The sequence below is a fragment of the Lissotriton vulgaris genome, chromosome 11 (assembly GCF_964263255.1).
Source record: "Lissotriton vulgaris chromosome 11, aLisVul1.2, whole genome shotgun sequence".
Classification (NCBI taxonomy): domain Eukaryota; kingdom Metazoa; phylum Chordata; class Amphibia; order Caudata; family Salamandridae; genus Lissotriton; species Lissotriton vulgaris.
In genome coordinates, this window is record NC_141699.1 from 1,002,973,076 (window position 1) to 1,003,261,433 (window position 288,358).

The window sequence follows — 288,358 nt, forward strand, 5'->3', positions numbered from 1 at the left end:
ACCCCACCACGCCCTGCTTGTTGCAGTACCATAAGTTGGTGGTTTTGTCCGTTAACACCTGCATTAGCCTTCTCTTGATGGAGGGTAGAAAAGCTTTTAATGCCAGCCGGATCGCCCGGAGCTCCAGCAGGTTGATGTGGATTAGGATTTCTCCGGACACAGAGGCTTGTGATCTCCATCTTTCCCAGATGGCCGCACCATCCCAGGAGTGAAGCACCTGCCACATTGGTCAGATCTGGTTGGGGAAGGGAAAGGGGTCTGCCGCAGAGCCAATCACGGTTCATTAAAAACTACTGCAGATCTTCTACATGTCCATCTGAGATCTGGACCATGTCCAAGATGGTGTGCCCAAAGGGATTTCAGGTCCCATTGCAGAGCCCACATATGCCAGTGGCCATGCGTCACCAGCAGGATGCAGGAGGGCATGAGGCCAAGCAGCCTTAGTCAGTATCACCGAAATCCAGGATAGAAGCAGAAACATTGGTATTATAGACTGAATATCTTGGACTTGCCTTCAGGAGGATAGGCCCAAAACTTCACCTTGTCCAGAAAAGCTCAGATGTAAGGGAGCATCTGAGAGGGAGTCTGGTGTAACTTCCGCATGTTGATAGTGAACCCTAGCAAATGCAGGAGGTCCACCATAGTTTGGAGGTGGCAGACGACAGCCAGCCTTCAACAGCTTGTTGTTGAGATTGGGAACGACTGGCACCCCTGCTCTCCGCAGACGAGCTGCAACCATCACATCACCTTGGTAAACAACCGAGTGGGAATTGTAAGGCCAAAAGGGAGTACAGCTTACTATAAGTGCTAGTGGCTCACCATGAAATGCATGTATCACCAGTGGGCAGGCAGGACGGAAATGTAGAGGAATGTGTCTTGTAAGTCCAATGCTACCATCCAGTCTCCCAGGTTCAGGGCAGACAAGACTTAAGTGAGCATCAGAATTTCGAACTTCGCCTTCTTGAGGGAAAAACGGAGAGGGCGCTGGTCAAGGATAGGACGAAAGTAGCCGGTATAGCACCACAACCTACTTCTGGAGACTGGACCTTATCTATGGCTCACTATGCAGAGCAGAGAAAGATAGTCCTCAGTTAGCCTGTAAAAGGAGGTAGCATGGGTGACGAGGTAGTCTCGAGGGGAGGGAGTAGCCCCTCCAGACATTATGCAGAACCCATTAGTCTGATGTTATAAACCGCCACTGGGGCAGGTGAATGCGGATCCTGTCACCCACAGAGTTCCTATTAGGGTAAACAGGTATCATATAAGGAATGCTGCATCTGCCGGGGGTGGGCTGGCCTGTCCAACTAAATCTGTGGATATTGTGTCCTCAGCCATGCAGAGGTAGGAAAGCTTGTGGGCTGTGGTGGCTGGGCGGGTATAGAGGCAGCTGGAAGCCCCTTTCGTGGCCACAAAAAGAGCAAAAGGCAGATTTGAGGTGGAAAGTTCCAAGGACCTGGCCGTAGTCTAGCTGTCCTAAGCATTCCGACACAATTGATGGACGGAATGCAGAACAAATCAAAACATTGACCCCCAGTCAAGAGATCTGGGTTAAATCCATCATTCCTTTGCTCACCATGCCACGCCAGTTTAGGCCAGGCACAATGTAAATCAGTCTTGACCCTGTGTCTCATGGGAACAGTCCAGCCCGAACTACCAAACCAGGTCCTCCCTGGACTATAAACAAGCATCCTAGGACCGGTTTCTGGTTTCACCCCTCATCAGCCAAGATAGCTTGAATCCAGTGGCACAGTGAGCCCAGGACCCACGTCTGGGCATACCTGGCACACTTAGGGCGAGGAAGCAAAAGACACACAATTGATGACGGCAGAACAAATCAAAACATTCACCCCCAGTCAAGACATCTTGGTTTAATCCATCATTCATTTGCTCACTATGCCACCCCAGTTTAGACCTGGCCCTATGCCTATCAGTCTGGACCCTGTGCCTCAGGGAAACAGTCAGACCCGAACTGCCAAGCCAGGTCCTCCCTGGACAGGAAACAAGAATACTAAAGCATTCCAGCAATGAATCTGCCTGGTCTTTGAAGAGACGGGAGCTATCAAAGAGCATGTCCATAAACGATGCTTGGACATTCCCAGAAAAGCCAGATGTCCTCAGCCAGGCGTGGTGCCGTAAGGCTATTGTCAATTAAACCATCTTGCCCACAAAGCAAGTGATATTCAGTCCACATCGAATTGTGAACTTGGCTGCTTCTCTCCCCTTGGCAACAGCCTAGGAGAGGATGGTCCTGGCCTCCTATGGGTCGGTCAGTCAGCAGCACATCCGCAGCCAGATCCCACAGAGTATAAAAGTAACAAAACAAAAGGCATGTAGCATTCATGAATCCCACTGCTAGGCTGGTGGAAGAAAATATCTTTCCTGAGGTGTCCAGCCTACTGTATTCCCTATCCAGGGGTGCAATAGGGAATACACCATGGGAGATGGAGGTTTGGACCACCAAGCTCTCTGAAGTAACGTGATGTGTGAGGAAGCTGGGGTTCCCCCTGAAGCGGGGCAGTGACGGAGGCGAATCGTCCTGTTTACAGGAGCCCCTGTGCTGGACTTGGACCTGGTCCCAAGCAGTACGTCTGTAAAGGCTTCATTAAAAGGGAGAAGTGAGTCTAAGGAGAGACACTCTTGGCTGAAGAACCTCTGTCAAGACGTTTGCCGTGACTGCCACTGAGGGCAGGCTTAGGTCCAGGACCTCGGCCTCCCTTCTCACCAGCTGCAAATAACGCTACCTCATTAGCCACTTTAGTGGGGAGAAAGCTTCCCAGTCTCTGAAGAGGTTTCCAGTCGGCTGGCTTCCACAAAAACCTTACGCCAGTCCACGTTTGGGTCAAAGGCACAGTATTCTTCAGGGTCCAGAAACCCCTCCCAATACTCCCCGAGTCCAACCCATACAAATAGGGCTCAGAGTCCAGCCTGGAAGGCATGGCTTTAGTCAGCGCCGGATTTGCTATTGGGTGACGCCCCTCTGGCCCCGTTTCGAAGTCAGGGATTAGAATGGGTGTGGCACCACTGGTGGCACCAGCATCGGGACTGGCATCAAGGAAAGGTCGGGGTGCTACCACCAACACGGGTTCAGATCCACCTGTGGATCCAAGGGGCCCAACTGAGGCCGGGCCAGACCAGTCTATGTTGATCCATTATGGGCCTTTTCCAAACCTGCAGAGTACGAAGTCAGCGGGCTGCTCAAATATGAGGCCCAGGGCCTCATAAAACTCATGAAGTTGAGCCAGGGGGACACTCTGGCTATCAGAAACTAAGGAAGGCGCTGAGTTGACCCAGGCGCTGGCTCAACCACAGAGCCAGGCCTCGATTGTCGTTAACGCTTCCTCTTCTAGTCAGCCGACAGACGGAGGGAAGTCATAGACCTCTTCAACTTCTTGCTCCTCTTTTTGCTGTGGAACTTACCCCAGTGACCCGACGACTTAAGAGTTGTGAGAAGATATCGGGCTCCGAGACCGATCACGAGACATTCCTCCCAACCGGGATCGAGGCTATCACAGTGTCGTATGTCAAGCCACCAGGAGTTTGAGGAACGGCTCCCCTCAAGGCCTTCAGGTTCATGGCACGACAGCCAATGGAGGTCTTTATGTTGTGGTCACGCTTGAAGCACCAAATGCAAACAAGATTTGGATCTGTCACAGACATCTGTAAATGACAGGCACCCCAGGGCTTTAAGCCGCCCTCCTAGAGGACATTCCTGCCACACCAGGAGAAACTCTTAAGAAAAGTTTAAAAAAGCTCTGTCAAAAAATTGACTGAAGGGATAGCTCTGCCCAGATCAGCGCTCGCTGGTGCAGAAGGAACCGACGTCAGCACACTTGGGTAGTGCCTATATCTGCTCATGCACACGTCACATCCAGCACTGATGCCACGGAGAGCCAATCATGGCCACCTACCTGTGTGCAGGGATACTGCTCATGAAAAAAAATCCAGATCCAGTCTGACGCCAGGGGAAGATTCTAAGTTAAGAAACTGCGGCTAGAAGTCTCTATCAGATATGACACACCACCTTCAGAAACACAGTCTACCACTTATCACCATATTAATGATCACAAACATAACATATACACAGGGCAGGCGTGAGAAAACCCTGCATGCTTGGGGTCCACAATCTAATGCCTCCCTGACAAATACATCACCGGCCACATATCCAAACCCCACAAAAACATTACTCAATCAGAGTGGTTCATTCTGCATAATTTTAACAAACGCAAACACTGGACACACAAGACCCCTGGGCACCAATCACACTGCCAACATGCAAGAGACATAGAACACCTTTTAGATATACGTTTAATCCTGCACAATTTTAATAATGAAGAATATCAAAGAGAACACACAGTCAACATCAGCCCATGCTTTGACACTCCTCAGACACATCCCCCATTCCATAGAATATCTACCTACCTCAGATTCATACTGTTGGACTTAGCACAATGTTAGTGCCAGTGAACCATGAACAGAAACCTTACAACCTAAGATCGGCGTGTGTAAAGTCCGTGTCCATTTGATCATCAACTAACTGCAACACATACAACACTTTTTTTTTAGGGTATTTAGTGTTTCACCTTAAATGATGTAGGATTGTGAACATGTTAATGCTCGCAAACATTACTTTTTAAAAGAAGCTTACAATAAGAATTACACCACTTTGATAACACATTTTTCGAGAATTCCTTAGTGGAGCTGGTTTACTATGCTCACTTGAAGATCAAGTGAACATATTCCTTGTGTAGGTCGAAATATGAGCTAATATTTTGAATCCGTGAAATATGCTAATGTAAAAATTACTAAAAACATAATTAAAGGTATGGTAAAGACGTGTGGGTCGTCACCTTTTTTTAAAACTAAACCTCCTTCAAGTGTATATTTAAAGTTTCTTGAGAAGAGCCAGATTCAAAAGCTTTAAGTGCAGTGAACAAGTTACTTACCTTCGGTAACAATATATCTGTAAGAAACAGTAGTTAGTATTAGATTCCTTACCTTAGAATATCCCCAGGCGTCAGACTGGATCCGGAATTTTTTGCGTAGCAGTACCCTTGCGCGTCGGTAGGCGTCGTCTACAGCTCCGCGTCAGTCGTCGGCGTCGTGGGTGCCGTGATGACGTCGTCGGAGTACTTAGACGCCGCCTCGGCGTGCTGACGTCAGTTCTTAGACACAGCTTTTCCGCGCCAGAAACGCAGAGCTATGTTAAAAACCAACACTTGGTGCCATTGAAACTAGGGCCCTGAAAGGGGATGACCTTAACCCGAGATATCGGTTCGCAGAACAGGGAGGATGGGTGGGGCGGTAAGGAATCTAATACTAACTACTGTTTCTTACAGATATATCGTTACCGAACGTAAGTAACTTGTTCATCTGAAAGAAACAGGTTAGTATTAGATTCCTTACCTTAGAATAGATACCTCAGCAATACCAACCCCGGTGGTGGGTCTGCAAACCAATAATCACACCATAAAGTCCTGGAGGACGGAACGGCCAAAGAAGCCATCCCTTCGGACTTGGTAGTCCAGGCAGTAGTGTCTTGCAAACGTGTACAACGATGCCCACGTAGCTGCCCGACAGATGTCCTGCAAGGGGACACCCCGGCCCAGGTCAGTGGTAGCCGCCGTGGCCCGAGTGGAATGGGCCCTCAACCCAACAGGAGACTCCTTCCTTGCCATGGAGTAACAAGCCTTGATACACAAGACGACCCACCGAGAGATGGTCCGCTTGTGTCCCGCCCGTCCCTTCTTAGCGCCCACGTAACCAACAAAGAGTTGGTCATCCACTCGGAACTGGCGTGTGTGATCCAGATAGAATGAGAGAGCACGTTTTGGGTCCAGACGGTGGAGCCGCTCTTCCTCCTTTGAGGGATGCGGAGGCGGAAAGAAGATGGGCAAAGTGATAGACTGCCCGATGTGGAAGGCCGTGACAACCTTGGGCAGGAAAGAGGGCCTAGTCAGCAACACAACCTTGTCCGGATGGACAGAAAGGAAAAGAGGTTTAGAGGAAAGAGCCTGGAGCTCACTCACTCTCCAGGCAGAGGTGATGGCAACCAGGAAAGCAGTCTTCAGAGTAAGAAGGTGGATAGGACAGTTGTGAAGTGGCTCAAAGGGAGCGCTCATCAGATAAGTAAGAACCAGGTTTGAGTCCCACTGAGGCATCACGAAGGGAATAGGTGGAAACGTGTGTGTGATGCCTTCAGAAAACGAGTTACAATAGGGGACTTGAACAAAGATGGTTGATCAGGTAGCCTTAGAAAGGCTGAAAGGGCAGAAAAGTAGCCCTTGATAGTGCCCAGAGCAGAGCCCTGCTGGGCAAGAGAAAGAAGGAAGAGAAGTACCTCAGAAAGAGGGGCAGAGAGAGGATCCACAGCCTTTGCTGTGCACCATGCCAAAATTCTGTTCCACCTGCAGGCGTATACCGACTTTGTGGAGGGACACCTGGCTGCCAGAATGATATTACAGACTTCAGGAGGCAAGTCAAATGGCCTCAACTGTTTGCCGCTCAATCTCCAAGCATGGATGTGGAGACTGGACAGGTTCGGGTGGAGGACTGTCCCCTGTTGCTGCGACAAAATGTCCTCCTGAAGAGGCAGACAAACCGGGGTATCGACTGACATACTGAGTAGCTCGGGATACCAGTACCTTCTTGCCCAGTCTGGAGCCACAAGGATGACTTGGGCCCGGTCGCATTTGATCTTCTTCAGCACTCTGGTCAGAAGTGGTATAGGCGGAAAGGCGTACAACAGACCGCAACTCCACTCACGACGAAAAGCGTCTCCGAGCGAGTGCCGCCTTGAAAATTCCCACGCGCAGAACTGATGACATTGCGCGTTCTCTTCTGTGGCGAATAGATCTAACCAAGGTTCTCCCCCACTGCAGAAAGAGACCTTGCGCCACATCCGAGTTCAGACACCATTCGTGATCCATCATGCACCGGCGGCTGAGTTCGTCCGCCCTGGCGTTCAGAGAACCTGTCAGGTGTTGAACCACCAGGGTCACGCCCTGATGTTCCAGCCATTTCCAAAGGCGCAGAGCCTCCTGGCAGAGGGTCCCCACCCCGCCCTGTTTGTTGCAGTACCACATGGCGGTGGTGTTGTCTGTGAACACCTTCACTACACTCCCCCGGACAGAGGGGAGGAATGCCTTCAGTGCAAGACGAATCGCCCGCAGCTCCAAAGGTTGATATGGAGCCGGGACTCCGCCGGAGACCAGAGGCCTCTGATCTCCGCCTCTCCCATGTGGCATCCCCAGCCCTGGAGGGACGCGTCCGTCACAACTATGTGCTCCGGTTGGGGAAGGGAGAGGGATCTGCCGTTCACCCAATCGTGGTCTGCGAGCCACCACTGCAGCTGTCTTGCAGTGCCCTCCGAGATCAGGACACGGTCGGACAGGTTGCCCTGATCCTGGGCACACCGAAACTTCAGGTCCCACTGCAGAGCCCGCATCCGCCAACGGGCGTGATGCACCAGAAGGATGCAGGAAGCCATCAGCCCCAGAAGCCACAGCGTCAACCTGACCGAGACTCGGGATAAAGGCTGAAAGATCGGAATCAGAGCCTGAATATCCCGAACCCGCTGCTCGGGGGGATAAACCCGAAACTGCGCCGAGTCGAGAACCGCTCCGATGAAGAGGAGCTTTTAAGAGGGACACAGGTGTGACTTCGGCACATTGATGGAGAACCCCAGCAGGAGCAGGAGATCCGCCATCGTCTGGAGGTGGCTGACGACTGTCTGGGGCGAGCCCGCCTTCAACAACCAGTAGACGCGGTAGGGGAAGACTGAAACCCCTAACCTGCGCAGATGAGCTGCGACCACCGCCATCACTTTCGTGAACACCCGTGGAGCGCTGGTAAGGCCGAAGGGGAGCACAGTAAACTGAAAGTGCTCGTGGCCTACCGTGAACCGCAGGTAGCGCCGGTGGGCCGGCAGGACGGGGATGTGGAAATAAGCGTCCTGCAAGTCCAACGCTACCATCCAGTCTCCTGGGTCCAGGGCAGCTAAGACGTGAGCCAGTGTCAGCATTTTGAACTTCTCCTTCCGGAGGAAGCCGTTGATGTTCCGTAGATTCAAGATAGGGCGTAGGCCCCCTTTGCCCTTCTTGGGTACCAGAAGTAGTGGGAGGAGCAACCACACCCTACTTCTAGCCCAGGAACGCGCTCGATGGCCTCCTTGGCCAAGAGGGCCGTAACTTCCTCCTGCAGAAGCCGCAAATGATCCCCCGATACGCAGTGGTATTGCGGTGGCATGGCTGGAGGGGTCGTATCGAAGGGGAGGGAGTAGCCCCTTCGGACGATTTGCAGCACCCACCTGTCCGATGTGACAGTGCGCCAGTGGGAGTGGTGATGGCGAACCCTGCCTCCCACTGGCGTCCCATGGGCACGAAAGCACGGATTAGGAAGGTTTTGAGGCGGATGCTGCGGGGGAAGGTGTGGACTGGCCTCGCCGTTGTGCCCGACCGCCTCCACGGCGGTTTCCACGGCCGCCACTGCGTTGGATGTTAGTTTGCGCGAAAGGCACCCGTTTGCTGGCGCGGGCCGAGAGGCCCAAGACTTGGCCGTAGCCCTGGAGTCCTTAAAGCGCTCATGCGCATGGTCTGCCTTGTCGCCAAAGAGGCGACGGCCATCAAACGGCATGTCCATGAGGGTATTCTGGACATCCCCTGAAAAGTTGGCTGACCTCAACCAGGCGTGACGACGAACCGCCACCGTCGTTGCCATCACTCTGCCCAGTGAGTCGGTGGTATCCAGCCCACACCGGATGGAAAAACGTGCCGCATCTCGACCCTCCGCAAGGGCTTGGGCGAGTTTAGCCTTGACCTCCGCCGGGCATTGTGGCAGCACGTCCGCAACCGTGTCCCACAGGGAGTGGGTGTAGCGGCCCAAGAGGCAAGCAGTGTTGGAAGACCGCAGTCCCAGACTAAGGGAGAATATTTTCCTTCCGTAATTCTCATACCTCTTGGATTCCCGATCAGGCGGCGCTGACGGCAATGCGGTCTGGGAGTTCGAGGCCTGGATGACCGGGCTCTCGGGGGTAGGGTGGGTGGACAGGAAATAAGGGTCGCCCGGGGCTGGGCGGTGGCGTCTGGCCACGTTCCTATCTACAGGCTGGCCTGTAGCGGGCCTGGACCAGGTGCCCAAAAGAACGTCAGTCATGGGCTCATTAAACGGCAGCAGAGGCTCAGCCGAGCTTGACTGCGGTTTAACACCATGCGTGCGGCGCATTTTCCCCGCTGTGTGCTGACTTTTTTAAAAACCTGCAGTTCATGACGAGCTCAGTTCGTCATGAGCGTACGAGAGGTGTAACTCAGCGTCGAAGGGGTTAAGGACCTCAGTGAGGAGGTTAGTCCTCACGGCCGCGACGGGGAGCTCAAGGCCCAAGGCCTTGGCTGCCCGTGTCAACACCACACTGAAGGTTGCCCCTTCCTCCGAAGCCACGGTAGGAGGTGAGACAAAACCAGTGTCTGGCGAAGTGTCCTGACCACTGGCATCCCCAAGTCCACCTGTCCAGTCCTCCTGGGACTGACACTCACGTGTCAGAGGGTCTTCAGACCCCATCACGGCACCCACGATGCAGACAACGGACGAGGAGCCGCAGACGACGCCCACCGACGCGCAAGGGTACTGCTACGCAAAAATTTCCGGATTCAGTCTGACGCCTGGGGATATTCTAAGGTAAGGAATCTAATACTAACCGGTTTCTTTCAGATTTATTTGAATGTGGCCAGTTCTTCATTTTAGATGCAAAGGGGGCCAGGATAGACATAACTAAGATAGGCACGCCGAGTACACTATAGCAGAAAGCCTGCAAAACTGCATAGCATATTTTCTATTGCAGCTCTCGAGATTCTGAGAAACTTCTAAACCAAAATAATGTATTCAATATTATAGACTTTTTGCCAGTCCTAAAGAGATAATCAGATTAAGAAGGTGGCATGGGGACAAGAACGTTCAGGCTGACCAGAAGATTGCCTGTGAACAATCAATTTGAGTTCCAACCTCGTTAAGTTGTATAGTAGAGCCAAAGCTTAGATCGCTTTCCAAATCTGAATTCTTGAATGGCTGCATCTGTGTAGTGAACACTCTTAGGGCAAAATAGCTGCCCTCGAGTGGCTATAGAAACAAGTCCTTTGAAACTATCAGGATGTAACAGCACATGTCTAAATATGTTATTCTTGTTAGCTTGGAAAGCAACTTCAGTAACTGATGGAATAGAACGTAATATGCTGAGCAGACCACACCTAAGAGTAAGTTATATCTTGTTTGCCTAGTTCCTGTGCATTGGTGTCCTATGGAGGTCAGAATAGAATACTGGCTGGACAAGCTAGTTACCAGTGACATATGTATGCCTTAAACTGCAGTAAGCATGAGTACAGAATAGATGTAAAGCGGGATAGTGCAGCTTTTGATTTTTTTCTTAATGTCTGGGAGGTAGGAGGTTAATGTAACCATGATGGGAATGTTTCCATAGTTCTTTTAAGTCTATACGTACACATTTTATGGAAAACTCTAATTTCGAATGTGCCAAGCAGTTAAATTAAAACTATTCTGAAATTGACTAATGTATAATATTTTTGCAACACTTCTGAGTGACCATTTTAGGGAAGTCTCCAACATGTGTACTAGTTTCAGACCTTTTACCATCAATTAATGTCCATTAACAAGCAAATTTCAACAATCTCACTTCATCAGAAGAGCTGTTTGATACATAATGATTCAATGTATATAGAAGTTCATTTAAGGCATCCCCATAGAAATCATGTGTAAAATGGAGTTGTTCATCCCCAAAATAATACAGAAGAACACATACAGTAATACTTTTAGCTTGGCATTTACTTGTGCAAAAACCCTGTACCCAAAGTTAATCTGGTTCGGATACATCCAAGTTAAGATTATATCCAAATAATTTCTCAAATCAGTAATAAATCTGCCACGAGTTATTAAAAATGTTATAAAAATGTATTAAAATTACCCCATACCTTTTTTTCTATAGAAAGACCGATCACTTGATAAGGGGAAGTGGTCAGTTTTCCTCACAATGATAAGGAACTGATTAGAAATAAGTGTTGCCAAACCTCCTTTTGCTGAAGGAGTAGCAGAAGTTATTATTGAATAAAAACCATCTGTAGGAAAGGCCTCCTTGCTATAGGTCTCCTGTAAACATGTTATCTGAGCAGATGTTACAAGCTTTAGCCAACCTGCGTTTTGTAATCTCGTTCTTACTCTTGCCACATTCCAACAATTAATTAAGTGTTTATTTGTGGAATCTAAAGGTGCAATGCCTCCTTGATGGCTCTTTATTAATCTGTAGGGTTCCAAAAACCTTAGACTTTCAATATCCTTCTCGGACAGAATGATCTGATTCTGTCAATCCTGATTGTCTAACTGCAGTGATGGAGTGTGTCTGTTTGACATGGTAATTGGTGCATCTGGCTTACATAGAGATACCAGCGAGCCTCTCTGCTGATTTTCCCATGTTCTAATACTGCTCCCAGCAAAAGAAACTAGAGCCAAGATTTTCGTTCTACTATAGCTTAGAGGTCTATAAAAAGTATCCTAAGGGGAGACCTTCGATCTTACTTCGCCCAGAAGGTCTTTGTGCGAAGCAGTCAAACAACTTTGCAACAATGTGTGGTCTTGTAAAATGGATAATTTTGCAATCATCTGTGGTTTTTTTTGGGTGGGCTCCAAGCCATGGTGTTCTCTTCACATGTATCAACTACCGTGCCAAATCCCCCACCCAACCCGTATTTGACGTTAACCAGTACCGTTTTATTTTGCAAGGTAAGGTAATCTTCACTACCCTCTTTTAAAAGTGATGGCACATCCTTTAAGACAATGATGTATGGAGTACACTCAAAGGGGAGGTGGAAATAGCCTTTAACATAATTATGGTCCCTCCCATCTGCTTTTCCAAGTTGTTCTTTGTTGTCTTTAAGTGTATTGTTGGTACATACTGGTGCTAAGTGTAAAGGATGTGTAACCATTGAGTGAAGGGTATCTGATGTGTTTATGTGTGTGTTCTGGGTCCCTAGGTTTTTCTGTTCCTCTATCCTTTTATGGTTTATCTCTACAGGAAGGGTAATGGGGGTGAATCTCTCAATCGCACCTTTACATGTCGTTTGCCCTTCTTCTAATAGATCAGGAGTTAGATGGAAACACTTTGGGCTTACAAACCTTTCATGGAAATTGGGCACATGTCCATCATTGATCATGTTTTGGTGTCCGTTAGGATTTACATTTGACTAATTATTTTAAAGTAATCAGCACTGTGCTAAGTGACCATGCTGTATTACCTTTCCTGTTGAACATTATCCTTCACAAAAAACAGTGAGCAAATGGAAGTTGTGCCTTTAATGAATATATCAGGGAAAAATTGGTACTGCTTAAGATGGGCAAGAGCTAACCCGCCCAAAATACTTAAGGCTATATCACAGAGCAATGGAACTCTTATTACCTGCACAGAAAGGGGGTGGGGGGGGGGGGGGGGGGGGGGGGTACCACGATAGGCTGGTTGATGAATTTTGCCACATAACACTAACAATCGCATGACATTTACACAGATCAGTTAAAAGTGGGGGAAATAGAAGATTTGCACAAGAGTGGTTCGATTCTTACAGTACCCAAGCTAATCAGGCCTTTCAAAGGGCTATACAAGAATCAACTAGAGATATAGTATAAATAAAGAAATTAAGTAAGGATTAAAGATCCGAGTTAGACAGAAGAAAAAAAGGAACTAAAGCAACAGGCCTGGCCAGAATTCGAACAGGCGGCTGAAACTGGAAATAATACTCTTCGAGAAAACTATAAATTACCCTTCTTAAAGAGAGCACTACTCCTACTATGGACTCGTCAGTTTCGCCTGATGCCTGGACTGTGTGTTTTGGAAGTTATTTTAATCCAGACAATTTAGCCGGTGAGCTGCCCAAACATAATTAAGTCTGGGTCTTTGGAAGGAGTAACTTTGGAGGAGATTAGTGAAGCCTTGCAAGTGAGTCCCCATGGAAAAGCAACAGGCTCGATGAGGTCTCTGTGAATATTTGTAAGACATTTCCTTCCTTATGGGTCCCAATATTGCCCCACATTTTTAATGCAGAAGCTCATGATTATTGCCCGAAATCATAAAGTGAAAGCGTGACTATCCCTATATTCTAAAAGGGGGATAGAGGCGACACTAGGTGTTACTGTCCTATATGCCTTCTGGATTCCACTGTGAAAACCATGGGTAGAGTGATCTTTGCTAGGCTGGAAGTCTGGCCTCAGAAAAAGAATATAATAATGGACACCCAATACGGGGAAGAACTATTATTTTTTTGGTGACAGGGGGGGGGGGGGGGGGGGGGGGGGGGGGGGCAGAAATTAGTCAAGGGTGCGTACTCGCACCATTATTTTCATTGTGTATGAATGGTGTGGGCACCGTTCTGCAAAACAAACTCAGACACTCTTATGGTGGACCCTTGGATGACCCCAATTCTACTTTACGCAGATGACGGAGTATTTAAGTCCAGGACAGCAACTGTCCTTCAGCGCCTAATAACAAACGCTAGTATCTTCATGGAGAGTAGAGATCTAAAACTGAATTTAGCTAAGACCTTTACCATGGTACGCGAGATAAGCCACTAAAAAGGGATTCAGTCACTACGCAAAGGGTCAAAACCTCGTATCTGAAGGTATTATCTATCATGAGGTGGGACATAGTTTTTTTTGTTGTTTAAACTCTCAAATATATATTATTGTGTCCTTCTTGGTTATATCAAAAAGGCCTTTCGTAGACGACATTCCTTAACCTACTTGTGTGATTTGCGTTCTGACGAAACGCATGATGATCTTTGAGAACTTTTCACATGGTTCTATGCAGCCAAAAGATACAGGTTGAAATCAAATGGGATCCTTGTACATCTTTGTAGAAATTTTATAAAGGGAGATGGACATGCGAGTTGGTTCACTCGGAATTGTCAATTTAACCTATATCCTCGGATTCGTTCTTGAATGTGTAAATAAGTATGTTTTTAGACAAATAAAGTACATGTTATATTTTTACAGAAAGTTTAAATTATTTTTCTTTTATGGATTTGTTTATGAATCCTAATAAAGAATTGAATGGAAACTTAATGGAAATGAATAGGAAGTACATTCACAACAACACCACAACAAAAATACAAAGCTGCACATAACTGTTCTTTATTTGGGCTTAGGTCCACAAGCTATACAGGGTATTTACAGGGCATGAAAATGGAAAGCAGCACAAAAATACAATTGAGGTATAAGCTTGAGAGGATGGCATGTCCTGCTGCAATAAATATATTTCACAATCTGTAAACCAAGTGTTGAAATAGTTGCTATGCGTTTCATTAAAAACATTAAAATATCTGTTAATTTCACATGAGGTAGGAGACAGTTTTGTCATGTTATGGAACCACAGCTAAAACTGTACATCATTGGCAAATATTTTAATTGTTAAATGGATTACCTTTAAATTCCCAAGTCTTCACCACAGTTGTAAAATTATTAGTTTCAGTAAATGATCTTCATTGAAAAATGACTTTAATTTATATTTAGGAGTTTTTTGTTTTACAAACTCAAGAGGAACAGAAGCCATATTTCTAATGCCTGAATTGTCTCTGTTCCATTTAATCTTTCAGTTGATCATTATCAAGGGCTCAAGAAAGAAATGCCAAATGCAAAGCTCTGAACACTTAGTTGAGAACCGTCAAGTCATGTTTAATCAGAACTTCTATAAGGTTCACCAACATGATGTAGGTCGCACTTTTGCAGACTCTAAATTCACCAGTAACAAGAACGTTAGGCCCCTTTTGCAAAGATTTTTTGCATGGACAAATTTGATTTTATCGTTGAAACTCAAAAGTAGGTCATCCGGAGGTCGTATTTACTTCAAAATATTTGTGAACTAAGCTCTGTGTCAAAAGCATGACAATATGCAAAAGTGAATCACCTACATAATACTGAGAAGTTTCTAGCAATGGATGAAAGCATGGTGAACGTGTTTTCAAAACCTTTCATTTTCTTCTTTAAAGCTGAGCAAATGCAGTGTAATTCCAGGCATTTCAATTACATTTTGGCAGGATTTAAAAAAACCTTTATACCTCTACCCCTCACGTAAAATAATTAATCAGTTTGAAACATGTGGACTCATATTTGTTATGTTCTCTAAAGAAGTTCAACAATTTGAAATAAGAATACATATGTGTATGGCAAGTTAGAAAACAAACGGACAATGGCATATATTTGAATTTTACTGCCAACAGATGCACCCTCTAATGTTGACCTCCATAATCATATACAGAATAAGATTTGCAATCGATCGGAAAATTCAAAGGAACTAACAGTCACAAATTAGTGATTTAAGAATCTCAATAGTCATTTGCCAGTAGATACTTCTCTTGTGCATGTAAAGGTTAGAAAATGACTTTGGATTTAACAAATTGTTAAAAAATCCACACTACACCGAAGAATGACAAAATAGCTACCGTAAAGCCTCGCTCCAAAGCAAGTGGATATCTTGTGTGGAGCCAAAAACCGCATAACATCAAAAATATATCCTTACTTTTGAGGCTGGTCGATGGCTGGAAACGGACTTTTGGTGAATGCAAAAATAATAGTTGCCACTATATAGTTGTGCACATTGAAACGGATACCGAAATGGTAAACAATATTTAAGCACCAGGAGTAAATAAGGTCAAAGAATTAATTGACAGAACATGGTTTTCAGAGCAGCCAGTCAAAAGTACACCATCTTTTTGACTCTAGATGGCAGACATATTTAAAGAATTGAGATTCTGCGAAACTCTTGACCGTTACAAACAAAATAATAATTCCCTTCCTTCTTGTCTATGTGAAAATAACCTGAGATATAGAGCGCTTCTTAAATATCCTACACACCACATTCGACAGTGTCTGGCGAAGATTACAGTTTGTTCACACTCAACAAAAAGCAAACTCATCCGTTGTAACAAATCCTTAGGTTTTCTTTGGGAGGATGCTTTGGAGCCAAAAGTACAGTAATGACAACTGGACATAAGTAGGAAAATGAATTGAAAGCAACGTGCCTAGCAGGAATCAGCAGATTAACTATTATACATAAACAATGAAAGTGATTTCCCTTTTGAACACTAACTCTGATATACGATGTGTGCCCATAACGCAGTGTAAAACGTTAGCATAAAATTTATGAGACTGTCGCTGAAGTCATTGCTAGTCCACCTCGCAAAAAGTATTGAAAATAATACTTTGTTATTGTTGCCAACAAGGGTTTCATTTTTGGGTAACATTGCAGCAGTCAACATCGTACAGCGAGGTATATCACTGGACCAGCAGCACCGACAATTAAAATTAAAAGAGTACATTGAGTCACACTTTGCTGCCCCTTAATAAGGTTTATAATACCAGGTTTGTTTTGTACAACTCTATTCTAAGAACTTTCCCACCAGATGGCACTGGAGACAAATTCCTGGAATTATGCACTTTGCTATTTCATTGTACACGAAGTCATTTTGACAGATTTGTGACTACAGACTATCAAATGGGGTGATATACCTCTGAGTGGGTAATATCCTTAGAACATAAAGAGTACCACAGGACCGGTACAACCAAAAAATACGCCTTTATTTAAGGAGTCTTCCATGAGCCTCATGACAAGGAAGTTAAAAGAAGCATGCAATAGGAGTTGGAAAATAAACATGGCTAAAATGGCTTCTCTTAAAATTTAGACAAGAAATATTCAAAGTATTGCCGCAAATAGAGCATCTCTCGATGCTTTTCTATAAGAACTATTATTGATCTCTTTTTGCAGCTGTTACAACACAAACTCTAAAATATATCACTTCATAATTTTCTAGCAGCTCTCCTTGAGTTAGTGGTCGCTTTTTCTATGTAAGGGTCATCTTTCTGAACTGTGTGGTTCAGATAGGAGCCATTTGTTTCCGACATGTTTTGTTATCTGGTTGTAGCTAATTTGAATCAGGAATCGGTTAACAAATTCCTCACTGCATTTGGCCTACGTTTGTGTTGTCAGAAATACTGGAAAAAAAATAATGTATTAAACAGAACACTATCTTGCAATCTTGTCCTTGGACAAAGATGAGCTGCCTGAAAATATTAGTGAGTCAAATAATTTGGGCTTAGAGTGAAGGGTTCTTGCTATGGTAGCCCCTAGTGCCCCAAAACCCTCAAAGCAATGTGCAGTTTAATACACAGTGGCTGTATCTTACACAAGCTTGTGGGAATGGTAAGCTTCATAAATTAATCTGATAGTCAAACATGGGATGTGGATGCCACTTTAAGGGACTGGTATGCAGTGAGGCTACATCCAGAATGAGAAACGGACCTGATGAAAAAATATTTTGAACTAATAAAGACTCACAGGAGAGAACTAGAAAAAGGAGATTAAAAGAATTGATATGAGAGCATAAAATACTGCCATCACCAAGACTACAAAGGATAATGAACACGGAATAGAGACCCTTTCTAGTTCTCACTGAATTGGTGCCAATTCAAATAAAAAAATAGGTTTATAACTAAATATAAAGCTGAGCTGCTGCTAAAATGAGAAAAATCTTAAAGAATCATTGCAAAATCCTGAAGTATTTAGAGCAATGCAGAAACATTGCCAGATATTGCATTAATCAATTTTGGCAGTTTGAAGAATGTCATTTGTTGTAGTCCTAGTTTAAAACCAGTTCCATGATGGAACATGGTTTATAGAGAAACAGAAGGGCTAATACGTGTAATGTTACTTTGATGTGTTGCTTGGTGCAAACAAAACAGTTTTTTCAGCTACTGAATACCAGGTTCCCGAGAACATAAAATGTAGCCCTGCATGCGGTGTATCTACCTTACGCTAAGTAAGTTTCCAACTAAATCTGGGAGGAAATATTTGGTGCCTTTTGCAAGTGGTAAATAAATATGGGACAAAGTCTAACTGGGAACACGTTACTCCCAGCTGACATATACTTAAAATAAAACAGGTGCACAATTTTAACAGGATGTAATTCTCAGGCACTCCATCAATAAAGGCACATTTACTTGGAGGGAATATACATTTGTGGCAGCAGGATGCTGGCTGTATAACGCATCGGGATTCAACAAATCAGGGATCGCACACCAAGGAAGTTTATCATTGCTCATGTAAGATTGTTGCAATTTTGATCATACTAGATGGGTGCACCACAGATTAAAACTGCACTTATAAGCAATTATGTCATGAGGTTAATAGGGCATTATTTGGTACAACTGAGGTACTGCTGCCTTCCAGTGTTGGAAGACAATATTAAATGGCAGAAGAATTAACAATATTAAAAGTATTTTTTCAAAAAGAGATAATTAGCAACACACCAGTTTGCCTTTCATATTGCTTTCGTCAGAAAGAGAAAACCAGACTTCATCTGATTAACCGAGTACTCCCTCAACGTTTCCTAACATTCACTTTAATAGGATAAAAAATGCCATATTATTTAATAGATGGTAAACATCTACTATTGCTGAATACACTGATTAAACAAACTAAATAGTTTTAATCATTAATACATGGATTAGATCATAACTAATGTCTTTCATGCCAATTAATAGTATGTGATGATGCATTAATAATTTGCTTATTGTGGTATAGCAGGCGTTTGACTCTTAATAAAAAGAATATTTTGCAAGAAATACAATTAATTTGAACAGTTAGAAAAAATGCACTTAACTGCAAATTTTTTCGCAATTGAAGATTAATGGTGTAGAAAATACAATTTTTTTCAATAAATTCTAAGTATGCAAATCTTTTGATGATGCCCTTGCTCCAAAGGAGGATGGAAATGATTAAATGCTGATAAAAGTCTCAATGACCATTTTCTATTCCCTATTCTGCTTTTAAGAGTGAAAATAAAGTACTTTCTGCCCCACAAATGTCACCAGCTATTTCATATGACCAACGCCTTGACATCTCTGTACTTGAACTGGCATTTTAACAAAAGAGCTAAAAGGGCAGAAATAAATCAGTGTTATGCAAACCAACAATGATAAAAAAAAGGCAACCAAGTATATGCTCTTAGAAAAGTGAGTGCATGTATTTAGACAAGTTAATGTCATTAAGCCATCGGGGCATGGAAAATCAAAATGTTGAAAGACCTTTAAGAAGACTCACTATGAAACTAATGGCAATCCTTTGAGAAAAAATACACAAGAAAAAAATATTTCCTTATAAATAAATGGTTTTTAAATGTGAGAATTTGAATGCAACAAAAACATTTCACTGAATAATACTGAACTACTATACTTGCCAAAAGTGCACTGAAGAATATAGCATGACAAAGGAAAAGAAAGAGGCAACCATAACTGTAAATCTGCAATGCTGCACAGAAATTATTTGATTTACAACTGATAGCTTATATACAAGACCATTAAATTACAATAACTATAAGCACAAATTGAAATGCATTTTAGTCATGTCTACTAAATCAAAAAGTAGGAGTCATCTTCCCTTCTTGTGGACTAAGTGCAGAAAATACAAAACAATTACATTTCACTGAATATTCAAAATATAAGACCAGTTAAGATGGAAAATAAAGGTATTGCTTAATGAAGGAGCCCGGTTTTCTTTTCCGCGCATTTTTTTTCACTGGCTTAGTTCAAAGTAGAAAGTAAAATTAGGTTGGACCATTCCAAGCTTCCAAATCAATAGACAAAAAGTTTTTTTTGTTTTTTAAAGTAAAGTTAGGAACAGGTGATAATCCGTTGTTTGTTTCAAAATATAATTCATCTCATATGCATGTTTCAATCTGTCTATGTTGGAATATTTCCTTTTTTACAACTCTACATATAAACTGCTATTTTAAGTTAGCAATAAAAAAATTGTTTTGGAATTGTTAACAATCATGCCCATGGCTAATGAATTCATATGCTTGGCGACCTGCTTGAACAGACAAAAAAAAACATTTTCCTACATCAGATTTTTTAAACAAATCTTTTTCAGTTATTATATGGTAGCATACAATCTGAGACAGGCGGTGCTTTAAGAGCAGATAATTACTGCATATGATAGACTGGGACACGTCTTGTGTTGCGAGTTTGAAATGTATCCCACAGAGTAGGTTTAAAAATACAGTTTGCTTTATGCTATAAAGCACTATCCTTACTAAGCAACCCTGTATGCTCTTTTCAAATGGAAAATATTGTAATAATGTCTATAAAATATCAACATTAACAAAGTTTAGGAAAAATATGCTTGTATAGAACTGCAGACAAAATTCTAAGGCAAAACAAAATGTTTCACGTTTACTAACATACAAAATAAGCATGCTAAGTAAGCTAAAACACAACGCTCATACTGACAGGATACAATATATATATATATATATATATATAATTTCTTTTTTGTGTTTTTTTACAAGAGGTTGTAAATGTTTATGCAAATACTGAATATCTATTCAAGCTATTTAAATAGGGTTAGACTGTTAAATGAGTCCAAACTAGAACAATGGCACAGCCCAACATAATATTTTCATTTCAAAATTTACAGTATTTACAGTTACTAAAAAACTATTACACAACAATGACAAATATAACTATGGTATCTTAAATGTATATTTTAGAACTCTGATTTATAAAAGTAAGACTAAACAGTAGGCAAGGAGCATCTGATCTTATAAACAACCTGAAATAAATAAATATATATATATTCAATGCAAAGATAACGTGATTATAATATAATTTAAAACAAGTGAAGTTTTACAGGTGTGATGTATTTACAAAAATTACATTTAAAGTAGTCAGATCCAAAATGGACCTTTGATAAGTCAGTAATAAATTAACATTTTTTAAGCTTGAGGAATCTTAAAGGGCTAACCCATTTGAGGGACTGACGCAGTCCAGCAGCATAAAGAGCATGTGATTTTAGAACAAAGTATTCTATTTCAATAACTTTACTTAGAAAATAGGTTTATAACCATTTGAAAAAGGGACAATTCCAAGTTAAACAAAGATTTGTTTTGTTATGATGCTGTGATTTTGTTTCCAACTTGTTTGCAGTAATATTAATAGCAAAATTAATGCATGCACATTTTTGAAGTACTGTGCACTTAAAAAGGGGAAACCTAGCAGTCGGGCATAATAATTTAGTAGCTATTCTGAAAGGTTTACACACAAAAAAATATATATGTAATTCAACACACAATTTCCCATTCAAGTGCGCTAAATCCAGATTCTCAAAGGGGAAGACAGGTAAGATTTAGAAGATGGCAGCTTACTGACTTTTTTTTTGTTGATAAGTGTATATTTTGATAAGCTTTGTCCTAGAAATTTTTGGACTGCATAGCCGTTATTTTTATAATTAAGTAAGGTTGGAAGTAAAATAGGATTGTTCTTTCTATTTACATAATAGGGATGTATAAGTATTTTAATGAGCTTTGGCAATTTCTGTGGCATCTTAATCAAATGTAGAAATGATCAGGCATCGTGCACAGGTCCTGAGGATATGAAAGACACTATGTTATCCCATATGTTGTACTGAAAGCAGTTTTTTGGAAGCAAGTTTTAAATACTCCGTGTGTTGTTCACTTCAAGAGTCCATTTTGTAGATGTACAAAGATAGGTCAACTGAAACAAAAGTGACTACACTTTGCACCAATACCTTTGTGTAATGAAACAGACTTTTAAAGATATGGGCATACTTAGCACTGCTCTCCAGGAAGCTTAAAGCAGTTTGATTTTAGTCACAACATTTGAGTGATAACTAGGTCGAACATGTGAGCAAAATCATTTATGGAAATGTGAGAATGCAGCCACTATACACCTGTAAATTAGGCACAGTTAAACACTTCAACTGCTGTGTACTGGACGCACAAGTCTCTTCAGATTTACTAACACAAAGTGATAACATGTTAATGTAAGAGAAGTGTGCGATGTAAAACATTCAAAAGAGAGGTCTTAAGTGCAGATCAACAAGCTCTGCTCATACTCTGAGACACTTGTCTGAAAAAAACACTCAAATGTGCTCAAAAAGATATCAGCAGGAAATTGAAATCACCCATGAAACTGCCAATTACAATACATTTTGCTAAATATCAGAACTAAAATTTAACCTGAGTCTAAATGCAAACGTTCTCACCAATAGAGGAGAAATGTTTTATCAAATTTTCCCAAAGGGGCTTTGCCCATTGATGAATAGCAGCTTAGAAAGGAAAAAGGGATTTAGGCACCCATGGTACAAAAACAAGTAGCAACTGCAACTATGCTAAACAGTGAAGTAGATCAAATACTTCTGGTATATGTACATTTTTCCTAATGGCATTTAGTCAAATATCTGGCATTAAACAATTATTGAAATGTACAGCATTTAAATAAACTTTTTAGTCCTTTCCTATACGGATATCAATTAGAAAATAATCTACTGCTGAAATTTGATGTAGCTTTCAAATTAAATTCACTTGAAAGTATAGTCTATTAACAGTTTTTAGGAAAACCGTGCATGTTATCATGTAAAAAGAAAAACTCTTCAATCAACATATGAGGTAAGTAAACTCACTAGTTTAGCTTAGTTTTGCAGAACCCAAAGAAACTCAGTCAGTGTCTAGTTAGCTTGTGTCACGGATGAGGTTGAAGAAACAATGAAATGAAGTATGTGAAAGAGAACATACATACATACATACATATATATATATATATATATATACATATATATTTATATATATAAATATATTTGTGTGTGTGTGTGTGTGTGTGTATATATATATATATACATATATGTATGTGTGAGTGTATATATATGTGTGCGTGTGTATATATATATATATATATATATATATATATATATATATACACACACACACACACACACACACACACACATTTTCCCTACAATAATGCTAAAAAAACAAAGTTTAAAAATGTTTTGGTGCGGTAATGATTATTATCACTTCTTTTTAAAATAGTCTTACAGGTGAAAATTAGTTTCAGAAACATCTATTTGCTCATCGGTGAGCTATTTTGTTTTTTTAAGAGGGTGGAAGACAGTTCAAATTTGAAAAGGCATAAAGCCTTTTAGAATCTATCAGCTACCAAGCTTCCCACAATTCTTCAGTAATGAGGGAGAGTGACTGATGACATTCATGAAAATAATTAGAACAAAGCTTTCTAGAAGTAAACAACACAAAATGGATTAGAGAAAATACATATTTTTAGTAGCTGCAACATTAAGACCGGAGAAGATTTAAACAGATTTCTGAACAAGTATGGTCTGAATAGTTTAAGTTATTATAATTATCTGTTTTTTTAGTTGTTTTTTTTTAGAAATCAGGAATAGAAAAAAGGCTAGACAAAATAAATCATTTTAGTAACTGCAACTGTAAGACAACAGTAAGAGTTTTAAACAAATTGCTAAACAAATAATGAGCTAAACGTACTATAGTAGTCTCATAGAAACAAAAACTGCATAAATAATTTACATCTTGCAGGCATAAATGAAAAAATGTACATTAACATTTGTTTTTAGATTTGCATTAGGGCTTAGGGAATAGAAAACCACCAATTTGGCTGTCTTTTCTTTTTCTTGCCACCAATTATCAACAGTTTGGCAACAGAAACCCCTTTTAAGTATGAAGTTCACCATTGATTGCTTCTAATTAACATTATTTGATGAATTCAAAATCTGTTGCTGTAGTTCCTTTATCATCATCTCCAATTTTTGTCTTCCTTCACGTTCTTGTCTAAGTTCATCCTGCAATTCTTGCCTATCTTTTTCTGCTTTATCCAATCTTTGCCGGAGCTCGATCAACTGTAAAGAGACATATCATCATTTAGAATAGAAGAGCGACAATATCAGTTATTTTTATTTGAATAGTGTGGTATAGCAACAGTTTTAGTGATCTAGAAAATGGAGCTTCAAGCAATTTTAAAGTTATTAAATTTACCTGTAATACCAATTCAACAAATTAAACTGATATCTACAATGTTAATTCTTTAAACCACAGTGAAAATTCAAAAAGATTGTATGGGGATTACTAACATGACAAAAATACAACAGAACCATAAGCAGAAAAAATGATCTTGATCTAATGAGCACAATTTTCCGGTTATTCTGGATAGCTAAACATCAATGGAACATATAGTTCTTAGATTCTAATCAAACATTACACTCATGAGTAAGATCAGTAATAGAAGTTGCACCCGTGAACACATTTTAAAGCAATAATGTGCATATTAATATTTACTAATATGATGCCTTGTTAGTTCAATAGGGTGACTGGGCAAACAAATGAAAGTGAATAGAGTTTGGAATATACACAGTGACCATGATCCATGGGTATTCATTTTTTATTGGGATCTGAAAGAGGCACATGTAGACAAGAACAGATGATGACAGAGTTTCTACAAAAAATCAATTCAGTTAGATATCACTGAGGACTGGAAAGATATACTTGATACAGAGCCCAGTCCTCTTTGTTCACATACATTAAAACATGGAAATAAGAGTAAGGGTAATAAACATTTATAAAGTAACACTGAGAAGAACATAAGGAAAGAAAAATGATATGCAGAATACCACATTTTCACACTCATTGAAGTTTTTTTATTTGTCCGACCAAAAACAAGGATTTCAGTTTAAAAGCAGAAATTGTGTTTTTTACTCTGGAAATAGTCTGTTCTGTTGACTGCACATAGTTCCCACTTAAATGTAGTACTGGTAGAGGGCATTTATAAATCTGTGATTGTGCGAACGTAGCCAACCTAGCAAAGAATGCACAGTATTGAAGGCACTTTCATATTAAAATTAAACCATTAAATAAATGGTTGGATTCAAGGTTTAAAGCTCACTTGGAAATTGCTACATCAAAAATGGTTACTAGCATTTCACAGAGACTGGAAAATTCACCCAGTCCAGAGATCAGTTTCGCATCAAAAGTTAAAGTGAAAATGACAAATGATACGGAATGAGTGGTGTCATTTCATCTTTAGTAACCCTAACCAATGCCACCATTTCCATATTTGAAATATCTGTCTGTTATTCAGTTTGCAAGAAAAGAACAATAAACAATGACAACATTCCAGCATTACAGTTATGAATCTATCTCATTGATATTACATAAAATGTTAGTGATAATCCTAGACTATTCCCAATGTTTCTGCTCTCCTGTTCCTCTGCAGTTCACATCAATTGTCGTAGTACATTAAACATATAAAGAGTACATGACCACTATCTTTCAAAGAGAGGATTAGTTGTTCTGGATTCTGGACAGTTTCATCTAATGCATTTTTCCCACTACTAGCCGGTGTAATAATCTACTATTTTTAAACAAATTATTACCTTCAATTGTTATTATTCTAAAAAATTACTAAAATGTTACACATGAAGTTGCATATAGTTACAAAAGTTAATATGTCCTTATTCAACTGTGTATTGCTGAGCTCATGCATTCAAAAGGCGAGAATTTGAATTGGATAGTGTTAGTACTGCCAACTGATGGACTTTGGAAAGGGTTTTCGTCTGGAAAGGATAACAGAAGTTATATATTTATAAAAAGGTCAAAGAGGGTGGAAAGAACAATCCCTCCTTTGTCATGAAAACACACTAACTAACAAATTGATGTTTACTTCACAATGTTCTCAAAGCAGCACTTATTTATATGGAGTTCAACCAAACCAAGAAATAATTCCTATTATTTGCCAAGAACAATAAAAGAAAGCTCTAAGACCTGAACCTTGATTGCTTCGAACACTAATCCAGGCCAAATGTTTGGGAGAGGAGGGAGGTGAGGACAGAGGGAGATGGGAATCAGGTGCATAATGAAGAACAATTGTTACTTACCTGTAAACAGGTGGTTCTCCCGTATTGGTGTCTTTCATAGATTCACATGCTTGAATATTCCCCGTCGTCGAAGTGGGAGTCCCACGGTACATAAAATAGCAATGAATGCTAAAATATACATAAATGTGAGAACATAACATAAGAAAAACTAGAAGTAAATACACAACAACCTCTAAAACAATTCCTCCATAGGAATGCATGGTAGAGAAAGAAAACACTAGTAACATATCACTGTCATTATGTTAGTCCAAACCACAGCCAATCAGGCACAAGCACCCTCTAGAACCTTCTCCTCGGCAGCTCAAGCCCTCAGATTTTCGTAGCACCAAAGAGACCCAGGGTGCATGAGGAGAAGAGGGCCTCTGAGGGGAGGAGGGTGGGTCGCATGTGAATCTATAAAAGACACCAATACTGGAGAACCACCTGTTTACAGGAAAGTAACAATTGTTCTTCTCCAGTATTAGGGGTGTCTTTCATAGATTCACATGCTTGAATAGAATAAAGAGCAGTAACTATATATATATATATATATATATATATATATATATATATATATATATATATATATATATATGCGTAGATGCAGCTCTCTCCTCAAAGCCTCGCAGCAGCCGCCGCCAAACAGCCAAGAAAGAAAGCCACGCCACTCCAACGTCCGTATGTGGGCTAAAACGATTTTATTGCGTTCAAGGCCACCAGATCTTACGCGTTTCGGGCGTCCGCCCTTGTTCACAGATCAAATGTCAGTAAGTTCATAATGGCTTAAATACATAAAGTTTTTCCCGGGCATTTTTTTACACCATCACGTGATAAAGTGACATAGAAGACACACTACCAAACTCAGGCTGAAGCAGTCTTTCCTCTAGTTGGTGCCACGTTAAAACAATACACAAATATAATAACAGCATGAATGCGCTATTTACAACTCAATCTATATACAATGTACAATTCATTTTTTTAGATTTTAAAAAAATAAATAAATATATGTAATATAACAATATATATATACATTATAAAAATACATGTGATTTGGGACAATGTGCAAACAACGCAATGTTATCAGTTGTTAATCATTCAATAACTAATGATTGAATGGCAAAGTGTAAATAAGCAAGATTGTAATAATGCAACAAGAAATCCTTATATCAAATCGATACAAAGTAGTCCCAAAGTTTGCAGACAATAAGTCTGTCCAATTTAATGTCGGCATAAATGCCTATTGTATAGATTGAGGTGAATTGTGTGTATCGTGGTCACCGAAAAAAACCTCGTACAATACGAAGTAGTTTAAGGGATGCTTCCAATCACGCCCCATCAGTCTGTGTCCGAAATTGAACGTGCTTCAAGTGTTTTAGTAAATGTGTATCCCTCCTGCAGAGATAAAAAAGGTAAAAAAAGGGGAAAATGATTTTTGTTTTTTTTCTTTCTATTCTTTTCTTCGTGACAATGAGTTTCATAAGCACCATAGTAGGAGTCAAAGCTCCCAACTACTACACCATGGAAGCCATGATGAGATAAAAATAAATCAGTGAAATACAGTAATACAGAAACTAAAAAGACAGAGAAGTCAGATCTTGGCATAATGGCTGACATACAGGATAAATTAACCAACAGGAAAAAGCTATTATAGGAACACATGTAGATCTTCCGTGGTGTTAAGACCATTGGGAAAGCGACTGTCCAGTTCCAAAATGAACTGGGACTCTAGTCGCCTAAGCATGAGATCCCTGTCACCCCCTCTACTTGGTTTTGGTACTGAGGCAATGACAAAATAAGTTAAGCAGTCGAGATTATTCTGATGGATGGCTTTAAAATGGCGTGCCACGGGATAGCTGCTATCGTTGTTAACGATTGCGCGTAGATGTTGTAGGATTCTGACATGCACCTGCTTGCCTGTGCTCCCCACATATCTGAGGCCACAGGTGCATGTCAGAACATACACTGCAAAGTCTGTTTTGCAGTTGTGCTTCCCTTTGATCTCCACAGGGTCAGATCTAAAAGGTGTAGAGTATTGGGTGGTGTTAATCCCAAATTTGCATGCTCTACAACTGGAACACCTAGTGAAACCCGGCTTAGCCATCCAATTGTTCTGTTTGGTTAATTCAGGAAAATCACGACTCAATTGGGTTCTCATGCTGGGACCCTTTCTATAAGTGATGGTAGGTCTATCTGTTATTTTTGGGGCCAGTACTAGATCAGTTTTTAAGGCTGGCCATCTTTGATTGATAATAGATCTGATTTTGCGTTCCTGTTTGTTAAAGGTTAGAATCAGTCTGGGTGGACCATTACTCGATTCTATGTTGGCTTCCTGATTAGACTCTGAAGTGGAAAAAAGCGAATCCCTGGGTCTACAGTTAGCTTTCGCTAAGGATTGCCTAAGTATTGATTCTTTATATCCCCTTTCCCTGAATCTATCAAGGGCTTCAGTAGCACAGAGTTGAAAATCCTCGTCACTACTGCAAATTCGTTTAAGCCTAAGTAGTTCTCCGAAAGGGATATTATCGATGACATGACGGGGGTGGGAGCTGCTGGCGTGAAGTGTGCTGTTGCCAGCAGTGCTTTTACGGTGCAGTTTGGTACATAGTTTAGAATTTTTCACAAATACTTTAACATCAAGGAATTCCACCTCTGAGTTGTCAATATGTGATGTAAAATGTAAATTTTCATTGTTGTTGTTAATCAATTCAATAAACCTTTCCGCATCTGCTCTCTCCCCCCTCCAAATTATAAAAACATCATCGATAAAACGCAACCAATGTAATACATTGTTGGACATGATCTCACTGAAGTTGACCTTAAGTACCTGCTCCTCCCACCAGCCAACGTGCAAGCACGCATAGCTGGGGGAAAAGCAGGCACCCATAGCCACTCCTCTTAGTTGTAAATATAGTTCCTTGCCAAACATAAAATAGTTATGATGCAAACACCAATTGGTCAGTTCTATTAACATTTTGTTATGAGTATAACAATTGATAGGTCTGGTTCCCAAAAAGTGTTCAAGTGCTCTAAGTCCAGCTCTGTGATTGATGCTGGTATAGAGTGACTCTATGTCTAGGGTGATTAATAGTAAGTCATCACTCCATGGAACGTTGTTAATTCTATTGAGAAAGTGACCAGTATCCCTGATGTAAGATGGTAATGTTTGCACTAGGTTTTGGAGGAAATAGTCAATGTATTCGCCAATGTGTTCGGCTAGACTGGAAATTGCGGAAATTATTGGCCTCCCTGGGACTGGGCTCACCATCTTGTGCACTTTGGGCAACAAGTACAGTTTAGGAAGTACGGGATTGTCAACATCCAGAAAGTTAAACTCATCTTTGGAGAGCATGTTTTCCCTCTTCCATTTAAACAACAACTTTTTGAGACTTTCCTTAGCCTCTATATACGATTTCATGTTTGACTTGCTGTAACAAGATCCATCCTCTAATTGTCGCAGCGCTTCAGCAACATAATCTTTCTGTGGCCAAATGACCACGTTGCCGCCCTTGTCTGCCATGGTCACTATAATACTCTGATCTTTGCTAAGTTTATTCATTAGTGTGGTATAAGCTAGTTCTTGATTGCTCCTGTATCTTTTCTTATGTTTCACTTTATGATACAGTCCTTTAAGATCTTCAATGACCATGTCATGAAAAGTATCTATAGAGTCACGAGGCATAACTGGCATAAAAGTAGACTTTGGTTTGAACGGACTTAGGTTCATTCCTACCTGAGATATTTCGGCAGTTCGAAGCTCTTCTTGAGTCGATGTCGCTTCGTCTCCAGGTGTGTCATCCATAGCCAGTTGGTGCAGTGTCAATAAAGTTCTTGTTTCTCCTGCCGGAGTGCTAAGAGTGTTTGTTGTTGCAATTCCGGATTGTTTGGGAGGGTTAGTTTTGTTGCCTTCCTTAATTTCAAAAAATTTCATGAGCTTAAGTTTGCGAATGTAAAGAAAAATATCCACACGTGTTCTTGTGTAACTGAAGTCTGACACCGGACAATAGCTAAGCCCCAAACTTAAGAGTTGATTTTCAGCCTCAGTTAATGTAACGGTGGATAAATTAATAATAGTGTTCTTTACTGTTTGTTCTTTCGCCAGTACTGCTTCTTTGGTTTTTTTGGAGATTTTTTGTTTTTGTTTTTGTTTTTTTTGTTTTTTGCGGCGTTCTCTCCGTCGTTTGTTACGTCTTGTTTTGTTACTTTGCTCTGGGATTGCTGTTTCCGATTTCTGGGCCTCAGCGTTTGAATCCTGTCCGAGCGTAAAAAATCCACCTCCTCTCCCAAGTCTAGGACAGCCATTTCTGTTGAATCCGATTGCTCACTTCTGTTCTCCCAAGATGAGCCGCTGCTGAGGGATTCATTATCGCTACTTTCCAAGGTTACGCCCAACCCGGCTGAAGTAGAAGCAGCCGCAGGTGTTTCTATGGAGGATGCCGGTTTCTTGGCTGTCTTTTGTGCCAGTTTTGTTTTTTTGGCATTTTCATATTTTTTTGCGAATGTGAATATTCGCCCCTGGGCATAGTCCTCCTTATCACGGGCGAATTTGTAGATTTTGCGATTTTTGATTTTATCCTCTTGCTGCTTGAGGCGCTCATCAATTTCTTTCCGTAGTTTGTCAATCAAATCATTGGGCTCAAAGGTAGCGAGCAATTCATTGATGGATTCGATTTCTTTCATTATGGCCTTCCTGTCAATTACAGCATATTTGACCAGTAGCTGTATTAATCTGCTGGAGGAGTCTAGGTTGATTTGTCCCCACTCCTTTAGCATCTCCGGGTTGGGGTTTTCGTAACTTGGAGCCAGCAGAATGCGAAGCCCACGAGGGACCCGTCCTTCCTCCAGATATTTGGAGAGTGATTTATGTTCCCACCACTTGGTGAGTTCTTGCCGCATACATTTCTCCAATCGTTTCATGGCCGCCCTGATTTTATCCTCATCAGTATTGTCGTTGTTGGTCACTGTGAGATTGTTAGCTCCCTTCTGTTTATTAATTGTAGTCGGGAGATTCGAGTACAGCATATCTGCCGCCGCTTCTCTGTCTTTTAAAGTTTCCGCTGACATGTTGGCGGTGTCTTGAAATAACGCAAAGATACCCGCAGTCAAGTGTCGAACGTTATCGGTTTCCGATCACTGACCACGCAAACCCAAGGACTCCTCCCCTCCGTTTGTGTGCTCACAGTCACTCACCGCAAAGCGCATAAATCGTGCGTTGAACGACAACCATGGAGGTCCGTTACCGCAGACGCTGGCGAAGTGAGTTTTCAGAGCACAAACGGGGGCTGCTGCTTGAAACTTCCTTAAAAGAAACAGCACGTGTTGGTTGAACAGCTGCAGCCTATCTTGCGGGGAGTGAAGCGGCCTCGGAAGCAACCACCTTCCGATGTAAAATGCGTAGATGCAGCTCTCTCCTCAAAGCCTCGCAGCAGCCGCCGCCAAACAGCCAAGAAAGAAAGCCACGCCACTCCAACGTCCGTATGTGGGCTAAAACGATTTTATTGCGTTCAAGGCCACCAGATCTTACGCGTTTCGGGCGTCCGCCCTTGTTCACAGATCAAATGTCAGTAAGTTCATAATGGCTTAAATACATAAAGTTTTTCCCGGGCATTTTTTTACACCATCACGTGATAAAGTGACATAGAAGACACACTACCAAACTCAGGCTGAAGCAGTCTTTCCTCTAGTTGGTGCCACGTTAAAACAATACATATATATATATATATATATATATATATATATAGGAGGAGGGAACAGAGGCTCACCTTATTTGAAAAGATGACAAAGTACTGCCTGTCCCACTGCGGTATCCGCCTCCTTGATAGCGTCCAAGCAGTAATGCTTGGTGAAGGTGTGCCTTCTGGACCATGTCGCTGCACAGCAGATCTGATGGAGTGGCACACCAGCAAACACGGCGGTGGATGAAGACATAGCCCTCGTAGAATGAGCCCTCACCGAAGACTGCAAGGGCTTGCCAGCCTGTTGATGGCAGAAAGCAATGGCCGAAGAGATCCAATGGGTAATCGTTGGTTTGGTGACTGGGTGCCCCTGACGCAGTCGTCCATAAGCAATGAATAGTTGGTCGGACCTGCGGAAGGAGGCAGTTCTGCTAATTTAAAATGTAAGGCATCGTTTGATGTCCAAAGAATGTAATCGCTGCTCAGCCGGAGACTTCGGCTCAGCGAAGAAAGTTTTCAAGAATACAGGTTTGTTTAAATGAAAGTCCGTAGGCACCTTGGGTAGGAAGGATGGGTTGGTGCGAAGCACCACGCCGTCAGGTTTGAATTGAAGATAAGGCGGTTTGATAGCAAAGGCGTGGAGGCCACTCACACGCCGAGAGGAAGTCAGAGCAAGAAGAAGAGCAACCTTCCAGGTAAGGAACTTAATGTCCGCCCTATGGATGGGCTCAAATGGTGAGTTCATTAGTTGCGACAGAACAACATTGAGATGCCACGATGGAGGAGGGAGTCGAATAGGCGGGAACTTCCGGAAAAGCCCTTTGAAAAACTGGCGGATAATCCTGGACGAGCAGAGGGAGGAGGAGCCATCCTGCCGGAAGCGAGAGATTGCAGCTAGGAAAACCCTCAAGGTAGCATGCGAGAGTCCCGATTGAGCGAGACTCAAAAAGAACGGAAGAAGCTGCTCCGGAGTAGAGTGGATTGGATGGATATTTGCTGTCAGGCACCAATGATAAAACCTTTTCCACTTGAGTAAGTTTTGATGGTAGACTGAGCCCTAGCATGAGCAAGGATCTCTCTGCAGTCTTGCGAGATATTTAAGTTGGCTCAAGGTGCTCAGGTTCCATGCCGACAATTGTAGAGTGGAAGGATCCGGATGGCAAACCTGGCCATTGTCCATCGTCAGGAGGTCTGGACGAGGACGAAGAGGGATGGGCTCGCACTGGGACAGAAGGAGCAACTCCGAGAACCACGCCTGTCTGGGCCATCGAGGGGCGATCAATAGAATGTGGCAGGGCTGCCTCCGCATCTTCCAGAGCACCCGTGGTACCAACGGGATCGGCGGAAAGGCGTAAGCGAATAGATCGCACCAGTCGATTAAAAGGGCATTCCAGCACGATCCGGGGTGGGGATGCCAAATGGCGTAAGACGAGCATTTACGAGTCTCTGGTGTCGCAAAGAGGTCTAGCGATGAAACACAAGATCCAGAGTCGGCTGGTGCAGCTCCCATTCGTGTGTTGACGATGCAGACCTGCTGAGGGAGACTGCCAGGATGTTTGAAACGCCCGGCAGGTGCACTGCCGTCAAAGTGCTGATGACGTAGAGCCCAATCCTAAATCGACTGAGCCAGCCGAGACCAGCGTTGAGACTTGGTCCCTCCCTGCTTGTTCACGTAGTGCATGCTGGTTGTATTGTCCGTTTGAATAAGCACGGACTCCCCTTGAATTACAGGAAGGAACGACTTGAGTCCCAGAAAGATCGCCATCAGCTCTAGCCTGTTGATATGCCAAGAGCGTTGGGGTGGAGACCATTTGCCCTTGATGGAAAGACCGTGAAGATGAGCACCCCAGCCATCCAGAGAGGCGTCCGTTGTGAGCGGGAGATCTGGCGCGTAGACGAGAAAGGATGTTCCAGTCGTCAGGTTGGTCGACTGTGCCCACCAGTACAGTCCCTTTCTCATGTGAGCTGTAACAGCCACCTGGTCGTTGAAAGATCCGGAGACCTGACGCCACTGTACGTCCAGTTCCTCTTGAATGGGACGGGTCCGCAGTCTGCAATGTGGGATCAGTGCAATACGAGATAATGCCTGTGAGAAGTTGGCCTGATATATAGTGCTCACTATTCTAGTGATCACTTTGTATCATTCCAAACAACCCTTATTGATGATTGGTTGTAAGTCAACCTTATAGACCAGCTATCCTAGTAGCATGGACAAGAGCAGTCTTTAGGCTAAACTCTAGAGGGCGCGTTAAGCGGGCTGTTTTACCATCACATATACCCCTGGAACACCAAGTGAAAGGACACCACACAAGTTGTTATAAAGTGTATTTATTAATAACAAGACTACCCTTTATGAGTCAGGGAGCTAAGCACATTACAAAACTCTTAAGAAAATACTGTAAGTTGCACAAATCACACAAATGCCCGAGGGGCACGAAAAACCATATACTCAAAAAGTGGAATGCGAAATACTAGCAGGTAAGTGACACGATCCAGGGGCTTCAGGACCGCTAGGACTACCTTACTGAACCCTTAGGTTAGGAGCAGGGGGCCTAGGGAACCCGGGTGCAGAGTGTGAACTCTTACGCGGGATGCGGGACAAAGTCTATGGATGCTAGTAATTCTAAAGTTACTATTTCCGGACGAATCCGACTAGGTAGACTAAAAACGAAAAAGGATCTGGACACTAGGATAGTGAACCTGTGCTGGAGCACCGAAATGCTCGGGTTACCTAGCCCAGGGGCTGCGGCTGCATAGGGTTCAAATGACGTCGGGAATCCTCGTTGTAGTCTATGGAGCCTGAAAGAAGATGTTGCTGGCAGGCGACCAGTGAAGATGTTCGGTGTGATCCAAGGCTGGATCCGTGAAGAAGACGACCTGAAAGCAGAGGGGACTCAGTTCTCAATCACTAGCCAGTGATTGTGTGGGCACCAGGATGGCACCAGATGAAGTCACCGCGATCAGGTGAGTGGGTGACGCTGGACTCTGCAGCTACACGGACCAGGGGGCGTTGTCGGCGACCAGGCTGGAGGTGCGAGCTGTCCAACGATGGTGTCTGCTGTCGGCGATGCTGGATCCAGGATTGGAGCAACAAGCCTTGGCAAAGGCAAGCCCACGCGGTCGAATCAAAATGGCGTCTGGAGTGGACCAGGAGGGTCCAGGGCACTTCTTGTTGAACAAGGAGCAAGGGCCAGTCTAGAGGACCTAGACCAGCGGTGAAAACGTCGTGGTACGTCATCAGGAGGGCCACTAGCCGACTGGCAAGTGACCGGACAACGTGGCAAACAGCAAGGCAGCAGAAGGGCCCCACGCAGATCTCGTGGACGCTGGGGGGCTGGACTTCAGTGCTGGAGCTGCTCAGGGTTGGGGCTTCTCAAACCCCAGTGCACCCACTCGAGGATCCCTCGGCGGTCGTGCTGGTTAAGTGTCGTGAAAGTCTTGAAGATAGCCGGTCCCACGGGTCTCGTCGCACTCACGAATCTCAGCTGGGCTGATGATGCAGGAGAGGTCAGAGATGGCAGGGAATCCGGGTCTCGTCGAGCTGGTCAGTCTTGATCCGGAGGATGGACGTACAGCAAACCGCAAGCGCTTAGATGGTGCCTGCTGGTGCAGGGTGGCTACTCCTTAGCCACAAGGGAGAGTCTTCAGAGAATGACAAGAGTTCCTTTCGTAGAAAGTAGTTCAAGTTTCAAGATTATCCAATTTGGGAAGGGTGCCCGCTCCTACCTTTATTCTAAGAAAAGGGGCTGGCACGCGACTAGGTCCGGCCCATGGGTGGGACCAGGAGGGGGCTGGTGTGCCCCTGGAACTGGTTCGAGCCGGCATATGCACAGTGAGCACCGGGGTGCCACTTGAAGTCACCTTCCTCTCAGCCCTGCCTATCTGGAATACACAAAATCCTGTCAGGGATGGTGCTGGCACCGCCCCTGACAGGAAACCCTTTGTCCAGGCCTCCCTCGCTGGAAGGACTCCCAGCAGCAGGAGTTCTGACTCATGTCTCAGTGGCAGCATCCATTTTGTGGAGCTGAGGCTGTGTTTAACTTTAACCGGGGTTACAGCTACCAACATGTCTTCTCTTTCTAGATGGGTGGAATGCTACCCCCGTTGCCAGAACTGGCGAGGGGGTAGTATTCCAAAGCGTATGACACCTTACACGACATGTTTAGATAATGTCAGACCAAAGTTACCATAACCGCGAGGATTATAAGGCACTTAAAAGTATATAGTCTGACGCTATCATGGAAACGGCTAAGGGATAGATCCCGAAGGCCGTAGACAGGCTCAGCTCATGCCAGAGCACCATGTCACACGATTCCAAGCACTCTGCCTTCAGGATTGTTAAGGCCTGCCATAGGAGTGACTGATAGGAGATCTGTGTGGCTATTTTAGGTTTAGATAAAGGTATACTATATCTAAAGCAAGGGTGACTACACCAACTTGCCCCAGCTGTCAAGCAGCCAGTTGTGTCTGTTTAGTTAGTCAGCCCAGGGGTGGCACAATACATGCTGCAGCCCCTGGGAGACCTCTGGGTACACCTCTGCCCTGGGTACAGGGACTCATGAGAGGGCCCAGTGCCAATTCAGTACCCGAGTACAATTTGAAATAGAGAGAACAGCTAGGCTGTGGGTCTGATTAGCAGGCCCACAGCCAGGGAAAGTCGTAAACCAGTGAAGCAAAAAGCAAAAATCTGGGGTGACCATAGGATTGCAGAACCTACTCTCTTACAAAGCCATCCCCAGAAATGACTAACGTCCGGACAGAAACGGACTGCTTTGATTGAATGAAAGACACTAGGCGGAGGATTTTCTGTTGTCGTTCGTGGGAAACGAACGCCTTTGAAAGCATAGTGTCCAAGATCGCTCCCAAAAAAATCCTGGTTTGCGTTGGTGCAAACTGTGACTTGTCGACATTGATGGTCAAGCCGAGGGATTGAAACACTTCCTGACAAAGACGAGTGTCTTGGCTTAGTTGATGGCGTGATTGAGACTTGAGGAGGCAATCGTCCAAGTATGGAAAAATTTGGACGCCTCGGAGGCATAGGTGAGCCACCACAGGAGCCAACACCTTCGTGAACACGGGCGGAGCGGAGTCCGAAAGGCAACACCTTGAACTGATAATGTGTCTGCCCCACCTTGAAGCGCAGGTACCTGCGATGCTGTTGGAGAATTGGGACATGAAAATATGCGTCTTGAAGATCTATTGTGGTCATAAAATCCCCGCTGGCCAGAAGACGCAGAATCTCCAGTCGTGTCAGCATGCGGAAAGATTGACTCTTTAGGTATCCGTTTAGAGCTCTCAAATCCAGAATTGGACGCCAATCTCCCGTCTTCTTGAGTATGAGGAAGAATCAAGAGTAAAACCCCTCCTTTCATCACAATGTCCAGAACCCAGCGGTCTGTGGTGATGGAGGACCACTGAGAATAAAACAGAGAGATTCGACCTCCAAACCTTTGGGGATGGCAAAAGTCATTGGCGTTTGGGGGTTGATCCTCGATAGGATAACTTTCCCCTATAAGGCTTTGAGGACTGCTGTCGATTGGATTGCTGTTGATTGGAAGAGTAACGTTGGTTGCTCTGATTGTAGGAGCGATATTGAGATTGTCCTCCTCGAAAAGTTGAAGTGCTGTGTCCGCGTGCACCTCGAAAGGACTGTTTTCGAAATTGTAAAGTGCCCAGTGATTTAGCCGTATCAGTGTCCTTTTTAATGGACTCCAAAGCGTTGTCAATGTGGGAACCAAAGAGCGATTAACCATCATAAGGCATGTCCAGGATCTTGGACTGGACTTCCTGCCGGAAAGAGGTGGACTTCAACCAACCCTGGCGTCGTAAGGCAGCCGCACTAGCAAGCTGGCGGAAACCAGTGCCCGCAATATCGGATGCGCAGTCAATAATCTCTTCAGATGCTCTCTGTCCGTCCTGGATGAGTTGCAGAGCGTCAGCCTTGGAAGCTTCCGGAATGAGTTTGACCAGGGCAGATATGTCCGACCACATCTGCCGGTCGTAGCGGCCCAAGATGGCTAAGGCATTCGCCGCCCGTACTGTAGTGGAAGCCATGGTTGAGAATTTCCGTCCAATGGCGTCTAGGCGCCGACCCTCCCTATCTGGAGGCACAGTGATTGGAGACGCTGGATTACGGGCCCGGCGCTGTGCCGCTTGAGTCACAATCGAATCCGGCTTAGGATGAGAGACCAGGCATGCTGGTGAACCACTTGGGGCCTTATATTTCTTTTCAAGGCGTGGTACATGGGCAGGTAACAAGTTCGGAACCTGCATGAGCTTAACTCCCTCCTTCCATATGAAATCGATTATTGGAATGGCGTGGACTTGTTTGAAAGGCTGATTTTTGAAGTCGTAGAGGAAACAGTCCTCCTCTCTCTGTGGCCTCTGCAATTTTAAGCGCTGAGCCGCTCGATCCATCAAAAGATGAAAACTGGCAATATCGACTTGAGGGGAATCTCCAGATTCTTCTGGTTGAGGAGAGGGCGTCTGCATTTGGTAGTTGTCCCACTCTGCCATGCCGGTTGAAACATCATCATTATCTGTGTCATCGTGGACCTCTCTGTCCTCCCGCTGTGGAACTGTCTCATCACCGCATCCTGAGGATACACAGTAGTGTGAATCTTGACCGACCTTTGAACCTGAGGAGAAGGCGTCGGAGGCAAAGGTGGCGGAGCTGTCGCAGTAGGTAACGGTCTAGGAGTACCTTGAGGCGTTGGTGGAAAACGCTGGTTGTAGTCGTCCAGCATTTGCTGGAGAATCGAAATCAAAGACAAAGGCAAAGTAGTCATTGGAACTTGAACAAACTGGTCTTCAGCGTGAGACTCCTGGTCGCCGCCTTCGTTATCACTGCCGGAATCTTGACATTTGATGATGAGATCAGACGGACTGTGAGCCGCCCCGAAAGTGTCATCCACATCATTACCAGAGTCAGGCTCAGAGGTAGTGGCAAACATAGGTGATTGAGGCTGCAGATCTGGAGCAGACAACTGGTGGCACGACAGTGGACGGCGATGGTGTGACAAATCAGTGCCAACGGATGCAGAAACTGAAGTAGATAGAGGCACAAGGGGCAACGAGGCAAAAGAAGATGGGACCACTGTCGACGTTATCGTTGACGGTGCTGAAATGGAAGTCGTCGAAGATGACTTTGATGAATCCAGCATCAACGGTAGGCTCGTAGACGAAGCCGTCGTCGACGGAAATTTTTTAGTTGACATAACCGCCAACGAAGTCGTAGACGGAGTTCTCGTCAACGATGGTTTAGTTGACGGAGTCTTCATCGACAACGAAGACTTTTTGATGGATTTCGTCGACGAGGTGATAGGAATAGTCGACGAGACAGTCTGAAAAGCCAAAGAAACTCTCGTCAATGTAGAGGCCGTCGACGAGCTCGTCTTAGACTAGCTAAAAGCGGACGTCGTCAGTGTCGTCGTCGTCGACGATGTATAGACTGCAGATCTCGTCGTCGGAACGCTCATAGACGCTCCCGTCGACGACAAAGCATGTTTAGGTGTGGAAACACGCTGTGAGGCAGCAGAAGACGCCTGAGAGCCAGGTCTCGTGGGCACAGCCGTAGTAGGTGCTGGTGTGGACACCACAGAGACCAAAGGTAGGGCCAGATTCTTCTTTTTAAGAAAAGGAGAAGGCATATCCTGCACACTACCACCCTTAGAGGCTGAAGATGAGGGTCTAGATTGAAAACTCTCAGCATCAGACAGAACAGAATCCTTGTCTTTAAGACGTTGGAGCCAAAGGAGGAGACGACCCTCTCTGTCCTTCAGAGTCTTGTTAGAAAATGTTCTACAAAACTTACAGCTGCCAACTTCATGCTCAGGATAGAGACAATAAATACATTTCTTTTGGGGGTCTTCTTTAAAAAGACGCAATTTCCCAAAAGAAGAGCAAGGTCGGAATAAAGACTTCTTACTTGACATGAAAGTTCTGGAAACAAGAAGCAGTAGAGGAAAAAACTGAGCAGAGCTCAGGGAGACTCCCTTCACACGACGTGCGGTAGAAAATCTGAGGGCTTGAGTTTCTGAGGAGAAGGTTCTAGAGGGTGCTGGCGCCTGATTGGCTGTAGTTTGGACTAACACAATGACAGTGATATGTTACTAGTGTTTTCTTTCTCTACCATGCATTCCTATGGAGGAATTGTTTTAGAGGTTCAGTTGTGTATTTACTTCTAGTTTTTCTTATGTTCTCTTATATTTTAGCATTTATATCTAGTTCATGTACTGTGCGACTTCCACTGCGATGACAGGGAATATTCAAGCATGTGAATCTATGAAAGACACCCCTAATACTGGAGAACATTTATTTCATTAGAGTCCCACATCTTGGTATATTTCGTCCAATGTTGCAATCTTGGACATTCACAGGTTCGATATACATCTATAAAAGGCACTTCCAGTAGGCATTGCTATAAAACACATTATATCAGGGCTCACCTAATAAGACCCTATATACCTCCATATCTCCCTGCTACACCCAAGCTTCTCTGTTACTGCGTACCCTTAGTGTAGTCAGGCTGCCACCTGGATGCAGAGTCCTCCCTCGATCTTAGATACGACAGAAGTGGCTCCCATGTCTCCCTGGGCCAGGTCACTTGTGGCATCAGTTACCAATAGGCTGCCAATTGTTTATGGCAATAGGCTGCATCCTGTAGCAAGTGTTCAAGTCATGGTGTTGCTCTCCCTCCCCAGTGTTTAGGTACCCGTCGCTTGGCCAGTGACAGAAGCATGGTGAGCAAACAGCTGTATTCGGGTGGCTCCTCTTTAACGTATACCCGGAGGCTAACTGCTGGTGTCTGTGTTGAAGGGTGGCCAGTAGTTTGTTGAAGGGTGTGATGCACTGCTCTTCAATACTCTACAACTTTGGGGTATTCCCAAGCAAGGTGTAGAAAGGAGGCCTGAGGTGTTGAAAAAGCGCACACAATTTGCCCTGTCTCTCAAACCGATGCGGTGCAACTGTATAGGTATGCAGTATATTCGGTGTAGAAATTTAAAATGTATGAGGTGTAGCCTATAGTTGGGCGAGAGAGCTAAGGTTTGTCCGCAACAGTACGCCCATTGTTCCGTCATTATGGGCGGGACGGTGTCTACTATCCACTGGGTGCGAGCCCCTGGGGTGCACACCTGTGCCTTTTCCTGCATGATGTTGTACAATCATGTAATCAGCTTATGGTGGGTTGCATACATTTGTATATGTTCTAGGGCATCTAGAGTGGGAGGGGATTCAGGAAATGTATTGTGTAATGCTTTGCAGGTGGCTCGCAGCTGTTGGTATAGAAGAACATCCAAAGCCATCCGCTTCCGCTGAGGGGTGTCAGGAGGGAGCAAGAAGTGGCCCTCTGAGTACAGGTCTGTAAATGTATGCAGGTTTCGCTTGGGTGCTTAGCACTGGAGTCTAGCAGGGCTGTTATCCGTGGATTGTTAGTTATAAGGATGGATGGGGCATACAAACATGGAAGCTTAGCTCGGCGTCTCATTCCGTCTCAAGCCCATTTCATACAGTCCACTGTTGTAGCGGTCAAGGGCGTCTGCCTATACGGGTGGTATGCCATTGACAGGGGTGTGGGGTGGGTCTGATCAGCCTCTACAGCCATGTGTGGTTGACATTTGATGGGGTATCAGAAGTGAACATATTGGGCCTGGGCACACAATGCTTATAGTGCCAGATCAGGGACATTGAGTCCTCCCCGGCACAGAGGTAGGGTAAGGATCTCCCACACTATCCTGGGCTGCTTCCCAACCCAAGTGAGCGAGATTAGTAGTGATCTTAGTCGGTGAAAGAAATGGGAAGGCAGTTGCAAATTGACAAAAAGGTATAGAAAATTGGGTAAAACGACCATTTTCGCTATTGCCAACCTTCCCGATAGAGATAAAGGAAAGTGGTTCCATATTGGAATTCTGTCCTGCAGTCAGGTAACTGTTCTGCCATAGTTTGCACTCCACAGTTCTTCCTCCATCTCGGCAGACCCATATTCTCAGATGTCTCGCCGGTTCCATCGTCCATGTCAGTGAAAATTTTGAGCTGAACTGTTGGGTTGTATATGTAAGGGGGAAGATAATGGATTTAGCCTAGATAATTGTTATCCCCGACAGTCCCCCGAAGTGTATGACCGTAGCTAGGTTGGAATGGGGCTCCTGAACGTAGAGTGCCACGTCGTCTGCATACATCGAAATGAATACTCTACAAGATCTAAAATGAAGCCCTCTGTGTGCGTGATGTTGTCGCAACCGGTCTGCCAGGGGATCCATAACCATTGCAAATAATATAGGGGATAAGAAACATTCCTGACAGGTGCTTCGCGTAATCAAAAATTGGGCTGATGTCAATCCATTTAGGCGTAGTCTTGCGGTCTGAGGGGTATATAACAGACTCATGAGGCAAATTAAGTGGGAATTGAAGCCAAGCCGCCAGAGGAGGTTGAAGAGAAAAGACTACTCCAGTGAATCAAACACTTCAGTGGTGTCCAGGAGGGTGGCAATCTGCACCAAGTCAGGTTCCACACTTTGCATAGTCACAAAAAGCGTTCAGTGATTATGTGCCGTAGATCGATCTGGAACAAAGCCCAATTGATCCAGGCCAATTATGTCTGCTAAGAGGGGCCAGATTCGGATAGCGATAAGTATAGCCAATATTTTTGTTGTCCACATCAATCACTGACAGACGTCGGTATGAGTCACACAGGTGCGGCGGTTTACTGGGCTTTAATATAGATATAATTACTGCTTCCCTAGGTGAGAGGGCAATTCATGGACCTCTAAAGGCGTCTGTTAGGGCACGTGGCCAAGATGCTGGATGGGTGTCTGAGTCTCTCCGCTCCCCACAACAGGCCTATCCGCTCAGAATAGCACTATCCATGGGTGAATTACATCGGAGCAACCCGCTTCTCTGTACAGGGGGTGTACCAGGACCCTGGCAGCGGTCAGTGGATGCTGCCCCGGTCCCGCGATGCAGAGAGCACTGAGCCCTATACATAGATGGCTGCCGTGTGCATCTGCTGGCCTGAAGCTAGCGGCAGGAATCTGGCGAATCCTGCACGCCCTCTCCTCCCGGTGAGGTCAGGCTGAGATGTTGAAGGGCGGCATCTGGAGTACGTCGCTGCCAGTCGGCCCCTGAGGAGCAGAATCGGCGGCCCGTGAGGACCCCTAAACACGCAGGCCTGACGGCAGCCAGCGGAACAATCTGGTCACAGTGCACCCTGGTGGAAAGCGGAAGGAGCACCCGGGGGAAGAACTGGTACCCTCTGGAGCGGGGAAGAAGTCAGCAGTCCAATCAGGGCCATCCACATGCCTCCGGATCCCTGCAGGATGATCCTGCCTGGCGGACAGGAGGAGAGTGCGGGCGCCCCCCAGGGGAGCTGGCCCAGAGATACCAGCGGGGCACTCAAGACTGCGGGCCACTGACTGAGTGATGGTTAGAACGTTCCCGGTGTGGGGGCCTGACACCACCCCAGGCACGGTGGGAAGCACCCAGATACCACGGAAGAGGCTCCTCGAACAGAGATAGAGGGGTCAGGAGATAGATGGGTCAGGAGATAGATGGGACAGAGCGCCAGCACATACTTCACCAAGCAAAGGGAGGTTGTACCGCTCACTCCCGGCAAGCCTCGGGGATACTCGCTTGCTGACCCAGCAGTGCTTCAGTATTCCCCAGAGATCCAGAGCCTCCTGTTAACTGGGATACCACAGCCCGGGTGCCCCACACAAAGATCTACCCTTGCCCGGACCATGCCGTCCACCGCCATGTTGGGATTGGAGATTCCCTAAAAGACTGAATGCAATTCGGGCCCCCCCCCTATCAATTTGTAACCTGCAGTCAGCTGGACACCCAGCCCCCCAGGAACAGTGCCTCCTAAAATAGCTTACAGAGGGAGGGAGCACGGCCCCCTGCCTTCTGACGACCGCGGGGCCGAGCAGCGGACATTGCACAAGGTTGCTCTGAACCATCGGAGGAATGCCCAGTTTGGCTATCAACCCACTTCACCACTGTACACACGGCATCCCCATACTTCTCAACCTATCAATCCCAAACCGGGACGGAACAAACGGAGATACACAACCTCTGGAGAAAAAGGTTCCTATGCGGGCTCCGCGCGCGATCCTGTAGCTCAGACTGCTGCAGACCCAACAACTAACGAGCCAGAGCGGGCTCACAAGAGGGCCTGTCCTGGGCAATCATGGAGGTCGAGGAGCCGAATCCGGTTGAGAGTCCTCACTCGACCCCTGGGGACGACAGTATCACTCCTAAAGGGTCCTCTGGATTCCGGACAATCCTGTTCTGGGCCGCCCCCTGGAGTACAGCTCGCCTCCCAGCATGGTGTCTACGAAAGGAAAGATGGATTGCACTCTCAAAGACATGCTTCTCAAAACTACAGGGACCCAGTCAAATGACGCCACACCGATAGCATCTGCGGAGGGGCCCGCCAGTACGGTTGCGCCACATGAACCAGTCACCTGCCCCAATCTGGAGTCCCTGTTTGCAGCAGTGCGCGAAGATCTTCAGTCCTTCACAAAGGAGCTCACACAGGAGCTCAAGGACACCCAGCGGGACCTGGACAGACTGAGGGAAAGGTCCTACACACTGGAAGACCATGAGACAAGCAGGGAGGAGGTGATAGAACAATTGCAACAAGACATTCTCTGCCTCAGAGATCAGCATTTGGACCTCCCAAGCACACACAGAAGACTTCGAGAATAGATCATGCCGAAACAACATTTGCATAAGAGGCATACCATCTGGAGCAGAGGGATCAGACATCTTTATATTAGTAAAGGAACTCTTTAGATCTATCCTGGAGGCCCCCTCAATGGAGGATATTAAGCTGGACAGAACACATAGATTAGGCCCTAAGCGTTCGCCTAACGCTCCACCACCTGTTATCCTTACCTGTATGCATGACTTCCCCTGAAGGAACGTATCCTCCAACGCGCGAGAGAGAAGCACCAACTGCAGTTCCAGGGCTGCTACCCAGTCCTATATCAAGACCTAGCATGACTCATCAAAAGCGCAAAACCTTCCACCCAATCACTACACATCCCCGAGCAGTGGGAGTACGATAAAACTGGGGGCACTCCTTCCGCCTAATCTTTTTGTCATAAAGGGAAACTGCACCAAATCAGACCATTGGAAGAGGCTCGCCGAATTTTGGACTTGGTAGACACACCTCTTGAACCCACGCAGGGGGATGCACAAAACCCCGACACAAGGGGCTATACAGGACAGAGAAACACAAGAGCTTTCATTCCCTGTTGAGCACAGACCGGACCCTGAAACCGTAGCTAGAGAGAAATAAGCAGTTATTGACTCTTTGTCCCAGAACTCCTCAAGACCAGCTTCTCCCCAACGTCCATGTTCAGCATTAAAGTTCAAAGCCAGCAATTTCCCCGATATGTGACACTCCTCTTCTATAGCCACCCACATCTTACTACAATGCTTTTGGCTCTAGGCGGGGCGGAGGGAGGCTTCCATGACCTCAGTTCGAGAACACTCCATGGACCCACAGGGAATGGACTTTCATTTAATCAATGCATTATTGTTTCAAGCCATTAATTTGGGTAATTCTTTGTTTTTCGTTGGTTGGACAGGTGTAATACCTATACAAAATCCTGATGTTGCCACCCCTAACGCCAGACTCGACTATTCACCTGCCCATACACTCACATGGACGCTTAAAAATTACTCCGGTAGCGATTGCTCTCTCACTATTCTATGTCAGATCGTTTAACAATCCTTACCTTGAAAGTTAAAGGCTTCAACCACTCCTTGAAAAGGGAGCCATTTTATCGTATCTGGAACAACCCGGGGCCCACATTTGCCTATTACAAGAAACACCCCTCCTATCTAGGGATGAATACAGACTCCGTTACAAACACTTCCCTTAACAGTACTTTTCATCCCCTTGAACAAAACCGCAAAAGTAGCTCTCATGATCTCTTGGCATTTCATGGGCAAGGTGCTCTCCAAAGAGGTCGAAATAAAGGGGAGGATGTTGCCCTACTCACTACAAATCAACCCCAGCGTTGTCACTGTTGTCACCTTGTACAGGCCCAATGAGGAACAGGAACATTTCCTTCGGAGGGCTCTGTCGAAGGTTCTGGGGTCTCAGACTCGATCACCCACAGTGGGGGGGGAGACCTCAACCTCGTCTTTGACAATGATCTTAATAGATCGTCTCAAAGACTTGGCAAGACAGGTGCCCTTTCCAAAGCTCGGGGGGGGGGGGGGGGGGTAAAGAGTACAATGGTTTTAAAGAACAGGCTTTACAGACATCTGAAGGCACCCTCATGCTCAGACCCGAGAATACGCATAGGACTCATTCACACACAAAACCTACAGCAGGCTGGACTAACTCCTGGTCTCACCATACCTCACTACTAGGGTGCAGGGAGTTACTATCGAACCCAGATCCCGGTCAGACCACGCAGCAGTAATAGTCACAATAGGATCCCTCGATATAGCCTCTACTCCAGAACCTGGCACCCGCGGGATAGCCCCCTACAACGCCATGAAAATATAAAACAGATCTCCAAAGCCATCGACAATTACATAGCCATAAACAATACCCCAGGAATGGCCATCTCTACATTGTGGAACGCCCTAAAGGTGACGATTAGGGGGGAACTAATTGCTATGTAAACGGACGAAAATAAAACTTACCGGGATTAAAGGCAGCGTCATTCCCTCCAGGTCGTAGAACTTGAACACGTCCATAAATGAACTGAAGCCCCCAGTTTGGAGACAGTTAGCAGCTGCCAGAGCTCAACTGGCCAGTCTGGACACTGAGAGCGGAATATGCGGCACTCCACCTTAAAAACCAATACTATGTAGGTGGAGACAGATGCAGGCGCCTCATGGTCAACCAATTGAGGGTCTAATGACAGGAGCACTGAGTCCAAGAGGTCATGGACTCTAAGGGCCAGGTACAGAAAGAGGAACCTCAAAAAGCAGAGACATTTGAGAATACTACAAGGAACTCTTTAAGGCTCAGACCTTACCGTTGGAAAATATCCCAGCCTACCTCAAGGACGTGCACACACAGCCCTAACCCCAGAACAGAGGGACGACTTAGACAGCCCTATTCAAATTGAAGTTGTCATCTCCTGCATCGGCCATCAACAAGTATCTAAATTGCCCGGAGGGCTTCCCAGCCATCTTTTACAAGACCTTTTGCCAAACACTATTACCCCTTCTTAGCTGTCGTTTTAACACATTTGGGAGCTCAGCAGACCTTCCTCATTCCATGAAGATGGCATCCATAATGGTGATCTCCAAGCCCCAAAACACAATGCCCATCAGACAGGCTGACCGTAGCTCTAGGGTCAAATCAGGACCTTTTTCATCAGATGCCATAGATAACGACAAGGGAGTGCCCCAGGGCTCAATATTAAGCCCAACCTTATTCAACGTCTACGTATCACCATTGGCCAAAATAATTAGGGACTTCGGTTTCGACACTCTGTCGTATGCCGATGATACCCAAATAATTATAACCCTTGGCTCTGACCTAGCAGCGACCAAAGTGAGATTCAGGAATTGTATGCTAGAAATAAAAAGCTGGATGACCAACAACTTTCTAATGCTAAACGCAGGCAAATCCGAAATAATGCTTTTCGGAGCAGCCAAATCCATCTGGTCCCAAGAATGGTGGCCACCGGAACTTGGACCCTGCCCATCTCCAAAAGACACTGTTCGGAACCTGGGCTTCATCCTCGATGACAAGCTGTCCATGGCCCCCCATACGAACAAATTAGTACATACTTGTATAGGCCTCATGAGGAGCCTGAGGAAAATATTCAAATGGCTGCCCTTGTCCTATCGTAAACCACTGATTCAAGGCATAATTACCAGCCGCCTTGACTATGGTAACGCTCTCCTTGCGGACGCAAACGAGGGCACACTAAGTAAATTGCAGACACTTCAAAACGCAGCAGCCAGACTGACCCTTGACCTACCCCCACGCACCCCCTCTGCCCCTTGCCTCAAAAAACTGCACTGGCTTCCAGTCCGAAAGCGCATAAGATTCAAGATCTGCTGCCTAGTGCACAAATCTTTGAATGGACAAGGCCCGAAATATTTAAAAAATAAACTTCAGGAATATTGCCCGGAAAGAACATTACGATCTTCAAATAAATATCTCCTAAAGACACCAAGAGTCCGCACTGTCAGAAATGGAGACAGGAGTTTCTCGAAGGTGGGCCCCACGGCATGGAACTCCCTGCCCATGGCCTTAAGATCCAATCAAAATCACAAAATCTTCCGAAAAGATCTCAAAACTCTACTATTCAAGGCACCAGCATAACAACTCCTCTCTCTCGCATGACTCATATCCTCTGCCAGCGCTGTGAGACCTATCGGTAATATGTGCGCTTTATAAAAATAAATACATACATACATACATCTCCATGTTAAATGTAGACCTTAAATCTTTTACAGATATTTTGGCGTACCGTCTTAACCCACTCCTCCCAGGCCTTTTGACATGGACCAAGCGGGATTCGTCATTGTGGAGACCACACATGTAGGGTTTTCCACCTCATAGACAAGGCGCAGAATCATGGCCAGGAACGAATGCTCCTGACGGTTGGTGCTGAGAAGGCATTTGATAGAGTGCATTGGCCGTACCTTGAGGCCACACTGGAACACTTCGGCCTTGGAGACAGGTTTAGAGGCCGGATCTTCACTGCTTATGACCGCCCTCCAGCACCAATCCGGGCCAATGGCCATCCGTCTACCTCTTTCCCAAGAACTAGAGCCACCAGGCAGGTATGGCCCCCGTCGCAGTTACTTTTTGCCTTATACATGGAACCCATGGCCTACAGAGTTCAATCCAACCCAGCGATAATGGAGATCAAATTCGGTAGTGATCACCACTCAGTCTGTACGCAGATGACATTCTGGCGACCCTAGAGACCCAATCCATCTCCCTACCGGCCTTCCTTTAAGAACTAGAGACGTTCGGCCAGGCAGCCGGTTTAAAAATGAACATCCATAAATCTAAGGCTTTAAGCCTGAGCTTGCAACACCATATGATGGGCACCCTCAAGCAAAAATGTCCTCTCCAATGGGCTCCGTCACATCTTTCCTATCTAGGACTCCAAATCGCACCCACGATCCAGAGGACGGTGGCTCTTAATTACTGCACCCTGATTTGCCAAGTGCGCTCTGACCTTAACCACTCCTTTTCCTGGCTATGGAGTTTCACAGCAATAAAAATGATGATCCTTTTGTACTTATTCCAAGCCCTCCCAGCAGAACCCCTACCGGACTCATTTCGTAACTTTCAAGACAAGGTAAACCTGGGCAGACTAGCATCCTCGCTTCTGCAGAGATTTAGCTTACCGCACCCCACTCAAAGGTGGCTTAGGGGTTCCAGATCTAACACAATACTACCAGGCTACCCAATTAAGAATCTTTGTAGAACAGTCCTGTGCGGAGTCGGAAAACACAGGCCGTTTATGTAAAGGGCCCTGGCGGGACAACCTATATGGAGGATCCCCTTCCTCCCTAAAAATGCTCGACTCCCCCCAATCTGTACCTGTCCTTAATCACCAAACTAGCAATAACTATCTGGGACAAACTAGAGTACCAGAGAGACCTTCCCTCCTTACATTCCCTCCGACTCCCATAGTAGGAAATCCTGATTTCACACCAGCCCTGAATAGCCCAGAGTTCCATCGATGGAACCAACCAGGATGTAGATCAGTTGGACACCTGTTTGACACTGACAGCCCCATTCCATTCGAGTCCCTCCATGCAGAACAAGGACTCCCTGAAAGCGAGCGTTGGCATTATATGCAGATACCTCACACCCTTTGAACCTTGGCAGCTCTCAAACTCTATGAACTACTGCCTCTTCACACACCTATATAGACTCATGAGCCCACCGAACGCACATATCATAATCCTCAGGTCAAATACACCGGGAGTCAGAGATTGGGTGGGAGCTGACCGCAAAGGGATGGGAGGACAGCCTGTAATATACCAGGGATCGAAACAGTGACAATGATCATATCATACTGGTACCTTACTATCAGAATTCACAAGTACGCACCATCCAGATCGCCGGACTGTTGGCGCCAATGTGGCTTCCCGGGCACATTATCACACATATTACAGGACTGCCTGAAACTAGCGCCATATTGTACAAGGGTTCTTAATGATATTGATACATACCTTGAAACAGAACTTCTGAGATTCCCTGCCTATATCCTTCTGGGTCTCCCTAATACTCTCACCTTCCCATTAAAATCCTGGAGAGGCAGGCAGATCGGGCTTGCGCTCATGGAATCTCTGCAGAATATACTGTCACACTTGCGCACAGGGCATATCCCGACAAACCAAAGTTGGCTGCATAGACTGTGGTACATCATGGGAATGGAGCGAGTCACCCTCACACTGCTGAACCAAAGCTCAGCTTTTCCCAAGCTTTGGAAATCTTTTCTGAACCTCTTGACATCAGAATTTGGCAAACTTACCTGCCTGAAGTAGCTACGCCTACTGCGTAGGTACTTCAGGCACCTATAATTACCACTCCAAGGCCCTGAATCTGGACTTGGCTGGGTGGGTGAGTGTGACACACTTACCAGTTAGAACTGTTGAATGGGTCATGGTTGGGGAGGGAGGGAGGGGGGAGTTATGGGAAGCTAGATAAACATACGTAATGCAACCTGTGACCTACAGGCTATTTGGCCAATGTTCTTTGCTATGATGGAATTCACAATAAAGAAATGTAAACCATAAAGACATCTGATACATGGGTAGCAAATGAGAAATCAACAGAGTGGCATATTCTTTATTGAATAAGGCTGTCAGGTGGTCCAGGCAGGACACCTTGTCATTTGAGAGGCTACGGATAACCTGCAGGACTTCCTCCTCATTAAAGGGCGAGCCCAGGTATTGATGGTACGCATCGTCAAGCCACAATAGCTGGATTGTCTTGAAAGATTCAGTTAGGTCCTCCTCTTGCATCATTCGGCTAGTATGGTAAAGAGAGTAGTAAAAAGAGGGCATTGTGGCGCGTATGGAGTTCCGCAATGTAATCTTGGGCGCTTGGCGTGCAGAGCATGTCTGCCAGGGTCTTCCTGGCACTATTCCCCTCCCCGTATCGCTGTGCCCGGAACACGCAGGTTAGGTAATGGTGCTCACGGTGCACCTCCACTTCACACCCCGTGAGTTTTTCACGTGTACACGCTAAGGTAGCAGGAGAGCGCATGTTATAGTATCACGTTTCGAGCTCGCGCAGGTCTCTCTCTAGCTAAACAAGTCTTGATCAAATCGCCCTCAGCACTCCTGCCTGCTTTGCAATGCAAGCCCATCTCACCACAACCCTGAAGACCTACCAAAGTGTCTGCGGAGAGCTAACCAAGCCCTCGTTGGTTGCAAAGTATTGTGTAATGGCTGCGTCTATTTTGATGTGGAATACCTGGTAACAGTGCACCTGGAGGTTGGAACCACGTTAAAGCACACACAGTTACCAATAGGAAAGCAATTTCCAGGAGTACGGGGTGTCATCTGACAGTGTTTGCGAGTGATGAATTAAAGTGATCGTCAAGGTATGTACATCTCGGGTAGTCAGCCTGTAATCTATGCGTGACCAGGCCATGTTCGGGTGTCCCACAGGTACCCACTCTGCCGTTCCTGCTTTTATGTTGCCATACATCAACTAAGTGGAAGTTCTGTATCAGGGTATGGTGCTGCGCTGCTGCCCTGGGGTGGGGGTGACGGGCAGCGCCCAATCTGTCCAACCTGAGATCAAGCACCATGTTAAAGTCCCCACCCCAGAGAATGGCTCCATGGTCTAGTTTTGCTATCTGGTGCCATATCTCGTTGTAGAAGACAAGGTTATCCGTGTTAGGGCCATACACGCAGGCCAGAATAATAGGCTGTTGATGAAGCTGCCCCACCACCAAGACACCTCCACTCCGTGTCACTCTTTGTCTGGGTAAGGGTCCACGGAATTCCCTTTTGTATAGCGGTGCCCCAGGCATAATTGGAATATAAGGAGGAGTGCACTTCTGCACACCAACACGCTTTGAGGAGGGAGGAAGTAGAGGGAGTTAGGTGAAGCTCCTGAAGGAAGCAAATATTTATCTGGTGCCTGGTGAGATACGTATGAAGTAGACGGGCCTTCCTTTGGTCATTGAGCCCTCAAGTGTACCATGTCAGGAACCTAAGACATGCTGTCATCTTAATTTTTTGCTGTGAATATGTCTTAAGGATTGAACTACTGTAGTGTGGAGTATCCAGCTGAAGGTGGGGCCAATAGTGATCCCAGTCGAGTAACGCCGATACAGTGAGACAGCAAGTGGGGATCCAATGTGTAAATGTGTGTTCAAACATTTTGCATGTGTGTATATGACAGGAACTTACTCTAACATTAAAAAACAAATCACACCAGGAATCATAAAGGAGTAAGAAAACACCCACCACCTCCCCCATCCCCTGAACATGATCAAGTATCCAGACCCCACCCAAAATCCCCCCCCCCAGCCTAGAGTCAATAGGTTTGGGATTCATCCCGGAGGGCGAGATAGAGCCTTGCGAACACCCAGCCTCTTCTTGGCTGGGTTGCTGAAATGGTGGATTACAACCCTCAAGAGGTCCCACCGGCGGTAGTGAGAGGATACTCAGATGTTCAGCACTGCTACGCCCCATTCAGAGATTACTGCTCGTTAAGGAGCTGGGCTTTTAAATTAGGGTTTAGTCATGGTCATCTAGGTGAGCATTTTCCTGTCTCCGCTGGGAGTTCCAGGCGATTTAGCAGACAGTCCTTTAGCAAATTTGAGTGCAGCTTTAGCATCAGTAAAATGGTGAACTCTGCCCTCATACATGATTCTCAGTTTTACAGTTTTGAGAAAGACATATTTTATCTCAGCTTTTTGAAGTAGTCTCTTAGCTGGCAAGAATTCCCTATTTGCAGTCTGGACAATTCTGTTGAAGTCCAGGTAAAAATATATCACATTCCCTTGAAATTGCAGGTTTCCGTGCTCTTGGGAAACTCACAGCACTATGTCTCTGCCTTTAAAGTTAAGAACGCGCCTCATGAGAGGGCGAACCGGCATGCCCGGTGACAGCCTAGATGCCAAAGAGCGGTAACTGCTCGACTATAAATAAAGGGGACAAAGGCCTCTCAGAACAGGTCCCGGATCCTTTTCATTACGAAGTCCTCCATATTGTCTATGACAGTGGACTCCGGGACCCCAATGATTCCAGAGTTCTTGCAGCTCGAACGCGCCCCTAAATTTTCGTTCTTAGCCCTGATTACATCAAGGACTTTCTCCATCTTGAGTAGCTACTCGTTGCCTTTTGCCTGGTCGTCTTCTATTTCAGAGATCCTGGTCTCAACCTGATGCAGACTATCATCATGTTTATCCACCCTTTCCTTCATTCTGTCGAGACGGCTGGCCATAAGGTCCAGTTTGGCATCTATATTGAGCATGCTAGATTTGACCTCCACCAAGATCTCTTTGATGTCTGCATCTTGAGAGTATTCATCCGGGGGCGCAGCGGACTATCTGTTGTTGCGATTCAGGCTGACCGGGCTTTTTTTTTTTTACTTTCAAAGAGGAGCTGGGCCTGCCTGGTGCCGGATTTCCCCATGATCTAAGTTCACCAACTGTAGTGCACCTGGCTCTGGTGAGTCAGAATCGGCCAGTCCATAGGGGAGCTGTTGGTCCCATTTAGCGGCTTTGCTGAATGAATGAATGAATGAAGTGGAATTTATTCATGCGCAACTTAGCCCAATGGGCGTCAAGGCGCCTAACTCAAAAACTAGCTGAAGGCAACAGATAACAGGAGCTTACTGATAGGCCTTAATGAAACACCAGGTTTTAAGAGCTTTCCTAAAGAGATCCAATGAGGGCTGTGATTTGATCTCCAGGGGAAGTGTGTTCCATAATTGGGGTGCCAAGATAGAAAAAGCCTTACTCCCCCATCTAACCTTCCTAGAGCGCGGGACTACCAGTTGGTTTAGCTCAAGAGAGCGTAAACATCTACTCGGAACATACCGAGTAAGCAGGGATCCACGAGCATCGGCAGGGCCAGCCATGAGGGCACTGTAAGTGAGGCAGAGGAGTTTAAAAGATACTCTGGAGGTGATAGGGAGCCAATGAAGACTCTTCCTCGCCATGGTCGCAGAGGACAACCAAGGCAGGGTCAGAACAAATCGCGCCGCCGCATTCTGCACCACCTGTAGGCGCTGCAAAAGGCCCTTGTTGGCCCCGGCATAAAGTGAGTTACAATAATCGAGCCTTGAACCAACAAGGGCAATCACAACCTGCTTACGTGCCTGTGGGGAAAGATAGTGAAGGATTCTTTTAAGAGTCCTGATGACACCCCAACATGTGGCCACAGTCCTGTTAACCTGAAGTTCCATGGAGAGCCGGATATCGAAGATGACGCCTAGATTCCTGGCAGATTGTGGGGGAGGTGCCTAAGGATGGAGGCCACCACTCACCTGACCACATGCCCTGGTCTTTGCCAAAGACCAGGACCTCTGTTTTGTCACCGTTCAACTTTAGGGAACGGTGCTGGGAAAAAGGAGGGGGGAGGCTGGAGGAGAGGCCCAGCAGCTATCCACCTTTCAACATCTCAGAGTCCTTCCCTGCGCCTCCGCACCTCTCAGTCCCACACTTGTCCCAGTGGCTTTGTCGCAACAAACAGCTGTAGCCCAGGCACTGCCTTGAGCGTCACCATAGGCCTCCCCAGTGAGCCGAGCCATCCCCACATCGGTGTCTTTTCTAGCTATAAATCGGGGGAGGCGGGGTGTGCAGGCCTCTCGCCACTCCTACCGCAAGCCCCACCTCCCCCGCCAAGAGCAGCGCAGATATCAGAAATGACAGTGCAGGCCCAAAGGTCAGTGCCCCGGAGAGGGAAGCCAGAGAATCTCATCCACTTTGATCTCCCGCTCGGGCCTTTCAAGAGCAGCAATGCAGGGGTCAGCCTCTTCTCCCAGGCTGGAGAGAGCCAGCTTCCCTGGCTGCGGCTTCAACAGCCCCTCATCAGCCCCGCAACAAGGCCTTGCCGTTGGGCAGGACAGGCGACACAGCTCCTCGAATCCGGTCTCCTCGCCGTTCACTGCTCTCCTGCGTCTGGCGGGGACTTGTCTATCCTCTGCTCAGCAGGGGCTCAATCCAGCCTCAGTAGCCGGCCTTCGCCGCCCGACCGGTTCCATCTCGGGTCCAGCCACCTCCGGCAGGCAGATTCCGGCAGAGTCCGATGACCCAAGCAGCCTCAGTTCGGGCCTGGCCCCCTCATAGTTCACCCGGGCCTTGGCTTACGCCTCTGTCGTTCTGCTGCGAACGGGCCCCAGGTTCAATCTCCAGCCGAACGTTGGGAGTCCGCAGCAGTCATTGGGGGATTTCGTGTGCGACGATGAGCACAAATGTTGCCGCTTTTGAATTTCAGCGGGCAGAGCACCTCACCAAGCGTCCATCTTGCTCCGCTGCTAGGCTCTGCCCTCCAAATTTTGAAATACTCAAGGACTCTAAAGTATTTCCAGTCCTCCCCTCTTTAAAGAACACTACATAACAATGTATTAACCGTCGACAACTCAGCTTCCTCTCCTGTTACTCGCTGACTTTGAGCTTGCCTTTCATTTTATACAGCACTCCTCGATCTTTTGGCTAGGTTTGCACTATAGAAATAACCCATACATACATTTCAAAAGAGTCCTTGGACTTCAGAAGAATCACAAACAGTATCTCTTTCTATGGCATCATGTTTCGAATCCTAAAGTATCTTGTAGCGAACACTTACATTTTACTGACACAATTTACAATACTGTTTGCAGGGCTGTTTCTTGTACAAAGTAGGTGCTTCCAGAAGTCTAAAAATAGGATCACAGAAAAAACCAGAAATTGAAGAAGATGTTTTAAAACATAACTGGGATTCTCAGAACTAAAGTTAATTCCACATGCAACTCTAATAACAAGAAGTACATGTGTGTAGTCTTGACTGTAGATGGCTACATTGCATAGGTTTTACAAGAACAATGTATATCTGGGACTTAAAAAGAAAAAAAGAAAACTTGGTGAAACTGTACATGCATGCAAAGAATCATTTATTGCAGTTGAAAATGTAAAAATGATCTGTTGAATGAGTACATTTGATTTTCGTAAGAAGCACAGGTATTTTGTAAAGCGGTGCGACCTCTTCTATATGAACATGCGCTAAACTTCAAAACAGCAGATGATAATGCAACAAAACCTGCACTTAAAACAAAATGCTTGATTTGTCATACTATACAGCATGCTTGCTGCCAACATAATACCAATAGATTGATCATAGGTCTTCTAATGCTTCATTCTAGCCTATCGTTTTCCAGAAGTGTGGCAGAAGTTCATCTCTTTACTTCTATCGGTGGTCATGGGAGGATTCTACATCTCTCGGTCTCATTACTGGCATTCCTAGGAAGGTTGGCTGAGCTGCAGAGATGCACTAAGCGTCTGTCTCTCAAGGGTTGCACAGACTGTGAAACGTCAACGCCAATGTTTGAGATGGACTCTTCATATTTGCCATTTAAAGCTGCTAGAGGGCACACACACTCCTCTAATCTAATTTTTTTGTGGCCAGCCTTCAATGGCACAACTATGGCAAAAGTTAGACTGCGGCTGGAACGTCAAGAAAATGTAGACTTCCGCTCAATTAAAATGCTAAGTGAGGGACTGGGACTTATTTTTCATCAAAGGACTTTGACCTAAAATAAGGGAAAGAAAAGCAGTACACAGAGAAAGAAAGATAGGAAAAAGCAAGGATGAAAAGGAATATGCTACTTACCAAAATGCATCTGTTCTTGACATAGAGGGCTGCAGAGTGGTACATTATGAATAGATCGCCATATTGTGTTGGGCTCGGATGATTGCACTTGTTTTTCTCTTGGAGAAGTCTTTTGTAGTCACAAGGCTGGTGACTTCTCCCTTGGGTGATAGTGCGCATGGGCATCGGCTTCATCCTTAGATTGTTTTGCCATAGTAGGGTTAGATGGAGTAGTATGATAGAATACAGAAAGAGATGCCCATGTAAGTGTATCTAAAGAAGATAATGCTGGAACAGACACAGGTTTCCGGGGAGGCAGGGAGGGCATGTACCACTCTGCAGCCCTCTATGCCAAGAACAGATGCATACTGGTAAGTAGCATATTCTGTTCGAGGCATATGGGCTGCAGATGGTACATTATGAATAGATTACACAGCAGTTACCTCCCTAGCGGTGGTCACCAGTGTCTGTTGCAACAGTCTGAAATAAAGCTTTTAATACAGCCTGGCCCACATTTGCTTGTTGTCTTGCCTGCACGTCAACACAGTAGTGTTTCGTGAAGGTATGCGGTGTAGACCAAGTTGCTGCTTTGCATATGTCATCTAGGGGAATGTTCCCCAAGAATGCCATAGATGCCCCTAGTTTGCGTGAAAAATGAGCTCTAGGGGGAACAGTTAAGTGTTCTTTTTGCCTTTATGTAACATATCTGTATACATTTAACAATCAACCTGGCAATACCTGCTTTAGATATAGGGTTGCCTTTATGTATTGGGGAAAACGCTACAAATAGTTGTTTAGTTTTTCTGAAAGTTTGTGTTCTTTCTATGTAATATAATATTGCCCTTTTGACATCTAGTGTATGTAGGACCCTCTCAGCTACCGTCTGTGGCTTTAGAAAAAAGACCGGTAGTTCCACTGGCTGATTGATGTGGAATGCTGAAATTACTTTAGGCAAGAACTTTGGGTTTGTTCTAAGAACCACCTTATTCTGATGTAACTGTAGAATTGGTTCTTGTATTGTTAATGCCTGTAACTCACTCATTCTCCTGAGGGAGGTAATGGCTATAAGGAAGGCCACCTTCCATGTAAGAAATTATATTTCACACCTACGCATAGGTTCAAAAGGTGGCCCCATTAGTCTGGTGAGTACTATGTTGATTTTCAAGACTGGAGAAGGTGGTAGTCTTGGTGGAATAACTCTTTTGAGGCCTTCCATGAAAGCCTTAATTGCGGGTACCCTAAACAGGGATAGATGTTGCCTGTTTTGCAGGTATGTTGCTATAGCTGCAATATGTACTCTAAAGGAGGTGTAAGCAAGGTTACATTGCTATAAGTGTAGTAAATAGCAAATAATATTTTGTGTAGATGCGTCCAGAGGATTGATGTTGTTACTGTTACAGTATACAGCAAACCTTTTCCACTTTGCTGCATAGCAGGCTCTGGTGGTGGGACGTCTTGCTTGCTTAATTTCCATACAGTTTGGAGGTAAATTTAAGTATCCAAATTCTAAGACTTCAGGAGGCAGATCGCTAGGTTCAGTTGTTTGGGATCTGGGTGCATTATTTCTCCATGGTTCTGTGTAAGGTGCATGGGTGAGATTCTTAATTTTTGGTGTGGCACCTGTGAGAGTTGTAGGAGCGTGGTGAATCCCAGCTGCCATGCCCACGTGAGTGCTACCAGTATCATGGTCATTGAATGTTGTTGCAGTTTTCGAACCACTAATGGAATTAGTGGGAGAGGGGGAAAAGCGTATGCATATTTGTTGGACCAATTTATCCATAATGCATTGCCCTGCGACAGGTGGTGTGGGTACCTGGATGCGAAGCTTTGGCATTTTGCGTTTTGATGAGTGGCAAAGAGATCTATCTCCGGTTGTCCCCATCTCTGGAAGAATGGCTGCAGTATTTGGTTGTGCAGTTCCCATTCGTATATTTGTTCTGACTCTTTGCTTAAGATGTCTGCTATCTGATTTTGAACTCCTGGAAGGTGTTCGGCTAACAGATAGATGTTTTGAGGACGGCCCATCTCCAAATTTCCTGCGCTAGTCTGGATAGTTGGAGAGAGTGTCCCCCCCCCGGTTTTTGAATATAATACATTGCTGTCATGTTGTCTGTTCTGACCAGGACTGCTTTGTTGAGAATATGCATTTGAAAAGCTTTTAATGCTAGAAACACTGATAGTAGTTCTAGATGATTTATGTGCAGTCGTTTGTGCTGTACACTCCATCTCTCTTGTACTGTGTATCTCTCCATATGAGCTCCCCATCCGGTGAGCGATGCATCCGCTGTTAGTACCACTTGTGGAATTGGTTCTAGGAACGACGCCCTTTGGAAATGTTTGTTGTATTCCACCACTTCAGAGAGCGATGCGTGCGGTCGTCTACCAACACCAGATCTGTAATCTGACCTTGAGCCTGATTCCACTGTGTTGCTAGACATTCTTGAAGCGGACGCATTTGTAGACTGGCATATGGGATTAACAGTATGCAAGAGGACATCATCCCTAAAAACTGCATGAACACTCGAGCTGCTAATGAGTGTTGCGGTTGAAATCTTTGAATTAGGGTGAGCATTGTCTGAATCCTGACTGGATTGGGGTATACTATGGCTTTTTCTGTATTTATAGTAGCCCCTAGATATTGTTGAACCTTGTTTGGTTGCAGGTGGGATTTTGTGTAGTTCACCGTAAACCCCAGCTGGTGCAGCAGTTGAATTGTCTTTTGTGTGTTTTGAAGCCATTCCTCTTGTGACGTGGCCTTTATTAGCCAGTCATCCAAGTAAGGGAAGACATGTATTTGCTGTCTTTTTAGGTGTGCTGCAACCACTGCTAGGCATTTTGTGAACACCCTTGGTGCTGTTGTGACTCCAAACGGAAGGACCTTGTATTGATAATGTCGTCCTTCTATTACAAATCTGAGGTATTTTCTGTGAGCTTTGTGAATTGGGATATGAAAGTAGGCGTCTTTTAGATCCAGTGTAGAAAGAAAGTCCCCTTTCTTCAGTAAAGGAAGTACCTGTTGGAGCGTGATCATGTGGAAATGTTCCGAATTTATGTATGCATTGAGAGGTCTGAGGTCTAGTAAAGGCCTTAGAGATCCGTCTTTTTTGGGAATTAGAAAGTATAGAGAGTATACTCCTGTTCCTTTTTGATGTTGTGGAACCTCCTCTATCACATGCTTTTGTAGCAGCAATAGTACCTCCTGTTTTAATAATGTCAGATGATCTTGACTCATTGGACGCTGTCTGGGGAGGGGGGGTGTTTGGTGGGGTAGCAGTGAGTTCTAGGCAATAACCATGTTGGATAATTTGTCTCACCCACCTGTCTGATGTGATATTTTCCCAGACAAGTAGGAACTGTGATAGGCGCCGCCCGACCAGTGTTGCATGGTCTGGGGAGAGCTGTATGAAGTCACTGTTTAGGGGTAGGAGAGTTGCGGTTGTTGTTTTTTCCGCGACCTCTACCCTTGTTGTTGTTACCTCTGGAAGCCCCTGGGCGTACGCGCGCTTTATAAATTTTTAATAACATAACATAGAATTACCTTTAGGTGATGTTGGTGTGAAAGAGGTTGATTGCTGGGTTGTGCCTGTATTTTTTGATCCGCCTCTATACGTGGACCTACGAAAGGAACCTCTCTGAGATGGCTGTTGCAATGCTCCCATTGACTTAGCCATTTCTGTGTCCTTTTTCATTTTCTCTAACGCCTCATCTGTGCTTGAGCCGAAGAGTGCTTTCCCATCAAAAGGCTGGTTCAATAAAGAAGTTTGTACCTCCTGTTTGAACCCTGAGACCCTGAGCCATGCATGTCTTCCTAACATGATACTGGTGTTTATAGATCTTGCTGCAGTGTCTGCTGCGTCTAAGGCGCACTTAATGGAAGTATTGGTTATTATCTTCCCTTCTTGTATCAGCTGCTCTGCCCTTTTTTGATGTTCCTTAGGGAGATGTGTAATGAGTTTCTCTAACTCATCATAATGAGCTCTATCATAGCGTGCAAGTAGCGCTTGAGTATTTGCTATGCGCTAGCTGTTTGCTGCTTGAGATGCTACTCTCTGGCGAGAGACATCTATTAACTTAGACTCCTTGTCGGGAGGAGGAGCTTCTCCTGTTAGTGAGTTCGCCCTCTTACGAGCATTTGAGACTACTATCGAGTCCAGAGGTATTTGGCCCTTAATAAATACTGGGTCTTTTGGGGCTGCCTTATACTGTTTGTCAATTCTTGGGTTTAACACCCTAGCCCTCACAGGATCTTTAAATATATCTGATGTGAGACCCTTAAGCATTGGTAGGGTCCCTGAAGATTTTTGTGCAGCCGGTAGTGTTTCTAAAAGGAAATCTTCTATCTGAGGTTCCGTATGTAAATCTACCTTGTGGTGTTTTGCTGCCCTATTAATCAATTGTGCAAAACCAGAATTATCATCAGGGGGAGATTGTTTTGAGGGAAACAGGTCAGGGTCATTATCATTATCTGTCACTGCATCATACGACATCACCCCATCGCAAGACCTCTGCAACTCCCTCGCTTCATACTTCCACAACAAGATCGCGGACATACACAGCAGCTTCAACAACCAACCAACGCACACCATGACCGAACAACCGCCCCCCACCACCACCCTCCACGCCTGGACCCCGATCAGCACCGAAGACACCATCCGCACGATGAACTCCATCCACTCCGGATCACCGACCGACCCCTGCCCTCACCACGTCTTCAACAAGGCCGAAGCTGTCATCGCACCCCACCTGCGAGACATCATCAACACATCCTTCGACACCGCCACCTTCCCTGAGAGCTGGAAGCACGCCGAACTCAGCGCTCTACTCAAGAAACCCACAGCGGACCCCACCGAACTCAAGAACTACCGCCCCATCTCGCTCCTCCCGTTTCCAGCCAAAGTCATCGAGAAGACCGTCAACAAGCAGATGGCCGCCTTCCTCGAGACGAACAGATCCCTCGACCCCTCACAGTCCGGCTTCCGAGCCAACCACAGCACCGAGACCGCCCTCAACGCCGCCACCGATGACATCCGAGCCCTGATGGACAAGGGAGAAACAGCGGCCCTCATCCTCCTAGACCTCTCCGCGGCATTCGACACGGTCTGCCACCGCACCCTAGTACGGCGCCTCAGCAACATCGGCATCCAGGACAAGGCGCTGGAATGGATCATCTCCTTCCTCGACGGAAGAACACAGAGAGTCCGCCTTCCACCGTACAAGTCAGAGGCCTCCGAAGTCATCTGCGGCGTCCCCCAAGGATCATCGCTGAGCCCCACCCTCTTCAACGTCTACATGAGCCCCCTCGCGGCCATCGTACGCAAACACAACCTCAGCATAATCTCCTACGCCGACGACACCCAGCTGATCCTCTCCCTGACCAACGACCCCGCCGCCGCCAGAGCCAACCTGCACGAAGGGATGAAAGAGGTAGCCGAGTGGATGACAACCAGCCGCCTGAAACTGAACTCGGACAAGACGGAGGTCCTCATCCTGGGCTCCTCACCCTCCGCCTGGGACGACTCCTGGTGGCCTCCCGCCCTGGGCACCGCACCCAAACCGACAGACCATGCACGAAACCTGGGCTTCATCCTGGACTCCTCCCTCTCCATGACCAGGAAAGTCAACAACATCTCCTCGGCGTGCTTCAACATCCTACGCATGCTACGGAAGATCTTCTGGTGGATCCCCACCGAGACCAGGAAGACCGTCACCCAGGCCCTCGTCACCAGCCGACTGGACTACGGCAACGCCCTCTACGCCGGTACCACCGCCAAGCTCCAGAAGAGACTCCAGCGGATCCAGAACGCCTCAGCCAGACTCATCCTCGACATCCCACGAACCAGCCACATCTCCGGACATCTGAGAGACCTTCACTGGCTCCCCGTCAACAAAAGAATCACCTTCCGCCTCCTCACCCACGCACACAAGGCCCTACACGACCAAGGCCCGAGCTACCTCAACAGCCGAGTCAACTTCTACGCTCCCAAACGCCACCTCCGATCAGCCAACCACGCCCTCGCCGCCGTCCCCCGCATCCGAAGAGCGACTACAGGAGGAAGGTCCTTCTCCTACCTGGCCGCCAAGACCTGGAACTCCCTCCCGACCGACCTGCGCCTGACCCAGGACCACCTCTCCTTCAGGAAGAAGCTGAAGACCTGGCTGTTCGAGCAGTAGCGGCACCTCCCCCCCCCCCCCCAGCGCCTTGAGACCCTACGGGTATGTAGCGCGCTTTACAAGTGTCACTGACGGATTGATTGATAATCTTCCCATGGGTCTGTGTTTTCTGGAATAGTATTGTTATCATCCCCAGGAAGGTCCCCATCCCCTGGGTCACTTTCTACATCTGTTTGAGGTGTAGATGGGCGTGGTGTAAAAGGTCGAGGGATAGCTGGCAGAGTATGAGGAAGAGGAGAAGAGGCTGTGTCCATAGGGATGAAAGAGGTAGCCGAGTGGATGACAACCAGCCGCCTGAAACTGAACTCGGACAAGACGGAGGTCCTCATCCTGGGCTCCTCACCCTCCGCCTGGGACGACTCCTGGTGGCCTCCCGCCCTGGGCACCGCACCCAAACCGACAGACCATGCACGAAACCTGGGCTTCATCCTGGACTCCTCCCTCTCCATGACCAGGCAAGTCAACAACATCTCCTCGGCGTGCTTCAACATCCTACGCATGCTACGGAAGATCTTCTGGTGGATCCCCACCGAGACCAGGAAGACCGTCACCCAGGCCCTCGTCACCAGCCGACTGGACTACGGCAACGCCCTCTACGCCGGTACCACCGCCAAGCTCCAGAAGAGACTCCAGCGGATCCAGAACGCCTCAGCCAGACTCATCCTCGACATCCCACGAACCAGCCACATCTCCGGACATCTGAGAGACCTTCACTGGCTCCCCGTCAACAAAAGAATCACCTTCCGCCTCCTCACCCACGCACACAAGGCCCTACACGACCAAGGCCCGAGCTACCTCAACAGCCGAGTCAACTTCTACGCTCCCAAACGCCACCTCCGATCAGCCAACCACGCCCTCGCCGCCGTCCCCCGCATCCGAAGAGCGACTACAGGAGGAAGGTCCTTCTCCTACCTGGCCGCCAAGACCTGGAACTCCCTCCCGACCGACCTGCGCCTGACCCAGGACCACCTCTCCTTCAGGAAGAAGCTGAAGACCTGGCTGTTCGAGCAGTAGCGGCACCCCCCCCCCCCCCCAGCGCCTTGAGACCCTACGGGTATGTAGCGCGCTTTACAAGTGTCACTGATTGATTGATTGATAATCTTCCCATGGGTCTGTGTTTTCTGGAATAGTATTGTTATCATCCCCAGGAAGGTCCCCATCCCCTGGGTCACTTTCTACATCTGTTTGAGGTGTAGATGGGCGTGGTGTAAAAGGTCGAGGGATAGCTGGCAGAGTATGAGGAAGAGGAGAAGAGGCTGTGTCCATAGGCTGTGGAGAAAGGGGAGGAGTTGTATTTGTCCCCATTGTTCTCTTCTTAGAAGGAGGAGCTTTCCCCTCCAACGGTTGAGTCTTCCTCTTTTTCGGTGGTTTTGTCACCACCATGCCAGTTTGTGGATCAATGAACAAAGTCTTTTGTTTTGGATCTGTCTCTTGCTCCTGTGGCGGTACCGAAGCCTTTGGGTCTGATAGGTGCTTTTGCTTCTGTGTCTCGGTGTTATGCGTTTTCAGCACCGAGAGTTAGCTCGAGTCCGATTTTTTCGGTGTCGAGGGGGTCTTCGATGTCGAAGCATGTTTCGGTTTCGGCATGGAATGTTTCGACTTCGAGGTCTCTTTGGTATGGAGCTTCGGTGTCTATGTCGCCCGTTTCTCGGATCCGACATAGTGGGAGACAGAGTGTTTCGGTTTCGCTGCCGAGCCAGAAGGTGGGGAGTCGGAAACTTTTTTCGGTTGTTTGACCGGGCTCGAAGGCGGGGTCGACACCAATTGGGGTTGGTTTTTTAACAAAGGGACGTCGTCACTCACGGTTTGATGAACATCGACTTCTTCGATATCAGATTCGTCCGCTTCTGACCCCGGCCCGTCCTCATCTTCTTCCTCCTCGGAGTGTTCGACTCGAACAGTTCTGGGATTGCATTCAACTCCATCCTCGACATCTCGTGTCTTCGGGCTCGACGGTTTCGAATAGTCGACTTGGAGGAGAAAGCCGCACAGGCTTCACAATCCCTGGATTCGTGGTCAGGTGACAAACAGAGGTTGCACACCTCGTGTAGGTCCTTGTGTGGGAATTTAGCACCACACGTTGGACATTTCTTGAATGGAGTCCTTTCCATGGACTTCGGGCTGGACTACGTCGAAATAGGCCTCCCGGTCCCGTCGACATAGAGTTAGAAATCTTCGGTGTTGACGTTGAAGCGCGTCGAAATGGGAATGAACTTGCGCTCGATAAACAATACAGTCGAATTGGAAAGGGAATACGTGCCGAAATATAACTTTTTCTCGAAGTCGATCCGGAGCGCTTCTATCCTCATCCGAACCCGATGGCGAAAAAAAAACAATCTAAGGATGGAGCCGATGCCCATGCGCACTATCACCCAAGGGAGGAGTCACCAGCCTCGTGACTACAAAAGACTTCTCCAAAGAAAAACAAGTGCAATCATCCGAGCCCAACACCAGATGGCGATCTATTCATAATGTACCATCTGCAGCCCATATGCCTCGAACAGAACCTTTTCAAGTGAGCTAACAAGATAACAAGTGTATCATGGTGGAAGTAGAACGCAGGAGGTGGAAACCAAACTAGGCAGCTTTGGTATTCAGCAAACCCAGAAATTGTGGCGGCCCCCTAACAAAATCGGGTTTCTGCACTTCTTTGATTCAAACAGTTAGTACTGGTCATGGATTTAGGATTGTTCATCCAAATGGCAAGCCTGTGGACTTTATCAAAAATTACTACAATGGCCTGGAAAATTGCCTTTAACGGCCTATCCTCCATGGACGTTTGTTCTGGCAGAATTCCCACACCTGGCCCAATTGTAGTAGCAGAAAAGCTGAGTGACAACTGTACTGGCATGTAGCCAGAAGCTACATATCCTGAGTAGCTTGGAAGGGAAGTAATTATTTCAATCACATCTTTTGTTTCATGGGCCAATTTTGTGAAAGCATCAAATTTTGCATTTACACCTAACAGACACCTAGGAAAAACAAGGCATAATGAAGAAACAATAAGCCTAATTAAAATGAAGACATTCAAGAGAAAGAATGATGGCAATGTGATCTTAATGACAATCCTAGCCAGCAACCATACTCCCATTGAAGCAGTATTCCATTAACAGCAAGACTAATCACAGCCAAAAAGAGATTCAATCACATTACGTTAATTCTACTTCAACTCCTGTAGCTTCTACTAGAGGACAGAATACAATTCAAAAACGGCTCCATAACTCACAAAGGAAACCACCAGACAAAACGACAATTGCCTGGCCAAGGTCTTGAACTTCTGTGGTGCTTCCAGAGATTTTAGAAGCAAAACCGCATTACTAACGCCATCTCCGATCATTCACAAGGGCAGCAATAAGACAGTGGAACTCTCTACCATCCTGAGACAACCACCAGACTTACTCCCCTTTAGAGCTTTAAAAACTTTCCTATTCAAAAGACTCTTCGATTAAGATATATCTAGAACTGTACATATGTAACTACTGTTGAATCAACCTGCCCGCTTGTTCTCTTGCTTCCTTAACTGACTATCCATCCCGCACACTACTGGTACGGTAGAACCAATGACACCCAGGTATAGCAGTACAAAGAAAGAAAAGGAGAGTTAGCATTTGTACAATTCAACGACATTCAAGTAGTACATTTAAATTACTGAAATCACCATACAAACACTAAGCTGGTCACACTCTTAAGCAAATTGGCCCAACCACTTTCCCCAAACCCTCCCATGATTGTGGGGGTAACCTCTGGGTTCATAGACTGTTCGTTCTTGTTGCACACACCAGTCCACACCTCGCCGCCATCCCGACAGGGTGGGGGGAGTAGGCGACATCCATCTAGCAGCAATGTCACGTTTGGCAACCAGGAGGGCCGTACCCAAGAACGACTGATCAACTCTTGTGCATTCAGATCCCTAAAAGACACCAAGCAGTATCAACGAATGGGAGGGGAAAATCCCAACCCAGGACATCTGATAGATTGTGGATCACTGTGGACCAGTAATTCGTAATAACTGAGAAGGACCATACCATGTGGTAAAATCTGCTTTAACTATTCTGCATTGAGGCAGGAAGGATCAGGACGGAGGTCCGCCAGGTGCATGAGGTTCAGGGAGAAATAGGTGTAGTAAAGATGATATGTCAAGAACAGCTGCAATTGAGTGGAGAAAGTGAGCTCCCTAAGGGCCATAAGTGCGTCCCTCCAGTCTTCAATGGGACACAGCTAGCATTCCCACTGGGTTTGGAGATGATGCAGTGTACCAGCTGTGTTGATTATCAAGGTACGATAAATCTCGAAGAGGCCGCCATGGCCTAGGTCGCTCATACCAAGTTTGGCTTCAAGGGGACTAAATTCCAGAAGGTATCGGTTCCAGGAAATAAGTGTGGGGAGCATGTAGGAGTTCAATATGTTTATAAAATTGGGTGTGTGAAAGCGTCTTGATGGCTTGGAGAACTTTTAAAGAATGTATGCACGTCCCAGACAAAACATCGACCAACTGGGTAATACCAATAAAGTCCCAGTTCTTAAAACCCTAAAGCGTGGCCACCTCCTGCAGTCTAGAACCATGCCAGAGACATGTTTGTTGTGTGAGCTTGGCATCCCATTGTACATGTTTTAAGTACTGCTCTCCAAGGCAGGAAAACCATTCTTGTCACCTAAGGCATGGAGGTAGGAACTGGGGAGCCATAGCGCATGGCTTGTAAGCGAGGGAAGCCCAACAAAGACCGCTCCAATCAAAAAGAAAGATCGGACCATCCCACATTAAACTAATCATGAATGACAAGGAGGTGAGAAGTCAAATAATAAAAGGAAAGGTTGGTCATTTCCAGGCCACCATTGTAGACCCCTCGTTGGCAATGTAAAATGCAAGAAGAGGTGGAGACCCATCCCATAGAAACGCTGTGATTGTACCCTCTAGGGGTCGGACCACGTTCACGGCAAGTGAAGTGGTAAATTCTGATAAAAAGTACAGATATAGTGGTAGAATCATCATCTTGTATAAAGCTATACATCCTATGACATTTAAAGGGAGGGATTGCCACCCAATAATGTAAGATTTGGCCTTTCCAACCTGAATATCTGAAACTGAGCTGACGAGGAGGAATATTCGACTGCTAATCAAAGCAGTCTCTAGATGAGGCTTGGGGAACCAGTATGGATTTGGAGTGATTAATTTTGAGACCTGAGGTGGACTCAAAGCATCTCAGGAGATGATGGTGACGAGAACAACTTGTGGCAAGGTCTGCAAGGTGTAGAAGGGCGTCTGCAAACAGAGCTATGCGATCTTCCAGTCCAACACCCAACTTCCATCCCTCCAACTGGGCATCTGTACAGATGAGCTGAGCTAAAGGCTCAATTGCGAGCATAAAGAGGAGAGGGGGCAACCCTGTCTTGTCCCTCACCCTATGGGGAAAGTTGTAGAGAGGACTCCCTTAATCTGGACTCGAGCAGTGGAGCTGGAGTAAAGAGCTTGAACCATACCACAAAATCGAGGTCCGATGCCAACTTGAATCAACACTAGTTAAAGGCAACCCCAGTCCACCGTATTGAAGGCCTTTTCAAAACCAATAAAAAGTAAAGCTAGATAATGTGCCAGTTGATGACTGTGAGCCAGGACCACGTGGAGCAGTTGGAGGCAATGCCTTGTGCCTTGGGTCCACAAGAAAGGACTTGCCTGAGACAGGCAGCCTGCATGGTGGCAAATTTTCAATCTCTCCATTGAGGAGGGATATTGGACGATAGTGCAATGATGTAGAGGGTGGTTGTGTTTTAGGGATCTCTACTATAGTGGTTGAGTCCAGTTCCGGAGGAAAGGCGCCAGACACCTCCTTATAAAGGGACAGAAGGTGGGGAATTAGAGTCTTGCATATTGTAGTATAATATCCCGTGGGGAAGCCTTCTGATCCGGGAGTTCTCCACTGAGCCATTTCAGGCAGCACTTAAGTAACCTTCTCAGCTGTAAAGGGTCCGTCTAGCATGCAGGTTTCAGTGAGGGATATGCGAGTATACAAGTTTTCGTAATAGCAAGCGAATGAACGAACGAGGGCTTGTGCAATCTCAGAGAGCGTGTGACATGGGGGATTACATAGTTCAATTTCAGGTATGATTCTGTTCAGCAGTTGATGAAAGGCTAATCAATGCAACAGTTTACGATTTTTGTCCCCATCCATAAATCCTGACTTTTGTGGCCCACCAAAGGTGTTTGGAGGCTTCGACTGAATGATGACATATTTCTTCATGAAGGAGACTCAGTTGTCGGGAGATACTCTCCTGGGGATCTGACGTGAGGTGCTGTTCCAAGCGAAGAGTGAGTACTTCCAGTTGAGTAATATTTGAGAAGTGAGCACGCTCTTCTACTCTAATAAGTCCCTTAGCAAAGCACTGAATGGCCACTTTGCTAGCAGCGCAGAAGGTGCCTACCTTAGCGATCGCACCCTCCTTGCTGCGGAAGTAAGACTGGAATTCAGCACTAGGAGTTTGAACGAAAGCCCTATCCTGGAGATAGCAGGCATTAGGACGCCACATAGGGCGATGGCCGGACTTGGGGGTTCCGAGAGAGAGGAATTATCTGAAATCCCACGAGGAAGAATTTGTATTTGTGAAATAACTCTGCAATCTGAAGCGGGTAAAAAGACAAGGTCTATCCGCAAGTGTTTATGACAGGCCTCTGAGGTGGGAGTTAATTGACAATGTCTCAGGTGCCATGCCCTTCAGGCACCACAGGGGCCAAGAAAGGTAATCCAGTCTGCAAGGAAACGCACCATGGCACGCCTAGGGTTGGTAGGGGGCACAGTGGTATCAAGCTCTGTGTTGGGCACTGCATTAAAGTCGCCTTTAATCAATGTGAGACCCGGTGGAAGGCTCAAGTGGAGCTTGGAGAGATCTCTGAAGCAAACGCCAAGGGATGCAGGCGGTGCATAGTCACTCACTAAGCTAATAGCCTGGCCCTCCAGTGTCCCTGTCAGGGCGAGGAAGCATCCCTGAGGGTTGCATGTTTCGTGGGAAACAGAAAAGAGGAAGGAACATCACAGTAGGATAACAACTGCACGAAACTCAAGGATATACCCTGTGTGGAAAACCCTATCACAGCCCTTACGTGTCAGGAAGGGGCAACGATCTCCCATAGCGTGGGTTTCTTGAAGTAAGAGTAGCCGAGGGAAATGTCGGTGCGCAAAAGTGAGAACCGTGGTATGTTTCACACAGTCTAGAAGACCGTTAAAATTCAAAGAACTTACTCGGAAGGTCATTGCTATTGGGGATGGGTGTGATAGTGTGAAATGGGAATTATATGAAAAGGGTCTATTGTGGCACAGCTGCAGAGTAGGAAGTATGGTGACAAAGCATTACAAGAAGTCATGACTGAAAAGGCGCTGTTGTATCTATTGCGTAGGTGTGTGTCAAAGCCTAAGAAAGAAAACAAAGAATAAACACACATACAATACATATTGAAGAACTGAAACAGTCAACGAGTGACCGTTCCCCATACTATTAATACCAACTGCCATCAGTCATTATCTTGAGTCTGATGTAAAGTACGGTATCATGCAAAATAAGATGCCATGAAAGAAGGTAACTGTGAAAGTACTTAAATCAGGATGAAGACCTCCGGTTAATCTACCAAAATAAATCATACAATCCAGATTGTCAGGAAAATAATAGATATACAGTTAAACCAACAGAATATGTGACCTTCCCAACTATACAATAGCATATGGGCAAGTCTCCTTTTTGGCAGATAAGACGAATGCATACATACACTGCATGAATCTGGATTCGGCCATATGGTCTCCGGTTTAAATCCAGCAGGATTCTCAGCCTTTCATTCTTCTGGGTTCAATAGTAAGAGTGCTACTGTGTTTGGTAACAAACACTATCAGAGTGATGTAGTAAAAAGCCAAAATGTCCCCTGGGGTGAATAGGAATTTTACAAAGACACCCGCTATGTTACACTAGTGAAGATTTAATGAGATGGTATGGTTTGAGAAGAAATTGCTCTCTGATGCGGTCTGTACAACATATTTTATCATTTATGGAAGTGCTTTCTAAATTTTGGCAAAGGTCCATAACTCTGAGACCCTATTCACACAATTTATAAAAAGAACTCATGATACACGTCTTTGGTAGAACAGAGTATTATTCTTATGAATTAGGACTGAATACGTGACCAGGGAAACAGCATTTTACCCATTGAAAATGACACCAAAATAAAAGACATGATGTCGAGATCTCTGAGAAAGGCAACCCAGATGCCCCAAGATTAAATTAAATATTCAGCTGAATGCACATATGCTTTGCTGCAGATCCCTTTAAAAACACTACAGAATACTTCGGAGTTGAATCAAGACATGAAACCTATGCATGCTGCTGTGTGCATGGGGAAAGAGTGCCAGGGGTGTGAATTTCACCGAAATTTTTTATATATATATATATATATATATATATATATATATATATATATATATATATATATATATATATATATATACATATACATATACATATACATATACATATACACACACATATATATGGTTAAAGTATTTATATAGCAGACTTCACATCAAACTTAAGAAAAAGTGACATTTCTCACCTGTGCAGCATACTGTGCAGCTAAGTCTTTTTCAAGGCTTGAATCGCAGTTACAGTTTTGCTGTCTCACTCGATCCAGCTTTTGCTCTAACTCCTTCTGCTCCTCTTGCAATTCTTCCATTTTGTGTGCATGCTCTGCCTGCAACGTGTCAAGCTCATGCTCTAAATTCTGTTGCTCTGTTGTCAGTTCTTTAGTAATTTTGCGACTGCTCAGCATGTCAACTTCCTGTTAAGAAAATGTTCAATTACTACAGCCCTGAACAATCTATGATAATATACTAAGTAATAATAGATTAAGAAATGTACAATTTTACAAATAAAAATTAATAAAACAAAACTATCACGGACAGTTGAAAAAGTATTTTAATATGTGTGGTCTATATTCTCACGTTAATTCTTCTCACTGGTGCTCCTGCCTCCAGGGTCTCTGAGTTACCAATCCAGCCATGAGGTCCCAAGAAAACTGGAAGTTGGGAGACAAGGAGCTATACTAAAATAAATTACTTATCCTAAACCCTATTACCTCCAGTACATATCTCTTGCATACTGCCAAATAGTGGAGACAACCAAAAACCATCTGAAGAGGTTTCTGCAATCTAAGACAGTAGATTAAGCAGACAACATGCAGTTTCCCACAACTCTGAACAAGGTTGACCTATTTATATCATTAAGTAAGAGCATTACTGAGAATGCCTCCCATGAACATAAACTTCTGGGCATGCATATTGTAAACATCATGAATTGACAACTTTAATAACCTACAAAATGAGCATTTCTAAAAACCAATAGTTCTCGCCGTTCAATGGCGTTATCTAAACTTCTAGCTATGCAAATACCTTTTTGACAATGATGTTCCACATCGAAATAAACATTTTTTTAAAAAACTTGTTAGCGTATTTAGAACAGCATCAACAAAAAAAACAGTACAACAATATATATGCCAAAGCTTTTTTTTTTTTTTTTTTTTTTAATCAAGCAGACAGCAAATTGTAGCCGCCTGGTGCTCCAAAAAAAGAAGGAAAAAAAAATGGTAGTGGCATGTTTTAACAAAATTTCAGTGTGGTAGCATTACATATTGTAGAGAGCACTAAAATACATACACTCCCAAGACGTGCTGAAAGAAAAAGGAAAAAAAAAGTGGTTCGCTCAATGGTAGCTGTGGAAAGACAACTCATCCAATCAACAGTATGGTAAAGAAGCTGTGTCCTAGGGTAGGGGCAAACACAGCAAGAAAGAAGGAAAGCCACCGAATAGGAAGTAAGCCAATCAGATTACAAAGGAAGCAACCAAGGAAAAGCAATGGGTTGATTCAAACCCCATTGTAACTGTTAGTATTGTCTTGAACAGCTCTTGGACTACATATAGCTTAAAGTTCTATGCAGGCGAAGATTACAATTTTGTGACACAAAATCATAAATACTTATCATCCGATTTTACACCTTTACTGGACAGTAGACCAAAAATAAACCAACAACAGCACCGACCCTAGTGTTTAGACAAACCAGTCCATATTTTAAATCCACAATTTTAAGTTTCGTGTGCCAGTTCCAAAAGTGCCCTCTTTCCAAGGGCACCACCCTTACAGCAGGGTAAATTAAGATTGTTCCCAAATTTGGCACAGCACCACTTGTACAGCAGGTCCAATCAAAAAATATCAATTAAACCAACCAGTTACAGCGTTGGCGGGTTTTTCGAATAGCCGGAGGTTTGGCGTTTGGGCAGATACGACCCACACATGAGGTGAATGATCACTGGGGAGAAATAATTGGATTTGGACTAGCACATCCTTCACTTTACGGAAATCAATATGGAAGACCGACTCTTGAGGATGTCATAAAATACTCAAGTTTGCTTAAACCTAGTGGATAAAACCGATACCTAGCTACTTTGATCTAGGATTTTCATCATATGAACCGCACCTAACAATTGAAAAGAATAATTAGTCTAATGACAAGGGGATACCGACACCTAGTAGGATATAAGAACACCCTGAAGAAGTTCTGTTGTACAGAACGAAACGCGTCGGCTGGCTGTGGTACATAAACTTAAAAGAAAATTAAATAGCATTTAAATATACACCAAGATTCAGCGTCTCAATAAGGACTTTAATTAATATTTTTTTGATTGGGCTTGCTGTATAAGTGGTGCTGTGCCAAATTTGGGAACATACTTATCATCCGACCCTGGAGCAAGGGTCACAATAATGAGATCTATGACGCATCAAATTAACGCTTTTTGGAACATGTATGATATTAGCTAGGTGACAACAGTGAAGGAGACCATGAAAGTGGAGCACAACGCTATATCATTTTTGTTAAACCAGTCTCTCTACCTATGAAGGAAAAGGTAATGCCTACAAAGAAATCACTGTACGAAGTGGATAACCAATTGAAAACTAGCCAACTGTGGTGCGATATCAATAGGCAATATTTTCTATCCAGCTGGAAGGCACCCTGGCCAAATTCCATCTAAGCTTATTTTGAAATGTGTGTTAAAAATCCAAATTACCTAGGCTCCTAAGAAAACATACAATTCAACAGTGTCGAGAAAGAAATGAAATATGCGGATCATAGTGTGATGTAACAGGAAGAGTCTTCTTAGTTGAAAAAACAGCTAACAACGCAGTCAAAGTCAACAATGGATTGAGAACCAGCTGCCACTGGTGATGAAGAAGCATTGCCAACTGGAACAAGCATTTACAATGCAATAGGTCTCACAATAACAAGATTTTGAGGGGGGGCGTGGCTTGGACGCCGATCGGGATGGCGGCGTGAGCTCGCAGCTCCGCGCGGAATCCCGCTAATTCTCCTGTTATCTGCACCCTGGGCGACACGAAGTCGACGCTCCTGCCCTCTGAAGTGTAAGGGGACAGCCGGGCACGATCGGAGAGTCGTTGGGGGACTGCTGGCCCCGGGGAGATCGAGTTGAGGCGACGGCCGAGATGTTGCCGAGAGTGAGAAGAAAATGGCGGCGGGGAGGTCGGGCGGCCCCGGACTTCAGCTTTGGGCAGAGTTGTCGCCGACTGGCAGGAGGTCCTGCAGCCGATAGATCGGGGCACTAGGACCAACGGTGCCGGATCCAGGGATCAGGGGACAGTGACTTGCCCCCCCCAGGCCTTGGGGACCCTCGCTGGCCGCCATGTATATATCTATCCTTCCCCCCTCAGGCATCCGAGGGAGCCGGCCGGACAGTGCTCGCCAAGCTGGTTATTGATCCTGAGGGCATCGACGGCGGCATTTGACCCTGCTCGGTGCCGGGGAGTTGGCACTGAACTACGAGTGCTGAAGCCGGACGGGCTCTTGGGCCTGTGACGCAGTACCCTGAAATGGCGGCGGCCGGAGGGCTGGTGGCCGAGGAGCGCGCTGAGGGGGACCCGGCGACATCGACTCGGATGGGCGAGATTCCCTCGCCGGAGTTGGACCAGGAGCAGCGGCTGAACCGACGTTTGGACGCCATACTCGATGCGATCACCTCGACTAAGGAGGCGCTGCACCAAGACATTGCCCAAGTGGCCACGGGACTGGGGCTATTGCGAGCGGACCACGCGAAGCTGGCGGATAGGGTCAAGGACCATGATCAGCTGTTATTGGACCTGAAGCCGTCGGTGGTGACCGCCGAACACAAGATCACGGACATATTGGCCCGGTTGGACTCGCTGGAACGACGGGCGGAGGATGCCGAAGGCCGCAATAGGCGAAACAACGTGCAGGTCGTAGGCCTGCCGGAACGGATTGAGGGGGAGGATGCGGTGGCCTACATGGAGACCTGGTTCCGCACAGTGGTGGCGCCGGAGGGGCTTACTCCTTTCTTTACTCTGGAGCGAGCCCACCGGGTGCCTGCTCGCCCGCCAGGGCTTGGCCGCCCCCCCCCGACCGATGGTGGTGCGGCTCCTCCACTATAAGGACCGGGATCTCCTCATCCAGCGGGCTAGGATGTCGGGCCCGTATGAGGTGGAAAACAGTAAGGTCACGATTTTCCCGGACTACACCCAGATGGTCCAGAAGAACAGGGCATCGTTCTTAGCGGTGAAGAAAGAGCTCCGGGAGGAAGGTATCCAATATTCCTTGCTCTACCCGGCCAAGCTGCGGATCATACTGGATGGCACTACGCACTTTTTTCAAACTCCGGACGAAGTTTGGCAGTGGCTGGAGTCGTATAGAGCGGGGACGGACAGGTCGCATAAAAGCAGGCGAGATCAGCCAAAGCCACCCCGGATCCGACAATCGCAGCGCATCAGGTCCCGCAACAGGCGCCAGCGGGAGAAACGGGAGGCTCAAATGGCGGCGGAGAAGAGGGATGCGCTCGCAGCGACGGCGGCCATCACGGGGTCGCAGCAGAACAGTGAACTGGCAGAAACGGACTCGGGCGGGGAAGGCAGCAGAACAGGAGAAGACCTCTCAGAAGCGGAAAGCTCGAAGGGGCCGGTGGTGACCCCCCAGACGTCTGATGGAATATTTTGCGGCTGAGACTGTATTGGGACTTGATCGAGACTTAATGGTAGGGTGGTATCCTGTTGGTGATGAGCGGGTTGCCGGGAAAGGGGGCTACGCGCTTAGTAGGGGATGAAGGCGCGGGGCGCGGGCTCCGCTAGCTGGGGTCGGCGGTAACTCACCCCCCTCGGGCCCTTAAGGCCTACTGTGGTGGAGACCACAGGATAGGAGAGTGGGAAGTTGGTTCAAGGTTTGGATGGGGGCTGACATTGGGTTCGTGTGCTCTGTCCTGGGGAGTGGGGTTTGGGGAGTTTTTTTGTTCAGGGTGTGTTCGGGGGGGGGGGCAACTGCTTTGGAGGGGTTGTGAACCTTTGTTATTTGAATCGGACTGTTCGATGTTGGTATGGGGACATTACCTAATTTGAAATGCCTGACGTGGAATGTCCGGGGGCTGCGCACTATGGTTAAACGCCACAAAGTACACGCATACCTGGTGCGTAGGGGGGTTCAGATCGCTATGCTACAGGAAACTCATCTGACCAAAAAAGAGTGCGCTGCATTGCAAAAAAGATGGCGGGCCAGGTGTTCGGCACCACTTACTCAGCGTATGCCAGGGGGGTGTTGATCTGGGTGAGGGCGGGGATACCATTCCAGGTGCTGAATCAAGTGGTGGACCCTGATGGTCGGTTCGTGGAGGTGGAGGGGAGGCTGTATGGAAGGGACGTGGTTCTCTGCTGTGTGTATGCGCCGAACACTGATCAGGCTCGATACTTTGATGGCCTCTCTGGGTCCTTGGCCTCTTTCCTGGCGAGCCCGATAGTGTTAGGGGGGACTCTGGATAGGTCCCATCCCCCTCTGGTAGACTCCCCGGTGCGCAGGTTGGCCATGCACAGGAAGGATTGGCAGGACAGGTGGGGGTTGCTGGATGTTTGGCGGGAGCAGCACAGAGACACCAGGGATTATTCCTTTTACTCGGCCCTCCACGATCTGCATGTCAGGATAGATTCGGTGCTCTGCGGTGGGTCCCTAGCCCCATTGATTTCCCATACGGAGTACCTGGCTAGGACCATCTCGGATCATAACCCCCTATTGGTACACATTCAGTGGCAGCGGGAGCGCTCCGCGATACCAACATGGCGGCTCCGGCCGGAGACGCTGGAGGATTCAGTATTCAGTGATGCGGTCCAGCAAGGCATTGACAGCTATTTTGGCGAGAATGAGGGCACGACCACGAGTAGATCCACTGAATGGGATGCAATGAAAGTGGTGGTGAGAGGGGTGTGTTTGGGTAGGTTTTCGAATGCTCGTACGACTGTGTTGCATGCACTCATGAAAGCGGAAGAGACTTTGAGGGACTTGGAGCGCCGCAGGCCGGCCAGGCCGGACTTACAGACCCAGTTATTGGAAGCGAAGGAAGTGGTCGCCACCGAGACAGAACGTTTGAGGTGTTACGACTACAGGCAGTACGTCGTCAGAGCGCATGCAGAAAGGGACAAGGTGGGCACCCTCTTGGCCAGACTTGCTAACCCGGAACTTAGGGGCAGCCTGGTCCTTAGCATTAGTGATGCCCGTGGGGAGATGGTGTACTCCCAGGCAGCGGTGTTGGAGTGTTTCCGGTGTACTATCAGGAATTATACCAGAGTCAGCTGGGAGTGGAGGTCCAGGAAATAGCAGAGTACTTAGGGGAGAGGCAGCTTCCGGTCCTAGGCGAAGAGGACGCGAAGGAGCTGGGCGGCCCGATCACGCTCACTGAAATACGGGTGGCCATTAAACATATGGCTCGTAATAAAACGCCCGGGGTGGACGGATTGCCGATTGAATTTTATCAACAGTATGTCGATAGCCTGGCTCCCAGGCTTCTGGTGGTGTACACGGAAGCTTATGAGGCAGGGGGACTGCCTGGGTCCATGCGAGAGGCCTTGATTGTACCGCTCCTAAAGCCTGGCAGGGACGCAACGGATGTAAGGTCCTATCGCCCGCTGTCCATGCTGACGGTCGATTACAAGATCCTGAGCCGAATCCTGGCTACCAGACTGGCCCCACACATGACGGGCCTGGTGCACAGGGATCAGGCTGGGTTTATACCCACGAGGAGCACGGCGCTGAATATTCGCCGCCTGGTGGGAATAATGGACGCCATTTTGGATGGGGAAGGGGCTCCAGCGGTTCTGTCCGTGGACATCGAGAAGGCCTTTGATAGTTTAGAATGGTCTTTCCTGGATGGAGTGTTAGAGAGGTTTGGCATGGGAGAGGGGTTCCGCCGGTGGACGAGGGTCTTGTATGCCTCGGCGACAGCGAGGGTGCGCTTGGGCGGTCTGGTGTCTGCGGCATACCCGGTGGGTAGGGGCACGCGACAGGGGTGCTCCCTATCCCCCCTATTGTTTGCTCTGGCGATGGAGCCTTTGGCGGTCCATGTGAGGTCGGGTGACAGGTACGCGGGGATAGTCAGTGGCGGGCAGCAGCATTATATATCGTTGTATGCGGATGACCTGCTACTGTACCTCAACGACACGGCGCGGGCCCTGGAAGGAGCGATGGACCTGCTATCGGAGTTTGGCCGGCTGTCGGGCCTTAGGGTCAACTGGGCGAAGACCTGTGTGTTTCCACTGAGAGCGGAGTCGCCCAACCCTGGTCGCGATTTGGGGGTGGTCTGGGAGCCATCTTGCTTCACCTATCTGGGAGTCCGCATCTATCACGCGACTGCGGACCTATTGGAGGGCAACATTGGTCGATGTGTCCGAGCACTGAGGGGCAGCATGTCCTTCTGGTCGACCCTCCCGCTGACGGTTCTGGGTAGGATCGCTCTTTTAAAAATGGTGGCGCTCCCCCGCTTCCTGTACTACTTCCGGACGTTGCCTATCTGGATTCCTCAAGGGATCTTCAGAGACCTGAGGACAATGATTATTGGGTTCCTATGGGGGCATGGCCGCCGTAGAGTGGCGCTGAGCACGCTACTTCGCCCCAAGATAGAAGGGGGTATGGCTGTGCCCGATTTCGAGCTATATTATTTGGCGGCGCAGTTACAGGTCCTCACGCAGAACGTGGCTAGGGTGTTCAGGGGTCCGGAGGAAGACCGAGACCGGGGGATACAACGACATGTGCTGTCCTATATTGTCATGCAGCAGAGACTTGAGTTACGGGGCCTCACTATGGAGGAACGGACGCTCCGGCTGTGCTGGCAGAGGAGCCTTAGGAGAGCGAAGGCGACCCGGCCCTATGCACCAGAGATCCCGATCGGTATGCTGACGGCACTGCCGCACGGGGGAGATTGGTCACCATTGCTGGATTGGGAGGAGGCGGGCCTACAGGTGGTGGGTGACCTGTACATCGATGGGGCTCTGGCACCGTTCGAAGCGCTTCGGGACCAGTTCGGGCTGCCCGACGGGGGGTTCCTCCTGCACGCGGCGGTGGTGGCTGCTATACAGAAGCACTGGAAAGGGGGGCTCATGGAACCGACCACGACTATGGCGTGCCAGTATGTGGTAATGGCGGCGGGTACGTTCAAGGCTGTGACATGCCTCCATAACAGGATGCTGAATGAGGGACTGGAACCGCTCCAGGGGCTCAAGGCTAAATGGGAGGAGAGTGTGGGCCGGCCTATCCCGGACGCGGCGTGGGGCCACATCTTGCGGCGCACGTGGAAAGGCACGAGAAATGCGCGCTTCCAGCAAGTGCATTTCTACGTGCTCCATAGGGCCTACTTAACTCCCGAGAAAATACAGCGGTACTTCCAGGTGCCGGATGCCCGATGCCCGCGGTGTTCATCTCCGGGGGCGGACATGGATCATTTGTTCTGGGGGTGCTCGCACTTGGAGGCCTACTGGGCGGAGGTGGGGGACCTCCTCAACGATGTGACTGACAGGGAGGTGGAATTTGATATGGCGGCATGCTTGTTGCTCTGGTTCCCGCACACCAAACACACCAAGGTGACGAGCAAATTTATTGATCTGGGCCTGATACTGGCGCAAAGAGAAATAACGTGGCATTGGAAGTCCAGGGGTGGGCCGTCACTGCGTAGATGGAAGAATGAATTGCTGCGGTGGTCCGAATGCGAGAGTGTGCTCCGGATGAAGCAGGCTGTTAAGCTTGGGAATGAGAAGGCTTTGGATGTAGCGCGTGCGTGGGAGTTGGTGGTGCAGGCTTTGCGTGATTCTTTGGTGGAGGATGAGGACGGAGGAGATTAAGCCTGCGGACACTGCGGGGCGAACGCAAACAGAATTGTAAGTTACACTGTAGTGGATCCATCCAACACGTCGGGATGAGGCATGCACCTTTAGCAGTTGCCGGGGGGGGGGGGGGGGGGGGGGGGGCTTCGGGGGGGTAGGTTAGTGGGAGTTTGGGGTGGGTCGGATGCCAAATAGCTGGTCGTCTGCTGGGGCGCCTTGAGTTCAGTAGGCCGGTAGGGTGCTGTGCGGAGCGAGGAATGGCTGGGGGAGCGGCCAGGCATGATGGACCTATAGCGCTTGGGGTAGGTCCCGACATGGACAGTACCACTGATTATACAACTGGGATGGCTGACGGAAGCAATGTTGAGGGTGGGGGGGTAAAAGCAGATACGTAAAGCGACATATCAACCATGGTCCCAATGGGACGCGCACTGTGATGTTTTCCTACTGAGTGGAGTATTATGCCGCCCGGCCTCCGGGATGCGGGCTGAATGGCTGTGTACGATATACGTTTTACTATTGACCGGGGGGGGATGTCACGAGTGGACTGGTTGACTAATTGTATTCTGTGGTTTCTAATTCTGCAATAAAAACACATTTAAAAAAAAAAAAATAACAAGATTTTGAGCTATTGGCATTGTAAACAGCAATGCCTTTATAATATTAAAAGGCATTGTCATTTACAATACCAATAGGTCAAACTTTGGCAAAAGCGAGACCTATTGTATTGCAGGGCGCAGTGTCTTGTGAAGCGGGCGCCGCGCTCACCACTAAAGTAACAAAACATAAATGAAACCGAGCGCGGTGCCTGTGAATCAGGCAATGCGCTCAGCCTTAAAGTACAAAAAAAAAATGAAACATCGCAGTGTCCCTGAAGCGGGCACCGCGCAGTGTCCCTGAAGCGGGTGCCACACTCCGTATTCAAGTTTATAAAAAAAAACAGAAAGCATGGTGTCACTAAAGCTGGTTCACCTTAACAACATGGTTGCTGCACCTATTCCTCTGCTGTGCTGGACAGCAATAAAAACGGGTGTGGTCATGACGAGCTCAACTCGTCATGAGCACAGGAGCACTGTGCTGCATGACGAGCTGAGCTGTCATGAGCATCGAAGGGGCTAAAAGTAATAACAATTTTTTTTTAGAAAAGTCGCCATTGTACTGTGAGTGCTGTGGGGGTAGGGGGCAGCTACTTCTTAAGTTAGAGCGGCTTAGTGCTCCATACGAGAAGTGGCTGCCATTGTCCTGTGTGGGAATGCTGAAAATACAAGAAGCAGGCGCCACTGTCCCCATTAGTCAATAAACAAAATAGTGTTCATCCACTTATATGGCAGACCGAGTAACAACAGAAGGAAAAGGGTCAGTCCTCAAGGAAGGGTACAATTGAAGACAGGGTGGTACTAAGGAGGGAATAACAAGCCTATTTACGAATCGTAAGGCAGCATTTATGAAGGACAATGACACGAGCCAATGACCAAAATGGGCGGAGAGTGGGTGGGGCTGCAAGTGCATACTCTAATACAGCATGACTCGCAGAGCAGCGCATATGCGCTCCCTCAAGGCTTGACCTAAAAACTTCAGTAACTGAATCATAAAGAGTAGAAAAATCGGGGCATGGCCAAGATAGCAGTGAGGTAGGACGCATCTCGCTACCTCTCCACCGCCCGCCGCACATTAGCTCCAGGTTTTCAGCTTTCTACTGCGTGGAATTTGGGAGTGGCAGCCTCAAAGCACCGCATTTCTACCCAGCCCCCCCCCCCCCCCCCCCCCTCGAGGAGTGAATTCTAGCCCTCCCACACCTCGTCTGCGGCTCCCGCCCCGGTGCTGGTTGCAGACGGCGGGACTCTGTGGCCAGGGCGACACACTCTCCCCAGCCGCCGTGCCGCGCTGACCCGTTGAGTTGCCCTACCTCGAGCGAGAGCCTTCATAGCTGCCTTGGGCCCGTCAGCACCCTTTTGAGATCGGAGGCTGTCGGTGGTTCGGCTCTGGTTTGCCGGGTCTGCCATTTTGATCGGCGGCGTCTGGCTTGTGGCTACTGGTGTCCAGGTACGTGAAGACTGCAGCGACGATCACAGCAGTGCCGCGGGTACCTTCCGGAGGTGAGGCAAGCACGTTTTGAGACCCAGCCCTCTACCCAGATCAGCCGCAGCTGGTGGGGAAGCATAGAGGACACCTTACAGCACCCGGAGCGGTCTCTCCACGAGGTCCCGGCTTTCCAGGCCTCACCAACAACTTTTGCGGTCTAGTCCCGGGGGAAGCGGCAGGCTCAGCCGATTGGAGTCGCACGCATTCACCCCCACCTGCCCTACGCTTTGCCACGAGCTGCAGCCCGCCGGCATAGACGCAACAATTCAACTCCTACTCCCGGCCTGTGCTAAGTGAAGCCTGACTGTGTACCGACACCATTGGTGTGAGCTTCGAGAGGTTTGACACGCTCTGCGTCGCCATCTGTCCACCCAGCGGATACCGCCCGGAGTAGGTCACTCATTGGCCCCAGGTGAGTTTGAAGGGGAATATGTACTGCGAGGGGCCCCCTACTGTTTGATGTGCATGATCTGCTGAGAATGGGACACAACCACCCCCGGGGAGTTTGCCTCATCGCACTTTGAGATTGATTTTGCTGTGGCCCTGGTGCCAGGGTGCGCTGCTCCAGACTTTCCTCCTCTGGGCCCTGTACTCACAGACTGCTGCGCACCAGCTCGGCGCTGGACGGGTGTGGCGTGGACCCCACCAAGCATTGAAGGTCTTTCTCCGGGGCTCCCAGCCGCCATCACGGGCCCATCCTGGTCGGGGGGACCGGGACTTAGCTGGTCTGCGCTTTGTGGGACCTTGTGGGCCCGTCCTACATCTGCAGGAGGGTACCTTCGCTGACTACTCAGTGGGCTTTCAGCGAGGCAGGTTCGCACCAGAGTCACCCTATACACTCGGTGGGCCCTTTGTAACCTGACCTCACACCGGGATTGGAGCGTGGCCACCGTTAGAGGTGGTCGCTGAGGGAGGGATCGGGCCTCCTGCGGAAGCGGCCCGGCTAGGTTTGAGTGCGGCTTGTGGGAGCGCCGTGTGTTCCCCGCTCTTTCCCTGGTTGGTTTTCCCTGCAGGAGACTCTAGCTTCAGTGGTGTTTGGGTCACAGCACCACCAGGAGTTGGGACCGGAGGCTTCAATTGACCACTTGGCTACACATCTAGCTTGCCAGACGCGGCTACAGGTTTGGAGCTTTGTTGTAGTGGGCCTGCTCCGTTTGGCCCTCCACATCACCAGTCTTGGCTATGACCTGCACCCGGGCCAAGAAGGACAAATATTTAAGGGACTTTAAACCGGACATAACATTGAAAAGCCTCATCTCTCCCGCCCCCGGGACCACGCAGGGGTCCTCCGCGATGGCCCTCTCATCTCAAGGTGCCGCTACCACATCACCGCCGGGGGCTGAGCAGGAGGAGCCGGTGATGCGCGCCTTCCTTGAGTCCCTCTTCACGAAGTTTCGGGAGGATCTGCAGACAGTGAAGCGTGATCTAACTGCCGAAATTAAAGATTTCCATAGGGACATTTATAGTATCGGGGAACAGGAGGCCGCCCTTTAAGATAAAGGAGATAACAGGGACTCAGAACTTTCTATTCCGCAACAAGAAGACATCCGCATCCACGAGCAGCAGGTAGATCTCCAGACGCATCTTGAGGACCTTGAGAACCGTTCTCGGAGACATAACATTAGAATTCAGGGAGATGGTACGAACGCTGAAGCGGGAGACATCTTTACGTATGTGAGGGGTCTCTTTAATGATGTTCTAGGGAACCCACCAGAATACAACATCAAGATTGACAGATCACCGGGTGGGGCCTCCCAGGTCTGACAAGGTGGCTGTGGCTGACATCCTAGTTTGCATCCAGGTTTTCCGTACAAAGGAGGAGATCCTTTGTAAGGCCAGAACCATGCCCACTTACCTACCAGGACCAAACTCCTATTTTGGACCAGGACCTTGCTGCGATCACCTCACAGAAGTGCCGACTTTTCCGACCTATCACAGCCTATCTTTGCTGGCACAAAATTTTATATTCTTGAGGCCACCCGTTCCGACAAATTTTTCCGTCGCAATGGGAAACAATACCAGCTTTGCTCCCTATCGGAAGCTAGCCTGCTTCTTGGAGTCACCTTCCCGGAGGAGGAAGAAGAGACCCGCAGTTCGGTTTCAGCCACAGGAGCATCGCCATTGGGATGGCAACAGCAGCGGCGCAGTCGACGCCCCAAACGGGCGGACCCTACTGACATTACTTTGGGACAGAGGACTGTTCGGGAATCCCTCCGGAGACTCTGGCAAAGACTCATTCATAGTGAACACATGGGGGCCGGTCTGTTCTCCATTTCATTTCTGCGGGAGGCGGGGAATGTACAAACTTGGTCACTCACCTGACCCCATGAAGACCCTTTACTGTTCATCCCTGGATGAAGGACTACACTGTTCTCTTTTTTGGCTGTTTGTTACTCTTTTCTCCCTTTTTGTGGGTTTTTTTTTTAATCATTTCGGGGTTCTTTCCTTTCTTTTTTATTTCTTTTGGGGGCCCTCGTCCACTGTTTTTAACTGTCGGTTCTGTTGGGTCACCTTTGTTTCCCGCTACTATTCTGGCCCTGGTGCTCAGCTAGGTGCACAGTCCCTCAACCCGTAGTTGGTTGCCACCGAGCTTCGTATTCTTACCCTGAATGTGCGAGGACTCAATAATCCAGTTAAGCGCAGAGCGGTCCTCTCATACCTGGAGCACAGTAAAGGTGACATATGTCTCCTTCAGGAGACGCACCTCCTGGCCCAGGATTGTTACCACCTAAAATCCTGCTTGTTCCCCATACAACCTTTTTCTTCCAGCACCACTAAAACAGCAGGGGTGGCCACATCCTACATTCCTGTGCTTTCCAGGGTAGGGTCCTTCAGAAAGAGGCCGAGATCAGAGGGAGACTTCTCACTTACCAATTCTCCATTGGGGGCAGAAGTTTGTCATAGGGTCCATCTATGGCCCCTATGAGGGGCAAGAAAAGTTCCTACATGAGGCCCTGATTGAAGCGACAGCGGAGCGTAGAATCCTGTTGGGGGGTGACTTAAACTTGGTATTAGACAACTCCATGGACAGGTCAGCCAAGCGCTCAGACCAGTTGGGCGGGCTTCCCTCGCTAGGCCCGAACAGACTGAGGGATTTAGGTATGGTTGACCTCAGGTGCTGCTTCCACCCGCACAGTCACGAATACACGTTTTATTCAATCGTACATAAAACTTATGCTCTACTTGACTATCTACTTGGCTCGGAGGCTACTCTTGCCCTGGTTACGGGAGCGGAGATATTGGTTGCCTCCCTCTCAGATCATGCACCAGTCGTAGTTACACTCTCATTCCCCCCATTGCAGCGTCCCTCTTACCAATTGCGCTTACGCAACACTCTCCTCCACTGCGCCGACGTGGTCAAACAAGTGCAGTGCGCTCTGGGCGACTACCGGACGCATAACGACAATCAGGTCGCCCTACTCTCAGTGCAATGGGCAGCGCTCAAGGCTGTGTTTAGGGAGGAATTTATAGCGATCTCAACGGCTGACAATGCCGTGCGCAAGCGTAAACGCGAGGACCTCACGCAACGGACCAAAGAGTTTGAGCAGATGCACCAACGTACTGGGGCACCCAGGATCTGGCGACAATTATGTGCACTGCGGAGTCAGCTGGCAGCCAATGATCATGATAGACGAATATGCAGCCTTGTTCCTCAGTCAGGATTTTTTTGTGGGAGGAGACAGGTGTGGCCACCTCCTGGCGCACAAACTGCGTGAATCCAGAAAGCAGGAGGGGGTGTAGGAGCTGCGGGACAGCACAGGCCAGACGGTAACGGAGGACACCGACATTGCTGAGGCCTTTTGGGATTTCTCCGTCCAGCTTTACATGGAGCAGGCGCTGGACAGTTAATTTGGTGAAGACTACATAACGGGAGCACAGCTTCCTTCTCTCACAAAGGCGCAGGCTGAATATCTGGAGAGAGCGATTCGAGTAGAGGCGGTCATTGCGGCGACCTCTCACCTTTAACTGGCCAAATCATCCAGCCCAACGGCTAAACGCCCGCCTTTTATAAAACCTTCTGTTCAACTATAATGCCTCTATTAACCCTACTTTTTAATTCCTCCGCTCTTACTGGGGCGATTTCGGAGGACATGCTTGAAGAGGCTATAGTTGTTATCTCGAACCCTGGGAAGAATAAGGCTAGCAGCGGGGTATATCACTGTATATCACTCCTCAACATTGACCTCAAACTCTACACCGGGATTCTTACCTACCGTTTGGCGCCCTATATGCCCACACTCATAGACCCTGACCAGGCGGGTTTATTCCCCGGCGCCAGATAAGCGACAATACCAAACGAGTACACCACCTGATAGAGAAGCCCTCTCGGACTGCGTGGGAATACATGCGGAAAAGGCCTTCGACAGGGTTCATTGGCCATATTTAGATCAGGTATTGACAGACGTTGGGATGGGATATATGCTTAGGACCCTTATTCTCAACTGCTACCGATGTCCCACAGCCTCTGTCCGTGTTAACGGACACACCTCGACTCGCTTTCTTATAATTAGAGGCACATGGTAGAGGTGTCCTTTTTCACCCCTGCTCTCTGCGTTATACATGGAGCCCTTTGCTTAACGACGTAACTCCCTTATTTCCGGGATCAAAATTGGAGGCGACCCCCATACCATCAGCCTCTATGCTGACGATATCCTGGTTTCACTATCTGACCCTGTACCAGCCCCAGGAGCCTTCCTGACAGAGCTAGATCGCTTTGCGCGGGCGTCGGGATTCAAAGTCAATGTTGAGAAATCGGTCGCACTTAATCTCTCGCTATAGCCCTCAACTCTAGCGCATCTTCAGTCCAGCCACCCTCTCCAGTGGGCAGACGAGACTGTCCCCTACCTGAGTATCCAGTTGGCACCTACGCTGTCAGCGGTAGTCTCTGCTAACTATACTAAATTGCAGATGCAGATTCGGACGAATTGCAGCGGTGGAAACACTTCCCGATTTCCTGGCTGGGTAGAATGGCAGCCACCAAAATGACGATTCTCCCCCAAATATTATACATCTTCCAGACTACCGTTGCGACCGCCGGCGGGGTGGATTAAGCAGGTCCAATCTGAGCTATCGCAGTTCATATGGCGAGCCGCAGACCCCGACTGAAGGGAACTATCACCATGTTGCCCACTGAGGAGGGCGGTTTAGGGGTCCCTGACCATCAGCTTTACTTTCAGGCGACGCAGCTTTGTCACTTGGTCAAATGGAGTTGCGCCGAATCTGAGAGACACGTACTGTTCCAGGACCAGGCGGTGGCAGCCACACCACTACATAAGATCCCCTTCCTACGGAAGGTACATAGGCCTCCTAACCTTTATGCTTCTCATATCACTAGGATGATCCTGAAAGCCTGGGATCAGACTTGCCTGAAACACAACCTAACCACCTTCCCCTCTCCCCGCTTGTCAATCCCGACTTCCATCCAGGGTTGGGTGTGACTGCTTCTGTGCGCTGGCGTCCAACGGACTGCCGCTCACTGGGGAACTTGTTTGATTTGGACGGGATTATCCCCTTCCCCCAGATTCACTCAGACTATGGGATTCCAGAGTCCGAACGACTTCACTACCTGCAGCTGTGACACTGTTCTCTCCACCCACTAGTTCGTTCGCAAACAGCGTTACCTTACACCCTACGAAAAATGGCTACTAACGCGTACCTCAGACAAAAAGCTCATCTCAGATGCTACTTGCCAGTAATACTCATACATACATACAATGCCGGCCGTGTGCGCTGGGAACAGGATCTAGGTCGGGCCCTTCGTCATAAGGGATGGAAGGGGGTGTACTATAGAGCCCGTCACACAGCACGCAATATGGAGTTAACAGAGAGTCTGACGAAGGTGACCACATATTGGTATTATACACCTGACTGCATCCATAAGATGGATCCTCAACAAAGTGCGGATTGTTTGGCTGGGCTGTGGGAAGCGCGGCACACTAGTACATTTGTTGTGAGACTGTGAGCAGCTACACACTTACTGGACACAGGTCTTAGACTCCTGCGGTTTCCGGAGTATGTCCTCTTGGGCCTTCTGAACCCTCGAACATATCCGCTTAAGTCTAGATGATCTGACAGATCGCAATATATCTGGGTTCAGCCACACAAACATCCTAATCTACTGGCGGACCACTTGCATCCTCACATTTATAGGTTGGTTGCAGCGCTTGTGGCAGGTTCTAGGGATGGAGAAGACAACCATCACACTAGCTGGGAAGGGATCCACTTTCATAGACCTTTGGCAGCCATTCCTCGCTCTGCTGGACTCAGAGTTCAGAGAGCTTTCATATCCGAGATACCTCCCCCTGCTCCACCTCTCAGCACCTCCACTGTTTGAGGGGGAAAAAAATCAGTCATAGGGTGTGGCATTGACCTATCTTTCATTAACACTTTGGTCGGTGGACGAGGGCTAAGGTGGGAAGGGAGGGTAACATAAGTTTACTTTCTTTTGTATTCGGAATTGTAGCACTGTTCCTTTTCTCTGCTATTAGCACGTTGTTATTCAGAAGCCTGATTCGTTCTAGAGAACACACATGTATCGCAATGTTGGCTTTTTCTGTGTTTATAAAATGCAATAAAAATATTTAAACCTAAAGAGTAGAAAATCGGTTGTCGATGTTGAAGAAGAAATGGTAATTTCAATAAAAGACGGCGTTGGCGAAGGTGGTGGTGCAGCTTGGATGGTATCTGCAAAAACGTAGACAGAGCTAGAGACTTAAATGGAGATACTGTTGACTAGTATTGCTGGAGGTTCTCAATGGAACACACAATGGAACAGATGCAAAATCAACAGTTTAATATGCTAATTTTGCTACATCAGGCAAGGTGAAAGGCTCATATTCATTGTGGTTATTAGCAACAAGACGCATAGCAGATGGCTGGTGACAAGCAAAGCTCTGTCATCATTCAAAGAAACAGGAAGTATGATTTGTTACATCAGGCAAGGTGAAAGATTCATATTCATTGTGATGAATAGCAACCAGACATGCATCAGACGAGACATCTAGTGGTCATCATTCAAAGAAACAGAATTATGATTTGAAACGCTTAGTTCCTGCATCTAGAAGTGGTTTTAAAGATGGCTTAGGATATAGTTTGAGTTGACAGCCACATGTGGTCGGTCACGAGGCACTCATCTTCACAGAAAGATCATCAGTAGAAAAAACTATAGGACCTATCAGAAGAAAAGTAGTGATTTCACAGAACTGGATACTTATGTCGCAAATATGAACACTGGACCTGTAAGTGTGATACTTACCTGTATAACCGCATTATTGTTTTCCCCCATAGGATAACAATGAACTGCTTTGAAATTGTTTTAAGTGTTGATTTCTAAAAGTGAAAAGTATTTCTAATTAAAATGTACTTACCTTATTGCGAAGAACTTGGTTATAAAAAACAAACAAAGCTTATTTTTCTAAAATTGGTATGGAACTCTGTTTTGAGTCGAGTGTCCATTATTGGAAAAATGTTGTGCAATAAATGTCTTACACTACCCTGTGAAAGGCCTAAGGCTGCTCGCACACACTACCACTAATAAGGCACTTTGGATTTTACACTGAGCCCTGTATACTTTGAGAACCTATGAACTCTGTGCATGGTATAACCACATAGTAGCATACCATATACAGAGCCAGCTTCCTACACATCCTAAGATTATAGTTTGGAACACCTTGTACGTCTGTAGACAAACACTGGAAAGAATATTACACCATGCATGAGTCAGACCCATTGTGTTCTTTTACTCAGAATATAAGAATCAAAATCTAATTGCTGCACAGATAAAGGGTCAACTTAGCGCTGCCTGCCATAGTACACCGACTGGCTTAATTTAAGAATGTGTAGTGCAAATAAAGCCGATTTATTCATTAAATTCTAAGGACTGCAATCCACTTCAACAGATTGCAACACCACAATTTATTCTGTGCTTGAACTCCTCTGAATGCATGTCTTTCTTTACAACCATTAACACTAAGGAAATGACCTCAGAAACAGTGTATACATTTGTTACCGAGTATCTACCTACATGCTGTTAACAGAAAGTCCTTGATTTAGAATTTGTCTTTCAATTTCTATAAAACGCTCCTCTGCTCGTTTCATTAAGTATGCTGCTGTAACACTCAGGAGAATAAAACATGCAGTAGATCTCATTGACAAAGTGGGTCCTAAAAGAAATGTGATTATTGATTACTTTGAGCTGTTGCATGTGTCTTACTATATGCAATGAATGCCACCGTGCCTGTATTTAATACATTTCCCCTACATAAAATGCAGTGATATAATATGGTGTGTACTTTGGATCTGATGCATTTGCTAACAGCCAGGAACCTCCCCTGGATGTCTGCTGTGGTGTTCCCAAAAACGTGAAAAAACACATCATACTGTGTTGGGAGCACTTGGCAGGCAGACTAATCTTTAATAACTAATCTTTAATATGGCTAAAGTTTTTACTGTTAGTCTACACTTCACGTGTACTACACTATTCAACTGGGCTTGGGACGCAAAATCACAACTACACTCCCCCTCAGAAAGGTTCCAGCTTTTAATCAGAGCCCAGCCCTAGCTAATGCTGGTCACCTGGGTAGCGGACATAATAATGAAATATGCCACCTTAAGTGGGTATGGGCCCTGCATCATTTTACTCAAACGTGTTTTTTTAGAGAAAGACTTGGTACATTAGACAGGGTCCCTCTATGACAATGTCTCCAGCTGTGCATCTTTTGTTTGTCTACTCTGCACAGGGAAGACAGGTTTCATAAGAAGTACGCTCTCTCACTTCCCTTTGTAGTAGTAATTATACAAGAACTTTGGAAAGAGACTCCCGAAATAAGAAAGCTTACTAAATGAGGATTATTTGGAGACAATGATGGCTGGCAAGGAAATATCGTAAAGCTAGACAATTTAGCAGGACAGAGAAAGCTTCTAGCTGAAGTAGTGGCTGGTGAGTTTTGAAAGTGGTGAGTAGTAAATGTTGCTCATGGCTTGGAAACAGAGTGCGAGCTGGACTAACCCAAGGAGGGTTTTTTTAAGGGGGGAGAGGGGGTGGGTGTCTCCGCCAACAACATTTTGAAAAATAAAATTAACTGGTCATTTTACAGCACATTTTAGTAAATAAAAGTTGAATAAAAAGTTTTAGGTTTAAATAAAGATTGCTATACAAAAAGATTGTTACTTACCCTGTAAGCAGCTGTTCTTGGCATGTAGTGCTGTAGATTCACATGCTGTGCATACTCCTGCCATCTAGTGTTGGTCAGGATGTGTGCAAGTTGTTTTTCCAGGAAGTCTTTCAAGCCACGAGGTAAAGGGACTCTTCCTGTTAGTAAAAATGCACATCGGCATCAACTCCATTGTTAGATTGTTTTCCCGCAGGCAGGTGAGAATGGAGGTTAAGTAAGTGTCAGTAAAGAGATGTCCATGAGTATGCAAAGGTAAAGGAACTTCAACTGCAACAGGTGTCCGGGGAGGAGGGTGGGAGCATGTGAATCTACAGCCCTACATGCCAAGAACAGATGGTTACAGGGTAACATAATCCGTTCGAAGCATGTTTTGCATAGACTGTAAAGTAGTGCCCTCCAAAAGCGTTGGCTAACCTGTGGGGGTTGCAGTTGTTCGGAAAAGTGTACGTAGAGCTGCCTCACTTACATTAGCTTGTTGGCTTGCTAGAATATCCATACAATACTTTTTAGTGAAAATGTGTGGTGTAGACCACGTAGCTGCTTTACATATATCAGCTAGTGGAATATTTCCAGGAAAGACATGGAAGCCCCTATTTTGTGAGTAGAGTGTGCTGTGGGGGCATTGGTAAAGCCCTTTTGGCTTTGGCGTAACATGTTTGAACGCATTTAATTATCCATCTGGCAATGCCTTGATTTGGATATGGCCTTTCCTTTGTGGCGGAACAAAAAAAAGCAAGAAAGAGTTGTACAGTTTTATGAAAGTCTTTAGTTCTGTCTATGTAATACATTAGAGCTCTTTGAACATCTAATGTATAAAGAGTCCTTTCCGCATTTGACTTTGGTGAGGAAAGAATACAGATAACTCAACTGATTGGTTAAGGTTGAAAGGGGAGACACCTTTGGATGGAATTTGGGTTAGTGTTAAGAACCACCCTATCCCTCTGTAGCTGGAAAAAAGATTCTTCTCTGGTTATTGCCTGGAGCTCACTAACACGTCTAAGCGAAGTGATGGCAACCATTATGCAATGTTTCAAGTGCTGACTCATAAGTCTTGTGAGAACAATGTTAAGATTTAACATAGGTGCAGGTGGAACATGAAACAGAATCACTCTCTTAGGGCCTTCCATAAAAGCTTTGATGACTGGTACTTTAAACAAAGGCAAGTGTTGCCTACTTTGGAGATTGGCAGCCGCTACAGTCAGATGTAATCATATGGAAATGAAAGCAAGGCCAGAGAGTTGTAGATTTAGAAAACAATGTTTTTTATTTTAGCATAAAATGGATTGATATGGTTATTATGACAGCAACTGACAAATCTTTTCAATTTAGCTGCATAACATGCTCGAGTAGTAGGCCTTCGAGTTTCTTTGAGATTGGCCCAAGCCTCGAATAATCCTAAAATTGTTGCCCTGCAGGTCTAGTGACTTAACTGTTCTACTCTAATTGTAATGCTCTTGACCCGTAAAATGGTTTCAAATTATGTGATCCTGGGCAAGTATTTTAATTCATTGAGATGCCATTTTGTTCTTTATCACATATGAGAGCACCTTCAAATACGCAAGTTCAGCATGTCTACTGCACGGTTTAATAGACTAAACATTTGCTCCATACAGAATACAAATCTAGCCACATATAGGATACAAATGACCGCTGACTTGCCTCAGTTCATTAACAGCATTGTCATTAGTACTGGGGCCGAAATGTTTCTCAAATCATGTTTAAAAACTGTCACTTTTGATAAATACATAACTAAAGCATAAAGTAGCAGCACACTGTCATTTGCAATCAGCAGATTTTACAATGAAATGGACACAGAATTTTCCACTGACATGTGGTTTTAAAACTGTATGGTGTACAATGTCTGGAAATCGAGTGTCTGCAAATATTTATCATTAGCACATCACCAAGTAAACTGTTCTGTTTTGCTCCTATGTAAATCTTTATTTGCATCACACTTCTAAACTACAAATAAAAGGATATTTAATAATTCCAGATATATTTTAAAATACTTGTATTATTCATTTACAAGCTGTTTAAATGCTGTTAGAAATAACACCTAACCTTCTACAGCATTTTGTTTCAGAAATATTGTCAGATAGCTCACTTGACAAAACAAATCAACTATAATAAGAGAAAGAAAATTAAATCGCATTTTCCACGAACTAGATAAGCAACCATTAGCAAAAAGAAAACTGACACTTGACCTCTGTCCTTGAACAGACATCAAATGTCTCAAGGCAAAAGCAAGTTTTAAAGGACTCTTTTGCTCATTCACTTTCTGAATGAACAGAACACCTGTTCCTTTCAGCTTAACTATCCAGGGAGTAAATGCTAAAAATAGCTCGGCCTGATGAAATCTCACTAGCTATTGCAAGTTTGCGAGTGGATTTTTCGGGGCCTGTGGTCATACATTCAGGTGGGAGATTTGAGATAACCAAATCTATGACCTCAGGAGCCACATCGCTAGGTTGAGTTTCCTGTGATTTAGGTGCCTGATTTCTCCATGGTTCCGAAGGAGAAGATCTGGGTTGAGGGAAAGCTTCTCTTGTGGAACTACTGTTAGTTCGAGGAGTGTTGTGAACGAGGGCTGTCAGGCCCATGTGGGAGCTACTAGTACGAGTGTGAGGGATGTTTGCCTGAGCTTCCGAAACCAGAAGAGGAAGAAGAGAAAGAAGTCAAAGAAGTGTAGGCAATATCCCTGACCAATTAATCGCTAGAGAATTGCCCTTGGTTGGTGGGTGTGGGAACATAAAGGCAAAGTCTGGGCATTTTATGTCGTCTGCGGTTACTAACAGATCTTTTTGTGGAAACCCCCACTTGTGGAAGTAAGGGAGGGGTCTTTGAGGTGAAGTTTCCATTCATGGACTTATTGCTGCATCCAGCGGAGGAGGTCGGCAAAATAATTGTCCGTTCCCGGGAAGTGTTCTGCTAAGATATGAATGTTGTGACGTAGAGCCCAATGGTCTGAGATAGGAGTTATAACTGTAGGGAGTGTGCCCCCCCCCTGTTTTTGTATATAGTACATGGTTGTCATATTGTCCGTCCGGACTAAGACAACCTTGATGATCAGGTGAGGTAGGAACGCTTTAAATGCTAGGTGAACAGCTTGAAACTCTATGTAGCTGATTGGAGACTTTGGGGTTTGGTGCCCAGAGACCCTGGACTGTGGAATTCTTTAAGTGAGCATCGTAGCCTGTGAGTGATGCACCCATTGTCAGGATGATTTGGGAAATAGGGTCAAGGAAAGGCCACCCGTTTAACAGGTTATTTTTGCTCCACCACTGCAGAGAGTAAGGAGTGCGGCTGCTGATCAACACTAGATCCTCCAATTGACCCTGTGACTAGGACCATTGTTCGAGCTAGACATTCTTGCAGCGGAAGCATGTGTAATCGTGTATGTGGCACTATGGGGATTCATGACGCCATCATACCCAGTAGGCACATGCCAGTTCCAACTGTTGATTAGCTTGGAAAGGTGGTAGTAGCTTTTGGGAATTTTGGATTCTTGCTGCATTGGGAAAGGCTAATTCCACCTGTGTTCAGAATAGCCCCCAGATAAAGGCTAAATCTGTAAAGGCTGAAGATGAGATTTCTGGAAATTGATGATAAAGCCTAACTGACAGAGCAGGTCTATAGTATCTTGTGTGTGTTGTAGGCACTTAGGAAGAGTCATGGCTTTGATAAGTCAGTTGTTGAGATACGGGAAGACATGAATGTTTTGTCTGTGTAAATGTGCTGCTACTACTGCTAGGCATTAGGTGAATACTCGAGATGCAGAAGTCATTCTGAATGTGAGGACTTTGAATTGTTTGCCTGCTATCACAAATCTTAAGTATTTGCGATGTGCCAGATGGATTGGAATGTGAAAGAAGCAGTCCTTTAGGTCTAGGGCTGACAGAAAGTCACCTTGCTGTAAAAGTGGGTTCACATCTTGGAAAGAGGCCATATGGAAACGCTTTGCCAGAAAGCAATGATTTAAGGGCCATAGATCTAAGACTGGCTGCAAAGATCCATCCTTTCTGGGGATTAGGAAATACATGGAGTATACTCCTGACCCCTGATGCTGAAGAGGGACAAGTTCTATAGCTCCTGTTGAAGACATTTTAGGTGTTCCAGAGAGAGTCTGTGAGTGTGAGGTGGAATGTTTGGAGGTATGGTGACGAGCTTCAGACAATAACCATGCTGGTAATTTTTAACACACATTGATCCGATGTTATGGATCGCCAAGTGGGGAGAAACAGTTGCAATTGTCCCCCGACAGGTGTGGAATGATGGGGAGGAGTCACTGCTTTGTGGCAGGTGTAGCACTACGCGGGGCAGCACCTTTGCCTCTACCCTTTGAGCTGTTGCCCCTGTAGGTGCCCCTCTAGGAGTATGGGGGAGAGGAGTGGTGACTGGTGGTATGAGGAAAATGCATCAGGAGATGATGTTGGTCTTTGAGCCCTCCCTATAGGTGGAGCGGTAAAAGGCGCCACAGGGATGTGGTCTTTGGAATGCAAACAAGAAGGAGGTAGGGGGTGCACTGCTGGATTACATAAAGTTCTTAAAGTTTTAGTGAAAGGGTGAGAGGTTGGGTGCACTCTCAGGTGGCGTTTCCGCCAAACGCCTATGAATATCTAGAACGAGTAGTGTACGCATAAAAATGCGTATGCATCCCTAAGAGAGGCACTCCGGGGTGGATCAAGAAACTGATTCCAATATTCGTAGAAGAATTCTTTTATTCGTTGATCATTATCATGAGAGGTTTCTTCGTGATATTAACATCATATCAACAAAAATAATAGCTAGATCTACATATTGATAGTTGAATGAGAACTCCGATGCATTTCGGGCGGAATGTCCTTTATCAAGGAGAGCTGAAAGAAGAGGAGACGAGCCTGTATTAGAATAAGGTGAGTTCGAAAAGTAAAAGCGGCGTGCATCGTGTTTGTGCGAGGGTGTAAAAAAACAGGTTTACTTAGTGCCTAAGGATCAGTGTTGGGTGAAACAGTGAATCGCGTGGTGAACTAGATAGGTGGTCAAAAGTGGGAGATAGGTTGCGGGATCATAGGGTGGTGCAGGAGTGTGGTTAGGAAATTAACCGAGTGAAAAAGAAGTGGCGGGATTTAATAACGGGACATAAGCTAATAGCGGTTCAAGCGGTGCAGGATTGACAACCTGCTCAGTAAAAGGAAAACTTACTTCGGGGTGAAAGCGCCGAATAGCGCAGGTTCGGTCAGCGTGTGATGGTGTTCCGAATAAGAGAACCCGGTAACGAACAGGGAAGTAAATACATGAGCGTAGAGGTGGAAAAAAGACTCACGGGGTGTGTACAAAAGATAAACATAGAAAAGGGGTAAACTGAAGAATAGTGGCCATGTTGGAAAGGTCAGAGAGAATAAAGTAAAATAAAGTATGAAAAAACATAAAACAGCATAAAGAAACATAAAAGAAACATAAAGAGCAATGCAGAATAACTGTCAAAGGACATATAATACAGTGTCAACATTATAGGTAGCAACTAAATTCAACGCAATCGTTGAATCCGTGTGGTTTCAGTGTCTGTTAACGGTACATCCATTCAAGTTCCCTTTTGAGGAGAAATTTGCGGTTGTCAGTGCCTTTAATTTTTGTAATCATTTCCAGTACAATAAATCGAAGTTGAGCGATGGTGTGATGAAGTTCATGGAAATGGGTGGCAACATTGGATTTCTCGTACCTTGTTCGGATATTAGATTTGTGCTCATTAATGCGCACTTTAATCTTTCTCTTGGTCTTGCCAACGTACAATTTACCGCAGGGGCATTTAATGGCATAGATCAGGTTCATAGAATCGCAGGTGGCATTAACATGTAGTTTGATAGGATGGCCTTTCATTGGGTGTCTTATGGTATTTCCTTTGATTATGCAGTTGCAGTTATTGCAATTCATGCACGGCAGGGTTCCTTTGTGGTCTTTAGGAGTGGAGGGTTTTTTGGTGAGAATTTCCTTCATGTTATTGCTGCGGGTATAGGCAAACAATGGAGGAGTTTGAAAAATGTCCCGGAAATCGGGTTCCATTTGTAAGATGGGCCAGTGATTGAGGATAATTCTCTTAAATGTTGCGCTTGCCATGGAAAATTTGGACACCAGTACCATACGTTGGTCGGCTTGTTTGGCTTTCTTAGTGAGGCTTTCCTTTCTACTAATGGTTGTGACTCGAGAGATAGCCTCCTTTAAGATGCTTTCAAGATAGCCTCTGTCTATAAAGCGATCATGCATTTCCTTGATCCTGATGTCGAGAGTGTGTTCATCGGAGACAATACCTTTAACTCGTAACATTTGTGAGTATGGGAGGTGCTTCTGGAGTGATCCCTGGTGGAAGCTCGTGTAGACGTATTGTTACGATCTGTTGTTTTCCGATGTAAATCAGTAAACAATCCTTTGCCAGTGATCTTGATATTGACATCTAGGAAGGAAATCTCAGTGTCACTAATTTGCCAAGTGAGTTTAATGCGCTCATCCTTTGTGTTCAATTCAGTCACTGCATTATTGAGGGAATCTTTGGTGTCCGTCCACATGAAAAAAAGGTCGTCAATATATCTGACGTACATCTTGATTTTGTCATTGAGAGTCGTATTAGCATATATGTGTAAGTTTTTTAAGTTTTGCATGTAAATGTTGGCGTACGTTGGAGCCGCACAATTTCCCATCGCCATTCCAGATAGTTGGAGGTACCATCTATTGTCTTCTTGAAAGAAGCTGTGATATAATGCATAAACCATAAGTTCCATCAGGAATGTTTGCATGGGCATGTCAATGTCACTATGAAGAGCTTGTTCGATGGCTTCAATACCACCGTGGTGGGGTATGGAGGTGTACAAGGAGCTGACGTCAGCTGTACAGAGTATCAGTGGATCGCTAGTATTTTACACCGGACGCACTCGTAGCAGAGACGATGGGAGCACTCTCCCGATACATTGATAATCTACCTATTTATCTACTGTGAAAACTTGACTTATGGAGCCTATTTGAGTATTTTAAATTACCCTGTGAAGAGTGATAATACACTGGATAGATGTTGGGATAATTGTGAGAAAACCGATTTTATTGCCCTGAGGAAGTCATTGGGAGACTGTTCCCGTGACGAAACACGTGTTGGCTTTGGTTTTTTGGCTACGTTCGCTGTACAATATATTGTCTATGAACTATGGAATGATGAAATTTTGAAGAAGACAAAACAAGAAAAAGAAAATAAAAAAGACTGTTGAATATCTTGAAAAACGAATACTTGGATTTGACTTTCTTCTTTTTCTTTATAATATACTGTGTATTGTGTGATTGTGCTCGGGGACAGTATCAATTTTCTTGTATTCCCCGTTTACAGAGAAATCGTGGGGACGCTAGTGGCCGTTTTTCCCTTGTTCCCTAGAGCCACAGATTTGAGGTAGAAAAGATAAAAGTAAGTAGTATTGCGCACTATAAACCCAGCCACCTACCTACAACTAACTATTGTTAATGCCCTGTCAGCAGTGTCAGCTGAGTCAAGGGTGCATCTAATGGATGTATTAGAAATAAGCTTGCCCTCGGCTACAAGCTCCTGTCCTCACCTTTTCTGTTCTTCTGGGAGGTGCTGGAGAAGATCCTCCATTTCAACTAAGTGGGCAAAATCTTATATGGCCAATAACCCCATGGTATTACCAATACACTAGTGACTTGCGGACTGCGCTGCTGCTCTTTTGCCAGAGGCATCAATAAGTGTATTCACTCTACTTATCAGGAGGTGGAGCGTCCCTCCCAACCTGGGAATAAGCCATCTTCCGGACACAAGAGAGAACCAGGGAGTCAGAAGGAATCTGCCATCTAATATAAATAGCGTGGACGGTAAGGCTTTTATTTTTTTTTAAATGGACCCTGGAAGTGATAATAAGGAGCTATTGTGTTGTGGAAAGGGTTTCGATGAAGGAATCTTCCTCTATAGGTTCCTTATGGAGTGGTATCTGATAAGAGGTGGTGTTATCAGGATGAGATGACCTAGCAGGGTACAAGTCTAGATCAGTGTCCCCTGGAAGGTCAATGTCATAGGCCAAATACAGATTAGGGGGTTGTGGTACATCAGAGGTATCATCACATGTCCCATGCCCACCTGGGAATGAATGTGGGGACCCCTTAGGAGCGATGTCTAATGGATCACCCTTAGAGTAAGGGGGAGAGGGAGAAGGAAGAGATGGGAGAACAAAGGGTGGTGGTGGACGTGGCGGAGTAGATGGTGTAGGAGGGTTCAGGGGACTAGTGGCCTAGTCAGTCTTCTTGTGTTGCACAAGTAGATCAATGGCTTCTCAGAAGGAGAAATGGAGCTTGAACGGAGGTTGTGCAGAAACCACAGTCTTGGCCAGAATATGCCCAGTGTGAGGCTGTATTTTAATTTTCTTCAGGGGGGCCATGAGTTTCTCCTGCATCTCTTGGAGAATCAGTTCCACTGGCGTACCAAGGTAGATCTCAGTGCTGGTCTCAAAATCTTCGGAGCCAAGATGGATTTGTGTTTTGGTTCCAAAGTGGTCAGTGCCGGAGATGTAGCTAGGTGGATTGGTTCAGAAGTGGTCGGCTTCGGATGAAGTTTTGGTGCCAAGCCAGAGGGCGGGGCATATGAATCGGACTTTCGGTGCCGACCTCGGTATGCTGGCAGTGGTGGCCCAGGAGTCTTATGTTCGGTCAGAGCTGAATGACTGAGGTGGCAGACGGAGACTCACAGTACGCTAACCCTGTGGAAGGAAGGTCCTGCATCTCGATGTTGATTTCTAATTCAGAGCCTTCGATGGAAAGAGCCTTTGCCTCAGCCACAGAGGCCTTGTGGTGTTCCTCCTCAATATCCGTGTGGCTGAAGATGTCAGGCGTGACGTCCACCTCTCTCCGATGCATCTCTCTGCCCTTTGGTCACAGAGGTTTTTTGATCGAAACGATCGGTAGGCCTCGCAGTCCTCTTTCCTGTGGTCGGGAGACAAACACAGCTTGCACACATGGTGAAGGTCAGTCTGCGGGCACTTGGCGTAACACCTTGGGCAGAATCGGAAAGACGTCCATTAAATCAGCATGGCATTCTATGGTGAAGCTGAAGAGGATAGAAAGATAGGCCTGAAGAGCCCCTGTTCCATCGTGTCGATTCGACAGGCAATAGTTTTCCAGACTTCGAAACACAAAGGTGGAAAAACGTTCATTAACAATACCAATGAGTGTAAGTGGGATGTGCGAAGCAAAAGGAGTCTGAAAAGGTCTTGCATACTGAGCACAGGCACACACGTCTAAACCCAATGGCAGAAAGAAAACAATCTAACAATGGAGTCGCTGCCCATGTGCATTATCAACAAGAGGAGGAGTCACTCTACCTCGTGTCTCGAAAGACTTCTTCGAAGAAAAAAAACCTACACACATCCGGACCCAACACTAGATGGTAGGAGTATGCAAACAAAGCATGTGTATCTACAGCAACACATGCCTTGAACTCTTATTTAAGCACCAGATTCTGGGACCTCAAACATCAGAAAATATGGCCTTTTTAAATAACTAGCCACACTGACAAGAAGGTGCATATTCATTCCGCCCTTCTTGGACTGCTAATTTAACACCATTTTTTAGGTCTCGGTACTATCCGGTTCGATAGAACCGGAAGTAGCGAGATCTTATGTCTCTTAGAGGGGCTCTTCATCCCGCCTCTAATTTTGGCTCTCTCCCATTGGCTGGCTTCCTAAATGGAGGTCAGCCATTGGAGGAGAGAGCCGTCACTCCAAATAAGCTCCGTTATTTCAGATTTGGAGGTGTGTTCGGTGTCCTTCTTTCCACTATTTAGCCACGCCCACCGAACACGCCCCCAAATCCGAAAAGACGGAGCTTGCCGGCCGCCATTCAATGAAGGTGAGCCTCGCGCCATTTTGTTTCTTTGTCCTCTTCCCCGCAGCTCTCCTCCGTCCCGCTTCCCCCTCCCTCCGGCCGCAGCTCTCCTCTGTCCAGGTTCCCCCCCTCCGCCCGCAGATCGAGTCATACTTTTGTTTATTTAGCTGGCATCGTGACACAATTGCCAAGCTAGCCTTGCCAGAAGTCGAAAGGTTTGGCCGTTGTTAAGTAAAACAGCGGTTGGCTTTTCGCCGCTGTCCGTGTATGTTTACCGCCCCCCTCCCGCCCCGCTGTCCATGTATGTTTCCCGCCCCCCCTCCCGCCCCGCTGTCCGTGTATGTTTCCCGCCACCCCGCCCCCCTCCCGCCCCGCTGTCCGTGTATGTTTCCCGCCCCGCTGTCCGTGTATGTTTCCCGCCCCGCTGTCCGTGTATGTTTCCCGCCCCCTCCCGCCCCGCTGTCCGTGTATGTTTCCCGCCCCGCTGTCTGTGTATCTTTCCCGCCCCGCTGTCCGTGTATGTTTCCCGCCCCGCTGTCCGTGTATGTTTCCCGCCCCGCTGTCCGTGTATGTTTCCCGCCCCGCTGTCCGTGTATGTTTCCCGCCCCCTTCCCGCCCCGCTGTCCGTGTATGTTTCCCGCCCCCCTCCCGATGTCCGCTGAGCGGCCGTGGTAGGACGCAGAGCCGTGCCTCGGGTTGCTGAGGCATGGGAGGGCTGGCAGCCCTGATACAGGCAGCCAGAGGGGGGACGTGCGGCCCTTTTTGCACTATCTGGCCGCCACCTCGCATGCCGTAGCAGGTCCGCTGAAGCCGCTGGTCACCGGTGTTCCGGTGCGGGCCAAAAAGTTGCAGCTGCTTGAAATAAAGAAGCCCTTCCTGACAGCGATTCGCTTCTCGGGCGGGCCCCGGCGAGTGGTCCTAAGGCTATCGTAGCATTTCGCAATCTGCTTCTCATTCCTGTACACCACTCACGCACCAGACTGGGCTGCTCAACACAGGAGCCGCTAATCCGCCGGAAGTAAACAAAGCACCGACCTCCGAGTTTTTCATATCACAGCCTAGATTAGTTATAAAGCGTGACAAGCTCTAAAAGCAGCATTGTGTGCTTCGTTAGGTTAATCACGTGACACCGCAACTGGTTTGTTTACATCACTTACCTAGATGTCTCTGTACACAGTTACTATGTTTTAAGTAGGCGTTTCTTTCTTATCTCACAGCCCTACACATCTACTTCAGGAGTGAATTTCTTATAATTCTGCACAGCATGACGCCTCAGCAACGCCTTCTTAACTGTCAAGTGCCATTTCTCAGTAATTTATTCTCTATCACGTACGGGTATGAGTCTTAACTTTCATACCTTATGCTGCCTCTTCAAGCACCAAATGTTACCTGTTTGAACAATATGTATTTTATTTGCTTCATTAAAAAACACAGTCGAAGCTGGAGTGCTGCTCGATTGCAATGACACCCTGTAACCCTTAATGTCTTTCCAGGAATCCTTTCTATCTCTCCCGGGCATACTCTCACGAGGCGCCATCCTTTCACTCGCATGTCAGACAGCCCAGTCTGAAAAAGACACTTGTTTCCCCGCAAGCTTTTATTCTTTTGCAGAAAAAAAACACTTGTCTTCGATGTTGGAGGTTTCTTTGTCAGCCCCTCCATTTTCCTGTGCAGCACGAAGTCAATAATTTAGATTAGGCAGGTTACAGAGACGTCATCACTTGAGAATAATATTGCACTGGCAATTTTGGATTCATACATTACATTGGCGCTTCATCAATTCTGCATCGACATTACTTTTGCATTTCAAACCACAATTGCACGGGCATCATCACGATCCCCGTATGGAGAAATATGAGTTAAAATGGGACTGGTGTGATCAATGCAATCTGGAAAGTAAATAATTGTGCATCTTCGAGTAAATTTTAAAAATTCAAAATTTGATTGGCCTTAACGAAGGAGACTAAGAAATACTCTAAGTCAGTGGATGCACATATTTGCCAGAATCCATGTGTCTTTATTTGTGATTGGATTGAAATGGGCTGGCTTTTGTTTCGCTGTTGACTTTTGGGCACCTTTTAAAGGATGTTATCGGATTCCCGAAATGCATTTCCAATATCCCCTAATCGGCGGTTCCGCCAGAGGCATCGCACTCTGGGCACTTGCTTATCAGCGTGCAGTGCCAATAACCCCGTCACTAATCCATTATTGCACCCTTTAATTAACCTTTTTTCCATATTTGTGGCATTTTTGGTGCATCGTGATAAAAAAAGTGGCAGAGCTATGTTTTTGCATCACAGTATTTTATGTAGTTAGCGCATTGATAATAAAAAAACACGAGATACTTCTAATGAATCATATAGTTAACTTAAAAACCATACTCGGCGTTGATGAATAATGTGTACATATTTAATGGAAATTCAGATCGACTTCACAACTTATATTTTTATGTAAAAACTATGCGCGCAGTTACTTGTGCAGGCAGTTACTTGTGCAGGCAAAATAAAGAAGTTCTGTTTTTTTGTCGTGGTCACATGAACTTAAAGCACAGAAGGAAGGGTTAATGTGAGAACCCCGAATGAAGACATTTGGTAGATGCCTGTAAGAGGATATATATATTTATCAATCACCGGGTGCTTCAAATGTAAATAAGGAATTATTGGAGCCGGCTCTCTATAGACCCGGCGAGTTCACCTGGCAGTTAATGGTGTTACTTAAAATAGTTACGCGGGTGTCTGCATTTCGCAATCTGTTTCTCATTCCTGTACACCACTCATGCACCAGACTGGGCTGCTAAACACAAGAGCCACTAATCCGCCGGAAGTAAACAAAGCGCCAACCTCCGAGCTTTTCATATCACAGCCTAGATTAGTTATAAAGCGTGTCAAGTTCTAAAAGCAGCATTGTGTGCTTCGTTAGGTTAATCATGTGACACCGCAACTGTGACATGCGTCTCCAGCAGTTCTTCGCTGGCAGTGGGCCGTATCCCAGCACACTTGCCCTGCCTGCCCTTCCAGTGCGCCCCCATCACCCTAGCAATGGAATGAGCGAAGAGCCAACAGCAGTCTTCCCCCCGCCGCCCCTGGCAGGTAGTTCCACGAGGATTTCTGTGGATCTGTTTAGAGATGCCACTTTAGAGAAGCCACTGCTCAATTTGAACTAAGGTCAGCCAGGGGTATGAAGCAAGGCTTTCAGTGAGATGAAAAAACTGTGTCGCCTTTTAAAGGGGCGTGGCTGATATAATTTTAGGGCGTTGCATCAAAAACATATAAACTAAAAAATCTGTGCTTCGCATATTGTGCCGTCCGACTGGTATTTTGCTGTTTCTGCCATTTCATTCAGATGCATAATACAAGAAGTAAAATTACACCTACAACAGGCCAGGACTATTGGCGTTGTCACCAGACTGGGCTGCTCAACACAGGAGCCGCTAATCCGCCGGAAGTAAACAAAGCGCCAACCTCCGAGCTTTTCATAACACAGCCTAGATTAGTTATAAAGCGTGACAAACTCTAAAAGCAGCATTGTGTGCTTCGTTAGGTTAATCATGTGACACCGCAACTGTGACATGCGTCTACAGCAGTTCTTCGCTGGCAGTGGGCCGTATCCCTGCACACTTGCCCTGCCTGCCCTTCCAGTGCGCCCCCATCACCCTAGCAATGGAATGAGCGAAGAGCCAACAGCAGTCTTCCCCCCGCCACCCCTGGCAGGTAGTTCCACAAGGTTTTTTTTTTTTATTTAATAAAGTTTTATTGATAAAAATATAAGTGGCAGATCTTGTATACAGGTGGATTGGTTTAGAGATGCCACTTTAGAGAAACCACTGCTCGATTTGAACTAAGGTCAGCCAGGGTCTTTTTCCCGCCCCCTCCCACTGTCCGTGTCTTTGTTCCCGCCCCCTCCCGCTGATGACGTTGGCCGCTCTCGCTGTCCTCGTTCCCGCCGCGAGCAGCACCTCGAAAAGCCCCAGGCGATCTTTGCTAAAGTGAACGGCGCTTGTGTCAGGTAGGATAAATACTTTATTATTGCCATTTTTCTTGCCTCTACCACCGTTTGTGCCGTTTTTCATGCCTCTGCCACCCTGTTTGTGCCGTTTTTCCTTGCCTTCTGCCACCTGATTACTCGTTTTTCTTGCCTTCTGTCCCCTGATTGCACTAGTTTTTCTTGCCTTCTGCCCCCTGATTGCACTAGTTTTTCTTGCCTCTGCCCCCCTGATTGTGCTATTGGCAATGTAAATGACAATGCCATTTTTTTTTTGTAGCTGGCTCTATGTGTGGGTGGCTCTGTCTGTATGAGGATGGCTCTGTGTAGGGTGTAGCTATTGGCATTGTAAATGACAATGCCATTTATTTAACGATTAAGCTATTGGAAATGTAAATGACAATGCCATTTATTGATGATTTTAAAAAAAAAATCATGAGCAATGCCAATAGCTCTACCTTTAATGATGCCGAGACCATTGCATTGTAAATGCTTGTTTTACGTTGGTCCCCTTCAAGCAAGTGAAGCAAAATGTAAAATAAAAGGAAAATGCTACTTACCAATGTGCATTTGTTCTTGACATGTATAGCCGCAGTTACACACTGTGCAATAGATCGCCACCTAGTGTTGGGCCCGGATATTTGCAGTTTTTTTTCCCCTGAAAAGTTCTTTGGAAGTCATGAGATAGGTGACTCCTCCTCTGGACCATACTGCGCATGGACATCGGCTCCATCCTCAGATTGTTTTTCGCCATTAGGGAAATGATGGAGCTTTGTAAGAAAAGGAAGGAAGTCAGTGTAAACTGTATCTAATTACAATAATACTGGAACAGACAAGGGTAGCCGGAGAGGCGGGTGGGCGTGTGTAACTTCAGCTCTACATGCCAAGAACAGATGCATACTGGTAAGTAGCATTTTCCGTTCGAGGCATATGAGCTGCAGATTACACACTGTGCATAGATTGTATAGCAGTACCCACTGTTAGCGGCGACCACCCCTATCTGTTGCAGTAGTTTGAAATAATATTTTGGGAACAGCCTGGCCCACATTAGCTTGTTGCTTGGTTTGCACATCTACACAATACTGTTTTGTGAATGTGTGCGGTGTAGACCATGTAGCTGCTCTGCAGATATCATGCCATTGAAGCCCCTATTTTTCTTGTAGAATGGGCTTTAGGAGGAATAGAAAACGTCAGTTTAGATTTGTGGTAGCAAATGTGTATGCATTTGACAATCAATCTAGCTAACCCAGATTTTGATATGGGATTACCCTTATGTGGTGGTGAGAAAGACACAAAGAGTTGTTTGGTTTTACAAAAGGGTTGTATTCTCTTAATGTAGTATAACAATGCTCTTTTGACATCTAGGGTATGAAGAGCTCTTTCTGCTACTGTCTTTGGCTGCGAGAAGAAAACTGGCAGCTCCACAGATTGATTGAGGTGGAAGGGAGAAATGACTTTGGGCAGGAATTTTGGATTAGTACAGAGAACGACCTTATTATGATGCATTTACAAGAAGGGTTCTTGAATGGTTAGTGCTTGTAGTTCACTAACTCTCCGCAGAGAAGTAATAGCTACTAGGAACGCAACCTTCCATGTTAAAAATTGTAGTTCACATTTATGTAAGGGTTCGAAGGGAGGTCCCATTAGCCATGTGAGAACAATGTTTAAATTCCACATAGGTGAAGGTGGTACTCTGGGAGGAATTATTCTCTAAGGCCTTCCATAAAGGCTTTAATAGCAGGCACTCTGAACAGAGATAGATGCTGTCTGTTTTGCAGATATGCTGCTATTGCAGCAAGATGCAGTCTAATAGACGTGTAGGCTAAGTTACATCTTTGGAGGTGCAGTAAGTATCCTATGATGTGTTGAATAGACACGTTTAGGGGATTAATATTGTTGTGACAATATATTACAAAGCGTTTCCACTTAGCTGCATAACATGCTCTAGTGGTTGGACGCCTAGCTTCTTTTATGACATTCATGCAGTCTGGAGGAAGGTTAAGATATCCAAATTCTAGGATTTCAGGAGCCAGATCGCAAGGTTGAGCTGAGCTGGGTACGGGTGCCTGATCTCTCAACGGTTCTGTGTTAAAAGGCGTGGAGACAGGTATAGTTTTTGGTGCGGTACTACAGACAGTTGTAGCAATGTGGTGTACCAAGGTTGTCTGGCCCACGTTGGAGCAACTAGGATGAGGGTTAGAGAATGCTGCTGTAGTTTGCGTACTACTAGTGGCATGAGTGGTAGAGGTGGAAAATCATTTTCTAACCCCAAATTTGGTTGACCAGTTAATCCATATCGCATTGCCTTTGGACAGTGGGTGTGGATATCTGGCGGCGAAGCTTGGGCATTTGGCGTTTTCATGGGTGGCAAAGAGGTCTTTCTGAGGTTGTCCCCACATCTGAAAGAATGGTTGAAGAACTTGTGGATGAAGTTCCCAATCGTGGATCTGTTGTGTCTGCCGACTTAACAGATCTGCTATGGTATTTTGTACCCCATGGACATGCTCGGCTAAGAGGAATATGTTTTGAGGTATAGCCCAGCGCCATATGTTTTGTGCTAGATGAGAGTTGCAGGGATTGTGTTCCGCCCGGTTTCTGTATGTAATACATGGCTGTCATGCTGTCCGTTCAGACTAACACAGCTTTGTTTGATACATGCTGATGGAAAGCTTTCAGTGCTAGGAATATAGCTAGTAACTCCAGATGATTGATGTGGAGTAACTTTGGTTGCGGTGTCCACCTGCCTTGCATGGTGTGTTGCAGTAGGTGGGCCCCCCAGCCGGAGAGCGATGCGTCTGTTATCAAGATAATCTGAGGAACTGGCTCTGGGAACGGTCGCCCCTTGGAAAGGTTTTTGGTGTTCCACCACTGCAGAGAGCGATGAGTCCCACCGTCTACCAACACTAGGTCTGTTAATTGACTTTGAGCCTGGTTCCATTGACGTGATAGGGACTTTTGTAGAGGACGCATTTGAAGTTTTGCATGGGGGACTATGAAAATGCAAGAGGCCATCATCCCTATGAGCTGCATGAACACTCGTGCTGGAAGGGAGTGTTGTGGCTGAAACTTTGTGAGTAGAGTTTGCATGCTGGCTATCCTTGCTGGAGTGGGATAAGCTAGCGCTGTTGAGGTGTTTATCGTAGCACCGAGGTACTGTTGTTCTTTGGATGGCCGTAGATGAGACTTGGTGTGGTTTATTTCGATCCCCAAGTTGTGGAGCAGTTGGATCGTGGCATGAGGGTGTTCCACACACTGGTTGTATGAGCTGGCTTTTATGAGCCAGTCGTCGAGGTACGGGAATACGTGGATGTGTTGACTTCGTAAATGTGCTGCTACTATGCTAGGTACTTGGTGAATACTCTTGGTGCTGTTGTGACTCCGAATGGGAGTACTTTGAATTGATAGTGCTGCCCATCTATTACAAATCTGAGATACTTCCTGTGAGCTTTGTGAATGGGAATGTGGAAGTATGCGTCCTGGAGATCTAGAGTAGCAAGGAAGTAATTTTGCAACAGGAGAGGTAGGACTTGTTGGAGTGTGACCATGTGAAAGTGGTCTGACTGTATGTATATGTTTAGCGGTCTGAGGTCTAGAATAGGCCTAGGAGAGCCATTCTTCTTTGGGATAAGAAAGTATAGGGAGTAAACTCCCTTGTTTTGTTAGTGCAGAGGAACTGGTTCTATTGCACTTTTTTGTAGCAAAGATATTACTTTTTTGCTTTAACAGTGATAGATGTTCTTGTGACACTGGAAGCTGTTTGGGTGGTATGTTTGGGGAGGGGGGTAGATGTTAGTTCTAGACAGTAACCGGACTGAATAATTTGTCACACCCACCTGTCTAATGTGATGTTGGTCCAGGCAGGAAGGAATTGTTGCAGTCTTCCCCCCACAGGAGTGGAATGTTGGGGGGAAGGGGAGGAAAGTCATTGAGTAGGGGTGGAGGCAGAGCGGGAGTTGTTGGTTTTGCCTCTGCCTGTGTTGTTATTACCCCTGTAACCCCCTCTCTGGTAACCCCTAGTGAATGTGGATTGGCTAGGGGTCTTGTAGGAAGTGGAGAGGCTTTCGGAGGAGTATCCTCTTGCATTGCCTCTGTATGATGAGCGACAAAAAGAACGTCTGGGAGCTTGCAGCTGCAAGGCTCCCATAAATTTACCTGTGTCGGTGTCTTTTTTCATTTTCTCTAAAGACACATCGACATTAGGGCCAAATAAATGTGTTTCATCAAATGGCTGATTGAGGATGGAATTTTGTACCTCAGGTTTAAAACCTGAAATACATAGCCATGCATGTCTATGCAAAAGGGTACTGGTATTGATTGCCCTTGAGGCAGTATCTGCGGCATCTAGGGCACACCGAATGGAAGTATTGGTAATATTTTTACCTTCTTGTATGAGTTCATTGGCCCTATTTTTATACTTGTCTGGTAGATGCTGCATTATGGACTCCAATTCATCATTATGTGCTCTGTCATATCTTGCCAACAACGCTTGAGTATTGGCAATGCGCCATATGTTAGCTGCCTGTGACGCCGTGCGCTTACCAGAGGCGTCAAGGAGTTTAGATTCTTTATCTGGTGGGGAGGCCTCACCTGATGTCTGTGAATTAGCACTTTTACGTGCATTGGATACTACTAAAGAATCTAATGGTGCTGGACCTTTAATGTAAACAGGATCTGTAGGGGCAGCTTTGTATTTTTTCTCAATGCAAGGGTTGAGGACCCGAGCCCTGAAAGGATCTTTGAATACCCCTGTTGCGTGCTTAATGACCCCTTTAAGCATTGGAAACATGGCAGTGGACCTTTGTGTATTATCAAAAGTGCCCAATAGGAAATTTTCCTCCACAGTATCGGTGTGCAAGTCAACCCCATGGTACTGGGCAGCTCTCTGGACTAGTGGGTTAAAACCTATAGTGTCGTCTGGTGGGGAAAGCCTGGAAGCATATACATCGTCTTGAGGGACGTAAGGCACATCAGGGGTGTTATAATCATCCCATGGGTTAGGTGACAAAGGGGGACTATTGGTTCCTGCTGGGTCATGTGCACCCCACCTGTGTCATCAGAGTCTGTATCTACATCCTCATTTGGATTAGTGGATGGTGTAGTGGAGGAAGTGTAGGAGGTGGAACAGTATGGGGTGGTGGAGAAGAGACACTTAATGGAGAGGTTGCAATGTCTCTCTTCTTTGGAGGAGGAGGAGGTGCAGGCACCTCTAGTGGTCTCTTCTAGGAGCTAAGAGCTAGTTAGCCAGTCTTAGGATCCTTTACAAGAGTCTTTTGAGTAGGATCTGGTTTAAAAAGCTCTTCTGTGTATGGCAAATCCTTCGGCGTCAAAGTTTGTGGTTCCGGAGGTTTTTTCGGCACCGACTCGGTAGCTGGTCTAGGAGTCTTTTGGCTTAGAAGTATGACCTTTTGAAATGTCTTATACTGAAACGTGTTTTTTCTGTTCCGGGTGTTTTTTCGGCTTCGAAGCGTGCGAGTCGGGACCTTTAGGCGGTTTCGGCCGGCGCCAGTCTTCGGCGCCGAGTGCTTAGGTGTCGGAGCAGCGGTCGGCGTGGTTGAGGAAGATGACTTCTTTTTCGATGTCGGTATGGGATCGGCCCAGCGGAATCGAAGACTTCGAAGTGGTGAAGAATCGCATCGATGTGGAGCGCGATCGAAACAATACCGTTGAACTGGGTGAGGAGTGCGCACCGAAGGAAATTCGGTTCCAAACCAGAGCGCAGGAAACACATCCGAGCCCGATGGCGGGAAAAAACTATCTGAGGATGGAGCAGATGCCCATGCGCAATGTGGTCCAAAGGAGGAGTCACCTATCTCGTGACTTACAAAGAACTTTTCAGGACAACAACAAACTGCAAACATCCAGGCCCAACACTAGGTGGCGATCTATGCACAGTGTGTAATTTGCTGCTCATACGCCTCGAACAAACCTTTTTCGAATTTCAAAAAGACTTTACCATATTTTTTACAGGTTTGCTGCAAGACCTCATTTTAACTTTAAATAAAGGTTTGTCCGTCTATTTAACTTTTTTTAAATATTAGTGTTGAGTCGAGTAAATAGCGGCCCAGGACTGCTGCTGACCAGGGGTCCGCATGTTAAGGTTAGGAGGGCCGCATGCGCCCCCGGGTTGTACTTGGAGCATCACATGCTTAGCGCTTGTAAACGCCAAACTGCTGGAAATTAAATATTTGCTGTTTCTGGAGTTAGATTTTCTGGATTGTATCCTGAGGCAACATTACTGAAACATTTGCTTTGGCATCATCTGAAGAGATCCGCACAAATCGGCTCTCTGAAAATCGTGAGTTTTCAAGAAATCAGAATCACCTGGTATAGGACTTCCTTTCCTCTCCTCTTTCTTTCTCAAAGCAGCACAAAGATGTTTTTCCACCAAGCACACAAAATTGTCTCAGTGAGAAAATGCAAAAATGGTTCAGACTGATGGACTGTGGTGGTGGGATGAGCAGATGATGTATGGAGTAGAAGTCACCAGATTTTCTGAAAGTCTGTTATTTCCACTGACTGAACTTGAGAAATGTTCCAGTATGTTTCTACATAATTGTGGAGAATGATAAAAAAATAATCATTTGACTGCCCCACAAGAGATATGTGTAGAAAAAGAATCATTGGTATGTATTCCACATCCTGACATTCCGCGGGTCAACAGGAAGTTCAGGGGTCATTTCCAAGTGTGGCAACAACTATTCCACGTCAGACTCATCCCCTGTGCCCTTAAAAGGAGTAAGCCAAGGGCAATTCCAAGTCATTCCTCAAGTCATTCCTCAAAGGCCTTTTCGGCCATCAAGGATAGTCTCATTTTCTTCACAGGCTGTAATGCTGAAATAAGTGGTACCAATGCCACAATGTGATGGCAAAGCCTGAAGCAGCACCACAAGTGGAGGAGGCACCAGTCCTGGCGACGGAGAAACAGGTGGAGTAGAAGCAACACCTTGTATTGGCACGATCAAGAGACTGACCAAAAGGGCCCATTTAGGATTGTGAGGATAGGCTTCCTTCAACATTTGACATTTTGGCTGCCTGAAGTTTTCAAAATGTGAAAGGCTACTTGAATGAGGAGCAAACTGAAGTTGCAGCTTCCCTAGTAATGGAATGTGATTCTCAGGCTAGAAAAACAGTTTTTTTTTTACTTTTTTTTGCTCATGTTTCTAATGATGATTCTGTCCAAATGAAGCGACTCTGGTTTATCAGATCCATGAGAACAGCTCTTCATGTTCTGGCTAACAGCAGAGTGGAAAAGGATCAAAATGTTCTAGATAAGCCCTTGGTTGCTTCCTGAGGCACATTACACAAACACTAGAGCCTTGAGATTGCCTAATACACTACTGCATCATAAGTGTGGATCAATTATTGTGTAATGTTTGCAGCCATGGAAGGCAAGCAATCCAATATCTTGATACCTTTGTATATTAACAAAAAATGTAAAATAAACCAACTGGAAAATAAACCGAGAAAATTCAGTGACAATTTGTTCATCACGTCCTCAGTGGTACAGACCACAACGATCAATAGAGAAAACATAATAGTAAGTTTCAGAAAGATGAGTATTTAATGACGGCGCATGAAAGAAACAAGTCTCCACAGAAAATGACAGGAAACATATACAATTGATTAAAGGGGAGGGAACCATAGAAAAGAAAGACATATATATGTACCCAAGAGTGGCTGTAGATGGATGCAACTCATTATAAGGTTTCAAAAGGACATGGCTTAACTAAGCACAGTGACAACATCAACTCCTCTCTGTGAGACAAAAAAGAAACTTAGAGGGGCTCTCATCAGAAAGTATCTTAAATGAAGGAAAAAAGGATGTCTTGTGTGACACTTTAGTAGTTACTTAGGGAAAATTCTGTCCATTTTGTAATATCAAACTTTCTTTACAAAGTCAGAACTGAACTACTTCCACTGGAAAATCCCTTTAAATGTGCTACTTCTGTCCAAGGACATCTGTTAAAGTAAATAGCTCCTCCCTGAGAAAAGTGTGAAATATGAAGACAATATATAAATGTATTAAGGGAAATTCTAAAGCGAAAATAGTGATGAAAGTGCTATATTAAAAAACTTTTAACACCATTTTCTGTATGCTTCAACCATAGATACGAGACAACATCCAAATAAAAAAATGGGAAAACAATGCTTGAACATTTAGTGTATAAATAGTCATACTATATGGACCTGACATCAAGAGAGATGAAATGCATGTGAATATGGAACATCCTGTGCTAGCTAAAGGTTAAGCTTCCATTTGGACTACTGACATAAAAGGAGCAAATTGTCAAATATTTAAATAGAGCTGTTAGGATGAAGAATACCATCTGAAGTTGCTGTTTCCTTTGCAAAATAGACTTAAGTTTTTCTTGTTGCTTGAGGTACGATTTAACCACTTCTTCCATGATTTGCCCCTTATCATCTTCACAACTGGTGTCAGTGTCAGCAGAATGGCACGAGCTCTCAACTCCACTGCATCGGACTTCTGAATAAAAGTTAAAAAGAATATTATCAAAACTAGAATCCAAACTATATTTTCAACATGATTTCTTTAAAAACACACAAATTCAAATGTTGCATGCATAACTTTGGTTAAGGTGATAGGTTTTGAGATTAGCAATAGAGAATTGAATACAGTAACACTCGCTTGTCGAAAGGATCAGCTTTAAGGTGACTGCGGAATAGTCCCTCTTTGAGTTCCATCTAAACAGGAATCTTCATTTTGGTACGGCACAGAGACTCATTCTGCCTTGTATGCTATATGATATACCTACTTCGGATGTTTCTGACTTATATAGATGGCGTGCCTTTCGTGTTCTTAATCTGAAACAGTGCCCTAGGGATGGGTCACTAAGTGAGGCGCACGCAAACTTTAAAATGGTTCTCGTGAAAATGATTGACATTTAAGGGAAGGTGTGCTCCCTGACCTAACTTTTTTGTTGCTCACAATATTACGTCCCTATGAAGGGAGCACCCCAAAGTCGACGAACAGAGTGGAATTAAGATTAACCGGAGACAACTGAAGATTCCACACCAAGACTTTTTTTCCAGCTAGTGAAGCCTTGATGACGTAGTTACGTCACACTATGTATATGATGGGACTGTTATACCGGTATTCTGCACTTTGGACTTTGTTCGTAATTCAGTGATTGTTTACATTAGTTGTCAACATTAGTTTAATTATTCAGGACTGGTTAGTAGCACACGGGTGTAACCATAAGCAAGGAAAGCGAGTACTTCCGGGTGTACGAGAAAAATCAGGGGATACGTATGCAAGGCGGATTGATTCTGTGGGGGTGTCAGATCGGGTGGCTGATTCTCGATCAGTAAGGTGCGGTATGATAACGGTTTATTCTTGGGTGCAAGGACAGCAGTGAAAGCGCGTTACCAGAGGGGTGTGAATGATATGGCCCAGAGAAGGGCACTATGGGAGTTGTAGTAGTATTAATGCGGTTTAATTGACGTTGCGGATTGGATGATGATTACAAACACGTGAGAGTGAATACTGGTTATTTAACGAGCGAGTGGAACGGAGAACGATTGAGCAGATTGAACGAGCGGGTGAAAGACGCTGACGGTTGAATGGAGAATATGGGCTTGTGTGCAGCGAAGGTGAGAAGGATACTTGATGTGTTAGTATTAGGATGTTTTTTTCTACAGAGGTGGGTTAAGACTTGGGGAGTACCGCGGGGGAGCACTTTAGTTTCATAGACTTCTGTTGACAAAGCGGGAGGGCAATATTTTTATTGGTTTGCTGATACTTTTTCTATGTTTAAACTGCACATTTAAATGCGCACAATTGGTATAGCAACTCTTATTGTATTTTTTCAGAAAACCCCTGACGAAGAGCTTAACGCTCGAAATGCATTGGGTAACATCTGCACGACCTACGTTGTTGTTTATTTTACCACGTGCCGCTGTTTAAAAGCCTGGATTGGAAAGCAGCTGCATTTGAAAATGTGCAATAAACAACCATCTGGAATTTTCACAGTCTACGTGGTACTATTAAAGAAAAGTTTGTAGAAATAAGGAAACAATAGTGAAGTTGGATAAATTATGGGTGAAAATAAAGTACTTGAGGGGAAAAGGTCCCTTTCACACGCTGTGCGCAAGCTCGGCGCGCCAGATGGCGTGCCTTTCGTGTTCTTAATCGGACTTATATTTAGCCATTATTGCATATACCATGTGTACTGTATGCTTCCTGCATTGCCTGAGAGAATTTTGTTTAATTAAAAGATGTAATACTAAACAGGAATCTCCAGGTGTCAAGGTAGTTGAAGAAACCCAATCTACATTAACCTTAATGTCACCACCAGAGCCCTGGCTTTTACTTCTCCATCTAAATGGATAAGAACAATTGTTACTTACCTGTAAACAGGTGGTTCTCCAGTATTGGTGTCTTTCATAGATTCACATGCTTGAATATTCCCCGTCGTCGGAGTGGGAGTCCCACGATAAATAAAATAGCAATAAATGCTAAATATATAATAATATACAATAAATATATATATACATAATAAGGAAAAACCCAAAAAATGCATACAATAACCATCTGGTACCTAACCAAGAGTTTCCACATAGGAATGCATGGGGAAAAAGAAGTTCCAATGCAGCCTATCCTTGTCATTATGTTAGTCCAAACTGCAGCCAATCAGGCGCCAGCAGCCCTCTAGAACCTTCTCCTCAGAGCTCAAGCCCTCAGATTTTCGTAGCACAAGAGTGACCACAGAGTCTATGAGGAGAAGCGAGCCTCTGAGGGGAGGATGGGAGGGTCGCATGTGAATCTATGAAAGACACCAATACTGGAGAACCACCTGTTTACAGGTAAGTAACAATTGTTCTTCTCCAGTATTGGGGTGTCTTTCATAGATTCACATGCTTGAATATAGAATAGTAAGCAGTCCGTATCCGAACACAAAGTTTCCAGGATGCAATGTATACACAAAAGGTTGGAATCAACAGGTGTAAATCCATGTCATAGAAGTTATAAAACTATATGTATACATAGAGAAGACATGCATAAGACTGGAAACCATAGGAGGAGGGTAGAACAGAGGCTCACCTTATTGAAAAAGATTACGGAGCACAGCTTGTCCCACTGCGGTATCCCCTTCGGCCATGGCACCCAAATTGTAGTGCTTCGTGAACGTGTGCCTGCTGGACCACGTGGCAGCTCTGCAAATCTGATGCAATGGAACTCCGGCAAAGAGTGCAGTCGAAGAGGCCACAGACCTGGTAGAGTGGGCTCTCACTGTAGACTGTAAAGGCTTTCCCGCTTTCTGATGGCAGAAAGCAATCGCCGAAGCCACCCAGCGGGCTACTGTAGGTTTGGTGACTGGTCGCCCTTTTTGAAAACGGCCATAGGCCACGAAGAGCTGATCTGATTTTCGGAACTGGGCCGTTCTGCTGATGTAGAACTTTAAACATCTTTTAATGTCCAAAGAGTGCAGGCGTTGTTCCGCAGGTGATTGCGGATTGGCAAAGAAAGACTTCAGTATAACAGGTTCATTAATATGGAAGTCTGACGGCACTTTTGGAAGGAAAGTAGGGTTAGTGCGTAAAAGCACAGAATCCGGTTTGAACTGTAGAAATGGTTGTTTAATCGTGAAAGCATGCATATCACTCACTCGACGTGAGGACGTCAGTGCAAGTAAAAGCGCAACCTTCCAGGTGACATACTTGAGATCTGCGCTATGGATTGGTTCAAACGGAGCAGTCATTAATTGTGACAGGACAATGTTGAGGCGCCACTCTGGAGGAGGACGCCGAACTGGTGGAAAAGTCCGAAGAAGTCCTTTGAAGAATTGACGTATCAATCTGGATGAGCATAAGGAGGCGGAGCCATCATGGCGGAAGCGTGAGATTGCCGCCAGAAAAACTCTTAAAGTTGCATGTGACAAACCCGACTGAGCCAGATGGAGAAAGAAAGGGAGGAGCTCAGCGGGCGTGGCACGCAAAGGATGTACCCCGGCGTCTGCACACCAGTGGCAAAAGCGTTTCCACTTCAACTTATAGGTTTTTATAGTTGATGGAGCCCTGGCCTGAGCGAGGATGTTACGACACTCCTGAGGGATGCTTAGATGTGCAAATTCACAGTGCTCAGGTTCCAGGCTGACAAGCTCAGGGAAGAGGGGTCCGGATGGTAGATTTGACCCCTGTTCATGGAGAGAAGATCCATTCGAGGATGAAGAAGAATGGGTTTGCATTGAGACAGGAGTAGCAGCTCTGAGAACCACGCCTGTCGTGGCCACCTGGGAGCAATCAGAAGGATGCGGCAAGGCTCTCTCCGCATCTTCCAAAGTACGCGAGGCACTAGAGGGATCGGAGGAAAAGCGTAGGCGAAGAGACTCGACCAATCCATCAGAAGGGCATTGCCTTGGGACCCTTTGTGGGGATGCCAGCTTGCGTAAGCGGGGCATTTGCTGTTCTCTGGAGTCGCAAAGAGGTCGATTGCAGGGAATCCCCAACGGTGAAAGACCATATCGAGTGTTGGCTGGTGGAGTTCCCACTCGTGGCTGGATGATCGGGATCTGCTTAGGGAATCCGCCAGGAGGTTGGACAACCCCGGAAGATGTACTGCAGTGATTTGGATTTGATGATTGATGGACCAGTCCCAAATCGCCTCTGCCAGGCGGGATAACACCGGAGACTTCGTTCCGCCCTGCTTGTTTATATAATGCATGCAGGTCGTGTTGTCCGTTTGTATGAGAACTGACTCTCCCTGCAGCACTGGTTGAAATGATTTCAGGGCCAGAAAGATAGCCATCAGCTCCAACTTGTTGATGTGCCAGGTCTTTTGATGGAAAGTCCATTTCCCTTTCACGGACAGGTCTTGGAGGTGAGCTCCCCAGCCCTCCAGGGAGGCATCCGTCGTCAGTGTTAGATCTGGGGTGTTGGACAGAAAAGACATGCCTGCTGCTAGCTGGTGTGGTTGTGCCCACCATCTGAGCGCCTTCTTCATGGGAATGGTGATGGAGACCTGATCGTTGAAGGAACCGGTGACCTGACGCCACTGCTTGTCCAGAGCCTGTTGGATAGGTCGCGCTCGTAGTCGGCAATGAGGGACAAGAGCGATGCATGACGAAGCCATCCCCAAAAAAGACTTCAACAAGCGGACTGAAACGCACTTCTTTGCGAGAAGTAGCGAAACTAGCCGGAAGATCCTCTGTTGACGTTCCCGGGAGACAAATGCTTTGGCTAGGTTGGTGTCCAACGTTGCTCCTAGGAAATCTTTGCAAGTTGTTGGCTGCAATTGAGATTTCTCCAGATTGATGGACAGACCCAAGGAACGGAATACTGTCTGGCAGATTGCAGTATGATGTAGAAGTTGTGCGCGGGATTGTGATTTCAGAAGGCAGTCGTCGAGATATGGGAATATCTGGATGCCTTGAAGACGAAGAAAAGCCATGACCGGAGCCAACATTTTTGTAAAGACTCGGGGGGCTGAACGGAGGCCAAATGGAAGGACCCTGAATTGGAAATGAAGGTGCCCCACCTTGAAGCGCAGGAACTTGCGATGAGCCGCTAGAATTGGGACATGGAAGTAGGCGTCCCGGAGATCGATGGTAGTCATGAAATCTCCGACTGAGAGCAAACGCAAGATCTCTGTAAGCGTGAGCATACGGAAGGTCTGGTCCTTGAGATAATGATTGAGTGCTCTCAAGTCCAGTATTGGTCTCCATTCTCCGTTCTTTTTGATGACGAGGAAAAAACGGGAATAAAACCCCTTCCCTCTCTGCGACTTTGGCACAACTTCCACCGCACCCTTTTGAAGGAGAAGGCGAACCTGATGAAATAGTTCTTTGAGGTGCGGAGGTGGTGGTCCGGAAGGTGGCGTTGGAGGAGGTACCTCGACAAATTCCAATGCATGGCCTCTCTTCACAATGTCGAGTGCCCAACGGTCCGTAGTAATGGAGGACCATTGAGAACCAAACAGAGAGATTTGACCTCCAATTCTCCGTTCGACAGAGGAGTCATTGACGTTTGTTGGATTGACCTCTGAAATTAGACTTCCCTCTGTAAGTTCTGGCAGGCTGCTGACGGGAAGACTGCTGGCGGTTACCGGTGTAACGCTGGTTACCTTGGTTGAAGGACCGGTATTGACTGCTTCCTCCACGAAAAGTGGACGTAGTGCCACGTCCTCGAGCACCCCGAAAGGGCTGCTTCTTAAACTGAAGGGTACCCAAAGCACGTGCAGTGTCCGTGTCCTTTTTAATGGATTGTAGCGCTTCATCAATATGCGCTCCAAATAATGACTCGCCGTCATATGGCATATCTAGGATTCGTGCCTGAACTTCCTGCCGAAACGAAGTCGAGCGTAACCAACCCTGGCGACGCAGAACGGCCGCTCCAGCGAGCTGGCGAAAACCGGTGCAGGCTACATCCACTGCTCAATCTATAAGTTCTTCTGCCGTCCTCTCTCCTTCTTGCAGAATTTTCTGTGCTTCGGCCTTGGAAGCATCTGGGAGTAACGCTATGTAGGCGGCCATGTCAGCCCAAGCCTGACGATCATAACGGCCTAAAATGGCCATTGCGTTAGCTACTCGAACTGTTGTAGAGGACATGGAGGAAAATTTTCGCCCAATAGCATCCAGGCGACGGCCCTCACGGTCCGGAGGAGCAGTGATTGTAGACGCCGGATTCTTTGAACCCCGTTGAGCTGCCTGCGTGACGACAGAGTCGGGCTTAGGTTGACCTGTAAGGCATGCTGGAGATCCTATAGGAGCTTTGTATTTCTTTTCTAACCTTGGCAGCTGTGCTGGTAAAGAGTTTGGCGTCTTCATTATTTTCTCCCCTTCAGACCAGATGAAATCTATAATCGGGACTGTGTGGATCTGTTTCAAGGGTTGGTTTTTGAAATCGTATAGGAAACAATCTTCCTCTCGGTGTGCTCGTGGCAATTTGAATCGCTGTGCTGCCCTATCCATTAACTGGTGGAAGCCCGCGATGTCTACTGGAGGAGAATCCGCTGCAGGCACCTGAGAAGGAGATGGTGTTTGAGCACGATAGTCATCCCACTCCGCCAAATGTTCCTCACCATCCTCATCTACTTCAGAAACTTCACCATCTTCACGCTCTGGAGGATTCTCGTCATCATCATCCTCTGGATAGATGGTAGTGTGAACACGAACTGATGTAGTTCGGTGAACAGTTACAGGCGACGCTGGTTGAGGAGGAGCCAGAACCGGGTTAGAAACTGGATTTATTACTGATGGGACCGTTGTAACTTGTGGCGTTGGTGGGAAACGCCGATTGTAGTCTTCCAACATACTTTGGAGGTTTGATATCATGGAGATAGGCAACATCGCAGTTGGAATCTGAGTGTGAGTTGTTTGATGTTGGCCATAAACATCTTCCTCGTCGTTACTGAAGTCTTGGCACTTAATATTTAGATCCGAAAGACTGTGAGCTTGGCCATCAGACTCTTGATCAGAATCAGTCGCAAACAGCGGAGATGGAGGATTAATCATCTCTTGCTCTGTAAGAGTCTCGAACTGTGGTTTGCTGGACTGCAAGGGCAAAAGAGGCATTGTAGCAAAAGAAGAGGCCGGCGTCGAAATAGTGTCCTGCGTACGCGTCGACGGCATGACATCAATTGACTTCTGTGATGGGATCGACTTGGATGCCATCGTCGACGAGGAGACCGTCGACGGAGCAGTCTTCAACGGTATCGATGGAGTCATCGTCGACGGAACCTTCACTTTCAATGTCTTCGTCGACGGAGTCATCGTCGACGGAATCATCGTCGACGGAGTCATCGTCGACGGAGCGGTCGTCGACGGAACGGTCGTCGACGGAGCAGATGGAACAGGTCCCCTCGTCGACGGGATAGCCGTCGACGGTGCGCTCGTCGACGAGAGCGTAGACGGAGTCAAAGCCTTCACACCTCTAGTCGACGACGACCGGGTCGTCGACGAGTGAGCTTTTTTCGTCGATGAAGATGAAATAGGAATCACAGAAGACACAGTCTTAGAGCTGAGAACCACTCTCATCGACGATGAAGACGTCGACGCTAAAGCCGACGACGATCCAGAGGCCATCGTCGTTGTGACTGTCGTCGTCGATTTGGAACCAGAGACAGCCATTCTCGTCGACGGAGTAGAAACTCCCGTCGTCGACGGCAAATCCGTTTTCCTCACAGAAAAACTGGACTTTGAAGCAGAAAGAGCCTGAGAGCCATGTCTCGTGGGCCCAGACGTGGTAGGCAAAGGTGAAGACACCGCAGGGGTCATTGTGAGGGAAACTTTCCTCTTTTTAAGAAATGGTGAAGGCACCTCCTGCACACTACCACGTTTAGAAGCTGCTTGAGAACGGCCTGACCCAAGACTTTCAGGGTCAGAAATTACATTATCTTTGTCTTTAAGCCTCTGAAGCCAGACAAGTAAACGGCCTTCTCTGTCCTTTTGAGTTTTCTCTGAGAATTTTCTACATAGTTTACAGGTACCCACTTCATGGTCCGGGTAAAGGCAGTAAATACACTTACTGTGTGGGTCATCATGAAATAATCTCAGCTTTCCACATGAGGAACAAGCCCTGAAGAGAGACTTCTTACTTGAAGACATTTTGGAAGAAACTGGAACACTTGATGAAGAAAACTGAGCAGAGCTCAGGGAGACTCCCTTACACACGACGTGCGGTAGAAAATCTGAGGGCTTGAGCTCTGAGGAGGAGGTTCTAGAGGGCGCCTGATTGGCTGCAGTTTGGACTAACATAATGACAAGGATAGGCTGCATTGGAACTTCTTTTTCCCCATGCATTCCTATGTGGAAACTCTTGGTTAGGTACCAGATGGTTATTGTATGCATTTTTTGGGTTTTTCCTTATTATGTATATATATATTTATTGTATATTATTATATATTTAGCATTTATTGCTATTTTATTTACCGTGGGACTCCCACTCCGACGACGGGGAATATTCAAGCATGTGAATCTATGAAAGACACCCCAATACTGGAGAAATTCTCTTCCACTACTCAATGATTTGAGAACCACCATTTGCTAATTTTTCACTTTAGGCTATACTTAATACTGTTGGTGGATATATTTTCAAGCAATTTGTATGCAAGGACAGTCCCAACTACTCATGGTCCTCATAAACTAGAGTGCAATACTGTAAATGTGATGCAGCAGCTTTCTCTATATGCACCTACAGGCTGTGCTCTGCAGTTTATTAGCCGTAGGAAAATCCTTTGCTGATTTGGTAGCAACAGCTTTTGCATCCTCTTCCGCCTATGACTGGATCTGCACCCTTACACTAACAAATAGCCTGTCTGCTTTCACTTTTCCTGAACAATGGCTTGCTCGCTGGGCTTCTTCTAGCCACCTTCAGGGTGCTCCATAGTATAGCAATCGGTGTATTATTAAGGCTGTGCATTAGATATTCCAGAATTATATTCAGCATATATGTTACGTAAAATGAAACTAAGAGCAATGCCCTCTGAAAGATAACTAGTGACACTCCATCCAATGCATGGTTGCTGGATTATTCTGGATAGACATCTATCTGCACATTTGGTAGGAATTTCCATGAAAGTCACAATAAGTCTATACAAGAATACTGTTGAGGAGGGTATGACTTAAATGAGTACTAAGGTTACCGGATAGGATTAAGCCCTTCAATCACTGCTGGACCACATCCTGTGATTATCCTCATGATAACCTGCCTAACGAACAAGTTACTTACCTTCGGTAACGATATATCTGTAAGAAACATTAGTTAGTGTTAGATTCCTTACCTTAGAATATCCCCAGGCGTCAGTCTGGATCCGGAAACTTTTGCGTAGCAGTACCCTTGCGCGTCGGTAGGCGTCGTCTGCAGGCGTCCCCTGCGGCTCCGCGTCCGTCGTCTGCGTCGTGCGCCGTGATGACGTCGCTGGAGTACATAGACGCCGCCTCCGCGCGCTGACGTCAGTTCTTTGTACACAGCTTTTCCACGCCAGAAGACGCAGAGCCATGAGAGAACCAACACTGGTGCCATTTGAAACTAGGGCCCTGAAAGGGATGTCCTTAACCCTAGGTATCAGTTCGCAGAACGGGGAGGATGGGTGGGTTCGGTAAGGAATCTAACACTAACTAATGTTTCTTACAGATATATCGTTACCGAAGGTAAGTAACTTGTTCATCTGAAAGAAACACGTTAGTGTTAGATTCCTTACCTTAGAATAGATACCCCAGCAATACCAACCCCGGTGGTGGGTCTGCGAACCAATACAATACTACACCAGAAAGTCCTGGAGGACAGAACGGCCAAAGAAGCCATCCCTCCGGACTTGACTGTCCAGGCAGTAGTGCCTCGCAAAGGTGTGCAGCGAGGCCCACGTAGCCGCTTGGCAAATGTCCTGCAAGGGGACTCCCCGGCCCAGGGCAGTAGTAGCCGCCGTGGCCCGAGTGGAATGGGCCCTCAGCCCAACAGGAGGCTCCTTCCGAGCCAAAGAGTAGCACGCTTTGATGCAGAGAACGACCCATCGAGAGATGGTCCGTTTACAGACCGACCTTCCCTTCTTCGCACCCACGTAGCCAACAAACAGTTGGTCATCCACCCGGAACTGGTGTGTGCGATCCATGTAAAATGAAAGCGCACGTTTTGGGTCCAGACGATGGAGCCGCTCTTCATCCTTTGAAGGATGCGGAGGCGGGAAGAAGGAAGGGAGGGTGATGGCCTGCCCGATGTGGAAAGCAGAAACTACTTTGGGCAGGAAAGAAGGTCTAGTCCTCAGAACCACCTTGTCAGGATGGATGGACAAGAAAGGAGGTTGGACAGAAAGAGCCTGGAGCTCACTCACTCTCCTGGCAGAGGTGATGGCAACCAGGAAAGCCGTCTTCAAAGTCAGGAGACGAAGAGGACAAGAATGAAGGGGCTCAAAGGGAGCACACATCAGAAAGGTAAGAACCAGGTTCAAGTCCCACTGAGGCATCACAAACGGAACAGGTGGATACATGTGTGTGATGCCCTTCAAGAATCTCGTTACAATCGGGGACTTGAACAAAGAAGGCTGATCAGGAAGCCTTAGAAAGGCTGAAAGGGCCGAAAGGTAGCCCTTGATAGTGCCCAGAGCAGAGCCCTGCTGGGCAAGAGAGAGAAGAAACAGAAGAACCTCGGAAAGAGGGGCAGAAAGAGGATCCACAGCCTTTGCTGTGCACCATGCCACAAATCTGTTCCACCGACAGGCGTATACCGACTTTGTGGAGGGACGCCTGGCTGCCAGAATTACATCACAGACTTCAGGAGGCAAGTCAAATGGCCTCAACTGCCGCCGCTCAATCTCCAAGCATGGAGGTGGAGACTGGACAGGTTCGGGTGGAGGACCGTCCCCTGCTGCTGCGACAGAAGGTCCTCCTGAAGGGGCAGGCGGATCGGGGGACCGACCGACATGCTGAGTAGCTCGGGATACCAGTACCTTCGAGCCCAGTCCAGAGCCACAAGGATAACTTGGGCCCGGTCGCGCCTGATCTTCTTCAGCACTCTGGGCAGAAGTGGTATAGGCGGAAAGGCGTATAACAGACCGCAACTCCACTCGCGCCGAAAGGCGTCGCCGTGCGAGTGCCGTCTTGGAAACTCCAACGCGCAGAACTGATGACATTGCGCGTTCTCTTCTGTGGCGAATAGATCTAACCAAGGCTCTCCCCATTTCTGAAAGAGGCCTTGCGCCACGTCCGAGTTCAGACGCCATTCGTGATCCATCGAGCACCGACGGCTGAGTTCGTCCGCCCTGGCGTTCAGAGAACCTGCCAGGTGTTGAACCGTCAGAGTCACCCCCTGACGTTCCAGCCACTGCCAGAGGCGCAGAGCCTCCTGGCAAAGGGTCCACGACCCCACCCCGCCTTGTTTGTTGCAATACCACATGGCGGTGGTGTTGTCTGTGAACACCTGCACTACACTCCCGTTGACAAAGGGGAGGAATGCCTTCAGTGCTAGACGAATCGCCCGCAGCTCCAACAGGTTGATATGGAGCCGGGACTCCGCCTCTGATCTCCGCCTCTCCCAAGTGGCCTCCCCAGCCCTGGAGGGACGCGTCCGTCACGACAACGTGCTCCGGTTGGGGAAAGGAGAGGGATCTGCCTCTGACCCAATCGCGGTCCATAAGCCACCACTGCAATTGTCTCGCAGTGCCCTCCGAGATCAAGACGTGGTCGGACAAGTTGCCCTGATGCTGGGCCCACTGAAACTTCAGGTCCCACTGCAGAGCTCGCATCCGCCACCGGGCGTGATGCACCAGAAGGATGCAGGAAGCCATCAGCCCCAGCAGCCGCAGCGTCAACCTGACCGAAACCCGGGATAGCGGCTGAAAGATGGGAATCAAAGCCTGAATATCCCGGACCCGCCGTTCCGGAGGATAAACCCGGAACTGCGCCGAGTCCAGAACCGCTCCGATGAAAAGGAGCTTTTGAGAGGGACACAGGTGTGATTTCGGCACATTGATGGAGAACCCCAAGCCGTGCAAGAGGTCTGCCGTCATCTGGAGGTGGTGGACGACTGTCTGGGGCGAGCCCGCCTTCAACAACCAGTCGTCTAGGTAGGGGAAGACTGAAACCCCTAACCTGCGCAGATGGGCTGCGACCACCGCCAACACCTTTGTGAACACCCGTGGGGCGCTGGTAAGGCCGAAGGGGAGTACGATAAACTGAAAGTGCTCCTGGCCTACCGTGAACCGCAGGTAACGCCGGTGGGCCGGCAGGACAGGGATGTGAAAATACGCATCCTGCAAGTCCAACGCTACCATCCAGTCTTGCGGGTCTAGAGCAGCCAAGACCTGAGCCAAAGTCAAAATCTTGAACTTCTCCTTCCGGAGGAAGCCGTTGACGTTCCTGAGATCCAAGATAGGACGTAGGGCCCCTTTGTCCTTCTTGGGTACCAGAAAGTAGTGGGAATAGCAACCACGTCCTACTTCTGGCCCAGGAACGCGCTCGATGGCCCCCTTGGCCAAGAGGGCCGTAACTTCCTCCTGCAGAAGTTGCAAGTGGTCCCCCGACACACGGTGGTTCTGCGGTGGCATGGCTGGAGGAGTGGTCTCGAAGGGGAGGGAGTAGCCCCTTCGGACGATTTGCAGCACCCACCTGTCCGATGTGATTGTGCACCAGCGGGCGTGGTGATGGCGAACCCTGCCACCCACTGGCGTCACGTGGGTCTGAAAGCACGGACTAGGAGGATTTTGAGGCAGATGCTGCGGGGGGGGGATGTGGCCTGACCCCGCCGTTGACCCCGACCGCCCCCACGGCGGTTTCCACGGCCGCCACCGCGTTGAAATGATTGCTGCGGTGCGTGGCTGGCAGCACGTGTGGGGACGCCCCTTCCGTGGCCACGAAAGGAGCGAAACGAACCCGTTTGCTGGCGCTGGGTCGAGAGACCTAAGGACTTTGCTGTGACCCTGGAGTCCTTGAAGCGTTCCAGCGCGTGGTCCGCCTTGTCACCAAACAGGTGACAGCCATCGAACGGCATGTCCATCAAAGTATTCTGGACATCTGCCGAAAAGTTGGCGGATCTCAACCAGGCGTGGCGACGAATCGCCACCGTCGTGGACATCGCTCTGCCTAGCGAGTCGGTCGTATCAAAACCACATCGAATAGAATATCTAGCTGCATCTCGGCCCTCAGCTACAGCTTTGCCGAGTTTTGCCCGCACCTCCATGGGGCATTCTGGCAGCAGTTCCGTGACCGTATCCCACACAGAGTGGGTGTAGCGACCCAAGAGGCAAGCGGTGTTGCAAGACCGCAGTCCTAAACTCAGGGACGAGAAGACCTTCTTGCCATACTGGTCATACCTCTTCGATTCCCGGTCGGGCGGGGCCGACGGGAATGCGGACTGGGAGGTAGAGGCCTGGATCACCAGACTCTCAGGGGTGGGGTGGGGTGGGGTGGGTGGACAGGAACTTGGGGTCGTCCGGACAAGGACGGTGGCGTCTGGCCACGTTCCGATCAACAGGCGCACCTGAAGAGGGCCTGGACCACGTGCCCAACCGAACGTCTGATAAGACTTCGTTAAACGGCAGCAGAGGCTCCTGTGGGCATGACCGCAGTTTGAAGACCTCAGTGAGGATGTTAGGCCTCACGGCCGCGACGGGGAGCTCAAGGTTTAAGGCCTTGGCAGCCCTCATCAACACCACTGAATAAGCAGCTCCCTCCTCCGATGCCACGGAAGGAGGAGAGACAAAGCCAGGGTTAGGAGAGTCATCCAAACCACTGGCGTCCCCCAAATCACCTGTCCAGTCCATGTCATACTGGCACTCACATGACAGAGGGTCCTCAGACCCCTCCCAGCCCTCACCGTACTCCACATCATCACCATAGTCGTCAACCATGTAGACCGGCTCCACGGGGTCGACAGGCCCCATCGGCGTCGAGCCCGGCGTCGAGCGACGCCGGTCCGACTCCGCGTCCGGATTCGGTGAGGGTATGGGGACGGCGCCGCCCGGAGCCGGAGCCCCGGTGCCGCCCGAAGCCGGCACAGAGGAACCGGCGTCGCGCGGGGACGGTGTCGGGGGCAACCCCGATGGAATCGGCGCCGGAGTGGTTGGACGTCCATCCGGCGTCGACCCTGAAGGCCCTAGCGGCGCCGGGGCCGGGGCCGGAGCACCCGACGGCGTTGAGGCAGGGTCAGCTGAACCGCTAGGGCCCCCGGACGGGTTCACTGGGCCCGTAGGCGCCGTGGAACCCTCCGGAGGAGACAGGGCCCTCATGGCCATGAGGAACGCCTCTATCTCCTCAGGCGTCGCACCTTGCCCAGGGACCTGAGGGTATGGGGCAGGCCGCGCCGGCAACTCCCGCGGAGTCATAGGGTCGGGGTCACCCGAACCCCCGGCCGCATCGCGCGAGCGTCGGGGGGGGGGGGGGGGGGGGGTCGGGGGGGGTCGGGGGTACGATGGCGACGCCCCGACTTCTTGTGTTTCTTACCTGACGAACTCGACGAGTGATGTCGACTTCCGGAGCGCCCGGCGCGGCTCCGCGACCGCTCCCTCGAACGCTCCCTGGACCTCCGGCCGGACCGAGACCGTTCTCGACGTGGGGCCGACACCCGGAGCTCGAGTAGCTTGCGGGACCGCTCTCGCCTAGCTTTGTTAGTCAGAGCTTGGCAATCGACAGAGGAGTCGACATCGTGGTCGGGGCCCAGGCACCGGAGACAGAGTCGGTGATGGTCCGTGACCGACATCGTGCGGTCACAACCGTCACAGTTTTTGAAACCGGGCATCCTACCAGGCACAAAAGATAGATATAAGTTGTAATAAACTTGGTCAAAAGACCGGGTACCGCTCTTCAGATCTGCGTCCACTGGCGCGGAAAAAAGAAGAACTGACGTCAGCGCGCGGAGGCGGCGTCTATGTACTCCAGCGACGTCATCACGGCGCACAACGCCGACGAAGGACGCGGAGCCGCAGGGGACGCCTGCAGACGACGCCTTCCGACGCGCAAGGGTACTGCTACGCAAAAGTTTCCGGATCCAGACTGACGCCTGGGGATATTCTAAGGTAAGGAATCTAACACTAACGTGTTTCTTTCAGATTTTTCTCATACAATCACAGGATTTACGGTTAGTGTTATCAGTACCTTACTTGTACTCTGATATTTATACTTTAAAGTTTATGCTTTTTCTCTTACCCGCATTACTGTAAATTTGCATTGCCAGAGAACTAGCAATTTGGACTGTTAAACAATTTGGACATGGGCGCCCAAAGCCTTGAATTCAGATATTGTAATTCTCATTGAGTTGCTTCTTTGTGCCATCTTAAAGGCCCTTACACAAAAATGGGACAATTCAAACTCTCAAAATGAGCTTACCCTAGTGTTTATTTTTTTATTCTGTAGTATGAGAACCAAGCAGCACTCTACACTAGGGCCGTTCAGTTTTTGGTTTCTGAAAAGAAGCTCAGTGGGGTTGTATGATCGTTGTCAGGTTTCCTTCTGTTCCTCAAGACAGCCTTTCATTAATTCATTTGAAAACTGGTCTGTTCTCCAGAACACCAACAATCTTGTTTTTATTTCCCACCTTGAGCGATTCTCCAGATCTTTTCTTTTAGTTTACAATTTTCTCAGTGCAACCAGGCTCTCTTATCTTGATGTACAAGTGCTTTTGATAGTAGCTTGTTTTTCCTTTATCACCGCCAGCTGGTTTGAAAAGTTTCTATTTTTTCATCAACTTCTATTAATTTTGTTCCAATTTGCCCTACTCCTTCCCCAGTTTCCATCTGAACATTTGATTTCTGTACAGATTCTGGGATCTGATGGAGAAAAAGAAGAAATGCTGGAATGATTCACAGGAGCACCTCTATAGCCAGTAGCCATGTTATAAACCTTATAAGGAACTACCAAAATATAAGGACGCCGAAAGAGATTTTTCTGCTTCATATCTACTGGCACTCGTCTATGAGCCCAATTTAGAGTTCGATCCAAGGTCACCTTCAGTTGCAGAAATCTTTTTGCTGTGGTTTCTGTTTTCAGAATAGATCCCAATGACTCTTTATCTTTAAGCAGCCCTTTCTTGGACTCCATGATTCTTGGGGTAACAGATTGAGCAGCCAGTGACGGTGATGTGCCAGCCCTTTAACCGTCTTTGCTTTTCCCACTGAATATTGCATAGATAGATCGTCTTTTAGGACAGTGTGAGATACTTTTAGCAGCCCTTCGTTTTTAGACAGAAATAGATGAGGTAGGTTTGCTGTTATCTCCTATGCCTGGACTCCGCTTCTTAATAGCCCCATGTTATTAATTTGCTCAGTATGCAGGGTCGCCCGGACTTTTCACCTTTTGTTGGACCCTATTATTTTGCTGGCTATAGAACTCCATGCACTTTACCCTTACTAACCATTAAGTGCCTATGTTCAACCTTCCAACAGGGATTGAACAGGCATACCCCTGACTGGCATTTTTAACTTACCTACAAGTCCCTATTATAATACCTATTATATGGTGCAAAGGTTACCCAGGGCCTGTAAGATAAATGTCACTAGTGGATTGCATCACTCATTGTCCCTTCCACAACAGTGAAAGTGCAAACTGTAGGCCTACCATTTGTAGCCTCGCTGTTACAATTTTAAGCAGCAAGTTCCCGCTGTCAAAATAACCTCTTTCGACATGTCAACATCTTCAAATTTTATAAGACACCCCTATGTAGGCCTTATTGCCCATAAGTGTTTAAAAGTAGGACAAACATGAATTTGAAGTTAAACATGTCCTTACAGTGAAAAAAAAACATCAAACTAATTTCACTGTAGCAAGGCAGGCTGTTCCAAAGGAAAACACTGGGTTACATTATTACATTTGTCTTACTGATTCTTTATTGCTTGATTGATAAAAACCATTGCCATGTAATACTTGATAAACACCTATACAGTAACACATACATATTACATTTAATAATGTTGTTTTTAGGAGTAAGTAGCTAGAATAATATTTAAAATACTTTTGTCATTAAAAATCCAATTGAATGGCAAAGTCATATTTTAAAAAACTAACTTTTATAAAGCTTCCTTTTGCCTGTCTGTGGTTCCTGTAGGCTAATCTGCATTTGCCCCCCTCTTCTGCCAGCAAGTAATTAGCATTTGAATAGGTGTGAATGGATACGAAATACCTCCCAGAAGCAAACAGTTTTCTGACCTGAATGGGCAGAGATCATCCCTTTGAACCTGACAGAATAGGTTGAGCAGGGTTGTGAGCATCCTTTTTGACTTGTGGCAAATCCTGCCTGAATGCCAAATCATCTCTGACAGATCTGTTGGTGTTTTATATATAACATTTGGGGTGCGTTTCAAAGAGGTCTCCCATGTCACAGGCATGTGTTAGCCGAGTCCTAGGCAGGGCCGTTCCTTTGTCACCCCAGCCAGGCAGGTTCCAATCACAGTCGGCCTCTTTTTGACATTCAAGTGAAATCTTGCTGGAGTGTCAATCCCACTTAACTGCTCTACTTGGGTTTTACATACAAAACTTGGGTCATATGTCTAGCTGTGAGAAAAAGATGGCAAAACAATTCTTGGGTATCCACTGTCTGGTTGTTGGAAAACTCTGCTTTGTTCTACCCGACTTCTGTCTCTAGGTTTAGTGGGGGTACAGTGACTACCCTACAATGGATTTTAGTGTTAGATGTAGGAGGACAATAGGATTATCATAGTACACTGGCTAGACACACCCCGCCCTTCAGAGACCAGGTTTAGTTTGACTGAAGACTTCAGCCATCTTGAAAATTACGAAAGTGGGTAGAGTTGGCCGCAGAAACCTTTACCACATTGGTTAAGGACTGCTCAGGAGTCATTTCCATGCACTAGCTAGTTGCCTTCATATCATTACATTACACATGTGCAACCAGGTCATCTTGGGTAACATGACTATATAGTTACAAAATAGTTTAGATATGTAGATCTATTACTACTGCATCCATATCAGAGACAGAAGGTTCTTGCTTGTCACGGTTAATCTGTGGGCCTTTCTTCCAACTGCTCCCTTACTTTTAGCAAAAAACATCTAAAATCCAGCTTGTTATATTCCTCTGTTTATGTGTTGTATTTGTATGTGAATGTGTTGTATTTGTATAGCGCGAACAGTAACCCGTAAGCATCCCGGCGCTATATGCCACTTACTGACTCTTTACTGTCATGCTGTGGACATGTACTCTTTTTCAACTGCAGCAGTATTGTCCCACAAGGTAATAGGTAGTACTGCACTTCTAAGTGCATACTTATCTGTATAGGTTTTATGGAATGAACTCTGAAAGAGAAATCCCCAAATAATGTTCAAATCCACGGTTCATCAATCGTGGCATGATAGTGCCTTTTGTAGCACAGTTTCACTTAATGATGTCCAAGTCGTAAGTGCAGTTCAGCAAATGGAATTGTAAATGACCAATCTTTTTAAAGCATCTTTAATTTGTGGATTTCAATTTGTGGATTTCACTTTCATTATTTTTTCTTTTCTGCACCTTTGTAGGAGCTTACCAGACATCTGATGACTGGGCAATTTCTTGGAAGGGCCAAGGTGGAAAAAGAAATATGCAAATCACACACTCAACTGTCATGAACAGTGCAGCCTGAAAGATGTCATAGGCTCATACAGGAATACTATAACTTTGGTTAGTGAGCAATAGACTGGTTCGGACAACACACAGGTTACACAGGCTAGGAATTCTGACATTGGTAGTCATTATCACACAAATTCAACTTTGAATATGCATTTGGAAATGTGACCACTAAGTCCCCAAAGATCAGCTTCTCAGTATAAGAAATTACATACAACTTTGCAATCAAATATAAGATGTTTATTTTGAAAATACAAAGCATTCCTCAACACGAAAGCTTTATTTCATAGAAGTGCAATTTCTGCCTTGAAATGCCAGCTTTTCGTTTTTAGCAAATATATCTTTGGTGCCCAAAAATCAGTTTGTCAATTTCATTAAGTAATCACATGTACTTGTGCCACACTTGGATAGAATTTTCCTTGCATGCCCATGAATAACCATGTCATAGTTTGACTGCCCATTATATGGCAAGCGCTGCCCCCATTTTTCCAGTGTCAGCATAAAGCCCAGAGTGGACATCATGCCATTCATGCCTATTGTAAGAAGTACTATCATTAGGACAGAGCCCGTATTATGCATTGGACAGGCACCTTTATGACATGGATGCTTACAATATGCCAAGTATTACCAACTCTTAGCCAGCATCAGCAAATTCCCAGGCATCAGCACATCACACCATCTCCCTAATATGCACGCAAGAATGTGCACAGATAGGTACAGAGCAGCACTCAAGGCTTCTTTTTTTTGTTTTTTTAGACTACGAAGTGGCTGCCTTCCACTACTGGCCTAGTGTACAGTGCTAGCTTTATAAGGTACTGTATTCGAAACTAAGACCATTATTATGATGGTAAAATTTCTGTTGGGACAGCTCCCATAATTTGACAATATATTTACCAGATCATGTAATCCTTTAACAAGCCAGGTGGACTGAAATGCATTGAAACACACCAATGATGAAAAAGGGTGCAGCTTTTGCCCGAAGGTTTCACGGATTGAGATAGAGGAACATTGGAGCATTTTTCTCATGCAATATTTATAAACAAATTGAGAAGGACATGGGTCAATGTCGAGCGTATAAGAAAGGAGGGGGCGTGAACAGTGAAATTTAAACACCAGAGTAGATAGGCCTTTGCTCAAAAGTACTCTCAACTGGAACACTTGCAGTGGTGAAGATTTGCTGCAGGTTGGACAGTCTTCAGTCAATGAGGCAGAATTGGCATTTAGTGTGGAGATACCAGACACTGTTGCCTCACGGGATCTAGCAAACACAAAAGACAGGCTCCCTTCTTGCATGAAGCAGCCAGATGCTGCTGCTCCCAACGAGGCACACATATTTCTACCATTCCCTTTAGGCATGTGAGCCTGCTAGAAGTGCCCAATAAAAGAATACGAGTGTGGGGGCAAGTAAACATGGGGACTGTGTACAGCCATAATAGTTGAAAGAATGTAGACCCGCTGTTGGGTTGAGAGAGATTGGGAGATACTCATCCTGATGATAATCCTCATTCTCATCATCTTCCTCCCTCTGATAATTATTCTGATGATCCTCCTAATCGAGAACCTCCTACTGATGATCATTAACCTGCTCCTCTGACAATTCTCCAATAATCATGGTGTTTCGGGTTATCAATCTCCTCTGCCTGATCCTGCTTCTCCACCTTCGTTTTCTCATTCTTCTCCTCATTGCCCTCCTATTTTCAATGCTAATTTTATGCGTTGTTCTCCTGCTCTTAAAAACTCTTTATATCTTCATCATTAACCTGAACCCCCTCCTCATGATTCTTCTCTCTCTGCTATTCTTCGTATGGATACGACTTCATTTCCTTACTCTCTCATCACATGTCCTCATGCTTCTTTTCCACTACTTTCACCTCATACCCATTCGCCCGACGATTCTCCACCTTCTAGTCTTCCTTCTTCTGATCCCCTTCTGCTCCATCTGATCTGTTGTGAGCATACTCCTAATCCTCCATATCCTCACTTGTGCCATAATCTACGCTATGATACCCCAATCGCTAACCCAAAATGTTTGAAACCATGCACTACAAACTGGAGTGCAAACTGAAATTTAAGAAGAACATCTACTTACGTGAGCCATTACAAACAGCAGCGTTCGTTTTTACATCCACTTTTTCCTGCTCCTCCGATGATAAATCTGGATAACAAATGCATCTTTTGTGTTTACTACTTTTTGTCTGTTTATCCATCAGAACTGGAGAAGGCTTATCTGCTTCTGAAACTTTGCTCACTGGTTTTGTAATATCTTTGCATCTTGATACAGAAGACGTCAGGGACACATTTGGGGCCACCACTTTATCATACACATAAAGATAATAGCTAGAAAATAAGATAATAAAATTAGTCATAAATATGGCTGAACAAACAGCTTCCGAAAACACATGGAGCCTGTATTTGGCAAATTTATGTTACCTTAGATTTTTAACAGTGAGATTTTGTCAGGTATCTAAACTTCAGAGAACAAATGTTCCCCCTTAATTCTAAAAAGAGACTCTAAACTTACAAAATACTGCCATATAAACATATGCAACTTAGCAATGTTAACCAAAGATTTTGTACAATGGAAGTAAGGAGTACGCCTTTTACACACACACAAAATTCCACTATTTTAAACACCAAAGCAAATACAAGTATCCAAAGCAGCATTCTCCTACAACACAATCATATTGCATGTTAGGGGAGGATTCAAGGTACCTGAGCAGCGACTGCCAGTAGGCTTCTCATTGGTCACGCAAAATTAGCAGTCCACTTGCCAACTAAGTACTGGGCTGACGCCTTATGCGGGTGCCACAATGGGTGAGACTTTAATTCTAAGAGAAAATAATTACCCTAGATTGTTTTAATCATTGCTGTCAAACTGTAAACATTTATCTATTTAGAGTTTCATTTTTGTTTGCCTTGCTCAACCTAGACCGAAACGCTAGTGGTATGAAATGAAATGAAATGAAATGAAAATGAGATTTATAAAGCGCTCAGGGCAACTGTAGCGCTTTATAAATCTCATTTTCATTTCATTTCATTTCATACCATTTTGCCCTCTTCGAGTACTGCTTTCTGATACTACACTGTACTAAAGTTCATAATTATCGGTTCACTTTCTGCACTAGTCACCTTGAAACTGCGATTCCATCTGCTTCATATGGCTTTGTTCCCTTGCAGAACCAACCTTCCTAAAATGTAGGCAGTTCCACGCCCATGCATTTTAGGTCTCGCTCGGCGAGATTTAATGATTTAGAGGACTTTCAGTAAAGGGCTTAAAGCCCCGCCCCTCTTTCCCATTGGCTGGTGTCACTATTTATGCTAAACGGTGGCCAGCCATTGGAAAAGAGCTTTTTCTGACGTAGACTTTTCTCTTTTTGAGACGGCCCACTTGGACGGGCTCGTCCGATTTCCTTCTGTCGCAAAAGGTTTCTTATATGTATGGGGCCATGTGTTTCAAACACATGGCCCCATAAAGACAAGAGATCGAGGCTTGTTTTGTTTTCCCTCTCGTAGCTGCCCGTCTCGCTGTTTGGGTCGCGCTCGTGTGTCCCCTGCTGAAGGAAGCCGCCTTTCGGTGTTGTTTTTTTTGTATCAAACAACAGGAGCGTAGACCCATCAACCGTGTTGGGATTGGGGTAAAATGTGGTAACAACAAGAGGTATCCCAACTGGTGTTATTAGTAGGCAGTTAATCAGGATATGTATACACTATTATCCACAAGGAAACAAGGAGACTCAAATTGTTTGTAGCATGTGCTCATAGCAACATTTATCTAATTCTTCAGAGATCAAAAGGGGAAAACAGATTAAGCCATATACAGTTGTAACAGCACTGTAATAACATAATTTAAAACCAATTTGTGACAACCCAAATTGCACGTGGTGCTCCTGGTACGTGAGTGAAGAACCGGAGTAGCAGCTCAAGTGACAATGTGAACAGCGTGGGCGGCGCGAACAGATAAGTGCAATAATATATACAGTGAACAATAGGTATGGTTCTGGTTGACTTCAAGAGTTAGTTTGTAGTTGGATGTATTTTTTCATGAACCATTCTGTTAGAGGCGCCTATGGTTGCGCTGGTGTATCGACGACGTTTCGATCCGTATGAGTCCCTAAGTCCACCTGGCCTGCCAATTCCGGCCTCACTCCCACTATAGACTGTCAGCTCTACATGCCGGCGCCTCGTTCATTTCCCTAACATTGCTTCCTTTACCCCGATTTACAGCACTGCTTCCTTATCCAACCCAGTCCTGATGATGATCACGACTGCTACGGATCGAAACGTCGTCGACACACCAACGCAACCATAGGCACCTAACAGAATGGTTCATGAAAAAATACATCCAACTACAAACTAACTCTTGAAGTCAACCAGAACCATACCTATTGTTCACTGTGTATATTATTGCACTTATCTGTTCGCGCTGCCCACGCTGTTCACATTGTCACTCTAGCTGCTACTCCGGTTCTTCACTCACGTACCACGAGCACCACGTGCAATTTGGGTTGTCACGAATTGCTTTTAAATTATGTTATTACAGTGCTGCTACAACTTTATATGGCTTAATCTGTTTTCCCCTTTTGATCTCTGAAGAATTAGATAAATGTTGCTATGAGCACATGCTACAAACAATTTGAGTCTCCTTGTGGATAATAGTGTATACATATCCTGATTAACTGCCTACTAATAACACCAGTTGGGATACCTCTTGTTGTTACCACATTTCGGTGTTGGTGACAGCCTGTGTGTGAGGCGCCAGGCCGAGCTCTGGAGTGACTTTGTGTGCAGGGAAGTGGGGATTTGGGAGCCCTCCATACTTTGCAGCGCCGGGTGGGCTCCTGCTCAAGCATTAAGGTGCGCCTGCGCTGCTCTCTGGTGCATCCCGTGGCCACTTGTGGACCGAGACTCACCTCTCCCCCTTTCACCGATTTACTCCCATGCACGCTCCTGGTTGCTCAGGTGAGCCGCGTCCTCCATTCCTTTCACCGATTTACTCCCCATGCACGCTCCTGGTTGCTCAGGCGAGCCGCTACCTCCATGCCTTTCACCGATTCACTCCCACACACGCTCCTGGTTGCTCAGGGAAGCCGCGTCCTCCATGCCTTTCACCGATTCACTCCCACGCACGCTCCTGGTTGCTCAGACGAGCCGCGACCTCCATGCCCACGCCCCTCGGTATTTCCTAATTTGCACAGGGCCTCATAGGGATGGCCCGGTGCTAGTCTATGAGGATGATCGTCTCCTGTTACACGCAGCGCTAGGCCTCTCTGGGGTCTATGGTTATATATTTTGTGCCCGGGAACAAACTTCGCTGTTGTCCGTTTTCCCCTGGATCTTTCTGACCCAGCCGCATTGGGGTGGGTCTGCTGCACGTTTCAACACAAGCAACATAGTGGCCTGTTTATTGGGGTCGTACCTATCCACAAGGTGGCAACAGTACCACAAGTAAGCACATTAGGCTGCACACGCTGTAAGTGCTAATATCTGAATTCAGCATGCAAGGAGGTGAAGCTGCTCCCCCGATACACACTCCGTTTTCTGGATGGTTTTGTTATATAGTGGTGCCCGGGTATATGTGCTTAGCTGCAACCAGAACTTTGAGGAGAGGATGAGGTCCGTTGGCTAGATTGCAGTCTGTGGTGCTGGGAACCAGACTTCGAGCCTCGGAGTCACGTCCACATCCTGTGATTCTGGACAAATCACTTAATCTCCCAGTGCCTGAACGTGTAAGTAACCAGTGCTCATTTAAACTGCTCCTAGACCTTCGGGTCAAGTTTGCGCTATATAAATCTGCAAATTGCTTACTTTGCAGGAGCTTGGCATAGTGGTCACCCGGAAGCATCTAGGGGCTGCATGGACCAGGGAAGAGTGCCACCATGTTGAAGCTTGTGCTCATGCATTTTGTTTTCCACCTTTTGCATACAGCCAATCCCATGCCTAGCGCATATGCTAGGAGTGAGTCGAATTGTGAGGGGGTGGGCTAGTATTGGAGGACTTTTTGTTCCTCAGCCTTCCAAGTACTTAATCAATTTCCCGATGTACCCAGTGGCTGTGGTGTCCGCACGTAGTTCTTCTGTTTCAGGCAGCGTCTGCGATGCGGCTCAGCAGCAGTTGCCCAGCGCTGGATGCAGCACGCAGAACGGGAGAGCTGGTAGTCGGAGGTGAGCCAGTCTATGACCTAGTAGTACAGTCGAGTCAGGTGGGGACAGATGGTCACAGCTTTCAACTTGGTCCAATTCGGGAGGTGCATTGCAGCTAAAAAAGGCCACAAGGTGGGGTGAATACTGGAATGGTCTTCACCCGTGTTGCGCTGCGTCGTGATAGCGGTGACCTCGTCGTGCTGTGGGCTCATCAGGGGCGATGCAAGTTGTGTGGAAGGCGCCAGACTCCCCGTTTCTGGCCCCGCTTGCATGGGCGCCGCACTGTGGGGCTTGGGTCGCAGGAGGGACCAGAACGAATGCTGCCGTTTCGCGCCCTCTACGCTGCTGCGGGAGCACATGCTGTGGGGCAGTTTGGCAGTTTCATATTGGGCATTGCGCGTACAGTCAAGCTGGTCGTCTCTTGGCGTTTGGGGGTTTCTGGTAATGTGCATGCGGCCCGGAACGCTAATGTTGTTTAACAGGTTTACATGTGAGTTGTCGGGGCAGTTGTGATGACCAGGGGCGTGCCCCTCCCACACCCTTCTGCCATCTTTCACTTTTGCAACGGGTTTTCTCTGCTCATCCGACTTGCCACGACGGAGGACAGACCGGGATGCTGGTCTTGGGGTCAGCTTCTGGGGGTTCCTGCCCGTGTCCCGGCCCTCATATGTGCTAGCTGGAGTCAGTGCGGTATCGTTCCAGCTGGCCTAGTGCGCAGACACTGCTCAGGGTCTGTACAGAGAATTAAAAGGCCCTTCATTAGTGACACCATCCTTTGGTTTTGGAAAGACGCTGCGCGCACGTTCATTGGCACTGGCTGTATGAATTACTTCGGAAAAAGGTCCCTGTAAGCTTCAGCACTTTCACATACATCTAGCCCCTGTCTCCTTTGAGTCTGGAGGCATTTCCTTAGAGCCAGGTGTGTTTAGAGACAATACATGCTTGGCATGTTTGTGAAGGGGCGAGGACATCAGATTTGTCACAGAAATAATGCAGGCAGAGTGGAGTGAGCAATTATGTGAAGGGTCTGTTTAAGTCGATTTATGAATGACAGTCATGATAGCCCAAAGTTGGCAGTGCTACTTCTGTCTAGAGTTGTGTAAAGGGAGGTAAACTAAATTCCAAACCTCCATACATTTTGCTGTGGGTGGCCTGCTTCCAGAATTAGTAGCTTGAGAGGGGTTCTGGATTTTGTGTAGGGACCCTAATTGACAGTGGGCATGGAATTCGGTGAGTTGGCCACCTCAACAGATATATAGGTGACAGAAACGCGCCTATTGCCTTAATGGCTCTGACCCTTGCTGCACATTTCTCTCCGGTAGCTGTAAGCACTTGACTGCGCAGCACCTACTTTGCACACCAGGTTGTATGCATGCCCAGTGCCATTTATGGTGTCGTTCTTGAACACAAAATCCACTATTGGTGGCTGGCTACAGTTCTGACCACTGCTCCGCTACCATTCCGCAAGGTTGGCATTGCCCACCTAGTAGAGAGGATTGTTTATTTTATTTATTTTGAGGTTTTGCAAAGCGCCCTGTTATCCACCGCAGGGCCTTCTGGTGCGAGAAATGCTCTGGTAGCTATAGGGTAAATCCAGCTTTTGGGTGAAAAGCTGTGTTTTCAAACTTGGCTACACAACCTTCCTGTTAGTGTGCCCCTGTCTTGATTGTGTATCTGAAATAAGGGGTTCGTTGGCTTACAAACAAAACTGACATGCTGCACTCCCTCCTTACAAGAATGTTCTTTTTCCACGAAGGGTTCTGTTAAGTACAAACGGAAACAAGCATTAAAAATGCAAAATCTCTTGCCTTTCATTAAGTTCAAGCCATTTGCTTTGCTATACAATACCATTAGCAAAGCAAATGGCTTTAACTTAATCAAACACGAGACCTATTGCATTTTCAATGCTTGGTCTCTTGGGTTTCTGCAGCTATTATGACTGAATAAAGTTATTTGAGAAAATAAAAAAAACAAAAAGCAATATTGTGTAATGTAATATTTTGGCCTGTTGACATTGTTGGTCCAAAAGAGAAGGCCGGTAGGAAAGCCTACTACTGCAGTATGATGGTACAAGCAGTCTAGCTCACAGGAAGGATGGTTAATAAAATGTGAGACATAGTGGGAAAAGAGAGACAGCACAATGAAATTAAGTGGTACGTAAATAATTAAACCTATATAAATAAGGAGGTTGAGGCAAAATTCCACTGCACCTAACCCTACCGTAGGGAAAGGTAATAAAAAATTCACAAGGGGCAAGAACCGAAAGTTGAAGCTCTTTCAACTTTCAAAATGAAAAATGAAATTCCAACATTAATCTATTGATATGGTTCAGCACTCTATTATTTAAAGGACCATGATATTATTCAATCGTAATCATGCTACATAAAACTCAAGTTCAAAGAACAATTTCCTTAGACTTATTTTGAAAAAAGGTTCCTTATTCTTGTTCTCAGTCTTCCATTAAAATTAAGACAGACAGTAGCCAACTACTAGTCAACTACTGTTGTTCCTAATTTTAATGAAAGAAGACTGAACAAGAATAAAAAAAATTAAAAAATACGTCTAAGGAAGAATTTGGGTCATTGAAATTTTACTTTGAACTTTAGGAGTTTTGTGTAGCATGATTACGACTGAATAATATAATGGCCCTTTAAATATCAGAGTGCTGAACCATATCAGTGGATGCACGTTAATAATTACACAGCCATATTAGGGGGGCATATAGGGGAATTGAGAATTTTCTTAAAGCAAGGAAATTAAACTTGAGGTTTCCAGGGAGTTGGCACCTATATCTATTTTATATAGAATATTTGTCCAAACAATTACAAAAAAGTTTTTTTAACAGTCAAATCATTTACTACCATTCTGCCACTTACTCAGTGCCACCCTTCTTATGCCACTGTTGCTTTCTTAATCTGTTCTAATTCACCTTCTCACAAGAGCCTTTTCCTTTCATTTCTTTATGGCTGTTTCATTAACCCCTTGCCCACGGACGGAATTCCGCTCCTGTGCGGCACATTCCGATCGCGGGCGTGGTCCTGTGTGCCATGACGGACAGGAGCCGTCACCCGCACACAAGGGGTTAAATCATGGTATGTTGCCTTAAAGACACACGAAAGTGCTGCTGTCTAAGATACAGTTTGTGTAAAGTGAGAAACATGTCATCTAATCTCATTCAAAGAAGCAACCCTCACACCAAATTCAGCTGAACACAAGCATCAAGGAAGCACAAGGGCCAGGCTCTGTCCTCAAACCTGAATGAAAGATTTCCTAGCTATCTTAACAGAAAGGTTAAATTCTAGTAAGGACACAGAGGCAAGGATTAGGCTGTTCTTTGCTCACTCTATTTTACCAGCAGTCATTAAACATTTTTGTTCAACAGACCAAAACGTTATTTCCCATGTGGCACTGGAAAAATAACACTGAAACATATCAAACAGAGTCCAGCAAGTCCCTACATGGCTCCCTGCATGCGATCTACCCCCCTCCTTCTTCCTGCGGCCTCAGCCGATAACTCAAGTATCACTCTTGTTTATTGGAATCTGTCCGTGATGAAAAAACACTATCATGTAAGAGTCCGATCACATAAGTGCCTTACAATCAAAGCATTCACAATTGGTGATCAAACACAATAACTTATATGTGCTAAACAGAACAATCCATCATTAAGTAAAGCAACAGTTACCTACACTTAACTCAGACAACGTCCTTGTATGAACTTCTCATCATAGATATCTCGATATGAAGGGTTGGTAGAAAAAAAGCAACATGAAAAGGGCGGGATAATCCTTGCCTCAGCGTCCTTAATATAATTGAAACTTTCCGTTAGGATAGCTAGGAATTTTTTCATGCTATATCAGGACCGGAGGCAAGGATTAGGCTAGTGTAAATATTGTCTACCACCAAGGATACCAGGCTTGTGACTGGTTTAAACCCTTGCGTGCTCGTGACGGAACCGTTCAGTCACAAGCCTCGGGTGGGCTGTGCTGGTGACGGTAACGGTTCCGTCACGGCCCGCTCGCCGGGAATTCCGCGCTTGCGCTGAGCGTTCTATTGAGCGGACGGGGCCGTGACGGAACCGTTCCGTCACAAGCACAGCCCACTCGAGGCTCGTGACGGAGCGGTTCTCTCACGAGCACGGGAGCGCCGCCTGGCCCCCCCACCACCTTAGCACTGAGGCGGAATAGCCGCCGCAGCTAAGGGGTTAAAACAGAGCCTCTTAAAAGTAGGATCTGAAGACCAGTCTGCTGCATTAAGAATCTCTTCCAGACGGGCTCCCAATGAAAACGCTTTGGAGGTCATGGTCCCTCTAATTGAATGTGCCCTAAATCGGGATGTGTCAATACCAGCTTCTTGCATGGTCCATTAGACCCACTTGGCAATGGTAGGGGAAGAAACCAATTTATGAGGTTTAGTGAGAACAATGAGCAGTTGCTTTTCTTTATTAGGACGAAGATCCTCAGTCATAGCCTCCTAAGATTTTACAACACACAATTTTGGAACATCTGCAAATATCGAATATGACACAGTTTTAGAATGACATTTTTTCCTTCTGGAAATATGAAAAGTCACTCCGCCCGATGTGAATACTCTACCTGTTATGTCCAGGGACCTCATATCAGAGATTCTTCGACAGGAACCCAAACACAACTGGATAGCTAACTTTGCCAGCATCTGCTTTCTTGAAAGATACTTATTTGAAGCCAATGATTTAAGCTGGCTTAAAACTTTGTTATCATCCCATAATGTAGAGTACCTGGGTTCAACTGGAAGAGACAGCATGTAGAGTACCTGGGTTCAACTGGAAGAGACAGCCTGATTCCTCAACGGAGTTTACACACTAAAGAGTAGACAATCACATGAGCATCACAAAAAGAGGGAATGCATTACCTTTATCTATCCTGCAATCTTGGACAATTGCATCGGTCGACAGCTCCCTTGCCTAGACCTCCGATAGGTATGGGTACAGACAAGGTTTGCCGTACTAGAAAGGAGATGTCTCATAGGGCTGTATCTTTTAAATCTGTGCTGCAGTGGCACAGGGCCTTTCTGCTAGAAGTCCTTAAACACAATGCACATGGCTCTGTTTCTCAGGCTATCATCCCTTCTTGAACGACTATAATCAACTCCTCTCTCCTACAGGGATCAATTCCTGACTCTCTCAAAGCCGGCCAGGTGGTCCCTATTCTAAAAAAAACCAATGGAAAAATGTGTACAGCAACAGCTAAGCCAACACATCTCCAACTTCCACCTTCTAGATGACTTGCAATCTGGTTTCAGACCTGGCCACATCACGGAAACCACACTCCTCCACATGGTGGATGACGCCCTTGACAAAGGCAAAACCTGTCTCTTGATCCTCCTTGACCTATCCTCGGCTTTTGACACGGTTAACCATGAAATTCTCCTGAATCGCCTTAAACTTAAGATGGGCCTGGATGGCACCGTTCTGGCTTGGTTCCGTCCTTCCTCCAGAACCGCTCGCAGAGATTCCTGATCAACGGCAACCTATCCACCCCCTCTGCGATCACAGTTGGAGTCCCTCAAGGATCAACCTTATCCCCTACCCTCTTCAATCTACCTCGAACCACTCTCAGAGGTGCTGCGCACTGCCAATATCTCCTACCACATGTATGCCGACGACACAGCTCTACATCAATATCTCTTCTCCAGAGGATATCCATTCCCTGAATGAGACCTTGAAACTAACTGTTCACTGGCTCACATCCAACCAGCTTAAACTCAACGCCAAAAAAACAGAGTTCCTCTTAATCTCTCCACCCAACGCCAGGGAGTAGGTCTCTAGGAAGTGGTATAACTTACTGCTCAGATATCGCTCTACTATTTTCACAGACAAAGGAAGGTAAAATATGAGTCTGTAGTTACTCAGGATGAATGGATTCGCTGAAGGCTTTTCTTCCTTTTTTTTTTAACAAGAGGATTAACAAAGGCCTTCTTCCAGACAGATGGTACTTACAGTCCCTAACTCCAAGGACTGATTACACAGCTGCAGAGTTGGGGGAGCCAGCTCATCTTCCAGCTCTTTTCATACCCTTGGAAGTAGGGGATTTAGTGGTGATCCAGAGGAAATAGATCTTGCAATGAGTCGAAAACACTCCATTAAGATAGGTTCAAAGAGGTCAAATCTATTTGCCTAGCCTTCTGGTACCGCTGAACTCTTATGGACCATGTTGGGTGTAGTTTGAGTTGGGGTACCAAAATCTTCCAATAACTTGCTGATCTTCTTATCGAAGAAATCCACCAGATAATCACATAACTCCTGCGACTGAGTGGCAGTCTTTTTAACACAGTCGGGGTACAATAGTTCCTGGAGGATCTCAAAAACCTTTTGAGGCTACCAGAATGTAATTCGCTAAACATTCTACTTTAGTTTTGCTGAATTTCTTTTGTAATTGTCTAGTGAGGTCTTTAAACACTTTTTGTGGACCTCAAAGTAATTCCTCCGCCATTTCCTTTCAAGATTCCTGCATGCTAATTTGAGCTTTTTCAAAGACTGGTTGTACCTGGGCAAGGAGGGTTGGCGCGGAGGTTTAGAGCAGGGATTATTTTATCCAAGGGTTTGAGGATCCCCTGCTTATACACAGAGCAGTTATCCTACATGGAGTTCTCCGGCTCAAGAGTGATATTGAGGGAGGGGAGGGTGGGGGTCCAAAGAGGGCCACCATATCCATCCTTTTCAGTTTGTGACACACCCATGTTATCCTTGTTGGTAGGGGGCTGGTTAGATAAAAACACGTGGTTCCATTCCCCTTATCTGGAAATAAATCAGGGCATGATCCATCCAACATAGTGCCAGGATCTCATTTAATGAGGTCAGTCCATCTGGGGCAAAGATAAGATCCAAAATATGCTCTGCCTGACGGGTGGGGCGCCACACCGGTTGTTGAAGGCCTACTCCCTCACATGATCTCAATAGATCCTTGACAGGGGGTGAGGGACCCTCTTCTGCCCATAAATTAGAGTCCCCTCCCCCCCCAACCACATGTGGCAGATTGGGCTCATTTACCAGGGGGAGCACAAAGACCGCACCTTTTGGGATGGGGGGCATGCCATGACCATGGTGGGCACCCACACTCCATTATTGTTTACTTATATTTTTCCCTGGTGTCTAGTTGGCTTTCTACTCCCTTTTGGGGGAGCGGGCGGGATGAAAAATGTACATTACAGTATATGGTAGGACATCTAGGGGCGCGTGTGTGTGTGTGTGTGTGTGTGTGTCTGTCTCTCCCAACAGGGTAGGTAGGTTATGAGAGGGGATGTTGTACGGTAGGAAAAAAAGGCAAAACAACATAAATAACCTTACTCAAATGTTATAAGGCCTTCTGTTCCCCTTGGCCTAGGGTTACAATAACTGTAGTGGATATCATCCCACAATTGGGTTATTGGCCTTCTGCATGCAATATCAGACTCTCCGATTGACCCCCGAAACAGGGCAGAGGGGATCTAGTCAGTCCTCCAGTTCATAGTTATGCCTGGTTTGGAAAGAACTGGTGGTTGGTCTATGAATCTGTTCCCAACTTCTATGGTAGGCAGGTAACACAGGAAAGCAACTCCTCCCTGCTCGGAACAAACTCTAGTTACCAGTAAGGTTTCCCTATGAGGTTTGAACCTCCGGGCACTCCCAGCTATGAAAGTCTCCATTCAAATGACATCGGGGATAATAAAGATCTTCCGCCATCGTATTCAGGCTCAGTCGTCTAGGGTACATGCAGGTCATGTGTACGTAGTTACACTGGTTGTGCTTAAGCCTCACATTCCTGGAAAATGTCTGCATATTTGCCAGGACTTTCAGCCACTCCTTATCACTGAGCACCAACACCAGCTGATTCTCCCGTCTCACGCTTCGGGTGGGACAACTCAGAGTTAGTCATTTCCAATAGAAACCTGTAAAATCAAGAAAAAACACTTCCTACTGTTCCCTGCAGTGAAAATCGTTATAAGACTTTGAGTGTCAGGTTCAGCAGCATGTGCACCCCATCTGGGCTTAATGTTAGAGCCTCATAAATTCGGGATTGGTGTCCAAATTTCTCTATCATTCTAGCTAGTGGGATGAGCTGGCGCTGGTGGTATAAGTACACCACTGTTAATACCATAGCTTCATTTTAGTGGGACAATGCTCCGTCTGTATAAATATTCTCACTATCTGGGAACCCTACCCAACAGTGGGTGCATACAGAGGTTGGGGTTCTGCCTTTTGCACACATCTTGGACTGCATCTCATGCCAAGGATTACCAGCGTACTGGACACCCGCAGCTCCTACCTGTGTTTCAGGAGACCCACCACTAGTTCATGCCCTAGCCATCATTACTCCCATCTAGCCCAATACCAGAGCGAGCCTACCATCCAGTCATCAGGTCATATGAAGACAGTTTTTAAAGCCGAATGACTCTGGCATGGCTATTGCCCACATATGCCTAGCTCTCAGGTACAGGTAGTCCTGGACCAGGCTGACATTAATACAGCCTTTTTTGATTACTATTGGAATATCTTTCGGGTGAACAACATGTCTTAGTCCCTGGAGTTAGTGACCTCACTGAATAGTTTGGTGCTGCAGAGTCCTGGATGCATTGGCAATACAGTTAAGGGGTCCCATCACCGCTTGTGCGATCCAGAAGGCATTAAAGTTTTTACAGGGGTCAACTGTTGGTGCCCTAGTTCAATTCAAAAAACTTTATTCGATCATTGATTAATAATCATAAAAGTACATACATACATAAGTAATAAAACATGAGGGTACAGCAGGTTTTAAGTTAATCACATATCAAAAAAGGGTGCTTTTCCTCAAGCTTATCGATTTTAAAATATATACAGCAGTAAAAAAACAGATGTCCTGTGAATTAAGTCCAAATAAAAGCCCCATGGCCGATACAATAGTGGATACATTATATTTTTTGAAAAGCGGTTTCAGATATACTTTTCGAAGGTGGAGATAAAGAGGGCATAACAATAAAAAATGCTCCGTACTTTGCTTTGTGGTCCCATCACACAGACAGGGGGCAGTAGTATAGGTCTTCATTACAGGATACGCAACAAGCAAATGAACAATCCCCATCCGTAATCTTGTCAATACATATTGGTGGGATCGGATAGTAACCAATTTAAGGTATCCTGAAAGCCCCATTTCTTCCTTAGTGTATCTGTCGTAAAAAACATGTGAGGAGAACTGAGCAGTAGCTGCGTTACGCTTCACCATGCTAACCCTCAGAAATTCATGTTTAATCTCACTCTTCGGGATATCTAAAACACAAGAAGGGTTATCACGCACCGTGAGATTAAAAACATCATTAAATGTTCGGATAATATAGTTAAGCCAGGGGATGCGGGAACATTTGTCCATGTGAAGACAATCTAAAATAATCTTTCTTGTAAAACCAGTCTGTTCCTTAGCCCATATAGATCTCCATATTAACTGGTGCCCTAGTTAATTGAGTTGTATACAGTGGCATGACAGGGGGGGCTACCACCCTGGTAACACAAAGAGAGGTACTGTTGGTCCTCACACCCAAGCAGTGTGGTGATTTGGCTGACACGGCCTCATATAGACCACTCTCAATGATGAGTCTTTATTACAAGATTCTCAGCAAGGCACGGGCCTTGAGACTTCATCTCAATATGAAGGTATTAGTTCACCATGACAAAAATGGGTTTAGTCCCACTAGAAATACTACTCTCAATGTCAGATGTCTTATACGAATAATGCATGAAACACCAACAGCCAAGCGCCAGTCTGTCATGGTGTTGGCTGTGGATTTAGAGAAAGAATGTAATATGCTGAGCTAGAGTTTCCCAATTGACATGTTCAGACATATGAACATGGGGGAAAGCATGCAGTAGGTGGATTAAATGATTATATAATAACCCTTCTGCTTGGGTAAAAACTAGCAGGATGGCTCCTGCAAAGTACTCTATACAGCAGGGGTCTCCAAACCGGTCCTGGAGGGCCGGATCCATGCCAGATTTTTAAAATAACTACATGTATCTCAATGGGGATATGCACAAAATCTGGCATGGATCCGGCCCTCCAGGACCGGTTTGGAGACCCCTGCTATACACTGTGGGACAAGACAGGGTTACAATCTGCCCTGCATGTTTTTCCTCTTAGCGAGAGAAACCCTTGCAGTGAACCGGTTAGAAAAAAATAAAGTCAGGGGAATACTGCTCACAGAAGGCACACGTTATCTTGCTTCAAGCAGAGGAAGTTATTGCTTTGAAAGGGTGCATCGCTGTGGATTCTACACACAAATGCCTAAAGGAGTTAGGTATTTTATTGTGTCTCCACACAAATTGGTCTAAAACATGCATTTCCTTTAGATCACTCTATGCAGTTAGAACTGGGATGTTGGCCTCATGGAGCATCACCTATAAACAAGAGATGTTGTAATACCTATGGATAAGAATTTACTATAGAAACTTTTTGTAGGAAATCTGGTATGTACCATAGAGTCCCCACTGGGGTATTCGAAGACATCCTATCCCTCCTGGTCAGTAACTCGGAGTGTCTCCCCTGGCCAGTGTTTTCCTGGACCTCCTGTTGTGCCTCACCTCTCTCTGAGGAATGAAAGATTTTCAGGGGGTTCAAGACCCAAATGGACAGTCAGAGGGTACTGCATTAAGCCCAGAGGTACACCTCAGGCCAAGTGCAGTTCGGTGGCGCCCCAATGCCATCCTGATATACAACAGGCAGTAGACCACAGTCAACCGCTAAACAAGACTGGGTCCCACCATATCATGAGTAAAATTCCACAGCAGTCGACTCACTTCCAGCATCCATAACGTGCAGGCCCACCCACAGTGGTGCTGCAATGGAAGGGATGCACATCCTGCTACAAAGCCATATACCACAATCTCCCGGCTTGGGGCTTTTCTCTCCCTTGGTCACTGCAGAAGGTGCCTCTGGCCTGCATTCCCCACAAAAGCAATGTCCGACAGGAGACGCAGCACCCAGTTCTCATGAGCATATCACCAAACTCCACCACCTAGGCAAAAGAATAGCTCCCACAAACCCACTGCAAAATCATGGGGCCCCTGGGCAACAGGAGGATTCAAAGCATGGTTAAGGCGCATTCCTGGCTGCCTAGCACTCCTGCGCCCCTCAAGCCCAGTCACTGGGAAGCACACTTTCAGGGCCCCAAACATGCCGGCAGGCCAAGTAACAATCTGCTCCTATAATTCCTCGCCAAGCAAGACAGTGGGGCCTAGCCAAATCTTCCTAGTGGGTGTGGCAGAGATTCATATATGTTCGCTTCCCTCACTAGTCTCATGATCTTCCCGGGATGTTCCTAGCTGCCATCCTAGCCATAAGGAAAATGCTACTTACCAGTATGCATCTGTTCTAGGCATGTAGAGCTGCAGAGTTACACACTATGCATAGCTGGCCACCTAGTGCTGGGTCCGGATGTTTGCAGTTTGTTTTGTTGTAGAAAAGTCTTTGGAAGTCAAGGGCTAGGCGACTCCTCCTTTGGATGATACAGCGCATGGGCATCGGGTCCATCCCCAGATTGTTTTTCGACATTAGGGAAGTCATGGAGCTGTACAAGAGGTAGTTATGTCCATGTGATTTGTATCTAATTAAGATAATATTGGAACAGATAAAGGTAGCCGGGGCGGCGGGTGGGCATGTGTAACTCTGCAGCTCTACATGCCAAGAACAGATGCATACTGGTTAGTAGCATTTTCCGTTCGAGGCATATGAGCTGCAGATTACACACAATGCATAGATTGTATAACAGTACCCACACTTAGCAGCGACCACCAGTATCTGTTGCAGTTGTTTGAAACAGTGTTTTTAGTACAGCCTGGCCCACAGTGGCTTGTTTAGTTTGCACATCTACACAGTAATGCTTTGTGAATGTGTGCAGTGTAAGCCATGTAGCTGCTCTGCATATGTCATCTAAGGGAATGTTCCCCAAGAATGCCATTGAAGCCCTATCTTTCTTGTTGAGTGGGCTTTTGGAGGAATTGTTAACGTACGTTTTGCTTTTCGGTAACATATTTGTATGCATTTAACAATCCATTTGGCGATCCCTGATTTTGATATGGGGTTGCCTTTATGTGGCAGTGAAAACGACACAAAAAGTTGTTTTGTTTTACGAAAAGTTTGTGTCCTTTCGATATAGTACAGCAGTGCTCTTTGGACATCTAAGGTGTGTAGAGCTCTTTCTGCGACTGTTTGAGGCTGCGAGAAAAATACAGGCAACTCAACTGATTGGTTTAGATGGAATGGTGAAATGACTTTAGGAAGGAATTTAGGATTAGTACGAAGAACCACTTTGTTATGGTGCATTTGCAAAAAAGATTCTTGAATTGTCAATGCTTGTAGTTCACTAACCCTTCTGAGAGAAGCAATTGGTACTAGGAAAGCTACTCTCCAGGTTAGGAATTGCAATTCACATTTATGTAATGGTTCAAAAGGAGGACCCATTAACCTTGTAAGAACAATGTTCAGGTTCCACACTGGTGCCGGTGGCGTTCTGGGAGGAATTATTCTTTTGAGTCCTTCCATGAAAGCTTTAATAGCTGGTACTCTAAAAAGAGATAGATGTTGTCTATTTTGTAAGTATGCTGCAATGGCAGCAAGGTGTAGTCTGATAGACGTATAGGCTAAATTACACTTTTGAAGGTGTAATACATATCCTACGATGTGTTGAATAGACACGTCTAAGGGATTTATTTGTTTTTTTTGGTAGTATATGACAAAGCGTTACCACTTAGCAGCATAACATGCTTTAGTAGTGGGACGTCTAGCTTCATTAATGATGTTCATGCATTCTGGAGGAAGGTTGAGGTAACCAAACTATGACCTCAGGAGCCAGATCACTAGGTTGAGCTGAGCTGGGTCCGGGTGTCTGATCTCTACATGGTTCTGTGTTAATAGGCCTGGAGATCGGTTTAGTTTTTGGTGTGGTACTACAGACATTTGCAACAGCGTGGTGTACCACGGTTGTCTGGCCCAAGTTGGAGCGACTAAAATGAGCGTCAGGGAATGTTGTTGTAGTTTGCGTAAAACTAACGGAAGTAGTGGGAGAGGAGGAAAAGGGTACGCAAATAGTTTTGACCAGTCCATCCATATTGCATTGCCTTTGAACAATGGGTGTGGGTATCTGGCGGCAAAGCTTGGGCATTTTGCGTTTGTGGGTGGCAAAGAGGTCTATCTGAGGTAGTCCCCACATTTGGAAGAACGGATGAAGAACTTGCAGATGCAGTTCCCACTCGTGGATCTGCTGTGTTCGTCCACTTAACAGATCTGCAATACTGTTTTGTACTCCTGGGACGTGTTGGGCTAAGAGGAAGATCTTTAGCGGTATAGCCTCTCTCCATATATGCTGTGCTAACAGAGAGCTGCAGAGCGTGTGTCCCCCCCTTGTTTGTTTATGTAGTACATAGCTGTCATTGTCTGTGCGGACTAAGACAGCTTTGCCTGACACTTGAGTTTGAAATGCTTTCAGAGCTAGAAACACAGTTAGCAACTCTAAGTGGTTGATGTGGAGTAGCTTTTGTTGCGCTGTCCATCTGCCTTGCATGGTGTGATACAGTAGATGGGCTCCCCAGCCGGAGAGCGATGCGTCCGCTGTCATGACAATTTGAGGAACTGGCTCTAGAAACGGTCGCCCTTTGGAAAGGTTTTTGGTGTTCCACCATTGCAAAAAACGATGAGTCCGACCGTCTACCAACACTAGGTCTGTTAATTGACCTTGAGCCTGGTTCCATTGGTGTGCTAGGCACTCTTGAAGTGGACGCATTTGCAGTCTTGTGTGAGTTACTACAAATATGCAAGATGCCATAATCCCTTTGAGCTGCATGAACACTCGAGCTGGTAGCGAGTGTTGCAGTTTGAATTTTGTTAGGAGAGTTTGTACACTTGTTATCCTGGCTGGTGAGGGATAAGCTAGTGTTAGTTGGGTGTTTATTGTAGCGCTGAGATACTGTTGTACGCGAGAGGGTTGCAGATGCGATTTGACGTGATTTACTGTGCATCCCAAGTCGTGAAGCAGTTGAATAGTAGCATGAGTGTGTTGCACACACTGGCTGTATGAGCTGGCTTTTAAGAACCAGTCGTCCAGATATGGGAAGACATGAATATGTTGTCTTCTTAAGTGTGCTGCTACTACTGCTAGGCATTTGGTAAACACCCTTGGCGCTGTTGTGACTCTGAATGGGAGCACTTTGAACTGGTAATGTTGCCAGTCTAGCACAAATCTGAGATATTTTCTGTGCGCTGCGTGGATGGGAATATGGAAGTAGGAGTCTCTGAGATTTAGAGTGACAAGGAAGTCGTTTAGTACCAGTAATGGGAGGACTTGTTGGAGTGTGACCATATGAAAATGATCCGACTGTATGTAAATGTTTAGAGGTCCGAGGTCTAGGATGGGTCTTAGAGATCCGTCCTTCTTTGGTATTAGGAAATATAGGGAGTATACTCCTTTGTTTTTCTGATGCTCTGGAACTATTTATATTGCATTTTTCTGCAGGAGGGATATTACCTTCTGTCTGCGCAATGTTAAATGTTCCTGTGACATTGGATGCTGCTTGGGTGGTATGTTTGGGGGGGGGGGGGTGATTCTAGTTCAAGAAAATAACCGGATTGAATTATTTGGAGCACCCACCTGTCTGATGTGATGTTTTCCCAGGCTGGCAGGTATTGTTGAAGCCTTCCCCAGACAGGAGTGGAATGGGACGGGGGAAGGGAGTCATTGGGCAGGGGTAGAGGCAGAGCGTGAGTTATTATTTTTGCCTCTGCCTTGGTTATTGTTACCCCTGTAACCACCCCTTTGGTAGCCTTTGCTGTAAGTAAACTGTGTAGGGGCTTTGTACGAGGTAGAAGCTGTGTCTGAAGTATATCCCCTGGTGGCACCTCGATAGGATGAGCGACGAAATAAACGTCTGGGAGCCTGCCACTGCAGGGCTCCCATAGATTTGGTGGTGCCTGTATCCTTTTTCATTTTTTTTAGTGATACATCTACTTCGGGTCCAAATAGGTGTTGCTCCTCAAAGGGTTGATTAAGAATGGCACTTTGTACCTCAGGTTTGAACCCTGATATACGTAGCCAGGCCTGTCTGCGTAGTAAAACGCTGGTGTTAACTGCCCTAGAGGCAGTATCATCTGCTTCGAGGGCACACCGAATAGAGGTGTTTGTGATGTTTTTTCCCCTCTTGGATAAGGTTGTTTGCTCTATCCTTGTACCGGTCAGGGAGGTGCCTCATTAATGACTCTAGCTCATCATAATGTGCCCTGTCTATCTGGCTAGTAATGCCTGTGTTTTGGCGATACGCCACATGTTTTCTGCTTGAGACGCTGTTCTTTTCCCTGATGCGTCAAGTAGCTTAGACTCCTTATCTGGTGGTGCAGCCTCACCTGATGTTTGTGAGTTTGCTCTCTTGTGTGCATTGGAAACTACAATTGAGTCTAGTGGTACTGGACCTTTAATATATGCTGGGTCTGAGGGGGCAGATTTATATTTTTTCTCTATACGAGGGTTAATGACAAGAGTTCCGACTGGGTCCTTGAAGACTTCAGGGGCATGCTTGATCACTCCCTTTAAGCATTAGTAAAATGGATGGGGACCTGTGTGCGTTATCAAATGTATCCATTGGGAAGTCTTCCTCAACAGGCTCTGTATGTATGTCTACCCCATGATATTGTGCAGCCCTGTGAATTAATTCATTAAACCCTATAGTGTCTACTGGTGGGGAAGGCCTTGAGGGGTATATGTCATCCTGAGGCACATTTGGGACATCTGGGGTGGTATAATCATCCCACAGGTCTGGGGATCCTGTGGGCGTGGCTGGATCAGGTATGTTACCCATATCATCAAAGCTATCATCCATGTTGGTATGATAGTGGATGCTGGGGAATGCTGTGGTATGGGAGGATGTGTTGATGGTACAGGTGAAAAAGAAGGGGAAGGCAGTCTTAAGGGAGAGGTAGCAAATTCCTTCTTTGAGTGCGGAGCTGGAGCTGGTGTGTCCAGTGGTCGCTTTTTTGAAGCCAAAATGAAGTGTCTCAGTGATTGGATCTTTAGCTAGAGTCTTTTGAGCAGGGTCTGGGTAGGGTAAATCCTCTGCAGGAGGTTGATCTTTTGGTGCGGAGAAAGACTTGGGCACCCAAATGGCTTGTTTGGGTTTCTTGACAATGTCTTTCACTGGGGAAGCAGCAGTCTTTTTCGGCTCCAAAGCTTTTTCGGTTCAGAGGATTTTTTCGGTTCCGGTATGGTTTTTGGATCTGATGGCTTTTTCGGATCCGATGACTTTTTCGGTTCCGGTGGTTTTTTGGAATCCGAAGTGGGTTTGCTTGGTTCCGACCCGGGTTTCGGTGCCGAAGGAGTAGTGGTATGTTTCGGCGCCGATGGTTTGGATGTCGGTGCAGTTGTCTTTTTCGGTGCCGTTATATGTGCGCCAGTGCCGTGTGAAGGTGGACTCGAGCTCGAGTCGCCTGAAGGCTTAATTGGCGTCTTAGCCGGGCCCGAAGGTGGGGCAGTAGAAGAGGAGTACGCACCGAGCCCGAGGGTGTGACCGGGGCCTTCTGTGTCGAGGAAGGGTCGGGTTCGACGGTCTTACTTACGACCCGCTGCGCTGGAGTGATGTCCTCGACATTTGAATCTCCTGCCTCGGAGCTGCTGTCGACGTCGTGCTGTTCTGGGACGATGACGCCTTCCTTGAAGATGTCGTCCGGAATCGGAGCTGAAGATCTTTGAGCCATTGTTCTCCTCGCTCTTCGGTCCCGGATAGTCTTTTTGGAGCGGAAAGAGGCACAAGCTGAACAGTCTTTCGCCTCGTGCTCCGGAGGGAGGCAGAGGTTACACACCTCATGAAGGTTGGTGTGGGGAAACTTCGACCCACATTGAGGACACTTTTTAAAAGGCGTCCTTTCCATGAGCTGGAGTTGAGGCCTAGCTAGGCCTGAAGGCCGTCGACGACGACCAGAATCGAGTTTCTCGATGTTGAAGAGTAGCGTCGACTGGAAAGAGTTTAATACTAAGTTTCGCAAGTTGGTGAGGATTGCGCGCCGAGGGAAATCGGTTCCAACACGGAGCTCTGGAAACACATCTGAGCCCGGTGGCGGAAAAAAACAATCTGAGGATGGAGCCGATGCCCATGCGCAGTACCATCCAAAGGAGGAGTCACCTATCCTGTAACTTCAAAAGACTTTTCTACAACAAAACAAACTGCAAACATCTGGGCCCAACACTAGGTGGCCATCTATGCATAGTGTGTAATCTGCAGCTCATATGCCTCGAACACAGACGTTTTCTACAGTCCTAGAGCTCTCCTCCCGGTCTCCACCACTCTCAGCCCTTATGGAGGTGCCAGCTCACTGGCACCATCTCCAGTACCCCAAACATCCATTCAAGGAGTGTAGTCAGCCCTCGAGACCCTGGATAATATCAATGTCAGTAAACCCCCTTCTCCCGTACAGATTTTAGCATTTATATATGGCTTATTGTAGGCTGGAATGTGGCCCCACGTTATAACCAGTGGAACTTCAGCTGTCACTTTCTCAGTGCCACACCCTGTGTGGGACAGGGAAGCCCAAAAGTGGGTCTATTGCTCATTGTGCCATGTGCCTCTCGGTTACCCTCACCAACAATATCAAAAATGCTGAAATTGGTCTGCTCCTCTTCCTGTTCAAAGGAGACCTAGCCCGATCGCCCGGACTGGGCTGTTTTCACTTGATCAGGTGTATATGCATTTGGCTTGTTTCTGTCCAGACAGCAAGGTGGTCACAAACACAACGAAGCTCATTAGCGACTAGATTACTCCGAGCACAATGAGCAAACACCAGGTAGGTCCTACAGTTTCATTACTTTCAGGGTAGACCACAGACCAGACTAAGCACCATACATTTAATTCATGGCACTTTAAGTACAAGTAAGAAAATGTCATGCTAGTTTGTGCAAGGCAAAGGACACTTCAGCCAATGTTGATTAGAATTTATTACAACATCCATATCAGGAAACAGGTATTTATGGAAATGTGGAATGATTATCTCCACACTCTGCATATAAAATCAGGCCACATGTTGAGAAGATTAAGTACCATGTACGTTTTGATTTGGGGTTCACCAGTAATGTTTTGACAAATTCTGGAGAAAAGATCTCAAGAGGACCTGGGGCTGATCGAACCAAGCCTCATGGAGGTCAACCTATGTCCAGCATAGATAACAATTTTTTGAAGTATGTATTGCATTTGCATACATCCATGATCCAGTAAGTCATCTTTCTTTTTTTTAAAGCACGAAACCAATTGAAATACCCACCTTAGAAGTAGGTGCTGAAACAGGTTGCAAATCTCCTAATGCATCAGAATGTCGTGTTAAAGCTTCCTGGGGCAGACTAACTTGAAAGTCTCTGTCTGGGGGCTTTCACTGAAGAGATTCCTTGAACTAGGGAGTTATGATCTAGCCTATTTATAGTATACATCATACTAAAAACGTTTCTTCTACTCTGGGACTAAGAAGTGAACCATTTACTCTAGAGTTACTCAAGGGAGAGACAGGATCAACAACTATACGAGGGGTGGAATTTAGATGTGCTTGGACAGAAAAAGTACCCTGCCTGGGTCTGGAGTCATTGCCTCAAGTTCACCAAAGCAATTTCTGTAAGTTTTTGGAATTTCACCTGAGCACACAACAAGCATGCTTGTACGCTGAGAGTTTCCTGTATCAATACTGCGATCAGAGCAAGGCACACAATGTGCACCCTCCTGTTGACAAGGCAGGACTAATGTTGGCTTAATAGATTGCTGAGGACTTACAGTAGTGGAAGCAACAAAGTTACAGTCGCAGGATAGGCCTTTTTAGGTCGAGTGCATGCACTGCTCTGGCACTCTGCTGTAGTGGAGTAGGGAATAGAAGCCCCGCCCACTCTCCGCTTATATTTGCCATTGGCTTGTGTCATTGTCAGTCCTAAATGATGGCTTCTGATTTGGAAATAGGCTTGTTAGTCCCTCTTTAGTACCGCCTCTTCTTCATTTGTCAGCTCCCATGTCGACTGGCCCCTTTACTTCGGTTGCTACACGGTATGTGTTATCTAGACTGTGAGTACTATTTTCTTTATCCAGTTTCTCTTACTGCAGGCCCAACATGCTTTAGTGCCTTCTTAACAACCCGTCCCTCCCTACCATTGTTTGTGCCTCCCCCTGCCCTCCCTCCCGTTGTCCATGAAGTCTACCATTTGTAATAGGTCTCGCATTTACGCGTGACTGAGCTATTGGCATTGTAAATGACAATGCCTTTTATTTATGTTTTGGTTTTTACAATGCCAATAGCTAAAACTCAAATAAATGCGAGACCTATTGCATTGCAAATGCTTACTATTGGACTTCTGCCAGAAGGAGTCTCCTACTGGCATGCCCCTGTATTTTCAGATTGGCCAGTCCCCCCATAACTAGGTCTTTCCCTCCGTCTATATGGGACATGTGCAATGTATTTTTGTAAGGGCTACTTCTTTGTGTTAATGGTTTGCGTGGAGTGTCTCTGTTGCAAGTAGCTACACAGGCTTCCAATCTGATTACTTAAATCCAGGTGGTCCCCAAGATGGAGAATAGAAGCATTCCAGGAAGTGCAGGGCTTCTCCATGAGATTCCAGAGATCCTTAGCAGTGGGTCAGACTGTACGGTCTAGAGTAGAGGAGTAAGGGTGTCCCTCTTACGTTAAGTGAAATTTCATTGCCCAGCTGTTCACTAGAAGGGCCACTCTGTACAGATTAAGAGATAGTTAAGTGGCACTCTTATATGCCCTTGTTTTAGGTTCTGCTGGCCCGTGATTCCAAACTCTATGCCACCTTCCTGCTGACAGATGAAGATAAGATTATGGCTGGACAAGTCTCGTAGGAATAAATACAAGGCAGGACCAGCCCCAAACAGGTCCCAGCACTGACTGTTGAAACACACCAACATTTGCCCGAGTATCTGGAAGGAATAGAGATTTGAACCCATGGTGCCATGATTTCCCTAGCCGAATCTGGGATCCCACACCATTGGTAACCAGAAACTCTTTTGTAAGCTAGGGAGATCTACAACCTGCAGGAGAAGCTTCTCACGATCCTGCTCTGAAGGAAGATGCTGACCAGCTACTTAGGAGAAGCAATGGATGTGTTCTTGCTTGAGGAAGACACTGCCTGAAAGGGGGCAGCAAATGAGGTCAGAGGGCAGCTAACAGATGCCCACTACAAACCAATTAAGACTCGCTTCATGCATGCCAAATGGTGAAATCATAATGAACTGAGGGCCTGATTTATGTATTGGCGGTAAGCATACTCCTACGCAACACAGACGGAGTATGCTTAGTACAATATAATGGTTCACATGCTGCATTTATATGTGGTCAGATCACAGTTGAGCACCCTTGGGGACAACTCCATCTCCGCTGTGGCCAAACTTTTCTGATGGCCTGACAGAGCGAGGGCTGTTTTGGAATTGGCTATACATCCGCCTGCCCAACTTAGATGGGTTGAAATATATGGCCATTTTCATGCAAACTCTGGCAGTAGGGAGCAGAAAAAAAGTAAAAATCCCCCATATATACGAGATAATGCCCATGACGAGAGAGGGATTTTTTTCTCAAAAAGAAAATCTGCTTTGTGATTTTCTTTTCGGAAAAAAAAATGTTTGACCGATGGCTCCATCATGGGTGTCAAACTTTTAAAAAGTATTGACAGGAACTGCTGAGACACTGGTTCTTGCCAGGCTTCAGAAAAGACTGCCAGCTCGGCAGTCATTTCTAAATTTGGCAGACGGTTACTCCGTCAAGGTGACGGAGTGATTTACTCCATCGTCCTGACTTAGTAAACTCCGTCTACCAAAACATAAATCGGGATGTTCGTGTCTGTGCAGTGACTATTGATTAAGTGCCCATGACCACTGGTGCTTTCTGAATGTTAACAGCATGCCTTGCAGGGTATCCTAGTGAGAGAAGTTGGTGCCTAGAAGGGTGAGGTGCAGATCAACTCACAACGGCATTTGGTGGTCTCATCTAAATGAACCTGTGCAGAGATCGCTTATCATTGGAAAATGGCATCAATCAACACCAGAAAATTTACCAATGTGATGTGGGATGTGCCACTAACTTTGTTTGGTATGGGGATTTGTGTTGGAGTCAGAGGAAGGGCCAGCAAAGCATGACCCACCAGAGCACAAGCCCCACTACCAGTACTGGTGCCGTCTACACGCACCTAACTGTAGAACAGAAACTGCCATAGTGCCAGCAAGGCACAGTGGAGAGCAGACGACCCAAGCATGGTGGTCTATGCAGGCAGCACACCATTTTCAGTGGCGCAGCCGGCTAATCACGGAGGACAAGCCTACAGATCACAATCATCACCAACAACAACATGTAACGGTCCTGTTGAACTCAGACACTGGCACTAGAATATGACTAATATCTTAGACTTGCTGTATATAGATTGAGACATACATCGGAAAATCATATTTACATTTTGTGGGGCTTTCCCAGTAAAACTTCAAAAAGATCAATGGGGGAATAAATGACATTACATCATGACAAACATCCCCAAGTATGAATACAAACAACTGAGAAAAGACATGAAATAAGAAGATAAACAGCCAGTGGGAGAGTGCAGTACTTTATATCCGGCCACCATGACTTGTAACACGCAGGCAACACAAAGGGTTACTTCTGGGTCTCATGCAGAAAAAACAGGAGTGGTTATGGCATTCTTTAAATGCGCTCAGACCACTACAAGCCTCTGACCAGTAACATACAATGTAATAACTTACATGAGTTAGAAAACATCCACACCTAGAGGTGTTGGTTCACAGAATGTGTGAGGCGACATCACTAACATAATGATAAATAAAATAATTACTTCCATGCCTTCTGGCATGCATCCTTGCTCCCACCTTGCTTGGGTAGCTCTGAATGATAATGTGCACATGTCAGACTGATCACTCACAAGTGATTTGTCAGTAATGTTGGTGGAGAGGATGAAAAAAAACAGGAAAAAGCTACAATGACATTTTAGCCTCACTAAAAAGTACATTTTGTGTGGACCATTCATCAGCCCCAAAGGATGGGAAGGTTGACAACTGCGTGCATGAAAGGGACTGTATAGCACATGCAACATTGTCAAACACCTGGTCTCCTCCATCCACCGCATGAAACTGGCTAGCAGGTTACAAAACACATCTATGAATCCTGCACACAGAGCTAACCCACCACTGATGAGGTCAAAGACAGGGAACCTGCCCATATGCAAAGCAGGAAAATGTGATATAACCAGCTACTTCCTGTCCTGAATTTCGTTTCTGGAAAGCTTACAGTTGTTCTTTAGTGGCACCAAAACATAAAAATGTGATGAGGAAGTCTGGTCCAGTGTTTAAGTCCGAACTATGTAAAGTAAGAAAACTGCATACCTAGTACAAGGAGCAATATGGCCCGATTGCTACTGATTAAACTGTGACCTTACGCTAGTCAAAAAAGATTTACTCAACCTCACTTTCATGAAAATATATTTTTGGGTGTAACAGTTCTCTAATGGCATTTGTTTGAGAAGCTTATTTGCTGTTCATGGCTACTTCTTTTAACCAGCATGCGGCTAACCTCTATTTCGGCAATAGCCCTACACGTCTCTCAAAAAACAAATTAGATGCTATTTTCTGAGAGCTGCATGTAAAAGACAATCAAATTGATGAAGCTTACCAATACTGCTGGATTTACCAATACTGCTGGATTTGAAGAGACTAAAGTCCAACTTCAGAGCATGGGAAGAGGCTAGCATCTTAAATGGCACATGGTGAAATGAAGAGTGACCCAAAAGTAACAATAATAAAATAGAATAAGAAGTGGTGGAATGGTTTTTGATGTTTGATGCTATTTGGAATTAATTTAGACAGTGCTTAACTACAACTGTAGGATTAAAACAGAAAGGGAGTTTCACCTGGGGGGCATTACTGAATGCGAGTGCCCTGTTGGGTCATCTTCCTGCTTTATAACTGGATACCAATGTGGCAGGTGAAAGTCTTGATGAGAGTCCGTCTAAAACCAAGAATGAAAGCATTAACATTAGTTCCTTTAAAGTGTATTTTAAAAACGTTGATCATGATGGCTTGACATTAGAACAAGCGGGACACAGACACAATACACAACTAAAATAAAACTATGACCATTTAACAACAATTGGAGAAAGAAATATGGAACTGATTCAGATTTAAGTATCTGTTAAGGGTCTTCTTTGGTAAGAAGTAGTCCTAGGTTATAGTAATATTTACCAAATTCTACATTTTACATTGAATGCAGAAGGAATACCTGTATGAAAAGTCAGTAACTAGTGTAATTCATTCAATCAGACAACTTTAAACTAGTCAAACAAGACGGTGCCAATAAGTTGATGGCCATTGCACTTAATGAAAATGTACTACCTGTATGTGTGCAAAATGATCATGGATGGATGATGAAACAACACATAGCTAATGACCGTAACAATTTGGTAGACGTTGAACACAATGCGATGTGCGAGCAACGACATAATATTCAGTTAGTTCAACGTTTTACTTTCCTTTATAAGCCAACTGTGACTGCACAGGTTGGGGAAACTTTGACAAACCCGTCCTCATTTTATTTTAATTTCTAGAATAAAAACAGACACGTTGAATTACCTTCCTTCAGGTTTAAAGAAGTGGTTATCCATCCGCAAATCTCAGCAAAGCCCTATCGGCCGTGCATTTTTGTAAGTGGGCAGTAGTAACACAGATACAACTCAACATAAGCATAAAACGGCAGCAGCAAGTGATACATTATAGTACGTTAGCAAATACTTAACACCTCAGTTGCACCTGTACAGAAATTCAGTGAGATGCAGGAAATACTAGTGCAGTGGACCTAACAGTACCTGTGGATGACATAAAAGGTGCAATTGCTCTTACCATTTCATGCTCTATGAAGGGTTGCTTGCTGCTAGCACTTTTTCAAGTAAGTTACATGTGAGAACTGTAGGTAGGATTCAATGTATGTAGCAGAAAATGAGGCCTAGCTGCAAAAAGTCATACCAAGTTCTGCGTACACTGCTTGGTAAAGGACACACGGAGCTATATTTGGTTATTAATATATATATATGTTAAATTTAGCAGTACACCTTCAAAACAAAATGCAAGTGCATTTATTACACTCAAGCTTTGCTGTGACCAAATTAACAGGAAGCTTTGTGTTTCACATTTAAATCTGGTTTTACTAGAGATTTGTAGGTCTGCGTTAGCAAAGACCTTTTTACTAGAATTATATGTATAATATACTTATTGAACAGGGCTTTCAGCCACCACTCTTCATCCATTGGTCTGTTGTTGTGTCATTCACATTTTGCTTCCGCCCACCACAGCATACAGCATGGGCAATGGGTCAGCCTACTTCCTCCACTGGTTAACTTCACTTTGAGTGACTGCATTTTGTTCTTTCACAATAAACACCTTCTTTCACAAGATAGTTCGCTTCAGTTCCAATGTTTTTTGTTTTTACTTAATAATTAATTCTGTGTTGCCATTGTAGTTAGAGTCCGAGGTGAAAGTAGGGCCATTCTACGAGATTTGAGCATATGCCACTTTTCAATCTTCACCAGCTCCGGTCAATGATGTTGTAAATTCCTTTTGAAGTATCCTTTGTTTTATTTGAATTACGTAGCATAACAGATTGTGTCCGATTATTCTGGACTCAATTTCAGCAGTAAACTTTGTCCAGGAAGAAAATCAGCCTTTATCATTTTTAATTTGCAGCACTTGTACTACTTTTTAAAATGTATTTCCTTCTTTGAATCTTTTTTTCTTTATTCATTCTTTCTTTCATCCTGCCTTTATTTCATTCTATCTTGCTTTTGTTCCTGCTTTCTTTCTGGCCTACTTTCTTTTTTGCTTGTTTTCTTTCTTTTTTGCCTGCTTTCTTTCTTTCAGACTTTCTTTTTGCCTGGTTTTATTTTTTCCCTGGTTTATTTTTTTGCCTGCTTTCTTTTCTTCTTTCTTTCTTTAAGGCAAGACACTGACGACAGCTAATGGCGGAACAAGTGACTTTTTTAGGTCGATGTTAGTAAAAACCTTTCGATGTAACAAAAATTAAGTGTGTGATGTAGTTACTTACATGGGGTTTCTGCCACACTAAATCAATTTGACTGTGCTTGCGTCATTCACATTTTTCTCCAATCCACTCAAGCATTAACCAAGGGGCAATGTGTCAATATGGGTTTCGCCATCCTGTCTCTTCACTATGAGCACAACCACACAACATAATTCCCTTCAGTGCCAGTGATTACTATGGTAATGCATGCTTTTTAGAGACGAAAAACAATATTGACTTTAGTCAATTCTTTTTTAGTTGGAGTGACGAAAACTGTCAGCTTCCCGCACAATAGAGTTTTGCAAAACCCAGGACAAAACAAAATAAGAATTACCAAAGGGTTTCTTTGTTTATCTAGAGAGCATGGTGGCCTTCATAACACCTCAGCAGGTGACAAAGGGAAGAAGGAAAAATGGGGAGCAGAGTAGGATACAGGCTAGAACCCACTGTAACTAGTGAGGGCTCCTTAATGGGTTTGTTGTTTAGGCTACATTCCCCATCTCGCAGCTATTCGTCTATTCGTGACCAAAAAACAGGGCATAGACTAATGCAGCCAATGAATTATAAACCAGACCGCTTTTTTTTGTTTAACATGTTGCTGAACAATGCATTTTACAGAACAATATTCTAATTCATTTTTCAAAAATCCACAGGTTAGACAGACAGCACTTAAAGGAAACTCATTAAAATATTCCAACACTTCCACGGCAGGCCAGCCAGCAAAACTGAACCTCCACAGAAGTAATCGCGGGGCAGAGATGTGCCACCCACAAGAATATTCAAAACATGAAGCCATATCAACGCATTTTTCATATACAACCTCCCTTCCAATTTTTTTTTAATCCGTAGATTTTACAAGCATCTCAACCAGTCTAACGTAATCTGACACAACCTCATATCACTTCTCAATATTGCTTAAGTCTTTCTTCACTTCTTTCTTTTTTCCAAACCACCAAATACGCACAACTTGACTCAAACATTCACAAACCTCCTTCACTCGCACAGCTATCAGACACAGATCACCCCACTAAACCTAAGCGCAACAAACGTTTGGTAATTCCTGGCCTAGCTAAAAGGGGCAGACAACTTCCAACAGCACGGATGTATTGCCAGCTAAGCAACACATAATATCATCAAGTGAAAGATGTCAAACAAGCGCATACAGTACCCTTGTCAACTTATTGTCTGTGTCATACAACTGCCATGCTTTTGAAAGTAAGATGGAGAGACCCTAATGAGAGAAAAAAATATGACTGTGGCAGGAAAATAAATATTAAAATAATCTTACAAAATCATTGGCACAATCTGAGAACACAAATCCGAAATACAGCAAACTGGAATGTCCCAATAACTTTCCCTGTTTTATGCTGATTGATCTACTGACCTAGAGAGTTAACATATAAGCAAGGCAAGACTACTAAGGAAAATCTAGACGCAGAAACACATTGTTGTTTGCCCAAAATGACAAACTAATCAGGCTTCTGAAGCTTAATTAAAACAGGTCTCCAAGGTTCTTAAAAAACAAAGCTAACTCATTTCACGTCATCACAAACATTAACCAGAATTTGAGGACCTTACCTAACGCCTTTTGATAGACTTTAAATATCTTTTTGGGGATAGTTTTTATTTTGAGTAGACTTTTTTCCCCCTTTTGATCTGGGTGCCTTGTTTATGGACTAGTCTCCTCTCTACTTCTCTTTCGGCCCTTTCTTTAATTTAATTGCAGTCTCCCTCTGCTTCGCACTCGCACCTATTTAGGTCTCCAATAGCACAAAGCGTTTAGCTGCACGACTGCGAAACTATTACACACCCTAACAAAAACCCACAGTGCGTTTAGGGTCCGCCCATTGGTTGGCTTTATTGTCACTCATTTGGTTGATTTGTATTTATTTGCTTGCTTTTCTCTTTTTATGTTTGTACCTCCTCCGGAGCATAGCCTCTTTACCGTTCTTTTAACTGGATGAATTATGTTTCCTCTGCTCATGTTCACAGAACTACTTTTTTCTTCCTTCATCACGCCAGGAGAGTGAATGTGTTTTCAAGCTCTTTCCCTGGTGTGCTGCTTCACCCTCAAAAAACCAGGTGCTCTCAGTATTCCTCCTCAACCATCCTATCTTGTCTGTAAAAGCACAGCAACAGTGATATTTATGCCAGGTTATGACTAAAGACGAGACTTTAAGGGTTGATTTTGTTCCATCTTTTGAATACACTTAGAAAAACAGGCCTTGGTACATATGTTTTTCTTGGAACTGACTCCCTTCTGTACTCACTCAGGTTTGAGGCAAAAGGTGTTCTTAAGCATGACTGAAAATAGATACATCTTCTCCTGGAGGTCCATAAATCTGCTCCCTGAGCTAATGCAGAGGAACAAGTGAATCTGGCACTTGTTTTCATTGTGAGCCCCCCATAGAAAGTAAAGTAGGCATTAACCCCTTCGCTGCTGATGACGAGCTCAGCTCGTCATCAGCCACGGGTGGCGTGTGCTGATGACGAGCTGAGCTTGTCATGTAACGCGGTAAAATGAAAAAAGCCGCACAAAGCAAAAATCGCCGCAGCAGCGATGCGGTTAAGAAGCAGTTTTTCTTCAAATTCCAACACTTACTTATTCTTTTTAATGTCTTTTCATGGCTACCCAAGTGAAAAGACATCTAAGGTACCTTAAGATATGTGTTTGCTTTGTCGCCAACATTTTTAAATGTGTGTTATTCGTTTACCTTTTTAAATAATGCTTTACAAACAAGCACTGGCAAAGCCAATAGGTTGATGACTGCATTATTAAGGAAATAACAATTGTCTTTGACAATGCTTATTTCACTCTGCCTCCATTTATTCATTCTATTCTCGCTCTGCCTCTGTATCCTTTCGCTCACCATTTCTCTATGTCTCTCTTCCTCCAAGTCTGCCTGACATCATTCTTCCACCCTACCCCTTGCAACTCTGCCTCCGATATACTATCTTGTGCCCACTCACACTTCCATTACTCTAGCTCCTTCAACTCTTTCTCTGACTATCTCATCTATTTGAAACACTTTGGCCTTTCCTCTCTCCCAAGTCTTTCTTTCACTTTCTTTTCTGCTTCATTTTTCTTACTCTCTATCACAGTATCTGCTTTACATTGTTTCTACTTTGCACATTTCTATCTCGGCTGCTTTCTTTTGGAGCCCGACTCACTCTCTCAACTTCTCCTTCTATCCCTCTAAGTCACTCATGCTTTTTGACTTTTTCTCGGACTGAACATCATATCATCCCTTTCGCTCAGCCCCACCTCCATGTTTCGCTGGCTCCCAAAATGTAGGTCTCACCTTTGCATTCTTGAGCCGGTCACATTGCCCCTCTCTCCATGACATATCTTTCATTTTCTCACAATCTTCCCTCCATTCCTTTCCCATCACGCTCTCATTTCCCCTCTAAGAACTCCATTCCTCTTTCTCCCCTCTCTGACACCATCATTGTGTCTCTATTATTGTCTTGCTCATCAATATGCTTTCTGCCCCCTTAAAAAAACGATTCAGAAAAGGGGGTGGTGATGAACAGAGTGTCTGAATTAAGCAGACCACTCTAACCCAGTCCAAAGATCAGGGCTTGATCCATCACTGTTTTTTAGCTCACTGCACCATCCCAGCTCAGAACTTGGCTATATGCAAATTAGTCTGACCCTGGCCCAGTGCATCATGGGAACAGGGCAGACCAAACTACCAAGCCAATTCTTATACTGGGAAGGAAACAAGCTACCGGGGACCGGTTTCTGGCATTTCAGCCGCCTTCGGCCCGGCTTGCTTGAATCCTGATGGTGCAATGAGCTAGGGACTCACATCTGAGTACACCCTTCCACGCTTATGGTGGACAAAAATGATGCAGAAAAGGGGGTGGTGATGAACAGAGTGTCTGAATTAAGCAGACCACTCTTACCCAGTCCAAAGATCAGGGCTTGATCCATCACCGTTTTTTAGCTCACTGCACCATCCCAGCTCAGAACTTGGCTATATGCAAATTAGTCTGACCCTGGCCCAATAACGGTGATGGATCAAGCCCTGATCTTTGGACTGGGTAAGAGTGGTCTGCTTAATTCAGACACTCTGTTCATCACCACCCCCTTTTCTGAATCGTTTTTGGCCACTATAGGTGTGGCAGGGTATACTCAGACAGGAGTCCCTTTCTCACTGCACCATCAGGATTCAAGCAAGCCGGGCCAAAGACGGCTGAAATGCCAGAAACCGGTCCCCAGTAGCTTGTCTCCTTTCTGGTGAAGAATTGGCTTGGTAGTTTAGTCTGACCTGTTCCCATGATGCACTGGGCCAGGGACAGGCTGATTTGCATATAGCCAGGTTCTGAGCTGGGATGGTGCAGCGAGATAAATAACGGTGATGGATCAAGCCCTGATCTTTGGACTGGGTAAGAGTGGTCTGCTTAATTCAGACACTCTGTTCATCACCACCCCCTTTTCTGAATCACCCTTAAAAAAAACTCACACTTTCTTATCCTTCCTCTTTCCTCTTAACATCGAAGGCCAAGCCAGATGTGCCAGCTGCTGCCCCTGAAAAGCCCTAATCGACACTCAGGCCCAAACACGGGTATCCGTTTTTTACACATCACTAGTTGTAAAACTTTTACATCTACCCTTGAGCATGTACCATCTTTTCATTTTTAATCAATAAAGCAATTGTGTTTGTTCTTGCTACCGTTCATCAAATCCATCTTATGCATCCTTGACGCAATTTGATTTGAGAGTCAAAGTACACTTCAGTATGGCAATCATTTTCAAAGCCACTAGGTATGACTTTTGCAATTAAAGTGTTCCTTTGTTAATTTTTGTGCATTGGTGAGTGTGTGAATATAGGAATGAAGTAGTGTTTTAATGGTTAATGAGCACCAGTGGATGGAAGGCAGTGGTGAAATTGTGAAACCTTCTCCTGTTTTGCCCGTATGACGCAGGGGAAAGGGGAGTGATTTGTGTTCTCTAAGCCTTTACAAGAAGAGGAGAGAAGATGTATAATTCCCCACATCCTTGTCCAAGACAGTGGGGTTGTGTCATGCTCTATGCCTTGCACAAGGGCGGTGGAAAGTATTTTCATCTTCTCTATTGGCCCTTTTCTGACAGGGAGGGGCATTTCAGACATTAGAAGAAAAAAAAAACTAGTGGGTAGGTGGTAACAGGTGCCATGCCTAACAGATAATAGTAAAAATAGTTCTAGTAACTGGCAAAAGGGTTTGGAATCAGCACACGAGTACCCGAGGTCCAGTTCACTGATTCAGTCTCAAATTAGTAGTTTTAAAACATGTTTTAAAACTAGTGCAACAGTAATTGGTAGCATCTAAGAGAGGTACATGAAAGCCCGTTCTTGCGAATGCTGTTACAGAGACCTAGGGGGCTTGAGCCTCAGTATTACTGGTCAAGTTAAGAGAATCAACTACAACGCGAATAGTGACTGAGGAGGTAGAACCTGACTCCTGAACGTGCAAGCCCCAAACAGGGAAAATATTATCAGGTAATTTAGGGTGTACAGAGTAGATTACGGATCATTTTAAAGTGAAAATTCCAGGGCCCCTTTTTTCTTTTTAGCCAATTTAAATGATTGCGGAGCTGTTCTTGTGGTCTCAGTTAAAGTGTCCAATCCATCGTTAAAACGCTTATGAAACTCCACTTTTACAAGGGGTACCAAAGTAAGCATCTGAAACGAACCCGGATTTGGATAAAACATTAATAAGGCCCAGGCACAAAATTGAACAGGAGGCTTGTCGGCAAAAAAATAATTAATGCGTGGAATTGCACTTTTTCTGCTTAAAGATCTACCTTGAGTGTTACCAAATAAACGGATGCACGTATAAACAAAATAGAACAAAATTGCAAACGTATGCATTGCTTGTTCGTTTGATTATCGCCTAATGTGTGAAGCCTGCAGATGTTCAAGAAAATATGTTGAAAGTAACCTGTAGTTTCATTAGCAGGCTCTAACTAATTGCCAATTGAGGATAAAGTTGACAGAAAACTGCAGCGAACATTACTTTAAATAACTTGTTTTTATATTAACCCCTTGAGTGCTAATGACGGAACCATGCCGTCATGAGTCAGAGGAGTTGTGTGCTCATGACTGCGTGGTTCCGTCATGCCGCTCCGCCCACGCGGCACTAATTCCGAGTCCGTGCGGGCGAATTAATGATGGAACCACGCTGTCATGAGCACACGCCGCCCATGACTCTTGACGGCGTGGAGCCGTCATCAGCACCGAAGCACCGCGCTCACCCCCTAGCCCCCCGTGCCGCGGCGGAATTTGTGCCACGGCGAAGGGGTTAAGGAAAGAAAGCAAAGTAGTTCCCCTCTAACAAAAGAATAGTGGAATCTACCGTGTTCATAAAGATGAATTTTCCACCTGATCAGAGAACAGTAGGTAAATAATAAAATTGGCACTATGCACAGGCCTCACACACCGAGGAAGCGGTAACAGACAACGATGATATAGTAACTAGAAACCTGCCAGTATAAACACTAGTCTCAAATGTATTTACATTACCATTTAACTATACTGAAAACGACGTTCCCTTCAGACTTGTAACGTCAAAATGCCAGCTTCTGACCCAGCAGTCAGCGTGAAAGACTGGTCATGATCTAGCTAACTTTTCAGCTCTGCTAAACTACTTTTCTCTGAAAAGAACAGGTATTGGCAGAAAGAATATATTTAGGCAGTATATTTTTTTTCCAAGGCTAGAGTTCATTACACGAAAAGATCAGTCTCTGCACATTGCCATTCATAGCTGCAGTCGTTTTTAGGTCGAGGACCGAAGGCTGCGCAGGCGCAGTCTCCGGGAGGAGATTTAATGCTTTCTAGTATGGGGGCTTAAACCCGCCTCTCTCCTCCATTGACTGGCTTCCTAAACGGAGGCCAGCCATTGGAGAAGAGGGGCATCACTCCCTTCAAGCCCCGTCTCTTTCGGATTCGGGGGCATGTTTTTTTGCGTTCTTTCGACCTGTGACGTCATCCGTCACTCAGAGCGCAAAAAAACACACCCCGAATCCGAAATTTTCAGAGCTTTGCGACCGCCATTTTGCTGCTCGTTAAGACGAGGTCGCCCGCTCCCGCTGTCCTCGTTCCCGCCCCCTCCCGCTGTTCGGGTCTTTGTTCCCGCCCCCCTCACGCTGTCCGTGTCCTCGTTCCCGTTGTATCCCGCCCCCCTCCCGCTGTCCGTGTCTTTGTTCCCGCCCCCTCCTGCTGTCAGTGTTCTCGCTCTCGTTGTGTCCTCCCGGAGGTTTTAGGTCACCGAGGCCCCAGGCTCCGGACATTAGAATGCCTGCCTCACCCCTCCGAGGGCCATGGTTTGCTCCAGTAACCAGAATCGGAGCATGGATGCCCACAACATCCTAAGGTAACGGAGAAAGTCAAAACCACCCTTTGGAGCATAACACGCGACTCAGCAGTCTTTTCTGTCGGGGCGGGCCTTGTGCCTGTCTCCGGCCATTCTAAACCGCCTTCGCCCCCCGCGTGCCAAGTTGTGCTCTCCGCCGCTGGGGCTTGGTGAGCGGCTGAGAGCGCTAGAAGAGGCGTTGCGGCGGAGCGAGGAGACTGCAGAAAAAGCGGCCAGCGAGTACTGCCAGGTGAAGTACATAGTGTCTAGTCTTTTGTGTCTGTGACCCGGGAGGTGGGAAGGGACTGGAACTGGCCTCAGCGCTCTGTCAGTGGCGTCGCTGTCCAAAGTGCCGATTTGCGTAGCTTTTGTGCGCGCCCCTGGGAACCTGTCATGGGAATGGAGAGGGTGTGGGTCCAGACCTTCACCGGTTGGTCTTTAGGCCTTCTGTGTGGTGTTGCACACTGGAAGATCGGCTGCCTTCTGCAGAGGTTGCCTCGGCGACACTCCTTGCGCAGCCCCCCAACCAGGCTTGACGGCTGAGGTGTTGCCTCTTGGTAAAGGGTCCTTTAACTGTGTTTGCTTGTCCTTTGCCATCATAGAGCCAGTGGCAGCAGACCATTTCTTCTCTCTGTACGTAACCATTGTACCTGTACTGTCCTTATAATTTGCTGAAGTACTGTTGTGATCACGACTGTTTAATGGGTGCTGACATTTTTTAGCCTATGCCAACTATGTTAATAGTGAAACTGCACCCGCTAGAGTGCATTGTGATATTGCTTAAAATACACAGAATGACTGGCGATATTACAAATTCTGGGGGTCTCTTTGCAGCAGTGTATTACAGTTAGTTAATAAACTTACAGTGTGCCACAGTGATGAATGGGAAATTCGCTTTAATCTTTAAAGTTAACATTAAGTTTATACTTTTTTCTAAATAAATGAAGATGGGCGATTCAAAAGGGATATGTCTGGGATGGATTTAAAACTGGCAACACTGCTCCAATTTTATATACTACATCCTGAACTACCTATGTATAAATAAGCATTTCTCTTAGTCTCGTTCTGCCTCTCGTTACAACATTCACACAGTACATAGTAGCAACCACTCTTTCAAAACTCCTATTGTGCTTTAAAATTGTGACTTCCGGTTCTCACACACTTGGCTGACATTGTCGTAAATCTATCACCACATTTACCATACAACTTTTAGGTCTAAGGTGACAGTGCAGCTGTTTGCAAGGCCTGTTGCTCATAATTAGGGCTCCCGGTTTTCCGTTTAAACTGATTTTTACATATAAATACAGACGGAAAACAAGTTTTCCTTTATCTGTATTTATATATAAAAACGGGAAAATACTAGTATCTTTGTTATTGACTTCAATAAATCACACCCCGGGCCATCTGGTGTCTCCCCCTCTTTAGAGGTTTAAGAGGTGTCAGCACAGCTGAGACAGCTTCCCGGCGTGCACACGGCGCACCCGAGTACTTCACAGGTCTTTGAAAGACCATTTACATCTTAATGAGGCTTTGTTGTTCACCCCTCGGCCCCCTACCTCTTGACTCTGCCGATTGCTCCAGCACCCGTCTTTTCCTCTCTGACTGGACTACAGTGGATCTCGGGCCCGAGGCGGGGCTCGCTTCCGAGGTGGGTGGCGAGGGGTGAGAGCAGCCCCTACAGAATGCAGTGCCCAGGCCCTTGATTAGAAGCTCACAGGGGGTCGGAAAGTAAACCGAGGAGCCCATAACGGTGCAGCTCGGAAGACTCCTACCACTGGTCGGAGTCTTCCAAGCTGCATAGTAATAAGCCTTTTACGTGTTGAGACACCTATCCACAGGCTTCACCGCGGTGCAAGAACACGGTGCAGAACAATGCACCCTGTAAGGCCTGCTTAAGATGTGATTTTCAATAAATAAAACAAGAGCACTGCCTTTGCCTTTACTTTTCATGATTTACCGATCATACCTATGGTGGCATCTGACATAAGGCATCATTGGCTTGTCACCATAACTAATTCAGGACAAGAGTACTGAGCATAACCTTTCCAACATGGCAGACCGAAGCACACATCTTCCACCAAATCCAATGCTGCAGGTAAGGTACTCAACAGGTAGTTTGAGTCAAAGGCCTTCTCTTACTAGTGATTCATTAAGTTATTTTTCTGTACATTCTATAAAAGTGGCCTGTTGGAAACAACTACAAGAATTTTCAGACATGTCAAATTGACCCACACGAGGTGTGTGTAGCTTGTCGAGCACTAAATGTATTTACTTTGCATTCTGATGCTTGAAATCCTGGCATTATGTTGGTAAAAAAGAGAAGAACAAGAATACAAACTACAGAACCCAGAACTAGATGAAAGATTTACACTTGATGTGATAAATCTTCAGGTTGGAGCAGGTTTGTAAAGCAAGCCTAAAAAGGTCTGGAACTGGCTCATCTTCAATTTAACTGCATGTGGGTCATTTCGTCAACAAAAAACGCAGAGCAGATAAGGCATTTATCACCCAAAACACCATTATAGAACAGCACAGTGCACATAGTTTTTACACTCCAGCTGTGTGCAATACTTGCATTTGGAGTCTTGCTGATGCTTTCATAAAATCAAGACTACAACTCCCAGAATGCAAATCATAAAAGTGGACTGAAGGAGATATTCATAAATGGGCTTGGGCAGCTTGGAACTCTGGAACAATCTAGGACGTTTGCATAAAATACCCTCAAACACCTGTCCAAAGAATAACTGACATTCCGTAGTATTCTGGGGTAACTGGGAGAACTGTGAGTGGCCATGATTAAGTTGTCTTTTATCATTGAGGCCCTGAAATTGTACTCAAATCCATCAGACTTGGGAGGGCTCAGAGCCCCCCTTCAAATTTAGGTATCTAAATGTCTTTTCTCGCAGAGATACTGAATCTCCTGGAAATTGTGACACATCGTTTTGTGCATGTTTTTTATTTTCCTTTCAGCTTGTTAATTTCACGTTGGCATAGATGCAATTAAAGCTAAACTCCGTGATGAAGGACATTCTTCCACAATGCATAGGGGATTAGGGACTGAGCGAAAATATTTATATGAACACTGTTCACAGAGTTTTCATTAAGAATGAGGGTACTGTTTTGCAACAGCTAGCATTAACAGTCATAAATGCTCACTCTTTCGAATAGTTTGCTGCCAGATAGCACGGCAGGTGGTTTGCTGCTAGCATTTAGGATTTTGAAACTGCAAGGCTCTGAGACAAATGGCTTGTGATAGCACTTTTAAGCATATTTGGGACATTCTGCAAATGGCAACGTTTTCAGACGAATGTATAGTATTGACCAATAACAACCGAGTGCATGTGTGCATCCACAATTTAAATAAATGTGGAAAAATACTAGCTGTAGCGTCGTCTTTTGCTTGTGACAAAAATAAATGTAGATAAATACAGAAAAAATGCCCAAAAAATAAATATGGATAAATACAGACGGAAATGGCAAAAAAATAAATACCATAAAACCGGGAGCCCTACTCATAATATATGTAGAGTAGTGTAGGAAGATGGCTTTCTATATACTATGCCAAACTAAGGATCTACTGGACTCTGCACACTATACCTCAAAGGCTTTACTGAGACTAAAGTAGATAATACTAATGTTCTCTTTTTTGTGGTAGTGTGGGTGAGCAGTTCGGTTCATCAGAGGGCAGTGCTAAGCGTGTGTTGAACACACAGTGGCAATAAATGAGGCGCACACACACAATGAATAAATCCGAGAACAATTTATAAAAATACTTGGTTGTATTTATTTTGTAGAACCACAGAACTTTGTATCGGGTAAATACGTTCAGCAATAAAAATACTTTTCAAAATCAAAAGTAGACACCTTGTGCAATTTTCAGTCTTTGCAATGTTTACCTATGGGAGGAAGAAAACATTCAGCATACAGACAGGTAATATCAACTTACGAAACCAGTCTTCAGGAGTTAAGATCCGTATTGGGCAAGGTTAAGTTCATCACCAGCAGGTTACCACCAGTGACACAAGGGTGGAAGGGTGCTAATACGATGTTGGGTGCCCAATTCAATGAAGAATGTGGCATTTGGATGGATGTGCTTCTTCCAGTTAACAGCGGCTTGGGGGGGGGGGGGCGTCTTGGAGAGGGGGGGTGAAGCAAGGTGAAGCGAGATACGAAACCGGGCAAGCACGCCACCTGTCGGCATAGCGGGGGCAGCAATACAATGTACCAGAGGAGGACCAGCGAGATGTGATGAGCAGAATGTCTGCGAGGAGCATTGAAAAGCGTGGGCCATGGCTAGAATGTCTGGTTAGTGCAACGGAGCAACCACACAGTGAAATCTGATGAAGGAATAATGTGCTATTTTACCTCACATGTTGCGTCGCAGCTCGCCGTTTCGCACGAAAAAGCGGATTTGGAATGTAGATTTTTACAGCAAGGCATCAAATGCCACAGTTTTGAGTTTCACCTGTTTAGGGTGCCAGATGACTCCATATTGTCGAGAGCATAGTGGTCCAGTTATAGGTCATACATGCCAACACACCCAATTCATGCGGGGAAATCTCTATTTTTAAAGCCAAAGGTCGCTTTATTCTAGTTTTCTATTGCTTGAAATTACCCACATTTCAGTGCACACCAATGGAACCATTAATTCCCCCCGATTTATTTTTTAAAACCTCCCTCCTCACTTCCAAATGTTGGCATGTATGTGTTTTTCATTTACAAATAATGGTTTTCAGGCTTATTGGCCCAATTGGATCACTTGAAACAACCCAAGACTACAGCTCCCAATTGGATCGCTTGAAACAAACCAAGACTACAGCTCACAGAATGTTAAAAGCATAGCCAGGACAGGAAAATTGATTCCCTGATGGGTTGACACCTAGCTGTTTTTAGGTTTTTCTGGAGGTGGCTCTATGTGTGGGTGGCTTCGTCGTTGTGAGGGTGGCTCTGTGTGTGTGGGTGGCTCTATGTGAATGACTCTGTGTGGGTGGCTCTGTATATGTGTGTGTGCGGCTCTGTGTGGGTGTAAATGCAATAGGTCATGCATTTGCGAGGGATTAAGATATTGGCATTGTAAATGACAATGCCATTTATTTAACGATTAAGCTATTGGCAATGGAAATGACAATGCCATTTATTTATGATTTAAAAAAAAAAAAAAAAAAAAGTATTGAGCAATGCCAATAGCTCTACCTTTAATAATGCTGAGACCATTGCATTGTAAATGCTTGTTTAAAGAGACTTTGGTTAAGATACAAATTACTAGCTGCCCAGTTAAGTGTTCAATTTTGCACTACAGATTCCCACATTATTCTTCAGCCCTGCAACAACACCTTCGCTTTTAAATAGAAGCAATCAACCAAACATTTAAACTTTTTTCGGTGGGGTCGAGGGGAGTAATAGTCGGACCATGTATATGTAATAAATTACCCTCTACCCTGTGTTGAAAGATACTGCTAGTCATGACTTTATAACGTAACTTGGCCTTCTGTCCCATTACTCTACATGTTCACCAAACCCTGTCTTGCAATTTCCTTATAATGAATGTTCGAAATTCTTTATATTCGTGCAGGAAATCCGCATTTACTGCTTTGTCAGCCCAAGATTTATTGTTTCTTTGCTGCCCCTAAATTTTTGCTGGCTTTAGAATTCTGTGTATTTTACCCCTGCAAAACAGTAGAGAAGTGCATGTGTTCCCTCTTTAATAAAGGTGAATCTGGCTTATTTCTGATTGGTATATTCAACGTGCCTGTAAAGGGACAAATAGAAAATGAATGGGACAACCAAAAAATTTGGTGCGCAGAACCTGTCAGTCAGCTGCGAGCAGTGCATATTTAGGTGTATACAGTTTGGGTGCAGGTTGTCTGCAGAGCTTTTGTGCATGTTGCCAGCAGAGTCAGCTTGTGAACAAGCTGCGTGCTCGGTATGTGCACGGGTTATTTGGAACATGCATCAGTGATTGTGTGCAGAACACGTAAACAACTTGGTTGCAAACTGCGTCGATGTCTGGTTTCTATGCGCAAATTTCTACAGCCATTTCACTGTGGGCGTCTCTACGTTTCCCTCCTCACTCTCTAGGAATGTCTCGTCACTTCAGGCACGCAGCAAGCGCTGTAAGTAACCCGAACCACCGCGCAGAAAGTAAAATCAGCTTTGCTTCTTTCAACTCCCGGAAATCCGTCCTTTTCGTCGCTCCTTTAAGACAAACTGCGCAAACAAAGCAAAGTAGCGAGCACTTCGAGTTGTAAATACCTCCCAGTGCCGTATCCGTTGTGTCCTGGCGCCGCCGCTGCCGCTTCCGCCACTCACCGCCTCCCTGGTCGGCCGCTTATCGGCTGCTTGTGCTCTAGTCCAGCTGCCAGCAGGAGCCGCCTCCCGGCACAGCCAATCTCAGGGCTTGGGAGGCCCGAACTCCCGGCCACAACAGGCTCTGCAACCCCAGGCAGAGGTGAACGCACAGGCAGTGCTCCAGGACCCTGCTGCGCCAAAGTCTGATTGAAGGCTGCCCCCGACATGGACAAAAGGCCATTGTCGGACTTGGGGAACAAATGGCCCCGGACATCCAAATAAAAGAGGCCTCCAGTAGCAAATGGAATAACTAAACAAGTCATAAAAAGCAAAGGAAACAAGTTCCCGCCGGGCCGCCGCGCTGCCTGCGACGACCCGGAAGCGGTTAGGCAGCCGGCCAATCGCAGCGCGGCCCAACCGGAAGTCCCGCCCCCATCGCGGCGCGAGAGGGAAGCCACTGTCCGAGAAGCCCCGAGGGCTCCTGATCGAGTCCCGGTCCCGAGATGGGGGACCGGGTGAAGAGCGGCCGGGCGCATGGGGAAGGCGGGGCTCTCATGTGGTGAGAGAGCCCCGCAAAGTGCTACCGCCGCCCGAGAGGCAGAACCGCCGCCGAGCACCGCCAGAACAGGTGAGGTCTGTTGTAGTGTGTCTGTGCGTGCGTGCGTCTGTCTGCGCGTGTGTCTGTTTAAGGGGGGTGCGTGTGTGTGTATGCAGTGTGTGTATGTGCGCATGCTTGCGTGAACCTTTCTTTAAGGGGGGGTGCGTGTGTGTGTATGCAGTGTGTGAATGTGCGCATGCGTGCGGGAGCCTGTCTTTGCATGGGAATATGAGGCACGGCGACGTGCGCGCTCACGAACTACAATCTCCGGCAGGAGAAGCTCGTGACAGTCTGCTGTCCACATTCCCCCTAAAGTGATTGCATAAGTTGTCTCGCCCTAGACGCAAAAGCTTCGCTTTTGCTTCGTCTAGGCGAGACCTAAAAATAAAACGGAGGACTGGGGAGTGTGGGCTGTGGAAATAGCGCAAGAGAGACTGAGCGAGAGGGGAGGCGTAGCACCGCCAGACGAAGCCGGCATCCTTGGAGAGTGGGAGGTGGATGTGATACTCCACTGACACAAGACAGCAGATCAGAACCTAGTACTGAGCGGGTGGCAGCACATGCCTGCGTGCCTCCCTTGACTTTCCCAGCCACGAAGCAGACAGCTCAGAAAATAGGTAGTCATTCCTCGCTGGGGACAGGCCGAGCCCCCCTCCAGTGTTCCCTTCCCAGGGCACACGCCTGTTTCCTCATTTGTTTCTCCTTTGCAGTGCTGGCAGGGCAAATAAGAAGGAAAAATGAAAACACATTTCTGGATCTGAACAAGTGGAGGGCAGCCAGGAAAAGCAAAGCGAGGGGCACTGCAGGGACTGTGGAGACTGCCATAGGCATGAGCGAAGAAATAATGGCAGTCTGTGTGATATGGTAACAAGTTGGGATGGTCACAGCTTTTATCGCCCTCGCCATAATGACGAGAAGCTAGAAACGGCCGAAAGTAGAACAGAGCAGTGAAGAGGAAAATAAGAAACAAGCGCTCGCGGCCACGCAAATTGAAAACAGATACCCCATGCGGGCCGCTGCTCGCTCCCGCAAGGTGGATGCCGCCACAAGCACGAGTGCTTGAAAAGAGCTGACCGATTTCTAAAGGTCATCTCCTAGAGAAGCGCATGCGCGCTGCCCTAGGCTCGACCTAAAAAGCTGGGCAGTGGGGCTGCAGAACCCAACGAAACTCTTTTTGCACATGTTTGCACAGAAAAAATGACCAATAAAAATGGTGAATGTAATCTAAAATTAAATGCAGTACAATAAATGCAAAGTCATAAATTAAAAATGCACAATTCAGATTCAAATACTTTCAGAGTTTTCAATATAACGCACCACAATACAACACTGCAAGTTTCGTTTAGACAGAATCACAAAAGGGTTATGCAAACCGATCATCCCATCCATAAAACCCTTTGGAGTCCATGTTCAGAAGTACAACGAGTGTTCTTGAGCAGTTACAATCGCATGTAATCCCCTACCTGTAGCCCACTCTAATGGTCCAAACAGAGACCAAAGCAATATTGTATAAATGAAATCTCCACACTAAACAAAAATATAAACAAAAACCTTCCCGACACTACTGGTAAGTGGCCTTGCAGTGAACAACTGCTCACACAATCCTCTTATTTACCACCCATTAAACTATATGGAGATTCAAATGTGCCAGTGCCAGGCCATCAAGTTAACAGTTATGCTGCCAAAAATACCCATCATTGTGTCACAGGAGCTAGCAAACTGCGTCACAACATATGTTCATCACAGTTACACAGCATATTCCTATCAAGCTTCCATGTGACGTGCTGCAAAACATGTTTTGTTGTGGGTGACACTGTAGGTTATTTCATTTCTCACAAGAATGGAAGAAGATACTTGGTGATAAATTTTGCTGGGCAATTGATGGCACATGAGGTTAGAGGCTTAATGTTTATAGTGAGTGAGGAAACTGCAGTCACTTTTTTTTATGTGTAAGGGAGATAGGTGCTTGGGCAGGGGGATAATACCTGAAGTGGGTGTGCTATGATGTTGACACTATTGCTAAGTGGCTGGAGCATGCTAACGCTCCACGTTCTCCTTCAGCCCACGGATACCAACCAAATAGACTAGACTGCATTTACGCACACCAGTCCATCGCATCCTAGTAGCAGTAATCTACCACACGGATTCCTTTGGGAAGACCGCAGTGTCTAAGAATGTATGAAAAAATATATACTGCACTGCCTCACAACACCTCCAACCCATCACATTTGATTCCAATTCAGGACTACCAGGCACCAACTCCAGTTATAAGATTGACAGCCAATGCCATGATCAGGCTATGAAAATGTGCTGATGCTGGATAGCATATGTAATAAGGACTTCCAATTCTGTCCTCTTCTCATAGCAAAGTCAAAAAAAGATCAAATTTGCCAACTTATCACATGGGGCCATTTACATGTAAGCAGTGAGACAGTGGATAGTATAGGTTTTAAAGACCTAGCCTCTGCAGTCTAATTCCGCCTCTGCTCAATCATCTACAGTTCTTTGCCCCAATGACAGAACGCCATTAAACGCCCAATGATTAAAAAATACAAAAATAGAGCTTCTTAGATAAAAATGAAAGAAGAAAAAAATGGCACCAACAGACTGAGTTCCATCAGTTAATCTGAGGTAATGAGCACCCTTTTTCATACCCTTCAATGTCCGTAATCTAGATGTCTGATTAGACTTGGATCGTCTTTAGAACATCCGCTTTTCAAGGTGACCAGTGTGACTTTTTAGCAACTCAAACTTCTAAGGGAAATCCTACCTTACATCACTTCAATACATCACATTAAAGTGGTCTCAGCTTTGGTTCAGTCCTGTCTTAGCTACAGCACCACGTTACCCGAGACGTCCCAAGAATCTAACAGAACTGCTTCAAATTGAACAGAATGCAGTAGCTTTGCTGATTACATGCATCTTAGGACGAGAACACATCTCTAGCATTCTTGAGCATCTTCAATGGTGGTCTAAAAAAACATGCACTGGATAAATCAACGGTTTGCCTCTCATTTCATAGCTTCCAAATTTAATCTTCACACCCAAATCGGCTCCTTCCGATCTAGCGGCCAGTTGCTACTGGACAACTTCAAATCCTGCACATTCAAGTTCGGTGAAGGAGTTTTCTCTGTAGCTACAGCTCAGGAAAGGAACAATCTACAAAACTACCTGCACTGAACACCCCCTTTACTCAATTTTGATAAGTCATTAAATACTTTTATTTTTGCCTGCCCCATTAAATGTGTGGTTTGATTCTATACTCTTGGTAATACTTCTCAGTAGTGCCAAGAAACCCCTAGTAATGAGTACTTTATAAATACTAACATAACATAAGATAATGCACAGGCACTGTAATGTGGTACCTAGGCGCTGGTTCACCGGTTCCTTCTGAAAGGTTGTCCCATTTCCTGAGAGTTCAACACAGTGTAGATTAATTAGAAACAAATTAATTAAACCGTCTATGAAAAACTATGATATGAAGATTGCTGGAAAATGCTAAAATAATTGAAGGCCAGTATTAGCTGTATACTCATATATATGTAAAAGAACAACATACATAAGAATACATATTTGTAAACAGGGCCACATACTCTAGTCAATCTTTTTTCAAGACGCCCTAGGAGTCCACAGGGCTTAGACAAATCAACATACTGAAGCAGAAAGGATTTATTTTATAAGACTAGAATACTTATATCGCTCACAACCTTGTGGCAAGCACTAAGGCCTAAGCATAAGTTATAAGGAAAATGTTTTATTGCACCCTTTTGCAGCAGCCTACTTTGCTGCCCTTCTGGAAAAAGTCAGATCAACTGGCGTGGTCAGCACTTATTTAAGAGGCAAACTTGCAGCATAAAATTAAAGGTTTTTCATACGAGGGAAGGGCATGGATTATTGAGTTTGGCCAGGTGAGTGTGGTTTTTGGAGAGTATGGGGCTGAAGTGGGGAGAATACAAAGAAAGGGCCTCCGCTGTGGGACCATCTACTTCCTGTCTGGTGTTGAAGTCCTTGTCATGTCTGAGGGCTAGGAAGTGAGGCAGTCCAAAGATCCTGCGCACACACATGACACTGCTGCAATGTCTGTGCTGCAGAGGGAAGATGGCACAAGTTAAAGATTAATGCTGCAGGAGAGTAGAGGGTAAAGGGGATTAAGATTGGTTGAAGTAAGCTGCGGTACCGGGGATGACTAGACAAAGCATGCAGTAAGAAGTCTGCATGGAGATCTGTGTTGGGGCTAAGAAGAGCATGCGGGTGGTGGTGTGGGGCTGGGAAGATGTAATGTGTCCTAGGGAAGTGGTACATTCAAGCACAACGAAGATCAGAGGTGCTACTTTACAGCTTTTGAGGCTGCGTGCACAGCTACCGCCAGCAGAGAGTATAACCTAGATCACTGTGCGAACCCTATTTTTAGGCCTGGTTAGTGTAAGCTGAAAGAAAGGAATTTAGAACATGTAATTCAGGTTTCCTCTCTGGTCTGCAATATCTCCTCTCTTGATGCACAGAGAAGGGATTTTACGTTTTGGGTACAAACTAAAACCCCATCCTTTCTGGAGACCAATCCAGGTAATTACTCTGATTAAAGGAACAAAAATGCTCACTTTACTCCAATATAACTGTCCACCATGTAATGTTCACCCATAACGTATAAAATACAGCGACCATCATAACTTCCGCTGGCGCACAGAGGATCTCGGGCCATACTGGGAAATTGCTATGTTCTACCTTTAACTGGCAATGGTTTATAGAATGCACTGGACTTGGCAAACAGCATCATGCAACCGTGTGACAAAATAATGCAACAAGCACCTGGACGACAGGGTTGGTCATGGCAGCGAACAAGCAATTTCATAAGAAAGTCTGATACTAAACCAGGCAGAGGTCGCAGCGGGGCATGTGTCTCCATGAGGGCGTTGCCCCACTGCTTTTCTTCTAAGAATATGCAGGCAGGAGGCACAGAGCACTCCTGGCTGAGGCGGATCCTCAGTCCCTGAGAAACCAAGCTAGCCAGTGCAGGACTGAGGCGTTGGGGCTTGAAAAACTGCAACAATATTGCCACTGCCAGAATCAGAAACCCGCAGCTGAGGACATCCAAGTGCGCATGGCGGGTTGGACTGCTGCCTTTCTCCAGCCAGCCCGGCATGTGCAGTAGGTCTCTCTTAGACCCAGCGACGGGGTACATTAGTGAGCCACGGATTGACTCAAAGCTGCAGCCCCGATTCAGTCATGACTGCTGCGGACGCACCCCTAATTGATGGCAAGCCTATCCCAATCCTGTTGTACGCAGACAAAGCGGTCCTTTTATCACGCACCCAAATTGGCCTCCAACGCCTCATTGATAAATTTCAGATGTTTATAGCCAACAGGAAATTGCTAATTAACAAAGATAAAACTTTTATAATGTCATGTGGGAAGAAGACTAAGCAGATCAGGACCTTCTATTTAGAATATGTAAGGTGAGAAACTGAAATTCTGTTATCTCTGCATTACATTTTCTGGAGACGGGGGTTGGACCAACGAGCAAGAGAGTGTACGGCTAAAAATGGTTAGGAATACTAATAGTGTTTTTAGATTTGCCACCAAATTGGGGAGTCGTAGAATAAAGGTCATGATTTATATTTACAATACAAGGTGTTTGACATCTGCACTATATGGGGCAGGCATATGGGGGCATCACACCCATAGCAGTAAGCTGATCCAACAACAGGAACATTTATTTTTGAACCGCCTGCTGTGCACCCCTGCATCTGCATCCATTGAGCTCATTCACAGGGAAGTAGGCCTACACCACATTAGGAATTTAGCTGCCCTGCGTCCGCCGACTTTATGGCGGTCTATATGCTCCAAAACCGAAACTAAATTCAGACAAAACATAATTAAAGATTATCTAAAACTTGAGTGTTGTATGCGCATCCCTTGAGTTAGACACATTTGGTTTTGGCATAAGTTACTTTTTGATCTAGATCCCTTCTTGGAAATGGAACAGTGTGCCCCCATATCCAAACAAGCATTTAGAATGCAACGGTCTCGCTTTGCAAAAGTTAGAGCTATTGGCATTGTAAATGCCAACATTTTTAGGTCTCGTCTGTCAATGCGCATGCGCATTGAGCGGAGCGAGACTATAGGTGCTTAAACAGAGGTTTAACTAGACTGGCGATTTGATGCTGTGCCCGTGCGCTTTTAGGTCAATGCGCAAGCGCATTGACCTAAAATGCGCGTGCACATTATCAAATCGCCAGCCATCTGTTCCCCAGCTTGGCGCCTCCGCTCCTGCTCTCTCCTGGCTGCTCCTCCCCTAACTATTCACGGCCGGCCGGCCGTACTTTCACTTTCACGGCCGGCAGGCCAGGTCTCATTTTATTTTTTTGGGCTTGTACTTCTCTCCCCACCAACTGTGTTCCGTACAGGTTTGTACTTATGTTCCTGCGCCGGCCGGCCGTACTTTCACTTTCACGGCCGGCAGGCCGTTTCTCGTTTTATTTATTTTTGGCTTGTACATCTCTCCCCACCAACTGTGTTCCGTACATGTTTGTACTTCTGTTCCTGCAGCCCTTCCACTGGCTGACAGGCTTTTTTTTCTCCATTCAGCGGCTCAACTGTCTAACTTGTCTTGTACCAAGGTTTCGTTTTGTTTTGCTTGACAACGTTGGCTCAGACCTCCTCTTTGCCTTGATCCCTCGCCTGAGATGTCCTCCGGCACTCCCAGCTCCCTCCCACTCAGCGCTTAACCCCCCCCCCCCTTCCCCCCCCCCCACGATCACGCCCATTCCCACACGCCATAATAATTCTTCTCCACTCCCACCGCCGTGCCAAGCGCGGAAGTCGTTTCCTGCCCGATTAGCTGCTGGGATCGCATACCGGATTCACTCCATACAGTGACAACGATTGAACCAGGTATGTTTACTGCACCCCCTTTGCCCACCAACCCTACTCGTACCGCTCCGTTTTCCCTCGTACACTAATCACCCCCTGTCTTCCTCCCGCAGGTCCTGTTCGCTCAACTCCACGATCAACCCGATCGCCACCATATTCAGAGACGTCCGACTCCGGCGCTCCGATCTACATACCTATAAGTTAGTATCCCCGCCGCGACCCCTGCCCCACTCTTCGTACTTTTTACCGACCAGCACCTTGCTCATTCCAGATCTCCCCAGGAAGACGCTTGCTCGCTTCCCTTTTTTGGATCCATTTTGCCGATCCACTACCCCGCCTTGACTTCCTACATCCAGGTATGATGGTTCCCGCATCCCTTCAAACCCTTCCCTGTCGTCCCGCTTTCTTATCCGTTGCTACTGACCGATCACGTACACGGCACCCCTCGGTCTCTTAATCTGCCAGCCTGCCTCCCTCCTCCACCCATTTGCACTCACGCCACCTCACTGCCCTCCAGCCTCCTTGCCCGCCGCACCATCACTTCACCCAGTAGCCTCCTTGTATAGATGACACGCCAACCATACTCCATTAGCGGCCCCCTAGCACTTGGCATTTTGTCACCCCGTTGCCCCTGTGACCTACCCACTTGCGCCATCTGCTCCCTTCCACCTCTCTCGCCCCACTCTTCCAGTTTATCTCTGCTTCTTCGCTCACGGGGATTGCTCCAGATTCCCCCCCACCCCCTTCCGGGCATAGCCATCATTTATCCCCCCTGGGACCGACACACTGTCCGAACGGAATTAGCGAGTTCTTCCACACGCAATGTCAAGTCTATATTGTTTATACCACATACAGTAGCATTTTTAAACCCCCTCTATGCCCTCCCCTCTCACAGCAAGAACAAGACCAATATACCCGCTGCATTAAGTTACAAGTAAAACTTAACCCTAACAACCCTAACACTTTGCTCTCTATGGTAAATATAAAACGAGCATAATATACTAATGCAGCATGCCTCACTTTTATAAAGCCATCCTTGTAATAAAGAGCTAATTTTAACCCTCCACCCAGCCGGCAACCATATTAAAAACAAGCCCAAAGTACATGCTGTATGTTTTTTAGGCCTTAAAACAAGTTACTTGCTTTTTTAGGTCCCACTCTGGAACAGACCATGCCCGACCCCCGGCCTGTCCTCCCATCGCGCGCCGAACTGCACCCTAACCCAAACGGCCTCAGAAGGATGAAAGGCCCCTGCTGCGACCACCCCCTTAATGCAATAGCTCTCCCCTCCTGTACCCATCCCCTTTTCGCCTCCTCCCAAGCCATGTGACCCCCCCACCTCCCTCACCCATCCAAACTGTGAGCCCAACTCTGCCCCACTGAAACCTCAGGCCCTTTCCCCACTTTCCCCAATTAGCCCCCCACAATGCCGAAAGCTTGTTTTCAGTGGGTGGCAAAAATGCAGCTCGTCCCCTGCTGCTTTGACTGTTGTCACACAGCTCTTCTCTCTTAGCACGGTGGCTCCTTAACTCAGTTCCTTGGCTGATCCACCTTTACAGACACCCACCCTGCCTGCCATTGTACCTCTCGGCAAATGACTAGCGCTGTCAAAGGCAGTAGGGTCTGGATTGTATGTATCGTTGACATTACAAATGCTATAGGTGTCACATTTGAAAAAGTATAAAGTATTGCCATTGTAAATGACAAAGCTATTACTTTTGCACGTTTCAAGACCCACACATTAAAATAAATATGTCAATTACAAAACCAATAGCTCCAACTTTTCTATTGCTATACCTATTGCATTTCTATTGCTTGTTATTTATGTGTTGGTTTTAAAACAGAATAAATGGCATTGTCATTTACAATGCCAATAGCTTAATCTCTCGCAAATGCGAGACCTATTGCATTTGCACCCACACACACAGCCACACACAGAGCCACACACACACACACACAGAACCCCCCACACACACACAGAACCCCACACACACACAGAACCCCACACAATGCAAAAAAGGCTGGACTTGTAAATGAATTATAAGGTCTAATTTGTAAAACTACAACAGAAGATCCCATAATGCAATGCAATAGTATTTAATTTGTTGCCATGATCCAAAGCATTATTCACAAGGCCAAAACGTGCTGACAATAAGCTCAATATCGGAGAGAAAAGTGTGCGACGTTCTATTTTGCCAATGAGTAAATCTATGATTCCTGGACCGTGCATTCCGCTTTGGCACTCAAATGCACCCTCAGAATTTGAACGCATCCTCAGTCTTAGCTTTGACACTGGAATTCACCCTCACCTATGGCACGCAAAAGCACCCTTAGCTTCATCGTTGGCACTCGAAAACACCCTCATCATTTAAATGCACCCTCAATGTCCGCAATGGCACTCGAATGCACATTTAGGTTCCACTATACCCAGTGCTTCCAATGTGCAGGCACTGTCCAGTACCTGCACTTCTTCAATTTGAATGGGAGAGTGCCAGCACTTCTCAGCACTGCTGCAATACATGTAATGGAAAAATACCGACACTTCTCAGGCGCAAGCAGGTACCTGAACTTCTCCAGTTCCATTTAAAGCACTGACTAGACCAGAGTGTTATAATCTGAATCTCGCCTAAAACATACAATGGGTCCACGCCGCAGCTAAAGACTACAAAAATGAACCCGCCATATTTCCAAGCACCGCCAGGGCTCTCCGAAGCATCATGAGCCACGCTCAGGCACAGAGGCCTAACGTAAAATGGCGGGCCCACCTGCTGCCTCTCCCTAATAGCCACTGGTTAGAGCGTATGGGGCCAAGGCTGGTGGGACCTCCCTGCGTGACGACCCCGCCCCCCCAAACGCTCCTCCCCCACCGCCTGCGTTACCCCTGCAGGCACTACTAAAACACACACGTGCACCACTCGGCTCCCCAAAACACAGCATTCGTGCTTACCCCTCACAGGCAAATGGATACTCAGCCAGCTATCCAAATCACTTGGCACTCAGTTCATTGACATATTTAGTTTCATAGTGCTTAATTTGTAAAAGAATGCGTGCCAGTGCTAAAAACTCGGCTTAGAAGCCTACGGCCGAAAATCAAAGCTTCGCAGCGTTAAATCTACCCCATGCCTCTCTAATCCAGCCCCTTTATCTCACTCTTGTAGGTTGCCTATGTGAGGTAACAGTGCAAAAATGCCCCACCCAAAGTCGAGCTTTCGTGCCCACCTCTTTCACACAATTGTCTCAACCAACTGGCACACTTATTCCGTTGATATGAAAAAACAAAAAAAAAAAACCTTTCTAAATGTAATTGTGAGAGACTTCGTAGATTTTACTTGGAACCGCCGAACGAAGCAAGGGTGAGTTCCTGAGAGTGAATTTGCATACATACCCACTCGTTTTGCGGATTATCCAGTTAAAAAAAAAAACTCTGTAAAGTCGGCGAGTGGATCTTAAGGAAAATATTTTTGTCCGCTGCACCTACAGTAAGCACTTTCCTCTTTATCTTGACTTGTCAGATCGGAGAAGTGTGCGGTGTCTGCCCCAATATTATGGAAAATTGTTTGCCAGCCAATGACGGAGAGAAAAGGGGCGGGACTTAAAAAAGACCCAGAAAAGCCCACGAATCGCCTCGTGGCGGGGGAAAGAGTGATTGACAACCATCTCTTCCAATGGCTAGCCTCCATTTATGGAGCTAGCCAATGGGAGAGAGAGGCGGGTTAAAGCCCCGCACTGAAGCTCAAAAGATTTTGCCTGCGCGAACACTGCTGCGCAGTGAACTCAAGGCGAAACCTAAAAAGAGCTGAAGGAATCCTTTTTAGAACATGCAGGGAAGGTCAGGGCTGTCGAATATGCAAAACAACGCACCTTTGTCTTCTATCAGAAGCATAATGTAAGCAAAGGTTTCCAGCCATATTTGACAGAAGTCACAAAAAGCTCTCATCGCTTTGTACTGACACGGATAAGATTAGGCACTGTGCATCATCTTGTGTCCTTCCCTTATATCAGACGGAACAGTACCTCACCTTTCCTTGTGACGGGATATCCAAACAGAGTTGTTGTCATTTTATGCTTTTTTGTAAATTTTATATCTTTTTAAGGAAATTATATTTAAAGCCCATTTTTTTAAAGTATAAAACAAGAACAACTAAGGATGCACTGCAGATAATGTTTGAACTGGGAAGTACGGATGTATGTTTTTATGTAGCTACATATATTTTAAAATGTGTATCTGTAAGGAAATCAACCATTATATGATTATAAATTATTAGAGTCCACATTATGATACTTTTAGCATGAGAAATGAGCCCATAGGTGCTGTTTATTAGCACGAGCCACTTTAATATTGCAATTTTTGCAGATGCATTACTGCGGAAACTGTACTTTATTATTGCGAGTTTTGCACATGTGTTTTATATGAATATTCATTTCTAGGTCGGCACGAATCCCTTTATTGTGAATGTTGCACATGTATTTCAAATGTTTTCTATTTCATCCTCGCTTTTGCCAGGAAAAATTGCCTTATGCTCACGTACAGACACTGTAAGGCTTATCTTATCAGAGAAAACTGCATTTTTATTTTCTGCATGTACTGTAATGTAAAGTTTTATATCTTGTTTGCTATATGGTTATATATATATATATATATATATATACCGAATAAAGCATTCTTTGAATTGACTCAAAGCTGCAGCCCCGATTCAGTAATGAACGGTGAGTTTCTCTGCCCAGCCAATCTTGGGGCAGCTACAACAGCAGGAGCAGCGTCAGGATTGGCTTACACACTGGAGACGCAATGGTGTTACTAGGGGCTTCTGAACTCTGCAATATGTGTGCCCAAGACGTGAGGCAGTGCAGGGGTGGGAGCAGGTGTCTTTCTCTCTCCCCGGCTCCAAGTGAAGCACGAGGAGAGATAGGCCACAAGCATTGCTTGCTATCCTGAGGCACGCATTTGAGCTCACTAAGGTAAAGATACTTAAAGTGTATTCATTAAATTGCTGGGATAATACATAAGTGTACTCAGTACACGTTATTATCAATATATTACCTTGCCATGATTATGAAGTGCATTCATTTATATTCATGTTGCAGCCTGTAAGGCAAGATAAGGTCTGAGTATTCTAAGGCTGGACTGCGAGTGGGATGGAATTTCATTTGTCTGTATGTATGTCCATTTTGGGCAAATTCCATTGAAAGCCAGCCGACCTCTTCCATTACACGCTCTCTCCGTTCTGTGGCCTCTGCAGAAGTCGCTTAACAAAACAAGCACTGGCGTTGCCAATAGGTCTCGCAGTAGGAAAGTTGGAGCTATTACAATTGCAAATAACAATGCCTTTTATTTTGCATGTTAAAAACATAAAGGGCTTTGTCATTTAAAAAACCAATATCTCCAACTTTCCTACTGCGAGACCTATTGTGCACTGCACAGTTTGTGTGAAAGTGGCGTTGCGTGGCTGAGTGGCGTTGCGTGGCTGAGTGGCGCTGCGTGGCTGAGAGACGCTGCGTGGCTGAGTGGCGCTGCGTGGCTGAGTGGCGCTGCGTGGCTGAGTGGCGCTGCGTGGCTGAGTGGCGCTGCGTGGCGGTGCGTAGTTGAGTGGCGGTGCGTAGTTGAGTGGCGGTGCGTAGTTGAGTGGCGGTGCGTAGTTGAGTGGCGGTGCGTAGTTGAGTGGCGGTGCGTAGTTGCGTGGCGTTGCGTAGTTGCGTGGCGTTGCGTAGTTGCGTGGCGTTGCGTAGTTGCGTAGTTGAGTGGCGTTGCGTAGTTGAGTGGCGTTGCGTAGTTGAGTGGCGTTGCGTAGTTGAGTGGCGTTGCGTAGTTGAGTGGCGTTGAGTGGCGTTGCGTAGTTGAGTGGCGTTGCGTGGTTGAGTGGCGTTGCATGTGTGAGTGGCGTTGCATGTGTGAGTGGCGTTGCATGTGTGAGTGGCGTTGCATGTGTGAGTGGCGTTGCATGTGTGCGTAGTTGAGTGGCGTTGCGTAGTTGAGTGGCGTTGCGTGGTTGAGTGGCGTTGCGTAGTTGAGTGGCGTTGCGTAGTTGAGTGGCGGTGCGTAGTTGAGTGGCGGTGCGTAGTTGAGTGGCGTTGCGTAGTTGAGTGGCGTTGCGTAGTTGAGTGGCGTTGCGTATTTGAGTGGCGTTGCGTGGTTGAGTGGCGTTGCGTAGTTGAGTGGCGTTGCATGGTTGAGTGGCGTTGCATGTGTGAGTGGCGTTGCATGTGTGAGTGGCGTTGCATGTGTGAGTGGCGTTGCATGTGTGAGTGGCGTTGCATGTGTGAGTGGCGTTGCATGTGTGAGTGGCGTTGCATGTGTGAGTGGCGTTGCCGTGGCGTTGCGTAGTTGCGTGGCGTAGTTGCGTGGCGTAGTTGAGTGGCGTTGCATGTGTGAGTGGCGTTGCATGTGTGAGTGGCGTTGCATGTGTGAGTGGCGTTGCATGTGTGAGTGGCGTTGCATGTGTGAGTGGCGTTGCATGTGTGAGTGGCGTTGCATGTGTGAGTGGCGTTGCATGTGTGTGTGAGTGGCGTTGCATGTGTGTGTGAGTGGCGTTGCATGTGTGTGTGAGTGGCGTTGCATGTGTGTGTGAGTGGCGTTGCATGTGTGTGTGAGTGGCGTTGCATGCATGGTTGAGTGGCGTTGCATGGTTGAGTGGCGTTGCATGGTTGAGTGGCGTTGCATGGTTGAGTGGCGTTGCATGGTTGAGTGGCGTTGCATGGTTGAGTGGCGTTGCATGGTTGAGTGGCGTTGCGTGGTTGAGTGGCGTTGCGTGGTTGAGTGGCGTTGCGTGGTTGAGTGGCGTTGCGTGGTTGCGTGGCGTTGCATGTGTCAGAGGCTAAATGTAGCACAGGGAGACCTCCAGCGGTAAGACAATCAAAAACAACTTTGAAAACATTTCACAGTATGAAGAGATCAAACTCATGAACGAGCGTGATACACCTCAGCTAAAAATCATGATAAATAACAACACACATTAGAAGTGAAACTGCAAGTACAGAAGGACCAGCTTTGCTTGTTTAAAACTCCCAATTCAGGCAGATGAGTGTAATGTGTAAAGCGTCTTGTGCACATGAGCAGATCGGAGTCTGGAAGCAAATACAAAGAAGAGGAATGACTGAGGCGCATTGGTGTGAAGCACATCAAAGGGCTTCTCCTCCCCTAATTAGGTGAGGAGAAGCCGTTCCGGGAAACTGAAAGTATGGCCGGCCTGCGGCCGGCCATGAATAATTAGGGGAGGAGAAGCCCTTTGATGTGCTGGGCTGGCTGGCCCTGAATGCGCGTGCATGTTATCACGTGGTTCACATGAACAGCATGAAAACCGCGGGGCTGAAAGCCCTTTGGTTTGAAGCTGTTTTCGCCACATGAATTCTCGCTCCGCTCGATGCGCTTGCGCACATCGATAGGTCGCGAGACCTAAAAAGTTCATTATTACATAGTCATACACTCATTTTGAATTTGTGTACTTTCTCTGCACACAGCAGGATTTGGTACATGGTAATATTTGAATAATTTTTAGGAGTAAATATATACCACAGCATAGTAAAGGTAGAGGGGCTGTAAATCATGTACATTTTATATATAGCGATTCAAGCGCTATATATAAAATGTACAATGGGCTTTGTGTAAGTGTAGGCAGTTACACACACGTAAGAAGACTGTGGTGTGACAGAAAATAATGCTCCACCTCCTCCACTGTCTCCCATATCTCACAGATATTCATTTGCCTTGGGATGAATGGGGGCCCTCTGAATAGGTTGGGCAACCCCCTGCACCGCAGGGGCCACAGGGCAGGTTTTACACCCCTGAGAAAGGCGTGATATCACCATGAAGTTTCAATTATGTGGAAATACGCCATTCAGGCCTATCATGGGACATAACTCACATGTTACCCTTCCTGCGAGTTCCAATATGTACCAGTCAGACATAATAACCGCAGTCAAAACACAATGGAACAAAACTGAGCGTTGGTGACTTTGCTAAACATCCCTTTTGTGTTGAAAGTGGATAAATGTTTTTCTCCAGGTTCCTTTGAAGTTGGGAAAATTGTCTTGGGACTTTCCATATTGCACTGCTTATCTGCCACTTACGTTCATGATAAATCAGAGGACAAAATGCTGACCTAAAATTGCACTTCCATATCACTGATGGTAGGAGGATGTGGCACAGCGGCCAGAGTCTCGGTGCCTGGATATCTTCACGGATAAAAGGAGCCAGGGGCCACTGCCAGGGCTTCCTGCTGTGTTATAAACGTACCCAACGGGTGTGTGCCAACGCTTCCTGCACCACTGGGGCTGTGAATTGAATTCCCTATTGACAAAGTAAAGACTTCTGACAAAGACTTCACGCATAGGTGCAATCCAATGCACCTCTGCACAAAATGCAGTGTCTTGGAGTAGCCGGGGGTCGATGCTGGGGGCAATTTGCCTGAGCTGATATATGAAATATGACATCAATAAAGATAACTACACTTTTACAACTGCCTAATTAACCTCCTTTTCTCAAATTTGCTTGAAAACGCACCATTTGGCCACTCTTTTTTTCCAATATTTTCTCTGAGGAGAACCCTCCCAAACCTTCCTTATGGCAGTCTGACTTGCTCACTACAGGTCACTCAACCCGAACTTTTACGCCTCATCACTTTCGAATGTCATCAGTCACCACTTGGTCTCTGCGCCCCCAGTGTATTCAAATATACACTAAAAAAAAAGTCACCTTTAAAGCAGCAGTCACTTCAGAGACATACTCTGATCATTTTACACTCCCGGGAGACCAGTCTATGTGCCTTAGTTCGAACCTAGCACTGCGGATCCAGGCACCGACGCAACTTTACTGTAACCTTGACGTGTGTTACTGCTAATACCACTGCAAACAACATTCTTGTTTTAACTTGAAGAGTGCACAAAAATCATGAACTTCTGCTTACGTAAAAGTAAGGGTGGCTGAGCGAGCTCATTCATATGAACATGAACTGCTGGAGAGGACCTCAAAGGCTGGCAGCGTGCGTCTTACTTTGCTTGGCCTACATACCGCTGACTCTGGCTCTCTTCACACAATCCTCCTTTAACACTGATTAATAAGTGACAAGTGGCAAGCCAAGCTGGGGGTGAACCTGCAAATACTGTCAGGCTGCTTTAAGCATCACTGGTGCAACAAGCAGCTCTTTTAACAGATATCAAAATGTGACAAAAAGGGCGGTGTGAGTCTGGAGTGAGAAGAAGTGCAGCCCGCAAAATACAGAATAAGAAAAGGCAGGCACCAAGTAGAAATGTGCAGATAACGAGGGTCCAGCAAAAATATGCCAAATGTGAAGGGAGCAGTGCATGCAGTAATACTGTGTCTAAATGTGCAGGGCATACAAAATATGCAATATTGTATCAAAGTTTGTAAAGATCCATAGGATCCTAATATACAGGGTAGAGTGGATGCACTAATAATATGCCAGAAAGGTGCAAGATATATATTTATTTATTTATTGAGAGAGTTTTATAAAGCGCTCCTGGACCCGAGGGTATCAGAGCGCTTTACAAGGTCGGTATACATATACGAAATAATTCACCGTGTGCATTAATCATGAAAGATCCAAAACATTACATTCACATGGATAGGAGGTAGCCATATAAGACGACATAAGCCGCGTGCAAATAATCATGGAGGATAAAAGTGGGGAGGAGAGACAAGGAGATCAAAAAGAGGATGGAGAGTATAGAGAATCTGAGAAATAGGGGGTGAAAACCAGGAGGAGAGGAGGTAAAAGGGGTGGGGTGAGGGGATAGCAGGGAAGCAGGAGAGGACAGTACTCGAATCAGTGACCTTAGGTGCCCCAATATTTGTCGAGAAGAAGTGATTTGAGCCTTTTTTTGAAGAGAGGGTAGGAGGGGGTGCAACGGAGATCTTTGTGGAAATAGTTCCGAATCGTAGGCGCATTACCAGAGAATGCACGGGATTGGGCATTTCTGCATTTGAGTTTGGGCGGGATTAGGACAAGGGAGTTCGTGCTCCTAAGGGACCTAGAGCACCCAGCTTTTAGTAATTTGTGAGCAAGATAAGAGGGGGTGTTTAGGTGGAGGGCTTTGTACGTGATACATGCAATCTTGTATGTGGATCTTCCTTCGGTTGGGAGCCAGTTGAGGTTTTTAAGGACAGGAGAGATGTGGTCGAATTTTTTTACAAATCGGAGATAGGTCTGGCGGCGAGGTTGAGAACACATTTAATCGGTGCCAAATATTTATTTGCTTTGCTAATCTAAATAAAGCAATAAGGACCCTAGAATTGATGGTCTATGGTATTGTCTTTAAAGTGTGCAAACTAGTCCTTCTGGACACACTCTTTTCTCTGGTATTTACAGTGGTCCAGTCCAGGAGGTTTTAGGGCCAGAGTCTTCTTTGTTCTCTTTATTGATTTGAAGTCAGCTTTTGATCTTATCCCAAGGGCCACACTTTGGCAAGTCCTACATGATCAGGGGCTCCCTCATAACATTCTGGCACTTCTAATACGACTCCACAAGGGAAATTATGCTAAAGTATGATGGGGAGAGCAAATGCAACGGACCGACTCAATAAGGGTTGTAAGAGGGATGAGGCAGTGATGCCTTCTAGCTCACACCTTATTTTCACTTTTTATAAATGGGGTATTGAAACACCTAGCGGAAGTCCACACAGATGCTCCCTCATTGGGTGGGGAGTGTCAAAATAACTACTTGCGGATGATACGCAATTAGTCTCTAAAACCCCAAGTGGCCTTCAACTGCTGTTAGATCGCTTCATGTCTTTCTGTGAGATGAGAGATTTAAAAAAGTCAACACCTCAAAAACAAAATTCCTGCTAATGAATCCCCACAAATCTTTTAAAGGGAAATTCACAATGGGGGAATTTCAATGGAAAGGGTGGATTCCAGCGTATATCTTGGTGCAACTCTCACAGAGAAATTTGCATGGAAACAACATACTTCGAAGTGAATCCTACAGCAGAGGAAGACTTCTGGGGCCCTAATTTTAGAACATAGGACGTCACAAACTAGACCGTTTGCAGCCCCGCTTCAGATATATGACCAGAAGGTGGTTGGCTCGGCCCTGTACGGGCTGAACTCTGGGGATTTGATCATCTTGAGGGCCTACTTCTTACTGAAAATAAATTCTTAAGATCACTCTGCTCCCTCCCCCAGAGTACCCCGCTCACTTCTTTAAGGATAGATTTGGGTAGAACAACAATAGTGGATAAGGCGAGGCTTTGCCTGCTTCTCTTATGGCTCTGCGTTAAAAAAACACCTGAGCTTCTCCACTACGCGATTGCTACTGAAGAGGTTCACAAGCGGGATAGTTTCAGAAAGATTGGCTGGTTTTGTAACATCAAAACCTTGCTTTTTGAATTAGGTCTGGAAAACCTTCGGGAAGAAACGGATTCCAGCTTATTGCCCAGCAGAGAGTGGGTTAAGTCTTATTACTGGAAATGGGTGGCAGAGAGAACTGTCACATATGCAATTGGAGGTTGCCTTACAATAGCATTTATGGAGTTTAAGGTGCTTAGTGTGTATGAACCTTATATGGATTTCATTACTGTTCCGCAAGAGAGGAAGTTATTTATCCGATTTAGATTTGGATGTCTGCCCTTGAACTCTTTCACTGTGTCATGAAACAGGGGCTCTTCAGACACACTTTGCCACTGTCCATGTTGCTTTGAGACAGAGGAGACGATACAGCATATTCTCTTTGCATGCCCTCTGTTTAAAAACCCAAGATCTAATGGTTAGCCCCTGCCTGTAGACAACTAGGAACCCGTAGCCATTTAGAGGCACTACGTATCCTCAGAACAGATACAAGGCCACTAATAGCATGTGCAGTGGCCAAATTCCTGGGGAGAATGTGGTTTATGAGGAGGCAGATGCTAGAAATGAATTAAGCACACCTTCAGATCAAATATTAATCGTCATTTAGTATCTAGTCTATATCCAATATTTTGTGTACATATTAATAGATCATTCATGCCAAAATTACTGAGAATGTGAGAATTATTGTATTCTTGCACGTTATACATTAGCACTTTATGTACATTTACGGCTCTATATTTTTTAAATGTTTTTAGCTTGTCATGGTTTTACTTTGTCGCAGCTGTTTTTATTAACCTGTTTCTCACTTTTAACCAGTTCGTTGAGTGCGTCGGCCAACGGCCGTCGCAAGCACTACTTCTGTAGTGCTGCGCACGTCCGTTGGCCGACGCGACGCCGCCCGCGCAGGGAAACGTCCGCACCGCGGCGGATTCGACACCGTGCTCAAAGGGGTTAATGGCTTTGTTTTATTATGCTTAGCTTTTGTAAAAATAACGCCATCCATCTTGGCCCACAATATCTAACATGAAAATGTTCCTCTTATCAATATACTGTATTGTAGGCCTATATACTTTGATGGTAGTAATGACCGAATAAAGTTGGATGATGATGAAACACATGACTTTCAGATCATAGCAGATGTCATTCACAAGCAATTGCAGGCAGATTTGATTTTGTGAGCTTGAAGTCTGCCTGCAAAGTGTTATATGATTGAATAGGATACATTCACACCAATCCCCATCCTGGACCATTCTGGTTTGCCAATGACGTTTAGTATACAGTACAATTTGGAGGGAGAAAGTGTTTGGGGAGTGAATAACCTAGGTGGCATTCTATGTACAGGAATGCTAGTGACATGTTGAGGGGGAATCAAGGGTGCAGCCACAAATAAGTGAGCTTCTTTAAGCATACAAAGATGTTAACTCAAGCTGCATACCGAAGCGTGTGCAAATTACTGCATGAAAAAAAATCCTTGGAAAGGAGGTCACATAAATTAGGAGGCTGCATAGCCTTTTTTTCTACATTCAGGCAGTGACAGGATAATTTTAATTTTGCTGACATTGAAGTATATTCTGTTTAGTATTCTGTGCATATGTAATATTATTGCCTTCCTCACTATTAATGTGTAACTTAGTAAAAGTACTTTTTAATTCAGTTTGTTTTATCATGAACACAACAAAAACTTGGCAAAAAAAAACTAAAGTACCTCAATTCATGGAGCTTTTAATAATTTCAAATTATATGGAAAATAAAATGAACCTATTCACGGTGTGAAAGGTGCCTGCATACACCACTCTTTAACCCACTAAGAGGTCACAGTGGGGCCACATTGCTGAGAGGATCAAAGAACCTGTTCCAAACATTGCAACTGATACACGATATGCAACTTTTCCATACGATCTTTCCCACATAAGAGGCGGTAGTGTCTCCCTCAGATTTCTTCCCAGAACATTCCTGCACCTAGGTAAAAGTAAAGCCTCTTGTGTGAATGTCTACAATGTGCCGTCCTTGACACATCAACCCCAGCTCAGCCAGCCAATGTCCTGTATTGTAATTGCATTTATATACAGCCTCCTACCCTGAGGGAGGTTCATGGAGATACTTCAGAACTGAAGGCTATTGGTTAATCCAGTTGTTTCTAGTTATCTGGACTGATAAACTTGCAAATTGGATACCTGGATTGGTCTTGTGCTCTAAAGGGCACCATTACACACAGTTACTCACGTTTCTTTATGATTGATTACATCAATAGGGGTCATTAGTTGGGACTACGTTAGTACATTCCAATTGTTGGTGTGATGAAAAGATGTCTAGGATAGCTGAGCTGGGATACTGTTAGGGTGCAGGAATGCAGTTTCAAAGGAGCAGAAGTCATGGTGTTTGAAATGAGGTGTGAGCAAACCAGCAGAAATACAATAATGGAGATTAAGTCACAGACTAGGCTATTTTAAGAGAGAGGTCTTGCAGAGGATGAAAACTAAGGTCGGGCCACTTGAAGGAAAAAAAAGAAGATGAAACAATTGAAAATATCTTGATGTCCTCATCATGCCCAATGTCTGCCTTCCTGCGGGTACCCACTCGCCTGATTACTCCATATCATAGTAACGCCTGTCCTACACAGATGCCCACCACTTCAACAAATTATGTTGGACCCTTCCGTGATACGCCATTCCTCTGCCACATTGCAATCCTCTACACCCATGCAATGCAATGCAATCAAAGTCTCAATTTGTGACTATATAGATTTTTATTAACTGGCCAGCCAACATCCCCACTGTATCCAGACACCCACATATATTTGAATAGGTCAGGATGAACAGGTGGTTCTAGGTATTGACAGTAGGCTGTCTGTTAATGATTCATTGAATAGCAGATACAATAAATAAAAGTTTGTTCACTCGAAAACATGTCCCGAATCTCGAGGGGTCCACATCGACTGGCCCTATTTCGGTTCACCTGTGGCTTTTTAACTTGTGCTACCAAACTACAGATCTTATATTGGAGTATAACAACAATAGGCTGACATTACTTTACATCTGATTTTTTTTTAGACAGTATGAAAAGAGAATGCAGCGTCTGTACTCGATAATTCAAGCAGTGTGAAAACAAGACATTTATTAGCACAAGTCGCATTAAAAAGGCGTTCCTAGTTGCCATGAAACGTAACACATACGGGCCAAAAGGTGCAACCGACAAAGGACTTGCCTTGGAGGGCTGAATGAAAATACACATGCGAAGACCTCCAGTGAGTGTTCAATGGGCAACTAGGGTGAACGGTGGAAATCTTTAAAGAGCAGACCACACCTCCTTACATTCAAAGCACATACCAATCACTTTCCTCATACTATTGTGATAAAGAAGAGTTTCATATTTGAAGGCCTGGTGAACTGTAAGATTAGCAGAATCCCAAATTCTGCTAAGAGAAGCCACAGAGCTGCAGAATCTATGTGTAAAACAGTGGTTACATAGTGAGTGAGTAAATTATGATACGGTCTAAATAAAGTCAACTCTGCATTTAGGGATAAAAATGTAACTACAGAAAGATTGACAGGAAAAAGGGGGACAAGATGAAAGATGGACAAACATAATGGTTAGAGGAATGTTAAGATATGTTGTAGCACAAAGACGAAGTGATGGCATAGTAGTAACAGAGGCATATCCTTGTCTGTTCAAAGTAGACCTAGTGTTGCGTAGGCAATGAGTAGTGGCGACAAAACAGCCTGATAACATGAAAACAGCCAACAACTGCATCGTCTGAAAGAGGATTAAAAAGGGGCTGTTATATGACAAATTAGATTTATCCTAAATTAAAGCAAGAAAAATATCGACTAGGCAAATAAGAAATATACACATGTACAAGAGTTTGTGATGGTAAGCCATTCAAATAAAAGGTGGCATGGCGGCAACAATATAAAGTATCTAAACACTCATATCTATCTACACAGGACCTAATAAGAAGCCCAACTTTATTAATGAACACAACACTTGCACTCTTCCTAGCCAACAACTGTTTCACACACATCGTCGTGTGTGCAACACTGGTGACCTGATCACCTATAACAACCTTGACATTCTCTTCATCGCATATACCTTGGTAATTGACAGAGTAACAGTCTGAAATGATATCATCAACCATGGCCTCCCAGACTCCGCACTGGCACCGTTTACGGGCAACCTACAGACCGCAGCAGGTCTCATCCGGTGCCTGAAGAAATAGGATCCCATCACCTTCACCTCGGTGGAACTACGTTGGCTCCTCTTGCTGAACTGCACCGTCTACAAAACCCGCGGCGTCAATTACAAAGCTGTCACAACCAGCACCCCTGGAAGACAAGCTCACCATCTCTGGAGGCTCTTGGCACACCTGCGGCTAAGACACCATCACACTGCAGACCAACAAGTGAAAAACAGAAGAAACAAGATAACGGCCCTCTAGGATCTTTGCTCCCAGGGCCTGGAACAACATCCTGTATCCATCACGACCGCCACAATAATTCTCCAATTTTGAAAACAGTTGAAGATTCACCTCTTTAAAAAAAAAATCTGAAACTCAGTTTCTTCTCTTATTTGCCAGCTTTAAGCTTGCCTTCGACCTTGTACAGTATACGGTTATCTTTTGGCTACGATTGCGTTATAGAAATACACCAACCATACACACACTGACAACCAAGTGCACACAAAATTGTGGGCAGACTCATTTACCCACAAGATCTCCATCCATTTAGGAGTCTCCCTTTAACCCCTTTCTGCCAGACCGACTCACATCCGTCCGCCTTATTTACACAGTTCATCTCGAAGTAGAACAAAAGCTTAACTGATGACTTTTCGAATTTCGTGTTCTGATTCTCCGATTCCAACAGCATACAGGTTTGTGATTTTAAGCTCCTAGCAGATCAGATCACACACAGCATGGGAGATTCCTTTCTCAACGGGACTTCCTCGGCCAAACTGATGTCACACATTACCGTGTCAACACAATTCACAAGCAAGACTTGTCTTGAATAATCGGTCAATGCTTACTTCTGTTACATCATTTGGCAATTCCGACTCATAAATAATGACGCCTTTGAGCCCTCACACAAATGGACAGCCAAAACCATCTGCAAATAGTAGTGCTCACTGAAAGATTTGAGCGGAGAAGTCAAGTCCTGTTCTCAGTGCCTGGAACTTCTCCCTAAGAACACAACACAACTCTCCACAATCAACAATGATCTTTTCCAAGAGCTGCTGTGGCTAACGCAGATCTGAACAGTAAACTGCTCATAACATAAAAGGGCTGACTGGTACTTAAATGGCTAAGAAATTGCGTTTAAAATCTCAAAATAGGCGAGTCAAACGGAGTATTAAAACAAGCATTAGAAATGCAATAGGTCTCGCAGCATTAGAGTTAGTGCTTTTAGAATTGTTTATGGTTTTTTTTGTAAATCTTTAGCATGAGGTTGAGGGTGAGTGAGGGTGAGGGGTTGAGGGTGAGTGAGGGTGAGGCTGAGGTGGTGAGGGTGAGTGAGGGTGAGGCTGAGGTGGTGAGGGTGAGTGAGGGTGAGTGAGGGGTTGAGGGTGAGTGAGGGTGAGGGGTTGAGGGTGGGTGAGGGGTTGAGGGTGGGTGAGGTGAGGGGTTGAGGGTGAGTGAGGGTGAGTGAGGGTGAGGGTGAGTGAGGGTGAGTGAGGGTGAGTGAGGGTGAGTGAGGGTGAGTGAGGGTGAGTGAGGGTGAGTGAGGGTGAGTGAGTGTGAGTGTGAGTGAGGGTGAGTGGGGGTGAGTGAGGGTGAGGGGTTGAGGGTGAGTGAGGGTGAGGGGTTGAGGGTGAGTGAGGGTGAGGGGTTGAGGGTGAGTGAGGGTGAGTTAGGGTGAGGGGTTGAGGGTGGGTGAGGGTGAGTGAGGGTGAGGGGTTGATGGTGGGTGAGGCTGAGTGAGGATGAGTGAGAGTGAGGGTGAGTGAGGGTGAGGGTGAGTGAGGGTGAGGGTGAGTGAGGGTGAGGGTGAGTGAGGGTGAGTGAGGGTGAGGGTGAGTGAGGGTGAGGGTGAGTGAGGGTGAGGGTGAGTGAGGGTGAGGGTGAGTGAGGGTGAGGGTGAGTGAGGGTGAGTGAGGGTGAGTGAGGGTGAGTGAGGGTGAGTGAGGGTGAGTGAGGGTGAGTGAGGGTGAGTGAGGGTGAGTGAGGGTGAGTGAGGGTGAGTGAGGGTGAGTGAGGGTGAGTGAGGGTGAGTGGTTGAGGGTGAGTGGTTGAGGGTGAGTGAGGGTGAGGCCGAGGTGTTGAGGGTGAGGCCGAGGTGTTGAGGGTGAGGGTGAGTGAGGGTGAGTGAGGGGTTGAGGGTGAGGGGTTGAGGGTGAGTGAGGGTGAGGGGTTGAGGGTGGGTGAGGGGTTGAGGGTGAGTGAGGGTGAGGGGTTGAGGGTGAGTGAGGGTGAGGGTGAGTGAGGGTGAGGGTGAGTGAGGGTGAGTGAGGGTGAGTGAGGGTGAGTGAGGGTGAGTGAGGGTGAGTGAGGGTGGGTGAGGGTGGGTGAGGGTGAGTGTGGGTGAGGGTGAGGGGTTGAGGGTGAGTGAGGGTGAGGGGTTGAGGGTGAGTGAGGGTGAGTTAGGGTGAGGGGTTGAGGGTGGGTGAGGGTGAGTGAGGGTGAGGGGTTGAGGGTGGGTGAGGGTGAGTGAGGATGAGTGAGAGTGAGGGTGTTGTGTAGACTAAAGTTGACCTTGTGTCTCCAACGCTGGACACAGTTTTTACAGATGGGCGTTTCTTACAGCGGTAATTTTTTTAACTAAAATGCACATTTCTGCCGAGTGCCCGCAAAGTCCAGATGTCCTTCGTATGCCCTTGAGGGGATTAACGTCCTCCTGCCAGAATACACTTCCTCTGGTGGGTTTCCATGGTTACCCTCATTACCTGCCTGCTGAAGAGGAGCCCTTGGTTCCAATTGAGCTTTTTAACTCCATATCAGGGGTGGGCGGTTCCTTTCACCACAACCTTGATGCCGCGAGGAGAGCAAGGCAAAAAAAATAAAATAACAATCCTTGCTCACAGCCAAGAAAGCAGATGTCGCAAACACAGTCTGTATTCTGTCAACAGCCATTAACGCTTCGAAAGCCACCCGGGCCTGGCTGCAATCAGTGGGCCCAGGGCGGCCTGCGCCACTGCAATGAAGAGAGGATGTGTGTATTATTGTTCAAAATTATCCCCACGGCGCGGCCGCCTGGGAGCTCGGAGCACAGATTGCTGGTGGCGGAGCACGAGCCTGTCCTGTACACAGTCACAGCTTTCACCAGGATGACGTCTATGTGGCCAGAGAATAACAGGAAGTGACCAAATCGTGCATGTGCTGGTGGGACCAGCCACAAACACAGCCATTATCAGCGTTCTCCAACATTCCTGGCTGTCTGCGGGTCTCGGCCTGATACTAGACCAATCCAAAATGGCGTGCGCCTGTATCCCAATTTCAACACAGTAGCGGGCGCACTGAATTTGTGAGCGGCCTATATCCTGTGCCAACGCGACTGTCACTGATCAAGGTAAACTTGGCTCTCATGCACTGTGACTCTTAAGGAAACTGAGCTCAGAGCTCATGTCACTTTGATACACGCTGAGAGCACGAACAAAGAGGGAAGACATGTAAAGAGACACACGGCAGGCAGGCAGGGGAGGAGAGTAGGAGGAGGAGGGGGGAGGAGAGTAGGGGAGGCACGGCCTAGCGGCAGGCAGGCAGGGGAGGAGATGAGGAGGGGGGAGGAGAGTAGGGGAGGCACGGCCTAGCGGCCGTGCAATCAAGTAGTGAGGGGGCGGAGCTGGGGGAGGCTGCGAGAGAGAGCAGGCAAGGCTAGCGGCAGGCAGGCAGGGGAGGAGAGGAGGAGGGGGGAGGAGAGTAGGGGAGGCACGGCCTAGCGGCCGTGCAATCAAGTAGTGAGGGGGCGGAGCTGGGGGAGGCTGTGAGAGAGAGTAGGCGGCTGGGGGCATGTGCACGCGCATTTAAGCTCAATGCGCATGCGCATTGAGCTTAAATTTCTCGTGCACTGCAAGGAATCGCCACGATTCCTTGCAGTGTGGATAAAGAGCGGATAAGTGCCAATACTCTCGCCTTGCTCGATGCGCATGCGCATCGACAGGCGAGACCTAAAAACACAATTTATGATTGAATCGCAAGCTAATAATGGTACAGAAGTGAGCCTTGAGAAGAATCCCAAAGGAAAATGTTAGGAGGAGTAAAGGGGCATGAAGGCTACCTAGAACTGATCACATTTGTATTTGAAATGTCTTTATGGGATGCAGTTTATTCTGTACTTATGAAACCGGAGACAGCAAAGTAACAACCACTTCTTTCTTTTAAGACAGAAACGCAACAATAACCGTATATGGATGCAGCTCTGGGAACGGAATTCTTTCTGCCGGAGTTGGCACCAGTTTTGATCATGCTTGCGTAATATTTACCCTTGACACAACTGCAAGGTCATACAGGGGCTAGTTTGACATTACAGAAGCCCTAAATGACTCCGTGATATTTATGACAAGTTCTGCACTCAATATTAGGTACAACTGGACTCACCCATTCCTCCGTATACACTAGAGAGATACAGAAATCTTTAATTAGGTATTTAAATAAAGGAATCTTTAATGGGGTATTTTAAGACGATAGCTAAAGAAGTTTTTTGTTGTTTTGTGACAGATTGAAATGAGGAAACGCACTCTTCATGGAGGGGAGGCGCAACAGTGTTGGGAGATTTGAGAGATGGGAGAATAGAAGATGGGAGAAAGAGCAGCTAAGGGAAGGTGGGTGAGGCGAGGGTAAGTGGGAGACAGACGAGATCTTCATAGAGCAAGGAGTGACTGAGCGGCAAGATGATGCAGTAGGGAGAGGAGAGGGACGTGATGAGAAAAAATAATTCAAGAAGGGGCGTGGAGAGGAGTAGAAGAGGCAAAGAGGTGGGAGAGTGTGGCTTACAGCAAGTTTGAAAGGTGTCCCGGTGGATAAGCAGGAAAAGAAGCGGATGGGTCTCTGGTACTCACACTACCCTTATCAACCTCGAGGTTTTGGTGCTTGAATGATTGGTGGGGCTTGGTGATAACTGTGGTTGATTTTTGTTTTTTTTGGGTACGGTGTAGGTGGGGAGACTATGCAAGGAAGATGCTCTTGTTAGTTGGGATAAGTGGTCTGTGCTGGACATGTTTATTCCTTTCAAAAATGAACTTGGAGTGACATTTGAGTACGATTCAGATGTGGCTGAATCATGTGATGACTTATGTGAAAATCTACGCCACCTCATGAGATGAATGTTTAAAACATATATACCAGTGTAGCTGGGTTGTCAATAGGTGTGACTGGAAGGGAAAGTGTCACTGGGTTGTAAAACTGTGAATGCAACATACAGCTCTGCTCGTAGTGAGTGAGCGTTAAGGTAAGCCTTCTATGCTCTGTTTTCTTTGGTATGGAGGGCTATGAACTTATCTAAGATTGAGTAACAGAACCTCCGGTTATAGCACTGGCCACATGTATGTCCAGAGACATGAAAGGTGACTGAACAAAGGTCCGGAGGGCAATGAAGCAATTACACACACAGCTTATCATGCTGCCCAAAGCAGACCAAGCCTCATACTAAAACAAACGGCAATATATGTCCTACCATCCTATTGAATTACAGAGTAATCTTATAGGTAGGGATAACAGAGAGAAAAGGTCGGATAGAAAGAAGGACAAGGAGAGATTGGTCAGGAGCAGAAGATAAAAGTGACTTGTTTAGGAATCCTTCAACTAAACACAAAGGTGTCTCACTGTTCAACACACATATATGGACACTGCACTAGCCATTCCCCTGCATCTCCCAGATCAAAGCAAGAAAATCCAGACCTGCCAGGCGGGCAAGTGGTAAACCCTCCATGGCAGCCAGTGCTCGACAATGTCAGCAATACATTTATCGCTCACCCGTGAGGAGTTTTGTGACTCAAACGGAATCACTTGTTTACCCACCCTCTCCCCACTGCAGAAATGCTTCTCTGGTGACTGGTCATACCCTGAGGACCTGGCATGCACAAAGGTTTCCAAAGGATGGCGAGCGGATGGAGTAATGAAGAGGTCAGTTTTGACATGAATTCCATGAGCACAGAGGGGATTCGTGATGGGGTGACACACCATGAAACAGGCAATAGTAAAAGGGGGGGTCAGAATATGAAGATCTCCATGTTGCATGGCAGGGAAGCCTCAAAGGAAAGTGTGGCAGCAGAAGCAAGGCAGCCTTTAGCGAAGAGTGGCAGATGTTAGAGGGGGGAGGGTGGAAGTGAGCGCTCAGGGAAGGCATACAAGGTGACAAAATTCATGAAAAGGATGAGAGCAGTGCAGGAAAAAATAGTGAGCATAAAGTGGTGTATGGCATAATGGATAAAACATGAGGAAACTAGAGCAAGTTGTTGCCCAGTAAGGCAAACGAGCTCCCAATGACGGGGACATAGGAGTGTGCCTACCCTCCCCCCCCCCCCCATTGCGGCCGATAGTACTGTCAATTGTATGGAGTTCTGATGTGTTACTGCAGCTAATTTATATTTGTGGACAAAAAAATGTTTTGCAGACCCAATTACCACTGGGTAAAGCTTGAAAAAGTAATTGTGACAACAACAGACAGAGTAGGATTTGGGGTCAGCTATGACTGGGTGCAATCTAAAATAGGATTTACTGCACATTCCCAAAAGTGTCAAGTCCCAAAAATCTAGCTTACTGCATTCCTTCCGCCACATAGCACCAATCTTCTTGCACAGGCCCCATAACCTATATAGTTCCCTCTGTTCCAGTCTCCAAGGCTCATCTAGTTAAGAAGAAACTATGTGTTACAGGAGTCCAAATCATATCTATTCCAGCATGCTATAAATGGCAAAAGCCTGTGTTAGTCAAAAATACTTAATGCTGCAGCCAAATCTCCAGATTACAGAACGTTTCTTTCTCAAGAACTAAGGCCTCCATTAGCAATACTCACCCTCACTCAAACTTACAATCAGTCTACCCGACTTCAGCATGCGCTGCTTCCCCGGGAAGATCAGCAAGATAAAAACGAGAGCTCAAGCCTAATATTTTTAGCAGGCTGATTTCTAGTAATAGTTGGAAAATATAGAATCTGAATTACCTAGGACTTGGGGCTGTAATTTTAGGGATGGAGTTGGTATAAGTTGCACATGGAGCAGGGCAGGGTAGATGTTTGAAGGAATCCCAACCGTAGTCCATGTTTACTGCCACTTGGCGTGTGACAACATTATGCCTACAATGCTTTATTGTTGGATTCTCTGTCCTCAAAGAAATTCAGTTGGGGCCTTGCTGTCTATATGTACAGAGCTGTACTGTAAACTTGTATTTTGTGCTTACATCTTTGGATCTCTGGTTTGGACTGTTAAGAGCCCCAATAATGTGGTCTAAAAGGACATTCCACATAGAATACCCTGCCACAAACTGCCTAAATTAGGCAAAAGGTACTTTGATCTTGGTGGAGGACTCAAAGGAGACATTGGATATAAGAGGGGTCATAAAGAAAATTAGGATACTTATCTGTGGCACTTGTTGGTAGGCTAGAAGGGAGATTATGGAGCATCATGGGTTTTGGATGGCTATGGACAAATGAGGATAGTGGGCAGCTGCTGAGCTATTTAGCTTCCAGTAACTAATGGTGGGACTGCTAGTGGAAGTGACTGAGAAGTTCATATGTGGATGAAAGGAACAAGAACAATTTTGCTGGCTGGTGTTGGACCAGCAAGTTACGTCTCTTGGGAAAGCGCGGGTGCCATAAGAGTGAAAGACATTAATTTGTGTGATGCTGAAAACTAGAACCATGGTGAGCTACTTTTGAGATCCTATCACTCCCCATAAAGGAAGGCAGCCTCCTTGACAAACATTTCCTTCATTTGAACTGAAAAACTCTAAATATGAGGTGTACTGACTATGTGTAGAATGTCTTCATGCAACAGTAAGATATTCATGGTGTGGATATTGCACCTGTGGATTTGCTTACACCGTACGTCTATTACAAGAGGAAGTAGCCGCAGATGCTTAAACGTTACACTGAGGGCTGACTTGTCACCATGGACAGAGACGTTTTAATCGATAATCAATAAGAAAGGTTTCACAGAAGATTGAAGCATTTTTTAACACTTCACTTTTTATGGTGAAGACACAGAAGTGTCACTAGAATACAGCACCAAACGGCGGTCAAACATTCTATATTTACTTTAGCAATGGACAGTGATTGAGTCCTGCTACTACGTAAATTTGGCATAAACTAATATGTTTGAACAGTAACAATATTACCTGATGTGGCTAAAAGAACACTGCATAGATAGAAGCACTGGAGAGATATTGCTGTGTTTGTTTAAATATTATGTCTTTATAAAGACATTGAAACTTTCTGCCTAACAATGCATGATACTCTCTTCTCCAATGAGTGCCAGTTTTGATACAGCAGCCACCGCCCCCAAACGGGGAAGGTAGATCAATATCGCCATTGTGCAAAAATGAGTGCCGAAATGGAGGCCTGATGTCCCTTGCAGGCCTCCATTACTCCGGCTGCAGCCCATAGGAAGGATTCACAGAAAGAATCCTTTTGAGGATTAGTAACAGGGAAAGGTTTCTACAAGTTATTGCCAATTACTCTACTATGCCTGGTAATGCACCAGAAACAAGGCACAGATTTGGCTGGGCTGCATCTCAGATGCTGCGGTTAACATGACTGAAATACAACTCCATCCTATAATACTGTCCTTTTTATTTTTAGAAAGACTGTCTTTCTGCTCATGTGACAGCTCTATTTTTTAGATCGAGCCCAAGAACACATAGGACATATTGCTTACTCCGGAGTAGCATTCCCATCACTCTCATTTGCCTGCTTTTTAGGTCTTGGCTGTCGAAAGCAGCGCGCATGCGCTGCTCTCGGCACCTGAGAGCTTCTTGGAATCGATACAGATTCCGAAGCTCTCTGAGGAGTTTAAGCCCCCCCCCCATCTTTTAGATTGGCCAGCATCATCTTTAATGCAAAACGCTAGCTTGTGAATGTAAAGGAGGCTTCTTTGTTGCCGCCTGGTCTCCGTTTGGCCACGCCCACTGGGATTTGATCTTTTACCGGCGCATGACACTCTCTCTCTTATTAGGTGGGACGCACTTTTTTCCCCCACATTCTACTTTGGCAAAGACAGCCGAGTGTTTATTTTCCCATCGAACTTTCACTTTAAGTGAAAGCGCAATGGAAAAATAAAAACGGGGCTGCCTGGCCAACAATTGTTTTTCCAGCAGCCCCCTCATTGCAGACTGTAAACATATAGAATTACTAACACCAGGGTTTGGATAATAAATGAATCATAGTTGCAGAGAACACTGCAACCCCTGATTGGGGTGTCCTGGCGCTGAAGCTACATATAGGAAACATTTTACACTTCACAACTGTTGCAATAACCAAGTTTAAGACATTTTCTAAAAGCAGAGAAATGCAGTGATTAGTCTCAATTGATAAACACGCCACACATGTGTACCACTAAATAGTCGTGCCCATGCTGCCAATTGAAAAAATACGGGAGTAAAGACACTTTCAAAGAAAGGTCCGTGGGGTTTAGGATTGGTAGGTGTCTGCCCGCTGCTTCCACCTGGCACTGCTCCATCGATAAAGAACTATGATGCTGAAACAAGGAGGTAATCCACTATAGATGCTGGCTGGTCTGAAGTAGACCTTTAAGGCAAAACTGTATTTTTAATAAACGTGACATACTTTTCCCACGAAATCAGAATTTTAATAAAATATTCCTGGTTTCAAACGATAAAAATATTAATTTATTGCTCTAAGTTGCACTCCAACCAGAAACTAGAAAATGTGTTTTACTCTAATTTTCCTCTTGTATTTCATAACAAGAGAAGCCACATTCTCCCATCTCCCAATTTTATTTGGCACCCCTGAACACACGGTAGTCCGCTGCTTTGGACGTACCCATTACACACATCGACTATTTCTGTTCACGGCTTTGGTTTGGTTCTTGCAGACCCCTGGCCACATAAATCCAGATCTCATAGCTGGTTACATCATATAACGAACGCTGTTTAGCACTCGACCCGCTCACGCATCTCCTTTCTACCCAAATGGTCCCCTAAACGCATTAACCCAGAAGTCAGCTGGCTGCATCACATGGCTACTTAGGACTCAACCCTTCCAGGTATCTTCTTTTTCTAGTGAAGGCTAGTAAAGACTGGTTTTGTTATTTTGCCCCCTGAACGCATTAACCCAGATCTCGTAGACAACTACGTCACTTAACACTGCTTAGCACTCAACCCTTTCATGTATGTTCTCTTTTTGGCCAAGGCTTGGGTTTATATGGACCCCAACTGCATCAACGCAGTAGTCCTATCTGGTTACATCGTGTGAAGCTGTTTAGGCTTGGGATGCATCCCTTGTTGGCATCTTTCTGACCTGTGGTTCAGGGTAGCTGATGCAGTGAATGTATTGAGTCTTCAATAAAGCAATGGTCCCAGGCTTGATCTTCTGGAACCCTGGTGGCACCCTTTGGGGGGGGGGGGAACAGATGAGCTGCTGGACTGTTCCTCGGGTGCATGCCACTCCAACTGCACCATTACTCCAATCCAATTAGCCAGGGCATATTTTAAAGAAACAAGCTTGGCGTATGTAGCGGTTTACCTAAAAGGCAAAATTAATTACATTTTTGTCGTATGCCACAACATTTAACTAAACCTGTTCCTCAATTGGCTTTTTTACTAAGACAGAACTTTAGGTATAGCAGGTACTCATATAAGAAATTATCTCCCTGAAGCAGTGAAAAACCTACAGGGTCAGAATCACTTCAGAATACCATCTAAAACAACATAGATTTTAGCAGACCTTTGACTGGAGTTTGTATGTGCACAGAAAGATCACCTGATTTCTGACATTACTACCAGTCAGGATAACGATAGGGCATTATATGCATCTTAACTCAGTGTACGACCTAACAAGAGGGATATCCAATGATCTCAAGTAGACACGTAGCTCTTTGACACTACTATGCTACCTTGCTGTTTACTGAATTTGCTGCAAAGGAGGTTTATTAAGAAATACGGATTTTACTTTTTTTTTAACCAATAACAAATGCAAAACATGGTATTTTCAACCTTTAAAATAACTGCCATACACTAAAAGATTTCAAACACACAAGTGATCACATCTGACCAGGCAAAAAGTCACAGCATCAAATATTGAATTAAAAAATGGACAACTTACTTTACATTGTGGCCTTTTTTGATAGCTTTTCAAACTAAACTTCTCCTTCATTTCTTCCAGTACAAGCTTTAGTTCCTTCTCATCTGGTGAACCTATGTATTTGGGGTTCAGGTGGAGGTAACAATACCATTTAGCAGAGTCAAAGCCCCAGTGGCAGGTCCTCTTGTCTGGAGCTCTATGAGAATGCATGACAAACGTCTGCGTTGAAAACATCCCATAGCATTCCAAACACTGAATACATGGTGCATCTGGCTGAGTGTAGAATTGTGGAGCAAATAAGCCTTGGCACTTGCCTAAACAATCATGTTCCACTTCAAAGGCACTGCCAGCTTCTCTCAGTTGAGCCAAGGCATTTTTCGCAGGTAGCAGACTCCCATTCTGGGGAAAAGTGTGTGGGCGTAAAAGAGCATTGCATAGCCTTTGAGCATCGGTCAGTGTAATTAAGCCACAAGATGGAGCATTAAAGGGAAGAATTCCCAGAACTTTTAGAATATGAAGCTGATCTGAAGAACACCTTGAGCAGTAGATATATAATTCATCACAGACAATGTTGATTTGCTGTAGCGAGTAGTCTCTGAGAACTGAATTCAACACTTGAGGAAGACACAATCTATTCTCGCCCCCCACCATGAAGCAAGAAATTGGCTCCCCCTCCAAAACGGTCTGAGTGAGCTCTGTGGAGCTGTCTGAAGCAACAAGCAAAGGACCAGGAAGAACCTGAGGTGATGGAAGAGGTAAGAAAACTGTAGGTGACATACTCTCCTGGGAATAACGCGCAGAAAAGGCTGCAGGTCCCCCCAAGGAGCTCTGGCTGCTTAAATGGAACTGTGCCAAAGTGTTCTTCAAACCAGGTTTTAAGTTTGATGTTGCAGATTCCGGAGCACTGCCTGGTTTTGCGATTTCTTCAGTTTCTCCTGAAACAATTTCAGAGTCCTCCACAATTTCTTTCTTAATAACTGGCAATTTTACTCCAACTTGTATGCTGGTTTGGACATCCGTTTCACTCATCTTCCTTTTGACTGGAGGGCCATCATCGTCACTTACACTCAGTTTTTGGGAAGAGCCCAGGCTCAAGGTTTTATTGGTTTCCACACTCTCCATGACTTTGGACTGTAAAATGCTTTAGAAGCTTGAAAATAGTTCCACTTTTGACGACATCTCCCTATATATATATATATATATATATTAGAATAGGTTTAGTTTTCTCAGTTTTGTAACATCGTGTTCTTCGTTTAGTACTGTATTAAAATGTGTCAGTACACAGTCTATTTTCCTACCAACTGTGCACTTTATTTTCTGCAAGAAAATCTAATTTCGGAGCCAATGAAAAGTCTATTTGGGTGCATATATTCCTATGTTATCACAAAACCAATGACATGTGACATAGTAGTATCCTGCAGTGAATCACTACCTAAGAAAATACTGTTCTCATGAAATATGGTGCATCTGCAATGTGGATGGTGCATTGATCACTTTACTCTACTTCCAACACCAAATAAATTCTGTTCCATCAGTTTAATATGGAACCACATTTTAGGCAGACTCCAAACGCAATGTAAAAGGATTGAGAAAGATTTGCAAAATGTATGAATTTGGCTGTATATTCCAGGAAGCAGTAGAAAAAAACTACAAATCTCATTCAATGACTCAGCATTCACGTAGACAGATGTTATTCCTTTGACCTTTTCAACTTTTATTGTGTTGTCCAACATCCGCTCTGCAGCAAAAGATACACTCAGGCATCACCAAAACTTGTTTCTTCACCAGGGAGGGTTTTTTAGTCAACAAGAACTGAACCTGAAAGCAAATATAAAGAAAGCATGAAATAAACATTAAAGTGCAATACAGTCAGTTTATTCAACAACGCATCCGACTGGATGAGGAGATTTAATTTCTAATTATTGAACCCCTTGTCGACGTACACTAACTGACAATATGGTACATTTGTAGCTCAAATCAATCCTGATATTAGACACTCCATGATTCCATATGTTAATGTTGTCCGAATGACCAGATGTAGAAAAAAGTGTTATTCCAACTATTCTTTTTGTTTTAGAAAGGCTCAGTTCAGTATTTTAAATAATTAAAGGAGACGCCAAACTGAATCTCGCATTATTGAGCGCTACAATACCGAAACTCAATTGCTTTTGCGAAAAAGAAACACAGAATATAATTTAATGAAGCATTTTTACAGGACATCCACTAAATTGTCTCCGAATATTACAATTCGCCTTTCAATAGAAGGGCATCACCGAAGTTAGGCCCAAGCAATGTTTTGTAAATCGCTCGTCTATGAGAGGACGAGATGTAGCCACTTCGTTTAACTGAATATTGTTAAGTAGACTAACAACTTAACTAAAGAAGGCGAGTCTTTATTCCACTCATGTCCTATGTGGACATGTATGTTTGTAAATAAGATTTGGACAAACGTGTCTATAAACGATATTTGAGCTATCAAGTGGAAATATTACTCATTTAACACTGGCACTCGTACAGTAATGCAATAAAGATCATTCAGACATAAATAAAGATCATGTGACGTTCACAGGTATCTATACACACACGTATGCATGTTTGTAAATAATAACCAAGTGGCCACCAAAGAAAACAACTGCATTATCAGAAACATGTCATGATTGGCACTGAAGACAAAGGCTCTACGGGTATCACAACACTTGACATCTCAATTCATCTTCCCCAAAATCCATCACCGTCCGTGAATCGTGTAGATATATTTGGAGTAAATACCGTATTTAATGTGACCTGGATTTAGATATATATATTTGGAGTAAATACAGTATTTAATGTGACCTGGACTTAGATAATACGTTGATTCGCGAGGAGGCTCGCCTATGTTTCAGGAAAATTCAAAAACAGTAGGTGCCTCTCAATCCAAGCCAAGGTTTTCTGAGCACAATCCTGCTTCCGCCGCCTACCTATCGCCTACGCTGTATCTGACAGAATGAATGCCTTCGATGAATGCTCAGTGAACAAACATACCCCAAGAGGAGATGGGGCAAAGCCCCGATTGCCTACGGCAGACCTAGACCCTAGAATTACACACATAAATACTGTACAACAATTAAACATGCGTGAGATGTATCGCTTATTTTGAATCAAATGCAAAAAATGGAGTTACTGCGCATCAGATTGGATCATGGTATATCTGCCATTACAATTCTCCAAATCAAATGCACGGAATGGATTTCCCTTTCCCGTGCAGTGCGCTGCTCGGTTGTTATTGTGGCTGTGCTCTGCAGACGCCTGGCACGGCGAGCAGTCTGCGGTGCTGTGTGTGTGTCTGAGTGGAGCGCTCCCCCTCCCAGTCAGAGGTCTGTAAACATCCTCCCTCCAGGCTGAGCCGCAGCCAGCAGCACCCCTCCCTCCGGTAATGAAAGGATCCAATTTACGCATAGAACGAAAAGGGCCGACGACCCACATGGTGCTGATACAGGGAGGCTGTCAGGCACCAGCGGCGGTACACATGGCCCCCCCTGCTCCCTAGTGGCGCGTGACCCGCAGCTGGGCAGCCCCAGTCACCGCCCTCTACCCGCCACCCTTTTGTGCGCCGAGGGGGCAGCCGGGGGTCGCAGCCCTGCAGTGCCAGTGTGGAGGGGAGGTCAAGGGCTTGGGAGAGAGGGGAGGAACGAGCAGCCCCACCCCCTCCACACTGGGGACACGGGCAGGCTGCCTGGAAAGGGGTCTAGTCCTGGCATGGCGTCCTTCCACTCACCACGAACGGGACACTCCGCCGCCATCGCCCCCTCTTCCTCCTCCACGGCCACCACCTTCCTCCCTGCGCGCGCCCTCCTCCTCTTCTTCAGGCCTGCATCGCTCCGGCGACAGACACGGTGACCGCGCAGGGCTCTCTGACGTCACGCACCATGTCGGCGGCGGCGGCGCCCTCCCAGACGTCCCGCCCACTCACTACACGCAGACGCGTGACGTCGTTACGGGTACGCATAAAAGGGTGACGTCGCGCGATTTGTGGGTTTGTTCGAAGGTGACCAGACAGGCAGACGCCGGGGCTGTGCTGGAGGGCTCGTGTTTCTCTTTTTTTCCTGTCTGCGCACTTGGCGTTTGGGGAAGTTTATGACCCGTCTGACGTGTCGGGGAAGCAGCCATCTCAAACTCTGTGATTTGTAGGTGGCTTCCAAGACGGTTCAGGAGGAGAGATAGGTGGAGCTAGGCGAGAAAACGAAGCTCCTCTTCTTGCAAGACATTAATTCTTATTTCCCAATATATGTTTTTAAAGCACGCTCGCAGCTTCTTTGTTTTAATTATGGTGTATTTTAATAGTGGCGGCGGTTGTTTTGGAATGTGTTTGTGGGCATGATTTTTGCCTGCCGTATTTGCAAAGTCAATGGGTCCGGTATTGGGAGGCGGAAGAGATTACTTTGTAATTTTTTTTCATGCGTGGAGCATATAAAATACACTGGTGCCTAAACGTGGCTGATATAGTCTTTCAAAACCAATTAAAAAAGTCACATTCCTATTTCACTCGTGATATTTTTAAATAACCGCGTTTAAAGCCGTAGCACGCCTTTTATTGTTCACGGCTGCAGAGCTTGAAGGAAAATATAGAAGTGTGGATTTTAAATTTACTACTGATTAGTGCTGGTACTCTCCATTTAGAAGCACTGCATGCATGAGCGGCGCACACTCTTGAATTAAAGAAGTACATGTAATCCGTACCTGCCAAAAAAGGCAATAGGTCACCACCTAAAAATATTCAAATTGCAGATTACTGGAACGTTAGTGCCTTTTTTATAACACAAACTTTGAACAGGATGGAACATAAATCCCCAACTAACTGGGTTCCCAAAAAAACCCTAAATAAATAGCCACTATTTGATGGTTATCTATATGTATAGGCAAAACTTGAAAAAAAGCACACAATCTGCTATCTCACTGATACATGATGAATTGTTTTTAGGCCGATGTGCCCAATTTACATAAGCGTCTGTCAATTCTGGCTGGGTTGCCTTTGTTGGCGTAGGGTACTGGGTGTGCCAGAATCCAGAGGAACCCATTACCTGTTTTTCCTGCACCCCGTTTTTCCTGCGCTGTACACTGGAAGATGCCCTTCTTCCACTAGGGGGTGAGCCGTGCCCGGGCAAATGGTGGGCCCATCCAAGTTTAGAAGATGCTGGGCGGGGCCCCCCTCTTGGTTCTGGGCTCTTGCCATGAGTCTACTGAGTTTGTTGACCGTAGACAGCATATCATGGTGCAGGATATCTTCTCTGATCTTAGACTTAATCCGGGCTGTCTGCTGGATATGGTAGAACCTGCGTCATCGATCCTGTATATACTGCTACCTAACTTACTGGATGTGTACAATGGTCCTCTTGGCTACTCCTAATTGGATGTTTTTTAGTGGATAAGGAGTAATACCACAGAGTGGAACTATACTTGCACAATCATAGTTGAAACTATATTGGGGGAGCAATAAACAGGCCTTTTAAGGTTGGCTGACCATTCAGACTGGAGCAGTGTGAAAGGCCTGGGCCTAGGGGTAGTACTTGGGGTTGTACTTGGCTAAATTCTGATACACATGGGAAAGCGCAAGCCCTGGTGATTGCCATTAAGGCGTGCACAAGCATGGTTACCACCATGAATGCTTTTTTACAGCGTGCCACAGGGGTAGTGGGCAAGGAAATAGAGCTAGTTATCCATCGCCTTTCCTGCTCTCCCCTTTATCCCATGCTACTCTTACCATCCAGTCCATCTGGCACCCTGTGTCTGGCTAATAGCAGAGCCACGTGTGTTCCGACTACGCAAGCCCTATCCTGCTCGCCTTAACCACGCATATGTGGAGAAGTGTGGCTCACTGGTTAGAGGAGGCAGACCTGGAAGCAGAGGTCAGCCCGGGACCAGGGTTCAATGCCCGGCTCGGCGGGGTCTTGAGTCCTAAAATGTCCACAGACTCGACAATTCTCGCTCCTGTGCCTACTCGATTCACGGGTTCACACTCTGCGACTCTGGGCAATAGCTTGCTTAATCTCCACAACGGCCCCTCGCGGTGGGATGCCTGGCTTTCACCTTGTGGATACCCTGCCGGGGTTATCTCACAGGGGAATACCAGGACGGGTTCCCTAAGCAAGCGCTTGGATACCGGGTCGGTGATTTGCGCTATATAAATACATGTACATTTACATTTACACATCTTTTTCAGAATCTGTGGCCACCATCACCAGCTCCTGTGTCACACAGAGGCTGGGAGGATATTACATTGGCTTCCCCTCCTATAGATGCCCCATCATGTCCTTAGTGCTCTCAGGACCCTGTCATTATGTTACCAACTTTTTCCCAGCCTACATTAGCAGAGATTATTAGGGTAGGGTTGTGAAATGAAATACCTGACTACTGGAAAGTAAGTTTAAGCATCCAAGGCTTAATGACGACACTGTCAGGCAGTACTGCCCAATTGGTTATGGCAAAGACTGACCTGATTACTTTGATGAATTCTTTCCTTTTTTTTTAAATATATTTTTATTTTCTAAATTATATTATACACACTTTTACTTTTATACAATCCAACATGAGTATTTCACATATTATTTCAACACTTCAAAACCTTTATCTGTGTACAGTACAAAATCAAAGTATATTCAACTTTTATCAGTCTTAACAAAAAACACAGATATTTTTCCAGATGTTCAGTGATTACCCAATCTTTCTTTCCACTTATTTACTGGGTCCCAAATTCTTAAACGCAAGGTCCTCTTCCTCCTGCCCTTCCGAGCATAGATATTCTTTTCCAAATTATATACAGATAATAGGTTCGCCAGCCAGGATTGCATTCCCGGGGGATTTTTATCAAGCCATGCCCTGGCTATGGTTAATCTGTAGACTGCCATGGCTACAAACACAAACTCCCTTGATATCGCTTCCTCATCTGCACCAACCCCTAAGAGAATCCAAGAAGGGGTGAGCACAATTTGTATTCCCAGTGACCTGTTCAGAAATATCTCTATGTCCCTCAATAGTGTGTGCAGTTGAGGACAGGTGGCAAAGATGTGGACACTGTCTGCGTCTAGGGAATTGCATCTGGGACACAAAATACCCGTATTACCACCCCACTTTGCAATCCTGGCTGGCGTAAAGTACAGTGAGAAAAGAGTTTTATAGTGTTGGGATTGCAAAGGGGATGAACACAGAACTGTTCGACCTAATTCTAGGGATTCTTGGAACCAAACCTGCTCACCACCCAACTTCTCAGCCCACTTAATACTATGTTTTTCCAAGTCATCTTTTTTCCCTTTTACCAGACTTTCATAAAAGGATCGTATCGTACAATCCCCAGATAGCCTTATTTTCTCAAGGACGTCATTTCTACTGAATCCAGCAGCCCCACCCTGCTTGTTACCTAAAAAGCCCCTAATCTGAAGGTACTTAAAGAAACATCTGTTATCCAGACCGTACTTATTCCTCATATCACTGAACTGCATCATCCCATCAGAATTAACAATGTCGCCGATTTGTGTGATCCCCCTTTCCACCCAGTCTGCCATTGTTGTGTCTGAAAATATAGCTGGAGGAAATGACTTATTTTTATACAACCTAACGTATCTGCTGAATCTCCCTAATTTTGACTTTTTCAAAAAAGCACTGCAAATGATGTTGAATTCTTTCCATGATTTTTTTTAAAATAGCTGGGAAAATCGGACCCCATTAGCTCAAGTTTACTTGCCATTGAAAAGGCACTTTTTAAACAGAACATGCCACAGCGCCCTGCAGAACCGCATGTCCTTAACCCCTTTGGTTCTGGCTCTGGATCATCTCCTTTTGCTGGGTCAAGTGACCCGCAGCATTTGGTTAAGGCAAGGGATATTAAGGTGCTAAAAGTCCAGAGTTTTGGCACCACTGCTAGTTCCCATAATCAACGAAGTGGCCAAAACCATCCTCCTTACTGCTGAGAGTGGATGTGCATCCTAAAGCGGACCGATTGCTTATAAGATAGTGTCCGCAGCCTCGCGTCTCACTTCCCGTCTTACCAACGGCCCGGCTCCCAGCCTCTCCACCCGGTCTTCACTACTACAAACCCCACTGCCGCGGGGAGCTGCAGCCAGGGAGGCCGAGAGAGCAAACTACTTTCAATGTCTGTCCGCTTGCAGCATCTAGCGCGTCCTCCTGCTCCCGCTAATTTGTGTTTGTCACTAATTGTAGAACAGAGGATAATGCCAAGAAATAATCAAGTCAAGTACGTATGAAATGGGGACGAGGTGAAAGCCTAATATCTTTCATTAGGGTTTAACAGTCTCCAGTGTTCTTGTAATGACAAGCTGTCAATGAGGTTTTTAAGCATATACCTATCTGTAGTGTGATGAATGTCATGTCTGCCAGATCGATCTATGAATGGGTCAATGGTGGTATTCCAATCTCCCAATTAACACATGTGTGGGCCCAAAAGCTGTTAATAGTCTATTAAAGTGAGTTTGGAGTCAGTGGGGGCTTACACTTATCTCACTATTAGGAAAGTATTGCGAATTTGAAGTTTGATGAAAACATATCTCCCCTCAACGTCTTCCCATGTTTACAATATTTTATAGGGTAGATTTTTATTAAAGAGAATGGCAACACCACATTTCCTGAATGGTGTTGAGGTGGTATCCGGCACCTTAGAGGCGACACTTGCATGTATGACTTGCTCTACCCAACTCTTGTAACTTTTAACCGGGGTGGAGCGTATGGAGTGGCATTGAATGGAGGTTGCAAAACCATCAGCTGTGCGGAAATCAAAGACCAATCCCCAGTATACGAATGGATGCACCGATCAGGTATGGTGAAGAGAGATTGTACAGGATAAATAAGTCTTTCAGTGGTGATCTTGATTTGTCCCTTGGCTGTGAGTTCTTCCAAGATTTTAATCTTCTACCATGGTACCATTTGAGTCACAAATTCCCATTTGACATGCTCATGTGAGTCTGAAGAAGTATAACTCATCTGGTCCTGCGTAGCTAAAGGAGAGTCAGATCTGTGTTCCACCTCTGATTCTTTTTCTCTTTAGTCCATTCAGAAAGGATTCCAAGTCATGAGAATCAAAACACTCCTTAGTTTGTCTTTGATATGTGATGATCATAGTTGCCGGTTCCAAAAGGCCATATGTGATATCTTTCTTTTTTAACCTAGGATGAAGAGCCAAGAACTGTTTCCACTGTGCAGCGCCCTAGGTGTATGGACCATGTTTCCTTGCTTCTGTTATGATTTGACGAACCTGCTGACGAAGGCCGCAAGCCAGGATTTGTCGAGTTTGGGAGGTACCAGTAGAGTTTTTAGAGCGTACACAGTGGGCACGCTAAAACTCAAGTTGGGGGAGAAGTTGAGTTTCATTAGATTGAGGATCAGAGTAGTGAGAAATTGCATGATATCGCCCTTCTCCAGTTGTTCTTATAAACCAACGATTCAAATATTATTCATTATGCTGCCGTCTTCTAAATCAATTGTCTTCTGTTGGAGCTACCAAATATCCTGACCATGTTCAGGAATTTGATCAACTCATGGTTTTGTCTCGGTAAGGTGAGATTGCATACGTGAATGAATCTGTGCTACATCTCCCCTTAGAAACTGTCCTTCCTGAGTATTCGTCGTTACCACATTATTTACTGAAGCAATGGATGTTTTTGTTTCCAAAAGTTCTTTAAATAAAGTATCCATGGCAGGGATGTCTTGAGGAGCCACCATATTTGAGGATGGGGCACTATTAGATGGAACAGTTAATAAAGCATCAGTGTATGATAGTTGCTTAACATAGTTACATTTTGTCATAATAACATGAATGTCTGTAAATGGAGACACAATACTCCCTAATGCAGAATCCACGTCTCAACGAGTTTGTTTCATGAAAGACGGAACAAATATTGTGCAATAATAAGGCCTGTTGGAGTAACACTATAGCAGCACGAACCCCCTAATTACGAAGATTTTTCATGTTAATGACTGAACAGGTGAGGTAGACTCCATTCATCTCATATACTTCTAGAAGTACTCCGCCACCATTCCATACCAAATACCATCAAAGAAAAAACTGTGTTGCTGTGGAAAGAGTCAGTGGTCAAATGAACCAAAAAATAAAAGGAAACTATTCAGCGAACGGGCAGCATTACAATCACGAGGGGTAGAAAGATCTCTTGACAAAACAGGCAGCAATATCATCCAACTTGAAGCATGGAAGGCACAGCTGGGAGCAAAATTTTCTTCTAATAGTGAAAATAAATGAAGGTGGTGCAGCATTGCTCACATGACTGCAAAGGCCTCGTGAATTGCAAAAGGAAAGGAAAAGCGCTCCTCATAAGCGCAGGGTGGGGTCAGTGGCCAAAATCGGAAGAAGTCAATGGAGCGTAACTCCAACTAGCCTGTAATTAACTTTACTCTGCAATGACAGGCATTAATTTCAGAGCCCTAGAACCTGCAGGCATGTATGCTCTGAGCTGCATAGATTGCTGCTTTTTATTAGGGTGTGGCACGAAGAGAAAGTTCAGTTTTCCACAGGATTGACAAACTCCCAAATGGAAAAAAGAACTTGCTGAAGGGGCAGCTCAATATCCAATTGAGGAATCCTGCATGTTTATGCAATTTGGTGGATGAGGACTTCTAGAAATGGCCAGGGTCTCGCATCTCTTCGCAACCTAGAGGAAAGCGGCCATTGCCGTCGGCACCAAGCTCCGCCCGCCTCCGGAATTGTTTCCTAGTGAAACCCTTTGCATCTTGTGTTCCTCCTCTCCAGTTTCTCCTGACCTTTGCTGCACCCACAACCTTAATTCACCTCTGCACTGTCCTTTCTTAAAGAAATGAGCCACCGATGGTATTGTATATTGCTTTGTAGAGATGGCTGATCTGTGTTGTGTAATACGCAGTCTGACCCATAAACAGAGCCCCACTCGGGAAGGCAATTGTATTGATCACATCGAAGCCCTGCAATTTGTGAACTCCTTTTTGTAAAAACTCCTGTTAACTAAAAGGTTGTCTTCAGCACTAAAGTTGTGCCACATTTGCTATGTCTCACACTTCTTTTACTACTCCATAACATATTTTGGTTATCTACTTCAGTTCCATTATCCAAATCAGCTTGAACCATATAGTCACATAAACTGTTTGTGTTTCAGCAGATGTTTAAATCTGTTCACCATGCACTCCTCTGTGGAATTCAAAATGCAACCTCAAAGAATGAATACAATTTTTTATCAAATTTGTCTTCGGAGAAAATGTGTGATACCAATCGTGTTTTTTTTCTGCGCTTCATCTTTGTCCCTTTTTTTCAAACACAGCCATACAATTCTAGATCAGCTCTTTCATAAAATGCCTCGCTGCTTTCTGAGGATAATGCTGTCCAAGAATGTGTCAGTCAAGTTCTTAGCATGGCATAAATAATCATAAATAATAAACATTTGTTGGCAATATATAACCATATGTGTTTACAGTTAACACACCTGGCTACTTTTTCTTACTTAGATACAGAAATTACTTCTTCCTTGCAATATTCCACCATAACATTTGAGACTTTGTTCTAATCCTTCTCTCTTTCAGATTTTCCCAAACTCTCCCATTTTCAGTAGTCTTAATTATCTTGATTTCTTTGTGTGGCTATACTTCAGGTCTGAGGCAAAATGTTCACAAAAAAGTGTAAAGCTTTTAGTCATCTGCCTATGTAACATTTCTGCTGTGTCTATCATAGCCGTGATGTCTGTTTTTGAGACGATCTTTCCTTTTTATACCAGCTGGCCTGCTGCCCAAGTATGGTCTTTAGAAAAGTATTGGAGACATTTCTCAGTCTCATCCAGTGGGCAATCTTCGTCCACTTTCAAGAACAACCCGTCCTTCATATACCACTCCCTCAGCCAACATACACCAATCCATATCACGCCTCCAGTCTCCCACCTGAGGTAGCTGCTGTGCCCCACACAATTGTGCAATATTGGGTTTAGCAACCATCCGTCCCAATGTCCACCAAATTTGTGCCATGTGATTCAGATCCGTTGCACTCCAGACTTTGAGTGGACGACGTTTTGCAGAGGCAGTTATTGAGGTCTGGTCACTTCACACATACATGCCACCACCTCTGCCCTCCTTCTACACATCTTGAACAATGGGGTCTTGGCATAGTAGAACCGATATAGTATTTTTAATTGAACCAATTGGAAATCCACCTATATAGCCACCTCCCTCGGGGAAGCCAGAGCTCCCGCCCAATCATCATCTTCCAATTCTTCAAGGTCCTAGGCCAATCGTTCCCTCAAGTGCTGCAAAGCATCTGATATATTGTTGAGTAGCTTTTTATATGTAAGGGAGACCCCTTTCAGTTTTTGATCACTCTTCACTCACCTTCCAATCATGCCTTAATGGCATGATGAGCAGAGGAGCAAGACTGCACCTTCCAGAATACAAAGTTCTGCTCCAGTATGCAACTTTATACCTCTATATTGTGGGGCCCGGTGTTTGCAGACAGTGCTTTTAATAACACCACTGTATCAATCTTGTCTTCAGCACATCTCGGGCTTTGAGGGAAAAAAAGGTCCCGGTATAACCTCTCTCTGGGATTACCTACATCTGGCCCTCAATAAATAATGCCTGCATCAAGGTTTACAAATAGATGCATCAAAAAAAATCCTTCAGGTCTCAAAAACCTATGTAGAGTGTTCTCACAAATAACAGTTAGCTCTAAAATGTTCCCTCTTCCTATAATATTAAAAAGAATATGAAATTAATAAAACCCCCAGTTCATATAAACTGGTATTCAATTAAATGTCTTTAAAAGCAGATTTATTTACAATCTTCTGAATGAAAATACTCCTATGTACATTATCAAGTCAATATAAATAAGTGTTCAGGTTCCTCTTTCAGGCTACCAGCATGAAAACATTCTTTGTATTTGCTGAGATGAAATAGGCTCTTTTACATTCACTGTTTTATCTAAAAAAAAAAAAAATATGAAGCACACCGGTATAAAAAATATTTAAGACCCTTTGAATTTTTTTTTTAAAGAAAATATAAGATTTGAGCAGTAATTTGCTTCACCTGTACTATTTATGTTGTTGGCACTTAAAAGCTGTGGTACTAACCTCTGCTCAGCCTGTGTTGACAGATCATTCATTTATTTTCTCAGCTTCATAATGGAAAGTGAACTTCAGAATGGGACTATTAACCACTGCTTTCCTTAGAGAAATAAAATCTTCCTCAGTCTGTTTGAGAAAGAACTAGACCTCTGAATACTGGAGCTCTTTTTAAGCGTGTCTGTCTTTCCTGCCCTCCTATTGCTCTCCTCACTTGTATCTTAATCCTTTTAGTGTTTTCTTAACAACGTCCGTCCAAAAACATTGACAAAGTCAATTTGTCAGGGCATGTCTGCAAGTCTTTTTGATTTGTAGACACATATTGCCATATTAGTCTCTGGCACTGAAGGGAACTTTTTTGTGTGTGGATGTGCTACTTGTGAAAGAGCAGAATGCACCACTCAAGTAAAGTTATCCGGTGGCTGATCGATTTTCTCGGACTGTAATGCAGAGGTCTTTAAACATTTTTGCTATCAACTCCCTTAAGCAAAATGTTTTTAGTCGGGCCCCAGTCTAAAACTCTTTGGCAGTACTTGGGAGAGTGTAAGAGTCAGGTCTGAACACAGGGAGCAGGTTTAACATTTCAGGGGTACTTTTTCTATAGCTCGTAAGCCACACTAAATGCGAGCCTTATAAAAGAGCAAATCTATCAAGCAACTACACTACTACCTACTATTTGGGAGTTGCGAGTCCCTCCCACTTCTGGGACCCAATACAACTTCATCTGTTGCATGGAGTATCAGACTGTCCTCTGCCTCTTTAACCCTTTCCCAGCCATCACTCCAATCTCAAAACAGATTCTCTGTATCTTTCCGAATAAAACGATCTTCAGCATGGTGCCAACTATCAGGGCTGAGGACAGCAAGGGTGCCCTCAGCCCTAAAGCTAAAAAGGAAAATGTGCCTCCAATCCTCTTGTCTAAATTAAGGCAGTCATTGTTATGTGGTGGGCCTCATAACATAACTCATTATTCTTGTTGCCATTAGACCTGCTTTGATAATATGAGCAACTGCTTGGCAAAAAGGGCAGTCTTCTCTGCCCCTTGTTGAAAATATTGGTCTTCATCTTGCCCCATTCTCCACTCTGCCATCTCTCTGAGGCCTAAGCTAAGATGTCTCCCTGCTTCAGTTTTTCCCTCTCTTGGGCCATTGGTCCAACACCCAAACCAACACTGGCACAGCAGTGGTGCAACGGGGCCTAACGCAAGCAAGGAAGGATATTAAACCCATAATAATTGAGGTTTAGGATGCCCCTCACGTCCCTGGGCCCCATGTGACAGTGCATCTGCTTCAGAAAGTATACCTACTCCTCTACCCATTCCACTGGCCATCACTCCTAGGCCTGAGTCCCAAAGTAGGTTATCTGCCTCCTTGCATTAAACAAATAGGTGGAGGGGGAACCCACATCTCACCCCTGTTGCTTTGGCACTCTTCCCTGCACACAAGGGTTACATGGGCCATAATACTATCAGGGACTGAGGGTTTCATAACCATCTTTTTGCTAGTAACATAGCCATAATTTGGGTGCAGTGGTCCCTCATAGTATTGCCCCAGTGATGGCCATAACATAAATCACCACACCTTCCTCAGGGGGTGTCCCTGAGGAAGCTGTGTCTGTTTGTAAATGGAACAAATACCCCCCCCCCCCTTTATGTAGCACCCTCTCCTCTGGCGCACCTATTTGACCCTATCCATGGGCAGGGAACAAAAGAGGCTGGCCTGTTTACCAGGAAAGAAAGGTGAATGTGTGCCAATAGTTAATCACCAAATGCAAAGGCTGCTTGGAACAGAATGCAGGCATCAGTTTATGGAGTCCCTTGAAGCTTCATGGTGCGAAAGATGTATTCTTTTTGAGAGGTGATCAAGGGGTATTTTGGAAAGTGTCATTTTAATGGGCATATAAAGATGTTTGCGCTAGGTACCTATTACTAAAAGATTCTTTGAAAGCACTTGTTTTTGTCTTAAACACTAAATAATTTTGGCCAGCCTACCTTATACTCAGGACCACTCAAAACATGCAATTTTGCGGCTGCAGATTTTTCTACATAATCCACAAGCTGCTGTATAATCTGCAGATATTAACAAAATAAATTGTTTCTAGCTCAAACGGATAAAAAATTGCTAAAAATGCAACAATACATATTGGGGCGCAGTGGAAGATCCATTGCAAAGTTTGACTGGGCATCTTTTTGATGTCTATTGCTGTATTTGGGTACTAATTAGGAGAAACATTTAGCCAGACCGAGTTGGCAAGTGTAAAACAGACAAAATAATGAAGTATACTATTCCAAAAAGAGCCACATTGAGCTGATTATTTTGCCACATAATTTAGTCCTAACTGTGCCGCATAATTCCAGTGGCGGTACAAAAGGGGGTGGTGATGGACGGAGCATCTGAATCAATCAAATACTCACACCCAGTCAAAAGATCTGGGTTTAATCCATAACCGTTCTTTAGCCCACTCTGCCACCCCAGTTCAGACATGGCCATATGCAAATCAGTCTGACCCTGTGCCTCATGGGAACAGTCCAGCCCGAACTGCCAAGGCATGTCTTCCCTGGACCGGAAACAAGCTTCCGAGGACCGATTTCTGGCATTCCAGCCGTCTTCAGCCTGGCTTGCTTGAATCCAGTGGCAAAGTGAGCAAGGGACTAACGTCTGAGCATACCCTGCCACACCTATGGCGGCCAAAAGCGGTACAAAAGGGGGTGGTGATGGACGGAGCATCTGAATCAATCAAACACTCACACCCAGTCAAAAGATCTGGGTTTAATCCGTCACCGTTCTTTAGCCCACTCTACCACCCCAGTTCAGACATGGCCATATGCAAATCAGTCTGACCCAGTGCCTCATGGGAACAGTCCAGCCCGAACTGCCAAGCCATGTCTTCCCTGGACCGGAAACAAGCTTCCGAGGACCGGTTTCTGACATTCCAGCCGTCTTCAGCCCGGCTTTCTTGAATCCAGTGGCAAAGTGAGCAAGGGACTCACGTCTGAGCATACCCTGCCACACTTATGGCGGCCAAAAGCGGTACAAAAGGGGGTGGTGATGGACGGAGCATCTGAATCAATCAAACACTCACACCCAGTCAAAAGATCTGGGTTTAATCCGTCACCGTTCTTTAGCCCACTCTACCACCCCAGTTCAGACATGGCCATATGCAAATCAGTCTGACCCAGTGCCTCATGGGAACAGTCCAGCCCGAACTGCCAAGCCATGTCTTCCCTGGACCGGAAACAAGCTTCCGAGGACCGGTTTCTGGCATTCCAGCCGTCTTCAGCCCGGCTTGCTTGAATCCAGTGGCAAAGTGAGCAAGGGACTCACGTCTGAGCATACCCTGCCACACTTATGGCGGCCAAAAGTGGTTCAAAAGGGGGTGGTGATGGACGGAGCATCTGAATCAATCAAACACTCACACCCAGTCAAAAGATCTGGGTTTAATCCATCACCGTTCTTTAGCCCACTCTGCCACCCCAGTTCAGACATGGCCATATGCAAATCAGTCTGACCGTGTGCCTCATGGGAACAGTCCAGCCCAAACTGCCAAGCCATGTCTTCCCTGGACAAGGAACAAGCTTCCGAGGACCAGTTTCTGGCATTCCAGCCGTCTTCAGCCCGGCTTGCTTGAATCCAGTGGCAAAGTGAGCAAGGGACTCACGTCTGAGCATACCCTGCCACACTTATGGCGGCCAAAAGCGGTACAAAAGGGGGTGGTGATGGACGGAGCATATGAATCAATCAAACACTCACACCCAGTCAAAAGATCTGGGTTTAATCCATCACCGTTCTTTAGCCCACTCTGCCACCCCAGTTCAGACATGGCCATATGCAAATCAGTCTGACCCTGTGCCTCATGGGAACAGTCCAGCCCGAACTGCCAAGCCATGTCTTCCCTGGACCGGAAACAAGCTTCCGAGGACCAGTTTCTGGCATTCCAGCCGTCTTCAGCCCGGCTTGCTTGAATCCAGTGGCAAAGTGAGCAAGGGACTCACGTCTGAGCATTCCCTGCCACACTTATGGCGGCCAAAAGCGGTACAAAAGGGGGTGGTGATGGACGGAGCATCTGAATCAATCAAACACTCACACCCAGTCAAAAGATCTGGGTTTAATCCATCACCGTTCTTTAGCCCACTCTGCCACCCCAGTTCAGACATGGCCATATGCAAATCAGTCTGACCCTGTGCCTCATGGGAACAGTCCAGCCCGAACTGCCAAGCCATGTCTTCCCTGGACCGGAAACAAGCTTCCGAGGACCAGTTTCTGGCATTCCAGCCGTCTTCAGCCTGGCTTGCTTGAATCCAGTGGCAAAGGGAGCAGGGGACTCACGTCTGAGCATACCCTGCCACATATATGGCGGCAAAAAGCGGTACAAAAGGGGGTGGTGATGGACGGAGCATCTGAATCAATCAAACATTCACACCCAGTCAAAAGATCTGGGTTTAATCCATCACCGTTCTTTAGCCCACTCTGCCACCCCAGTTCAGACATGGCCATATGCAAATCAGTCTGACCCTGTGCCTCATGATAGCAGTCCAGCCCGAACTGCCAAGCCAAGAACAGTGATGGATTAAACCCAGATCTTTTGACTGGGTGTGAGTGTTTGATTGATTCAGATGCTCAGTCCGTCACCACCCCCTTTTGTACTGCTTTGGCCGCCATAAGTGTGGCAGGGTATCCTCAGATGTGAGTCCCTTGCTCACTTTGCCACTGGATTCAAGCAAGCCGAGCTGAAGACGGCTGGAATGCCAGAAACCGGTCCTCGGAAGCTTGTTTCCGGTCTAGGGAAGACATGGCTTGGCAGTTCGGGCTGGACTGTCCCCATGAGGCACAGAGTCAGACTGATTTGCATATAGCCATGTCTGAACTGGGGTGGCAGAGTGGGCTAAAGAACGATGATGGATTAAACCCAGATCTTTTGACTGGGTGTGAGTGTTTGATTGATTCAGATGCTCAGTCCATCACAACCCTCTTTTGTACTGCTTTGGCTGCCATAAGTGTGGCAGGGTATCCTCAGACGTGAGTCCCTTGCTCACTTTGCCACTGGATTCAAGCAAGCCGGGCTGAAGACGGCTGGAATGCCAGAAACCGGACCTCGGAAGCTTGTTTCCGGTCCAGGGAAGACATGGCTTGGAAGTTCGGGCTGGACTGTCCCCATGAGGCACAGGGTCAGACTGATTTGCATATAGCCATGTCTGAACTGGGGTGGCAGAGTGGGCTAAAGAACGGTGATGGATTAAACCCAGATCTTTTGACTGGGTGCGAGTGTTTGATTGATTCAGATGCTCAGTCCATCACCACCCCCTTTTGTGCTGCTTTGGCCGCCATAAGCGTGGCAGGGTATCCTCAGACGTGAGTCCCTTGCTCACTTTGCCACTGGATTCAAGCAAGCCGGGCTGAAGACAGCTGGAATGCCAGACACCGGTCCTCGGAAGCTTGTTTCCGGTCCAGGGAAGACAAGGCTTGGCAGTTCGGGCTGGACTGTCCCCATGAGGCACAGGGTCAGACTGATTTGCATATAGCCATGTCCAAACTGGGGTGGCAGAGTGGGCTAAAGAACAGTGATGGATTAAACCCAGATCTTTTGACTGGGTGTGAGTGTTTGATTGATTCAGATGCTCAGTCCATCACCACCCCCTTTTGTACTGCTTTGGCCGCCATAAGCGTGGCAGGGTATCCTCAGATGTGAGTCGCTTGCTCACTTTGCCACTGGATTCAAGCAAGCCGGGCTGAAGATGGCTGGAATGCCAGAAACCGGTCCTCGGAAGCTTGTTTCCGGTCCAGGGAAGACATGGCTTGGCAGTTCGGGCTGGACTGTCCCCATGAGGCACAGGGTCAGACTAATTTGCATATAGCCATGTCTGAACTGGGGTGGCAGAGTGGGCTAAAGAACGGTGATGGATAAAACTCAGATCTCTTGACTGGGTGTGAGTGTTTGATTGATTCAGATGCTCAGTCCATCACCACCCCCTTTTGTGCTGCTTTGGCCGCCATAAGTGTGGCAGGGTATCCTCAGACGTGAGTCCCTTGCTCACTTTGCCACTGGATTCAAGCAAGCCGGGCTGAAGACGGCTGGAATGCCAGAAATCGGTCCTCGGAAGCTTGTTTCCGGTCCAGGGAAGACATGGCTTGGCAGTTCGGGCTGGACTGTCCCCATGAGGCACAGGGTCAGACTGATTTGCATATAGCCATGTCTGAACTGGGGTGGCAGAGTGGGCTAAAGAACGGTGATGGATTAAACCCAGATCTTTTGACTGGGTGCGAGTGTTTGATTGATTCAGATGCTCAGTCCATCACCACCCCCTTTTGTGCTTCTTTGGCCGCCATAAGCGTGGCAGGGTATCCTCAGACGTGAGTCCCTTGCTCACTTTGCCACTGGATTCAAGCAAGCCGGGATGAAGACAGCTGGAATGCCAGACACCGGTCCTCGGAAGCTTGTTTCCGGTCCAGGGAAGACAAGGCTTGGCAGTTCGGGCTGGACTGTCCCCATGAGGCACAGGATCAGACTGATTTGCATATAGCCATGTCCGAACGGGTGGCAGAGTGGGCTAAAGAACAGTGATGGATTAAACCCAGATCTTTTGACTGGGTGTGAGTGTTTGATTGATTCAGATGCTCAGTCCATCACCACCCCCTTTTGTACTGCTTTGGCCGCCATAAGCATGGCAGGGTATCCTCAGATGTGAGTCCCTTGCTCACTTTGCCACTGGATTCAAGCAAGCCGGGCTGAAGATGGCTGGAATGCCAGAAACCGGTCCTCGGAAGCTTGTTTCCGGTCCAGGGAAGACATGGCTTGGCAGTTCGGGCTGGACTGTCCCCATGAGGCACAGGGTCAGACTAATTTGCATATAGCCATGTCTGAACTGGGGTGGCAGAGTGGGCTAAAGAACGGTGATGGATAAAACCCAGATCTTTTGACTGGGTGTGAGTGTTTGATTGATTCAGATGCTCAGTCCATCACCACCCCCTTTTGTACTGCTTTGGCCGCCATAAGTGTGGCAGGGTATCCTCAGACGTGAGTCCCTTGCTCACTTTGCCACTGGATTCAAGCAAGCCGGGCTGAAGACGGCTGGAATGCCAGAAATCGGTCCTCGGAAGCCTGTTTCCTGTCCAGGGAAGACATGGCTTGGCAGTTCGGGCTGAACTGTCCCCATGAGGCACAGGGTCAGACTGATTTGCATATAGCCATGTCTGAACTGGGGTGGCAGAGTGGGCTAAAGAACGGTGATGGATTAAACCCAGATCTTTTGACTGGGTGCGAGTGTTTGATTGATTCAGATGCTCAGTCCATCACCACCCCCTTTTGTGCTGCTTTTGCCGCCATAAGCGTGGCAGGGTATCCTCAGACGTGAGTCCCTTGCTCACTTTGCCACTGGATTCAAGCAAGCCGGGCTGAAGACGGCTGGAATGCCAGAAACCGGTCCTCTGAAGCTTTTTTCCGGTCCAGGGAAGACATGGCTTGGCAGTTCGGGCTGGACTGTCCCCATGAGGCACAGGGTCAGACTGATTTGCATATAGCCATGTCTGAACTGGGGTGGCAGAGTGGGCTAAAGAACGGTGATGGATAAAACCCAGATCTTTTGACTGGGTGTGAGTGTTTGATTGATTCAGATGCTCAGTCCATCACCACCCCCTTTTGTACTGCTTTGGCCGCCATAAGTGTGGCAGGGTATCCTCAGACGTGAGTCCCTTGCTCACTTTGCCACTGGATTCAAGCAAGCCGGGCTGAAGACGGCTGGAATGCCAGAAATCGGTCCTCGGAAGCTTGTTTCCTGTCCAGGGAAGACATGGCTTGGCAGTTCGGGCTGAACTGTCCCCATGAGGCACAGGGTCAGACTGATTTGCATATAGCCATGTCTGAACTGGGGTGGCAGAGTGGGCTAAAGAACGGTGATGGATTAAACCCAGATCTTTTGACTGGGTGCGAGTGTTTGATTGATTCAGATGCTCAGTCCATCACCACCCCCTTTTGTGCTGCTTTGGCCGCCATAAGCGTGGCAGGGTATCCTCAGACGTGAGTCCCTTGCTCACTTTGCCACTGGATTCAAGCAAGCCGGCTGAAGACGGCTGGAATGCCAGAAACCGGTCCTCGGAAGCTTTTTTCCGGTCCAGGGAAGACATGGCTTGGCAGTTCGGGCTGGACTGTCCCCATGAGGCACAGGGTCAGACTGATTTGCATATAGCCATGTCTGAACTGGGTTGGCAGAGTGGGCTAAAGAACAGTGATGGATTAAACCTAGATCTTTTGACTGGGTGTGAGTGTTTGATTGATTCAGATGCTCAGTCCATGACCACCCCCTTTTGTACTGCTTTGGCCGCCATAAGCGTGGCAGGGTATCCTCAGATGTGAGTCCCTTGCTCACTTTGCCACTGGATTCAAGCAAGCCGGGCTGAAGACGGCTGGAATGCCAGAAACCGGTCCTCGGAAGCTTGTTTCCGGTCCAGGGAAGACAATGGCTTGGCAGTTCGGGCTGGACTGTCCCCATGAGGCACAGGATCAGACTGATTTACATATAGCCATGTCTGAACTGGGGTGGCAGAGTGGGCTAAAGAACGGTGATGGATTAAACCCAGATTTTTTGACTGGGTGTGAGTGTTTCATTGATTCAGATGCTCAGTCCATCACAACCCCCTTTTGTACTGCTTTGGCCGCCATAAGTGTGGCAGGGAATGCTCAGGCGTGAGTCCCTTGCTCACTTTGCCACTGGATTCAAGCAAGCCGGGCTGAAGGCGGCTGGAATGCCAGAAACCGGTCCACGGAAGCTTGTTTCCGGTCCAGGGAAGACATGGCTTGGCAGTTCGGGCTGGACTGTCCCCATGAGGCACAGGGTCAGACTGATTTACATATAGCCATGTCTGAACTGGGGTGGCAGAGTGGGCTAAAGAACGGTGATGGATTAAACCCAGATCTTTTTACTGGGTGTGAGTGTTTGATTGATTCAGATGCTCAGTCCATCACCACCTCCTTTTATAATTCCAGTGGCCATGCTGATACTCCATGCAGTACAATTGTTAAACAATGACTTGCTTATTCATCGTGCTTTGAGTTACAGTGTTATAAATGCACATATCACTATTATGCAGGGCGCCAACCAGGATTCAATTGTGGGACTCTCTGGTAACACAGTTCAGAATCTGCAGTGATCACATTAACCAATTGATGTTTCACAACATAAAATAATGTGTTCCCAACGATTATTTTTATTTGCATTTATTTTTTTATTGATGGTATGTGCATTATTTTATATGCAGATGGCTAAAGGTGAATACAGATATTTACCGAACATTATGTTCTATTTGGCTACTTAGCCATGTCTTTGATCCCGTCACCAGGGCGCCAAGAATGACAGTTGCCATAAATGTATATGCCCTTTAACTGCTTGATAAATACAGCCTGGAAATAGTAATTGAAGAAAGTCGTGCTTCCATGCTATTTTCATTTACAAATAATTACAAAGACATTTGCCCTGGAAACACTGCCACGGACCCCGTGGGGTGGGGGTGGGGGTTTACGCCTCACAGTTTGAAGAGCTCCGGAAAGGGTGAACTAGAAAATGTGACTGACATAACGTCGGCCAGTGATAGAGCTGGCTAAAAGCCCCTGCAAAAAAGTATAGTATACATATAACTTTAGTAAAATAAAAAAGTTTTGGCTAACGCCAGACCTAAAACGGTCTCCGACGCAAAACTACATTTCTAGATACATCATGTTGCCTAGTCAGGCCTTGAAGCATTCAAGTGATTTAAGTTTACTCTGGATTCTTATTAAATTAATAGCTAGATCGGAAGCCAGTAAAAGTCAATGGAAAAATGTGCATTTCAATAAAATTCATCACAGGCTGTATTGGTTAACAAAATGTAAATGCCCCTTGCACGGCAACATTAGAGACGTCTAGCAAAACATATTAGAACATTTTGGAAACCTAATGAGTCAGTAGCATAAAACACGATCCCGAAAAGCAGGAAGTTTTAAGTAATTAATTTACAGCTGATTCACAGTCATTGTTTCATGGGTGCTACATGTGCATCAACAATCTTTGAAGCCTAACACAAATTCTTCCCTTCTGTATGTATGTATATATATATATATATATATATATATATATATATATATATATATATATATATACACACACACATATATACATACATATATATATATATACACACACAAACACATATATATATATATATATATATATATATATATATTCTGGCCTGTTTCACTAGAGTACAAGATTACAGTCGGGCAAATACACGATTAGGAACTAATAACAGACGGTTCAATGAGTCCCTGGCTTCATGGTGGCCATCTTTTGGAAAAGCTCAAGAGAAGATGAACCATGTTCACTCTAAATCGGGTAAATAAAACCAAGATCTTCTTTTAAAGACAAATATTGTTCACGAGTAGGCACAGTTGTAAACAAAGCATAAAATATGGCCGAAGAGTTTAACAATGCTTTTTTTTTTCTTTAACTGCACCCCCTTTTTTGTTTTATTCTTTTATTTTTAAATGCTGTTTTGAACCACCAGTATGGAATTTAGTAAATTCTGGCCGACCCATGTCCACTTCTGCGTACCAGTCCCTACAATTTTGCAACGTTTGGTGTAATTCCATTCAGCGGTTCGGGCTGTAGCCGTGTCTGAACGTCCTATGGAAATTAACATTGGGGAAAGCACGCTTTGGGACCCCCCTTTTTTCTCGGCCCCCGCTTGACGAATCCCCCCAAAAACTTTCAGGGAAGGAGCAGAACTGAGCTGGCCCAAATTTTGGAAAATTGCATGCAATTTCCTCAATCGTCGCCAAAGTTATTCCCAATAGAATGTTGCGGATTTCCTATGGTAACTAGGTCCTAACTATATATACCTACCGGCGACCGCCAGTAGGTAATATATATATATATATATATATATATATATATATATATATATATTGATTCCACTCTCAACGCCGACATCCACACGGCGTCCACAAACAACGAGAGAGATGGACTCTTTTTGGTTTCAGCAGCCGCTGAGATTCTTTATTATTTCATTTATATAAACTGCATTACCGTGGTAACCTAAACGCGTTTCGGCGTACCTGACGCCTTGCTCGCTGGTAGTGATTGTGAGGTTCCCTCCATTATTTAACTTACAAAGTGCATCATGATTGGTCAATACATCCGAATGAACACAGACAACATACTATGCATTGTAAGTTAAAAGACCCGTTTTGTCAACATTCTATCAGCTTTCACTTAACCCACTTTAAAAACTGATTTTGGTAATTTGATTTTCCACAGCATTAGACTAGGAATACAAATTGTTAAACAGTCTTATACCAAATGATATATTATATCAACAATAATCATAAATATCACATTTCTAATGAAAAAAGGATATTCTGCTGTTTTCATACGTAACCATATATAAAAAACGCTACATATGGACAGGGTTCTTTTTTTCTATTGGTTTACGTTTTCACTCATAGATTTCAGACCAATTCCTTCACCTGTTTGTGTGCACATGTGTTACAAAGTGTAAAATAAAATAAAAAAACACATATATTTTACAATGATAGCAATTTTATCTTTCCAACAGAAAGTATGTAATTATCATTGCCACATTATCAAATTCATTTTTTGTGTACAAAAAGAGGGATTTGTGAGGGATAAAAAGGCGGTTCTCTACATTGTTAAGGATTTACTATATATATATATATATATATATATATATATATTACAAAGAAAAACTCCGACCACCTCCAGTAACAGCTGGCGAAGAAGGAGACTCAGACCTCTGCAGCGTTTTTTCAGGCGAGAATTTCTTTATTGATCACAACTTGCGAGGATGCGTTTTGGGCTGTCAAGCTCACACCAGAAAGTCCTGGAGAACAGAGCGGCCAAAGAAACTGTCTCTCCGGACTTGACTGGGCAGGCAGTAGTGTTTTGTGAACGTGTGCAGGGATGCCCATGGTAGCTGCCTGACAGATGTCATTGAGGGGGACTCCACGTCCCAAGGCAGTGGTAGCTGCCGTTGCCATGGTGGAATGGGTGCATAGTCCCACTGGAGGCTCCTTCTTTGCCAAGGAATAACAAGGTTTGATGCACAAAACAACCCATCTAGAGATGGTCCGTTTGTGCACGGCCTGACCTTTTTTGGCACCTACCTAGCCGACAAAGAGTTAGTGATCCACCCGGAATTGCTTGGTGCGCTCCCACATTTTGGATCCAGATGGTGGAGCATCTCTTCCTCCTTAGAAGGATGTGGAAAAAAGGTGGGTAAAGGGATGGTTTGACCAATGTGAAAAGTAACCACCTTGGGAAGAAAAGAAGGTCTGGTTCTCAGGACCACCTTGTCCGGATGAACAGCCAGAAAAGGAGGTTCTGAAGAAAGAGCTTGGAGCTCACTCACCCTGCGAGCAGAGGTGATGGCGACCATAAAGTCTGTCTTTAAAGTAAGAAGTCTGAGAGGACAGTTATGAAGTGGCTCAAAGGGAGCACGCATAAGGTAAGTAAGAACCAAGTTCAAGTCCCACTGAGGCATTACGAAGGGAACAAGAGGAAAAAGATGAGGAATACCCTTAAGAAAGCGATTTACAACAGGGGACTTGAAAAGAAAAGGCTGATCAGGAAGTCTAAGAAAGGCTGAAATGTACCCTTTATAGTGCCCAGAGCAGAGCCCTACTGGGCCAAAGACAATAGGAACAAGAGAACCTCAGAAAGGGGATCCACAGCCTTTGCTGTGTACCATGCCACAAATTTGTTCCATCTGCAGGCGTATACTGTCTTAGTGGAGGGACGCCTGACTGTCAAGATAACATAACAAACTTCAGGAGGACTGTCACGGCTCAATCTCAACGCAAGGAGTTGGGGACTCAACAGGTTTGGGTGGAGGACCGTCCCCCGCTCAGGACACCAGACTCTTTGTGCCCAATCCGGAGCCACAAAGATGACTTGGGCTCGGTTGAGCTTGATCTTCAGCACTCTGGGCAGAAGTGGTATAGGCGGAAAGGCATATAGAAGTCTGTAACAAAGTGACACTGAGACATAATAAGGAAAAGGTAGGAGGCTTTTAATAAACAACCTCATCCATCGAGCCAGCAGGTCCAACTTCCGATGTTTAGAACATATGTGTACTAGGTTCCATGTTGGAATACAAAGAATGGAACCTAGCTACATCACACATCTTCCTCCATATATAAACAAGATCACTGAAACTTAAGAAGACAGTATCATTACATAACATATTACCTAACAAAATCCTGCAGATGAGTGGGACCTTTGCCAACCCTGTGACTCCTGCGAGTAGTATCACTACTTGTGCCTAACTCAGATGTACCTTCACCAGAGGAATCTAGATCTTCTCCATCAGAAACTTGTGAACCCACATGAGCCACAAGATTGTGATTCCAAATGCGTCCATCATCTGTTTTCACAGCATTCTTGAACAATCTGATAACAGTTTTAACAGCAGTAAACTTCGACCATTTTTGGCAGCCAACAGGAACTTTAATTTTAACTTTGTCCCCTATTTTGAAATTTGTAACTTTTGAAGATTTGCGAGAATTATAATAAACCTTCCTCTTCGCCTGAAGCAATAATTCTTTATCTCTCCACCGCCCAACTTCATTATTTTTAAAACCTTTATCCAAAGTCATCCAACCAGGACACAAACTGGTATTAGAAGATCTCCCTCTAAACAATTCAAAAGGAGTTCTACCCGTGGTTGAATGAGGGGTAAACCGGTAAGCTGAATTCTATTTTGTAACTCAGTCCTCCAATCAATACTATTTACCCTGGCTAATTGAATACGCTTTCAGTGTTTTGTTGAATCTCTTCAAAGAGCCATTAGATTCTGGATGATACAAAGATATTCTTTTATGTACAATTCCACTTGCAGATAGATATTTCTCCATTTTATCTGAGCAAAATTGTGAACCATTATCAGAAAGTAAGGATTTAGGAAAACTTTCTCGTTTAAAAATTGATTCCAAAAACTTGATTATGCACAGAGATGTTATCTCTCTCACCGAGCTAACCTAAACGCAACATGAGTACAAATCCATCAATACAATCAAATAAAGAGTCTGTTGTTCCCCACGTACACGACACACAATGTCAATAGCTACCTCATCCCATGGACACATCGGTAACTTTCTGCAAACCATAGGAGAACATTTAGGTTTAAGTACTTTATCACTCAACTGACAAGGGACACAATCTCGAACAGCACGTTCCACCATTAAATCCAGACCAGGCTACCAAAAATCCTGTCTTATAGGTTCCTTTGTTTTAGAAATTCCCATGTGTCCTTCATGAGGCACATTTATAAGGGTATTCCTTAAACTCTCTGGGGGAATCAATCTTGTGCCTCTCGCAAGAACCCCTTCAACTATAGCTAACTCATGAGACACTAAGGACCATGGTTTAGAAAGACTGTTGTTCAAGTTCTTTGACAGAAATTCCATCACTTTCACCAGCTCATCATCCTTACCCAATTCCTCTTCTTTTATGGCACCCAGTGTGATGTCACACACCCTCACATCAAACTTTAAATCACATTCTTCATCTTCGCCTAATGATTCCATTGTCTCCACATTACCTACCAAACGCGACAAACAATCAGCTATATTACAACTCCCAGGAATATATTCAAACTTAAAATTAAACTCCTGTAAGGAAATGACCCACCTTCTAATCCTTGAAGAAACGGAATCAAGGCCTTTTTTCTCCAAAATCTCCCTAAGTGGCTTGTGATCCGATCTCACGACAAAAGGAATACCCCACACAAACTTTTTAAATTTATTAATTGCCCAATAAATGGCGAGCGCCTCCTTCTCAGTAACCGAATAATTAAGTTCTGCTCCCTTTAAACATCTCGAAGCACAAACAACTAAATCTTCTCTACCGTTTCTCAACTGAAAAAGCAAAGCCCCCAGACCTTTACTACTTGCATCTGTGACTATAAACCTTGGGTCACCAGGTTTGAAAGCTTGTAAATTCGGTGCATTTTTTAATTCCTCTTTGATTTGAACAAACTCCTTGTTACATTCCTCAGTCCATACAAATTCATTTTTTTTACACATCATATTCCTGAGTTTCTCTGTCTTGTTTGCAAAGTTCTTAATACATATGTTATAAAATTCAGCCATACCTAAAAAAGACGAATGTTCTTCTTTAGAACATGGCTCCTTTTCTATGGTTTTAACCAGTTCTTCTTTAGGTCTCACTCCAAGACTTGAAATATGATGGCCCAAATAGTCCAGTTCAGTTACACTAAACTTACATTTTTCACGTCTAAGAGATAAACCTGCATTTAACATTTTCCCTAGTACACATTGAAGCCTCTGATCCTGTTCAACTTGAGTCTTACCACAAATCAACACATCATCTTGATAACACCTCACACATCCTTGAATAGATAATTCATAATTCTCTGAAAAACAGAGGCTGCAGATATTAGACCAAATGGCATCCTTAAAAATTTTAATGAGCCAAATGGAGTTATAAATGCCGTTAACTCTTGAGACTCTTTGCTGAGAGGAACCTGATGATAAGCTGAAGCCATGTCCAAAGCCGTGAAATAACAAGCCCCCTCTAATGTTGAAACTAATTCTTCAATGTTAGGTAGAGGAAATTTGTCTACCACAACCTCTTTGTTAAAAGCGCGAAGGTCCACACATAATCAGATCTCATTATTAGGCTTGCGCGCTACGATGATGGGGGCCAACCATTCTGTTGTTTCTACTGGCTCCATCAACCCAGACTTTAACAACTTATCAATTTCTTTCTTCACAGCATCTTGCATACAAATTGGAATCTGTCTCACTTTCACAGCAACTGGTGTAGCCCCACACTTTAACTTAATCTGGTGTTTGTACCCTTTCAAACACCCTAAAGTTTCACTAAATAAATCCTTAAAGTTTACTATAAGTTTCTCTTCCATATCTTCCACAGTTTGAATCTGAACAGGAGGTTTAGCATTGGGATTGAGTATAACTCCTAAGCCAGCTTGATGAGACCAATTTAACAAGCTGTCGCCTTTTTCCGCTACATAAATCTTCGCTTCAACAAACCTCCCTTTATATTCAATGCACTCTCTAAAATATCCAAACATCTTAATGGGTGTCCCCCCATAACCTGTAGGTCTGACATCAGATTTTTTTTAAAGCAATCTTTGCTGAAAAATTCTTCATGAAATCTTGCTTAGAAATAAAAGTCAAATGAGAACAGGAATCAAATTTCATTTTGATTTTTACATTACCCACTTTAACCCATTCTGATAGATGCTCAACACTACACTCATTTATTTGAAAAGTTACCTCCTTAGTCTCGTTCGTAACGTCTTTTCTGTTTCTGAATATACAGTTTTTCCCATAATGACCTTCTGCCACACACATTGCAATACACTTTCAAAGCTGGACATTCTTTTGTATTGGCCAAATGTCCGAATCTTGAGCATGTAAAACAATTGCCCTGAAAAATACCAACACTCTTCCTCTCAACTTGCATTTTATTTGCCACATTATCATTCATACTACTTTTGTCAAAACCCCAATCTTTTTTTTCCTCGTCATCAGGAATCTTCACTACTTGACACCAAATCTCTTCTATTTTCTCACTAGTAGTACTTGCTTTACCAGCTTTGCTAAACTCTGCCACACACTTGACCATATGTTCCACCCGCTTAGCAATAACAATCACCTCATCTAAATGTGGTTCATCTTTGAGCCAAAGTTCTTCTCTTATTTTATCATTTGAACATCTTAAAACAAACTGATCTCTTATCCTTTCCTCCACTAAATCACAAAATTTGCAACTTGAAGCCAATTTGCGCAGAGAAGTAACATCGGTACATGTGGAATGGTGTTCAGATGGTTTGAGTCGTTTCTATCCAACCGACAACAGACAGTCTGGGCTCCTCCGTACTTTGCCACAGTGCCGCCTTTGGAGGTGGGAGTCCCCCAGGGCTCGATTTTGAGCCCCACTCTCTTTAACATCTACATGTCCCCTCTCACGGCACTGGCAGAGTCTTTTGGCGCCCAGATTGTCTCGTACGCCGATGACACCCAGCTTCTTCTTGCGGTGGGAACTCGGACTTCGATGGAGACAGCATCAAGAACAGCTTGGGTGCGGTATTTGCCTGGTTTCAACTTAACCAGTTGAAATGCAACTCCGACAAGTCTGAGCTCCTTTTCTTTGGATGCCCCCCTGATCCCGGATGGAAGGCCTGGTGGCCAGCAGGGATGTTTCCACCTTCCACTGATTCCACGGTAGCTGAGAATCTTGGAATCAAGATAGACAACTGTCTCTCACTGAAAGGAGTAGTTTCTGTCCTGTAACTCCAGTTCTGAAGTAGGGGTATCTCTGTTATAGTCCTAATCTAGTGAATAGTCCCGCCCATGTGCGCGGACCCCGGAGCAATCAAAAATAATCTCTTAAGCTGTCAAAACATGCAGACCTGCATAGACACTTAAGAGAGAATTTAAAGACAGATAATGCAGCCTATATCCACAGGCTACACTGTCCAATACTTCAACTGGAAATTCCACCAAAAACCACAACAGCACAGCCTGTCCAGTGTTTTCCACAGAGAAAAACCTTGCTTTTAACAGCAAAACCCTCTGGAATGATAGAGAGGAAGGAGTGGACAGACAAGCCCCATAGGCTGCCATTATGTGGCTCAAAACAGGATACTGTGCATTTAAGAGAACTTTCTAGAAGCCTCACAGTATCCCAGAATGCAGTGCAGGTCCCTTTCACCTTCAGTTCTTTTTGAAGGCGTAACACGCCAGACCTGTAGCATTCCTTACATGAATATCTCTCTCCACCGGGGAGGAGGGCGGGCGCTTATGACTATAACAGAGATACCCCTACTACAGAACTGCAGTTACAGGACAGAAACTACTCCTTCTGTAGTAGGGGATCTCTGTGTATAGTCATAATCTATTGAATAGAATGGCAAGCCCATCCCCACACCAAAGCGGCGGTGGAGAAACGAGAAATAACACCACTATTGTGCGAACAAATTTCGCAGCGAAGCCTGCCCAACCTGAGCATCTGCCCTGGTATCAGTGTCCAGACAGTAATGCTTAGCCAAGGTATGGACAGTCTTCCAAGTGGCAGCCTTGCAGATTTCTGCAATCGGAACATTAAGCAGCAAAGCAGTCGCAGCAGCTTGGCCCCTGGTGGAATGAACCTTAGGTTTACCTCCTAAGGTCGTATTAGTCTGTTTGTAACACAATAGTGTACAGGACACCATCCACCTAGAGATGGACTGTTTTGAGGTAGCAAGACCGGTCCAGACTGATTCATAATTGACAAACAATTGATCTGAACCACGAATATCTCTGGTTTTAGCCGGATAAAATTCCAACACCCTCCTAACATCCAGGGAATGTAGGGACCTTCCCGCTGGAGATGCCGGATTCTGAACAAACGTAGGCAAAGTTATTGTCTGGTTGACATGAAAACCAGAAATAACCTTAGGAAGACATTTAGGGTGAGTATGCGTAACAACCTCAGCAGCATGAAATACAGTATAAGGTCCTTGGCAACACAACGCCTGAATATCACTCCCCCTGCGGGCCGATGTGATGGCCACGAGGAACGCCACCTTCCAGGACAGATGCTGCACGAAGCCCTATGAATAGGTTCAAAAGGCTCCTACATCAATCTGGACAGCACCACATTCAATTCCCATGAAGGCGAAGGAAGCCAGACAGGAGGGAATGCTTTCTTCCAGCCTTCCCAAAAAATCTTTGATCACTGGGATCTGGAAGAAGGAAGTCTGAAGGGCATTTCCTGTAGGCAGTCAGCGCAGCAATATGAACCGTAATGGATTAGACATTAAGGCCCGACTGCGCCAGGCGTAGAAGATACAGAAGGAAGACATCTTCCTTACACGTCGACAGGTCATGGTCCTTGGACTTGCACCAGATGCAAAAACTTCTTCCACTAGTAAGCAGAAGAAGTCCTAGTGGAAGGATGCTTAGCCTCCTTCAGTATGTCCATACAAACTTCTGGTAGATTCAAATGGCCATATCACACTATCTCAGGAGCCATGCAGCCAAACTCAAAGACGAGAGGTTGGGGTGCAACGTTTGCCCCCTGAACTTTGCGAGCAGGTCCGGCCTGCAAGGCCTCCGTATGAGAGGACGGAGAGACCGGTGAAGCAGGTCCGTGAACCACCACTGTCTGGGCCATTCCGGGGCAATCAGGATCATCCGCGCCCTGGACTGGGACAGCTTGATGAACACCGCCGGAATCAAGGGAAAGGGTGGAAAAGCGTACAGAAAGCTGTTCGACCAGTTAATCCAGAACCCATTCCCCAGCTTCCCCACAGGCATTACCTGGAGGCGAAGTCTCGGCATTCGCCGAAGACTTCTCCTAGTACTTCGTCGTTTATGACCCATTCGTGGCTTTCCTGAATCAGTCTGCTCAGCACGCCTGCCTGAACATTCTGCACACCTGGCAGATGGGTAGCCGTTAGAGTCAGTCGCCAGATCGCCCGCGCCTCCTGCGACAGAGTGCGCAATCTCGAACCCCCCTGCTTGTTGAGGTAATACATTGTGGTCAAATTGTCCGTCTGTCCAAGCTGAGAGTTGGTCTGGAAGGAAGGAAGAAACGCCTTCAATGCCAAGGGAACAGCTCTGAGTTCCCAGAAAATGATGTGATACGTGGACTCCATCGGGGACCACGTTCCTTGTATCTGCAAGTCTCCGGAAAGAGCCCCCCAGCCGTGGGGAGACGCATCCGTCACAACAGTCTGTGTGGAAATGTCCTTGTGAAAGGGAACCCCTCTTAGGAGATTCTCCGCTGAACACTACCACTTCAGAGACTGAAGAGCATGCAGAGACAGTCGTATCTTGTCGCCCAAGGATCCTTTCCTCTAATCCCACTGATCCTCCAAGCACTCCTGCAAAGGTCTCATGAGCAGCCGTGCGTGTGGCGTGAGGAATATACAAGAGGCCACCGACTCCAGTAGAGAAGACACCGTCTCCACTGCCGTAGATGGGGCGGTCACAAGATCCTGAGCCTTCCCAAGGGGAGATAATCGACTCTCCTCCGAAGGAGACACGCTTGCTGACAACGTATTGATGGAGGCTCCCAAGTACTGTATGCACTGGACCGGAATGGGGACAGACTTGGACATGTTGATGTACCACCCCAGCTCGTTCCAGAGAACGCACGTCCTCTTGAAGTGCGCCTGAGCATCCGAGAAGGAGGAGGTCTTGATCAACCAATCGTCCAGGCACGGTTAGAGAAGCCACCTCGTTTTTCCACAGGCGTGCAGCTACCACTGCCATGCACTTCGAGAATAGTCTGGGCGCAGACTTCAGCCCGACTGGCAGTACTGTGTACTGATAATGATGGGCGCCGACTTGGAATCGCAGGAACTTCCTGTGTGCAATGAGCACATGGGAGTATGCATCCTGTAGATCTATGGCACCAAGCCAATCTCCCTGTTGCAGCTGAGTATAAACCTGATGCAACAACAGCATGCGAAATTCCTCTACTGCGAATCCACTTGTTTGCTTGTCGCAAATCCAGAATGGGCCTGAACTCGTTCCTGTCCTTCTCGTGAACCAGAAGAACCGGGAGTACAGACCTCTCCCCCTTTGAGACAGAGGTACGTCCTCTATCGCCCTTGTCCTAAACAGGATAACGGCCTCTGCTTAGAGCTCGCACCGCTGAAACCGCGAGCCGACCGGAGGGAGTGCTGGAGGAGGGCCGATGAACCGAAGACTGACTTAGACCCAGCCGGCCTTTGTTCGCCGAGGAGCCACAAGTTCTCCCGCGTATGCGCACAATATACTTGTAAAGCATTAAATGGCGGCCCGGGACCACCGGCAAATCCTGGGAGGAAAAACGCCGCTAGAAAGGTCAGAAGGCCTCAGGCCGTTCTCCATGCCCCAAACCTGCAGCCGTCCAAAAGTCTCCGATTCAGACTTCATGCGGGCCACTCACTACTCTCATGGCAACCCAAGGGTTGCCCAAAGAACGGGAGAGTAGAAGCACACTGCTGAGCCGCAGGAGGCAGAGACGTCAGGCAAATAAATGTATGGCAACGTAGGGCAAACCCACAATACCTGGGGGTCGGCAGGAGAGAAAAACTTCGCTCCGACACCGATGCCTAGATCCGAAACTATCGGGCCCATTAGACCACCTCTTGTAAGGCTTCCCTCCTGTCTCTCGGCAGAGGAACCACAAATCGGTGAAGTAAACCCCCCCACAGAGGGATCTCACAACAACGGTCCAACAACAGCGGGCCACAGCGCGAGGTCTACATGCCGCCACCCCTGCGACCAAGTCAGGAGCACGGTCGGAGCCAGAACCTCCTGCCAGGCGGTAGTGGACGAAAGGTAAGTCCCGCCAACCAGTAAAGAGTCGGAGAGGGACTCCCCGTACTCATGGCAGACGCATCCCTGGCATCAAGGCACGGAGGTTCGCAGACTGAGGGGCAAAAGGCCCCTGGGGTGGTGGACGGAAGAGGGAACCGAGAGGATTCTGAAACATCCCCGGTGGTCTCACCAGTAGTGGTTGAGCAGGAGGCGACCTAGCAGACGTGCAGGCATGCAAGCACTCAAAACTAAGCAAAAGGACAAACGTCCCTCACGTACACGTGGTGAGTAACCACAAACTCCCCATCAGAAGGGTTCCTCGACGCTGATCAACTGCTCTGCGTCGTGAGTGGAAGGTGCCGGGAACACAAAGTCCCCTCCTACGACAGAAGGCTCACCAAGGAGCGAGGCCTGGAACCAGACCCAGGCGTCAAGAGCCGGCAGTAATCTGCGGCTGTAACCCATGACGCCGACCTCACTACGACGTCACCATCACTAAGACAGTGACTGTCTCTACGACAACCAACACTCAGACGTCAAAAAATGTCACTAGGTGTCGAACACGGAGACGCCGAGCCATCCCCAATGGTGACGTCCGGACCCAACGGAAGAGGGCAGAGCCCAAGTGACCAATGCCCCAAAAGGAGCATCACTGCTCCATGACGTCTAGCCTCACCGCTCCATGACGTCTAGCCTCACTGTCCCATGACGTCGAGCATCCCTGCCCCATGACGTCGAGCATCCCCGCTCCATGACTTCGAGCATCACCGCTCCATGACGTCGAGCATCACCGCTCCATGACGTCGAGCATCACCGCTCCATGACGTCGAGCAACACTGCTCCATGACGTCGAGGCACCCCATGACGTCGGGGAACCCCATGACGTCAAGACACTCCATGACGTTGACGTCGAGACACTCCATGACGTCGACGTCGAGACACTCCATGACGTCGACGTCGAGGCACTCCATGACGTCGAGGCACTCCATGACGTCGAGGCACTCCATGACGTCGACGTCGAGGCACTCCATGACGTCGACATCGAGGCACTCCATGACGTCGACATCGAGGCACTCCATGACGTCGACATCGAGGCACTCCATGACGTCCAGGCACTCCACGACGGCCCCAACGCCGACTGGAACCGCGTCATAGCTCAGACGTGCCCTTACTGGGGATAACCCCAGAGATTACAGCATGGGACTCGGTAGAGGACCTACCCTCACCTCACCCAGAGGCTGAAGATGCCTTCAAACTCCACTGTTTGAAACCTGGAAGCCGAAGCCCCCTAGAAAAGAAGGTACAGAGAAGACAGGTGTTTAAAGACACAGGCAAGCACAGAGTACAAACCCTGTGAGCTTCAGCTTTGGCCTTCAGTTCAGCTGCAGACAAAGCACATGTCAGACTAGAAATAGTCTAAAGACAAGAAGACTGCAGAAATTCTGCCAAAAAACCACAGCAGAATGCAGATAAAGGCCAAAGACGTCGAGTGAAGCTACAAAAATCCAAAAATATCACAAAAATAGTATAGAAAAAGCTCAGAAAAGAAGAGCTAATGCTCCAGGGTCCTGCTAGCAGGAGCCGGAAAAAGGAACTGAAGGTGAAAGGGACCTGCACTGCATTCTGGGATACTGTGAGGCTTCTGGAAAGTTCTCTTAAAGGCACAGTATCCTGTTTTGAGCCACATAATGGCAGCCTATGGGGCTTGTCTGTCCACTCCTTCCTCTCTATCATTCCAGAGGGTTTTGCTGTTAAAAGCAAGGTTTTTCTCTGTGGAAAACACTGGACAGGCTGTGCTGTTGTGGTTTTTGGTGGAATTTCCAGTTGAAGTATTGGACAGTGTAGCCTGTGGATATAGGCTGCATTATCTGTCCTTAAATTCTCTCTTAAGTGTCTATGCAGGTCTGCATGTTTTGACAGCTTAAGAGATTATTTTTGATTGCTGCGGGGTCCGCGCACATGGGCGGGACTATTCACTAGATTAGGACTAAACACAGAGATCCCCTACTACAGAACCACAGATTCTCGTCTGGTTGGACAGTGTTTCGGGATACTAAAAATGTTAAGGAAATTACTCCCTCTCCTTTCTATTGCCCACAGAAAAATAACGGTGAAAGCCTTGGTCGGATCGATGCTGGATTATGCAAATATACTCTACCTCGGCCTGTCGGAGTATCTTTCATCTCGCCTGCAGGTGGTGCAGAACTCGGCGGCACAAGCAATTTTTGGCCTCGGTTGCAGTTACCATGCCACAGGTCTTTTGAAGTCCCTTCACTGGTTGCCAATCACGAAACGCATTAAGTTCAAAGCTCTTACCACTGCGTTTAAAGCCCTCCATGGTACCGGGGCTCTCTATTTGAGGAAGAGAGTTTGCTTTCACCCTCCTTCCAGAGCCTTACGCTCGGCCGCCTTGTCACTGGCCACGGTCCCGGCAATCAGACGTGCGCAGACTGGGGGTCGGTCCTTTAAATATCTGGCGCCGCGGGCCTGGAATGCTTTGCCACTTGCTCTGAGGAAGAACGAGAACTTAGCTGCTTTCAGGAAAGAGCTCAAAACATGGCTGTTCTGTCTCTAATTCCTCCTCCACTGTTGAGTTATGCTGTGTTAGGTCTGATAGCGCCGGGACACTCTTACCTGAGTAACTGAGAGCTCAATAAAACTCCAGATAACATAACATACTGCTCAACTGTTTCCTCTTTCCCTTGTTCACGTAACCCAAAGTAATACCTCTCCATAATCGTACTAATTTTCGAAAAGTAGTGTAAATCTAGCTGTTTTATGCAAATTTCGTACTCATTAAGACCTCTCTGGTCTGCCTGACTCAGCTGAGGTAAGTTTTCTAAAACTGCCTGTCCTTCACCCCCTAAGCAATGCAACAACAATGCATGTTTTCTCTCAGCGCTCAAATTCGTGCCACAAACTCTCGCATAGTACTCAAATATTTTCCTCCATTTCTTCCATCTGACTGGTGGATCGCCAGGATCTCACAGAAAAAAAGGAGAAGTGACATTCTGCATTTTTATAGTAAAGTCACCTAATTACAATTTGCGTACAAAAAAACTTTATTAAGCTAAGCTTAATACAATTTACCAAATGTGATATGTGAGCATTAGTAGAATCAGATTTAAGTATTGGTGTGCCTGTCACCGTAAGCACAAGGACACATAAAACCAACCAATACCAAAATATTTTTTAAACAATGGTGTGTTTGTCAACGTAGCTTCCAGCACAATGCAATGTTTCAGGAAAGCGTCTCATGCAAAACAAACACTTACTACCAACAGTTCTTCACAAAGTAAAACAGATTCTTCACGACGATAAAAACAATTAAGTTTTCTTCCGATGGTTTCCACAATCTTCCGCTGCTATTACCACACAGCCAAATTCCGTTTACCAGATCTCCTTTGTGCTTTTTATGAATTCGTGTTGTTCGTGTCGATAAAAATTTAACTTAAAATGGACGCCGTCCACGTCACATCAGCAGAAGGACTTCTTTCTAGGGAAGTGGAGCTTGACCAACAAAGTATCCATTTCCTTGAGGAATTTGCGCAGTTTTTTTTCCCATCAGCAAAGCTTTAACTCAAATCCAAAACGAGGCGTGAAACTAATTCAAAACGAGACGTGAAACACCGGCGTGACACGCATACACAGGCCTTGCATTAACAGGAAATGAGGCATGAAACGCATACAGGATTTACAGTGACACGCACAAACGAGTCTTGCAGAAACTTGAAACCATGCGTGACACGCAAGGAGGCCTTGCGTTCCACTGAATCCGAAACCACCTATCAGCACACTTCAGTTCCGCAGAAATTGACAGTGATCAACTGGCAAAGTAAGTGCTAACCTCTGCCGTTCTCCTTTCCTTAATGCTCCACAAAAGCTTTGCCAGAGATGTAATTTTACGGATCCCTTTCTCACCACCTGTCCACTCCTCGACATTGAGGTTGTTCCAATGACATCTTCAGTTGTCCACCTTGTTTGATGGTTCACGCGATCATCGCCAGTGTAACAAAGTGACACTGAGACATAATAAGGAAAAGGTAGGAGGCTTTTAATAAACAACCTCATCCAACTCCAGTCGTGACTAAAAGCATTGCCTAGCGAGTGCCACCTTGGAAATTCCAACTTGCAGAATTGCGCGTTCTCTTCGGTGGCAAATAGATCTAACCAAGGCTCGCTCCACTATTGAAAGAGACCTTGCGCCACCTCCGAGTGAAGTAGCCATTTGTGATTCATCATGCACCTGCGGCTGAGTTAGTCTCCCCTGGCGTTCAGAGAACCTGTCAGTTGTAGAACCCCAAGGGATATGCCCTGATGTTCCAGCCATGTCCAGAGACAGAGAGCCTCTTGACATAGTGTCCACGATCCCACCCCGCCCTGTTTGTTGCAGTACCACATGGCGGTGGTGTTGTCTGTGAACACCTGCACTACTCTTCCCCGGACAGAGGGAAGGAATGCCTTCAGTGCAAGACTGATCGCTCGGGGCTCCAGAAGGTTGATGTGGAGCCCAGACTCCACCGGAGACTAGAGGCCTCTGATCTCCGTCCCTCCCACCCCAGAAGTGCTACGTCCATCACCAATGTGTACTCTGGTTGGGGAAGGAAGAGGGATCTGCCGTGGACCCAATCCTGGTTCGTTAGCCACCACTGCAATTGTCGTGCAGTGCCGTTAGAGATCTGAACGCAATCAGATTCTGTGCTCACTGGAACTTCAGATCCTGCTGAAGAGCCCGCATATGCCACCTGGCATGATTTACCAGCAGGATGCAGGAGGCCATAAGGCCCAGCAGCCTCAGGGTCATTCTGACCGAAACCCGGGATAGAGTCTGAAAGATCAGAATAATAGCACAAATATCCCAGACTCGCTGCTCGGGAGGATAAACCCAAAACTGTGTTGCGTCCAAAACCGCTTCGATGAAAAGGAGCTTCTGAGAAGGAGCCAGGTGTGACTTCGGCACATTCATAGTGAACCCCAGCAAGTGAAGGAGGTCCGCCGTAGTCTGGAGGTGGGAGACGACTGCCTGGGGCAAGTCCGCCTTTAGCAGCCAGTCGCCGAGATAGGAGAAGACTGGAACCCCTGAACTGTGCAGATGAGCTGCGACTATCACCTTTGTGAACACCCAAAAGGTGCTGGTAAGGCCAAAGGGGAGCACAGTAAACTGAAAGTGCTCGTGGCCCACCGTGAACAGCAGGTAACGCCGGTGGGCCGGCAGGACGGGGATGTGAAAGTAAGTCCAACGCTACCATCCAGGGTCGAGGGCAGACAGAACCTGAGCTAGCGTTAACATTTTGAACTTCTCTGTCCGTAGGAAGCGGTTGACGTTCCTGAGATCCAAGATAGGGTGCAGGCCTTTGTCCTTCTTGGGTACCTTAAAGTGGTGGGAATAACAACCACAACCTACTTCTGGGGTAGGAACTCGCTCAATGGCTCCCTTGGCCAACAGAGCCGTAACTTCCTGTTGGAGAAGGGACAGATGATCCTCCGACATTCAATGGTACTAAGGTGGCATGGCTGGAGGGGCGTAGCCCCTCTGACTATCTGCAAAACCCACATGTTCGACTTGATAGTGCGCCAGTGGGGGATGTGATGGTAAATCCTGCCGCCCACTGGTGATTGGTGGCCCTGAAAGGTCAGACTAGGAGGTTTGGAGGCTACTGTAGAGGGGGCGGTAGTGGACTGGACCCACAGCGGTGGGTCACACATCCCTGGCCGCGCAGGGGCTGAACAGCTTGCGCCGGCCTGTGGCTCTAGGTAGAACGTGGCGGGGCACCCCTCCTGTAGCCACAAATGGGGCGAAAAGCAGACTGCGTAGGGCGGGTGGTGGAGAGGCCCAAGGACTTGGCCGTAGCCCGAGAGTCACCGAACAGGTCACGGCCATCAACAGGCATGACCATTAGTGTAGCTTTAACCTCCCCGGAAAAAACAGTCGACTTTAGCCAAGCGTAGCATCGAAGGGCTACTGACATTGAAATCATCCTGTCTAGCGAGTCAGAGGTGTCCCGTCCACATTGTATGGTAAACTTGGCTGCATCTCTCCCCTCGGCGACAGCACAGGAGAGCAAGACCCGGGCCTCCTCCGGGCACTGGGGCAGCACTTGCACTACCGTATCCCACACAGAGTGGGTGTAACAGACCAACAGACATGCGGTGTGTACCGACCGCAGTCCCAAGCTGGAGGAAGAAAACATCTTCCCAAGATGGTCCAGCTTCTTGGATTCCCGATTAGGTGGTGTGGTAGGGAATGCGCCTGTGGACTACCAAGCTCTCAGGAGTGAGGTGTTGAAAGAGGGAAGTGGGGTCGCCCGGAGCCGGGCGGTGGCGTCTGGCAATCATCCTATCCACAGGAGCCCCTGTGTTGGGCCTGGACCAGATGCCTAAAAGGATGTCAGTTAGGGCTTCATTAAACGGCAGCAGGGGCTCCGAAGAGCTCGCTGCCGGTTGAAGCACCTCTGTCAGGTGGTTAGTCTTGACTGCCACCATTGGTAGCTCGAGGTTGAGAGCCTTGGCTGCCCTATGCAACACCACTCCGTAAGAAGCTCCCTCCTCCGTAGCCACGGTAGGAGGAGACAACATGCCAAGGTCTGGGGAAGTATCCAGACCACTGGCTTCCTCCAACTCCTCTCTCCAGTCCAGGTCATACTCCAACTGGTCAGTTAAAGGGTCTCCAGACCCCTCCCAGTCCTCCTCCAATGGTTGCCAATCTGGCCTGAGAGAACCAGGGTAGAACAAGGGTACAAAAGTACACGTCGGCGCCCAATCCAGGGTGGAGTCCGGGCTCAACACCGTCTGGGAACGTGGTGCTGGTGGAATCTGAGCCGGGGGAGGTGTTATGAAGGTGGTGGTTGTTGTATGAACACCACAAAACAAATGTCTCCCAGTGTCCTGCATATACAATTTTGGTGGCAGTACGCCTAGCTGACAGAATGACACTACTTCAGAAGTAAGATCGAATCCCATTAATTGTCCCTGATCTCTTCCTCTCCCAGATGACCTCCCCAAACCACTAATGGTGCATTTTTCACGACAGTGAGACTGGTCTACAGCGTGTTCAATTGTGGCCAAGTGGCTATTACTGTAGATGTGTCACAATCTCCTTCGACATCATGATGCAGTCTAATAGATTCCTTTGGTTCTAAGCCCAATGAAACTTTAAATACCCTTGCAGAGCCGGCATGTGCTACCTTGCGTGGTCCGTAAGCAGGAGGTCAAGAAGCCTCAGAGCTGACCTCACTGAGATCCCTACTGCAGGTTGAAACATCTGGATCATAGCCCAAATGTCGTGGACGTGTTGAGGCGAAGGGATGGCCTTGAAAAGCAGTGTCTACGATGGCACCAATGAAGTGGTCATTGTGAAGGAGTCAGGTGCGATTTTGGTATGCCGATGGAAAATACCAACAATGGAAATAGAACGGCCGTCGTCTGGAAATGGTCTGCGAAGTTTTGAGGCAAGCCTGTGGCTAGTAGCAGAGATATGGGAAAACTGGTATTCCCAACCTCCGCTGGTGGGCGGCAACCACCACCATTGCCTTTATGAAAACCAGAGGTGCACTGCTCAGCACAAAGGGGAGCACGAACAACTGGAAATGCTCCTTGCCTACCGTTAAACCACAGGTGACAACTGTGGATCAGTAGGACGGAAATATGGAAATACACATCCCATAAGACCAATGCCACCATGCAGCCTCCTGGATCGAGGGCAGATAAAACTTGGGCCAGGGTGAGCTTCTTGAATTTGTCTTTCCTTATGAAATAGTTCAGACTGCGCAGATCTAACCTGGGACAAAGGCCTCTGTCCTTTTTCGTTAGCGGAAATTAACAGGAGTAACAACCAGTCCCGATTTGTGAAACTATGTATACGTTCAATGTATACGTCTCCTCATTGGCGTCGATTGGCAAGAAATGGGGCATTAATATCTGCTCCTACGCTGACGATACTCAGCTGATGGTAACCCTAAATGGCGCTAATGACGCCAAAAGTAGACTGCAAAACTGCTTGTCAGAGCTATCCAACTGGATGCATGGCCATTATTTGAAACTAAATGCTGACAAGTCAGAAATTCTCCTTTTCGGTGGGGCTAAACAGCTCTGGGATAACACTTGGTGGCCAAATTCCTTAGGTACTCCACCTAATCCAACATCGTCTGCTAGAAACTTAGGAATTCAGATGGACACTACTCTATCGATGAAACGCCATGTCACCTCAATATGTGGCAAAGGATTTGCCATACTAAAAAGGTTGAAACGGGTCTTCCCCTGGATCCCACTGGAATGCAGACAGATCCTAGTCCAGTCGCTACTAGTTAGCAGGCTGGACTATGGCAATTCACTATTTGTTGGTATGTCGGACTATTTATTTACAAAATTACAACTGGTCCAGAATGCTGCAGCTAAGGCTGTTTGCAATAAGAGAAAGTATGATTCAGCCACAAACTGCTTGAGAGCCTTACACTGGCTGCCTATGAGGCAAAGAGCCACGTTCAAAATGCTATGCATCGCCCATAAAACATTACACAATACTGGCCCTTACATTCTGCGGAATAGAATTAAGTTCTATGTTCCAGCACGGAACTTACGCTCACAAGCCTCAGCCAAAGCAGCCACCACACGGATCAAGCTATCCAGGATGGGCGGAAGTGCTTTTTCACACATTGCTGCCAAATGTTGGAATGATGCCCATCAACCTCCGACTCACGGACTCCTACCCCATCTTTAAGAAAAAACTAAAAAGTGCATTATTCCCCATATCAGAATAATCAATAATCACTGGGGAATTGCCCATGGTTTTACTGCTCAATATTGCAGCGCCGTGATATCCTGGTAGGATGAATGTTGCGCTTTACAAGTACACATAACAATAACAATAACAATTTGTGAAACTAGCACCCTCTCTGTTGATCCCTTGGCCAATAGAGCTAACACTTCTCCTTGGAGTATAAACAAGTGATCCTCCTGGGAATGTTGCATTGTGGGTGGAATGTCTTGAGGAAAGCAAAGAAATGGTAGGGAGTAACTATGTGCAACGATCTGGGTCACCCATTGATCTGAGGTGATGCTCCTCTAACTGGAGAGGTAAAAGGTAATCCAACCAGAGGATCGTGGGATGTCAAGGTCAAATTAAAGGGGTTTTGATGCTGTTGCAGAAGAGGGGGTCTTGGCAGAACACTGCCCTTGAGGACCTTAACGCTGCCGTCCTGCTCCCAGACCACAGCCACTAAAGGACTGAGTGGTCTGCTGTAGTTGAGGTGAACACTACCTCTGTCTTTGAAGGGGACCCTTCCCAAAGCCTCAAAAAGTGAGATGCTGCTGGTGGAGCTAAACAGAGAGTGGGTGGTGGCTCTGCGTTGTTTTAATTTTCAAGGGCAGAGCCCCCCTTTGCCCCAAATAGCCTAGAGGCATCAAAAGGCGAATCCATCAGTGAATGCTGTACATCTATGGAAATGCCCGTAAAGCTAATCAAAGCCTGGTGCCTCAGCACCACCCTGGTACCAACTGCCCTTCCTAGACAGTTGTTCTCAGGCCCGATTTAATAGAAAATGTAGCCACATCTTGGCCATTAGCAACTAAACATTGTAAGATCAGCCAAGCCTCATCGGGGACAGTGTCACAATTTGCTCCCTGTGCTCTCATACCCACCACCAGGGGGCCGCATAGTGGGACTTTCTAGTTTTCTACTAAGCTTCCAGACCCTCCCCTGCATGCATATCCTGACTTTCAGCCACTTGGACACTTATTGGAAACTGACATTCCTTCCCAATCCATGTCGGGGTTTGTGAAAGCCAGCCTGCTTATACTTTAAGCCAGCCTACTCATGCCTGAAACTCACTTACCCAGAATTCCCTGCTCACAGCTTTGTCTCCACCCCTACAGGCCAAGGATGGGTGGAGGAATTCAGCTCACCTGTGGCTGGCTGCTGCTAGCCTGCTCACACCTGATGCATATGATTACTGTGAGCTCTTTTGAGCCCCAGGTCCCTTCAGGCCAAGGTTGGTCATAGTATCGGTTTACTGGTGAGACCAATCCTGGTTTCCAGTGCTCACTGAGCTTTTGCTATTCTTGTTGCCAGTGTTTCCTGAGCTTTACTTCTGCCTTGTTCCTCAATTACAACTGCCTGCAGTGCTACCTTGACCCCTGAGCCTTAATATTCCTTGTTCCTGAACTGCAGCAGTTTCCCTTCTCCTGAATTTGCACGGATTGCAGTGCTACCTTGTTTGCCGAGTTCCTGAGCTATAGCTATTCCTTGTACCTCAATTAGCACTGCCTGCAGTGCTCTTGGTTCCTGAGCTATAGTTATTCTTTGTTCCTCAGCTATTTCTTGTTTCTGGTTTGCATTGCTTGCAGTTCTCTCTTGACTCCTTGTTTCCCCGAGCTGTAGCTAATTCCCTGTTCCTGAACTTTAAATGCCTGCAGTGCTACCTTAGGCCTTAGTAATCCCCTATTCCTGTACTAGCACTGCCTGCAGGGCCACCTAGACTCCCGAGCTTTAGCTCAATTCTTTTTCCTGCCCCAGCACTGCCTTCTATGCTACTTTGTTTTCTTGATTCGTTAACCTGCACTATTTTAGTATACCCTTGTAGCCTCCCTTTCTGTATATCCCTTTCCAGTCCCTGCCTTTCTTCCCAATTCCTTGGTTCCAGTTCCTAGTTTGCGGTATTTCTATTCTGCTGTCTCGCTTCTGTTGCCTTGTATGTTTGTTACCTGCTTTCAGCCAGGTATCCCCTGTGGTTTCCTTACTTTCCTGTTAAGCACTCCCCCTTGCTAGCTCCTTGTCTATTGTGCTTGTGTTTAGTTCTACCCTCTTGCTGTTACTGCCTTACATGTTCCTGTTGATCACCAGGATCCATGGGCACAGCTGACTACCTAGGTGGTGTTTCTTGTTCACTGCGAGTATTGTCTTTGAGTTGCATTTATAACATCACCCTTGGTATAAGCTCCACAGACCCTGCCTTTGCATGCATATCCTACATGTGGGTATTTGCAGTCAGTATCTGTAACAGCAATTGTGGGTGAAGAATTAACTGAGCTTCAGTCTTACCGTGTGGAGCTCCTGAGTGCTTTACCCCCCACCCCCTTTATGGTTAATGTTGTTTCATATATATATGTCTTGCACATTCGTCCCGAGTGTAGTTATTCTGAATGCTAAATTGCTTTGGGAGTTCCCTTCCTTTCTGACTCTTACCCATCTTTTTCACTTGTACAAGCTTCCCCTTTGCATCTTTTTTTCTCATCTGACTCCCTGTATGATCCTGGGCAGTGCTGTACTCCTCTTCCTTTGTACGTTTTGTACCCAGTTTTCAGTCCTTGCCCAAGTCCCTGACAGACAGAAGGGAACACCTCAGCCACTTTGTCCAATAAAACATGGGAGTCTATTCAGATTTAAGGGCAGCAGCAGCACGTGCAGGTATGAACTGGGGGGCGGTTGGGGAATTTTCCCTCCTCGTCTGTCGATCCCCCACAGTGTTTACCCCTTACCTGCACATGCCGCGGCTTCTTAAGGGCGAAACTGGTCAGAGAAAAACCTGTTTTGCATATGCCTCCATCATCTTTGACTCCCTATCAGGAGGAGTGGCTGGACAGGCATAAGGGTTGATATTGTTAGTAAAGCCTGTGGCACTAGGTTCTCCATAATCGGAAGCTGCAAAAGAAAATCCAGATCTCCGGGAGCAGAACTGTGCCTTCTTGCAATGTGCCTTTTTATTAATGGGCAGGATCCTGGTTTAGTCAGTGTGCTCATCAATGCTGCCCTGCTCTTTAGTGTGGCAATGAAGGCTGTCTCTTTTATGACCATAGCAGGACTAGGTGATGTTGACTTATTATCAGATGAAGTACGTAGCAAATTGCGATTCTCTAAATGCTTGCGCAAAATAAGGAAACACAATTTTTGCAATTCCTTATTTTGCGTGCAGGTATTTGCCTACCTACATTGCTCACAGCCAAATTGCGATCGCAAATGCTGAAATTCTGCAAATTTCAGTGTTTGCGATCGCAATTTGTCTTCCTACATCTGGCCCTAGATCTTTATGCTGAGATATATCAAACGTGTATAGTCAAAGTCCACTATAAATTTACCAAGAAGCAGAAGAGTGAAAAATAAATCAATCGAGCCTACACACCCTATGGGCAGTCAAACGCCATGAACCGCTCTACATGAAATCAATGAGATAAATGAACAAGTGTAAAGGAGAACCCCCTTCAACAAATGCTGTGGTAAACTAAATAGCAAAAAACACAGGGCCGCTAATTGGCTAATGAGGAGTAGGACAGGGGAATACCCTAAAAAAACACACCACGCCTCTTCAACAACTCAAAAGTAACTAGATCATTAACCAAAAAAGGCTACTTTAATATCAACACATTTTGTTTTTATTAAAGCATATAATAATTTTTTAAATACAGCGATTTGTAGTTTTTAATGACATTTCAGCTTTTTATATTTTATTCAAACAATTCAGCTTTATCACGGTCTCCTTATATTGTACACATCCATCCCCATTAAAAAGCATTATGCACTGATACTGCACACAATACCACTTCACACAAAAACACTCTTTGAGCCACAAGTACATCAACAGTGCCCAGACCAAAATGTTATTATCCTGTTTAAAGTATCCTAAACATTATTCAAAAGCATAGATGTGGGATCTGACTATATATGGTTGCATTCTTTCCCATTGATCAGTAACAATTTCTTATTTTCTTAATATCTCTGTAATTCTATTCACATGTCCTTATCAAGGAACTGTTGTGACTTCACTTTGAGGTTCGCATACTAGTACCTATTTCATGCTGATGCATGTTTCAGTGTCACAAAACGTCCAGGGTAAAATCCAGAGAATAGGAATGGCAGGGAATACACCTACCCCGGCAGCTCCCACTCTAGGTTAGACTTCATATTTGTCACAACAGTAGATTTGCCATGGGTGGAATTTCAGGGGTGTTTTGTGGTGGGGGGGCGTGAGTAAGAGGAGTTTGGAGTCATTGGCGACTACACTCAGGATGGCTCAAGGATGCAGACGCCAACATGTACATTGGTGAGGGGATTGCATAGTACTCAAAGCTTAATGCTTCTCCCGATATGTCACAAGTTAACTTCTAGGAAACTATGAATGCAGTGAAATAGGGACAGATAATCTCTTTGATTGTGCATAGATGGTGGGCAGTTCGACTCACATTAAAACAGAAATTAACGGATAGCGATGCAACATCACAATGATTTTGGGTACAAGTCCGGGAAGCTCATCTATTGGTTAGCAGCCAAGGAGTCTAACTACAAGCTAGTTCAGGCCTGAAGGAGGTCAATGGCGAAAGGATCCATGTAGCACAGGGTGTGGCTGTGGCCCTCGCAGATAACTGTACAAGTTACTTACCTTCAGTAATGATGTATCTGGTAGAAACGTTGTCTAGCCGCAGATTCCTCAACTTAGAATATCCCCAAGCATGAGACTGGTTCCGGAATTTTTTTGCAGCAGCACCTCTGTGCGCTGGGGGACGGCGCCACACAACCCTGCCCTGATGTCGTCCTTGTGATGTCAGCAAGGTCATATAAGTCCCTCCTGGCGCGCTGACGTTTCTTTGGAGAAACCTTTCAGCGGCATAACGCGGAGCCACCAACTAAAAACTGAAAGTATGGGAACAATGTGCGAGGAATTAAAATTATGTGAATAAAGAAGGGGGATGGTGGAAGACACCATCCTAAAAACAGAATAGACACCGCCTACATATATAAGCGGAGGCTGTGAGCTGTGGCCAAGCCGAGGCCCCTTCCCGAGTGCAACAAGGGGAGAACATTACAAGAGACAGAAATAGACTGATAGTGCCATGTGGAACTGTGACGTCCAGTAAGAACGGAACACAGAAAGAACAACAGTCCACTGTAGGAAAGAAGGAGACGACTGGCCTTTTCCCTCTAAAAACCGAGGTAGGAAACAGAGCACAACCGACCCTTAAAGAGGATGACCACGAGGAGACCAGGACCCAGAGGCAGTAGAGCATACTGAAGGGAAGGGAAGTGGAGAGGAAAACGAACCTTCCAGTGAATCAAAGGTACCATATAACAGAAAAGAAGTCCCTCAGCAGAGGTTAACTATATATGAAAGTACCCAGGGGAGTGCAACAACCTGAACGCCTTGAAGATAAAATCCAATGGCAACTGAAGAGGCCAGTGGAGAACACCATCAGAAAAAGTCCTTGCAGGACGGGGAGGATGGGTGGGCGTTAATGAATCTGCAGCTAGACATCTCTACCAGATACATCGTTACCGAAGGTAAGTAACTCGTACATCTGATATGACATCTAGCCACAGATTCCTTAACTTAGAATAGATACCACAGCCATACCCGAAAAAGGAGGCGGGTCTGCGACAGGACAACAGAAAGCGTCAGGCATGTGATTCGGCAACAGGGTGACTAATAAAGGGGGAAAAAACAGCAGCAGAACAGTCCGACAGCAACCCCAGCAGCTCGAAGACACCATACCAGGTTAGAAAAAAGAGAGAGAGAGACAGAGAGACAGAGAGACCGAGACAGAGAGAGAGAGAGAGAGAGATTACTCTCTGCTAAATGGAGCACGAAAAGTGTATTAACCCAAGCTTATAAGGAACTTGAAGAGATGGCACCAGCACCTAACAGACTATAACAGGAACCGGAGAGTGCCGGTGGCAAGAGCCCAAAAGCAAGCCAGAACCTGAGCAATGGATTGGAAACAGCCAGGAGGACGAAAGGCGCACCAAGCGTACACCGAATCCTAAAAGGGTAAATAGGGGCAAGAGCATCAACCCCCAACCCGCTGAAGCAGGTAGAATATGCAGACGGCAAACTGCAATAGAGACCTTCAAGTGGCTTACACAGGAACAGAAGAGCGCCCGACTGGGCAGCATGAAGCCAAAGGGAGGTACAACTACAAAATAGACTCGCAGACAGTAATCAGTGACCAGTGCCATCAGAACTGTTCCACAGGCGTAGCTTTAACAAGAGTAGGCAATCCGAAGGGAAAGGCCAAAAACAGCAAGTCAACGAATGGTGGTGGAAAGAGTCTCAGAATCCAAGACCAACCCTCCAAAAGACACAGACAGCGTCAAACACCAAAAAGGGAGCATTTGACAATTGGAAAATCACTCCAGGAAGAGGAACCTATGGCAACTGGCAACCACCTAAAAAGGCTCCCCCACACATGGAGATATTGGTCCCAACCACGACAAGAGTTGGCGACACAGGAAGAGGAAACCAAGGCAACCGGTAGGTAGACATAGTATATGCCGGACCATACCTATCACATTAAGGGAAGGTAGGATCCGTTTGCGAAGAGGAGACAATGAAACCTCCAAAAGAGGTGGATAACCATGGCGAAAGCAGATGGCCCAAGGAAAAACATAGAACACCGGGCAACAGACCTTAAATCAGTGCATGGAGCATGGAGCCCACATGATCTCCAGGCCCGGGTGAGATAAGCAAGGCTATATAATAGCGTACAAGTACCCTACATGGAGTATGTATACCCCGGACAACAGGGGGACACCTCTTAGGACAATAAGCCAGGCCAAGAGAATGCAGAAACAAGCCGAACCCATGAACAGAGTTCTGGCCCGTAATGACATTACCAAGCTGATCCACCGGCTGAAAACCACAAGCAGAGGACACAGCAACCAGTAGAAAACGGCCACAGAAGGCCAACAGGCAACTGAAAGCAAAACGCATCTAAGAGATGCTAATAAAAGGGTAAACACCCTTGATCATATAAAAAAGATGTAAGGCATACTGCTTATGTTAAATACAGAGTGCATATAAAGCCTCACTGCCTATGTGAAACAAACAGCACATTTAAGGATGCAAAATGAAAAAGTACAAGAGAAGACAGGCCTAAAAGGCCTAAGTGGGAGGGCGAGAGCCTGCAAGCAGGCAGTGAACCGCCGACTCGGCGTGAGCGTCAAAGAGCAAAACCCCATCAAAGGGCAAATCAACCAGACGTTCCCGCATATTTTCAGGGAAGACACTATCTCGCAGCCAAGCGTGACTCCTTAAGGCAACAGAACTCGCCATGTCTCGGCCCAAAGAATTTGCAGTATCTAAGGCTGAATGGATTGTGAATTCGGCCAGGTCACGGCCATCCTGAATGGAATGAAGGAGATCAGCACGAGCACCTTCGGAGGTGGCAGTAAGAACAGACTCTGCAGAGTTCCACAGGGCAGAGGTAGCCCGAGCCAAAACACACAGTATTTAAGGACCGAAGGGCTAAACTAGTGGATGCAAAAACGTTCCTACCCCGGATTCAAGCCACCTGGACTCCCGAGAGGGAGGAAGCGTTAGAGGGGGCAGAGAAAGAAAGAGTCTGCAACACAAACCCCTGCGCATCAAAGCGCACAAAAAGAAAGACCGGATCATGTGGAGCTGGGCGGTGGCGAGGCAAAACCGAACGTGCCACCTGATCACCTAAAGCAGGTCGGACCCAGGACCCATGAGGGCATCATAAAGGGAAGCCTCAAAAGGCAAAAGCGGTTTCACATTGCCGGACCCAGCGCAGGGTCCACCGACAAGGGGGTAGAGGGGGGTTGCATATTCAAAATGCGGGCAGCCGAAGAGACCACTCTCAAAAAAGCTGCCCCAGCCTCAGTCGACCTCCGCGGAGGAGAAAACAACTCATCAGTGGGGGAGGATTGTAGATTGACCCTCCCAAGGCTCTGAGGGTGCACCCAATGCCCCACGGAAGAGAGCCCCATGGAAGAATGAGGATCCTGACTGGCTCCTGTGGAGGCGAACAGCCAGCCAAATCTGGGAGCTCCTGAGGAGGCTTCACAAATTCCAAGAAGGACACTGGTAGCACTAGCTCCGGCGACACCGGGTGGGAGTGCAGCACCGAACCCTCTGCAGAGGCCTCAATAAAAGAATCCAGAACTCAGCGCCGATTGTGCCTCATCAGACGCAGACTCGGCAGCCTCCGGCGTCGAGTCGGCGCCAAAACTATGACAAGCTCCCCCTCTGAAGAAGAAGAGGTCGCCGGAGCCGGCGAGGCAATCTTTAGAGCGGGCACCGATTCCGGAGAAAGGAGCGGAGCCGAGAAGGCGAGCCTCCGGCGCCGACCCCAGCTCCGAACCTGCGGCTGCCGGCTCGGAAGGCTGGGGTGTGCTCAAGTCAGGGTTATGCGCACGGGCAACCACCCGCGGCGCCACAGGGAGCCCTGCGGGGCGGGGCTGTGCGGCAGAGGAGCTGTGGGACGAAGAGGGAGCTTCAGGTGGGCCACGCCCTAATGACCCAACGTGGAGTATAGAGGGGGACCCAGCCGGGCTGCGCCGTAACGACACCACATCTCCGACGTTCCTGGGAGTCAAGGGCGGAATTGGCGCCGGGGGCGAACCCGCTGGCGAGTCCGTCAGAGAGACCACAAGAGGCGGAGGTCCAGAGGACGCCCCAGGAATGGGAGAGGACCCACGGGAGGCCTGCAAGGCCATAGTATAGGCCTCCATTTGGGCCCGAGTCGCCCCCACACCCGTAAAGGGCGGATAGAGGGAGGGCGACCGCCGGAAGCGCACATACAGAAAGTTCTGGGACCTGGAGTCCCCTGAGAACAGAAGAAGGTGAGGCCGATGACCTAGGCGACAAGCGCCTCGACTTAAATTGTGGAGAACCATGGCCCCGGGCCCCAGAGGGCGATCGACGGTGGAACAGGACAGTAGAGGGACCTGCAGTCGACGACGAGGCAGGTGGACGAAACGACTCCGACCGGGACCGCCGTGCCGAGAGAAGCTTCATACGGCACTCCCGTCGAGACTTCGGTTTCAGGCATAGCCCATACACCACATACAAATTAGATGCGGGTCTGTCGGGGACATTTGCCGCGAACAAGAATTACAAGATTTAAAGCCCGAAGGCATTGCACACTGTTCCCGATGCTAAACATCGAAAATGGGGCCTGAAAACAGGCCAGAGGAGCTAACTCCGGACCTCGCTGGCGTCACGTACAAGGACGAGGGCGGGGTCGTTTGGCACCATCCCCGACGTGCAGAGTTGCTGCTGCAAAAAAATTCCGGATCCAGTCTCATGCCTGTGGATATTCTAAGTTAAGGAATCTGCGGCTAGATGTCTCCATCAGATATGACGCTTTATAGTGATCGCACCCACCCCCGAAAAAAGTCCCAACACCCCATTATCTGATGATCCCCAGGCTGTCCAAGGAGATCAAGATCGACTTGGACTTGCCACTTAGAGCGGAGGGACTTCTCTCAGCCATACACAGTATGCCTGTAGGAAAAGCACCAGGCCCCAATGGCTACCCTGTCCAATTTTACTGGAAGTCTGCTTCCGCGATTATCCCACAGATGTTAGAGGAGTTTAATGAGGCCCACTGGGACAGAAATCTCCTCCCTCAGACTTGTTTTACCGGGGTGGTGGTGCCCCCCAAGCCAAATAAACCCTTACAGGTTGTACCTCCTATCAGCCAAGGCTCTTGCATTATGGCTGGGGGCAAGAGTGAGGGTCAATGATGCGCAGTCCCTGAAGTTTCTAATCATGATGGGTACCAGACAAAGTTGCATCCTGTCTCCCTATCTCTTTGCTCTTGTGGCAGAGTCATTGGCAGAAGGGATCAGGCAAGATGCCCAAATATAGAGACGGTGTTGGGCAGACGGCTGAGAAGACCATCTCCCTTTAAGAGGACAACATCGTAGTGTTTGTGCAAAAACTAGAGGTCTCAGTCATCCAGTTAAATCTATATGCAACAGGAATATGGAGTGGCCTCCAAGTGAATGGGACAAATCACACCGGATTCCCCTGGTTGCAACCAGAACTAGAATATCATACACACATCCAAATATCAAGAGCATGCATGCCCATATATTTATCCCGGCTGTGGATGTCAAACAACCCTGAGATATGCACTACATGGCACGCTGGAGTTAAACCCCCTTCAATCTCTTGGGTCATATTGCCCTTCTCAAAATGATTGCCCTTCCCCAACTGCTTTGTACCCTCCAGAACTATCCATAGGAGCAACTGCCTAGATGATTCGTAAGAGATTTATGGATAGGTCTGGTGTGAGCATCACCCATCACCCCACCCTCCAGGTTCACCCACACACACAATTCATTCAAGTGCCACTCAACAGGGACAATAGATATCCATCTTTACTACTTGGCAGCACAAATGCTCTCAATCAATGAATGGATATTTGTGGACAAGAATAACCCAGCTATATGCTTAGAAGGCGGGGTTTGGGGCTCTACCCAATGGACATGGTTATACGGTGCGGGGGCTACTTCATGCGTGCCCCCAATTAAGGCTAGTCCCATACACTTGGCACAAGGTCCTGAAGCGGATAGGGTGGAGTAGGAAGATCATCAGGGAAACACCACTATGGCTGGGAAACTGGCTCAAGCACACACTGGGGTTTCAGAGATGGGATAAAATAGACCTCCCCCAAGCTAGAAGATGTTTGGGCGCAAGAACACATGATCTTTGACTAATTGAGCTTGGAATACGGAAAGCAGAGGTTCAACTTCTTCCTCCATCTACAATTGAGGCAATCTTTAGATCTCAGACAGGAATCCTGCTTCAATCCCTGAGTGAAATCTGCTAGAGCTCAAAATTAGGATGGGGAAATTGGTGGGAAAGGTGTGTCACGGCTATACATAACACTTGTGATCGATACACAGACTCTACAGGGATCCTGAGAGACCACTGGGCCACAGGTATTGGTGAGCTAGATGAGGAAGATAGGATGGATGCCAAATTGGCGATCAAACAGCTAGTGATAGATTGTGGCAAATGGGAAGGGTCCTCAGTACTGAGTGCCTTCGATTCCCAAATCCTATGGGTAAGTGGCTGCCATATCAGTTGGGACTGCCAGATTTAACTATAATTACTGGCATACAATTTTCTCCACACTGGAGGAATTAATAGGCTTCCCTTTAGGGCTAGTCCCCCAAATGACTACTGGGAGTATTTATGGGATGCCCTCAGGAGACAATGCATCCTGAGGCCTCATGGTCTGTGTGGCATGTGGTAGAGTCTATTGGGTTAGCGTCGGGTCTGAAGGAACTGCAGAGTCCAGATCCTCCATACTATTAGACTCTAACCTTCTCTTTAAAAAGAGCTACATATGTTCAACAAAAATCATCCTGAGCTACTATAAAATATTATCGTCGTTGTGATAGTGACCATATCATTAGTAGTCACTCTGTGCAAGATTGCCAGCACTAATGACCTAGGTGCATCAGCAGTTTCGTAAAAAAAATTAAAAAGAAAAAAGATCAATTTGGAATGCCTCAATATGGGTAGCATAAAAGCCATAGCTACAATGTCCCTGGCATCAAGGTAATATATTATTAACCAGTCTCCTAAATACAGCAGGATTAATTATTCAAGTATCAGCTTAAAATATATTTGCGAATCATCAATTTTTCTCCAATCATCATCTTATGAGATTTGAAATTTGGTATTTATATATTATTTCAACCAAGCAAAAGCTTCAAATTTGATGAGCTGCTCTGCACATAGGAGAGCTACTTACGGGTAGCTGAAGATTTACCAGTAGCTCACAAGCTACTTGTGGAGAAGCCTGCTTCATATTATCATCCACTATTTCCAGCTCTAATTTGGACAACTGAGGGGAGCCAGCTGGGTCTTTGTGACAAACTTGTAATGATGTTGGTTAGATTAGTGTCATTGTCTCTTCCTATGATTCTTCCTGGACCTCTTCAACGATGGTGACTACTCAGATGTCTTCAGCCTGGCCCACTATTCTCTTCCTTCTGGTCTTGCTCAGGCCATGCACATCTTGGCTTCCCTCTCCTTAATAGCACTGGGGTGCGCACAGGGCCCGCTCTAAGTGAAGTGCAACTGGTGTGGTGGGCACCGACTACGGGTGGGGGCGCAGTATATTATGGTTTTAAAAGTACCTGCTGCTGTGTTTTTTGCCTCGAGCAATTTTCAGGCAACAATAACTCCGGTAATTAATGTTCTTTCTGGAAAGAGCGAGAGATTGGAGTTATGTTTAATGGAAGTTTTAACCCATCGTAAGGTAGCACAGAGGGCTAATAACCCAGCTGCAAAGAACATGATCATGCATATCACAAAGAGTATATAATGTAAATAGGTCAATAGGTTACTGCTTTTGGCAGAGAGATCCTATGGTTACTTGCAGTTTATAAGTTAAAATCTTAATGTAGAACAGTGAGCAATTAACGGTCATCAAAGAGCTGCATGAAAACTGGAAGGTATAGGTTTGAGCGTTCTGAGAGAGTGTTTATGGAGTCTTGAGGGGCACTGTTAAAGGGTAGTAGATAGGGAATCTGTGGCGGTGGAGGTCATTTGCGGTAAACCAACAAACCTTGTCGCAACGTGGGCGCCACCAGTGCTAAAGCAGGCCCTGGGTGTGTACCAGCGCCAGATTGGATTCAATAGTGCAGAAAAACGAAAATCAGCAATCTGGTGCTTTATAGCTGCGTAGAGGTGACGGGGATGCCGCTTCCAGTGCTGAAGTGGAGCCAGAGCCCCTACCAGCATGGTGAGCAACTTGAAAAGTTTCTGGATTCAGGCGGACACTTGGGATATTCAAAAGGTAAGGAATCTGCAGGTAGAAATAGCTTTCACACATGGGGTGTCAGTATTATTCTCAGAATGGTAACTTATGTATCAAACATATTACTGACAGAAGAAGGTATTTTAATACTGAGTACCTAAGTTCAAGCAATGCCTGACAGTTTTGCACAGAATTGACATGTGGATCACATGACAATTTAGGGAAAGTGGAGCAATTCTACCATTGCACCATTCCCTGTATCGTGTTTTGCCAGATCAGGTGGAGATATTTTTCTGAAACGCATATCAAGAAATATCCAAAAGGTTCAGGGCGACTTTGCCTTAGCCATATTCCAGTGAAAAGGAGACCCCACTGCTCGTTAGTCACATTACCACACCAATATGTAAAATGGAAGGGCTGTGTTTCACCGGCACCATTTAGGAACAGCTATGCAGCAAGGCTGACTGTGTATATGAAACAGAGTAATCCACTATCCATATGCCAAAGCTTGTCATTTAATAGCAGGGCAGGGACAGCACCAAAGCAACAAGGGTCCTTGGTATCTACTGCCTGCCTTAATCCGTAATAGCAGTTTGAAATTTATCAGATTATCTAGCAGTGGACAAATCTTCCATACTCCTTTGCGGAGTTTAATCAAAGTAGCTTACTTCAATTGGATTGCTTGAAACTCAGAATAAAATAATTCGGAAATTCTACCTAAGAAAAAACATTGAGCAGCTTCTGTAAATTTCTCTAATATGTTGTGTCATTTATTGAAATGTGTTGATAACTAAATCATGCTCATATGCCCCCACAAAAAAATCTTTTTCAGGCCGGAAATTAGTGCATTCATAAGCTTTGGTTAGGCCATCTCAAGATCGTGACGAGCCCAGTTGATTCCTGAAAAACACAGGGCCAGTAAATGGGAGATGGCAGAGATCAGAACTAGGACAATGGGTGCAACTGGATAAATCCGTTTCAAGGGGAGGCGGAGGGCAGAAGGATCGCCCTTCTTCTTGGGTACTAAGTTTATCATTTTGTTCATGCAATATTAAAAAGACTGCTTTAGTACTGCTAGTGTACTGTTTACTAAACACAAAAGGACTCATTGTAGGGAACCAATTAAAATAATGTACTAATTTCTTAAAGGTACTAGGCAAAAATACTTTGCATCCTCCCACAATGCTGGGGGCCATGTGCACAAATACATTTACCCATAGACGCAAAATGGGTAAAAAATGTTGATACATCTGAGCCCAAAGCCACACATGCAAACACATCTGTATAAGGTTTCACATTCAGGTTCCTAGAAATAAAACCAATACAACACTAATCAAACTGAACCTTTTTTATAAAGTCACACATTTGTTTACAAAAGACATGTACAGGATATAGAAACTGATATAGTTAGCCAATCAGAGTTCATTACATAAATGTACATTCATGGTAGTTCTGAACCCTTCGGTGTGTGAAATGCATTTTCCAATTGTTTTTTAAACTATTAATGTATTTCACTTTATGTGTCAAGATCCATAAGCTGGCAAAAGAAACAATATAAAAGATAAGGACAATATTTTAATGAAAATAAGAACATCTGAGACGTTAAGTAAAAAGTACAAAATATTGAAGTAAAGAAAATAGTGTATAAAATGTATGCATCTCTAACTTATGGTTTCCTCAACAATATAAAAGAATAACTAATGAAATATTGTGTTCATAACTTTGTCACTAAATCAATCTTTAATCCCAAATTACGAAAATAAAATCTACCATTACACCAGATTCTGAAACAGATTCCTGGCTACTAAACAAAACAGGCACAGGCAAGGTTTTATACAAAAAACATCATCAGTCTTTTGCCTATGGAAATCTCTATGTAATGGCAATTCATTCTGAATCATGCATGAAGGTGTGAAAGTACAGTACATATTGAGTGTTCATCATAATAGCAAACAGGCAATGGAATTCAAATACATACCAGTCATATCTTTCAGGCCCTATAATGTTAATTTGGTTTTAGAATACTTAAATGTTCTTAATGATGTTTAATGAATGGGGTGAGTGAATGCTTGTGCTTGACAAAGAGTTAACTGCAACGTCTGTTTTTTCAAACAAATGCACAGCGAACAATAATGTTTAGTGGTTTTACATACTTTTACAAAATAAGCCATTAAAGAAAGGCTGGAGTAATCATTGAGGACCCATATGAGTATGAAGATGTGACTCTGCATGCCTATTTAGAACTATATAATAGCTATCAAAGAGTTGTCAAAGCACACAGTAAATATTCATGCACACTTAACATTTATAAAATAATTCTGCAAAGCAAATAGAGAAGACATTTGCATTTTTTAAACCAGCACCAGGTGATCAATAACATTGAAATACAGAAATCTTAAAATATTTGGCACCCGTTTTGAGGTTTCCCAGATGAATAAGATTGTTTTGTGTATACAGTATACTTATTTAAATACTTAAAACAAAGAGCTATGTACAGCTAGTGGCATAAACAAATGTGTAAGCAATGTCATATCTGAGAACTACATTTCCGCCTTTTAGTCTTTCTAGGCATCCTTGGGCTAATATTGAGAGTATTAATAAAATATTTTAAAATGAATTAAAAAAATATATACACAGATGCTTTAAGATATGCATTACCAGTTTGGTTAATATGCAGTTCCTTTCCGGTACCTAGTTAATATTCCATACTCTACTAATATGTATCAGTAGTAGTGAATGATTTCATATACTGAAGTTGTTTCGATAAACAATCAGAACTAAAATCAATTGTATGATTTATGTGATAACCAGGTCCAAAGCATAAAAATGTATTACTACCTTTGCCCAGACATCAGAAACAAACAGTCTGATCCAGATGCACTTACATTGAGAACAATTATGAAAACTTGTTTACATAACCGAGTTACATTCTTGAGAATTCAGTACAATTTAAAAGCAAGTATATACATGGCAAAATCTCATGATGTAACAAGTCTAATAATCAAAGGCATTATTCAACGGCAAGGGGAACAAGGCCTTGAAAGCTCCGAAGCTGCATAATTGTGCAGTGAAATTTGTGCTTCAAAAACTGGTAATAAATCAAGGAGTTGGAGGTTAAAAAAATAACCTGGTGATTGATTTGAAGTTTTGCTGTACTCCTACTGTCCGTATGTGACTCAAACTGATGCACATAAATGAGGCCACTAAGTAATCGAAGCACATCAGACACATTCCTCAGCAGACATCAGGAGAGGGTTGATATATTCAAAGCCTTCAAATTCAGACTGATCAATCTTTCTTACAATGTCCCTGTGAAAACAGAAGAAAAAAATTAATCAAGCAAATTACTGAATGAAATGTGATGCTATATTGCAAATGAAAGAAAATATAAATTTCTATTCATGATTCTGGCCATGTCTCCCTACAGCTACAATGTCACTCTTAACACACCGGTACCCGACTCCCTACAGACAGACACCTTCTGTGCAATATACAGTACTTCCAGTAGCTTACCATATGTTCTAGAAACATGTACAAATTCAAGCTATTTAAGTTATTCTGACACACTGAGAAAAAAAACAAGCTCACAGGGCCAAAGAGAAAACAAAGAAAACATGTTGCACCAAAGGCATGTTTAGACAGGTTCTCGTAATGGGGAAAAAAGACGACCATAATGCTCCACAAGTTTGAAGTTTTAATTCACAACTGCAGTCTTAATTTCTAATCTAAATTGAATGAAATAGTATGTATTCATATTTCAAAAAAACGTAATTTCAGAACATATCGGAAAACTGTGAATGGTCCAATAAACTAAATGAGGAAAATTTCACATGTGCAATAATCAAAAGATTTCAAACAAGGGGGCGTGGCTTAGCGGGCTAACATTGAGGACGCTGCCTAGAAGAGCTCCGTCCTGCCTGTAATCCATCTGTCAAAATATCCTGTCTCCCCAGTCCTTGCTGCTGCCCAAAACGGCGGTCTAGCTCACAGAATCGACTGGACACGCTCCGGTGGCGTTTCCCAAGTGCTGGGGTTCCCGGACACCGAGCGGCGGAGAGAGACAGTTTGCGTCCTAGTCGGGTGCCTCGAGTTTGGCGCTCCCCGAGCCACGAGCGCCGCAGGCTGCAGCATACATAGGAGTGGGGCCCGGGGTGCGGTAGTGCCCTGATCTCCCCTGGCAGTCTGCAGGGGCCCTACAGACATCTAGCGCCAGCAGCGGATGCCTGTGGAACACCAGAGTCCCCCATAACGTGACGGGGCTGCAGGGGCCTCCGGGGCGAAAGGCCTTGTGACCCACGTGAAGCCGGGGTCTAAATTTTGGCAATACTGGTGGGGAAGCCCGGGAAGTCGGAGCCCTTGGCAGGTGATCGGGGGGACTGGCTGCCTCCAAAGAAGATACTGGGATACGCCTGGCCCATGATCGAAAGAGACCGTGGTAAGCGGCTATACTGGAGCACATTGGCCCTAATGGAAAGATATTGGCGGTGAAACGCCCAGAGTCCAGAGATGCTCGGCGGCCGTACTGGGGACAGTTAAAAGGGGCCCTGGGACTTTACCACTGAGGACAGACAGTTAAAGGAAGGGACTGGGCTCCTGAACGGACCGGTGGTGTGGAGATTGTCTGCGGCAGGGCCGGGCGAGCGGTGGTGCGGCCTGGGAGCGGGAGTAGTGTGCCACCTGAAGGGACGTCCCCCGATACCACAACATCGTGGAGAAGAAGTCGGGGGGTGGATCGGTCTCCGGGAGTGGCTGCAGCAGTACACAAGGCCGGGATTGGGGGACGCCGCATGCATTGGGCCTGAGGAGGTGCCGTGGCCTACACAGAGATCTAGACGGGGAGCTAGATGGTACTGCCTGTGGGGGTTGCCAGGGGCCAAGAACAGAGGTATGCAGCAGAGACCCTTGTGACGGCGGCCCACCTGCCCTTGATCGGCCCTCGTGAGACATTCCGGTATATCGGGTACAAGACGTGGTGAGACCTCATCAATTACTTTCCCCCGGCGGCACTGGAGAAGACGCCCCGGGGCTCGGTCAGAGGGTCTCAAGGCTAATGCCCCAGCGACGATCCATTATGACTAGAGGCGGGAGTGGTGGAGGGACCTCGAAGCAGGGTCCCATAGACAAATTCACGGGGCCGAGTGGCGGCGCTGGGGCCACCGGGGGCCAACAGGGCCCGGGGCCGGACAATGCAGCACTTATGGCGGCGATAACCCAATCCAGGTATATGTTGGATGCGAAGATAGGAGCCGTGGGGGCGGATGTCACACTGCTGCGCCAGGACCTGTGAAATGCAGTGGCCCACATCACAGAGGCCGAAACAAGGATATCGGGTGTGGAGGATGATGTGGCGATCTTGAAGGGGAAGGTAGCCAGTATGGAGGGGATCCAGAAAGGCCTAGCACTCTGAGCAGAAGATGCAGAAGGGCGGGCCCGGCGGAAAAACCTGAAATTTGTAGGGTTCCCGGAGGGCTGCGAGAAGGGAAACATGGAGAGCTTCTTGACCCAGTGGTTGGAGAGTTGGCTCCCGCCTGACTCCCTCTCCAGATGCTTTGTAATAGAGCGAGCGCCTAGAGCTCTCATACAAAAGTCGCCTGTGGGATCGCTTCCCGGCTAGTGATAGCCAAACTATTGAATTACCACGATCTGGACACTATACTGCAACAGGTGCGGGCGAAGGAACCCCTCATGTGTGATAACCAAAAGATTCTGATCTTTCTAGATTACACCAGGCTAGTCCAGCAACAGAGGCAGTCATTTATGGCGGCCAAGGCACGCCTGCGCGATCTTAAGCTCCCCTATGCATTATTATATCCATCCCGCCTGCGAGTGGTATACCAGTCACGCACTCTTTTCTTCGACACCCCGGAGGAAGTGTTCCACTGGACCGATGAGACGGTGAAAGTGAGGGTGCATACTCCGCCAGGCCAAGACTCGGATGCATCATAAAGCGGGGCACTGGGGCAGACCCCCCGACGTTCCCGGAGCAAAAGCAACTGGAGATCCAGATCTAGGAGGCGCTCTACCTCTGGGGGGGCAGCTGATGGGAAAACGGCAGTCCCTAACCTACCGCAGACAGATCCTTGAACGTTTGAACTATAAGCAGCAGAACTTTGGAGTATATGAAAACCTGCAGTAACTGGTAGGATGGGGACACTCAACAGTGAGCTCGGGTACTCACTATATCCTAGATGTGACCTCCACTCCAGAACTTTACTTACTCTCCTGCTGTCAGACTCCACCATAGGAAACCATCCGAGGCCTTTGTGTTGCACCCATGTGCGCCATCAGGGTTGTCCTTAGTCTAGACAGCTAACATTCACACCTGCTTCATACCCTTTCATCGACCGAAGGAAGGAAGGAAGGAAGGAAGGAAGGAAGGAAGGAAGGAAGGAATGGATTTAGGGGCAGATGCTAGACATGCAGAGGCGCGAGTGGCTGGTGCAAGCAAAATCTTTCCTACAACCGTCTACACAGATCTTTTCACCATGGCACTAGGCCCATAATTACTGGTCATTCATGTTGCTCAAAATCGTGATTTTACTTGCTGACCAGTAGTGTGAAAAAATATCTTAAGCAATTACAACGGTCTACATATTATGTTTGCGTAGATACCATTTTCAACATTTGTTAAAGCTCTCCGAACTCTAAGATAGTAAAAGTCATGGGCGGGTTCTAAATTTAAGAAAGACTGACAGACCATAGATGGTGGAGTTGTAACTGAAAGGTCGTAACAGTTTCTTGAAGTTTTTATGATGATTATTAATTGACGATGCAAAACAATGAAAGTAGCAGAGACCAGGAAGAAAAAGAAATGGTCTCCAGGTGTATACTAACTTTGAGAACAGACAACAGCCCAGTCTCCTGGAAGCATACTAATTTACTTTCAGCATTGTGTGTGGATTACAAATACTTGTCATCCAGTCAAGATGGCTTTACAAAAAGAAAAAAAACTGAAGATGGAAGTGGACAGAATAACAATGTCACAAGCAAAAGCAATCCTAGTATGTTTGGGAAAATGGCAATTTTCACTACTTTTTTGTTTAGGAAGGAAAAGCTAATGAACAGCCTTATTTCAGAAGAAACAAAAGGACAAACCATGAAAGCAATGGACCCATAATGGAAGGAGTACATGTTGATGTCCTATATACACCTGATGCCTTTAGATAAAGCCGAAGATTTCTGTGAAAGTTAATTTCCTAGCTAGATTTTAAGAAACAGGATCCTATAATACAGTAAGTGAAGAAGCACCATAGTGTGTTGACCACTGGAGCGGTCTACGACAGCCTATGGAAATAATCCGACCTAAAATGGATGAGGAAGATTAATTGCAAATCAAAGTCCAGGAATATTGGTTGACCACAGAAACAATCATCATGTATTTAATGTTAAGCAACCTACCTGCTACGGTGATGAAAAACAAGGCCAAAAATAATTCACTGTGTGTGCAGTATCCATAATTTATGAGGCAATATATTGTGAAGTAAAATGTTTGACACATTAGCAAATAACTCCATTATCATGCCTGAAAGAAATGGCAAAGCTAAACACTAATGACATTTGTTTGCATTTTCCAAAAAGCCCCTCTAAAATCATATACTTACTCGTCGTCTGGAGTGAGCTGTACTGGTTCATTTGTGAACTGGGCATCAAAGTTGTCCAATCCAAATTCTCCACAGATATTAGGTTTAAAAGGTGGAACAATCTGCTTTTGCTCCATCTAAAAGAAATGATTTCCAAGGGAAAAAATGTCACCTCTAGCATATAAGTAAAAACAAAAATTTTAGAAAAAGCAAATAAATCGAGGAATCACTTATAAGTAACTCATGAAGTTTAAGGTACGGTCCCCCAATAGCTCACATGCAAACATATTACAGTCTGGAAGTATTATGCAGTCATTAATATTTTAACATTATTAATACAGGTCTACATCTTGCAGAACAGACGTTGATCAGCTATTCTCCAGCAAAAATAAATACAAGTACTCAATAATGAATTTCACAGGTGCACTGAATGGTTACATAATTGGTGTAATGGCCCAGTATTAGTGTCTAGAACTCCTGGATCAACAGCTAGCTCATAACTACTATTCAGTTTATAACAATCTATGTGCAAAAAAATAAAAAAAAATCTTGTCCATCTTTGTAGTTCGCCAGCATATATAACTTTTATATAATTTATAGGCTTCATAAAGTGTACCTCACCATAATCAATGCTTACTTTCAAATTTTATTTTTACTTTGGGAACCACTTTGCGTTGTACCTCTAACCCAATGAGTGAATGGGTGTTTAACCCCTTCGATGCTTATGACTAGCTCAGCTCGTCATCAGCCACGGTGGTCGTGTGCTGATGACGAGCTGAGCTCGTCATGTAACATTGGTGCTTACATTTTTCAGCACAGGGGAAAAATAACCACAGCAGCCAAGGTGTTAAACCCTAGACAAAATGGTCATCTCAGATTCTTTCATGCAGGTGGTTGCACCTACATGCACTCTGCTTACGAAGGAGGTTGGGATGGTCGTTTGTGAATCTGAACAATACATCAGAGCTAGAGAGCTTTAGGCAACATTTTTCTCCAGCACTATGTTTCAAATACAACATGGTTATTTAGCAAATAATTTAAGGGGTCACCAAAGAGGTGGGAGTGAAGCAACTTACAAATACAAAAATAATCTTGAGAATACTACCTCATTGTGGTTTCTGTCATGACAGACCACCAAGCGTCAGTGATTTGTGAAGTCAGGCATTTAATTCTACGCTTCTGTTTTAGTGATCTTGAAACAATGTCTGAGTTAGAAACAGGGTAGATACCGTTCTGCCGCCGGTCAAATCTACTATCCCGAGGACTGACATTTTCAGTTTGTTTTCATTTCATAGTACTTCATGCATGCAACATAATACGCTTTTATGTTCTGCTGTCAAGTGCTTTATTGTTGCATTCAAGCTGGACCAACAGCTGATCTGTCATTCGGATGTCTATTGTTCTTGCGTAGAACACTTCTCACATCTGAAAAGTCTTAGTCTACGAAAAGGCTTATTATTATTGGAGGGCTATAAACAAGGACACTCCTGATATGCAATAAGAATCATATTTGGTAAAGGTTCTGGTGAGTTCTGATCCTCATATCATCTTTTAAAATCATGGAAAAGGTTTGAATGCTACTAAAACTCACAACCTGTAAACCCTGACACGTGAGATTATAATCAGGAAGTTCATCTTTTACAACACTGTTGAACTTAAGCTACCCAGTGTGCCAGCATTTTAAATGAAGGTAAACCCTAATTCAATGTAGCTTGAAAAGAAACTACTGCCAGTTTCAGGATTTGACTTTCATCCAGTCATTCAATTAGGGTTAAGTGGTAAGATTTTATCTCGAAAGGTCCTTTGCCATGAGAACTCATGACCATTTCGGTCAACCACCCATGTCAAATAGATTCTGTGAGTGTGATGCACCAAAAATTAACATAAGCAACTAGCAATTCTAGGGAATAGAGGATTTCACCTTGCCCGAGTCCCACACCTGCTGCTATTTTAATAGTATAGTCAGTGTTATTACCTTAGGTGGAGCATTCTAATGAGACATCCATCCTTCTAAAAACACACTTTCATTGGTTTGATATAAGTGAAACAGAAAAAACTGCTGTTCTATTTCCTATAGAGGGCTTGGGCAAATGTTGCTGACAAAGCATCAGAATATGATGCCTTATTTGCATAGGGGATATGGAACACCCATCGGCTCTCTTGCAAATGTGGTCAACAAGATCAAATGACATGTAAGAAATATGCTGAACTCTATCTTGTTCCACCTTTATTTTATTTTGTGGTAACTGCACTTCAACATGTTATTCTTGCTATTTTTATCTTTGAGGTATTTGCACGTGTGTTCTTTGATTTACTTGTATTTGCACGTGTGTTCTTTGATTTACTTGTATTATCTGTTGAATAACTATCACCAGTATTTTTTGGTGAAGGTTGTTCTATGAAATATCTAGTACCATCATTATGGACTTGAATAATTATTTTTTACATTGCTGGTTCAAGTCTTGAAAAGACCGTCCTTGTCTAGCTAGGGTCTTCATTTTAGCAACAGTGCATGCACATGCAAGGAATCCACATTCAGCTCACTCTTGGACCCTTGACCTCAAAAGATCCTGCAATCTGTTGCCAAGACAATAGCCAGTCAGTCAACTACTATCTTCAATGAAATGTTCATTCAAGGAGATTTCCCTAAAGTCTGGAAAGTAGCTTCTATCTTACCTTTACTAAAAAAAAAAAAAAGTATCTTAATCCGCTCGACCCAAGTAACTACAGGCCTATATCCCGCCTTCCCTTTCCATCTAAGATTGTGGAGAATGCAATTAACAAAGAACTCCCTTTCTTTCTGGAAGCTAATAAATTGTTGGATCACACACAAAATGTTTTCAGGAGCCAACACAGCACAGAGCCTGCTTTGATAACCGCATCAGAAGGACTGAGAGCTATTCTGGATGGAGGTAATCCTGATAACAAGTACTGATCAACCATATCGATTCTCTGGGGATCAGAAGCTCAGCTCTGCTTAAATCTTTTCTATCTGAAAGAGAGCTATTTGTATCCATGAATAATTACTCTTCCAATCATTTTTTTCTTCCTTGTCGGGTACCCCAGGGCTCTTCACTGAGCCCTACCCGTTTCAACTTGTATGCTACACCCCTAGCCAATCTTATCAAATCATTTGGGTTTTCTGTGATTAGCTATGCAGATGACACCCATATCGTGGTCTTCTTGGTCGAAAACCATCAGGAATCAGCGGACCAATTTCGCAGCTGTATGCAACAGACTAGTTACCGGATGATCAATAATTGTTTAAAATTAAACTCTGTCAAAACTGAAGTATTGCTTCAAGTTAACAATACCTCCTTTTGGTTTCCAGACTGGCGGCCATCAGACATGGGGAACCTACCTGTTCCGATCTCTAAAGTAAATACAATTAGGGATAGTATTTGATGATCATTTAATAATCAGAAAATGCAGTGATCTCATCATCCTTCTTTACCTTAAAGATTCTGAGAAAGGTTTTCCCTTTTATTCCGTTAGAATGAGGAAATTAGTGGTCACTGCCCTCATCCTCTCAAAGTTTGACTACTACAATGCCAGTACATTAATTTGCAGAAGCGTCTACTTAATAAGTTACAGATTCTGCAGAATGCTACAGAATGGTTGTTGGTAGGGATTCCTAAGCATCAATTTGCCTGCCAGGCCCTAGTCCAACTTCATTGGTTATCTGTATGCAAGCTCATAGGTTTTATGCATTGCTTTTAAAGCCACGTATCACATTTGTCCGGTATGCTCCACCCAGACCTCGGAAATATTCATCAGCTCACAATTTGGTTGTCTCCAAATTTAAGGGAGCCCAGAGGGGCATCAGAAGCTTTGTCCATGGCACCACTAAGCGGTGGAATGCCCTGCCTTTACATTTGATCTGTGCTTCCCTGTCTTCTTTCAGGAAAAAACTCAAAACATGGCTTATTAATTTTTAGATCAGTTTTCTTTGCTATCTTATCTCTCCCTTCTGCTGAACCGGCTAGCGCCATGATGCCCACGGGCAAATGTGCGCTTTATAAGGATAATGTTTGCATACTCCTGGCATCTAGTGTTGGGTCCGGATGTTTTCAAGTTGTTTTTCTTCGAAGAAGTCTTTCCAGTCACGAGGTACGGGACTCCTCCTTTCAGTGACAGTGCGCGTGGGCATCAACTCCATTTTTAGATTGTTTTCGCGCAGAGCGTGAGAATGGAGTTAGCAAAGGTAGAAAAGAAATGTCCATGCGTATGTATGTGAAGTAAGAAAACTGCAACAGGTATAGGTATCCGGGGAGGTGGGTGGGCGCATGTGAATCTACAGCTCTACATGCCAAGAACAGATGCTTACTGGGTAAGTAACATTATCCGTTCATTATCGAGGCATGTGAGCTGTGGATCACATGCTTTGCACTGACTATACAGCAGTAAACTCACAAAGCAGTGGCTAACCTGTAGCTGTTGCTTGAAAAAGTGTTTTAAGTACTGCCTGGCCTACATTAGCTTGTTGCCGCGCTATCACATCAACAAAATAGTGCTTGGTGAATGTGCGCGTTGTAGACCATGTTGCTGCCTTACAGATGTCAGCTTGGGGAATATTCCCTAAGAATGCCATAGTAGCCCCTATTTTGCGAGTGGAATGCCCTCTAGGGGGTATTATCTAGGTTCATTTCACATAACATGTTTGGATACATTTCACAGTCCATCTTGCAATGCCTGATTTAGAAATGGGATTGCCTTTGTGTGGTGGCGAAAAATGCAACAAAGAGCTGTTTTGTCTTATGAGAATATTTTGTTCTTTCTGCATAATATAGTAGAGCTCTTCTAACATCTAGTGTGTGTAGAGCTCGTTCTGCTACAGAATCCGGTTGAGGAAAGAACACGGGTAACTCAACTGATTGATGTGAAAAGCAGTAACCACTTTAGGAACAAATTTGGGATTGGTTTGAAGCACCATTTTGTCTTTTTGAAGTTGAAAGAAAGGCTCTTGTATAGTTAGTGCCTGGAGTTCACCAACTCTCCTTAAGGAAGTGACTGCGAGAAGATAAGCAACCTTCCATGAGAGAAATTGTAGTTGACACTTGTGCATTGGTTCAAAAGATGAACCCATTAGCCTCGTAAGGGCTATATTTAAGTTCCATACTGGCGCAGGTGGAGCTCTTGGTGGTATTACTCTTTTCAGTCCTGCCATAAAGGCTTTAATCACTGTACTTTGAATAGAGATAAATGCTGTCTGTTTTGTAAGTATGCAGCTACTGCTGCTAAATGCAATCAAATGGATGTGTAGGCTAATCCAGATTGCTGTAAGTGTAAGCGATAACAGATGATGTTTTGCACTGAAGCATCAAGGGGATTGATATTGTTATTGTTACAGTATATAACAAACTGTTTCCACTTTGATGCATAACATGCCCTAATAGTAGGTTTCCTAGCCTCCTTTAGAATATTCCTGCACATTGGTGGTAATTGTAAATAACCAAACTCTATGACTTTAGAAGCAAAATCGTTAGGTTGAGTTCCTCAGGACTTTGTCTGATTTCTCCATGGCTCTGAGTGAGGAGACCCGAGTTGAGATGCAGCTTTTGGTGTGGAACTACTGAGAGCTCTAGCAGGGTGGTGAACCAAGTTTGACGTGCCGATGTGGGAGCTATTAGAATGAGTTTGAGGGATGATTGTCTGAGCTTCCAAACTACCAGCGGAATGAGCGGGAGAGGCAGAAAAGCGCGGGCCAATATCCCTGATCAGTCCATCCATAGGGCATTGCCTTTGGAAGGGGGTGTGGGAACCTGGAGACGAAGGATGGGCATTTTGAGCTGTGGCAAACAGGTCTATTTGAGGAAATACCCATTCCTGAAAGTAGGGAAGAAGAATCTGGGGATGAAGTTCCCAACACATGGATTTGTTTTCTCGGTCTGCTGAGAAGGTCTGCAATTTGATTATTTTCTCCTGGAAGAAGTTATGCTAGGAGATGCATTTTGTGATGTATGGTCCATTTCCAAATGGCTTGTGCTAGGCGTGACAGTTAGAGAGTGTGTGTCCCCCCTGTTTTTGTATATAGTACATAACTGTCATGTTGTTTGTGCAGATTAAGACAGTTTTGCCTATTAGGTGAGTTTGAAAGACTTTGAGCGCTAGAAACACTGCTAGTAGTTCTAGGTGATTTATATGGATGCTCTTGTACTTTAGAGTCCATAATCCTTGGAATGTGTGACTTTGTAGGTGAGCACCCCAACCAGTGAGCGATGCATCTGCTGTTAGCACTGTCTGTGGAACAGGGTTGAGAAATGGCCACCCTTTTGATACATTTTGTGGGTTCAATCCACTGCAGAGAGCGATGGGTGCGGACATCTACCAAAACTAGATTGGTCAACCGACTATGCAATTGTTACCACTGTTGCTAAACATTCTTGAAGGGCGCGCATGTGAAGTCTTGCGTGGGGAACAATTAAGAAGCAAGACGCCATAATTCCTAGCAGTTGCATGAATACTTTTGCTGGTAATGATTGGTTGGGCTGAAATTGACTGAGAAGGGACTGAATATTGTGAATCCTGGCTGTATTGGGATAGGCTAGAGCTTTCTGAGCGTCTATCGTGTCGCCCAAATAAGTTTGTGTGTTGGAAGGCTGTAGATGAAACTTCAACACATTTACTGTAAACCCTAGTTGGTGAAGTAAGTGGATTGTGGTTTGAGTGTGTTGGAGACACATTTGGTAAGTGCTGGCTTGGATGAGCCAGTCGTCCAGGTATGGAAAGACATGGATGTGTTGTCTTCTCAGATGTTCTGCGACTACTGCCAGACATTTGGTAAATACCCTGGCAGTAGCAGTGATTCCAAACGGTAGTACTTTGAATTGGTAATGATGACCTGCAATCATGAATCTGAGGTATTTGCGAAGAGCTTGATGAATTGGAATGTGGAAATATGTGTCTTAATTCCAGAATAGACATTAAATTGCCCTGCTGTAGAAGTGGGAGCACTTGTTTAAGTGTCACCATGTGGAAGGGCTCTGAAAGTATGTAGAGGTTTAGTTTCCTGAGGTCTAGAATAGGTCTCAAGGAGCCGTCCTTTTTGGGGATGAGAAAGTACAGGGAGTACACGCCTGTTTCTTGCTGTTGTAACGGCACAGGTTCTATGGCTCCTTTGGACAGGAGAGATTGGACCTCTTGTTAAAGTAGATGTAAATGTTCTGGTGACATTTTCTGAGAAAGTGGTGGAATGTTTGGAGGATTGTTGGGAAGCTCCAGGCAATAACCATGTTGGATAATTCCTAACACCCATTTGTCTGTGGTGATAGATTGTCAAATGGGGAGGAATTGTAGAAGATGGTCCCCGACAGGTGTTAAATGATCGGGGGGGGGGGGGGGAGTGTAGGCAAGTCACTGCTTGTTGGGAGAGAGGGAATAACGTGATGTAGAACCCCTGACTCGACCTTTGTTGTTGTTGCCTCTGTAACCTTCTCTAAAGAAGCCTCCACAGTAGAATGAGTGACTAAAGGCACCCCGATTGGTAGGAAACCGCAGAATTTCAATGGACTTGGCTACTTATGTGTCTTTGTTCATTTTTGCTAATGACTTATCTACTTGGGGCCGAAGAGATGTTTCTTGTCAAAAGGTGCATTTAAAATAGACTGTTGTACTTCGGGTTTGAAACCAGAAATCCTCAACCATGAAGGTCTTCTCAATAATACACTATTGTTGATTTCTCTAGCTGCGGTGTCTGCAGAATCTAAAGTGCATCTAATTGAGGAATTGGATATCCGTAACTAAATCTTGAGCTTTTGCTTTGTACTCATCTGGGAGGTGTTGTAGCAATTGCTCCATCTCGTCCCAGTGTGCCTCATCATATCTGGCTAGCAGGGCCTGGGTGTTGGCAATGTTCCTTTACCTGAGGCATCAAATAGTGGTTACTGTCTGAAGGGGGAGCATCTCTTGTAGTCTGCGAATTGGCCCGTTTACAGGCATTAGAGTCCACCAAGGAGTCTAGTGGTAACTGTCCGTCAATATAGACTGGATCTGAGGTAACAGGTTTGTATTTATTTTATCAATTCTGGAGCTGAGAATGCGAGCATGCACTGGATCTTTAAAGATATCATCGGCATGTCTCATCATACCTTTAAGCACAGGTAGAGTGTGCCTGGCCCTTTGTGTGCTACTAAGCTTTTCAAATAGGAAATCTTCCTCTAGAGATTCCTTGTGTAACTGTACCCTATGATATTCTGCAGCTGTAGCTAGTAACTCTAGATATCCTACAGAGTCGTCAGGAGGGGAACGCTTTGCAGGGTAAAGATCTGGGTCATTGTCTGTAGCCTAATCCGCGTTATAATCCTTCCAGGGGTCTATTGGTAAAATATTCTCCCCCCCCCCCCCCCCCAACCCCCCCTCTTCATCATCATCATCATCATCATCTTGTGGTGGTGGTGGTAGTAGTAGTGGAGAGTTAGTTGGTGTAATCAGTAAATGGTGTGAATGTGGAGACCTTGGTATAGGGGAACGTGGAGGAGGGGAGGGGTTAGTACCTACATTCTTCCTCTTCAAAGGAATATGGTAAAGGTTGTCTTCGGATTCAGGTTTGCGTTTTTGAGGTGATTTAGTAAGAACATGTCCTGCATGTGGATTCATATAAAGTTCCTTTTGTTTGGGTTCGATTTGGGTGTTGGGGCATCGAAAATCGGATCCTGCAGCTTCGGAGGAACAATTTTAGGTTTTATAGCTGCAGATTTGAGTGCCGGGATAGAATGACTTTTCGGCGTGGAAGGTTTTGATGCCGTAGGAGGTTTCACTTTTGGTGTCAATTGATTCGGCTCCAGAGCGGTTTTTGGCTTCGCGCCTGAAGGTTTTGGCACGGTGCCATTCTTTGGCCAACTCAATCCTGAGCTGGAAGGCTTAGTATCGTGTTTCGGTGCCGAGCCGGAGGGTGGAGCGTCAGAAAGTGTCAGTGCCGACCATGGCCCGAAAGCGGGGGTGGGACCAAAGCCTTTTGTTTCAGCTGAGTTGGAGTTTAGGTCAAGGGGCGTTCAGTACTCACAGGACGTTGAGGCAAGTCTTCTTGCAACTCGGAGTCAAATTCTGGAATGGAGACAAGTCCTTCTTGCTCTTCCTTGGCCCCCTGTGTGTCGAATTCTTGCTCGGAATCTTCGCTTAAGGTGTCTGGTGCATTTCGCGACATCAAGCCAGACTATCACAACGAGTTTTCTATGATCAGAAAAATCTGCATGCGTCGCAGTCCTGTTCGTTGTGCTCCGGAGACAAGCATAAGTTGCACACTTCGTGCGAGTCGGTGCGCTGATACTTGGCGTGGCACCGAGGGCCGAATTTGAATGGAGTCCCTTCCATCGACTGCGAAGTGGACCGACGAGGTTAGGCCGGACGGCCTTTACGAGGATCTTCGATCGAAGTAGAGGTTTTCCTTGAGGGATACGATACAGGGAGAAGTGGGATACGCGTTTGATACAATACAGACGCATGTAGAGTGGATTGTGCACTGAGGGGAACCTGAAGAAATGGTTTCGAAGCTCAGTGCAGCAATACACGTCCGAACCAGATGGCAGAAAAAAACAATCTAACAATGGAGTTGATGCCCAAGAGCACTATCACCGAAAGGAGTCACCTACATCGTGACTGGAAAGACTTCTTCGAAGAAAAACAACTTGCAAACATCCGGATCCAACACCAGATGGCAGGAGCATGCAAAGCATGTGATCTACAGCTCACATGCCTCGAACAACGTATTTTCATTTCACTTCACAGGTCAGTATCTGTGGCTTTCAAGTAACATTTGCCCTTGCATACCTTACTGTAGAGTTTTACTATCACTTTTCTTCAAGGCAAAAGTCATCTTCATTGTACAAAGCTATTTAAAATCGTAGCCTTATTCCAGGGGACAATTAATGTGATTAATGAAAGTTTTTTTTTTTAAACAGTTCTAGCTATGCTTTAAAGATAAAGTAGTGTTTTTCCTTTAAAGAGAATGTGATACGTTGGATTCTCAATGTGCATGTGATTGTTAATTCATACATACACTAATTTATAACCAGTCATCTTTTTAGATCCCTTCACTTAGTGCCCGACTTATCAGTGCTACAGCACATTTTTCTTTAACTATATTATAATTAGGGCTCCTGGTTTTCCATTTAAACAGATTTTTACATATAAATACAGTCGGAAAACAATGTTTCCATTGTCTGTATTTATATGTAAAAACGGCAAAATACTAGAAAATGTTGCCGTGCTCAAATCCAGAGTTATTTCACCACGCCCCCTTCCTTCTGCTGGAAATTTTTTCCCCGGCACTCACACAGCCACACCGGAGTACTTCACAGGTTTTTTAAAAGCCATTCATTTGTTAACAAGGCTTTAGTGTTCTTTCACCCCATACCTTAGACCCCACCAACGCCCCTGACTCCTCCTGTCCCACGCCCAATACAGTTGCCCAGCTCTGCGCACTAATGCCTTTAGCCCACCCGTCCCCAGACAGATGCCTGCACGTTTTTATCTCCGATGGATTACTAACTAGCCAGGTTTAGGGATTCTCATCATTTGGCCACCGTATTGTCTGTTTTATTTTTAAACACACAACCCTTGCCGCATCCCCCAGTTGTGTGCGTGCTTACTTGTGAATATTTCATTAACTTGTTTTGATTCATTGTTTTTTTTCTTTACTACTACTTCATCGTTTACGTCATCATCCAACTAACACTATGATATAAACTGCTTTGTTATCATTCTTTATAAATACAGTATATTGTTAAAGGAAATGCAATGTACTCCTAAGTGAAGAAGCAAAGACACAGCTTCTGCTTCCACCGAGTGAAAGCTTTAGATGGTTTGTTTAACCTCCCTTCAGCTGCATGAAAGTGAGAAAACTCCCTCCCTTGGTTTTGCTGCTGTTTCACTCCAAGAGAAATCCCGAATGCATTTTCTATTGAAACTGAACGATGCGCTTTATGCTTTTAGAAGTGGACTGAGTAGAAACGTATATTTTTATGCGTAAAAATAGCTTGTGCAGTAGCGTTCCTGTTAAAATATGTTCGCTTACACCCTCGATTAACGAAAGCCCTGGTTTTCAAACCACTTTCTTTGAGAATGATGAGTCTCTGAATGGAGCGGCAGAGCCAGAGGCGCCAAAACACAAGGATCGTGGGATAGCAATGAATGGCACGTTACTCTATCCTAAAGTGTTTTTAAGCATAACTGAGAAGCACAGGTACTCCTTTTCAAGTAACTCAGTACCAGACCATTTAAAGCACTGCTAAAGCCACAACAAATTACTAGTTTAAGTGAGCGCATGTGTGCAATGTCAATTTAAATAAATGTGGAAAAATACTAGCTAAAGCGTCGTCTTTTGCTAGTGGCAAAAATAAAAGTGGATACATACAGAAAAAATGGCCAAAAAATAAATATGGATAAATACAGACGGAAATGGCAAAAAGATAAATACCATGAAACCAGGAGCCCTAATTAAAATGTCTATTGACCTCAATGAGAAGGACTTTCTTTTCTGTAGGGTTTATTATTTCTGATTTCTCGTTGGTTGATGGTTAAAAACACTAAGTACCTTACACTGGATCAATTAGATCTAATAACTTAGAAGCAAATGTTTCTTTGCAAGATTTACTTCTTAGCAATTAATTGTTTTCATGTCGCTGTAGCATTTTTTAATGCAAGCCGTAACAAATATAAAAAGAAATTACACAGTGTAACTTGACATCTACCGGGGAGAAAGACTAACTCGGTGCACATTTTGCTCATGAGAGAGTGTATTGTATCCAGATCTGTATTTTGGCCTTTGTAGTAGACAGCAAACACAGCAGATTAGATGGCAAATAGTTTCTATTTACTGTTTCTCTTTAAAGTGAAGAAGTTACTTACCTTCAGTTAGGCTCTTTCTAGTGGTGACTATCTAGCAACAGATTACCCACCTTTTGAATATTTCCCAGGCATCAGGCTTAATCTGGAAACTTTTTCAGACTACCTCTGAGTGCCGAAATTGGAACCATTTGGCTCTGCACTGATGCCGTTCCACTCTGGAATTGACGTGCAGAGCTACTGAAGGCCCTACTCCAGCCTGCTGACGTCAGATGCTTTTGAGACGGTCTGCCCTTCCAGACGTAAAGCACCAAAAGCAAACTGAAATATCCTTGTGAAGATTCCTAGACTTGGAGTTTTATAAAGAGGTAGAATCACAGCACGGGAGGATAGGCGGGTCGGTGAGGAATCTGCAGCTATATGCAGCTATAGTCATTACCAGAAATAGAATTATGGAAAATAACATAACTTGTTCTTCTAAAAGACTTCTAGCTGCAGACTCCTCACCTTTTGAATAGATACCAAAGTAGCATGTAAGGAAGGTGGGCTGTGGATGTACTCAAACCTGAAATTCCTGTATGAGTGAGCAGCAGGCTTGACTGTCTAGACAATAGTGGTCTGTGAACGCATGGAGGGATGCCCACTTACCTCCCTGGCAGATGTCCAGGATAGGGACTCTGCATGCTAACAAAGTGGTAGAAGTGTTACCTTGGTGGAATAAGCACGCAATCCTCCTGGAGGCTTTTTCTTCGCCAGTGCATTTCAGATCTTAGTGCAGAGCACGATCCAGCTTGAGATGGTTCCCTTCTGCACAGTCTTGCCTTTTTGTCGCTCCAGAGAACCCCACATATAGCTTATCATCTACCTGGTGGTCTTTGATGTGGTCAATGTGGAAGCTCAGCATTCTATGAGCTGGAGCCTCTCCTGCTTAGAATGGTGAGATGGAGCATAAAAGACCAGCAGAGTGAAGGATTGACAGACGTGGAATGGAGTCCCAACCTTCAGGAGAAAGGATGCTCCAATACACACCAGGTTGCCAGGGAGGTGGATGGAGGATGAACACAGAAAGCATGAAGTTCACTCAAACGCTGTGCTGAGGTGACGGTGACTAGGACCACACTTTTGACGATGAGAAGCCAGAAAGGACAACTGTGGAGTGGCTCGAACGGAGTACACATCAGATACGCAAGGACAAGACAGAGGTCCAATTGGGTGAAAAGCATGTTGCATCCCTTTCAGTATGCATCACAACAGCTGATTTAAATAAAGAGGGCTGATTAGGCAATTGTAAGAAGGCCGAAAGGTTTGAAGGATAACTTCTAATTGTGCCCAGAGGAAGGCCTTGTGGGGCAAAATCAGAACAAATAATAAAATAGTTTTGGTCTGGAGGAGGCTAATTTGGTGAGTGCTGCACAAAACCACAAATTTGTCTCAACAACAGGTGTATACAGTTTTTGTTCGAGGGACACCTTGCTGCCAAGATTAAATCCATCTCATCTAGAGGAAGGCCGAAGGTAATTAGCTGTTGCTGCACAATCTCGACACATGAAGGTGGAGGTTGCGAAGGCCAGGGTGAAGAACCAGACCATTCTGCTGCGATAGCAAATACTCCCAGTGGAGCAGCCTCATCGGAGCACAGATACTCAAGCCCAGTCTTTAGTCACTGGGAGGACTTGGGCCTGGTCTGATCTTCCTAGAACTCTGGAGAGGAGTGGTATTAGAGTAAAGTCTTACAGAGTCCTGAGTTCCATTTAGTGCGGAAAAGGTGTCCGGGCAAGAGACACCTCGGAAACAACAATGTGCAGTATTGCTAACATTACGGGTTATCGGCTGTGGCAAAGAGACTGAGCCAAGGTTTTCCTCATTTGTGGAAGAGACCTCTCACCACTTTCAGATGTAGCAGACAGTCACGATACGGTAGGCGCCGACAGCTGAATTTGTCAGCCTTACATTGAAGAAGTCCTGCCAGATGGTTCACCACCAAGACAATTCCTTGGTGGTCCAGTCATTTCCAGAGGTACAAGGTCTCCTCGCACAGGATCCGGGATTCCACCACCCTCTGTTTGTTACAGTATCACATGGCACATTCTATGAGCTACTGTAGCAACCGCCCCTTGATAATGGGCCGGAAGGTTCTCAGGGCCAAACTTACGGCCCTTAACTCCAAAAGGTTGATACAGAGTCAGGACTCACCTGAAGACCCAAGACCACTCATCTCCACCTCTCCCAGATGGCCTCCACAACCCAGCATCAGTCACCACTGTCAGTTTTGGGGAGCGGAAGGGAGAGGGGTTAGTTGCTGATGCAAACGCGGTCCAGTAGCCATCACTGCAGATCTTCTGCAGTGTCCTCCAACATCTGAACGTGGTAAGCAGTCCCCTTGATACTGGGCCCACTGGGACTTTAGATCCTGCTGCAGAGCCCATATATAACACCTGGCGTGCCTGACTAGAAGATGCACAAGGCTATCAGTCCCAGCAGCCTCCACGCCGAATTCACTGAAATTGAGGACAAAGGCTAAAAGACTGGCATATTAGCCTGAGTGTCCTGGACTCTCTTTCCCGGGAGAAAGGCACAAAACCGAACCATGTCCAGAATGGCTCAGGTGAAAGGGGTCGTTGTGACTTTGACCATTGAGTATGAAGCCCAAAGATGGCAGGAGGGTCACCGT

General features: G+C 45.9%; 2 protein-coding genes across 2 annotated transcripts in view; both read right to left on the reverse strand.

Annotated features, from left to right (window-relative positions):
* Positions 1–23,149: 23,149 nt before the first annotated feature.
* Positions 23,150–214,385, reverse strand: SKIL (SKI like proto-oncogene). Its single transcript, XM_086944293.1, has 7 exons — positions 214,180–214,385; positions 210,447–212,243; positions 160,692–160,789; positions 133,727–133,974; positions 112,965–113,125; positions 70,967–71,191; positions 23,150–23,764 (listed from the first exon to the last, which is right to left on the reverse strand). The coding sequence occupies exons 2-7, from the start codon at positions 211,545–211,547 to the stop codon at positions 23,609–23,611; spliced, it is 1,989 nt and encodes a 662-aa protein (XP_086800419.1). The 5' UTR covers positions 211,548–212,243; positions 214,180–214,385; the 3' UTR covers positions 23,150–23,608.
* Positions 214,386–267,659: 53,274 nt separating this feature from the next.
* Positions 267,660–288,358, reverse strand: part of PRKCI (protein kinase C iota) — a 199,604-nt gene continuing 178,905 nt past the window's right edge. The window contains exons 17-18 of the mRNA XM_086944294.1: positions 273,928–274,043; positions 267,660–269,635 (exon numbers count right to left, since the gene is read on the reverse strand). Of these exons, the coding sequence (XP_086800420.1) occupies positions 269,548–269,635; positions 273,928–274,043 (204 nt within the window). The 3' untranslated portion in view covers positions 267,660–269,547. The remainder of the gene's footprint in view (positions 269,636–273,927; positions 274,044–288,358) is intronic.

Coding starts and splice junctions, on each gene's coding strand:
- SKIL (XM_086944293.1), bottom strand. CDS start 211,547: ATGGAGAGTGTGGAAACCAATAAAACCTTGAGCCTGGGCTCTTCCCAA. Junction 160,790..210,446: donor AAAAAAGGCCACAATGTAAA/GTAAGTTGTCCA, acceptor TCTTGGTTTTAG/ACGGACTCTCATCAAGACTT. Junction 113,126..133,726: donor TGCTGTTTGTAATGGCTCAC/GTAAGTAGATGT, acceptor ACTTTTATTCAG/AAGTCCGATGCAGTGGAGTT.